The following is a 288,358-nucleotide window of genomic DNA, read 5'->3' on the forward strand; positions in this document are numbered from 1 at the left end:
ACACACAAAGAACAAGTGCTACACCTGCCCTTACACTTCCTCCCTCACCACCATTCAGGGTCCCAGACAGTCCTTCCAGGTGAGGCGACACTGTGAGTCAGCTGGTGTGGTATACTGCGTCCGGTGCTCCCGGTGTGGCCTTTTATATACTGGTGAGACCTGACGCAGACTGGGAGACCGTTTCGCTGAATGCCTACTCCCTGTCTGCCAGAGAAAGCAGGATCTCCCAATGGCCACACATTTTAATTCCACATCCCATTCCCATTCTGATATGTCTATCCATGGCCTCCTCTACTGTCAAGATGAAGCCACACTCAGGTTGGAGGAACAACACCTTATATACCGGCTGGGTAGCCTCCAACCTGATGGCATGAACATTGACTTCTCTAACTTCCGATAATGCACCTCCCCTTCTTACCCCATCCCTGATATATTTAGTTTTTTTCCCCCTTCCTTTTTTTCCCTCTCTTTCTGCCCATCACTCTGCCTGTTCTCCATCTCCCTCTGGTGCTCTCCTCCCCCTTTCTTTCTCCTGAGGCCTCCCGTCCCATGATCCTTTCCCTTCTCCAGCTCTGTATCCCTTTTGCCAATCACCTTCCCAGCTCTTAGCTTCATCCCACCCCCTCAGGTCTTCTCCTATCATTTTGCATTTCCCCCTCCCCCTCCCACTTTCAAATCTCTTACTATCTTTTCTTTCAGTTAGTCCTGATGAAGGGTCTTGGCCCGAAACGTCAACAGTGTTTCTCCCTATAGATGCTGCCTGGCCAGCATTTTGTGTGTTACTGGAATGGAATGGTGTTGGCCTGCTTCTATTGTTTGCATGGATTGTGTGTTTTCCTTCTTTTTCTCTGTGCAGTGGTCTTTGGTCTTTATTTTTTTTAAATTGGGTTACTTGGGTTTCTTGCTTTGTGGCTGCCTGTGAGCAAACAAGGTGTATAATTTATACACCCCTTGATAATAAATGTGATGCACCATCAATAACTCACTCTGAGACATAAAGGCGAGATATCGGCTTTTATTGACCGGAAGAAGGAACCAGGAGTGAGTGACCAACATACGACATCCTGGAGACTGAGAGGCCGGGCTCAGGCCTCAATCGCCTTTATACAGGGGTCTGTGGGAGGAGCCACAGGAGCAGTCAGTGGGGGGCGTGTCCACAGGGGTATGTGGGAGGAGCCACAGGAGCAGTCAGTGGGGGGCGTGTCCACAGGGGTCTGTGGGAGGAGCCATAGGAGCAGTCAGTGGGGGGCGTGTCCACAGGGGTCTGTGGGAGGAGCCATAGGAGCAGTCAGTAGGGGGCGTGTCCACAGGGGTCTGTGGGAGGAGCCACAGGAGCAGTCAGTGGGGGCGTGTCCACAGGGTCTGTGGGAGGAGCCACAGGAGCCGTCAGTGGGGGGCGTGTCGACAGGGGTCTGTGGGAGGAGCCACAGGAGCACAGTGGGGGGCGTGTCCACAGGGTCTGTGGGAGGAGCCACAGGAGCAGTCAGTGGGGGGCGTGTCCACAGGGTCTGTGGGAGGAGCCACAGGAGCAGTCAGCAGGGGGTGTGTCCACAGGGGTCTGTGGGAGGAGCCACAGGAGCAGTCAGTAGGGGGCATGTCCACAGGGTCTGTGGGAGGAGCCACAGGAGCAGTCAGTGGGGGGCGTGTCCACAGGGTCTGTGGGAGGAGCCACAGGAGCAGTCAGTGGGGGGGCGTGTCCACAGGGGTCTGTGGGAGGAGCCACAGGAGCAGTCAGTAGGGGGCGTGTCCACAGGGTCTGTGGGAGGAGCCACAGGAGCAGTCAGTAGGGGGCGTGTCCACAGGGTCTGTGGGAGGAGCCACAGGAGCAGTCAGTGGGGGGCGTGTCCACAGGGTCTGTGGGAGGAGCCACAGGAGCATTTAGTGGGGGGCGTGTCCACAGGGGTCTGTGGGAGGAGCCACAGGAGCAGTCAGTAGGGGGCGTGTCCACAGGGTCTGTGGGAGGAGCCACAGGAGCAGTCAGTAGGGGGCGTGTCCAGACAGGTATATGTTGTTCACCACAAAATGTGCTTTGAATCTTGTAAGTAGCAAGAGCCTCTGGTGATTTTTAGTCTTTTCTATGTTTTTGATGTCTGCTTACTGCCTGCCATTTCTAGATCTTATTTGTGCATCATGATCTTGAATTGCTGAATTTATCTTTTGGATAACTGCATTTTTGAGTTGGGCTGATTTCCTGTTTTTGCTCATCTTGGTAAAAGAAAGTAAAGCTTGCTTTTGAATCTGCATATCAACTCCTGTCTGCATCGTGGTTTCTGCAACAGGGTTCACTCAGACTCAGTGGCAGAGTGCTGAACTTGTAACCCAGTGTTCCCAACTGGGCCATTTCCCTTACTCAATTCTTCCATTTTATCAAAGGTAAGCCCAATGAAATCTGCTTCAACCTCCTCTATCAATGCAATAATAATACAGGACATTTGGCCCACAGCTTTCATGCAATCCCATAGAGCCTATTCCTTTCCCCTTCTCTTTATCTCCTGTTACTCCTATAACATATTCTGTCTCCCATCAAATCCTCTGCTTTTTGCAAAAACCCTGCACTTCATTTGGTGCTGTATTGTATGAAGTGGGTGATTATGGTCTTTCCATGAACATGATCGTTCTTGGTAAATTTTTCTGCAGAAGTGGTTTGCCATTGCCTTCTTCTGGGCAGTGTCTTTACAAGACGGGTGACTCCCAGCCACTATCAATACTCTTCAGAGATTGTCTGCCTGGTGTCAGGGGTCACATAACCAGGACTTGTGATGTGCACCGGCTGCTCATACGACAGTCCACCACCTGCTCCCACAGCTTCACATGACCCTGATTGGGGAGGGGTGGTGCTACACAGGTGCCCCACTTTGCCCGAGGGAGACCTGCAGACTAGTGGAGAGAAGGAGTGCCTTGCATCTCCTTTGGTAAAGCCTTATCACCATCCTGTAGGAGTAATATACGAGCAGCTAACTAATGTTTTAACTGACATGTCCAACACTTTGGTACGCATACAGGTTCTCTCACTAGTGACAGTGAGAGAGAGAGATCACTCCTGCCATCATGACAGCGGGACTCCAGCAGATCACTGTTCCAATGTTACAATCTTCTGCGCTGTTTCTTTGAGTCCCGAGACACACAGGCTCTCACAGAGAGAATCACTCAAGTACAGGGCCCTTCTTCTGACGGCAGCCCACACTGCAGGCTTGCTCAAGTCTCTCATGGCATATGCAGTCCTACAATACAATATAGGGGCCTAATCTCGTGCAGCAATGAACTTTACACCTTGGTTCAATTCTACAGCACTAAGCTGACAGGACCTTCTCACAGCCCAGTAATAATGTGTTAAGACCTGGAACGAGTGGACGTGTTGAGGATGTTTTCTATCGTGGGGCAGTCTAGGATCAGAGGCCACAGTCTCGGAATACAAGGATGTTCCTTCACAACAGAGATGAGGGGGATCTCCTTCATGAATCTGTGATGAATCTGTGGAATTCATTGCCACAGAAAGCTATGGAGGCCAAGTCACTGGGAATGTAGAGAGGTTGGTTTCTATAGTGGGGGAGTCTAGGACCACAGGGCTCAGAATGAAAGGCTGACTTTTTAGAGAAGAGATGAGGAGGAGTATTTTCAGCCAGAGTGACCTGGCTGAAACACTTTGCCTCAGAGTGCTGTGGGGACCAGGTCATTGGGTTTGTCTCAAACAGAAGTTGATAGGTTTTTGAGTGGTAAGTTGTTTAAGTATTATGGAGAGAGGTTTAGGAGAATGTATTTGATTTTTAATAAGTCAGCTTGCTCTGCTATTCAATAATGGCTGAATGGGCCAATTCTGTTCCTGTATTCTCTAGTGTGACGGTCTGAGGGTGGAATCAATGCCCTTAGACTGAGGACAGTGTTTTTACCAGACATTCCTGTGGCCTGCAGGTGATAATGCGCAGCAGCCAGCCGCTGACTGGCGCCAACGGGAAAAAGTGCAAGGAGGATGAAAACATCCTGGCCGCTGTGCTCCCCCCTGGATCGGCGGGTTACATCATTGACACGCGTTCTGTGCAAGCGGCACATCAGGACAAAGTCAAGGGTGGCGGCTGGGAATCGAAGGGGAACTACCCAAACTGGAAGAGACTGCACAAACCCATTGACAGGTGAGGAGCTGCCACAGATACAGAGACACACACAGACACACTAATTGTCGAGGAAAGGTGAGGCAGGCTTTTCTCTTTGGAGCAACGGAGGATGAGAGGTGACTTGATAGAGGTGTACAAGATCATAAGAGACCTAGATTGAGTGGACAGCCAGAGGCTTTCCCAGGGCAGAAATGGATAATACCAGTAGGCATAATTTTAAGGTGATTGGAGGAATGTATAGGGGAATGTCGGAGGTAAATTCTTTACACAGAACGGTGGGTGCGTGGAATGCATTATCATGAGTAGTGGTGGATCATCGCCATGCGCCGTGTTGTATGTCGTGGGCGATCACGGTCTTTCCACTACCATGATTGTTCTTGGCAAATTTATCTCCAAAAATGGTTTGCCATTGTCTTCTGGGCAGTGTTGTTATAAGATGGGTGGCCCAATCTTAAGAGACTGTATGCTTGGTGTCAGAGGCAGACGCATTAGGGGCATTTAAGGGAGTCTTAGACAGACAATGGGATGAAAGAAAAATGGAGGCTGTGTAGGAGGGAAGGGTTAGATTGATCTTAGAATAGGTTAAAAGGCTGGCACAAAATCGTGGGCCAGAGGGCCTGTACTATGCAGTAATAGTACATATAACGTAAACTAAGTCACATGCACAAGTCCCATGTGGGACGAGTACAAGGAAATACTTACTTTCAAAAGCATCACAAGCACAAACATCTGATAAACAGAATTCACAAGAAAAACATTCATTACACAATTTTTACAAGAAAAAAACACGCACTTAGAAGAGAAAGGTCCAGCGTAGTGCCAGGTGATCGTGGTGGTGATTATGGTTTTGTGGGATGGTTCATGGACCAAATGGTTAAAGTTTATTTTCTTGGGGGTGGGGGCTGCAGGGGTAGGTGTGAGCTTCACAGGCTGAGCCAGGATTAATTACCTACCCTAAATGTCCCTGAAGGTGAGCTTTGTCCTTGGACCCACAGTAACGGGGGGGGGGGGGGGGGGCGTTGAGGAAAGTTTTCACCTGAGGAGTGAGAGTGTGGAGAGTCCCTCTGCAACAAACAGGCCCAGAAGCAGGTCAGCGGTGGGAAGGCCGATGTCACTTTGGCTGTCAGGCCAGTGTTATTTTTGTTTGTATAGTTTGTCTTTTGCACCTTGGTTGTTTGTCTGTTTTTGTATAGTGTTTTGTAAATTCTATTGTATTTCTTTTGAACCGGTGAATGCCTGCAAGAAAATCAATCTCAAGGTAGAATATCTGTACTTTCACAGGAGCACAAGGGAGAACCGTATCTCCTTTGTTAACAGAAATGCTCAGTGGGGGATGTATCCCTTGCGAGAGCTGATAAATTTCCATCTTCCCCAGAACATAGTGGTGTAAATCCACACTGCCATCACGGAGATTATTCTCATGTCAGACCTGCCCCCCGCCCAACACTGCATAGTAAACACTTTAAACCACTTATGTATTGACATCTGTGCACATTTTATTCAATATCTGTGTTTTAAACTCCAACTTTATTTATTGAGTTACAGTATGGAGTTACCCCTCTGACACTTTGAGCCACGCTGCCCAGCAATTCCCTGATTTAACCCTTGCCTAATAATGGCCAATGAACTTTCCAGCCAGAAGGGTTTTGGACTATGGGAGGAAACCAGAGCACCCGGAGGAAACACACGCATTACACGGGGAGGGTGCCCAGACACTGATGTTAACAGCAGATGCTGGGATTGAACTCCATACTCTGATGCTCTGAGGTGGAATAGTGTCACTGTAACCCACCCTAGTGGGCTGAAGGGCCTGTATTGTGCTGTTGGCTTTCTGTGTTTCTGTGTAACTGCTGTGCTACCGTGGCACCCAAACTCATCCTTGCATGATTCTTAAACTTTTACAGTTGTTTAATGTTAACCATAAGAAGGCCTGCAGATGCTGGATATCCAGAGCGACACACAAAATGCTGGAGAAACTCAACAGGCCAGGCGGCATCTATGGAGAGGAATAAATTGTTGATGTTTTGGGCTAAGACCCTTCTTCAGGATTGGAAAGATCGGGCTAAGGAGGAGGGAAATGGTAGGAGAAAGGGAACCATCTCCTATCACATTCCTCCTTCTCCAGCCCTTGACCTTTCCCACCCACCTGGCTTCACCTCTCACCTTCCCTTCCCCCCACCTTTTTATTCTGGTATCTTCCCCCTTCCTTTCCAGTCCTGAAGGAAAGTCTTGGCCCAAAATGTCGACTGTTTATTCATAGATTGAATATTTTGGTTGCATGTCACACTCTGACCAACACACACAACAATTTTTCTAGAAATATAAATGTATCTGGGGATTAAATCTGATCCTTTGTTATCTGATGATAAATTTACTTTGATTTGATAAACCGGTGATACAATTCCTAAACACCTACCTCCAATCACGCCTCCTCAGCTCTGTACCTACTGCCAGTGTCCCTTTTGAACCCAAATACTCCCAGTCACATCCCCGCACACTGCACCAACTCCCAGTGTGCTGCCAACCTCTCACGGTCACGATGAGATGATGCCTGTCGTCACTGTGTCTGCTGCGCTCTGTTCCAGAGGCCGTGTGCTCCAGGAGAGCCTGGTGAAGTTGGTTGATGCCTATAGTGGCCAGTCCAACAGCATCGACCGGTGGCTCAGTAAATTGGAGGCTTCGAAGTGGCTGTCTCACGTGAAAACCATCCTGACGACTGCCTGCCTGGCTGCACAGTGTGTGGATAGGTAAGGTGTGCTGACTTGTAACGCGACTTCAGAGTGGGAATTACCTTCAGTTGGGCACATCCCTCTTTCCCATGGTCTGTGCTTGGATCTAAATCGCGTTATAGAACTTTGAACACTACAGCACGGTGCCCATGATGTTGTGCCAACCTTTTAACCAACTCCAAGATCATTCTAACCCTCCCCTCCCACATAACCCTCCACCTTTCTATTGTCCATGTGCCTTTCTCAGAGTTTGATAAATACCCCTAATGTATCTGTCTCCACCACCAGCCCTATCTGCGTGTTCCATGCACTTACCACTCTATAACAAAACTTATCTCTGGCACCTCCCTTCTGCTTTCCTCAATTCCTTTAAAGTTATGCCCTCTCATTTTAGCCATTAGTCTCTGGCTGTTCACTTTTCACCTCTCATCCCCCTTTGAAAGCTATCTTCCTGCTCCCAAAGGCCTCTCTCACGTTCTGTCCCCTGCATCCCCCCCTCCTGCCCTGATATCCCCTCCCTTCACTCCTGCTCCCTTCATCCTCACTCCCCTCACCCATGCCGACTATATCGTGCCGTAGCTCAGTCCTATCCTTTTCCAACAGGCCATCAGCATCATCGTCATCATGTGCTGTGTTGTATGACATCATCATTATGTATCATGTTGTATGATGTGAGCAATCATGGTCTTTCCATGACCATGACTGTTTTTAGAAAATTTTTCCACAGAAGTGGTTTGCCATTGCCTCCTTCTGGGCAGTGTCTTTACAAGACGGGCGACCCCAGTCATTATCAATACTCTTCAGAGATTGTCTGCCTGACGTCAGTGGTCGCATAACCAGGACTTGTGATGTGCACCGGCTGCTCATACAACCATCCACCACCTGCTCCCATGGCTACGTGACCCTGATTTTGGGGGGGGGGGGGTGGTGTGCTATGCAGATGCTGCACCTTGCCCAAGGGCGACCTGCAGGCTCGCGGAGGGAAGGAGCTCTCTAGCCTCCGTGGTTAGATGCATCTCTACACCGCCACCCAGCAGCATCCAGGAGAAACTAACTGAACTTCACTCTGCATAGAATTACTGTAATTTTCTGATGAAGGTTGAAAATATCGAGTCATCACAGCATAAGTCTGAAAAATCAGGCTTGTTGGGTTCCTGGGACAATACATTGCCTGGGTACAGTTCCTGTTCTTGCTGACCCTGTTCATAAACTCTTTGAAATCACTTTCTAAACAAAAGATTTTGTCAAGCAAAGGGTTGTCAAGGGTTAACCCATTGACAGTTAAACGGTTCAATGCCTGAAGTACAGATTTTAATGTGTTGATGATAATCTAAAGTCTGCTAGAAATACAACAGTAATGATACTTCAAATAGTGTGGGGAAAATCTCACTTCAGTGCTGTGTTCTCTCTAAAGTGAGAGACTTCAGCAAAAACTTTGATTATTTCACCAGAGTAACATACACAAAATGCTGGAGGAACTCAGCAAGTTGAACAGCATCTGTGGAGAGGGATAGAACTGATGTTCTGGGCAGAGACCCTTTGTCAGGACACCGTTGCTTCAACATCAGGTGTTAAGTTGAAGGGTTCACTGTGAGCACCTGCAGTTAACGACGGTGTCTTTAAATCCTATCGAATATTGAAAGTCCCAGAAAGCGTAGGACCAGAAGGCAGAGCATCAGAAAAGGACATCCCTTTAGAACAGAGATGAGGAGGATTTCCTCAGCCAGAAGGTGGTGAATCTGCGAAATTCATTGCCATAGAAGACTGCGGAGGCACAGTCTTTGAGTATATTTGAAGCAGAGGTCGATAGGTTTTTGATTTGTCAAGGCATCAAAAGTTATGGGGAGAAGGCAGGAGAATGGGGTTGAGAAAAAAATAAATCAGCCATGATGGTATGGTGGATGGGCTGAATGGCCGAATTTGGCTCCTGTGTCCTATGTTCTAATGGTCTTGTGATCTGCACAGGGAGGAGGGCTGTGTTCTGATCCATGGCTCGGAGGGGAGAGACACCGTACTCCAGCTCACATCCCTGGCCCAAGTGATCCTCGATCCAGACTGCAGGACCCTGGTGGGCTTTCAGGCTCTCATAGAGCGAGAGTGGCTCCAGGTACGTTTCACACATAGCAGAGACTCCTCAATTCCCCCAATACCCTTCCATAAAGCATGACAGTCCAACATGTCAAGATCAAAGCAGCTGCAGATGCTGGAAATCTGAAACAAAAGCAAAAAGTGTTGGGAACACACAGCAGGTCAGGCAGCATTCATGGAGTTCAAAGTTCTAAGTAAATTTATTATCAAAGTACCTATACATTACCATATTCTATCCTGAAATTCATTTTCATTCAGGCATTTACAGAGGAGAATGGGATACAATAGAATTTATGAAAAGCTATACATAAACAAAGACTAATAACCAGCATGCAATTCATAGAGAGAGAAGCTCAAAGTTCAATGTAAATTTTATTATCAAAGTACACATATACAACCCTGAGATTCATTTGCCTGCGAGAGATCCTGAGAGATCCTGAGGTCCTGTTTCTGTGCTAGGATCAATGAATGATCAACCAGAGTGTAGAAGACAACAAACTGTGCAAATGCAAATACAAATAAATAGCAATAAATAACGAGAACATGAGATGAAGAGTCTTTGAAAGTGAGTCCATAGGTTGTGGGAATATCTCAGGGATGGGGCAAGTGAAGTTGAGTAAAGTTATCCCCTCTGGTTCAAGAGCCTGATGGTTGAGGTGTAGTAACTGTTCTTGAACCTGCTGGTGCAAGCCCTGAGGCTCCTGTACCTTCTACCTGATATCAACAGTGAGAACAGAGCATGTTCTGGGTGGTGGGTGTCTCTGATGATGGATGCTGCTTTCCTACAACAGTGTTTCATGTAGATGTGCTCAATGGCTGGGAGAGCTTTACCTGTGATGGACTGGGCTGAATCCACTAATTTTTTTTTGTAGGATTTTCAGTTCAAGGGCATTGGTGTTTCCATACCCGGCTGTGATGTAGTCAGTCAATATACTCTTTACCACACGAAGTTTTAGATACCGTGCCAAATCTCTGCAAACTCTTAAGGAAGTAGAGGTGTTGCCTTACTAGAAAACTGTTAACATTTTAGGGAAGTATTTTTCATCAGAACTTGGAAAGAGATGAGGCAAGTAATTTTTAAAGTTGCAGATTAAAGCCAACATGCTTCCTCACTTTCCCAGTTTGGCTGAAGAGCCTTTGACCTGAAATGTCAACCATTTTTCTCTCTCTGTCAGATGCTGCCTGACCTGCTGTGTATTTCCAGCCTTTACTGTTTCAGAGACCATGATTAAGGCAGTTCTCGGAGGACAAGACTATTGCACTTTAGGTGTGCTGATGCCTCTGTCCTGAGCCGAAAGTTGATGGGCCTGATTCTGCTTTTACCACACGACTTCACACATCTTCAGGCAAAGATCCTTCCCCTTCCAAGAGTGAGGTCTTTGGAGTTTCTGTAGCTTTTGGTTTTACCAGATGGGGTTGGTAACCCCATGCCTTTTTGCAGCCAGGCTTGGGACCAGCCGTTCATGTTGTTTATTAGCTATGAGACACTGGGAGGGTTGTAGAAATGTTGATGCTGCTGCTAGGGGTTTTCATCCTCACGGACTCTCTTCTCCACAGGCCGGACATCCGTTCCAGCTCCGCTGCGCCAGTTCGGCCTACTCTCACGCCAAACTGAAACACGAGGCTCCCGTCTTCCTTATCTTCCTGGACTGCTGCTGGCAGCTGAGCATCCAATTCCCCTGCTCCTTCCAGTTCAACCAGCAATTCCTCATCACTCTCTTCGAGCACGCCTACGCCTCCCGCTTCGGGACATTCCTGTGCAATACTGAGGAGGAACGGTAATGTACCTGAGATCCGACTTAAGCTGTGCCCAGCCGGTCTGACCGTGCAACGGCAGAGCAGTGAGCTGGAGGCTGCCAAACCTAGCTGCGTGCTCCTTTCACCTGAGACAAAGATCAACAGTTTCTGCACAAATCGATTGGGTGGCTAAGAGGGCATATGGTGTGTCGGCCATTTGAGTTCAGCCATGAGGTGACATTACAGGTCTATAAAACCCTGGTTAGACCACGCTTGGAATATTGTGTTCCGTTCTGGTCACCTTATTGTAGGAAGCATGTGGAAGCTTTAGAGAGGGTGCAGAGGAGATTTATTTGTTTATTTATCTGGAGATACAGCACAAAATAGGCATTTCCAGCTCTTTGAACCACATTGTCCAACGACCCTTAACCACACACTGATTTAATCTGACCTAATCACGGGACAATTTACAATGACCAGTTCCCCAGCTCGGTATGTTCTTGGACGGTGGGAGTAAACCAGAGGACCTGGAGAAAACCTGTGCATTCCACAAGGAGGATGTACAGAGACTCCTTACAAAGGACACTGGGATTGAACTCTGAACTCTGATGCACTGAGCTGTAATAGTGTCATGCTAAACACTACGTTACCATGGCAACCAAGATGATGCCTGTATTAGAGAGCATGTCTTATGAGGATTGGTTGAGCAAGCTAGAGCTTTTCCCTCTGGAGTGAAGGAGGATGGGAGGTGACTTGATAGAGGTTTATGAGATGATAAGAGGCATAGATCGAGTGGGCAATCAGAGACCTTTTCCCAGGGTGGAAATGGCTAATACCAGAGGGCATTATTTTAAGGTGGGTATAGGGCGATGTCAGAGGTAGGGTTTTTTTTACAGGGTGGTGTGTGTGTGGAACACATTGCCAGGGATGGTGGTAGAGACAAATACATTAGGAACACCTAGACTCTTAGACAGGCACAAGGATGACAGAAATATGGAGGGCTGTGCAGGAGGGAAGGATTAGATTGATCGTGGATCAGGTTAAAAGGTTGGGACAACGTGGGCTGAATGGCCTGTGTTGTTCCATGTTCTATCTTCTGTCTTCTACCTTCTATGTTCAATGTTCCTGTCGATTTAAGAAGACACTTCTAATCTGTGAAGTTGCTTGTAAATTAAAGCACAGGTGTAATGAGCAATTATCTTTCTGGCATGGGTGAACTTCTGACCATGGGAATGCCCAGTTCCTTCCAATACAGGAGCATTCACATTTTCCAGATCTGAGTGGTCCATGAACTCACTATTCCTGAATTCAAGAGATTCTGCAGATGCTCGAAATATTGATAAACTCTCACAAAATACTGGAGGAACTCAGCAAATCAGGCAGTTTCTATGAAAGGAGTAAACATTGAGGGCTGAGACCCTTCATCAGGTTACAGTAGTCTTGGAGATTTCAATATACAGGTAGATGGGAAAAATTAAATAAGATGAATACAAAGCCGTAATATAAAAGGTACATAGCAATATTTTAAGGTACATAAAGAGTAAAAGAGTGGATATTGGACTACTGAAAAATAAAGCTGGAGCAATGGTGGACAAAGAAACGGCAAACAAACTTTATAAGTATTTAGCATCAGCCTTCACTGTGGAAGATACCGGCAGTATGCTAGAAGTTCCAGATGTCAGGGGGCAGAAGTGAATGTATTTGCTATAACTAAGGAGAAGGTGCTTGGGAAAGAAATGTCTGAAGGTAGATAAGTCACTTGGACTAGATGGAATACACTCCAGCGTTCTGAAAGAGGTGGCTGAAGAGATTGTTTGGGCATTAGTGATGATCTTTCAAGAATCAGTAGATTCTGGAATGGCTCTGGAGCACAAATTGCAAATGTCATTCCACTCTTTAAGAAGGGAGGGAGACAGAAGAAAGGAAATTATCGGCCAGTTGCCTGACCTCAGTGGTTGGGAAGATGTTGGAGTCAATTGTTAAGGATGAAGTTTCGAGAAACTTGAAGGAATTCTTTGAGGTGAGATAGACAAATGAAAATTGGTGGATATTGTTTACTTAGATTTTCTGAAGGCTTTTGATAAGGTGCCATACATGATGCTGCGTAAGAGCCCATGGTATTACAGAAGAGATACTGGTGTGGATAGAAAATTGACTGTCTGGCAGAAGGCAAAGAGCGAGAATAAAGGAGGTCTTTCTGGTTGGCTGTCAGAGACTAGTGGTGTTCCAGTATTGGAACCAATTCTTTTCATGTTACATGTCAATAATTTGGAAGACGGAATTGATGGCTTTGTGGCCAAGTTTACAGACAATATGAAGATAGTTGGAGGGGTAGGTAGTGTTGAAGAAGTAGAGAGGCTGCAGAAGGACTTGGACAGATTAGGAGAATGGGCAAAGAAGTGGCAGATGGAATACAGTGTCAGGAAGTGTATGGTCATGCACTTTGGTAGAAGGAATAAAGGCATAGAGTAGATTATTTTCTAAATGGGAGAGAAAATTCAGAAATCAGTGATGCAAAGGGACTTGGGAGTCCTCATCCAGGATTCCTTACAGGCTAGTTTGCAGATTGAATTGGTGGTGAGGAAGGCAAATGCAATGTTAGCATTCATTTCACGAAGACCTAAATATAAAAGCAAGGATGTAATGCAGAGGCTTTTTAAGGCACTGGGGAGGCCTCACTTGGCATATTTAGATGGCTGAATGGTCTAGTTCTGCTCCTATGCTTTATGATCTTTGGTCAAGAGTCAGGACATCATCAGATCCTTTTTCATGACATCAAGATCGTTGAAGGATCTTGGCCTAAAACATCGACTTTTTTTCTCCCCTCCATAGATGCTGCCGACCTTCTGAGTTCCGCCAGCAATTTGTGCAAGATGCTCTGGCTCACTTTTCCTGTTTTGCACTATTTAAATACAATATAGAACATTACAGCACAGTACAGGCCATTCAGCCCATTGTGTTGTGCCAACCTTTCAACCTACTCCAAGATCAATCTAACCCTTCCCTTCTACAAAAGCCTCCATTTTTCTATCACCCACGTGCCTATCGAAAAACCTCTTAAATGCCTTAATGTATCTGCCTCTAGCACCACCCCTGGTAGTGTGTTCCACACACTCAACACTCCGTGTAAGGAACGTATCTCTGTGAATCCCCCCCCCCCCCATATACATTCCTCTAATCACCTTAAAATTATGTCTTCTGGTGTTAGCCATTTCCACCTTGGGGGCAGAAAAGTCTCTGGCTTTCACCTTGTACACCTCTATCAAGTCACTTCTTGTCCTTCTTTGCTCCATTGACATCAACCTTTCTAATCCAAGCAGCATCCTGGTAAATGTCCTGTGCATCCTCTCCAAAGTTTCCACATCCTTCCTATAATGAGGTGACCAGAACTGAACACAATATTCCAAGTGCAGTCCAACAAGGGTTTTAAAGTGCTGCAACATTACCTCAGGGCTCTTGAACTCAATCCCCGACTAATGAAGGCCAACACACCATTTATCTTTTTAACCACCCTAACACCTTGTGCGGCAACTTTGAAGGATCTGTGGACCCCAAGATCCCTCTGTTCCACCGCTAAGAATCCTGCCATTGACCCTGTACACTGCCCTCAAACTTGACCTTCCAAAGTGAACCACTTCACACTTTTCCACGTTGAACTCCATTTCCCACTCCCCAGCTCAATTCTGCATCATATCAATCTCAAATTGGAACTTATGATGCCTTCTCCATTATCCACAACCCCACTATACTTTGAGTCATCTGCAGACTTATTAATCAACCCTTCCACTTTTTCATCTGCTTCATTTATAAAAATGACAAAGCACAGGGGTCACAGAATAGATCCTTGTTGAACCCCAATAGTCACCAGCCTCCAGGGAGAATGTGCTCCATCTAGTATCACCTCCTGCCTTCTGTGGACAAGCCAATTCCGAATCCACACAGACCAGTTCCCTGGATCTCATGCTTCCCGGTATTTTGTATGAGCCTACCGTGGGGAACCTTATTGAACACCATACTAAATTCCATATCCACCACATCCAATGCTCTACCTTCCATCAGGTTGTTTTGTCACTTCCTCAAGAGTTCAGTCAGGTTCATGAGGCATGACCAGCCCTGCACAGTCTCATTATGTTAAAGATAAATTAGTGAATAATCCTAATTCAGGAATCAGAAACTGGGACATTGTCTCATGAGATGAGGATTTGGTGAGTAGGGAATAGATCTATCCCACCTTGGAGGGTATAGTGAACTGACAGATAATTGGAATGATTAGAACATAGAGCGGTACAGCACAAGAACAGGCCATTCAGCCCACAGTGTTGTGCTGACCCAGCTAAAAAGCAAATCAAAAACACCTAAACATTAATCCCTCCTACCTACGTAATGTCCATATCCCTCCATCTTCCTTACATCCATGCGCCTATCCAAACATCTCGTAAACGCCTCTAATGTATTTGTCTTTACCACCGTACCAGGCAGCACATTCCATGAGTCCATCACTCTGAGTAAAAGAACTTTCCCCTCACACCCCCCCCCCCCCCCGAACCTTCCATGCATGCCCTCTGGTTTTAGACATTTCAACCCCGGGAATCAGATGCTCCCTGTCTACTCTATCTATGCCTTTCAATCTTGTAGACTATCATATCCCTCTTCAGCCTCTCGTGCTCCAGAGAAAACAACCCAAGTTTATCCAGCACATGCCCTGTAAACCAGGCAGCATCCTGGTAAACCTCATGCACCCTCTCCAAAGCCTCAACATCCTTCCTATAGTGGGGCAGCCAGAACTGTACGCAATACTCCAGATGTGGCCTAACCAGTGTTTTATAAAGTTGCAACATAACCTCCTGACTTTTGAATTCAATTATTACTGCATTTGTTCTGACTATATATTGGAAGAAAAGAAGGGTTACTGAGTCAGATTTCCCCAAGTTACCAGGATGGACCTTCTCGTTTCTAACTCTCGCTCACTGTTTGCAGGTCTATGCTGAAAGTGAAGGAGCGCACCATCTCTCTTTGGCCATGGATAAACAGCTCCAGTGAGCGTGAAAAATACCTCAATCCTCTGTATGAGAGAAACAGCCTCAGCATCTGGCCTTCGGTGGCCCCACAGAGCATACAGCTTTGGAACGGTACGTAGTTATGGTAGTGAAGGCCTGCAGGTACACAGGTGTAGAGGTGAGGGAACACAGATTTCAGTCTGTGGCCTGCTCGCTATCTCACATTAACTGTAAAGATACCATTGCATTGTTCTTGAGTTGTAAAGGTGTCAAAGGTTACTGGATATGGGGAAAAGGCTGAGAAAGGGGTTGAGAGGGATCAGAATCAAATTTATTATCATTGGCTTATGTTGTGAAATTTGGATAATATTTCAACCATGAGAGAATGGGAGAAAAAGCTCAGTGAGCCGAATGCTGCAATTCTGCTCCCGTTATTCCAAACATTAACTTTTCTATCAACACCAGGAAATATTATCCTGCTTTCCAGCTGGATGTCTCCCAACTCCACTCCCTCATACCCCTCGCCTACCCGCCTATCAACTGACATCCCTCTGTCCACCAATCACCTTGAACTCTTGTCTCACCACTCCCCTGTCAACCGGCATCCCTCCTCAGTCCACCAATCACCTTGGACTCCCTGATAACCTCTGTCCACCAATCATCTTGGATGCCCTGACAACTTTCTGTCCACCAATCACCTCGGACTCCTGTCTCACCACTCCCCTTTCCCTCTCAATACCAACCATCTCCCTTCTCCAGTTTTAGTTCTGATACAGCACAGAAGTCAGCCCTTCAGCACATCAAGTCTGTACTGAACTATTATTCTGCCTAGTCCCATTGACTTGCACCTGGACCATAGCCCTCCATACATCTACCATCTATGTACCTATCCAAACTTTCCTTAAACGTTGAAATCGAACTTGTATGGACCATTTCCACTGGCAGTTTGTTCTACACTCTCGCGACGCTGAGCGAAGAAGTTTCCCCTCATGTTCCCCTTAAACTTTTCACCTTTCAACCTTAACCCATGAACTCTAGTTGTAGTCTCATCCAGCCTCAGTGGAAAAAGCCTGCTTGCATTTACCCCATCTGTACCCCTCATAATTTTGTCAACCTTCATCAAATCTCCGCTCACTTGTCTGTGCTTTAGGGAATGAAGTTCTGATGCGGAGTTTTAATCTGAAACACCAACAATTCCTTTCCTTTCCCAGATGCTGCTTGACGCACTGAGTTTCTCCAGCAGATTGTGTTTTGCTAATATTATCGCTGTGCTTGTCGGATCTTGCTGTGCAAATTGGCCTCTGTTTTATTGAGGTTGTGAAACAGTAAGACACAGTAGCAGAGTTAGTCTATTTGGCTCATCAAGTCTGTCCCTTTCCCCACCCCCCATTACAGGCTGAACATGAGCATCATTAGGGTGGCTTGGTAGCATAGTGGTTAGCACATGGCTTTGCAGCACCAGCGACCCAGATTCAATCCCTTTCTCTGTCTGTGAGGAGTCTGTACGTTTCCCCTGTGACTGTGTGGGTTTCCTCCAGGTATTCCGGTTTCCTCCCACATCCCAATTTCATGTGGATTGGTAGATTACTTGGCTGCAGTAAATGATCCCTTGTAAGAGGTAGAAAGAATTGCATCTGGGGGTTGATGGGCCTGTACAGACTGCAGAGAGGGAGGGTGGAGGGGATGTGAGATTATCTCTGAGAGGGAGGTATTCTCATATTCCTGCAGCGCTGCACTTAAGCCGATGTCTGATGGTCACGTCTCTGACAAAAGTCTGGTGCATTTGATTTTCAGGCTTGTTCCTCAGATGGAAGCAATCATCAGAACAGCAGATTGAGGCCTGGGAGCAGATAAGTCACATTATGAGACACGGCAGGAGAGAGTCCATCCCAACGGCAGACTAGGTTGGAAATGAGGAGTCTGCTCAGATGACAGGGTAGACCTGAGTGGTCTTGCCACAAATCACCATCTTTACAGATAGCTTCATCCCATCAAGATCACTGCCAATGCAGCGTGCCTTAAAGACCAGGTTAAAATAAGGTCTTGCCCAGATGGTACTGACAGGTAAAGTGAATGGTTTCCATCCTGAGAAACAATTGCACCCAAATAAAGTTTAGAAAAGATCATTATTTTATTTTTATTATTTGATCTTTGGACATGAACTATAATTTAACTGTGGACGTGTATTGATAAGGAATTTCAGACCACCAGCACACCGGGGATTTACCTTGTACATGGACTTGCCTCTGGGAGAAGGAGATGCCTCAGGAGAGCTGAAGCAATGTGGCCTACTTCGGAACTACTGAGGGAACGCGGGATTTACTCAGCAGGCTGGGCTGCATCTGTGAAGGAAGAGACTCCGTTAGTGTTTCATGGGAACGAACTTTCATCAGAGCTGGGGCTCTCCCTGGTACTGGACGTGGAACTGCCTAATCAGTATTTAATTTCCCAATTGGTGAATTTACTCTGCTTTGATACATTGCTGGAACTTTTGACACTAGTAGGAATTTCTTTGTTGATAATTACTCCACACTTGCACAGTGTTAGTGATGTGTTAATGACAAAGAACAGTACAGCACAGAACAGGTCCTTTGGCCCATGAGGTTGTGCTGGCCCTAAGATCAATGAACTAACCCTTCTCTCCCCCATAGCCCTCCACTTTTTCTTTCACCCATGTGCCAATTTCAGAGTCTCCTAAATGTTCCTAATGTATCTGTCACTACCACCACCCCGGCAGGGTGTTTCACACACCCACCACTCACTATGTTTCCTTTAAAAAAAACTTTCTCTGACACTCTCCCCATACTTTCCAGCAATCACCTTAAAGTTATGGCCCCTTGTATTAGCTACTTCCATCCTGGGGGGAAAAAATCTCTGGCTTTTCTATCAATGCCTTTTATTGTCTTGTACACCTCTTACCCACATTTGCTCCAAGAGAAAAGTCCTAGCTCGCTCAAACTTTCCTCAAGACACACACTCTAATCCAGGCAGCACCTGAAAAACTCCTCTGCACCCTCTTTAAAGCTTCCTAAGATGAGGCAACCAGAACTGAACACAATGCTCTAAATGTGGTTTCAGTAGAGTTTTATGGAGCTGCAACGTTACCCCACATCAATTCCCTGACTAAGGAAGGGGAACATACTGCAGACCTTCTGAACGAATTTGGTTAGTAACAGCGTGGAGTAGGCCCCTTGAGCCAAGCTGCCTCAGCAACCACCGACAAACCCGATTAACCCTCATCTAATCACAGGACAATTTGCAAGGACTAATTAACCTACCCAGTACCTCTTTGGACTGTGGGAGGAAACTGGAACATCCTGAGAATTCCCACACATTCCATGGGGAGGATGTACAGACTCCGTACAGAGTGTGTCAGAATTGAACTCTGAAACGCCCTGAGCTGTAATAAGATAGCGCTTATTGCTACATTACTGTGGCATCTTTGGGGTATCTGTGCTCTCTAATCCAGACAGCATCTGAGTAAATCTCTGCACTCTCTCTAAAGCTTCCACATCGTTCCTATAATGAGACGGCCAGAACTGAACACAACACTCCAAGTGTAGTCTAACCAGAGTTTTATAGAGTTACAACATTACCCCACAGTTCTTTTAACTCCATCCCCTCACCGTTGAACACACAACGCACCATGGACCATCTTAACCACCCTCTCAACTCATGTGACAACTTTCAGGTATCACTGAACTTTGATCTCAAGATCCCCTTGTTCCTCCACACTGCCAAAAATTGTGCCATTAACTCTGAACCTGGCTATCAAATTCCACCTTCCAAAGTGAATCACTTCACACTTTTCTGGGTTGAACTCCATTTACCATTTCTCAGCCCGGTTCTGCATCCTGTCAATGACCCATTGTAACACTTGACAACCTTCTGCATTGTCCACAGCTCCACCAGCCTTTGTGTCCCCTGCAAACTGACTAAATTGAAACGCAGAGAAGTTCAGTAAGTGGTATCTCGGGGTGTGAACTGGATCAAAGGCGAGCATGTACTTCAGCACAATTATGCTGATATTAAAGAAAAATTAGTGAAAGAAACTGACTGGTAAATGAAAACGAATCAGATTTATAATCGCTGACATGTATGACATGAAATTTGTCACTTTGGGGCAGCTGTACAGAGCAAAGACTTAAAATTACTGCACATTAGAAAATAATTGGTGCAGTATGATGGTGTAGCGATTAGCACAATGCTTTACAGTACCGGCAACCCTTGGTTCAATTTCTGCCACTGCCTCTAAGGAGTTTGTACGTTCTCCCCGTCACTGCGTGGGTTTCTTCCGGGTACTCCGATTTCCTCCCACAGTCCAAAGATGTACCAGTTGGTAGTTTAATTGGTCATTGTAAATTGTCCAGTGATTAGGCTAGGATTAAATTGGACGACTGCTGGGCAGTGGAACTCAAAGGGCCAGAAGGACCTGTTCTGCACTGTATCTCCAGATAAATAAATACATATAGTTGCAAAAAAATAGAAATGAGGTAGTGATAATGTTTCCTTCTCCCCAACCCCTGGTTAGTTGATTCTAGGTTTATTTTTATAAATAACAGAACAAATCTAAATCACATTCCAGATTTGCCATGCTGTCTGAATTAGTCAAATATTTGTCTTTAACTGTGAATGAAAATATTAACCACACTGACATCGGATTCCACCATTGTCGGGGAGTTGTACCCCTAATAATCAGAATCATGTTTAATATCACCGGCATATGTTGTGAAATTTGTTAACTAAGCAGCAGCAGTACATGATATAGGAAAAAACCTGAATTACAGTAAATATATATAAAATAGTTAAATTAAGTTTAATAGTGCAAAAACAGAAAATTTTAGAAAAAGTAGTGAGTTAGTGTTCATGGGTTCAATGCCCATTCAGAAATCGGATGGCAGAGGGGAAGAAGCTGAATCACTGAGTGTGTGCTTTCAGACTCCTGTACCCCTTCCCTGATGGTAGCAATGAGAAGAGGGCAGGGCCTGGTTGATGGGGGTCCTTGATGATGGATGCTGCCTTTCTGAGGCATCACTCCTTGAAGCTGCCTTGGATACTAGGGGACTAGTGCCTGTGATGGAGCTGAGTAATTCCACAATTTTCTGCAGCTTTTGAGCCTGTAGCTGAAGAATGATGACATCTCTCTACACTTATTTTGTGAAATATTAAAAGTTTGCAATGGTGAAGTGATTCTGAGCTATGAATATCATTTTCCCTCCACCTAGGAGTGTATTTCTCTATTTTGGAGTTCCCAACCTTGTTTATGCCATGGAGCAATTCCATTAAGCAAGGGATCAGTGGACCAGACTTATTTCCTGTGTTTCTCAGAACCTGCAATGTTGCTGCAAACACCAGATCTTGCTTGTTGTACTGATTACTGATACTGTGAAGAGCTGTCCTTCCCGGCCCCCTCCTCCATGTATTTGTTGTTGAACAGCTGTTGTCCATAGTTATAACCCACACTTTAACAAGTCCTGTGGTGTTGTGTTCTAAGTATTAAAGTGGATTTTATTTAACACTTCCTGTAATATTACATTAATGCTTCGGTGCACTTGTATTTATGTAAATTGAAAGTTTAAATAAAGTTTATTTGTATTCAAAGACCACATGTAATTTTTCACATTAAGGAACACATACACGGCTCTTCCGTAGAGAGTTCAGTTCCTGGGAGTTCACAGCACGGACAACCTTACCTTGTCCCCTAGTATAATCTCCCTGAATAAGGCGGCACAGTAGTGCATTTGCTTCCTGAGGAGATTGAGGCAAGAGTTCCCCCCCCACCGAAATTGACAGGAGCACCATTGAGATAATCCTGACAAGCTGCATCTTCATCTGGTCTGAAGTGGAAGTCCCTACAAAGGACTGTGAGAATGGCTCAGAAGATCATATGGGTCTCCCTACCAATGCATCTGGGACATTTATTAGGAGCACTGCCCATCCAGCCATCAGGAAGGAGACTCTGATGTATAAGGACAAGAATGGTCAGGATGGGAAACAGCTTCTTCCCTCAGGCCGTTAGGCTTTCATTACGTTAACCCTTTCAATCCCAGAACCATTCTTATGAACCTTCCCTGGACCCTCTCCAATGCCAGCAGATCCTTTCTGAGAGGCACAAAACTGCTCAATACTTCATGTGCAGTCTGACCAGTGCCTTATGAAGCCTCAGGGTCACATCCTTAATGCTGCCAGCTAATTCAATTGTCCAGCCATGTAAATGTGTTGCTGTGCTGGATCCAGCAGTGATCAGACCAAATCTTTGTGAAATGGGTGAAATTAGGAGCAGACTGCTCACTCACTCAACACCCTGGCTGATCTAATCGTAACTCAGCTCAACGTCCCCATCTCTGATTACAAAATCTGCCTTAAAAATAGTCAAAGGCTCCAATGACTCACAAACCTCAGGGAAAATAATGTTGCCATATCTCTATTCCATGGTCAACTCACTTTTCCACCACAGGAAATGTTGACATCTGTCTTGTCAAAAACACCCAGACCCACCGGGTTTGAAATCAACTCATTTTCCTTAGATATGATTACCACAGAAACTTCCATTACTACAATATAATTCTCTGGGCAAGTTGCTGGCCTCAGCTGCGATGGTCAGATACAGGTGAGGCCTCACTTGAGTATTGTGAGCAGTTTTGGGTACTTTATCTAAGAAAGGATGTGCTGACATTGGCGTGGTCAAAGGAGGTTTATGAAAATAATTCCAGGATTGAAAGGCTTTTCATGTGAGGAGCATTTGATGGCTCTGAGCCTGTACTCACTGGATAAAAACACAAAATGCTGGCAGAACTCAGCAGACCAGACAGCGTTTGGGCGGAAATCCTGTCACTACTTCCTCCCATAGATGCTGTCTGTCCTGCTGAGTTCTGCCAGCATTTTGTATTTTTATTTATTTCCAGCATCTGCAGATTCACTCGTGTTGCCTGTACTCACTGGAGTTCAGAAGAATGAGGGGGAACCTCATTGAAACCTAACAAATATTGAAAGACCTTAATAGGATGCTTCGGATGGGGGGGAAGAGTTTCAGACCAGAGTACATAGCCTCAGAATAGAGAGGTGTCCTTTTAGAATGGAGATGGAGAGGAATTTCTTTAACCAGAGTAGTGAATCTGTGGAATTCGTTGCCACAGGTGGCTGTGGAGGCCAAGTCATTGAGTATATTTAAGGCAGACATTGAACGATTCTCAGTTAGTCAGGGCATTAAGGGTTACAGGGAAAGGCGGGAGACTGGGGCCAAGAGGAAAATGGATCAGCCGTGATTAAATGGCAGAGCAGACACAATGGGCCAAATAGCCTAATACTGTCCCTACATCTTATAGTCTTTTGCACTTTCTCACCTGTCAATCACCTAACAGAAACAGCTGCCTAGTGGTAAAGGTTGATTTTTTTTTTGTTCATTACAACATTGTCTGATTCAAACAGCAATGCAAATGTTCTATGTCCTGCCAGTAAATTCAACAAAAATTACAAAACCGAACATGCAGTGAAACAGTTTCAAAATAATTTCAGACTCTTTTTGTAAGATACAACTTCATTGCTAATTTTTGCTCACAATCCACTGCATGCAGAACAGGACTTCACCAAAATGTAGCTGCCAGACCACTAATCACTTCAACAAAATCCGGCACAAAGGATTAAAAATAACCACAACCAATTTCGAAACTCAAAACACCAAATCTTTATTTTGGGATATTTGTGACACAATCCTTTATTACCTTGGATGAATTTGGAACACAATTTATAAGATAATAACTCATAAATAAACAATGTAACTCCATCAAGGAACACCAATCAATAGTTTTGGTGACTTTGGCAAACTGGTCTGCAAAGTGATAGCAAACTCTTCCGCTTGAGTCTTTGTGCAAAGTTGCAGTTAAACTGAGTCATATTTTTTCGGTAAAGTAGAAGAACTGGATAAGTGAAATAAAATCATAAATGCAATCAACATTCTTCAGTATTTATTTAACAAAATAAACCCTCCGTTACAATTCAGAAACAATGCTTTCCTTCACACCTTAAAATTCCATCTCAAATTCAAAGTACTGTGGGTCAAAGTGATGGATTCTCACATAACCATCTTCTCCTCCACTGCTGTAGCTGTAAACAAGAGAAAGTACCGTTAAACCAGGCTCTGCAGCGCACCAGACCACCCCACAGTGTGGACTGAGTTAGATTTCACACACTCTACCCCATTCTTCACACTGCTTGCAGATTAGTAACAACTTTCTAGCAGTACAGTACCTCACACATACAGATCAATTTATCATGTGTACAAGAAGACATACAGCAGATATACAGCCAACACACCCAAGGATGTGCTGGGAGCAGCCCGCTTGTAATGCTTAGCAGAACAACACAAAACAACACTGAAACAAATCCCTTTACCACCTATCCACTCAAACAGACAAAGGCCTCCAACTTTCCAAACTTAGGACAGGCCACCTCAGGGACACAGGTCCTTGGCCCCTAGATTCTCAGACATAGTTATAGAAAAGTACAGCACAGAACAGGCCCTATGTCTTATCCAATCCATGCTGAACCATTTAAACTGCCTCGTCTTAGTGACCTCCACTGGGACCACTGCCCTTCATACCCCTACGATCCATGTACCTACTCAACTCTTAAACACTGAAAATGTTGACATTGGGCCTCTAACTTTGGACCTCTCTCCAGGACTTGCTAAAAAGCAGTTCTACCTTCAGCATGTCTGAAGTTGGAGGCCAAATATCTATGAGCTAGTCAGTATCCTGACGAAGGGTCTCGGCCCAAAACGTCGAGAGTGCTTCTCCTTATAGATGCTGCCTGGCCTGCTGCATTCCACCAGCATTTTGTGTGTGATATTTACTGACAAACTGCATTTCACGTTATTGCATACATACCTTTTCCCATCTGGATGGAAAGCCACGCTGTTGATTGGGCCGAAGTGACCTTTCACCCTGCCAAACTCCTCTTCAAAAGACAAATGGAAAAATCTGAAATGGAAGCAAATTACTGTTTACTTGTAAGAATGAAAAGCAGAATAGAACCCTCTTACCGTTACCACTGGTCATCATCTCTGAATTCAGGACACAGTCATTAAATCAACATGCACCATAAACCAGAGGAAGTCAGCAGGTCAGGCAACATCTATGGAAATAAATAAAGTCGACACATTGGGCTCAGACCCTTCTTCAGGACTGGAAAGGAAGGGGGAAGATGCCAGAACAAAAAGGTGAGGGAAGGGAAGCAGGATAACTAGGTGATAGGTGGGTGTGGGAAGGGGTGAATTAAGAAGCTGGAAGGTGACAGGTGGAAAAGGCAAAATGCTGGAGAGGAAGGATGGTCACTAGGGGAGGTGATAGGCAGGTGAGAAAAGACAAGGGGGAAGGTCCGAGTGGGGAACTGAAGAGGAAGGAACTAGGAGAAGAAAAAAATATTACTGTAAGTTGGTGAAATTGACGTTCATGCCATCAGGTTGGAGGCTACCCAGATGAATATAAAGTTTTGATCCTCCAACTTGAGAGTGGCCTCATCATGACAGAAGCGGTTTCATTATGTACACGACAAAGAACAACTTATTTGTGCGGCTCGGCAGGCAGGAATGGTTAAATTTCAAGATTACTATTTCCGTTTGGTTGAAGATTTTAGTCCTGAAGTTATGAAAAAAAGGCTTCTTTTTAAACCGCTGATGTCTGAATGTTATGAGAAAAATCTAAAACCTGCGCTCTTATACCCTGCGAAGCTTAGAATTTCTCCGCCAAATGCTCCACGCCAGATTTTCCTTTCAACATCCGAAGCGAGAAGTTATCTGGAGGAGAACTTCCCTACTGCTACAGATACCAGTTTCTAATAATTGAATGATTCTGATCGTGTAAGATGGCTCTTGATTTCTTAAACCAGATTTAGCCTCTGGTTATTGGTGTAGGTTTATCCTATACTTTATATTTATGTTAAAGTGTATTTTCGTCATATTAATCGCTCTGTTTTATACACTTTAACCATTATACTACATTTTTGACTATTATTTTCGTTCCTTCGAAGGTATATTTTTAACCCTTCGATAGTGAATTCTTTATTAAAATGGTTTTTTGAAAAATATTTTTGGTTTTGTTTAAGATGGCGTTTTTTTTTTCTCTCTTGTCTTCTTCCTATAGTGCATCGCTTAACATAGCTTAAATATTTTTTGTTTTGTCTGGGCTATAGCCCGATTTATAAGCTTTTAGTGACTATATTCTTTTTTTTACAACTAACTATATTTAGAAGTATGGTTTTTAATATAGTGACTTTAATTTTTAGAGTCGGGGTGTTTTTTTTTAATATATATCCTTTATATACGGAGTGGTCTTCTGCTGACATGGGGGTAGAGTTAATCTCATTTTTTCCTTGTTCTAGCCATATTTTGGCGGTTTCGCATCTTTTTCTTGTAGGAGTGGGGTTTAGTTTGTTTTCTAATTCTATTTTTCTTTCACCAGTTTGTTTCAGTTTTTTCATTTGGGCTGTTTTTGAACTTCAAATATGTCTGCGTTGTCGTCACTTCCGGGTCCGCTCTTTATTTTTGTTCCTCTTCCGGGTGCATGAGTTTATAATTTGGTTAATCCTTTCTGTACCAAAGGGGTGATTTTAGAATTATGGCTCAGACCATTAATTTTGTGTCTTGGAATACTAATGGTTGAAACCATCCGATTAAACGAAAGAAGATTTTCAAAGTATTCCAAAGACTTAATGCTCATATCATTTTTGTACAAGAAACTCATGTGAGGAAGGACAAATATCGCTTTTTTTAGGTCTTGGCGGGGTCAACAGTATCATTTGAATTTGAATGCCAAAGTAAAAGGAGTTTCAATTTTTATTGAATCCTCTATTGCATTTGTTCAACACGATATCTTTTCGGATCCGAATGGTAGATTTTTGTTAATTACGGGTCTACTTTGTAATAAAAAGGTGGCTTTGGTTAATGTTTATGCTCCAAATGTGGATTGTCCTGATTTTTTAAAGTCCTTATTTACTTCTTTACCCAATCTAAATGAATATAAGTTAATAATGGGTGGTGACTTTAGTTGTTGTTTAAATCCTTTGATGGATAAATCTTTATCTATTCAGACTTTACCCAATAAGTCGGCCACTTGTATTAACTCCTTTTTGACTGATAATGGAGTTTTTGATGTTTGGAGATTTCAACATCCTAACGACAAAGAGTTTTCTTTTTTCTCACATGTTTATCATTCTTATTCGAGAATTGATTTTTTTTTTATTGACTCTTGTTTTATTCCATCGGTAATCAGTTGTAACTACGATATTATAGCTATCTCTGACCATGCTCCATTAAAATTTTCTATTAAATTTACAGATACAGTTTCTAATGCCAGACAATGGTGATTTGACTCTACCTTACTGCAAGATCCGGACTTTATTAAATTTGTGAAGGAACAGATCGATTTCTTCTTTTCAACTAATTCCACGGATGATATTTCTTGCGGAACACTTTGGGATACTTTTAAAGCGTATATACGTGGACAGATTATCTCTTATTCCGTTGGTTTGAGAAAATGCATTAAGAAGGAAACTCAGTTATTGGTCGATAAAATTAAAGAGATTGACAAGAAATATTCGATCACTCCTAGTAAGGAGCTTTACAAAGAAAGGGTTGAACTTCAAATGGAACATAGTTTATTACTTACATCTCCGATTGAAAATCAATTATTGAAAACCAGATCTGATTTTTATATACATAGTGATAAATCAGGTAAACTGTTAGCTAGTCAGTTGAAGAATGCTTCGGTTAAACGTCAAATCACTAAGATTCGTCAGCAGAATGGGGATTTGACAGTTAACCATGAGGAGATAAATAAGTCATTTCAAGACTTTTATACCTCCCTGTATCAATCTGAATTCCCTCAGGATCGTAATACCATATGTGATTTTCTTGGGAAATTAAATTTCCCAAGATTATCATCCGATGATCTTTCAATATTAGATACTCCTATTACGGATGCAGAAATCAAAGGGGTTATTTCCTCAATGAATTCTGGGAAAGCACCAGGTCCAGATGGGTATACAGTCGAATTTTTTAAGATGTTTTTCCGCTACTCTTTCTCCTTGGTTATGTAGGGTTTTTGAGGAAGCAATTAGATTGGGGAATTTGCCACAATCATTTTATACAGCTTCCATTTCTTTAATATTGAAGAAAGATAAAGACCCTACTGACTGTGCATCCTATAGACCAATATCTTTATTGAATGTAGACTCCAAGATTTTTTCCAAGTTACTGGCATCCAGGTTGGAGAAGGTATTACCCCAAATTATTTCAGAAGATCAAACCAGTTTTATTAAAAATCGCTATTCTTTTTTCAACGTTAGGAGATTACTGAATATTGTTTATACTCCCTCACATTGCACTTCAGAATGCGTGATTTCATTAGATGCGGAGAAAGCATTTGATAGAGTTGAATGGCCTTACTTATTTAATGTGTTGGAGAAGTTTAATTTTAGTCCAACATTCATTCCTTGGATTAAACTGATTTATCACACTCCAGTAGCCTCAGTGTTTACTAATAATCAAAGATCTCCCTTTCTTCGTTTATTTCGGGGCACTAGACAAGGATGTCCTCTTAGCCCATTACTATTTAACATTGCTTTAGAACCTTTGGCAATTGCCATCAGAGAATCACAGGATATTTTGGGTATTAATCGTGGGACAGATATTCATAAGTTATCTTTGTATGCAGATGATTTATTATTATTCATTTCTAATCCTGAGAAATCTATTCCAGCAGTTCTATCATTGTTGGCTCAATTTAGTGAGTTTTCTGGGTATAAGTTAAATCTTAATAAGAATGAATTGTTTCCTTTGAATAGAAAGGTCCCAATATATGGAAATTTACCTTTTAAATTAGTTAATGCCTCTTTTATTTACTTCAGGATTAAAATCACAAAAAACCATAAAGATTTATTAAGGTTTAATTTTTTACCCTTAATTGATCAGATTAAAGGCTTATTTACGAAGTGGTCACCATTATCTTTATCTCTAATAGGCAGGATTAATGCGTTTAAGATGGTTATTTTACCTAAGTTTTTATATATTTTTCAAGTGGTACCAATTTTTATTCCGAAATCTTTTTTTTACTAATGTTGATTCAAAAATTTCCTCATATATATGGCAGAATAAAAATCCCAGGTTAGGTAAAATATATTTACAGAAGACAAAGAAGGAAGGTGGGTTAGCATTACCTAATTTCAGATTTTATTATTGGGCAGTTAATATTAGATATTTGTTATGTTGGTTGAAAGACTGGGGTGGACCCTTTGGCCCTCATTGGGTGAGTTTAGAAATTAAATCGGTACCAGGTCATGCTCTGGGTTCTATTTTAGGGACTTCTCTCCCTTTTGCTCTTTCTAAATTGCCGAAACGAATTGACAACCCGATAGTTAAACATACTTTACGTATATGGCTTCAATTTCGGAAATTTTTCGGGTTGACTCAATTCGTTTTAAATAGTCCTATTGTATCTAATTGCTTTTTCCACCCTTCTATTATAGATCAAGCTTATTTGGCTTGGAAAACTAAGGGATTACTAAGATTTTCTGATTTATTTTTGGACAATTGTTTTATGTCTTTTGAGCAATTATCTAATAAATATAATTTGCCTAGATTTCATTTTTTTAGATATTTACAGATTAGGCACTTTTTAAGTACTGTACTTCCTACGTTTCCAAATTTTGTGCCTTCAGATATTTTGGAGAGTTTGTTTGAATTAAACCCTTTTCAAAAAGGGCTTATATCAAAACTTTATAATATAATTATGAAGATACGTTCAGAGGTCCTTTAGAAGGCCAAAAATGATTGGGAAAGAGAGCATAATCTTATTATTCCTATTGAGAATTGGGATAGAATTCTTCAATTAGTTAATACCGCTTCAATACGTGCCAAACATTCATTAATACAATTTAAGGTCGTACATAGGGCCCATATGTCCAAGGATAAATTAGCTCATTTTTATTCTTATATAAATCCTATTTGTGATGGATGTCAATTTGAAACTGCGTCTTTAACTCATATGTTTTGGTCATGTCCGCTTTTGAAAAAATATTGGAAAGATATTTTTGATATTATCTCTGCGGTTTTGAGTATCGATTTACAACCTCATCCTATTACTGTAATTTTTGGTTTACCAATGATGGACTCACTGCATTTATCTTCTTCCGCCTGCCGAATGATTGCTTTTCTAACTCTGATGGTTAGAAGATCTATATTGTTGAATTGGAAGGAAATTAATCCTTCCACTGTATTCAATTGGTTCTCTCAATCTATGTTATGTTTAAATTTAGAAAAAATTAGAAGTGGTGTATTTGATACTTCTATTAAATTTGAAAAGATATGGAGACCATTTATTCAATATTTTCATATGATGTAATATGACCCTGTTCCAAGTTCATTTGATTTTTCAGCTTTAATCTTATGTATGTTGAGAGGTTCAGAGTGGATGACATTGATGATTATGTATTCTTGTGAGATATTATAAACAGCCCTTTTTTTTCTCTTTTTCCAGTTTTTCTTTTTTTTTTGCTTCTTTTTTCTTCTTTATTAGCTATTAGATCAGTAGGTTAATTAATTTGCATAATATATTTTTTCTTTTTTTTCCTGTTTTTTTATATTATATATTATGAAATATCTAGATTTACCATGTTCATACATATACCGTATGGTTCATGTTTTGGTAAACTCATTTATACTGTAACCATTGCTTATGTTTTTTTTATGTGTAATGGGATTTTGTATGTTTGTAATCCCTTTATTTGTATTTTGTTCATATTATTAATAATAATAAAAAGATTGAGAAAGAAAGAAAAGAAAGTGAACCTCAGATACCTAGGGCTCCAAAGCTGTTTTCAATCAAGGGCAGTCCAACAAAAAGTGTGAATGATGAACGGGTTGAGAGCTCCAAGTTCCTAGGTGTGTCCTGGTCCAACCACATAGATGTCATGACCAGGAAAGCTCACCCATAACTTACCTCCACAGGAGTCTAAAAAATATTCAGCACGTCGGCACATGACAACAAGGAACTGCAGAATTGTGGACGCAGCTCAGCACATCACAGGGTCACCCTCCCGACTATTACCTCAGTAAAGCAGCCAGTACAATCAAAGACCCTACCTACCCTGGACATTCTCCCCTCTCCATTCTCTCACTGGGCAGAAGATACAAAAGCCTGAAAGCACGTATCATCAAGCTCAAGGACAGATGCTACATCACTGTTATCAGACTCTTGCATGAGATAAGATGGCCTCTTGACCTCACAAACTATAATCTCATTATGATCATTTACATGCACTGCATTTTGCCAGTAGCTTTTACACTTTACTCTGCTTTATTGTACCTGGATGCACTGTGTAATCATTTGATCTGTATGAATAAGCTTTACACTGTATCTTGGTACATGTGACAATAATAAACCAATTCCAATACCACACAAGGCTGAATCACATGAAGTCTACCTACAGTATTCCTCAGGTGAAAGAATGGACAGAAGCCTTTACAATAAAGTTCAGATTAAACTTGGAAAATATGCAATTAGCAACATCATTGTTACATACCGAGCCTCAAATTTCCCAATTCTCGTAGAGGTGGTTGTTACATCCATTGCTTCCTGACCACCACCAAGGACTACCTAGCAAAACAAATCAGCTGTTACAGCATCAATCACACGGTGGTTCTCAAGGTTGAACAAATATAGTGAGATTCAATTCGCTTGTCAGATAAAACATACTGTGAAATACATTTTGGAGCAGGAAAAAAAACACTCCCAAACACAGGGTAAAATAAAAATCAGCAATATCTAGAGATGAATTATGTGGGCAAAGATTTTGCTGACATCAGTTTTCAAATTCATCATGGGCATAATCCTCCCCACCACAAGACATCTTCCCATCACTGAGGATATCTTCATGAGGTGGTGCCTCAAGGCGGTGGCCTCCATCGCTCAGGATCTTCATACGGGACATGCCTTCTTCTTATTACTATCATCGGGGAGGGGGTACAGGAGCTTGAAGACACACAGTCAACATTTTAGGAATAGCTTCTGCCCCTCTGCCATCAGGTTTCTGAACAAACCCTTGAAGACTACCTCACTATTCCTCTTCTGCAGTTTTTGTAACTTATCATAATTTTTATGTCTTGTACCATATTGCTTTCAGAAAACAATACATTTCACATCCCATGTCAATGATAATAAACCAGATCCTAAAATCCTGGGACACGATTAAGGCCTGTATATGAAATAAGATTTTTTTTATAAGATGCAAAATACGATCCAATTTTTAGTGATCATGGTTTAACACCATAAATCAGCCTTCACAATTCACTGTGAGCTGCACAGAAAATCTATTTTAGCATTAACGCTACCCAGCTCAGTATTGGATATGGTCAATTACAGCTTGCTATTTCTCAGACATCACCATATCCCGTTCTGGTCACGTAGATCTTGTTAAAGATGACTCCAATTTTAATTTGTCACCATCAGTGCTTTGTGTCATAAAATGATACCAACATAAACAGGAAGAATTTGACAAATGCAAGAGGTTCTGCAGAAGCTGGAAATACAGGGTGAAACACTCAAAATGCTGCAGGAACTCAGCATGATAGGCTCCATCTTTAGAGAACATTAAAAAGTCAATGTTTTGGGCCAAGATCCTTCATCAGAACAAAGTGTGACACCAGACGCTGGAATCTGATGCAGAACTCAGCAGGTCGAGTGGCATCAGTGAGGGGTGGGGTGGGGGGGGGGGGGGGGCGGAACTGTTGACATTTCAAGTTGAAACCCTGTACCTAAACTTAAAATGCAGAGAGGAGATGGCCAGTATAAGAGAGGGGGAGTGGTGAGACAGGAGTCCGAGCTGATTGGTGGACAAAGAGGGATGACAGATGATGGGCAGGTTGTTCCAAGTAGTCCATTTTACAAAAACAGTCCACTTGTGTACTGGAAATGACATTAAACCATTTGATAGAGGTATACAAAATTAAGAGGGGTATAGATGGGGTAAATGCAAGCAGGCTTTTTCCAGAGGTTAGGTGTATGGGTTAAAGGTGAAAGGTGAAAAGTTTAAGGGGAACATGAGGGGAACCTTCTTCACTCAGAGGGTCCTGAGAGTGTAGAACAAGCTGCCAGCACAAGTGGTGCATGTGGGTTCGAGTTCAACGTTTAAGAGAAGTTTGAATAGATGTGTGGATGGGAGGGGTATGGAGGGTTATAGTCCCTGTGCAGGTCAATGGGAGTATGCAGTTTAACCAGTCCAGCACAGACCAGATGGGCTGAAGGGCGTGTCTGTGCTGTACTTTCTATGACTCTGAATTATGAAACAACCAAAATGAATTGTGTTCAATAAGCACCTCCTTCACAGTCCTCATGTACAACCTTAGAACCTTACAACCTCGTACGGATACGAGTGATGTTAATTACAACTCTGTAGCATGACCAGAATAGTCTAAGCACTGCTCTGGTTTGCCACCCAACCTGGTATGGTTTGGATTAGCCTTTGTTTCTCCTCTCCAAAGATATAATTAGCCAGAAAGAGTGGTGTTTTATTGATAATGATTTAAAGCACGAACCCAAGAAGCTAACATCATCTCAAGGATCAAAAATGCTGTAGAACATTATACAATCAACTTACATGCTCCACCGAAGGTGAAATAGCAGCAGAGTTCACAGGTCGCTCAGTCCTAAACGTTTTCAAATGCTCCAAAGTTGCAGAATCAAACAGCTGTAATAGAGAAAACCCATGGCTAAGAGCAGAAAGGCTTCTGTTTTTACCAGTCACACCTATGTGCAAAGGCCCATGACGCAGAAAAGCAAATGCTTTGTCACAGCTGTCCAGGCTCACCTGCAGCTCCACAAGATATGGACCACAGCCATATCCTCCTCTTTAAAGAACAAACTGAACCTGACCAAATATCATTCTGCCAACCTCTTCCCAACCGCCAGCAAAACAAATAGTGGCATACTGATAAAGCGAAAGGAGATCAGTTCAGGTTTTAATCAAATCATATGGCTCCTAATCTTTCACGCCGCTGGAAACAAGGACCGAAGAGAAGCAATGCAGAGGAGGCTCCCCTTGTATGAATAAATCTGCGTATTTAATTGGGTAAAACACAATGATGGTCAATCACATTCTTAAAATAAAAACCTATCAAATATTGAAAGGCCTGGATAGAGTGGGTGCGGAGATGTTTCTTATAGTGGTGGAGGCTAGGAGCAGAGGTTACAGATTGAGAATAGAAGGATGTCGTATTAGAACAAAGATGAAAAGGAATTTCTTTAGCCAGACAGTGGTGAACCTGTGGAATTTGTAGGAAGCCAAGTCACTGGGTTTAAAGCTGAGGTTGATAGGTTCTTGTTTTGTCAAGATGTTAAAGGTTACAGGAAGAAGACAGGAGAATGGGGTTGAGAAGAATAATAAATCAGCCATGATGGAATGATGGAGTAGACTTGATCTACCGATTAGCCAAACTCTGCTTAAAAAAAAACCCAGAATGTGATGTTGCAGAACATTTGGTCTGTTTATTTGTTGATCCTTAGGGTTCTTCCAGGAAACAAGAATGGTGAGCAGTCTCAATTCTTTAACAGTCATTTATTTTAGAGTACAAACGTACAAATACTAAAGCACTGGTGAGGCCTCACTTGGAGTACTGTGAGCAGTTTTGTGCCCCTCATCTTAAAAAGGATGTGCTGAAACTGGAGAGGGCTCAAGGAGGTTCACGAAAATGATTCCAGGTTTGAATGGCTTGTCATATGAAGAGTGAATGATGGCTCTAGGCCTGTATTCACTAGAATTCAGAAGAATGAGGGGTAACTTCATAGAAACCCATCAAATGGTGAAAAGCCTTGACAGAGTGAATGTAGAGAGGATGTTTCCTCTGGTGGGAAAGTCTAAGATCAGAGGACACAGTTTCTGAATAGAGGGGTGCTCTTTTGGAATAGAGTTGAAGAACTTCTTTAGCCAGAGATTGGAGAATCCATGGAATTCTTTGCCACAAGCAGCTGTGGAAGCCAAGTCTTTATGTCTGTAAGACAGAGTCTGATAGATTCTTGACTGGTCAGGGCATAAAGGGATATGGGGAGAAGGTAGGAGATTGGGGCTGAGAAAAAAATTGGATCAGTCATGATGAAACGATGGAGGAGACACAATGGTCCAAAATGGCCTAATTCTGCTCCTCATATCTTATGGTCAAACTAAACAAGGAGCTGAGAAACAATGCTAAGATGAATGAACAACAAAGGAGGAGAAGGCAAAGACAATGCACCTCTCAAACTATTTCTTATCTGAGTTTGGAAAAAATTAGAAGCACTATTTTTGACTCATCAATTAAATTTGAAGAAACTTGGAGACCGTTTATTCGACATTTTCATATGAATTAATTTGGCCTTTTCCAGACCTTCTTTCTGCTTATTCATGTTCAGGTATGGAGTTCCGGAGTTCTTTGACACTATCATATACTTGTAAACTGTTATTATTGCCCATGTTAGTTTAGTTTAGTGTTTTATTTTTTTTAATATATACTTTTTTTCACATATTTTCAAATTTTTTTTTCTTTTTTAATGGTTATTTTTGTTTTTTTTTCATATAATCATATGGACTTGATTGATTAAAGTATTTTCTTCTGTTGATGTTTAGTAGGATATTGTTATCTTATTATCAATGTGATTTCAAGTCTATTGTATTCATAATTTACTTATTATTATGTTATTTTTTTTGTGTATATATGAAAATCAATAAAAAGATTGAAAAAGAAAGAAAGACAATGCACCTGAAAAATCCATTACTTTTTATAATCCACATAACAAAAATCCCTTAGATAAAAATAAACAAATTGATTGTTAGACAATTACATTACATGGGCAATATGCTAATATTTAGCCAATAAAAAATTAGAAAGGCGATAAACTGTTAAACTAATGGCTATACCATTTTCTGCTCGTAAGTGGGGATGAATCACCACACACTGAAAATTACACGAGCTTGTTAAAAGGTAGAAATGACTAAAATACAACTTTAGTAAAAGTACAAATCTTATAAAAAGTATTCAAAAAAGTGATTTCCAACTCTCCTGTGCATACATTTTGGTTGGAGGGGAGTGGTTTAAATCCAGTTGAGTTTATAGTTTAGTTTAAATTAGACTAAACCGCTCCAGTGGTAATGTTTGGAGTGAAAGCGTTACACATTGCTTACCTTAGCAGTATTATCCTTCGAAGCAGTGATAAACATGGTCAGGTCCAACGACGTCTGGATGTCATTAATTTGCTTGGTGTGCTCTTTTGCTTTACAAATTACTTCCCCAGACTGTCACAAGTCACAAAAAAATGTTAATTACAACCAAAATACTAAAAGACAGTAATATGAACTACAGACAGGTGGGATTAGATAAGGACAGAGAATAGTGCAGACACAATGGGCTGAACGGCCTGTTTATTCTAATACTTGTTATTCATTTCTCAACAAAAGTGCAATGCTGCTACAATCTCCTGGGTCTAGATCAGAAGATCAATTTAGATACCTAAGGAGATAAAGACTGATCTCTGTGGAAAAGCAGTGAGAGGTAGGTAAAGATGGTGATTTCTTGGTAGGACCCCACTGAACATGTTCAAAGTTGTGGAGTATGATGTGCTGGATACAGAGGCTCATGAGGTGGTCAATAAAGTCAAAAGGAACTCTATCCTGGTTAAGGTGGTGGAAAGAACAGCTGAGTACAGCACAGATCAGGAACTGCCATATTAAATGGTGGGGTCGACTTGATCTCCTCTTGCCCCTACTTTGAGCTTTTCCATTATAAGGTGTTGATCACTGCCCATGAAGTGAGTTGCAGTAAGATTCTCTTGCTAGATGCTGAAAGTCATTAGTCTTTGCTTCCTTAGGAATCAGCAGAGATTCAGCATGACATCTAAAACTTCGACAAACTTCTACAGATGAACCTATTGACCGGCTACATCACAGCCTGGTAAGGAAACTTCAATGCTCTTGAACGGAAAATGCTACAAAATGTAGTAAATGCAGCCCAGCTCGTCACAGGAAAAGCAACCCCCCCCCCCTCCCCCCAACCTCTGAGCACATCTACACAAAACACCATCACAGGAAAGCTGCATCCATCATCGGAGATCCTCAGCACCCAGATCATGCACTTCCCTCACTGCTGCCATCAGGAAGGTACAGGTGCCTCAGAAATCACACCACCAGTTTCAAGAACAGTTATCACCCCTCAGCCAACAGGCTGTTGAATACAAGTGGATAACTACACCCGCTTGCCCAATGCCACAAAAAAATGATATTATTTTAAGGACTCTTTATCTCATGTTCTCATTACTTATTGCAATTTATTTATCTTTGCACTTTACAGTTTCTTGTCTTCTGCACTCTGATTAATCTTTCATTGATCCTGTTACAGTTACTGTTCTGTAGATTTGCAGAGTGTGCCCCCAAGAAAATGAATTTCAGGGTTGTATAAGGTGACATATATTTACTTTGATAATAAAATTTACTTTTGAATCATTAGTTTATTTGTACCTTAGCACTGAACTGCACCAATTCACCGTTCTCATGCCCTGCAATGACAAATTCTCCGAGAGGTCCCCAAACAGCACTTGTGATCTTTGATTCATTGGCCGAGACCTTCATGTACGGTTCATTATTACCTAAAGTTCAACAGAACATTAATGATAAGGTAAATGTTCCAAACTAGCTTACAGCTCCACAATGCTTTACATGTGCAGAGCAATTGTAGCTGAATATTACAAGTCCAGACAGCAGTATAGGTAATATAGCAATCAATATATACAGTGGAAATGCAAAAAGAGCAATATGATAGGAAACAAAATCATATTCAGGATTGATTAACTAAGGTGCCAGGGACAATTCCACTACCTACAGTAAAAAGTGCCACAAACGCTTGAAGATACTCGCAAAAAGCCAGGCATCTCCTTGCTTTAATATCCTGTTCAAATGACTGCATCTCTAATGGTCAAACACTCTCCAGAGTCTGGCATGGGCTTGAACTCAGAGATGAGCCATCACACTAGACATGACCTGACAGGTGACAACATAGGCAAAAACGCTGGCCTTGTGAGCACTCATGAATTTACAAGTTAGACCAACACCACCACTGGTTCAGACTACATCAAATCAAGCAACTAAACACTTCCAACTGACAATTCGTTTTACCTGGCAGAAGGTTAAAATAAATGACTGTTAATTATGGATTCTTTATTTTGAATTATAAAACCTGAGATGTAACACTAAATGAAAAAGCATTTTTTGGGAACGTCACAGAATCTATCCAGTTAGGAAATGTGGATGTTGAAGATGTCAGTTGTTATCTATACATTCTATCTGCTAGAAATGAATACAGGAAGCATCACAGCTAATTACAGTTAATGCAACAACTCCTTGCCAACTCCCACTATTTTACTCACACAAGTTGTCTTAATCCAGAGGTTCCCAACCTTTTTTATGCCATGGACCAATACCATTAAACAAGGAGTTTTCTGATGACTCGGCCATAGTTGGATGCATCAGCAAGGGAGATGAGGCTAAGTACAGGGCTACGGTGGGAAACTTTGTCACATGGTGCGAGCAGAATCATCTGCAGCTTAATGTGAAAAAGACTAAGGAGTTGGTGGTAGACCTGAGGAGGGCTAAGGCACCGGTGACCCCTGTTTCCATCCAAGGGGTCAGTGTGGATATAGTGGAGGATTACAAATACTTGGGGATACAAATTGACAATAAACTGGACTGGTCAAAGAACACTGAGGCTGTCTACAAGAAGGGTCAGAGCCATCTCTATTTCCTGAGGAGATTGAGGTCCTTTAACATCTGCCGGACGATGCTGAGGATGTTCTACGAGGCTGTGGTGGCCAGTGCTATCAAGTTTACTGTTGTGTGCTGGTGCAGCAGGCTGAGGGTAGCAGACATCAACAGAATCAACAAACTCATTCGTAAGGCCAGTGATGTTGTGGGGGTGGAACTGGACTCTCTGACGGTGGTGTATGAAAAGAGGATGCTGTCCAAGTTGCATGCCATCTTGGACAATGACTCCCATCCACTCCATAATGTACTGGTTAGGCACAGGAGTTCATTCAGCCGGAGACTCATTCCACCGAGATGGTACCGGGGTCCGAGACATCTCAGATCGGGTGCAGGTTATTCTCGAGAGGGAGGGCAAGAATGCAGATGTTGTGGTCCATGTAGGGACCAATGATGTGGGTAGGATGAGTGAGGGGGTCCTGCGTAGGGAGTTCAGGGAGTTAGGTGCGAAGCTGAAGAGCAGGACCTCGAGGGTAACAATCTCAGGATTGGTACCTGTGCCACGTGCGAGTGAGGCAAGGAACAGAAAGATTATACAGATTAATACGTGGCTGGGAGGATGGTGCAGGAGGGAGGGCTTCAGGTTTTTAGATAATTGGGTTTTGTTCCAGGGAAGGTGGGATCTGTTCCGAAAGGATGGTTTACACCTGAACTGGAGCGGTACTAACATTCTTGCAGGGAAGTTTGCTAGTGCTTCTGGGGGGGGGGGGGTTAAACTATATTTGCAGGGGCGGGGATCCAGAATGTGAGAGAGGATAGCTAGCGAGAGGAAGAATAAAGGACAGGTGGGGACTACACGGTTCCGGAATATTAAGTGTGTAGTAGAGAAAGGTGAGGCGGAACAAGTGATAAGGAGGACACATGTACAGAGGGACGGTCTGACAGAACATGGAGTTAAATGTCCAGAAAGAATAAGTAAATTTAGGAAGGACAACAAAATTCTAGGGGCATATAGCCCAATGGGAGTTCGGGGAGCTGGGTTAAGCACAATAGGCAGCGATTCAAACAGAGAGAGGAGAAATGGGTTAAAAATTCTATATCTGACTGCACGAAGTGACAGAAATAAGGCGGATGAGCTTGAAGCTCAGGTGTGAATGGGTAACTATGATGTTGTTGGGATAACGGAGACACGGCTGCAGGGAGATCAGACCTGGGAAATGAATGTACAAAGGTATACATGCTATCGTAGGGACAGAAATGTGAGCAGAGGGGGTGGGGCAGCCCTGTTAGTGAGGAATGAGATTCAGTCCTTTGCAAGGGGGGACATAGGATCAGGAGAAGTAGAGTCTGTGTGGATAGAACTGAGGAACAGTAAGGGCAAAAGGACCCTAATGGGTGTTGTCTACAGGCCACCAAACAGTAGCATGGATATTGGGTGCAAGTTGAATAGGGAGTTAACATTGGCATGTGGCAAAGGTAATGTCGCAGTAGTATGGGGGATTTCAACATGCAGGTGAACTGGGAGAATCAGGTTGGTGCTGGACCCCAGGATAGGGAGTTTGTAGAGTGCCTACAGGATACATTCTTGGAACAGCTTGTACGAGAGCTGACCAGGGACAAGGCTATTCTGGATTTAGTGTTATGTAATCAACAGGATTTGATAAGCGATCTTGAAGTAAAGGAGCCATTAGGAGGTAGTGATCATAATATGATAAGTTTTTATCTCCAATTTGAGAAGGCTAAGGGCAGCTCGGGGGTGTCAGTGTTGCAGTTGAACAGGGGAAATTATGGAGCCATGAGGGAGGAGCTGGCCAAAGTTGACTGGACGGATATCCTAGTAGAAAAGACAGTGGAACAGCAATGGCAGGTATTCTTGGGAATAATGCACAAGGTGCAAAATCAGTTCATCCTCCGGAGAAGGAAGGATTCAAAGGGGGGAAAAGGGGCCACAGTGGTTGACAAAGGAAGTCAGAGATTGCATAGCATTAAAAAAAAAGGAAGTATGACAGAGTTAAGGTGAGTGGGAGGACAGATGATTGGGAAGTGTTTAAGGAACAACAGAACGTAACTAAAAAGGCAATACGGGGAGAAAAAATGAGGTACGAACACAAGCTAGCCAGGAATATAAAGGAGGAGAGCAAAAGCTTTTTTAGGTATGTGAAGAGAAAGAAGATAGTTAAGAACAATGTTGGGCCCTTGAAGAATGAATTGGGTGAAATTGTTATGGGAAACAGAGAAATGGCAGAAGAATTTAATAAGTACTTTAGATCTGTCTTCACTAAGGAAGACACAAGCAATCTGCCAGATGTATAGATGGGCCAAGGACATAGGGTAACAGAGGAAATGAAAAGGATTGACATTAGGAAGGAAACTGATGGGACTGAAGGCTGACAAATCCCCAGGTCCAGATGGTCTGCATCCTAGGGTACTAAAGGAGGTGGCCCTGGAAATTGCAGATGCATTGGTAATCATTTTCCAATGTTCCGTAGATTCAGGATCAGTTCCTGAGGATTGGAGAATGGCTAATGTTATCCCACTTTTTAAGAAAGGAGGGAGGGAGAAAACAAAGAACTATCGACCTGTCAGCCTGACATCGGTGGTGGGGAAGATGCTAGAGTCCATTATTAAAGATGAAATAGTGGCATAGCTAGATAGCAGTGATAGGATTGAGCTGAGCCAGCATGGATTTACCAAGGGTAAATCAGGCTTGACTAATCTGTTGGGAGTTTTTCGAGGATGTAACCAGGAAGTTAGACGGGGGAGATCCAGTGTATGTAGTGTACCTCGATTTTCAGAAGGCATTTGATAATGTCCCACATAGGAGATTGGTGGGTAAAATCAAAGCTCATGGCATTGGGGGGAAGACATTGACATGGATAGAAAACTGGTTGGCAGATAGAAAGCAAAGGGTAGCAATGAATGGGTGTTTCTCGGAATGGCAGGTGGTGACTGGGGGGTGCCACAGGGCTCGGTATTGGAACCACAGCTGTTTACGATTTAAGTCAACAATTTAGATTAAGGCATTGAGAATAACATCAGCAAATTTGCTGATGATACTAAGCTGGGTGGCAGTGTGACATGTGATGAGGATGTTAGGAGAATTCAGGGTGACTTGGATAGGCTGGGTGAGTGGGCAGATACTTGGCAGATGACGTTTAATGTGAATAAGTGTGAGATTCACTTTGGGAGTAAGAACAGGAAGGCAGATTATTATCTGAATGGTATAGAGTTAGGTAAGGGAGAAATACAAAGAGATCTAGGAGTCCTTGTTCATCAGTCACTGAAGGTGAATGAACAAGTGCAGCAGGCAGTGAAGAAGGCTAATGGAATATTGGCCTTTATTACAAAGGGAATTGAGTACAAGAGCAAGGAAGTCCTCTTGCATTTGTACAGGGCCCTGGTGAGACCACACCTGGAGTACTGTGTACAGTTTTGGTCTCCAGGGTTAAGGAAGGACATCCTGGCTGTAGAGGAAGTGCAGCGTAGATTCACGAGGTTAATTCCTGGGATGTCTGGACTGTCTTACGCAGAAAGGTTAGAGAGACTGGGCTTGTACATGCTGGAATTAAGGAGATTGAGAGGGGATCTGATTGAAACATTTAAGATTATTAAGGGATTGGACAAGATAGAGGCAGGAAATATGTTCCAGATGCTGGGAGAGTCCAATACCAGAGGGCATGGTTTGAGAATAAGGGGTAGGTCATTTAGGACAGAGTTAAGGAAAAACTTCTTCTCCCAGAGAGTTGTGGGAGTCTGGAATGTATTGCCTCGGAAGGTAGTGGAGGCCAATTCCCTGGATGCTTTCAAGAAGGAGCTAGGTAGGTATCTTATGGCTAGGGGAATCAAGGGATATGGGGACAAGGCAGGAACTGAGTATTGATAGTAGATGATCAGCCATGATCTCAAAATGGCGGTGCAGGCTCGAAGGGCCGAACGGTCTACTTCTGCACCTATTGTCTATTGTAACACTGAGCGTCATAGGAAGTCATTCCTACCTGTAGCCATCAAACTTTACAACTCCTCCCTCGGAGTGTCAGACACCCTGAGCCAATAGGCTGGTCCTGGACTTATTTCCACTTGGCATGATTAACTTATTATTATTTAATAATTTATGGTTTTATATTGCTATATTTCTTCACCATTCTTGGTTGGTGCGGCTGTAATGAAACTCAATTTCCTTCGGGATCAATAAAGTATGTCTGTCTGTCTGTCATGGACCACAGGTTGGGAACCCATTAGACCACAAGATATAGGAGCTGAAATAGGTCATTTGGCCCATCCAGTTTGTTCTACCATTTCATCATGACTGATGTATTATCCCTTTCAGCACCAATCACCTGACTTCTTCCCATACTCCTTCATGCCCTGACCCAACAAGAATCTATCAACCTCTGCCTTAAATATTCATAAAGACTTGGCCTCTACAGCTGCCTGTGGCAACAAATTCCAGATTCACCACACTCTAGCTAAAGAAATTACTCATCTCAGTTCTAAAAGGATGCCCCTCTATTTTGAGGCTGTGTCCTCTGGTCTTAAGACACCCCCACCATAGAAAACATCCTCTCCACATTCACTCTATCCAGGCCTTTCACCATTCGATAGGTTTCAATGAGTTCACCCCTCATTCTTCTGAATTCTAATGAATCTAGGTCCAGAGTTATTAAACGCTCTTCAATCGCAGAATCATTTTCACAAACCTCCTTTGAACCCTCACCAGTTTCAGCACATCCTTTCGAAGGAAACGAGCCCAAAACAGCTCATGCACTCCAAGTGAGGCCACACCAGTGATTTATAAAATCTCAACATTATATTCTTGCTTTTGTATTCTAGTCCTTTCAAAACGAATGCTATAAAAAACACTTTTAATCAATCAAACGGATTTTAAATATCTGACAGTTGGCCAGCTTTTTGAAATACTTTAAGGCATCCAACTCAGCAATGAGGATTTAAAAAAAAAATCCTTTTACAATGAATCTTACTTACTCATTTGAGCAGAATCTCGAATGTCGAAGAAACTGACGTAACAATTGTAGCCCATCTGCTTGTCTGTTGAGAACATGATGATGTTGCCACTGAAGTCAAATCCACCCGTTCGGACAGCAGAGCTGGTTTTAAACAAAGCAAGTTGCTTCCCTAATAACAAAAGCAATTGATTACGAATAAGGACAGACAGCACTGCAAATAACGAGACGAGAATGCACATGAAAGAGAAATTTTAACAGATTCTAATATTTTGTTGTCTATTTCTGATGGATAGGGGAATCAAGGGATATGGGGACAAGGCAGGGACTGGGTATTGATAGTGAATGATCAGCCATGATCTCAGAATGGCGGTGCAGACTCGAGGGGCCGAATGGTCTACTTCTGCACCTATTGTCTATTGTTTTGCACAGATTTATTATCACTGGCATACGTTGTGAAGTTTGTTATGCAGCAGCAGTACACTGTAATAAAAATAAAAACTGTAAATTACAGTCAACATACACAGTTGCAAGGAAAACTTTGTGAACCCTTTGCAATTATCTGGCTTTCAGCATTAATTACTCATAAAATGCAGTCTGATCTACAACTAAATCACAATAATTGACAAACACAATCTGCCTAAACTAATAACACAAACAATTGTACTTCTCATCAATACTGAGTACACCATTTAAACAATCACAGTCTAGGTTCAAAAAAGTATGTGAATCTCTGTGGTAATGCATTCTACAAAAGCTACTTGGAGTCAGATATTCCAATCAGTGAAATGAGATTGGAGGTGTGGGTTGTAGAGGGGCCCTGCCTGATAAAAAAAGACACACAAAGTCAGGTTACTGACAGAGTTTGCTCTTCTCAAGATAGATCTGTTTACGTGCACCATGCCTCGATCAAAATAACTTTCAGAGGACTTTAGAAAAAGAACTGTAGAGACGCATGAAGCTGAAAAAGGCTACAAAATCATTTCTAAAGACTTGTGTGTTCATCAGTCAACAGTAAGAACAGACAGACAGACATACTTTATTGATCCCGAGGGAAATTGGGTTTCGTTACAGCCACACCAATAGAAATAGGCTACAAATGAGGAAATTTAGTACTGTTGCTACCCACAGTAAAATATGCAATGCTGAAGGAGGTGGAGGAGACCCAAAGGTAACGGCAAAAGACCTGCAAAAATCTCTAGAACTTGTTAAAGTCTCTCTTCATGTGTCCGCTATAATAAGAAAAACCCTGAAGAAGAAAGGTGTTCATGGAAGGACACCAAAGATGAAACCACTGTTCACCAAACAAAAAATAGCTGCTCATCTTAAGTTTGCAAAAGACCATCTAGATGTTCCACAATGCTTCTGGGACAATGCTCTGTGGACAGATGAGACAAATGTTGAACTTTATGGCAGAAATGGACATTGCTATGTTTGGAAGAAAAAGGGCACTGCACACCAACACCAAACCTCATCCCAAATGTGAAGCATGGTGGAAGGAGCATGGTTTTGGGCTGCTTTGTTGCCTCAGGGCCTGGACAGCTTGCAATCAGTGAAGGAACAACAAATTCAAAATTCCATCAAGGTAATTTACAGGAGAATGTCAGGGTAGCGGTCCATCACCTGAAGCTTAACAGAAGTTATGATTCAACAAGACAGTGATCTGAAACACAAGTAAATCAACAACAGAATGGTTTAAAAAGAAGAAAATTCATGTTTTAGAATAGCCAAGCGATAGGCCAGACCTTAACCCAATTGAGATGTTGTGGCATGACCTAAAGAGGGCTGTTCATGCAAGTATCCCAGAAATATTGATGAACTGAAACAGGTTTATATGGAGGAAATGTCTAAAATTCCTCCGCTATTGTGCAAATCAGATCAGCAGCTACAGGAAACATTTGGTGGAGGTTATTGCTGCTAAAGGAGTTTCCACCAGTTATTAAATACAAGGATTCATATACTTTTTCCAGCTTGGACTGTTAAGATTAAATAATGTGTTCAATAAAGACATGAAAAGTACAATTGTTTTTGTGTTATTAGTTTAGTCAGATTGTGCTTGTCTATTATTGTGACTTAGATGAAGATCAGACCACATTTTATGAGTAATTAATTCAGAAAACCAGGTAAATGCAAAGGGTTCACAAATTTTTTCTTGCAACTGTGAAGTCAAGAGTCACCTTATCATACTAAGGAATATTCAATGTTCTTATAACAGCAGAGTCCATCCTCATCTATTCTAAATGCTCACCTCTCTATTCTGAGACTGTGCCCTCTGGTCCTCAACCCTCTCCACATGCACTCCATCTAGGCCTCTCAATATACTATGTTTCAATGCGAACCCCCCCATCCCATTCTTCAAAAGTCCCGCGAGTAGAGGCCCACAACCAACAAACACCCCTTCATTATCATGAAACTCCTCTGGACTCTCTCCAATGTCAGCACATCCTTTCTCACACAAGGGGCCCAAAACTGCTCACAATACTCCAAGAACAGTCTGACCAATGCCTCATAAAATCTCAGCATTATATCCTTGCTAACTCCTCTTGAAATTCAGAGTAGGAATTTCCTGATTCAAGCTCTCGTGGATGTTCAATTCAAGTCATATGATGCTGGGATAGATGTTTGGATTCAGTAAACTTTAAGGCAGGATTAGGATAAAGGATTGGGCAGGCATTCAATCCTGGATTGAACAGGTACTATTCTCACTTCACCAAACATTACAGTGGTTCAGCTGGCAAAGCCTCAAAGGGTACTAGCTCTTGCCAGAGAGCAATGCCTTTAGAAAGAATGGAAAGAAATTAAGAAAGCTGGTATCACCAACGAACAAAAAATGCTTTTTAACATTCAGAAATGCAAGTTCTCACCTGTTTCACAGTCCCAAAGTCTGCACGAGTTATCTGCAGAACCGGTCAACACTTGCTTTGTATCCCCTGATTATTAGATCAAGGACAATAAGAATCACCTGTTAGGAAACTGGAAGTTAAACACAGACACACACTGGTACTCAGTGTCAGAATAACCAAAGTATCTCCAGGGAGCATTTTCAGTTTCCTTGAACAGTGACATTACATTGTAATGCGAAAAGGGTCGGGCAAATGCACTAAAGTTACAGTTCAATGTCTGATCACCTTATTGATAATGAACTATTGCTGGGTAGCTAAAATTGTGTAGATTCCCCAAAGTCTTCAAATACTTTATTTTACAAAACTTCTGAATTTTTCTAATAAAAAGCTGCAGGTTTTCCTTTCATAATGATCATACAAAACCTGAAGGATTAAATTAGAAAAATTTATTTACAGTAATCCATATTTTATGATCCTATAAAAACTGCACCAGCTCATCAGTCTTTGTAGAAGATGGCACTCAGAGAAATGGATCTCACAAATCGCAGGTGTCCAGCATCAAGATTAAGAGGTCACAAGCTACTCAAAGCTTCTTCCACCCACAATAGGTTTTCAGTCCTATTACTGGGTAAACACACAGCAGGACAGGAGATATACCCCCATTTGAAAAACTGACATTATGAAATGCAGGTAATGGTAAAATTCTCATGACTGTGGAAATTATTCAGTTTTACTATTTGTTCACCTTCAAGTTTCGAACAGTGCTCCCACCCAGAATTTTTTATTTTATTGTAGCGGTGTGCTACACGCAGCGCTAAAATTACGACACGGAGTCGGTAACTGCAGTCGAAGGAAAAAACTTTATTCGAAAACTTCAGCCTCACTTTTAAGCCTCTGTCAACCGGCCCCCCATGGCGCAGAGGCTCCAAAGCTCTGTGCTCGCAAACCTCTGTAGGCTATCTAATTGTGAGTCGGTTCGGATACGCTAGGAAATGGGTCGCCACATAACCCCCCCCCCAGAACCGGCGATACACCCCCCAATGTCCACATTCTGGGCCAGAACCTGCTTGGGAGGTCGGCCTCTGCGCCGAGGCGCCGGAAACTCGGCCGGTTGCGCCAGGTCCACATGGTCCGGTTTGAGGCGGTCCACCGTGAAAACCTCCTCCTTCCCCCCAACGTCCAGCACGAACGTGGACCCGTTGTTCTGGAGCACCATAAACGGCCCCTCGTATGGCCGCTGCAGCGGTGGCCGATGCCCGCCCCTTCGTACAAACACAAACTTACAGTTCTGTAGGTCTTTGGGTACGCAGGTCGGGTGCCGCCCATGCTGTGAAGTGGGTATGGGGGCCAGGTTACCGAGCTTCTCGCGAAGTCTGCCCAGGACTGCAGCGGGTTCTTCCTCTTGCCCCCTTGGGGCTGGTAGGAACTCCCCGGGACGACCAGGGGCGCGCCGTATACCAACTCGGCTGACGAGGCGTGCAGGTCATCCTTGGGCGCTGTGCGGATGCCGAGTAGGACCCAGGGAAGCTCGTCCGCCCAGTTGGCTCCTCGCAGGCGGGCCATGAGGGCCGACTTCAGGTGACGGTGGAAACGCTCCACTAGCCCGTTCGACTGTGGGTGGTAGGCAGTTGTGTGGTGCAGCTGAGTCCCCAAAAGGCTGGCCATAGCTGACCATAGGCTGGAGGTGAACTGGGCGCCTCTGTCGGAGGTAATGTGGGCTGGTACACCAAAGCGAGATATCCAGGTGGCGATCAGGGCTCGGGCGCAAGATTCGGAGGTGGTGTCGGTGAGCGGGACCGCCTCTGGCCATCTTGTGAACCGGTCCACGATAGTCAGGAGGTAACGCGCTCCGCGCGACACTGGCAGGGGGCCCACGATATCCACATGAATGTGGTCGAAACGCCGGTGGGCGGGATGGAACTGCTGCGGTGGGGCTTTGGTGTGCCGCTGCACCTTGGCCGTCTGGCAGTGCATGCACGTTCCGGCCCATTCACTGACCTGTTTGCAGAGTCCGTGCCAAACGAACCTGTTGGAAACCATCCGGACAGTTGTCTGGATGGAGGGATGCGCCAAGTTATGAATGGAGTCGAAAACGCGGCGCCGCCATGCTGTCGGGACGACTGGACGGGGCTGGCCGGTGGCGACGTCACAGAGTAGGGTCCTCTCACCCGGGCCCACGGGGAGGTCCTGGAGCTGCCATTCACGGCCCTCAGGGGGGGACCCGGTGCCCTGCTGCGGGTGTCGTAACTCGTCGGAGGTAAAACGCTGATCTCAGCCCCAGTATCAACCAAAAACCGGCGTCCTGACCTTCTATCCCACACATACAGGAGGCTATCCCGATGGCCAGCCGCCGTAGCCATCAGCGGCGGCTGGCCCTGGTGTTTCCCGGGAACTTGCAGGGCGGGCGACAACGGCGGGCTTCTGCACCCCACTGCTGGTGGTAGAAGCACCAGTGTTCATTGGGCCGGGGGTTAGCGGGCTCTGCGGCCGGGCCTGGACTGGTTTGCTGCCGGGAGCGGGGCTGGGAGATCCGTGCGATGGACGCCCCGCTCACCTTTTTGGCGTTCCACAGCAAGTCCGCCCAGGCTGCCACCTTCCGGGGGTCACTGAAATCCGAGTCGGACAGCAGCAGGCGGATGTCCTCGGGCAGCTGCTCCAGGAATGCCTGCTCAAACATGAGGCAGGGTGTGTGTTCGTCGGCGAGAGACAACATCTCATTCATTAAAGCCGATGGAGGTCTGTCGCCCAAGCCATCCAGGTGCAGTAAACGGGCAGCCCGCTTGCGCCGTGAGAGTCCGAAAGTCCTGAGGAGCAGGGCTTTGAATTCCGTGTACTTGCCGTCTGCCGGGGGCGACTGTACGAACTCCGCGACCTGGGCCGCTGTGTCCTGGTCGAGGGAGCTCACCACGTAGTAGTAGCGGGTGTCTTCTGAGGTGATCTGGCGAATGTGGAATTGGGCTTCGGCTTGCTGGAACCACAGGTCTGGGCGCTGTGTCCAGAAACCTGGCAGTTTCAACGAAACCGCATGAACAGAGGCGGCGTCGGTCATTTCTGGTCCAAAAATCGTTTGGACCGTCGGGGTCACCAATTGTAGCGGTGTGCTACACGCAGCGCTAAAATTACGACACGGAGTCGGTAACTGCAGTCGAAGGAAAAAACTTTATTCGAAAACTTCAGCCTCACTTTTAAGCCTCTGTCAACCGGCCCCCCATGGCGCAGAGGCTCCAAAGCTCTGTGCTCGCAAACCCCCATAGGCTATCTAATTGTGAGTCGGTTCGGATACGCTAGGAAATGGGTCGCCACATTATGGAGATATAGCGCAGAATAAGCCCTTCTGTCCCTTCAAGCCATACTGTCCAGCAATTCCCAATTTAACCCCAGCCTAATTTACAAAGACTGTGGGAGGAAACCAGTGCAGCCAGAGGAAGCACACACAAACTCCCTACAGGCAGCGGTGGGAATTGAACCCGGGTCACCTGTAAAGTGTTGTGCTAACCACTATGCTACTGTGAATTCTGACACGTATAAATGGGACAACATGATGGGCAAAATGGGCATCATCCACATTGTGACTAAAATATTTCAAGTGTTTTCCAAAACTCAGGGCAGCCCAAAGTAACTCTGAGGTAATGAAGTATTTACAGTAAGTGCGTTAAAATTTATCCGTGCGTTATTTGCTGAACAAACTCTAAACATAAAACAGCAGGAAGGATACAGTCGACGTCCACGCACCACACCGCTCCAGTGTGGCCATTGTAAGTGCCCAGCCTCTCTCCATTCAAAGAATACCAGACGTTAACGACCTGTACCAGAGCAAAAAGCAAAGAAGCTATCGCGGTCTGCCAACATTAACCCCAAGAATTACATTCACTTCACACCTGTAGCACATATGTATAGCTAGGGTGCCTAAGACCTTTGCACAGTACTGTAGTAATTTTATGTCCCCCACTTGACAAAGTTAGAGCGTTCCTATGAAACCTTTCTTAAGCTGAAATGGTGTAAAGCGAAGAACCATTAATTTATATGAGAAAAATCTTCGTAAAAGCGAAAATCCTCTCTGTAATGTGAAAACAGGTTACTAATGTAGGTCTTTTGGAAAAGCGAAGTGGCATAAAGCGGGAGACACCTGTACTGGACTGTACTGCTGTTCCCCCTCCCCCAAAAAAAACAAATTTCATGATCTACGTGAGTGGTAATACCTTTTCTGAGGTAAATTGTGGTAAATTAACCAGAAACAATGGCGAGCAAAGGCAAAGTGAATTCGAGGGATGAACTGTGCTGATATGCTGCAGAATCGACACAAATGCAGTGAGCCATTCCGAGAGGAGGAATTGAGACAGAGGAGTTTCCATGTCCGTACAGATATCCAGGTACGAGGTTGGATCATTCTGGGTGCCGAGACGATTTGGAGGAATCGAGACCGGCTTTGGGCTGAGTGGCGTGGTCTAGGCTCAGAGCCTTTTGCTGCAGCGGCACCTGGGTTCTAAGTGGAAGGTGAGATGTGCTGTTTCGACAATTTAAACACCGGCTCAAATAAACCGGAAAGTCAGAGTGTCGGGATTGGAAGCGAACTCCTGTCTCCATGGCAGAGGCTATGAAGACCGCCCGTGGCTGCTGTGCTCTGTGCCTGACGGACAGATACTGAGGCTTTCGGCCTACTCCGTGATTTGGAACTATATTGTTACCAACTTCCACTGTTTGCATGATTTGTTCCCCCCCCTCTTCTCTGCATATTGGGCACTGGCCTTTATGTTTTTCAAACTGGGTTCTTTTGGGTTTCTTGCTTCGGCTGCTGGTAAGCAAACAAATCTTAAGGATGTATAATTTATACATTCTTTAATAACAAATGTTCTTCAAAACTCTGAAAAACCAGATTCCGATATGGGTCTCTACTGTGGACTGAGAATGGGAAGGGGGCAAGAAGTGGGGACTCACGGTTGGGAAAGGGGGAAGGGAGCAGGAAGCACCAGAGAGACATACTGTAATGGTCAATAAACCAATTGTTTGGAATCAGATGACCTTCCCTGATGTCTCAGGGCTGGGTATGTCGGCACAGTGAACAGGTGGGAATGGGGCGTGCTTTGCTGTCATTGTTGCTTCTGATTTTCTGCTGAGCATTGAGGGCAGGCATGCTATTCATACTGGAATGTATGGCGACACTTGTGGGTGGCCCCCAGCACATTCTTAGGTTGTGTTGGTTGTTAACGCAAACAATGCATTTCGCTGTATGTTTCGATGTACATCTGGTAAATAAAATGAATCTGCATCTGATCTGAAATTCATCTGTTAAACCCTGTTAAACATCTGTTAAATATCTGTTATTTCATTGTTCTGTCACAAACCAGATTTCACCTTTCACAGTTTGTGTACCATGCACAAGTCTTAAGTACATATGTATAACCTGGGTGGCTAAGATATTTGTACAGTATTTGTCAATGTGGAGTGGAGTGTGAGTTTGTAAATCTGGTGGCAGCAAACAACGTTGTGAATGGTGAGGGTGGAGTGTCACAGGAGGGGTGTGGGACAGGTGGCAGAGAAGGAGTTTCAGGGGTGGGGGTGGCAACCAGCCCTGAGACACCAGACAAGGGCATTTGATTTCAAACAATTGGCTTATTGATCATTACAAAATGTCTCTCTGGTGCTTCCCACTCCCTCCCCTCATCCTTCCCCTCTTCCCAAACATGATTCCCCTCTTCCTGCCCTCTTCCCACTCTCAGTCCACAATGGAGACCCATATCAGAATCAGGTTTATCATCACTCATACATCTCATGAAATCTGTTTTGCAGCAGCAGTACAGTGCAAAACATAAAATTACAACAGTATTGTGCAAAATTCTTGGGCATCTTAGCTATGTATTGTAACATCACATATAGATTACACATTTGACCACTACCCCACAAAGTTATTACTGATTAGTTTAGTATGGCAATGAGAATTCCATTGAAATTACATGTGTACTTACAGTGTCTTTCGCACAGGAGAACACCAAGTCTCCTTCTCTGTTGTATTTAATTTGTGTGATTGATCTTTCATGACCTTGTAACAGGATGGGTTTCTGACACAGGACAGAAAAAGAAATTTGATTACATTCAACAGTTGATCCATTTGTTCTCTCCATGAATGTTCTTGCCAAAATTTTCTACAGAAGTGGCTTGCCATTGCCTTTATAAGACGGATGGCCCCAGCCATTATTGATACTCTTCAGAGATTGTCTCTAGTGTCAGTGGTTAATAACCAGCACCACCTGCTCCCATGGCTTCATGCGACCCTGATGGGGACTATGCAGGCCAGTAGAGGGGAGGAGCACCTTACAACTCCTTTGGTATAGATGTATCTACACACCAATGCTCAGGCTGAGATATTAATTATTGAAAATGTACCATATTGTGAACCTGTTATGAATTAAACAAATTCTCTAAACCTTACTGTTCTTCTAGCATTAATCTTTTCACAAATGGTTTCCACAAAAACTCTCAAATAATTCAGCTGGTAAGCAATGTCACACGGATTCACTCATCTGGCCACTATTTGGATTGACATAACTATCAGAAACATGACCTGGCCCCCAGAATCCATTCCACAGTCATAAGGAGCCCGGTCCAGTTTAATTCAATGGACACTGGCCTCATGAAGTTGAGTTGAAGAGTCACTCCAGGCTAAAAGCTCAGAGGCTGTGTAACCCTGACAGCAACATCATTCATCGTCTATCTGCAAATCAAGAACACGTTGGATAAAGAGAACCAAAGATCCAGAGAGGCTTTGGTTATTCGGCCCATCGATTCTAAGCTGCCTCAAAGCGCGCTGCGGATAAGGCCGAGTCCCAGGTTTGTGTTCGCTACTGAGAGGGGCCCAGGGGCCTGTCGGAGGACCGGTTAGCTCGGGCGGACCGAGCGAGGCTCCCGTCCCCCATCACGCACACATACATCCCCCTCTGTCCCCGGTCCCCACCCACCATGGTGCCGCAGCCGGTTCTCTCCCTCGTCCTCCGACGCCACACGGTGACCGGAAAGACCGCGCACGCCGCCGGAAGTGGCGTCGAAGGTGAAGGGTCAGAAGGCGGGTACCGCTGCCATGGCGACTGTGTGTGAGTGTCGGTGGGATTCTTCCCCCCCCCCGCCTGTCCGTCGCCGCTCGGCCCGTCAGAGCTGGTCTACTCTCTTTCCTCTCTCCGCGGGCTGCTCGATGGGGGTGGCGGGGCGGTTGGCTCTTATAGGGCGGACGGGTGCGAACGCGAGCCTGAGGCCTCGGTCAGTGACAGCAGGTCTCCGGCTGGTTCACTGGGATTCCCCCGGGGAGGGAACTTGCCATCCTGACCCCCTCCGGCCTCTCTCCTCCGATGAAGGTCCCTGGTCTTTCGTGATGTCTCATTTTATCCTCTTGAGCAGGAGTGCGGGTGTTCACTATTCTATAAATTCTGATTTCTCACCGACTGGTTGAAAACAATCCTTCCTGTCTGACTTGAATTCCCATCTTTAACATTCCTCCAGCTATCTACGTTTGAAGTTATAACATAGAGGAGTACAACAAACTATTCGGCCCACAATGTTGTGCTGAACCAGCTAAGAAGTAAATAAAAAAAACAGACAATATCACCTACCTATACCATGTCCATATCCCCCCATCTTCCATACGTACATGTGCCAATGTACACTTTCCAAATGTCTCTTAAACCCTGTGATGTATTTGTCTCTACCACCACACCAGGCAGTGTATTCCAGGCCATCCACCACTCTCTTGAGTAAAAAACATACCCCTCACATCCCCCTTTGAGCCTACCCCCCCCCCCCCATTCACCTTCAATGCATGCCCTCGGGTATTATACATTTCAACCCTGCTGGGAAACAGATACTCCCTGTCTACTCTATCTATGCCTCTCGTAATCTTGTAAACCTCAATTCCTAAGCGGACATTGAATCTATGAATTTTATTTGCATTGTACTGCTGCTGCTGAGTTAACAAATTTCACGACTCATATCAGTGATATTAAACTGGATTCCAATTCTGAGATCTCCCCTCAGCCTCTGGCGCTCCAGAGAAAACAACCCAAGTTTATTGCAGCCTCTTATGATAGCATATGCCCTCTAAACCAGGCAGCAACCTGGTAAGCCTCTAATGCACCCTCTCCAAAATCTCAACATCCTTCCTATAGTCGAATGACCAAAACTACCCAATACTCCAGATGTGGCCTAACTAGAGTTTTATACAGTTGACCTCTTGACTTTTGAACTCAATGTCTCGACTAATAAAAGCAAGCATTCCATAACCCTTATAAGATAATTCTTCACTGAATGTGAAAGCTTATTTGCTGGGTAATTAAAATGATTTCTTTTATCTATCGCATCCTATTGTTAAAACCCCATTAATGCTTGAATTTCTGATTAAGCCAAGGTTGAGTTTAGTTTGTTGCCTATTACACCGCTGGCATTTAGGGCAGCAATGAACGTCCTCCATCTCTGTCGGTGTTCAGGGCTTCCTTCATCATATCAGTAGCTTCCTCTTGGTTTTCACTACTGTCAGTCATACAAGTCCCAGGTGGAGACGCAGGTATAATGTCACATTCAGATATAGAAAGGTTCTTCATTGCTGTTTCTGTAACAATTTTATTTTACCAGTCAGGATTGTTAGCCCTGAGCTGAACCCCCAAACCTGGAGGTCCCATGGACCACTCTTACTCTGGCCCTTTGACCTGTTTGGCATGGGTGACCCTACCAAGAGCCAAAGCATAAAGCCCTGACTCCAGCCAACATAGCTGTCTGGGTCAGTGAGGCATGCAAGCCTCCAAACCCAATGACAAGGTTGTGGTCTTCTTGGAGAAATCCAAGGTTGAAAGCAGATTGAGAAGCCTGGGGAGGATAATGAATGTCAACAAAAGTTGTGGAAGAGGTGGCTGGTGGAACACTTGGTGCACTTGTTTTAATTTATATTATAGAACAGAGTTCACAGTACATTTTATTATCAAAATATATAAACTTCATATATCTTTGAAATTTGTCTCCTTACAGGCAACCACGAAATGGAATAGGATGCAATAGTCATCTTAAATTGGAAGGTTACAGGGAAGTGAGAAGGGGCATAGGATTGGTGTGATTTCTCTGATAGCTGGCATAAATATGATGGGCCAAATAGTCTCCTCTGTCATGACATATGTGAAGTGTGAAAATATGGGATTGTGCAAAAAGTTTTATCTTCCGGATTTAAGCTGTGTATGATGATGTGTGGCAGGGTGGAGGTGCGCCTCTACCAAAGGAGGTGTAAGATGCTCCCTCCCTCCCTCTGCCAGCCTGCAGGTCACCCTTGGACAAGGTGTAGCACCTGATTAACCACCCCCCCCAACCCCGATCAGGGTCACGTAAAGCCATGGGAGCTGGTGGTGGATGGTCATAGGAGCAGCTGGTGCACATCACAAAGTCTGTTTATGCGATCACTGATGCCAGGCAGACAGTCTCTGAAGAGTATTGATAATGGCTGGGGTCACCCGTCTTGTAAAGACACTGCCCAGAAGCAGGCAATTGCAAAACATTTCTTAGAAAAGTTTGCCGAGAGCAATCATGTTCAAAGACCATGAGTACCCATGTCATACGATACAGCACATAATAATAATAATAATAATAATAATAATGATGATGACAAATGTAATGTCTTTAACTTTAAAGTTAAAAAGCGAAATTGTTGAAAACCCTCAGTAGGTCAGGTTGTGTCGGAGGAAAGAGAAACAAGTGATGATTCTTCATAAGAATTTGCCCTCTGACTCTGAAGTGGAGGTTTTGAGATCCTCTAAGTGTGTGTGTGTGTGGTTTTGAAAATTATTCTGTTTCTGGTTATCTTGCTTGGCCTGGAGATACATTTCCTGCAAGTTTAACTTGCTGAACAAGTTTGTAATGTTGAAACATTACATTGCACCCATACATATCTCTATACAGTATTCTTTCTTCTAGAGAGTCATTCCCAACTTGGGGCCCGCAGCTCTCCCTGTTAATGGTAGGGGCCCATGGCATGAAAAGGATGGGAATCCCTGTTCTGCAGAGCAGGCATATTCTAGAGGACTGGTCTAGTCATAGTTCCAGAGGTTTCTTCTCTAACATGATGTATTAGTCAGTGGGCTGTAGCTGACTTCTGTGCTTTCTATTTCAGTGGAGGCTTTCTGCCTCATCCTGGTGGCAGTGTTGTGGGGCGCGACCAACCCTTTCCTCAAGAAGGGCACTGAGGGCATAGAGAAGGTGAAGTGTGGGAATGCTGTCGCCCAGCTGTTTGCAGAGATGAAATTTTTAATTTTTAATTACAAGGTAATGACATGATTTTCAAATTCTAAGTGAGTTGCCTTTAAGATGAATAATGTTATGCAGAGAAATCTTCACTTTTTATCTTTTTTCCATCTTTATTGAAGTCAGAATAAAATGTCCGTGTTGCTGTTTGGTGAAATTTTAGAGAACACACTTCACCTCTGGCAGCTTTGAGCTACTGGTTTAGATGTTGTCTCTCTGCCTAGTCTTGCTTCTTACTCACTAACTATTGTGGATTGGCGATCACTCCAACTCCCTGCCTTTTGCCCCTCAGTCACGCTAACCCCCTGCTTTCCAAACCAGGATCTTGCTCACTGCTCGAATATTTATTCCTGACTGAGTAGGCCTTTATTTTGCTGAGAATTTACTTCAAAATTAGTATCAAAGAGAAATGCTTAAGTAAGAATAACTATTGTTGATAGGTTCTAGAAGCTAAAAATGTTAAATACACTTCCAACAGTGAGGCTTCACTTCTATATAAATTATTTTCCTACCTCTCAAATATAACCCAAAGCATCTCAGGTGCAGTTAGTTTCTTCTGAAATCCAATAACCTTTGCTGTTTCTGTAGCCCTGTCCTCAAAAATTAAAGAAAAGTTTATTTGACCCTTGAACACCAAAATATATGGTGGAAAGCTTTGTCTGCATCAACAACCAACACAGTCTGAGGGTGTGCTGGGGGCAGCCCGCAAGTGTTGCCATGCTTCCAATGCCAACATTAGCATGCTCACAACTCACTCTTTGGAAAGACAGTGTTGGGAATTGAACCCTGATTGTTGGTGCAGTAATGCATTACACTAATCACTACACCATTGTGCTGCCTGCTTAACCAATTCTTGATGATTCTGTATGAAAGGCAGGATTATGTCAGATTTAGGTAAATGCGATGTGCCCGACTACACAAATTTTAATAAATTTAAAGATTAAAAATTGAAATGTATCATTTTTGCATCAAATTAAATCAGCAATGATTGTGCAGGAAAACCCAAAAGTGTCACCATGCCTTCAGCACCAACATAGTATGTCCACAACTTATTAACCCCAATTGTTATGCCTTTGGAATGTGGGAGGAAACTGAAGCACTCAGAGAAAAGTCATGCAGTCATAAGGAAAACAAACAAACTCTTTATAGACAATGGCAGGAATTGAACACTAATCTTATGGTGGCTGCTGTAAAGTGCTGTGCTAATCTCTACATTACCAATCTGGCCCCTACAGATACCCTGTGATGCTGTTACTCTGCAGCCTCCATCTCCATTATTCCCAGCTCAGACCTTCCCTTATCCACCAAAGAATTTCCCAACCCCTTCCCCTGTCTTCACAATCTATTCCTTCTCTCACTGCTCCCATATTCCACAACTTCAACTTTCCCATTTAGAGTTATAGAGTAATATAGCACAGAAACAGGCCCTTCAGCCCAACTCATCCATGCTAACCATGGTGTGATCAAGCTAATCCCCATTGGTCTTCAGAGATTGTCTGTTTGGTCGCATAACCAGGACTTGTAATATGCACCAGCTGCTCATACGACCCTCCATCACCTGCTCCCGTGGCTTCACGTCACCCTGATTTTGGGGGGGGGGGGGTGCCAAGCAGGTGCTACTCCTTGCCCAAGGGTGACCTGCAGGCTAGCAGAAGAAAGGAGTGCTTTACACCTCTTTTGGTAGAGAAGTTTCTCCACCCCGCCTCCCGATTTCCTATAACACGATGACCAAAACTGTGCACAATGCTCCAAATGTGTTTCACTAACATCATGTACAACTGCAACAATACAGCCTAACTTCTATTCTTATTGCCTGATTGAAAAAGGCCAACATGCGAAATATCTTCTTCACCACCGTGTCCACCTCTGTTCTGCATCACTCTCCAGGGTACTGTTTAAGTCCTCCACTGGTTTGACTTGTTAAAATGCAACACCACACTTATCTGAACTAAACTTCATTTGCCAATATTCAGCCAATTACTCAGCTGCTCAAGCTCTGCACCACCTCCCCCCGCCCCATTGTTTTTGACAACCTTCTTCATGGTCTACGATACCATGTACTTTATTATCATCTGCAGACTTACTAATTGAGCCTTGTACCTTAACTTCCAAATTGTTTATATAAATAATGAGCAACAAAGGTCCCAGGACTATTCTCCGTGGCACACCACTGGCTTCCCATCTGATTTCATCCAGATTTCTCCAGGTTTCTCATAGCTGTGATGATTCCTGTTGGCTCCTGACAGTCACACTGACCTTAGAACTGCTGCCTGCAGCCCTTTCATCCATCATTCAGCTCCTATCCTTAAAACCACTCGATGGGATTCCTAGATCACCATAGGAGCAGAATTAAGCCATTTGGCCCTTTGAGTCTTTCTGACATAGCATCATGTCTGATTTATTACTCCTCTCAACCCCATTCTCCTGTCTTTTACCCATAACCTTTGACACCCTGACTAATCAAGAACCAATCAACCTCTGCTTTAAATATACCCAAGGAATTGGCCTCCACAGGTGTTCGTGACAATGAATTCCACAGATTTACCACCCTCTGGCGAAGGAAATTGCACTTCATCTCTGTTCTGAAGGGCCACCTACCTATTCAGAGGACCGTGCCCTCTGGTCCTCGATTCCCCTCACTATAGGAAACATCCTCTCCATGTCCACTCTATCAAAGCTTTACAATATTCAATTGATTTCAATGAGATTTCCCCTACACACACACACACACACACACACACACACACACACACACACTCATTTTTCTAAACTGCAGCAAGTACAGGCCCAAATGCTATACCTTAACCCTTTCATTCCCAGATCATTCTCGTGACACTCCTTTGAACTGTCTCCAATGCCAGCACATCCTTTCTTAGATAGAGGGCCCAAAATTGCTCACAAAACTCCAAGTGCGGTTTGACCAATGCCTTATCCTTTCCTTTCTCCTTCGAACCTCTTTCCTCTCCTTTCAGATTCCTTCTAATCCAGATCTTAACCTTTTCCACCAGCTGGCTTCACTTATCAATTTCTAGCTGTCCTCTTTCTGCCTCCCCCCACTTTTTTATTCTGGTGTCTTACCCCTTCCTTTCCAGTGTTGAAGAAGGGTCTCAGCCTGAAACGTCAACTGTTTATTCATTTCCATAGACGCTGCCTGACCTGCTGAGTTCCTCCCAGCATTTTGGGTGAGTTGCTCTGGATTTCCAGCATCTGCAGACTTCTTCGTGTTAATGCCTATATAACCATATAACAATTACAGCACGGAAACAGGCCACCTCGGCCCTTCTAAGTCTGTGCCGAATGCTTAATCTCACCTAGTCTCACCTACCTGCACTCAGCCCATAACCCTCCATTCCTTTCCTGTCCATATACCTATCCAATTTTTTTTTAAATGACAAAATTGAACTTGCCTCTACCACTTCTACTGGAAGCTCGTTCCACACAGCTACCACTCTCTGAGTGAAGAAGTTCCCTCTCGTGTTACCCCTAAATTTTTGCCCCTTAACTCTCAATATGTCCTCTTGTTTGAATCTCCCCTACACTCAATGGAAAAAGCCTATCCACATCAACTCTATCTATCCCCCTCATAATTTTAAATACCTCTATCAAGTCCCCCCTCAACCTTCTATGCTCCAAAGAATAAAAACCTAACTTGTTCAACCTTCCTCTGTAACTTCAGTGCTGAAACCCAGGTAACATTCTAGTAAATCCTCTCTGTACTCTCTCTATTTTGTTGACATCTCTCCTATAATTCGGTGTTCAGAACAGCACACAATACTCCAAATTTGGCCTCACCAATGCCTCGTACTATTTTAACATTACACCCCAACTCCTATGCTCAATGCTCTGAGTTATAAAGGCCAGCATACCAAAAGCTATCTTCACCACTCTATCCACATGAGATTCCACCTTCAGGGAACTATGCACCATTATCCCTAGATCACTCTATTTTACTGCATTCCTCAATGCCCTACCATTTACCATGTATGTCCTATTTTGATTAGTCCTACTAAAATATAGCACCTCACACTTATCACCATTAAACTCCATCTGCCATCTTGCAGCCCACCCTTCTAATCTCCCTGCAAGCTTTGAAAACCTACTCCATTATTCACAACACCACCTATCTTAGTATCATCTGCATACTTGCGAATCCAATTTACCACCCCATCATCCAGATCATTAATGTATATGACAAACAAAGTATGTCTCATAAACACTTAGCATTAAGTCCTTTTCAAATAAATATCCACAGAATTGGAGCCTGGAAAGGTAATTCTCCACAAAAACATCTCATTGTATTGATGGTGCTTTCATGCACTGTGCAGCACATAACAATGCCTGATTGTGAGGAACATCTATGAGCATCCACTGTATGAGTAATGCCTGATGTAGAACGGGACTTGACCTGGATTCCCACTAGCTCCACTAAAAGTCTCAATGATCCATTTGGGTGATAAATTTAATTGAATTGAATTAACCATTCACGAATACAGCCAAACGAGATTAGCGTTACTCTGATGCCAAGTTGCAACAGTCACACACAGCACAAAACACACATAGTACATACAAGATAGTAATCATGTGTAAGGTATCAGTAAAATACAGCCACGCAAAAATATAGTCCAGACCCGGAGTCCATGAATGTGGCAGAAATCTGCAGTCAACCTCAATACAGCTTGTCTTTTGCTGAGTGAACACTGGGGGGCAGCACCGCCTCCAGCCTGGACATTGCATCATACTGCCCCTGGTGGAGTGCACCAGCTCCAACGCCTCTCTCCTAACAGTTACCTACAGTACAGTAGTTGTTTTAGACTACAGAGCAATGTTACTGTATTGGTGTTGGTAGGAAAGCTGAGAAACCACTTACTGTCTGCTAACTCACATCCATTTTTGTTTTGCAGTATATGATACCTTTTCTTCTAAACCAAAGCGGGTCAGTTCTTTACTACTTCACCCTGGCTTCTACAGGTCTGTGTGTTTACTTATTTCTATCAGTGTTTTACAGTATATGACAACTGTGGTTCAGTTGAACACTCACCGTATTCCAGATTCTGGTCCCATTCCAAAGATTGAAACACTAATCTATATAACACTAATCTGACAGTCCACTGGAAACAGATGCATTGCGTGAAGTACCAGCTTTTAAATAAAACATGAAACCTAGGCCACATCTACACTGAATCAGAATCAGGTTTAATATCACTGTAGACACACACTGAACGATTCAGGAACAGCTTCTTCCCCACTGTTAACTAATTTCTGAATGGACATTGAACCCATGAACACTACCTCATGACTTTGTAAAATTTTAATTACGTAAATATAAATGAAAAATTAAATATGTGGTGCAAAAAGAGAGCAAAGAAAAATAGTGTACATGGCATCACTGACCATTCAGAAATTTGATTGCTGAGGGGAAAAAACAGTTCCTAAAATGTAGAGTGTGTGTCGTTTGGCTCCTGTACCTCTTCCTTCATGTTAGCAATAAGAAGAGAGCATGTCCTGAGTGATGGGAGTCTTTAATGATGGATGCTGCCTTCTTTAACCATTGCCTTTTGCAGGTGTGTTCATTGCTGGTGAGGCTAGTGCCCGTGATGGAGCTGACTGAGTTTACAACTTTCTGCAGCTTTTTCCAATCCTGTGCAGTGGCCCCTCCATACCAGACAGTGATGCAACCAGTTAGCGTGCTCTTCATGGTACACCTGTAGAAATTTGCTATAGTCTTCAGTGACAAACCAAGTCAACTCCTAATGAAATATAGCCGCTGTCGTGCCTTCTGTGTCATTGAATCAATATGGTGGGCCCAGGATAGATCTTCAGAGATGTTGTCGTGCAGGAACTTGAAACTGTTTACCCTTTCCATGGCTAATCCCTCTAAGAGGACTGGTGTGTGTTCCCTCAACTTCCCCCTCCTGAGGCCCGTAATCAATTCCATTGAGTATGAGGTTGTTGTTGCGGCGCCACTCAGCGAGCTGGCATATCTCGTTCCTGTACACGCTCTGGTCACCATCAACCAGGCCAGCTTGAAGAATCCTTTGCATAACTACTACCAACATATTGTGTGGAACCAGAGGAGCTATCACACTTGACCACTGTGATACTGTTACGAAATCCCGTAACTGGATCACTTACCAGCAAAGATAGAGTGGTCTGTTGAAGTCTGATGGTACTATTTTTAAGAGTCTTTATTTATTAAAGGGGCACAAAAATAATATTAATACAAACATACAGATAATATACGTAGTCACTACTCAATCTAAAAGCGTGGGTCTAATAATAACCATCAATAAGAAACAGCTCGATTGTTTGTCTAGGGCGGGGGTCGGCAACCTGCGGCTCCCGAGCCATTTGTGGCTCTTTCACCTCTGTGCTGCGGCTCCCTGTGGCTTTGGGAAATAATTGGTCAGTATTTAATTAAAATGTATTTTATGTTAGTTTGTTAGCTTTTGAAATGTAATTATGGTGATCTTGTACATTTCCTGCCACATCCGAAACGGCTCACAATTAGCCGGCATTCCGGCTAAGGGAGATAGCCTACGGGGGTTTGTGAGTACGCGTCTTTTGCAGCATCTGCGTCCATGGGGGCTGGGTTGAGGGAGGCTTAAAAGCAAGGCTGTTTAGTTCGAATAAAGCTATCTTTGACTGCAGTTTACTGACACCGCTACAACGTGTTTTTATCGCTGGCTGTCCAGACAGAAGGTGCTGAAACGCTTTGTCGCGTGTCTGGAAGAAGTGAAAACTTTCCTGGGCAGCAAAGGGCTCACCTTTCCTGAGCTGGAACAGCCAGAGTGGCTGGAAAAGCTACACTTCATGGTAGACATGACAGCGCACCTGAACACGCTGAACACAGCTCTTCAGGGGAAAGGACGTACAGCCCTGCACATGTTGGAGGATGTTTTGGCATTCGAGCGCAAGTTGACAGTGCTTGCCAGAGATTTACAGAAAGGCACTTTGTCTCACTTCCCCAATTTGAGAGAGTTCAAACAAGGTCACGACATGATAATTTCGGAGTATTTACATTCTGCAATCATCGCAATGCAAACATCGTTTGGGAAACGCTTCTGTGAGTTCAGAGAGGAAAAAAACACATTATCCTTCCCGGTCACTCCCTTAAGCATCGATCCTTCCCTACTGAATACGACTGCATTGACAGGTGTGAGTCAACCTGATCTTGAGATGGAACTGGCCGACATAGCCGACAAAGACATATGGGTGTCCAAGTTTAGACGCTTGACAGCAGACCTTGAAGATGTTGCCCGTCAGAAGGCCGTTCTTGCTCAGAAACACAAATGGAGTGATATTGAAAACCTCACAGATGACAGCTTGCGATCCTGTGTAAATATGAAGGTGACATCATACAGCCCTGATGTGCAGACGCTGTGCGCTGAGGTCCAGGAGCAGAAATCCCATTAACCAAGTATGATAAATATTTTAATTGCCTATTATTTTACTTATATTCATATTTTTTCATAGTTCAGTGAAATAGTCCTTTCATTTTTCAGGATGACAGCTGGCTGACGTTATTTTTGGTTTGCTGCTGGCGGAAAATTTAAGTTCGGCGTTTTTCATAAATACAAGAAGGACTCAAATAGACATTGAATATTTTACTTAAAAGTAACTTTCAACCCAACGTCTTTTTTTCGGAGTTCAAAATGTTTTTGTTGCATGCAGAAATGTAATTTCGTTTTCTCTGCAGGAGTTCATCAATTTCATAAATGCAACACATTATAGTTTGTTTATACATAGCATAAAGGCAAAAAAAAACGTTGTATGCAGTGTTAATTCATTTTAAATGTCAAACGGGCTTTGCGGCTCCCAGTGTTTTCTTTTCTGTGGGAAACGGGTCCAAGTGGCTCTTTCAGTGGTAAAGGTTGCTGACCCCTGGTCTAGGGGATAATATATTGTCCAATGGAAATATAAAAGTCACTCAAATTCCTGCAGGCTTCTGGCTTTCGGGGTGGGGGGGGGACCGCTGGGTTTTCACTTGTTGAAGAGAGAGAGAGATCGGTGAGAAAAGAAAACTTGCCCGGGTCTTTATGAAGCAAATCCATTGAATCAGGGGAGCGGGCTTCCCCGTTGTTAGCTAAAAGCGGTTTTCCGTGATTCCAGCCACAGATTTCAGGCACAGAATCCAACGCACGTGACTTCCTTCTAATGGCTTCCCGCTACTACGGGATCGTTAGTGTTTCTTCTGGTGCGTCTGAAGGGGGTGTTCCCCCAGACCCTCCTTTATACTTCCTCACGGGGTCTCAGATGTCAATCAGGTTGGGATGATGCAATCTCTCTCTCAACCAGCCCACTTTGCCCGAGGGCTTGCACGTGGTCTCCATGAGACAATGGTCAATGTTGCATTATTTTGGATCGCGGTGGAACGAGTTATTCGGCACGTCTCTCTCTCTCTCCCATTTCCTGGGTCTACTAGCCCCCCCCTCAACTAGTGCTCTTGCGATTCTCACAAAGGAGGGGGCTCCCCCACCCCTTCAGCCCCTCAGAGCTGTGGTGCATTCATAACAATACCACCACCAAGAATGCTTACTGTGCCATCACATGCCCACACTTAGGAAAGTCGATAAATAGTACTAAAAAAGGGAATAGTTCAAAAGTTGCATTTAATATCAGAGAATGTATGCAATATAAATTCTCCAGCCCTTGACCTTTCCCACCCACCTGGCTTCACCTATCACCTCCTATCTATCCTCCTTACCCTCCACCCACCTTTTTATTCTGGCATCTTCCCTCTTTCTTCTCAGTCCTGAAAAAGTGCCTCAGCCCAAAATGTCAACTATTTATTCATTTCCATAGATGCCAGCTGATCTGCTGAGTTCCTCCAGCATTTTGTGTGTGTTACTTTATCACTTCCTGTCAGTCACCTTATGTACAGACACTCCTGTGCCTAGTGTCACTTTATGGACATACCATCAATCTATAAATATAAGCTATCTAATGTATTTATATTCACTGTGTCCCTTTAAATTATTATTGCATTCTTTATCTTATTGTAAATCTATTTTTAATGCTGCAATTATTTTGTTCTGCTTTACGTTATATACAGGAAATTACATTAAAGAATCTTGAATCTTCAATTTTTGCTTCTTGAATCTTGAATCAATATTGATTGGAATAAACTTTCTCAGGAACCTGAGGTCAGAAATTAAGTTTGAAGTTTGGCTGCTTTCTTAATATGTCAGTTATCCTTCTTGGTATTCTCAATATAATAACATTCCTGACAATAATCCAATCCCCAGATGAGGCTCAGTTTGCATTATTCTCAAGGTCCATGGACATCATGGATGTGGATTCAACATGGTATTCTTTCTGTTGCAAAAAGTCTCTGTCAAGAAGCTTAGCCAAGGAATTTGAGCTCAGGGCATCATGACTGGGATTTAAACTTAAAATGTGATCTAGTTTAAGCTGTTTACATAAACTCAGTGGCCATTTTATTAGGTATGCCTGTACACCTGCTCATTAATGCAAATATCTAATCAGCCAATCACATGGCAGCAACTCAATGCATAAAAGCATACAGACATGGTAAAGAGGTTCAGCTGAGTTTCAGACCAAACATCAGAATGGGGAAGAAATGTGATCTAAATGGCTATGACCTTAGAATGGTTGTTGGTGCCAGATGGGGCAGTTTGCTTATCTCAGAAACTGTTGACCTCCTGGGATTTTCAGACTCAGCAGTCTAAAGTTTACAGAGAATGGTGTAAAAAACAAAAAAAAATCTAGTGAATGGCAGCTCTGCAGGTGAAAACACTTTGTTAGTGAGAGACTTCAGAGGAGAATGACCAGACTGGTTCAAGCTGACAGGAAGATGACAGTGACTCAAATAACCACACGTTACAAAAGTAGTGTGCAAAGGAGCATCTCTGAGTGACCAACACATCAAACCTAGAAGTGGGTGTGTTACAGCAGCAGAGGATCACGAGCATACACTCAGTGGGCATTTTTATTAGGTGTAGGAAATATCTAATAACTGGACACGAGTCTATATTTTTCATATTTATTCCTAACTCCAAAACTTTGGAATTTGGAATTCCAAAAGTCTGACTCAAAGAACCAAGGATAGATCTCACATAACTAAAAATAAATGGGAGGGAATACTGTTCCTGAGAGTTTTGTCTTCTTGTTAGTCAGGGGTCTGTATAGGGTTTCTGTGAATAAATTTGAAATGTAAAATACCTGATTAAACAGTAATTTCTTGAATTGAAACATTAAATTGATTTGGTAGTAGTGCTCTGCTGCTCTCTGAATCTGAGGCAAAAGCCCGCTGAAGTGCTTGTAAACAGCTGAGCGTTACAGGCAGCGGTATATCAAACCACATACTGTATACACAAGAGCATCCGTGGGGGAAAGGAATTGTCTGTGGTTGGGTTGAGTTGGTCTCCAATCTTGCAAGTGTTTTGTGAGGAGACATCATCAGTGTGCTGTTGATTGTGGTGTGTTCTCTGAATGCTTGGCCTTAAAATGCTTTTCAATCAGTCATTTCGGAAACTCATTTGTGCTATGGGGAGGAATTGTCAATTCTTGAATGTTGCCTGCATTGGCTCATAAGTAGGATGTAGGATGCAGGAACTCCACCCCAAATGTCGACAATTCCTTCCCCCACCCCCCATAGTATTACAGTGCTAAGACATAAAATTATTGTAATTTCAAATAATAACTAACAAAATGCTCAGTTTATATAGCTCCACTTGAAAACTCTCCTACACTGGTACAAGTTTCCTCTACGGAAACTGGCACACACTTTCTTCAATGTTTGTTACCAATAGCATAGTGGTTAGCACAATTGCTTTAAAGTGCTTAATGGTCACCAATCAGGTTTGATTTCTGCAACTGTCTGTAAGAAGTTTTCCCCAGGTGGATTTCCTCCACATCCCAATGACCTACGGGTTAGTTGGTTAATTGGTCACATGGGTATAATTGGGAGCGCAGGCCCATTGGGCTTGTAAGTCCTTAAGTGACTATTAAATACAACTCTCTGTTTCTACAGATTTGTCCTTGGCTGTGCTCATGTCAAATGCCCTTACATTTTTGTTCACATTGATAACTGGAAAGTTACTGGGGGAAGATATTGGTGGTAAACGTAAGTACAATGTGTTTTACACAGTGTGACATTTACTGACGGTAATGAAGAATTCAATTCATGCCTCTGTTTTATGCTCTGCCTGGGTCTCTTCACTTTTCTTTATTTAACTCCATAAACATATTCTCCATTTCCTGTTGCCTTGTGTTTATTTTGTCTTTGAGCTGCTTACATTAGTATGTTCTCAGTAGAGAGGGATCTTCTAAATTTTATGTTGAATTTCTCACGTGCAATACTTATGATGGGTGATGAGATGAAGATGCGTCTCTAAGTGCTCCTTCCCTCCACTAGCCTGCAGGTCACCCTTGGGCCAAATGTAGCACCTGCTTCGCCCCCAAGCCCCGCTAAGGGTCACGTGAATTCATGGGAGCGGGTGATGGATGGTTGTATGAGCAGCTGGTGCGTATCACAAGTCATTGGACCATAGAGAAGTACAGCACAGAAAGACCCTTTGGCCAATCTAGTCCATGCTAAACCACTTAAACTGCCTACTCCCATCAACCTGCACTGGGACCATAGCCCTCCATATCCCTACCATCCACGTACCTATCCAAACTTCACTTAAGTGTTGAAATCAAGCTTGCATGCATCACTTGTGCTGGCAGCTCATTCCACACTCTCACAACCCTCTTAGTGAAAAAGTTTCCCCTCATGTTCCCGTTAAATAAGGGTTCCACCCAACCTCAGTGGAAAAAGCCTGCTTGCATTTACTGTTAGCTATACCCTACGTAATTTTGTATATACATCTATTAAATTTTCTTTCAATCTTCTACACTCCCAAGGAATAAAGTCCTGACCTATTCAATTGTTCCTTATAACTCAGGTCCTACAGTCTGTGACAACATCCATGAAAATTTTCTCTGTACGATTTCAACTTTATTTACATCCTTCCTGTATGAAGGTGACTAAAACTGGACACAATACTCCAAATTAGGCCCACCAATGTTTTATACAACTTCAACATAATATCCCATGTCTTGTATTCAGTACTCTGATTTACGAAGGCCTATGTGCCAAGAGCTTCCTTTATGACCCAACCTACATGCCGCTACTTTCAATGTATTATGGACTGTCATTTCCAGATATCTTTGTTCTACCACACATCTCAATGTCCCTTTCAGTAAGATCCTGGTTAACCTTTTAGCTTAGTAGCACTCACCCATATCCCATAATTCCTTTAAAATCCAAAAACCTATCAAGCCCTCTTTTGAATATACTTAGTAATTGACCCATTGAGCCTCCACAGCCCTTTTGAATGGAGGATTTTAAAGATTCACCAAGTTCTGGGTGAAGAAATCTCTGAATGGCTGATTCCTTTTTTGAGATGATCACCCCTGTTGTGGCCACAGGAAGCATCAAGTCTGTAGCCACTTTGTCAAGCCTTCGACATCCTTTGTACACTTGAGTCCACTTAAGTGATCACAAGCAGATGATTAAACCACGCCAACATCGTGCAGATCAGACCACCTATTGTGTTTTTGTTGACCTGCTTACTAAAAATGTCCTTTTTTATGTCTTTACACAGAGGAGATTGCAGGAATGCTGCTGACTCTCATGGGAATTACTTTGTGCATAGCAAGCAATGTCAGGGCGGAATCTTGACACAAAGGTGGCCAAACCTATCAAAACCACCAACAGAAGCTCTTCATTCTTTTGCTGAATGTGATCAGCCATTAAAATGATGAAGAAACTGTAAACAACACATCTTCCCGGGGTGTAGCAGAATCCAGGGTCAATTAACTTGCACAGTATAAAACTTCACTGCAGTTGGTGTATCCACAACTTTATTAGAGATATGTATCACCCTAAACATTCCAGTTATCTTCAATTTGGTGTTGGATTAGAGGCAAGTAATTTTCAATGCTTGGCTGCTACTGTTTGACAACTTGAAGTTTTCAGACTAGAATCTGTATTGACAGATATACAATGAATAGTAGTTACTCCCAACAGGTGCACAAAGTCAAAATAACCATGGAAGGAAGTGAAAAGCTATGTAAAACTGGACAGCAAAATCAAGTTTATTGTTAAGTTCACCAGTGTTTGTATGCACAGGTGTAATGAAAAACTTACTTACAGCAGCATCACAGGCACATAGCATTCAAGAAAAAAATATTCAACACAATTTATGCACGTTTTTTACAAGAAAGACCACAATTAGAACAAAAGAAAACAAAATCCATTTTAGTCAAATGGGGGACCGCTTCGTAGAGCACCTTCACACCATCCAACACAAGCGGAACTTCCCAGTGTCCAAGCATTGTAGTTCAGATTCCAATTCCCATTCCAATGTGTTGATCCATGGTCTCCTCTTGTGCTAAGATGAGGCCACCCTCAGGGTGGAGCAGTGGAGGAGCAATACCTCATACTCCATTTGCGTACCCTCCAACTTGATGGCATGAATACCGATTTCTTCTTCCAGTGAACAAATTTCCCTTACCTCTCTGACCTTTCACTTCTCACTTGGGTCTCCTCCTCCTTTCCTTTCTCTCCTCTCCTATCAGATTCTTTCTTCTCCAGCCCTTTGCCTTTCTCACGCACAAGACTTCACCTACCAGGTATCTTCCTTCCCCTCCCTCCTCCTTTTAATTCAAACGCCTGCCACTTTTCCCTCCCAGTCTTGAAGAAGCGTCGACTGTTCACTCTTTTCCATGGATGCTGTCTGACCTGCTGAGTTACTCAAGCATTTTGTTTTGGATTTCCAGCAACTGCAAACTTGTGTTTATAAAAGAGTAAAATCCATATTAGTTCAAAGCTGTCACAGCGTTGCTTAATAAACGTGGTGATTAAAGTTTTGGCAGTTGGTTCAAGAACTGAGTGGTTGAAGGGAAGTAGCTGTTCTTGAACCTGGTGGTGTGGGACTTCAGGCTTCTGTACTTCCTGGCTGATGGGAACAGCAATTCGATGGCACAGTGATAGATAGATCAATACTTTATTGATCCCAAAGGAAATTACAGTGTTACAATAACATTACAAGTGTACAGGTGTACACATATTGGAAGGGAAGTAAGAAAGAATAAAAAATAAATTACCTCAAACAGTCAAACAGGAGGGAGTCATCACTTCCCTGGCTATAGGTTGACTCATTATAAAGTCTAATGGCCGAGGGTAAGAATGACCTCATACAGCACCCTTTGGAGCAGTGCAGTTGTCTTAGTCTGTTACTGAAAGTGCTCCTCTGTTCAGCCAAGGTGGCATGCAGAGGGTGAGAGACAATGCCCAGAATTGCCAAGATTTTCTGTAAGGTCCTTTGTCCTACCACAGCTTCAAGTGTGTCTAGTTTGACTCCTACTATAGATCTAGCCTTTCTCATCAGTTTTATTGAGCCTGTTGGCATCACCTATGTCAAAGCCATTACCCAGCACACCACCGCATAGATGATTGTACTGACAACAGACTGGTAGAACATGTGAAGGAGAGGCCCACATTCTGCAAAGGATCTCGGGCTCCTCAGGAAGTAGAGGTGACTCTGGCCCTTCTTGTACACAGCCTCTTTGTTGGTGTTCCACTCAAGTCTGTCATCCAGGTGCACCCCCAGGTACTTGTAGGTCCTCACCACATCCACATCCTCACCATTAATCGTAACAGGGAATAGTGCAAGCTTAGTCTTCCAAAAGTTCATCACCATTTCCTTTGTCTTACTGATGTTGAGCTGCAGATGTTTCCGCTTGCACCATTTGACAAAGTCCTCCACCAGGGCCCTGTATTCATCCTCCCATCTTCTTTTAGACGTTCAACTGTTGCTGAGTAATCAAAGAATTTCTGAAGATGACATGACTCAGTGTTGTATTAAAGTCCGAGGTATACAGAGTAAACAGGAAGGGGGCCAATACAGTCCCTTGTGGGGCCCCAATGCTGCTTATAGCCATGTCTGACACAGCTCTTAAGCCACACAAGCTGTGTCCATTATCCAAGATACAATGGAAGTGCCAACCTGCATTGAATGGAGCTTTTCCCCCAGTAATAAGGGCTGTGTGGTTTTGAAGGCGCTTGAGCAATCAAAAACCATGATCCTCACAGTGCTGCCCATCTTATCCAAATGGGAATAGTCTCTATTCAGCATGTAGATAAAAGCATCGTGGACTCCAATATGCTCCTGGTAGGCAAACTGCAGGGGATCACGGGCTATCTGACCAGGGGTTGGAGGTGAGCCAGGACCAGCCTCGCTAGGGTCTTTATGATGTGTGAGGTCAGGGCCACTGGACAGTAGAATTTCAAGACTTTCGATTGGTCCTTCTTGGGTACTGGGACCATACCTGATGTTTTCCACACAGTTGGGACCCTTTCCACACAGACTCAGATTGAATAGCACTGGGGAATTCCATACAGCTGATCAGCACACGCCTTCAGGACCCTGCGGTTCATACCGTCCAGTCCCAATGTTTTGCTGATAGATTTTGCCCTCTTTGAGATGGTGTCTCATGTTGATGAATGAACCATTCTGACTGTGAGTGGGGAGGGATGTGCCTGGGTTGTATTAGACAGAGCCCATTCCCTGCTGCAGCTTCTTGTGTTCCTATGCTTTCAAGTTGCTGTACAGAAACATGATGCAACCAGTCAGGATACTTTCAACAGTAACACACACATAATGCCTGAGGAACTCAGCATTTATGGAAAAGAATAAACAGTCAACATTTTGGGCTGAGACCCTTCATCAGGACTGGGGAAAAAAGACGAGGTTTCCAGCATCTGCAAGTTTTCTCATCTTTGTACTTTCAACAGGACATCTGTAGAAGGTTATTAGTGTTTGGTAACAAGCCAAACCTCTAGCAAAGTAAAGACACCTTCCATGTGTTTGGATCGGTCCAGCACAAGTCATTCAATATGTAAACGCCCAGGAATTTAAAGCTGCTGACTCTCTCTCTCTTGCCCATCCCCCAATGCAGAACAGAACATGTTAAACCCTCCTTCCCCTTCTGAAGTCAGTGATCAGCTTCGAGCATCAGGAAATAGAAGTAGCTGACTGGAAAGGTGTTGCTGCCATGAGTATAAAGTTATCAGACAATATCCGATGTCTGTGCACTGATTGGCAAAACCTGAGAATAATATCTGACCAGTCCCTGGTATGGTGTTCCTGTTCCTGCCACTAGATGGTATGAATGTCTTTGAAAAGCCTTACAATAACACTATATCTATGGGCACAATACCCTCATGATTTTTGTGAGATTTCTAAAATTTCACCAAATAGTATTTTATTTATGATTACTGCAAGGAGTTTCCTTCTGAGAGTCCTGAGATATGAGAAATAATTCTTTGCCGTATTAATGTGAGGAATTTAAGGGTCTGAAGGACAGATTTGATGAGGTGCAAATAATGAACTAGAGAAATGAGCCTCTGGGTATCATGTGTTGAGTAAAATTTAGTATCTGGCCCGATTAGTGCTGGACAAGACAGGTTTGTGTAGCATTGGGATTTTATATTAAAGATAATTTTAAAAAACGTCTTTCCAGTGTCGTTTCGTAATCTGTGAATATACACTGTTTACGTGCAAGATGATAATACAGTGGCAGAAAGTTGCAGAGCAATAGATTAAGTTGAATACTGGATAGTCATTTCTTATCTCTGGAACAAACTTACTAACAACTATATTGTGAACAAACAATGTGGAACTGTAATCATTAGTTTCATTTGCAATATCATTACAGACATGTAATGATTGAGTAATGTATAGAGCTGAGAGATACGCACAAACAGGGAAGTGGCTCAATTCATTATTAACACTTCTGGGCTTGTATCTAAATCTCTTATTCATTTACTGAATGCTTCTTGAAAGCTCAAAGTAAATTTACAATCAAAGTACATGTATGTCACCATATTCAATCCTGGGATCTATATTCTTGTGGGCATACTCAATAAATCTATAGAATAATAAGCATAACAGAATCAATGAAAGACCACATCAATTAGGGTATTCAACCCATGTGCAGAAGACAATAAGCTGTGCAAGTACAAAAATAACAATAATAATCAAAACAACACATACAAAATGCTGGAGGAACGTAGCAACATCCATGGAAAAAAATACTGTCGATGTTTTGGGCTGAGACTCTTTGTCAGGACCCAGGAATAATAATAATAAGTAAATTTGCAATAAATATGAGGTGAAGAGTCCTTCAAGGTGCATCCATGGGTTGTGGGAACATTTCAATGATGGGGCAAGTGAAGTTATCCCCTTTGGTTCAAGAGTCTGATGGTTGAGGGTTAATAAATGTTTCTGAACCCGGTGGTTTGATTCCTGAGGCTCCTGTATCTTCTACCTGATGTTAGTAGCAAGGAGGGAGCATGACCTGGGCGATGGGATCCCTGATGATGCATGCTACTTTCCTGCGATGACATTTCATGTAGTTGGGCTCAATGGTGGGGAGGGCTTTACTCATGATGGATTGAGGATTGCAAATTCAGCCATGGCAAGTTTTGCCAATAAGAGCCGGTGTTGTGAAGGAAGAAAATGTATTGCAGCAGCACATTATATCTGACGGTTATAAACGGATTAGAAGGCAATGGCAGTATGATCTGTTCACACCTTCTGAACAATAAATCTGACTGAATGTGGAACATGGCATACATCCCTGGAATATATTCACAATACCCTTAGACATAACTGGAGGATATTTGGATTATGTTGACAGCAAATATACTGTATGTAATGTGCAGGTTTGTGCCCGCATTTGATTTAAAAATATCATCAGAATCAGATTTAACATCTCTGCTGCATGTCGTAAAATTTGTTGCTTTATGGCAGCGGTACAGTGCAATTCACAATAGAAAATACTCTAAATTACAGTAGGAAATATATATGTATAAAAATAAAGTTGTGCACAAAACGGGGAATAATAGTGAGGTAGTGTACGCGGGTTCTTTGCCGTTCTGAAATCTAATGGCTGTGGGGTAGAAGCTGTTCCTGAAATGTTGAGTGACCCCTCCACTCCAGACGTTGATGCAACCATAGAGTCCTAGAAAAGTACAGCAGAGAAGCAGGCTATCTTTGGCTATCTGGTTTGTGTCAAACCATTTAAATTGCCCTCCATCGGGACCATAGCCCTCCATATCCTTACCAACCCGTTAGAATGTTTTACAATTTTCTTTTCCTTTCCTTTCCTCCTGATGAGTTTGATACCTTGCTGGAAATGTTGATGTTATTGACTTGTTATTTTGGAACAGGGGTCCTGGGCCTTTATCTTCCCTTCAAAGGAATTGCCGATTCCAGGATTGTCCTGCTGTGCTTTAATCAGGTCACCAGTGCTCCTCTAGAAACAAAATTTGAGTATCAGATGGGCATGGGGAAAGCAATCAAATGAGTTCATTCCCAACAACATCTGATATCTATATTCAAGTCAAGTGGAGTTTATTGACATCTACACAAGTACATGCGTTCACAAATGCAATGAAAAACGTTGTCGTAGCAGCATCACAGGCACGTCGTATCAGATATGGAGTGTCCACAAGAAAATACGTAAACACAAACTGTACACAATCTTTATCAGAAAGAACAATTATAACAAAAATTGTCAATTTTAGTGGAAAGTGACCAGTGTTGTTAAATGGTAGCGATTAGAGATTTCCTCGCTGGCTCAAGAACTGAATGGTTGAAGGGAAGTAGCTGCTCCTGAATCTGGTGGTGTGGGACTTCAGGCTTCAGCACCTCTTGTCTGTTGGTAGAAGTAAAAGCACACACTATTTTATAAATGGAGAGAAAATTCAAATATCTGAGGTGCAAATGGACTTGGGAGTCCTTGTGCAGGATCCCCCCCCCCCAAAGGTTCATTTGCAGGTTGAGTCAGTGGTGAGGAAGGCAAATGCGATTTTGGCAATCAAGAGGATTAGTGTATAAAAGTGAGGATGTAATATTGAGGCTTTGTAAAGTACTGGTGAGGCCTCACCTGGAGTATTGTGAGTAGTTTTGGGCCCCTGATCTAAGGAAGGATATGCTGACATTGGAGAGGGTGCAAAGGAGGTTTGTGAAAATGATTCTGGAATTGAAAGGCTTGTTATATGAGAATCTGTGGCCTGCAGCCATCGATACTCGCCTCGGCGCTAAACTGGCCTTGTGGCTATGGTCAGCAGCCACTGGGCTCCTGGACTGGCTGCACTTATCACAGCACTGAACTGGGTCTGTGTCTGTGAACTCACTTTCGGGGAGCCTAAGGTTCACGTTCTGTGTGCTGTTGGTTTACTTTTTTACTATTTGCATGATTTGCTCTCTTTTTTAATACATTGAGTGTTTGCCAGTTTTTGTTGTGTGACATTGGGGAGAATCCTTTGGCTTTTTTCCACAGTAGACATGGGATCCTTCATCGTCTTTGAGAGAATTGGGTTACACCTTAGCCTAGATCTGTGTGTTAATTTCCCCGGTGTACCTAACCTGTAGAATTCGTGATTGTAACTGAAATCCAGCTGCCAAGATGTCAAGATCTATTCAACAGAACATGTTCATCCTCTCCAAAGAAGTCAACAGATAGTTCCCAGTTACCTCCTTAACCAAATATCACAGGCCACTGATGCCTTAACTAGGAGCAGCTAAGTTAGTCAAAACTGCAAGTGCCTCACCTGTCAAAAATCTTTACCAGCTGAGCCATCTCAGAATCTCACTTTGAATCATGACTTTTATTTACTCCTGTAAATGGAAAGTGATATGTAAGTGCAAATTCTTTCATTACAGCAAAGAGACAGAGCAAATGGAAAACGGGCCACAAAAATGCATTGGAGAACAAATTTAAATGTATTGTTATAGATTTTGTGGATCAATAAGTCAGCTCTCAGTAAATAATAACGATGAAAGGTCAAAGTGCTCGCTGCTCAGTGACATCACAGAAATCTAGTTAAGAATCTCCGTTACTAAGGTGATCACTGGAAATCAATTGTACTGGTCAATTCAGAATCTTTAATGCTCAACAGATATCAGAACATTTACTGTCAGTTTTCACTTCTGCTCTAGAAGTTAGTCATTCCTTTACTTCATCATTTAGGTATTTTACCTTTTGCGCCAGGTAAGTTTAATCACTAAAGAAAGTTAAAAGTCAGAAGCTTTTTTTTACTCAGGGGTGTTTGAAAAGTGAAACTCGCTGCCTCTGGGAATGTTACGATATCGAGTATCAAAGCATTGAGGACAAGTGGGAGAGGGAATCAAGAAGAAGGATATGGTGTGAGTGACACAAAGTGAGCTTTTGATGGCTCTGGGCCTGTACTTGCTGCAGTTTAGAAGTTTTGAAAGTCTAGGTAGAGTGGACTTTGAGAGGATGTTTTCTCTAGTGGGGGAGTCTAGGACCAGAGGGCACAGTCTCAGAAGAAAAGGACATCCCTTCTACAGAGATGAGGAGAAATTTCTTTGGCCAGATAATCAAAATCAGAGTTAACATTACCAACATATGTTGTGAAATTAGTTAACATTGTGGCAGCAGTACAAGGCCGTACATGATAACAGAAAGAATACAGTAAGTGTATATATACAGTATATTAGTTAAATAAATAGTGCAAAAATAGACATTTAAAAAGTAGTGAGGTGGTATTCATGGATTCAATGTCAAATAGGATGGCAGAGGGGAAGAAGCTGTTCCTGAAATGTTGAGTGTGTGTCTTCAGGCTCTTGTACCTCCTCCCTGATGGTAGCAATGAGAGCAAGGTATGTCCTGGGTGATGGAGGTTCTTAATGATGGATGCCTCCTTTCTGATGAACTGCACCTTGAAGAGGTCCTGGCTAGCAGATATATTTAAAGCAGAGTTTGATAGGTTCTTGACTAATCAGGGCACCAATGGTTATGGTGCGAAGGCAGGAGAATGGGGTTGAGAGGGATAATAATGGAATCCATCATGATGGAATGGCAGAACAGACTTGATAGGCTGAGTGGCCTAATCCTATGTCTTATGCTCTGAAAGTAACTGGAAGCTGTGAATTGAATTGATTTTATTTCTTACATCCTTCACATACACGAGGAGTAAAAATCTTTACGTTACGTCTCCGTCTGAATGTGCAATGTGCAAATTATAGTAATTTGTAATAAATAGTATGTACAGTAAGATCTACAACAGAACAATCAATACAGCTTAGAAATACAATAGTGTCAGTATGAATTAATCAGTCCGATGGCCTGGTGGAAGAAGCTGTCCCGGAGCCTGTTGATCCTGTCTTTAATGCTGTGGTACCGTTTCCCAGATGGTAACAGCTGGAACAGTTTGTGGTTGGGGTGACTTGGGTCCCCAGTGATCTTCAGGCCCTTTTTACACAGCTGTCATTGTAAATGTCCTGAATAGCGGGAAGTTCACATCTACAGATGCGCTGGGCTGTCCACACCACTCTCTGCAGAGTCCTGCAATTGAGGGAGGTATAATTCCCACACCAGGCAGTGATGTAGCCAGTCAGGATGCTCTCAATTGTGTCCCTATAGAAAGTCCTTAGGATTTGGAGGCTCATACCAAACTTCTTCAACCATCTGAGGTGAAAGAGACATTGTTGTGCTTTTTTCCATAGTATTGTCATGAGTGCAGACACATCGAATTGTTTTTGTACCATCTGTATCATGAAAAATGAAATCCTTTATATGTTAACTGTGAATATTTCCAACTTACAGCTACTGAGTTTTGTTTATAATGCAAAGTATTATTGGACTTTCATCAAGGTAGCTGTTGAAGGGTTCCGCAGCATTTGTAGCATCTCTCTTGTAGGCTATTCAGCCTGGCATTGCAACCCTTGCTGCTCTCTGGCCAGCGGCTAAAGGCAGGAGGCTGGATTCCGATTCCGATTTTATTCACCTTGTGAACATCAAACACACAGTGGAATGAATCATTTGTATTAACAACCAACACACCCAACGATGTGCCTGGGGCAACCTGAAGTGTCACCACACATTCTGGCACCAACCTAGCATTCCCACAATGCTTGGCAGAACAACACAAGCAAAACTCCAATGCACAAGGTTGCAAGATATCGTGGTTGTGGCCCAAGATTGCAACATATCTCCTGTTGTTTTTTTACAACACTCTGCACACAATGGTAGTAACCAGTTTGTGAGCAAAAGGAGGCCAGTAAGTTCAAAGCTATGGTTTGAAAATCTTTCCAGTATATTGTAAACTGCTTGCTCCTTTACCAGCATGAACAAATCTTCATCCCAGTGTTTCTGGTTAAGAATTGAGAAAGCAGCAGTAAAACCAGCCCCATTCCCACCCTCCCCACTCACAAACACACAGACAGGGCAGGCAGCCTCCAGGCAGACAGGCCTCTAACCCCAGGGCAGGCAGTCTCCATCCCCAGGATAGGCTGTCTCCAGCATACAGGCCTCCAACCCCAGGTTAGGAGGCTTCCAGGACCAGTCCTTGGCTCTGGACTCTCAGATCTGCAGACATCAGATTGGGCTTGTAACCTCCAGCCTCTGGCCTGAGATCAGGCCTTGGACCTCTGGTCAACCCAACCCAGGGGCTTCAATTTAGAGTCAATGAATCATAGGAAACTACACCTTAGAACCATTTAAAATGCCTTCTCCCATCGAACTGCACCCAGACCATAGCCCTCCATACCCCCCAATTCCCGTACCAAACTTTTCTTAAACATTGAAGTCAAAATCACATGCACCACTTGCACTGGCTGCTCGTTCCACACTCTCACCACCCTCTGAGTGAAGAGGTTTCCCCTCATGTTCTCCTTAAGAATTTCACCTTTTACCCTTAACCCATGAACTCTAGTTACCCAACCTCAGTGAAAATTTATCCTATCTATTCCCCTTATAATTTTGTATACCTCTATCAAATCTCCTTTCAGTCTTCTATGTGCTAAGAAGTAGAGTCCTAACCTATTCCATCTTTCCCTGTAACTCAGGTTCTCCAGACCCAGTAACATCCTTGTAAATTTTTTCCATGCTTTTTTTTAACCTTATTTACATCTTTCCTAAAGGTAGGTGACCAAAGCTGTACAGAATACTTCAAATTAAGCCTCACTAACATCTCGTATAACTTCAGCATAACATCCCAACACCTTTACTCAATACTTTGCTCTATGAAGGCCAATGTGCCAAAAACCTTCTTTACGACCCTATCTACCTGTAATGCCAATTTCAATGAATTAAGGACCTGTATTTCCAGATCCCTTTGTTCTACCATACTCCTTAGTGTCCTACTGTTACTGTGTAATACCTACTCTGATTGGTCCTATCAAAAATCATCTGAACTTATTCAAGACTTGCCAACTTGAGTTCTTGACCCTTGGGCTTCAGTTTCAAACTGGGCTGCTTGCTTGCCCCCAGCCAAGGGGGTGTACTGTCTGAAAAGTGACACATTTCAACATGGTACAGCAGGCAGTTCTGAGACACACCCATCAGGGCTGTCAACTCATCCCAAAGTAGCTGGGCAACAGGCAGGTTCAACCATAGCAGCCTATATTGACTCATGCCTTGGTCTGTAGTAGAACATCAGAAGGCAATTCATAGAAACCTTATTGAACAACTTGTAAAAACCTTCAGATGAAATTTGAACCAGCCAAGTGTGAAATCATTAATTTTGGCTGGAAGTTACAGGTAGTGGGCGTTGGAACAGGAATACCTAGGAATGTGTGCCAAAGCTTTTGAATGTGGCAGAACAAGTCCTGAAATCTACCAACATAGGTACATTGAGTAGAATTTCCGGAGAAAGCCAGACAGGGTCTATGGAGGAAGAGAGTTCATTTCTTATGGCAGTGACCTGGAGACTTAACAGTTGTGTCATGCCTTGTTAACTATCTTTCATCAGATGCTTCACAGCATGATAGGCTTATATTTCAGCTTTTGAGCTGAGTGGCATGCAGGAGAATTGTAGAGTTTAGAGGAGACAAAGCCCTGGATGGGAGGCTGCAGGGGGATGCTTTTTCCCAGGATAAAGTGCAGAAAGGGGTAGAGTTGGATAAGGTGGAGGTTGGTGGTCATTGTGGTGGACAAATTAGGCTGGAAGCTCATCTCAGAATCAATACTGAGGTGCCGAACACTCCAGATCAGTATCGGCCAGAGTTGACGGATCAGATTAATTGCCTGGCAATAATGAATCTGGTTGAACTGGAGAGCCAGCTGATACATAATTTCTTCTGCCTAACAGGTGGTGACAGTTGGTATTCATCAGTATAAAACTATCAGACTTTCTGGGGTGGCATTGTAGCATCGCGGTTGGCTCAATGCTTTATGATACCAATGACCCGGGTTCAATTCCTGCTGCTGTTGGCAAGGAGTTTTTACATTCTCCCCGTGACCTCAAGGTGTTCCTCCCACAGTCCCAAGATGTACCAGTTGGTAGGTTAATTGGTGATTGTAAATTGTCCCATGATTAGGTTAGGGTTAAATTGGGGGTTACTGCACGATGCAACTCGAATGCTCAGAAGGGCCTGTTCTGTGCTCTATCTCAATAAATAAATAAGTCACCTCCTTTTCCCCTGGGAATAGGTGCAAATCATAGTTGCATCATCCTGTAAGTTGTATCATATTATGTTGCTGATGCAGTTTTAATAATTAATTTTCACCTGCCAAACCTGAGAGTCTGTACCCCTCTACCTAGTACATCCAGAGTATGTATGGACAGAGTATGTACTGCTGTCTCATCAGTTACAATCAGTGAGTATCAGCGGCTTTCTAAATTACTGGTAGCCACACTTCACGTACTCCTCTCGTGAACTGTCACAGTCACAGTGCTGACCACTAGGTAATTCTCAGCAGCAGGAATATTGACAGATTCTCTCTTACCACCAACATATTATTACCTCAATGATTACTGTTGAATTTATGGAAAGGTTTAATTATATGCTTGCTTCATCCTCTATCTCACTTCTCTAGTGATAGATGCCCTTGGAGACATTAATAGACCATCATCTGTGTGTGCCTGATGGCTGATGGCATCTGTGTAGAAGAACTATTGATGTACCGATTTGATATCCCAGTTCATTACTGAGAAATAAAATCAAATCTATCTTGTTAGATAAAGCGTGAATGATGCAGACTTATCTTTGATGCCACATCATATGAAAAAGATACTAAATTATATAAAGAATACTGGTCAATTGATAAACATACAAATCTGTGAATGCACTTTTTCAAATTACCATGTATTCAAAGGGAGTATTTCTAATGTGAATATGGGGGTGTGTTTACAGCCTCAGCACATTGAGTGTATGTTTGTGGACTTCTGCTACTGTAGCCCATCCATTTCAAGGTACGACATGTTGTGCATTCAGAGATGCTCTTTGTTATGCGTGGTTATTTGAGTTACTGTCGCCTTCCTGTCAGCTTGAACCAGTCTGGCCATTCTCCTCTGACCTCTCTCTTTAACAAGGTGTTTTCACCCACAGAACTGCCGCTCACTGGAAGTTTATTTGTCTTTGCACCTTTCTCTGTAAACTCTGTAGGCTGTTGTGCATGAAAATCCCAGGAGTTCAGCAGCTTCTGAGATACTCAAACCACCCCGTCTGCCACCAACAATCATTCCACAAGGTCACTTAGATTGTATTTCTTCCCCAATCTGATGTTTGGTCTGAACAGTAACTGAACCTCTTGACCGTGTCTGCATGCTTTTGTGCATTGAGTTGCTGCCACGTGATTGGCTGATTAATTTGCATTAATGAGCAGGTGTGCAGGTGTACCCGATAAAGCATCCACTGAGTGTGTATTTCCTCTCTACAGATTCTTGGAGAGCATGTTTGAGGTTTCTGTGTGCCCCGAGCCCGTGGAATCGAACAGAGAGAATGAAGCCCTTCCCAAAGATTGTGAAACACCTGCCGTTCGTACAAAAGTGAGGAAACCTGCAGAGCAGAATAGAAAGTACACACGTGAGGCAAGTGACACTAAAGCAGCTTAACAGAGTGGGGCCTTACAACATTGCAATATTGCTGCATCTCAGTCCAAACCTCGTTTAATGGACAAAATTGCTGGTGTGGCTTTGGAAGGTGTAAATAATTCACCATCTACAAATGTTTGTAGCTTTGGTTTCATGATTTATCAGTCCCTTGGTAATTTTATTTCCATTTCTTATTCAGAATAGTTCTAGATTTTCACCAGAGATGTGGGTCATAGCATCTATACAGCCATCATTAGATTCAACAGTAATGTCTCAAAATTTTATGGGTCTCCTTCAGAATTATGTGAATCTGAGGTGAGTTAATTATCAAGTCATAGTAAAGTACAGCACAGAAACAGGACCTTCTGCCCATCTAGTCTGTTCCAAACCATTTAAACTGCCTAGTCCCATCGACATGCTCCAGAACCATAGCCCTCCATATATCTACAATCCATGTACCTCTCCAAACTTCCTTTAAACGTTGAAATCGAGCTCTTGCACTGGCAGCTTATTCCACACTCACACGATCCCCTCATGTTCTCCTTAAACTTTTCACCTTTCATCCTTAACTCATCACCACTACCTGTCATCCCACCCAGCCTCAGTGGAAAAAATCCTGTTTGCATTTACCCTATTTATACCCCTCCTAATTTTGTATACCTCTATCAAATCTCCCTTCAATCTTCTATTCTCCAAGGAATAAAGTCCTAACCTGTTCAATTATCTGTATGACAATGTAGTTAATAAGATCAGCAAATTTGCAGATGACACCAAGATTGGGGTGTAGTGGACAGTGAGGATAACTATCGGAGCTTGCAGCGGGACCTGGACCAGGTGGAAATATAGCAGATGAAGTTTCGGTGTGCGGTGTTGCTCTTCGGTGCTCCAGTTCAGGCAAAATCCTGGTAAACTTTCTCTGTACATGTTCAACCTTATTTACATCTTTCGTGTCGGTAGGTGACCAAAACTGCACACAATACTCCAAATTAGGCCTCACCAACATCTTATACAACTTTAACATAACATTCCATCTTCTGTATTCAATACTTTAATTTATAAAGGCCAAAAGCTTTCTTTATAACCTTATCTACCTGTGACACCTCTTTCGATGGATTATGGACATGAATTCCCAGATCCCTTTGTTCTACTGCACTCCTCAGTACCCGACTGTTCACTGTGTGAGAACCACCCTGGCTGGTCCTACTGAAGGACAACACCTCGTACTTGTCTACATTAAATTCCATCTGCTATTTTTCAGCCCTTTGTTTCCCAGCTGGTCCAGATCCCTCTGCAAGCTCTGATAGTCTTTCTCGCTGTCCACTACACCCCCAAACTTGGTGTCATCCGCAAATTAGCTGATCCGGTTAACTATATTGTCATACAGATAATCAATATAGATGATAAACAACAACTTCAATCCCTGCGGCAATCTGCTATTCCCAGGCCTCCAGTCAGAGAGGCGACCATCTACTACCTCTCCCTGGCTTCTCCCACAAATCCAATGTCTAATCCAAATTACTACCTCATCTTGAATGCCAAGTGACTTCTTGACCAGCTTCCCATGCAGGACCTTGTCAAATGCCTTGCTAAAGTCCAAGTAGACAACATTCACTGCCTTGCCTTCATCCACTTTCCTAGTAACTTCTTCAAAAAACTCTGCAAGATTGGTTAGATATGACCTACCACGCACAAAGCCATACAGACTATCCCTAACCAGTTGCTATCTATCCAAATACTCGTATATCCAGTGTCTTAGGATGCTTCCCAATAACTTTCCCATTACTGATGTCAGGTTCACTGGCCAATAATTTCACACACACAATTAGTGATTCCAAGTACATTGTGCTTATTTTGACACAATTTTATATTCAAATTTGTTTTCAAATCACCTGTAAGCAGACAAGGTTGTATAATTTATATATTCTTTGATAATAAATGTACCTTGAATCTTTGAATATTTGAAAATTTTAAACTCAAGATTCTGAAGATGCCTGAAATCTTGAGCAACAAACACAAAATGCTGGTGGAACTCAGCCAGTCCTGATGAAGTGTATGGGTCTGAAATTTTGGCTGCTACCCCCCCACCCCATCAGAGACGACAGCCAACTTGCTGGGTTCCTCCAGCATTTTGTGAATTGAAAACATTCTGTAGAATAAGACAGCATTTTGAACTGTAACTTTATTTTAGAGAACAATCTTTACTGTGTATTTTTAAGTAGATAAGAATGTTAATGGGTGACAATGCAGGTGACAATCAGTTTATCATAAAAGACAGCATTTTAAATTGCAGTGTAAATCAGTCCATCCCCTGTGAGTACATCACTCTAAAAATATGCAAAAAAGGAGAAGCACCTTATATTCCATCTGGGTAGCCTCCAACCTGATGAACATTGATGTGGGAGGAAACTAGAGCACCAAGAGGAAATCCACATGGTCATGGAGGAACGTGCAAACTCCTTACAGACAGAGGCAGGAATTGAACCCTGATCACTGGCACTGTAAAGCATTGTGCTAACTATTACATCCTGAATCCTTCTTTCTCAGGAACACACTTCATCGACTGACCATCCCACTTCCATCCTGAACAATATTGTTTGGATGCTCCCCGAGACCAACATCTGGTGCTGCTGGCAGATCATCAACTAGGTCAAGGACACTCTTTGGTTGGCTGGGAACCTGATGGTCTACCAGCACGTGGAGATGTCCGTGAGGGAATGCTGCCGACTGGCACATTCTCGTCTGCAGGAGTACGTGCTGAGAGACGCACTCTAACTCGGTGCAGCCACCGCAAAGGCCCGGTGGGGAAGGACCACAGTCTTGGGTCCTTCTCCCGTGGGAGTTGAGGGATGGGTGGCAGGGACTATACCCTGAAACCACTGCATGTAAATATGGAATAACAGAGCGCCACCTGGGTGGCAAAAGTGTGGGAATGTAAAGACTGTAATGGAAACATTTGTAAAGGACTGAGAGTCATTGAATGGTTTATTGTACCTAAATTTATTTTTGAATAAAGTATATTTTGTTTAATAAAAAATATATTGTTTGGATGCTGGGTGATTTCAGCCAGTTCTAACCATTGCTACCCATCTTCTTTTTGCACAGAAATGCATGGAATGCAATGGGTGCAAAGGAACCTATCAGCATTTAAAGAAAAATTATCAAGCAAGCTGGGAACAAACTCCCACAATTAAATCCTGCAGGTATCTCAGTGCGTCGGGATTTTTATCAAAAAAGAGTTATATCGGCCTAATCTGGCAAATATCATTAATTACTACAGGTGGCAACAAATATTCACAGAAATTTCTGAAATTATCATTTTCTACTTTTGAATTTTTAATTTTACTTTAATTTTGTTGAGATGCAGTGTGGAACAGGCCCTTTGAACTGTGCTGCCCAGCATCCCCTGATTTAACCCTTGCCTAATCATGGGCCAATTTACAAAGACCAATTAACCGACCAATTAGTATGTCTTTGGACTGTGGGAGGAAACCAGGGCACCTGGAGTAAACCCAAACGGTCACGGGGAGAGCATGCAAACTCCTTACAGACAGCAGCATAAATTGAACCTGGGTGGCCTGTACTGTAAAGCATTGTGCTAACCACTACACCACTGTGAGTGAAGTCACCTTAAGGTTGTCATAAGGAAATATGAAGGGATGCAAAACACTGGACAACAATTTTTTTCAAAAGTGTTGCTTCCTCAGAATATTTTTGTTTTGTTTATGATAGACTGCTCGAAGCTGAACACAAATATAATTTCAGACTACTTGTATCACATAGGAATTTGGAGAAACAAGAAATTAACTTTATTGAATACAATGCATAACAGTGCTGATGCTTTACAATAGCTCAACTAAGCTAAAATACGTTGTTGATGATTCTCGTTTGTACTCAGCACCTGAGGCTTCTTGCTTAAGTGTCCAACAATAATCAGCCAGCATTGATGGGTTCCAGTTGCCCTGATACTATTTCTCCGTGACTTCAATGTCCCGGTGAAACCTTTCACCGTGCTCATCACTGACAGCACCAGGATTTTCAGGGAAGAAGAAAATTAATCTTTAGTGACATGTTGCACTTCATGGTTTTGTATGCTTGAAGCACGTTTTCAACCAGCTGCATGTAGTTTGGTGCTCTGTAGTTGGCAAGAAAATTGTCAACAACATCCTTGAATGCCTTCCATGTGATTTTCTCCTGTCCCACTAGAAGTTTTTGAATTGCCTGTCATAGATGACCTGTTTGATTTCTGGACCAATAAATTTTGGCGTCAGTTATTCTAACTTGAATTATGAATTAATATAACAAATATAGGCGATTTTAAAATAGTGTATGATAGGGAAATTTCATGGTGATTTTCATGATCAGCAGCTCAAAATCCATAAGACACACCCAAAAGTATTCAGGAAGGCAAAATCTTTGTTGTCCAGTGTAATTTTTGGGAATTGAGTTAGGTAAAGGAATGTTTCTTTAGCACCAATCCGTCTTCATACAGGAATGAAATGCATGTTTCCTGAGACACTTAGAGGAGTGTTACAGGAATGAAACACATATTTCCTGCGACATGAGTGTTATCAAACACGGAGAGTGATGCCAGGTCATGTTGAGAGATACTCGGGCAGATGATCAAAGGCTTGTTTGAAGAACTAAGAAGCAATGTGAAGTAGCAGAGTGGTAGAGAGGTTTTGGGAGTCTCAGCTACTGAAGACATGAATACCAGTGGGAGAGCAAACACACTCAGGCATGAAGCAGAGGCCAGAACTGTGGATATGCTGAAAGGTTGGGGCTGGAAGCCTGAGATGTGGAGGAGCGAGGAAAGTGAAAGGTTTCTATAAAAATAGGACAAGAAATTTAAAGACCCAATGAAGGCTCATGCCTGAATCATCAACTGTTTATTCCCCTCCATTGATGCTGCCTGACCTGCTGAGTTCCTCCAGCATTTTGTGGGTATTGCTTTGGATTTCCAACATCTGAAGAATCTATTGTGTTTAAGAAAATTAAAATCATGTTGTGTAACTCGGAGCTGGAGTAAGTTTGTGGGCACAGGGTTCAAAGTTCAAAGAAAATTTATTATCTAAGTACATAAGTATACCATATGCAGTACAACCCTGAGATTCATTTTCTTGCAGGCATTTACTGGAAAAATAAAGACATGCAGTAGAATTTACAGAAAAACTGTACATTAACAAAGAAGACAATTGGTGACAATCTGAGCTTTTCTCAGGATAGGTGAATTGGAGTCAGTTTGAACAATACCTCCGGTTATGGACAAGAGCCAGAGATGTCAGGAGGGATGGTAGAGATATGCAACAGCTCAGGTTATGGACAGAAGGCAGAGGAGAGAGCCAGGGATGCTGGGAAGGAGGCCAGTGTTGTGCAACACCAGTTTATGGGCAGGAGACTCAGGAGGGACACCAGAGTTGTGGAACACCTCATGTTATCGATAGGAAGTTGAGGAGGATGCCAGAGTTGTGGAACACCTCATGTTATCGATAGGAAGTTGAGGAGGATGCCAGAGTTGTGTAACACCTCAGGTTATGGAAAGGAGGCCTAGGAGAGATCCAGGGTGCTGGGAGAGAGGTCAGAGTTATGCAATACCTCGGTTCATGGACAGGAGGTTGAAGAGGGACACCGGAGTTGTGGAACACCTCAGGTTATGGACAGAAAACTGAGAAGGGACATCAGGTGAGTGAGGATATGGTCAAGTCTAGAGGTAATAAGTTTAAAGTGGAGAAGGGTTTCACTGGTCACTGAGCTGAGGGAGGGGTGGATTCAGGTGATGGATATGTGAGCTCAGAACCGTGGTAATCTGGAATCCACCTCCAACCAGTACGACAGCGATGTTACAAACCAATTGCTTCATTTTCTTATTGAGGCAACTGTCAAGGAGAGAGACAGAGTTGTGACCATGATGAACGTGGACATCTGCTTATCTAGGTCACAATCCAAGTCAGACTTGACCTACTAATTAACCTTTAGGAAAAGGGAATCTTGCATAAGGACTCCCATGTCCCTTTACACATCAGATTTTCGAATTTTCTCTCCACTTAGATAATAGTATACATTTTCATTTCTTCTACCAAAGTGCCTGACTGTACACTTCCTGACGTTGTATTCCATTTGCCACTTCTTTGCCCATTCTCCTGATCTGTCTAAGTCCTCCTGTAGCCTCTCTGTTTCCTCAACACTACCTGCCCCTCCAACTATCTTCATAACGTTCACTACATTTCCAGCGAGAGGCTCTTTGTGCTTTGACCCATCATGTGAGCTGCTTGGTTCTTGCTCTTTTCATCAAGGACCAGCACAGGCAGCAAACTTCATGCCCACCTTCCCAGGGATGCTCTACAGATAAATTTAGGCACATATATATAACTAGGATGTCTAAGACTTTTGCTCAGTACTGGAGTAATTTTATGTATTGCACTGTACTGAGGCCCCAAAAAAAAACAAATTTCACGACATGTTTGAGTGATGATAGACCTGATTCTGATATGGGTCTCCATTGTGGACTGAGAGTGGGAAGGGGGCAGGGAGAGGGGAATCATGGTTAGGAAAAGGGGAAGGGAGAGGGGAGGGAGCGGGAAGCATCAGAGAGATATTCTGTAATGATAATAAACCAAATGTTTGAAATCAAATGACTTTGCCTGGTATCTCAGAGCTGCGTGTGTCTGCACCCACACCACCCCCCCTCACTGACACGCCTTCTCTGCCACCTATCCCACACCCCTCCCACGGTGCTCCACCCTCGCCATTCCCAAATATATATATATGGCAATACTAATGCCCAATAACCAATATTTGCATGTCTGTGTATTACTTAATGAATATGGATTGATTTGCTGAGTATTAGTGCAAGTGACTCTGTACACAGGGAGGGGCGACTTACAGAAAAACGATGTAGTTCGAACAGTGGAAGGAAGCATTCCAAGAAGACCACAGATTATGATGATGGTAAGTACGAGACCAGGGTTATGGCCGGTGAGCCCTTGGGTAAGACCAGGGACTTTGATAGTTGAACTCTTGGACAAGGTTTTGATGATGGGCCATGGATAAGGTTATCATAGACTATGACTAGTCTATGATCATAGCTCAGATTGTGGATTATGATTGGTTGCTCATGCACAACATTGTGAATTATAAAACCTTAAGACACAGAAGCAGAATTAGGCCATGCGGCCCATCAACCTCTGCTTTGAGTATACCCAATGACTTGACCTCCACAGTTGACAATGGCGATGAATCCACAGATTCACTGCCCTTTGGCTAAAGGAACTCCTCCTCATCTCTGTTCCAAATTGTGATGGTGATGGGTCATACAGAGGTTATAAACTATGTGTGGTGGTTTCACGGAGAGGTCCACGGCTGTATCCACCACTTCCTGTACCCTTTTCAGTTCCTGGGTATTGGTGTTTCCATTCCAGGCTGTGACACAGCCAGTTAGGATACTCCCCATTGTGTTTCTATATCAGTGAGGTTGCGGGAATTACTGTGTCGAACCGAGCCAATGAGGGAGTCCGCATCACTCCACGTCTCTGCAGATATTGTGTTTGTTGTAGCCCATATCCTGAGGTGTCTCCTGGTGTAGACCTAACTCTTCCCCTGGAGCTGGGCTCCACGTTGAGTCTGGACACATAGAAACATAGAAAATAGGTGCAGGAGTAGGCCATTCGGCCCTTCAAGCCTGCACCGCCATTCAGTATGATCATGGCTGATCATCCAACTCAGAACCCTGTACCTGCTTTCTTTCCATACCCCCTGATCCCTTTAGCCACAAGGGCCATATCTAACTTCCTCTTAAATATAGCCAATGAACCGGCCTCAACTGTTTCCTGTGGCAGAAAATTCCACAGATTCACCACTCTCTGTGTGAAGAAGTTTCTCCTCATCTCGGTCCTAAAAGGCTTCCCCTTTATCCTTAAACTGTGACCCCTCGTTCTGGACTCCCCCCAACATCGGAAACAATCTTCCTGCATCTAGCCTGTCCAATCCCTTTAGAATTTTATACATTTCAATAAGATCCCCCCTCAATCTTCTAAATTCCAGCGAGTATAAGCCTAGTCAATCCAGTCTTTCTTCATATGAAAGTCCTTCCATCCCAGGAATCAATCTGGTGAACCTTCTTTGTACTCCCTCTATGGCAAGAATGTCTTTCCTCAGATTAGGGGACCACAACTGCACACAATACTCTAGGTGCGGTCTCACCAAGGCCTTGTACAACTGCAGTGGAACCTCCCTGCTCCTGTACTCGAATCCTCTTGCTATGAATGCCAACATACCATTTGCCTTTTTCACCGCCTGCTGTACCTGCATGCCCACCTTCAATGACTGGTTTACAATGACACCCAGGTCTCGTTGCATCTCCCCTTTTCCTAATCGGCCACCATTCAGATAATAATCTGTTTTCTTCTTCTTCCTCTAGACTTACTACACAGGAACTTAGTCCAGAGGGACTAAATTGCTTAAAAAATTACATCACTTCCAAAACCACTTTTTTCAGTAATTTCCAGTTTTCTTTCTAATAAATCGATAAATAAGTTATTAAATTAGTTTATTCATTAAGGTGCATTTTTCAAAACTTTGTTTTGCAGGCCATCTACACAGATTGTTTAATCAAAGTAATTCAAAGTAAATTTTAATATTAAAGTACACATATGTCACCATATTCAAGCCTGAGATTCATTTTCCTGTGGGCATACTCAGCAAATCTATAGAATAGTAACTAAAACAGGTCCGGTGAAAGATCAACCAGGGTACAGAAGGCAACAAATGGTGCAAATGCAAATAGCAATAAATAGCGAGAACATGAGATAAAGAGTCCTTAAAGTGAGATCATTAGTTGTAAGAACATCTCAATGGATCGGCAAGTGGGGATAGTTGCCCTCTTTCATTCAAGAGCCTGATGGTTGAGGGGTAGTAACTGTTCCTGTACCTGGTGGTGTAAGTCCTGAGGCTCCTGTACCTTCTACCTGATAGCAGAAGCAAGAAGAGAGCATGGCCTGGGTGGTGGGGATCTCTGATGATGGATACTGCTTTCCTATGACAGTGTTTCATGTAGATGTATTGTAGGGAGTTTGCAGGTGACGTGACACCAACCTTTTACATCTTTTCACAGATAGTGATCTTCAGATAGACAACGGGCAATGTAAACTACACCAGGTCAGGTGTTACAGATGTGGAAGTCGAAAGACAAAACAAAATGGTGAATGCTGTGGAGAAAAAAGCAGTGGAAGTAATCGAGCCAGCAAAGAGAGATCATACGAGCATTACTTTGAGTCTAGGATAAGTGATGTTTCCTCAAAGAACCTGCAGGAGAAGAGGTCAGTTACTATTAATCTTATGGAAGAATTAACCTACACTTTCCTAAAATACAATATTTGCTTCTCAATTGCAAACCAGTTTCCTATTGTACGGCATCATCTCCATGGCGATATGTTGCAGCAGAGTGATGATGTCACTATAAAGTTTCAATTACATCATTAACTCTGCTCCAATGGCAGACGAGTTCTCTGTTTCCTCTCCCCAGGCAGCCTTCCAGTTGCTGGGATTGATTGGTGCAATAATATGTAGTGGTTGCTGCTAGCTGTCTTATGTATTTATATTTATTGTGTTTTTATTATTATTATTGTGTTCCTTATGGTTTTATGTATTTTTTGTCTGAATCTGGAGTGACAGGTTTTTATTCTCCTTTACACTTGTGTACTGGAAATGGCATTAAACAGTCTTGAATCTTGTGACTCATGGTGCAGCTTTAGAACAGGCAAAAAAAGCGGGTGTTAACAGAGCAACACACACAAACTGCTGGAGGAACTCAGCAGATTAGGCAGCATATAAGGAGGAGAATGAACAGTTTGCAACAAAACTCTTCACCTGGAGCCCAGTGATGGATATGGTCCCTGCAAAATGCCCTGTCACCCACGGCCTGATGAACCAAGTTTGTAGCTGTCCTTTCATTAACAACTGTAGGTCCTGCACCAAGGTATCGTTTCAAAATCGCCTTTGTTGTTTTTCTCCGCAGCCCCTGGCGTTCCCACCTTGCCACTGAGCTGATAACTCAAAAGTTAGATTGAGTTTTAGATTTTAAAGATATTTAATATTAATCATGAATCCATCAAAACATTTGGTGAAATGTGTTGTTTATGTTAACAGCCAACACGGTCTAAGGATGTGCTGGGCAGACCACAAGCGTTGCCACACATTACAGCGCCAACATAGCGGGCCCACAATGCTCAGCAGAACAACAGACAGCCAAAATACAACAAGCAACAATCTGCTTTCCCATCCTGCTCCCACCCACACACACTCAGACAGGCCTTAGACTGCCTCTGGACCTCCGACCTCCAGACCACGGCCGTGGACTCACTGCATCGTCCTCCACACCCCCGTTCCCATTCTCTCTGCTCCTCCTCTCCAAGACTTTCATTACTCTAGCAAAAAAAGATTTTCAAAATGTCATTTTCTAATAGTATGTGTCAAACCACCAGTATCAGAATGAGAGTTTGTGGCAAATTACCACCATATTTGCCAAAGTATTTTTATTGATTGATTGATTTATTGAGATACAGTGCAGGAATGCCCTTCCAGCCCCTTGTTTCGCACACCAGCAATTTCCCGACTTAATCCTGGCCTAATCACGTGACCAATTAACAAGGACCAATTGACCTTGTAGGTTGTTGGACTGTGGGAGGAAATTGGAGCATCTGGAGGAAACCCATGTGGTCACGGGGAGAACGTACAAACTCCTTACAGGCAGGGGCAGGAATTGAACCCGCGTATCCGGGACTGTAGAGCTCTGTGCTAATCACTATGCAACTGTGCTGCCACACTATGCTACCAAGGAACTCCACGTAGAAATCTCAACTCTGAACTGTTTCCACAACCTACAGACACAACTCATGTTCTCAGTGTTAATTATTAATTATATTTTTTGGGTTTGCCTTCTTTTGCAACTTGGTTGTCAGTCCTTGTGCGAAGTTTTTCATTGAATCTTTTGTAGTTCTCTGTTCTATTGTGAGTGGCTGCAAGAATATTTAATTTGAACTTTGAATATTGAATTAATTCATCAGTACAAAATATTTTTCAGACTTTGCCAGGGTATCTTCTAAAATTCCGCCCATTTGATTTTCATTATTTTATCTAAATGAACAGATCTGCATAATGAGCTATTCTAAACTGAACTTGTTGAATCCTTTATCTGATCTTCACTGAACCCATGAACACTACATCACTAATTTTGCTCTCTGTTTCCCCTTTTTATACAATTTAATTTTTATATATTTTCTGATAGTAATTAATAGTTTTTTTGATGTATTGCACTGTACTGCTGCTGCAAAACAACAAATTCCTCGTCATATATCAGTGATATGAAGAGCAATTCTGAATCCGATTATCTGGTGTTAACTACACAGACTCGTGGCAAACAGTGGCTGCTTTCCTTCCTGTCATGCTAGTGGTGCAGGGCGTGTTCACAACAGTCCACGGTAAATACTCACAATCTGCTGAAAGGTTAATGTACTAACACCACGGGCCTCCAGGAATTGGCCCGTAGATCAGTAGATCAAGGGCACAGAGGTGTACAGAACATAGAACAGTCCAGGCCCCTCGGCCCACAGTGTCGTGCTGACCCTTTAACCTACTCTAAGATCAAACTAATCCCACATAGTCCTCCATTTTTCTTTCATCCATTTGCCTATCTGAGAGTCTCTCAAATTTCCCTAATGTACCTGTCATTACCACCACCCCAGCTGGGTGTTCCATGTACCCACCTTTCGCTGTGTGAAAAACCTATCTCTGACATCTTCCCCCTATACTTTCCTCGAATCACCTTAACATTATACGCCCTCGTATTAGCCATTTCCACCCTGGGAAAATGTCTCTGACTGTCCACTTCATCTTGTACACCTCTATCAAGTCGCCCCTCATCTTCCTCTGCTCCAAAGAGAAAAGCCTCACTCAACGTATCCTCAAAAGACATGTTCTCTAATCCAGACAGCATCCCGGTAAATCATCCTCTTTAAGGTTTCCACATCCTTCTTACAATGAGGCAACACGATACTCCAAGTGCGGTCTAATCAGGGCTTTATAGAGCTGCAACATTACCTCATGGCTCTTGAACTCAATCCCCTCACTAATGAAAGGCGACTCTAACCAACCTATCAACTTGAGTGGCAACTTGAGGAAATCTATGGTCATGGTGGGTGGTGGGGTGGAGATACGTCTCTACCAAAGGAGGAGTAAGATGCTCCTTCCCTCTGCTGGCCTGCAGGTCATCCTTGGGCAAGGTGTAGCACCTGCTTAGCCACCCCGATCAGGGTCACATGAAGCCATGGTGGATGGTTGTATGAGCAGCTGGTGCACATCACAAGTCCTGGTGTATGTGACCACTGGCACCAGGCAGACAATCTCTGAAGAGTATTGATAATGGCTGGGGTCACCCGTCTTGTAAAGACACTGCCCAGAAGCCAGCAATGGCAAATCACTTCTGTGGAAACATTTGCCAAGAACAATCACAGTTACGGAATGATCATGATCACCCACGTCATCTGACAAGGCACAGAATGATGATGTCATATAACACAGTACATAATAATGATGTCATAGACACACACACAACAATGATGTCATACAACACAGCACATAATGATGACAATAAACAACATGCTTGAGTCACCCTCCTGCTGGTGGTTAAATTGTTAGCTAATGTTGTTTCAAGATTCTCGTGTGGATTGTTCTAGCACTAAACTGAGATTTTTTTCCAATGACAGCTACTTGTACTTGAAGCCAGTTTATTGACTGCTTCTCCGTTCCTTTTGACAGCATCTTTTCATGGAATAGTGTGCTTCCTGAGCCCCTGAGTGGAGGTGTGTGGATCAGGCAGAGCTCCCTCCTCCTTCCCTATGAGTGGGAGGATGACTGTGAGATGATCGACTGGGTGATCGACCAGTATCTTCAGGGGAATAATAGCATTTCCGCCTACTACAAGGGCAAGATTATTCTGACCTTAAAGGATGCTTTGGGAATCACGCTGACAGCCGCAGATTCAGAAGACCTGCCAAAGAGACTCCAGAGTCACGGGTTTGAAGCAAGCATCCCGGTTATCCCAGAGATGGTCTGTTAACCAATTCTATTTGTTTTTAAATGTAATACAAATATGAAATTGTTTACACCTTCCATTGTGTCTGTTTGGTTTCATGGAACAGGAGAGATTTCCACACGTGGCAGCTTTCTGGACATGTGAATTGAGGAAAACGAACAAGGACAGGTCACTTAAAAGCTTTGTCCTAACCAATCTCAGTCTGACTCTTGTTCAGTGTCAATAGACATCACGCTCCAGTAGAAGTGACTGGATAATGAGCAGCCCATAGTCCTGCAGATTTTCATCCATCTGTTACAGCTGATGACAGCCCAGCACAGGACAAGACAGGACAGGACAGGACGGGATGGGACGGGAATCTTCCCCATGTTCAGACCTGTCACCAACTGCATACAGCTTTCACTTGATAACACTCTGGGAAAATTTACAGTCAATGTAGTTCTAAATCCTAAAGAGTTGAAGGTCAAATCTGATGATAATCTTTGGGCAAAAAAGAACTCCTGAAGAAACAAGGTGATAGAGGTGTTGAAATCTGTCTTGTTTTGGAATATTAGTTCTTCACCTCACTGTTGTAATCTTAACCTGCACCACTTTGTAAGGTTTCACTGTGCTTCCCAACTTTTGTGGCAGGTTGGGCGACAGAGAACATAGAACAGTCCAGCACAGTCCAGGCCCTTCAGCCCATGATGCTGTGCTGACCTTTTGACCTGCTCTAAGATCAATCTAACCCTCTCCTCCTACATAGCCCTCCACTTTCCCATCATCCATGTTTGCGTAGGGAAGGTACGCGGCTTACAGGAGGAACAACGTGAGGAAGTGAGGTTTAAGGTTTAACGAAAGGCCACTGTGCAGAGAGAAAAAAAGCTGAGCAAGTATAGGTAAACAGGGCAGGTTGACGTACACCCAGTAAATCGATTAAATGTTCGGCAGAGATCCGCAGCTGAAACCCTTTGGAAGGCAGCCATGAGAAAACGGAGTTCCTGTCTGCAGATGACCAGGCCACCATGACTGTGGATTGTTCATGTGCAGAGAGAATACCCAATCTGCACTGTACCAGACTGCCAACTACTCACCTCATTGTCGCAAGGTGAATCCAAATCCAAATCAGATTTAATATCACTGGCATAAGATGAGAAATTTGTTATAATGCGGCTGCAGCACATTGCAATACATAATGACCAAAACGGTGAATTACAACGAGAAATAGTATAGAAAATAAATTAAGTCATGCAAAAGAGCAAAAAAAGTTAGTGAAGGTGTGTTCATGGGTTCAATGTCCATTCAGAAATCAGATGACAGACGAGAAGAGGCTATTCCTGAATCATTGAGTGTGTGGCTTCAGGCTCCTGTACAGTACAAGATATAACAAAATATGATGTTAGAATCAATCAATCAATCAATTAATTAATGGTGCAAAAGATAAACAATGAGTTAGCGGTCATAGGTGCAGAAATCAGATGGCAGAGGGGAAGAAGCTGTTCCTGAATTGTTGAGTGTGTCTCTTCAGGCTCCTGTACCCCCTCCCTGATGGTAGTAATGAGAAGAGGGGTCTTCAGGCTCCTGTACCTCCTCCCTGATGGCAGTAATGAGAAGAGGGGTCTTCAGGCTCCTGTACCTCCTCCCTGATGATAGTATTGAGAAGAGGGGTCTTCAGGCTCCTGTACCTCCTCCCTGATGGTAGAAATGAGAAGAGGGGTCTTCAGGCTCCTGTATCACCCCCCTGATGGTAGTAATGAGAAGAGGGGTCTTCAGGCTCCTGTACCTCCTCCCTGATGGTAGTAATGAGAAGAGGGGTCTTCAGGCTCCTGACCCTCCTCCCTGATGGTAGTAATGAGAAGAGGGGTTTTCAGGCTGCTGTATCACCCCCCCTGATGGTAGTAATGAGAAGAGGGGTCTTCAGGCTGGGTGATGGAAGTCCCTTTTGATGGTTGCTGCCTTTTTGAGGCATCATCTTTTGAAGATGTCCAGAATGCTGGGGAGGCCAGTGCCCATGATAGAGCTGACTGAGTTTACAACTCTCCACTGCTTTTCCTGATGCTGTGCAGTGGCCCTTGCATACCAGACGGTGATGCAGCCAGTGAGATTGCTCTCCGCAGTACATCTGTAGAAATTTGTGAGTGTCTTCGTTGACATACCAAGTCTCCTCAAAGTTCTCCTCTTGTATTTCAAAATATTTTGTTGTACAGCCATTAAAAATCAAAATTAATTTTTCATAAGCAGTATTAAACTTGCTGATAGTCCGCAACTCAGAGACGAAAGTCTGGATAAACCTTGATCAGGGATGACATATTCTGACAATGAAGCCCTCAGCTGACGGGTTTGCTTTTTGCGTTTTCATGAAGGCTAAAGACCATGCAAAGCCTCAGAGAAGCCTGAAATTAGCTTGTTTCTATAGTAACTGAGTGGAGTACCACAAATCAGATTCATTATCACAGACAAATGTCGTGAAATTTTTTGTTTTACAGCAGTGGTACAGAGCAAAACATTATAAAATACTATGTTACAATAAGAAATATAGAAGAATATATCGGTAGTGTGAGAAGAGAGCTGAATAGTGAGGTGTTGTTCATGGACTGTGCGCGTGGTATTCAGTGGGGACGCCGCTATTTCAGTGTTTTCACACAGTATTCGAATGCTCTGGACTGGGCCCCTTTGTGTGTCTTACATTACAAATCACAGCAGTGCCTCAGCCTGCATTTCTCGTTCCACGTGGCAGTCACCGCTGTTGCTTTGTGCCTGTTGTTGATATTCACCCAGCTTTATTCCAGTCTTTCTGAACTTTGCATCACACGGTGTGTGAGCTATAGAGGACAGAGGCAGCAAACGTATTTTATTTTTCTTTATAGGTAAAGCGTGGAACAAGTCCTTTTGGCCCAACGAGCCGTGCTGTCCTTCTTTCTAATCACAGGAGAATTTAAATAACTAATTAACCTACTAACCAATATTCCTCTATTCCCCACTCTGACCTTTTACTTCTCACCTGCCTATCACCTCCCCTGTTGCTCCTCCTCCTTCCCTTTCTCTAATGGTCCACTCTCCTCTCCTATCATCCCTCTCCAGCCCTTAACCTTTCCTACCCACCTGGCTTCACCTCTCACCTTCCCCTCCCCCCACCTTTTTATTCCGGCATCTCCCTCTTTCCTTCTCAATCCTGATGAAGGTTCTCGGCCTGAAACGTTAACTGTTTACTCTTTTCCATCGATGCTGCCTGACCTGCTGAGTTCCTCCAGCATTTTGCGTGCTTTGTTATGGATTTCCATCATCTGCAGAATCTTTTGTGTTGGTCCTAACCAGTACGTCATTGGACTGTGGGAGGAAACCAGAGCACCTGGTGGAAACCCACACAGTCACGGGGAGAATGTCCTAACTCCTTGGAGACGACAGCCGGAATTGAACTCCAAGCTCTGATGCCCTGAGCTGTAATAACATCACACTAACCATGGCAGCCCAGCACTCACAGCAAACATCCACACAACAAAATAGCTTCTGCAAGAGTCATCACTTCCCTGAATGGCACTCTGCTGATAATCTGACCAAACAGAAAAACAGATCTTGTTGTAAATGAGTGTTAGTGTGGAGCGGAAAGGAATTTTGTGCAGTTAAAGGTGTTTGTTTGATAAATAATTTTTCTTTTAGAGTCAGTGTCAGTCACAGAGACCCTTCTGTCCATCTCACTCATGCTGACCAAGATGCTCATGTTTACTAGTTCCATTTCACCCATATCAAAGACAACCTCTAAGACCGGAAGACACAGCCTCAAAGTAGAAGGGAGAGTAGAACAGAGATGAGAAGGAATTTCTATAGCTAGAGGGTGGTGTATCTGTGGAATTCATTGCCAAATATCCCTGTGGAGGCCAAGTCATTGGGTATATATAAGGCAGAGGTTGATAGATTCTTGATTGGTCAGGACATGGAGGGATAGAGGGAGAAGGCAGGAGATCGGAGCTGAGAGGGGTAATGGATCAGCCACAATGAAATGCTGGAGTAGACTCAATGGGCCAAATGGTCTAACTCTGCTCCTATGTCTTATGGCCTTATATTCCTCTCGAATTTCATTATCCATGAATCTGACCAAGTGCTTGTTAAATGTTGTTATTGATAACCAGTTCTAAATTATCTTACTAACCTGTCTTACCTTTGATCTCTAGACAGGCACGCCAAAGTTCCTGTCTTTCTCCACACCACTTCATATCAACATTTCATATTGAATGAGTTCCCATTTGTTTTATTTCTCACCCAAAGGTCTCACCCTGAAGGTTAGCTGATCAGTTCATGGACCATATTCCCCATTGTGAACTCTGCCTCATGTCTCCCCTGCAGTTCTGCTCGAAGATGCCGCTGGTTGATCGCCAGAGCCCTGAAGAACAGTGCAGGAGGGATTCCCTGGAGAACCGAAGCTCAGGTCCCTTGCTTCCCTATGAGACCCCTGCGGAATTAGTCCATATCCGCCCCGAAACAGGGCAATCTGATGAATCCCAGAGAGGTAGGGAAACAAAATCAGTTCGTTAGACAGTTGAAAAGTTTGGATATATAGTCATTCATTGTTGACATAAAACTTTTCAAATGCTGCCTCCTCTGCCCAGGTGACTTAAGGTAACATTGATGTAAATTGCTGTGTCAAATCCTCATAAAATAATACAGAAATGTGCAAGCGATTTCCCCTAGAATAGATCAACACACGCTAACCTCCAGTAAGAAGGTTTCGCATGCGAACACAGTGGCCTCTCGGGGGCCAACCAAAGGTGACTTTTTGTTTGTAAAATTTGTTTTTTTTACGAGCCAAAGACAATTTTACTCCAGAAACATGGGGCACTGCAGGGCCACTCCATCAGGGAGCTGCTCATTGATTGGAGTAGCTGTTGTTGGCAGAGCTGGCCTAGGAGTTAGAGGAGCTGGCCAGGATGTCGGACGAGCCCGCCGACATGTCGGAGGAGCCAGTTTGGGTACAGGGAGCTGACCCGGCTGCAGACCATGTTTCTGCCAGCTACTCGGAAGCATCGGAGTTGGTGCAGTATAACCATGGAGATTGTCTCGGACATTTCACTTGCAATCGCAAGACTCTGTTGGTCAGTGATAATGTAAGCTGCTGCAGGCCTAGGCCTCAAGCCTCGGGCTTGCCTGTTGCTACCGACCATGTGAGAGACGCGGACACGTCTACAGCTCGTGCTCGGCTGGGGCCTGGTCTCACCCATCAGTGCTGCCCTCCTGTTTTCGAGTGGTGGAATGACAGGCTGGATTGTGTCCATCACACCCACACTGCCAGGAGACCACATATGTTTTTTTTGAGTGAATATGCTTCTTTGCTCGAGGTTTTGAATTATGTTACTTGCTACTTTTGAATGTTTTGCACCTTGGCCCCAGAATATCACTGTCTCATTCAGTTGTATCTATGTACAGTTTGACTGACGATTAAACTTGATTTCATTTGACTTGCTTTGAAAATGCTTGAGGAACTCAGCAGGACCAACGAAGGGTCTCAGGCCAAAATGTTGACTATTTGTATGCTGTCTAAACTTGCTGAGTTCCTCCAGCATTTTGTGTGTGTTGCTCTGGATTTCCAGCATTGCAGAATCTCTTGCCTCCTACAGAACAGAAAGTACAAGCCACACCATCTTCAAGGACTTAATTGACCTTTCCATGAGCAAACATTTTGACCTGTTGCCAGGATAGTTGTTGACATTTGAATGAAACCAGTTGAACTGAAGATTGATTAAACTGTGGTGCGTGCATTAGCCAGCAGCAGAATGATTGATTGTGATGATTCTTGTCCTAATGCCAAGGAGGGCTGGCAGCCAGTCGAAAACTAGGTTGGCTGGCAGATTCTTTTTCATTCGCTTTGCCTTTAGGTTGAATTACAATGTAAACAGAAGCATGTAGAGATGCCAGCAAAAATCCAGGATCTTTGGTGTCTTTGGCCAGACTCAGAATCACTTCTCCCAGTGATCACTTGGGTTTTCTCTGGCCGTTCTAGTTTCCTTCCACATTCCAAGGCTGTACACGTTCGGGTTAGCCGTCAATCGGGAGACTGCTTCATTGAGCACCTCCGCTTCATCCGCCAAAAGCACACCTTGCCAGTGGACAAACATGCATTCCTGTTCCTGTTCCAACATCTTGCACCAAGATGAGGCCACCCTCAGGGTGGAGGAGCAACACCTTACTTTCCTGATGAAGGGTCTCGGCCCAAAACAGTGACTTTATTCCCATCCAGAGACGCCGCCTGAGCCGATGAGCCCCCCCAGCACATTGTGTGCTTGCTTGAGATTTCCAGCACCTGTATAATTTCCAGTGCTTTGGGGTTAGTAAATCATGGGCATGGTATGTTAGTGCCAGAAGCACGGCGACAGTTAGGGCTGTCCCCAGCATATCTTAGATCGTGTTGTCCGTCAACTCGAACGATGCATTTCTCTGTATGTTTCGATGTACACGTGACAAATAAAGCTAATCTCACAATCCCTTCTCTGCTCCTGCTTCTGAGCACAGGTCGGGGTGTAGCAGGTCCCTGGTATTGCTGCAGGGTGTTGAGCTAAGCTGATGACTACACCGTCAGAACCTACACCCCCTACTCCATCTCCACCCTTGCCCACCTGTGCAATGCGCACACACTGCAGGTTGGCACGTAATGGCCATGGGAGCTTCTGTGAACAGAGGCAATGGATTCAACAAGCAGAAATGTGGGAGGCCGGAGGGCAGAACGCAGCAGTTATCCGATGATGGGGTTGTGCATTTAGTTTGCAACCTGAACAGTACCTTGTATTTCAAACTTTGGTTTTGTGTTTCTCCAGAAAGTGAAGAGCAGTGTTACCAAAAGAATGTGGACAAATGGTGCCTGGAAGCCATAGAGAGACAATGCCAGAATGGCATGCCCAGCCAATGCCAGGACAACATGCCCAGCCAATGCCAGGATGACATGCCCAGCCAATGCCAGAATGGCATGCCCAGCCAATGCCAGGACAACATGCCCAGCCAATGCCAGGATGACATGCCCAGCCAATGCCAGGTGGAGTATGAGGCCAGCATGCTCAACCAGTGCATGGTGGACACACTCAATCAATGCCAGAATGGCATGCCCAGCCAATGCCAGGTGGAGTATGAGGCCAGCATGCTCAACCAGTGCATGGTGGACACACTCAATCAATGCCAGAATGGCATGCCCAGCCATTGCAAAGACATTAAGCTCAGCCAATGCCAGGATGACATGCCCAGCCAATGCCAGGACAACATGTATAGCCAATGCCAGGATGACATGCCCAGCCAATGCCAGGACAACATGTACAGCCAATGCCAGGATGACATGCCCAGCCATTGCAAAGATATCAAGCTCAGCCAATGCCAGGATGACATGCCCAGCCAATGCCAGGTGGAGTATGAGGCCAGCATGCTCAACCAGTGCATGGTGGACACACTCAATCAATGCCAGAATGGCATGCCCAGCCATTGCAAAGACATTAAGCTCAGCCAATGCCAGGATGACATGCCCAGCCAATGCCAGGACAACATGTATAGCCAATGCCAGGATGACATGCCCAGCCAATGCCAGGACAACATGTACAGCCAATGCCAGGATGACATGCCCAGCCATTGCAAAGATATCAAGCTCAGCCAATGCCAGGATGACATGCCCAGCCAATGCCAGGACAACATGTACAGCCAATGCCAGGATGACATGCCCAGCCATTGCAAAGATATCAAGCTCAGCCAATGCCAGGATGACATGCCCAGCCAATGCCAGGACAACATGTACAGCCAATGCCAGGATGACATGCCCAGCCATTGCAAAGATATCAAGCTCAGCCAATGCCAGGATGACATGCCCAGCCGATGCCAGGACAACATGTATAGCCAATGCCAGGATGACATGCCCAGCCAATGCCAGGACAACATGTACAGCCAATGCCAGGATGACATGCCCAGCCAATGGCAGGATGATGTGGACAGCCAATGCCAGGTGGAAGACGAGGCCAGCATGCTCAACCAGTGCATGGTGGACACACTCAATCAATGCCAGAATGGCATGCCCAGCCATTGCCAGGACATCAAGCTCAGCCAATGCCAGGACAGCAAGCCCAGACAATGCCAGGATGAAATGCCCAACCAATGCCAGGACAATATGATCAGCCAATGTCAGGATGGTATAACCAGACTCTGCTGGTATGGCATGCCCAGTCAATCACACGAGGATGTGCCTAGCCAATGCCAGGATTACACACCCCATCAATGCCAGGATTTCACGCCCCACCAATGCCAGGACAACATGTATAGCCAATGCCAGGATTACATGCCCTGCCAATGCCAGGATTACACGCCCCGGCAATGCCAGGATTTCACGCCCCACCAATGCCAGGATTACACACCTCGCCAATGCCAGGAGGATGCAGACAAACAGTGCCATTTCAACATGCCCAACCATTGCCAGGAAGACATGGACAGACAATGATCAGGTAAAAGCTACACTGAGTACACTCATACCCTGACTGTTCTGTAAGTAATACTTGACGTGACTCTGTTTAGTTTCCTGTGAAATAAATATAAATTCTGCAGCATTTACACAGCCACTGAGGACATGTTCCCTGTATGATAAGGAGATTAGGAATGTTGGTACACAGAAGGACATTGGGGTTCAAGTCCACAGATCTCTGACAGAAGCAGCATGGGTATGGCATGAATCTTTTTCCAGTAGCAGAGACATCAGAAACAGGAAGCAAGAGGTGAGTGGAAAGAGCTTTAAAGAGGTTCTGAAGGGTAAGTATTTTCATACAGAGAGTGGTTAGTATCTGGAAGAGGAGGTGGTGGCAACAGATACAATTTAAGAGACGCTTTCAGATTCAGATTTACTTATCATATATACATTGAAACATACGGTGTAATGTATCATAAATTGTACAGATACCCGAAGTCCTGAGTAACACACACACAAAATGTTGGAAGAACTCAGCTGATGTTCCAGGCCGAGACCCTCCATTGGAAATCTGTCATTTGCGTTAAAAACCAACACACCCGAGGATGTGCTGGGGGCAGCCCACAAGTATCGCCGCACATTCGGCGCCAGCACTGAGTACTCAGAGTGCCCGGCGGAATAACACCGAACGCAACAAACCACCAAACAAGCCCTGTTCCTCTCTCCTACCCAGACAGGGCATGGGACGGTGTGGCCCAAATACCATCGAGAGAGTGCAGAGAAAATTTACAAAGGTTTTGCCGGGACTTGCGGACCTGAGTTATGGGGAAAGGTTCGATAGGTCAGGAGCTTAGGGGATTTGATAGAGTAATACAAAATTATGAGGGATAAATGCAAGCAGGCTTTTCCCACTGAGGTTGGGAGGGACTACAGCCAGAGGTCATGGGTTAGGGGTGAAAGGTGAAATGTTTAAGGTGAACATGAGGGGGAGTTTTTTTCACTCGGGGTGGTGAGAGTATTGAACGAGCTGCCAGCTGAAGTGGTGGATTTGAGTTTGATTTCAACATTTAAGAGAAATTTGGATAGGTAAATGGTGGGAGGGGTGTGGAAGACCACGGTCTGACAGGACTAGGCAAACAAGACAGGCCAAAGGACCTGTTTGTGTGACTCATTGACTCTAACTCAGATTAGTATAGATCGGCATAAAGGTTTGCGTAGACATAGGTCCTGTTTCACAACACAGTGGCTGTCTGACTCTGTGAGTCTTTCGCTCAGTTTCCTTTGTCCACTGTGTCTGCGTCTTGTTTTCTGTACCTGAAGGAGTTTCCCCTATCTGGATATCCTGGAGGTGGCTGTAATGCTCTGATGATTGGCATTAGGTGCCTGACTGGCGCCTGGTGACTGCCAGGCTGACGGGAACTGTGCATTGCGCTGTGTGGGCCAGCCAGCCCAGAGACTGCTGAGCAGCCAGACCGGCCGGTTACCAATGCTGGAATAACCGACCTTACGCTCAATCTGCTCGTAAAAACACATGGAAGAGGGCCCAATTCCTTGGCAATAATGTTTAATAAGCGAACTGTGATTAACCTTGTCATTACTGCACAATAATCTCTGGGAAATTTGCAGTAAAACTCCAGCAATTTAATCTTTTTGAACAAAATTGCAATTTATTGCAGCAGTTCATTTGATAAATGTCATTTTGGGAGCAGAATATAATTCAGAGATCAATCTCTTCGATGCAATAAAACTGTCTCGAAGATGGCAGCAGATAAATGTGTGGACAGAGGGGTGCAGTAATCTGTGGGTTGCGTTATTGGACTATTATCCAGAGAACAAGAAAAATGACGCAGGAACACGAGTTCAAATCCTACCACGGCAGGTGAGAAATCTAAATGCAGTTAATTCAATAAATTTTGTTGAGTGAACAAATTAGATAAATTGGAAATAAAGCTGTTCTGCTCAGCGGTGAGGTGTACTGTTACTGTAAAAATCATTTGTTAGGGATGTAACCTGCCTTTCTTGTTCAGTCTGATTTCTCATTGGTCCAATGTGGTTGGTCTTTAACTGCCCACTAAAGTGTGCTTCACTTCCGGGAGTAATGAGGGATGAGGAGCAAATGGCAGCCTCCTCATTGATGCCCTCATCACGTGAGTGAATATGATGAAGTTGTTTACTCCAGAGAGTGGTGAGTCTGTGGAATTCATTGCCACAGATGAAGGCCAAGTCGTTGGGGATGTGGAGAGGATGTTTCCCATGGTGGGGAGTCTGGGACCAGACGGCACAGCCTCGGAATAGAGGGACGCCCGTTTAGAATGGAAATGAGGAGGAATTTCTTTAACCAGGAAGGAGGAATTCATTGCCACAGAAGGCTGTGGAGGCCAAGTCACTGGGTATATTCAAAGCAGAGATTGATAGGTTCTTGATTAGTCAGGCCATCAAAGGTTACAGGGAGAAGGGCAGGGGAATGGGGTTGAGTGGGATAATAAATCAGCCACTCCCCACTGAACATTATTGGCTCCTCGGCAGAGATTGTAAAGAGCACCAAATTTCTTGGTGTTCACCTGACAGAGAATCTCACCTGGTCCCTCAACACCAGCTCCATAGCAAAGAAAGCCCAGCAGCGTCTCTACTTTTTGCGAAGGCTGAGGAAAGTCCATCTCCTACTCCACTATCCTCATCACATTCTACTGGGGTTGTATTGAGAGCATCCTGAGCAACTGCATCACTGCCTGGTTCGGAAATTGCACCATCTCGGATCCCAAGATCCTGTAGCGGATAGTGAGGTCAGCTGAGAAGATCATCAGGGTCTCTCTTCTCGCCATCACGGACATTTACACTACACGCTGCATCCGCAAAGGAAACAGCATTATGAAGGACCCCATGCACCCCTCATACAATCTCTTCTCCCTCCTGCAGTCTGGGAAAAGGCTCCGGAGCATTCAGCTCTCATGACCAGACTATGTAACAGTTTCTTCCCCCAAGCTATCAGACTCCTCAATACTTGAAGCCTGGACTGACACCTTGCCCTATTGTCCTGTTTATTATTTATTGTAATGCCTGCACTGTTTTTGTGCACTTTATGTAGTCCTGTGTAGGTCTGTAGTCTAGTGTAGCTTCCTCTGTGTTTTTTTTTTATTATGTAGTTCAATCTAGTTTTTTTGTACTGTGTCATGTAAACCATGATCCTGAAAAACGTTGTCTCATTTTTACTATGCACTGTACCAGCAGTTATGGTCGAAATGACAATAAAAGTGACTTGACTTGACTTGAGGAGTTGAGATGTTATGTTGACTCTGGTGAGGCCTAATTTGGAAAATTGTGTGCAGTTCTGGTCACCTACCAACAGGTCAGATGTCAAAATTTGACTTGACTTGAAAACAGCCATGCTGGAATGGCAGAGCAGATTCAATAGACCAAACAGCCCAATTCTTCTCCAATGTCTTATAGTCTCCTGATTTGACCTGATACTTTAACCATCTCTGTTCCTTTTCACAGGGAGAAAGAATCCTCAAGATCTTTTCCGTATGAAGATGAACACGACAGCACCCTCATTCCATGCGTTAAATTGAAAGTCTGTAGTGAATGGGCTGTTGTAATTGCCTTGTTTGCAAGTTGAACGAGGAACCTGGTGGAAATTAAAATACCTTTGCAGCCTTTGGTTATTATTCGTTAAGGAAATGTATCTGTTTGATGGGGGAGGGAAATCAAGTTTGCCATTCAATCATATATGTGTATACAGCTAAACAGAACGCTGTTCCTCTGGGGCCGGGGTGCAAAACACAGTACCGACAGTCACACGGCACACATCGGAGTCAGTATCGGTATCAGATTCAAGCTTAATATCGCTGGCATCTCGTGAGATTTGTTGTTATGTGGCAGCAGTACAATAATAGAGAAAAATACAGAGGTGGCTGACATAAGGAAGTCCTGCCAATGGCAGGAAGTGGAGGCACTGCTCATGGCTGCATAAGAGCAGGTGCTGAGCACCAGAACAATAGAAGCTGGGTCTATCACACCATCAATAACTCACTCTGAGACAGGGGTCTGTGGGAGGGGTCACAGGAGCAGTCAGCGGGGGGTCGTGTCCACATGGGTCTGTGGGAGGAGCCACAGGAGCAGTCAGCAGGGGGCGTGTCCACAGGGTCTGTGGGAGGAGCCACAGGAGCAGTCAGCGGGGGGCGTGTCCACAGGGTCTGTGGGAGGGGCCACAGGAGCAGTCAGTAGGGGGTGTGTCCACAGGGGTCTGTGGGAGGAGCCACAGGAGCAGTCAGCAGGGGGTCGTGTCCAGACAGGTATATGTAGTTCACCACAGGTCTATCACACCAGACAAGACCCACAATTCAGACTGCCCAAGGAATCCGCTGAAACCATAGTCGCAGGGGGCAAGATGCAGGCAGGGACAGCACACACTGAATGGCACAACTAAGTTGCAGGAATTGTATACAGGAACATCTGCACTGAGTATGGATCGGACATTCCCAAGTCCAAATAGGAAACACCCGAGAAGGTAGTGGAGAATGACAGAGCCAAGATCCTGTGAAATTTCCAAATAGACTGATAAGCAGGTACTGGCCAACCAGCCAGACATGGTAATACCGGACAAGGAACTGAGGAAAGCAGTAGTAAAAGACGTGGCAATTTCGAATGACAGTAGAGTCAGGAAGAAAGAATATGAGAAGCTGGAGGAATACCAGGGCTTGAAAGAGCAGATGGAAAGGATGTGGAAGGTTAAAGCCAGAGTAATCCGGGTGCTGATAGGGGCTCTTGGAGCTGTGACACCTGGACCGGGAGAGTGGCTCCAACAAATCCCAGGAACAAAACCTGAGATCTCGGACCAGAAGAGCACAGTACTAGGAATATCAGGGATACTGTATCGAGCCCTCACACTCCCAGGCCTCTGGTAGAAGACCTGAGATTGAGGGAAAAATACACATATGGGGTGAGAAAAATGTTAAATTAAGTAATTAGTGCAAAATATAAAGAAAAGGTAGAGAGGAAGTGTTCATGGGTTTAATATCCATTCAGAAATCGGATGGCAGAGGGGAAGAAGCTGTTCCTGAATCACTGAGTGTGCCTTCAGGCTTCTGTACCTCCTTCCTGATGGTAGCAATGAGAACAGGGCATGCCCTGGGTGATGGGGGTCCTTAATGACGGACACTGCCTTTCTGAAGCACCACTCCTTGAAGATGTCCTGGATATGATGGAGGCCACTGCCCATGGTGGAGCTGACTGAGTGTATAGTTATGATACCACCCACAACCACAGAATAATTACCCAAGTCTGTGAGTGGCATGGTCTGGAGATTGATGGTGCATGGGAGGTTGTGCTGGAGCCACGATTCTGCAAGAGCAAGCCCACAGTCACAGTCTAGTTTATTCTTGTCAGTTAATCAGTGCAGTCTTTATAAGGGTCTGATGAAGCATTTTCTTCTCTGACACACACTGATTGTGACAAACTCTGATGTTCCACTCAGTCCTTACTGATGCAACAGTGCAGCCAGCAGACAGCGGCTGGTCACTACCTGGCAAGGATGCCTTGCCCATCTCCTGGTGTGAGCTGCCCCTTCTGATCAGTAGCGGCAAGGACAGGTGGGCAAACAATTTGATACCAGAGAATCCATAGATGCTGCAGATCTTGAATAACACACACAGGGTGCTAGGGGATCTCAGCAAGTCAGGCAAGTCCCTGAGAAGGACGTAGCTGTGGTAACATGTCTGGGTGAGCACATGGTGAAAGGGTCAGGGGGCAGCAGAGATCACAGAGAGAAGAGCGCTCACCGAAGAGTAGATTTAAACTTCTTCGAGGTAGGCCAACCATACATGGCTACCGTGGGCGCAACACTATTACAACTTGGGGCATCAGAGTTCAGAGTTCAATTCTGATGTCCTGGTAAGAAATCTGTACGTCCTTCCCGTGGGTTTCCTCGAGTTCCTCTGCTCTCCTCCCTGAGACAAACCTGGTTAGTGGGTTAATTGGTCATTGCAAATTGCCCTGTGTTTAGGCTCAGGTTAAGTTGGTGTATTGCTGGGCAGTACAGCTGATGGGCCTGAAAGGGCATGTTCTGGGCAGTATCTCTTAAAATAAAATCCCTCAAAGAGACTTCACTGTGGAACAGTAAATCACAAACAGTTGCTGGAAATCCAGAGCAACACACACAAATATGTTGCTCAGTGAATAGAGTCATAGAAAAGTGCAGCACAGAAACAGGCCCTTCAGCCCATCTAGTCCTTGCTGAACAATTTAAGCTGTCTACTCCCATCGGCCTGCCCTGGGACCATAGCCCTCCATACCCCTACCATCCATGTACCTATCCAAACTTCACTTAAATGCGGAAATTAAGCTCACATGCACCACTTGTGCTGGCATCTCATTCCACACTCTCACCACCCTCTGACTGAAGAAGTTTCCCCTGATGTTCCGCTTAAACTTTTCGCCTTTCACCCTTAACCCATGACCTCTAGTTGTAGAATGATTGAGACAGATTGATTAAAAAATGTGTGGCTGATGGAACTGCAAACTTTTCTACGTTATTTCCAGCCTAATGTCATAAACATCAATTTCTCTAACTTCCAGTAATCTCACCCCTTCTCTTTCCTTCTCTTCCCCACTCTGGTTCCATCCTCACCCCTTCCCTTCTCCTCACCTGGGTCCCCTCCTCCTTCCCTGTTTCTCATGTCCACTCTCCTGTCCTATCAGATTCCTTCTTCTTCAGCCTTTACCTTTTCTCCCTATCACCTTCCAGCTTCTTACTTCACCCCTCACCCCCACTCACTTTTCTCGTCACCTGGTCTCACCTGTCACCTACCAACTTGTTCTCCTTCCCACCATTTTATTCTGGCTTCTTTCTCTCTTGCCCGATGCCAGCCCCCTAGGCCTGAGTCAACGTAGTAGTAGTTTCTCCCTTCCTTTACAGTCCTGATGAAGGGTCTCAGCCCAAAACGTCCACATAGGAATCTATTTACTCCCCTCCATAGATGCCGCCTGGCTGGCTGAGTTCCTCCAGCGTTTTGTGTGTGTTGCTTCAAACACTTCCTTGTGACAGTCGGAGGCTGAGTTGATCAACGATCTTCCCCGTGCCCTCTCTAAAAGCCAGCGCTCCGTGGTGACAAGGAATGTGTGCAATAGTTTATAACTCAATGTGGCATCTCAGCTGAGGTACACACTTCCCAGCAGGGCTGAACTGAATGCTGATCAGGAATGGGAATTCTGACTGATTATCCCCTCTCAAGCCCACATTCCCTGGATTCTGGCCTCAGTGGCACATTGTGGGCTATGGTTATCCACTTCCATGTTTTTGGCAGTAACTCTGGGTGGCCAGAATAAAGGGCGGACATGGCTAATACCAGGGGTTAGAATTTTAAGGTGATTGGAGGAGATAATAGGGGAGATATCAGATGTCTTTTTTTCAAATGATAAGAGGTGAGTGTGTGGAATGTGCAGGGACGGTGGTGGAGGCAGATACATTTAAGAGACTCTTAGGTAGGCACAAGGATGGTTATGTTGGGGAGGTGCGTTAGATTGCTCTTAGAATAGGTGAAAAAATTGGCATAACGTTGAGGGCCGAAAGGCCTGTACTATAGTGTTGTAGTCTATGTTCAGTGGATAGCACTCTGGGAAAACCATGCAGTTCTCTTCTTCTTGCCCCTCCAAGTGGAGACTAATTCTCTTTCTCAGCACATTTCCAACAGCACTCAATCATCTTGTTGGGTCTGGCATCATGGCCAGACTGGGCAAGGGTGACATATCTCCTTCCCTGCAAGGCATTAGTGAAGTTGCTTACTGCAAGACCATGATACATTGGAGCAGAATTAGGCCATTTGGTCCATCGAGTCTGTTCCGTCATTCTCTCGGCTGATTTATCAACCCCCTCAACCCTGTTCTCCTGCCGTCTCCCCATAATCTTTGACACCCTTATTAATCAAGAACCTATCAAGCTCTGCTTTAAATATACCCAATGACTTGGCCTCCACAGCCATCTTTGGTAACAAATTCACCACTCTCTAGCTCACAAATTTCCTCCTCATTCCTGTTTTTAAAGGGACATCCTTCTATTCTGAGTCTGTGCCCTCTGGTCTTAGACTCCCCCAATACAGGAAACAACTTCTCCATGTCCACTCTATCTAGGCCTTTCAGTATTTGATAGATTTCAATGAGATTCTTGCCCTCATTTTTCTAAACTCCAGCGAGTACAGGACCAGAGTCATCAAATGCTCCTCATGCATTAACCCTTTCATTCCTGGAATCATTTTCATGAAACCTCCTCTGGATCCTCCCCAATGCCAACATATCTTTTCTTAGATAAGGGACCAAAAATTGCTCACAATACTCCAAATGAGTCCTCACCAGTGCCTTATAGTCTCAATGTTCCATCCTTGATTTTATATTCTAGTTCTCTCTAAATGAATGCTAACATTCCTCACCACTAACTCAGCCTCCTACCAAAGCTGATTTAATTGCAGGAGTTCAAATTCTACTGTGGCACTGCTGGGATTTGAACCTCTGTCTCTGGATCAGTAGTTTAGGCTGGGGGCTGAACCAGTATGCCATGGTGTCCGATGACACAGACTGCCACGACCCACGGGTAGAGCTGGCTGCCTACTCCCCTTTCTCAGAGGGAGTAGAGTGGCCTCTATCACCTCCTGAGGTAGAAATGGGCAAGGCAATGGGAGCTGTTACTCTGGCTATGAAACAAAGGCCATTGTGAGCTTGTCTCTCATGGGTCCAGGGTCAACACGTGGCAGAGCCAAGCACCCACTACCTGATGAACCTTAACCTCCACACTGCTCAGCTCAAGCACAAACACCCTCCTGTCTCTGAATAGCTTTGGAACTGAAGTCCACAATGGCAGTCCACCCCCAGACCCTAAGTTCAGCGCAGAGCAGAGCAGGGAGCTGAACCTGCCCCAACACCCTGACCTTTTCAATCTGGCCCTAAATTATCATCCAAACATCGGCTTCACTCAACTCAATATGCTCTGGGGCCTCAATCCCGCCACCTTGATTTGGCCTGTACCCGACCTTTCTGATTTGACCCAGCACTTAAATCGATCGAACCTTGGGTTTTCCTCGCTCTTGGCAATGGGCCCACAGCCTTGCCTCACCTTAGCTCTTGCCTCCAAGTCCAAAGGGAAATTAAAGGCTATAACTTGCAATATAACATTTACCAGAAAAAGAATGATTAGCAAAGTATTTAGTCGTTTTCCTTGTTTCATCGGCCACCAGCCAGAAGTCGTTGGGATTCAGCAGCGGTATCTTAAAACTAAGACGAGAAAGTCTGCTGATGCTGGAAATCCGAGCAACCCACACAAACAATGCTGGGGGAGCTCAGCAGGCCAGGCAGCATCTATGGAAAAGAGTAAACAGTTGGTGATTTGGGCCGAGGCCCTTCATCAGGATTTACGAGGGGTCCTGATGCAGGTTCTCGGCCTGAAACGTTGACTGTTTACTCTTTTCCATAGATGCTGCCTGGCCTGCTGAGTTCCTCCACATTTTGAGTGTGTTGCCATTCTAAAACTTTTAGCTCAGTTAGTCTACGCCACCCAATTACATCCTACAACAAATTAACCGACCAACCGTACGTGTTTGGAATGTGGGAGGAAAGCGGAGCTCCCACATGGTCATGAGTGAACGTACAGGCGGCAGTGGGATTCGAACCCTGCGTCACTGACACTGTAAAAGCATTACATGAACTGTTACGCTACCATGCTGCCTGGTATGGAAGATCTCTCTGAAGAGTGCCTGGAGGGAGAGGGATCTGGGGAAAGCAAGATACTGTGGTGACAGTGCAGTGAGACCTTCAGAAAGCTTCCTATAGGTGTACGTAACACAGAGTGAGCTGGTCACTGTGTGCCAATTCAGCAAAGCTGATGTTGGCCCAGTGTCGCACCTGGATGGACAGAACAAGTGCAGTGCGGATAAACAAGATCTTAACGAGGTAGATTGTGAGGTCAAGAGTCCACCATTGGATACTCTTATAACAGTGGGGTGGAAGCTGAAATTGAGCCTGTTGGTACACGCTTTTAAGATTTTCTCTCTTCTGCCCACTGGGAGAGGGGAGTAGAAAGAATGTTTAGGATAGGTGGGCTCTTTGATTATGATGGCTGATTGTAAGATTTAGCATTTTCCTTGGCTTGGACGCAACATCCATGGTTGACCCTGACCAATGGACACCTCACTGTAAGATTGTAGTGGCAAAGCCTTCTCTTGCATATCTCCAGATGACATCTGACCACTACCTCAGCGAATATCTGTTGATGTCCTCAGAGATGTGAATATCCCTGTGTACCTCTCGACATGAAACTGCTCACCCAGAGTAACAGACTCTCTTTAGGGACTGAAGTTCAATCGTACTGCAGGCGACGAGGGGCCTGGAGCAGAATCGGAATCGGGCTTCTTATCAGTGACATACTGAATGCCATGAAATTTGTTGCTATGCGGCAGCAGTACATTGCAATATATAATTAAAACTATAAATTACAGCAAATATATATATATATATATATATAAGTAGGACAAAAAGAGAAAAAAGGTAGTGAGGTGGTGTTCATGGATTCATTGTCCATTCAGAAATCTGAAGTCAGAGGGGAAGAAGCTGTTCCTGAAGTATTGATTGTATGTCTTCAGGCTCTTGTACCTCCTCCTTGATAATGAGAAGAGGGCATGACCTGGGTGATGGATGCCACCTTTATGAGTCATCGCCTTCTGAAGGTGTCCTCGATGCTGGGGAGGCTAGTGCCCATGATGGAGCTGGCTGAGTGTACAACTTTCTGCAGCTTTTCGATCCTCTGCATTTCCCCACCCCTGTCCCAGACCAGATGGTGAAGCAGCCAGTTAGAATGGTCTCCGCGCAGAAATTTGCCAGTGTCTATGGTGATGTGCCAAGTTTCCTCAAACCTCTAATGAAATATAGCCAGTGCCGTGCCCTCGTTGTAATTGCTCATTATATTGGACCCAGAATGGATGTTCGATCTCCAGGAACTCGAAGCTGCTCACCATTTCTGGTGCCGACCCCAGGATGAGGACTGGTGAGTGTTCCCTCCTGGAGTCCGCAATCAGTTCCTTGGTCTTACTGACGTTGAGTGCCAGGATTTTGTTTTGACACCACTCATTCGGCTGATCTATCTCACTCCTGTACTCCTCCTCATCACCTCCTGAAATTCTGCCAACAATAGTTGTGCCGTTGTTAGTTTTATAGATGGCATTTGAGCTGCGCCGAGCCACGTTGATTGTGCACTCTCTGGCCCTGCTTTGGAGCAGGTATGACTCAGAACTGTGGCGTGCTGTGATTGTGAAGCCTGTAAGCAAACAATAGGTTTAAAATTTTCCTGATTGTGTCAAGCTGCCGTCGCGCAGGCAGCTCTCCACACAATGCAAGCATTGATGGAAACACAGCCATGGAAACCAAGATACCTCTACACTCCACGGTCACCCACAGCACTCTGTAACTCTCCTAGAAGTTGGGCATGGATTAAATGGAAGGACGCTGGCTCTGTGAAGGAAAATGGCCTCAACAGGTATTCCCCTTATCCCCCAGGCAAAAAATGTTGTGCTGTTTAAGAATGGAGACCCTTTCTTTACTGGAAGGAAGCTTGTCATCAACCAAAGGCAGATTCTAACATTTGAGACCTTTTTAAATGAAGTAACAAGAAACATCAGTGCTCCAGTGGCCGTGAGGAACATCTACACACCAAGTGGGGGACACCGCGTCCTTGAGCTAAATCAACTACAGAATGGCTGCCATTATGTGGCTGCAGGATTTGAAAAGTTTAAAAAAATAGAGTAAGTGTATTTTTACTATTCTATTTCAACTTAACACATGCTTCTGGTGAACTTTGAGAAGTTTGGTGAGATTTCTCAGCATTATCGTAAATTTTTATTAATTAGCCAAGCGACTGAGTTGAAGATTCATGAGGTAATGTTAGGCCGCGCTTGGAGTATTGTGTCCAGTACTGGTCACCTCATTGTAGGGAGAATGTGGAGCTTTAACGAGGCTGCAGAGGAGATTTACCAGGATGCTGCCTGGATGAGAGAGCATGTCATGAGAATGGGACTTTCTCTCTGGGTCGAAGCCAGAGAACTTTTCTTTGCAGGGTGGAAATAGCTGATATGAAAGGAGGGAGTATACTTTTAAAGTGATTGGAGTAAAGTATAATGGGAATGTCATTTTTTTTACAAAGAGAGTGGTGGATGTGTGGAATGTGTGGCAGAGGCAGCTATATTTGGGATATTTAACAAACTCTTAGATTGGCCTATGGATGAAAGAAAAATGGAGGATTATGTGGGAGGGAAGGTTAGATAGGTTTATGCAAATAAAACAAAATGAGACGTTTTATGTTTAATGAAACTCGTAACACAGCTTATTGAACACCAAAACCTACACCACCAAAGTGTGCTAAAAATCTTACATAACAACGTCATCACATCAGACTAGCCTCTTAAAGTGAAATCCCAACTCAATGTCAGTGGTTGTCAATTCCCAATTTTGTTACCCTGAACAGGCACACCCAGAATTCACTACAACCGGCTTTATGAGCCCGTCCAGAGTTCGGACAAGCCCCCTGGGCGGAGAAACCATGGATGCCTCTGGCTTGTCGTCAGACGATGCTCATTGTCACACTGGCCAGGGGAAAGGCAGCGAAATACTCCAGATCTTGGTGGGCTGGTTTCAGTTGATCTACTGAAATACATTCTGGTTTATCGATGATAGAAGTCTTTTCTCTCTGTTCCAAAATGTGGCATGGGTCATCAAGGAGATGATGGTGTGCACATGGTGGACAAAAAGAAACGAGGCAGAATGTAGGTCGACAGGGACCCAACAGTGCTGTATGCCATGATGGGAGATGGAATAGGTGAGCAGCAATTGAATTTACTGAGGAGGATGGAATGCTGTGAGAGGTCAACCGGGAAGTCATGGTGTCAGGAATGAAATCACCTGGCACTTATAACAGCTGCCTGTGTACTAACTCAGTCGAGGATGACTGCAGGTCCTCTTTTGGAGCTGTTTTTAGCCACAGCAGAACCCATGGGAGACGATCATGCCAATATTCATCCATCAGAGAAGCCCTTAAAGCAGCCTTAGTGAAACCATTGGACTGTGGGTGATACGCTGTGATGTGATTTAGCCTAACACCAATCGCAGCCCAGAGATCTAAACTGAATTGGGGACTGTGGTCAGAGGAAATATCAGATGGGGTGCCAGACCCAGCAACCCAGGTACTGACAAACGCCCGAGCTACATCTGCAGCCGATGCTAGAGGGATGACTTCTGGCCACCTGGGGGTACGGTCCAGCATTGTAAGAAGGTGTGTGAAACCGCAGGAGGGGGGAAGAAGACCAACAAGGTCCACATTGACATAGTCAAACCGTCACTCAGGAACCTCAAAGGGTGCCAATGACGCCTAAACATGACGGATAATTTTTTGCCCACTGGCGCTCCACAAAGGCTGCAGTCCATATCATGCATCCTTTCTGAGGCCATGCCAAACAAACTTTAGGGCAACCAATTTCTGTGAGGCTTTCGGCCCAGATGCAAGAGGCCATATATAGAGTCGAAAACAGTCCACTTCCAGTTTGCGTGCATGATAGAGCGAGGGTAACCGGTTGAGATATCGGGCTGGAGAGAAACCCCAGCTTCCTGAATCGCAGGCCCACGACGACTGTTTGATAAGCCCCCGGGCCTCTGGGTTAGTAACCATGTCAACATAACCAACCCCTACGTGCATGGCCTCAATAGCTGGCCGTGAGAGGCAACTGTCACAGCATTATTTTTCCCCTTGATATGTTGTATATCCGTTGTGAAGTCGGATGTGTAAGCCAGGTGGCGTTGCTGCTGTGCAGACCAAGGGGCTGATATTTTGGGCATCACATGCACGAGGGGTTTGTGGTCAGCCCTCTAGAAGAAAATAAAAATGGGGACAGCCAGATAGAGACTGAGAAGCTGACAGACAAATGCCTTTTGACTGAAGAAGGTGGGCAGCAGTTCGTGCGCAGCTCCCACAGCGTAGTCTGAGGCATCAGTGGTAATGGCTATGGATGTGTTGGGGAGTGGGTGTGCCAGTAGCGTTAGAAAGAGCTCATTTGATACTATCAAGTGCTCTGGTTATGTCCACTGACCAGTCAAGCACCTGATTAGGGGTATTGTCTTTATGTGCACTGTACAGGGGGAGCTGAAGTTCAGTAGCTTTCAGAATGAAACAGTGATAGCGGTGTCAGGATGGTGGGTAATACATAATAGTGGCTACTTGTGATGGGAGGAATTTTGCACCATCTGTGGGAGATGTGATGGCCGAGAAAGTCAATAGTTGACAACCCAAACTAGCATTTGTCATGGTTAATAATCAACACGTGTTGGCTTAAGTACTCAAAAAGTACACAGAGATGAGATACACATTCAGGTTTGCATGCACTGGCAATGTGTATCATCCAAGTAAACAAACAGAAAATCCAAGTCTTTTAATACAGAGTACACCAGTTGTTGGAAAGTCCGCACTGCATGTTTCAGTCCAAAAGCGGCATGTACAGACTCAAAATGCCATACGGGTTATCACAACTGTTTTGGGAATGTTCTCCGAGTACACAGACACCTGATGGTAGCTCCTAACTAGAACAAATTTGGAAACGATTAACTTTCTGGCTAAACTTGCCAAAAAGTGATGAATGTGTGGAACTGGGTAATGATTGTTAAGCAGTCGATAATCACCACCATCAGACCTAGGGACTGGATGGAGGGGTGAAACCCAGGGGCTATTTGACCAGCATACGATGCCAAGTCCTCCCATGTTGGCAGACTCAGCCTTTGCGATTGCCAGTCTACACGTGTGGGCATAGACTGACGGGCCGGTCAGTTGTGGGATTGTAGTGTTCACCCCCATGCTTTGTGACTGTAGTGGAGAATATGGGTTTGGGGATTCACCCAGCAGTCGAGTAAGCTCATATGCAGTGGTGAAGGTGCTTGACAGAGTCGTTGTGGGAAAGCAGGGTAACGACCCAAAGTTAGTACATTCATGGGCCGACAGTTCTTGGACACACAGGAAATCTGCACCGAGCAGAGGTCTAGCCACTTTAGCCAGGACGAAGTCACTCACTGAAGCAGAGCATCACCCATTGTGTCCCATAAATCTGGATCCCGCTGCCGTTAGTGGTCTCCAGAGAGTTATGTCGCTCTTTGCCTTCTCATATGTAGTGATGCTGCAGCACACTCACTTGAGCACCCACGTCACACAGGAAACGTTGCCCTGAAAGGGTGTCAGTAATGAACAGTAGACAACCCTGGCAAATAGAACCCGCGGTGTTCACAGATCTCTGATGCTGGCACTGTCGAAGCTGCAAGATGGTCATCATGTTTATACCAAAGTGAGCAGGGTAAAATCACAGGCCCAGCACCGTCTGTTCCTCAGACATCCTCATGCATGTGTTGGCAGCCTTGCTGATTGGGCTTATTGAGACAGAGAAAGGAGAAGGAATGGTGCATCACTGCCTGGCTAAGTGTAGACTATCAGCCATTTTAGTAAGCTCCCTATAGTCCATCGTGGATGCATTAGCGAGGGCTATGTGAACTTGAGCAGGCATTTGCTGCATGAAGAGTTCTTTAAAAATAAAACAAGATGGTGATTTTCCAGGAGAGACAGCAAGCAGTCCATTAGCTCTGAAGGCCTAGCATCATTGAAGCCGGGAAAAGAGAAAATTGTTTGACGCTTTCAGACTCTGATAGTCCAGAAGTCTGTAAAAGCTGAGTTTTCAGTGATCTCTATTTATCATGTTCAGGCGGCTGTTCAAGCAGACTCACAACTCTTGCAGCCGTGGAGTTACTGAGTGATGCTACTACGTAGTAGCATTTGGTGTCGGCTGCGGAGATGTCTCACGGAGCAAACTGGGCCTCAGTTTGTATGAACCAAGCGACGGCATTTTGCTCCTAAAACTCTGGTGGTTTGAAAGCGACTGCATCGGCTGACATGTTCCGTAAGTCTGGAATCATCCTGGAGCATCAGGGTAACCAATGCAGGTTTATAAAATGGAGTGAAATGTTTTATGTTTAATGAAACCTATGTTTTATTCAACTCCAAAACCTACACCACCAAAGTGCGCTAAGAATCCTTACATAACAACGTCATCATGTTACCAGCCTCTTAAAGCAAAACTTCAACTCAATGTCGGTGCTTATGAATTATGTACATTTCTCCCAATTACTTTACCCCACTGTAAGGTCGGTTAAAAGGCTGAATGCCCTGCACTGTGGCGTAATGTTTTATGTTCTATGTTCTAGTGCCTATTCTCGCACCTTAACTTGAGGGTGTCAGCCCTGCACAAGGAGGCACCTCCCAGTCCCCACACAGCTATCAGGAATCATTTCCAACTGATCACCTGCAGCCTATTTAAACCCAGCTCCCAGCCACAGTCTTTCGTTCATCCATCGGACCAACCAGCCTCAATCAGTTGCTCCTAGCCTTTAGTTACCTTGTAGCCTTGCCATGTAAAGAATCTGTTCTCTCCTGTTTCATGGCCTGTTCTAGCTTTGTTAGTTTAAGAATAACTAGTAAGGTATCATTTACTAAAATCATCTCCACTGTTCTGCTTTTAGATCATAAGACTATTAGATAAAGGAGCAGATTAGTCCATTTGACCCATTGAGTCTACTCCACCATTTCATCATGGCTGATCCATTTCCCTCCCAGCCACAATCTCTTGTCTTCTCCCTGTGTCCCTTCATGCCCTGACTAATCAAGATTCTATCAACCTCTGCCTTAAATATATCCAATGACGGCCTCCACAGCCGCTTGTGGCAATGAATTCCACAGATTCACCACTCTCTAGCTAAAGAAATTCCACTCATCTCCATTCCAAATGGACGCCCCTATATTGTGAGTCTGTGTCCTCTAGTCTTAAACTTTCCCATCATAGGAAAAATCCTTTCCACATCCACTTCATCAAGGACTTTCAACATTTGATTGGTTTCAATGAGGTCACCCCTTATCCTTCTGAATTCCAGTGAGTACAGGCCCAGAGCCATCAAACACTTCTCATCTGTTAGCCCTTTCATTCCTGGAATAATTTGAACTATCTCCAATGTCAGCACATCCTTTCTTAGGTAAGGGGCCCAAACTGTGCACAATACTCAAAGTGAGGCCTCACCAGTGCCTTATAAAGCTTCAACATTGCATCCTTGCTTTTATATTCTAGTCCCTTGAAATGATTGCTAATATTGCATTTCCCTTCCTCAGCACGCACTCAACCTGCAATTTAACCTTCATGGTTAAGATTCCCAAGGACAAGGTCTCCCCAGGACTCCTCTACATTTCCTGTCAGAGGAAGTTTTTATATTGAAACTCTTACAAGGATACATACCTCATGGATTTTTTTATTTGTTTCTTGCACCATTCTCTGGAAGATGTTGTGCGTGAAAATCCTAAGAGATCAGCAGTTTCTGAGATACTTAAACCATCCGTCTGGCACCAACAATCAATCTACAGACAAATTCTCTGAGGTCACATTTCTTCCCCATTCTGACATTTGGTCTGGATAACATCGGAACCTTTTGACCAAGCCTGCATGCTTTTATGCAGTGAGTTGCTGATGATTGGCTGATCGAATATTTGCATTAACCAGCAGATGTACCTAATAAAGTGGCCACCGAGTATAAAAGCAATTTTTTCCAGTCTCCACTTTGTCTCCATTATCTCCCCTGTCTGCAATTCCCACTCTGTGTTTCATTTCCCCACCTCATTGCTTCCTTATGGCAACCCCCACTGGTTGAGTGTGATTATCCCTGGGGATCCCTGATCTGATGCCTAAAGGAGGCTGAACAAGATGAGTCAGAGACTGGCAGAGTACAGTCTGCAATCAATCTCCCTCACACCAACAGATCGCTCATGGTGTGCTGCTGTCGGAAAATTCTGTAATAAATCTTCATTAAGAGTTCATTCCACCATATCATTAATGGAAAGTGTAAACAGGGAAGTCCAAGATTTAGATACTGACAAACTTCACTCAATCACTTCCTCCTACACAAGTCCTGGACACTCCTCCTCCTTTATGCATTCGGTTCGGAAACACATCCTTTGTTTTATGTGTAAGCCTTTCCTTTGAAAGCCTCACATGTGGAACCTTTGAGAAGACATTGCACCAGTTTTCTTTGCAGGGCAGCATGGCATGTAGCGGTTAGTGTAACTCATTATAACATCAGCTGTAAGGTTGGCGTTCGATTCCCATCATTATCTGTAAGGAGTTTGTATGATCTCCCCTTAACCACGTGGGTCTCCTCCAAGCGTTCCGATTTCCTCCCACATCCCAAAACATACGGGTTAGGGCTAGTGAGTTGTGGACATGCTCTGTTGCCACTGAAAACATGGTCAGACTTGTGAGCTGCCCAGCAGAACCCTCACAGATTTGATTTCAGAGTCATGTTTACTATCACTGGTGTATGTCATGAAATTTGTTGTCCTTGTGACAGCAGTACAATGCAATCCATAACAATAGATAAAAACCACAAATTAGAGTAAGTATATGTATATTAAATAAATAGTGCAAAAATAGAAATAAAAAAGTAGTGAGGCAGTGTTCATGGGTTCAATGTCCATTTGGAAATCGGATGGCAGAGGGGAAGAAGCTGTTCCTGAATTGTTGAGTGTGTGCCTACAGGCTTCTGTACCTTTTCCTTGATGGTAGTAATGAGATCAAGGCATGAACTGGGTGATTGGGGTTGTTATTGTTGGATGCCATCTTTTTGGGTATTCGCTCCTTGAAGATGTCCAGGATACTATGGAGGCTAGTACCAGTGATGGAGCTGACTGAGTTTACAACTCTCTGCAGCTTGTTTGGATCCTGTGCAGTAGCCCTCACTCCCCCCCACCCCCGATCCCCGTCCCCACCCCTGTATCATACTGTGATGCAGCCAGTTGGAATGCTCTCGACGGTACATCTGCAAAAATTAGTGTCTGTGCTGACGTACCAAGTCTCCTCAAATTCCTAATGAAATATAGCCACTGTTGTGCCTTCAAGATGTTGGACCCAGGGTAGATCCTCAGAGATATTGACACCCAGGAACTTGAAACTGCTCACTCTCTCCGTTTCTGATCCCTCTATGAGGACTGGTGTGTGTTCCCTCATCTTACGCTTTCTGAAGTCCACAATCAGTTCTTTGGTCTTACAGACTTTGAGTGCAAGGTTGTTTCTACTAGCTGATACACGTTGTCACTGTCTGATTTGTCACAAATGATGCATTTCACTGCGTTTCAATTTACACGTGACAAATAAAGCCAATCTCTTTCTTTCTATCTTTCCTTCACTGTTTCTTTAATAAAAGCAGAAATTGCAGGAAGCATTGAAAACATCAGGGAGCATCTGCAGAGAGAGGAGACAAGTTAATCTTCCACAACAAGCTCTTCTTTCAACTTATGGACAGATGTGTAAAAGCCCTTGATAATAAACTGAATGTTTCTTAAACTGCATTTTGATTGTAATGTAAACAAATCAAAGCAAATGTATTTCAAGCAATTTACTAATGTCCACTTGACATAAACTTGAATGTAACGGAGTTTGTTAAAAACAGTTCATCATCAGCATTATGTGCCGTGTCGTATGACATCATCATTATGTACTGTGTCATGTGATATAGGCGATCATGGTCTTTCCATGACAATGACCGTTCATGGCAAATTTTTCTACAGAAGTGGTTTGCCTTCTTCTGGGCAGTGTCTTTACAAGATGGGTGACCCCAGCCATTATCAATACTCCTCAGAGATTGTCTGCCTGGTGTCAGTGGTTGCATAACCAGGACTTGTGATGTCAGGGGTCAGCAACCTTTACCACTGAAAGAGCCACTTGGACCCGTTTCCCACAGAAAAGAAAACACTGGGAGCCGCAAAACCCGCTTGACATTTAAAATGAAATAACACTGCATACAACGTTTTGTTTTGCCTTTATGCTATGTATAAACAAACTATAATGTGTTGCATTTATGAAATTGATGAACTCCTGCAGAGAAAATGAAATTACATTTCTGCATGCAACAAAAACATTTTGAACTCCGAAAAAAGACGTTGGGTTGAAGGTTACTTTTAAGTAAAATACTCAACGTCTATTTGAGTCCTTCTTGTATTTATGAAAAACGCCAAACTTAAATTTGCCGCCAGCAGCAAACCAAAAATAACGTCAGCCAGCTGTCAACCTGAAAAATAAAAGGACTATTTCACTGAACAATGAAAACATATGAATATACGTAAAATAATAGGCAATTAAAATATTTATCATACTTGTTCAGGTTGACTCACACCTGACAATGCAGTCGTATTTAGTAGGGATGGATCGATGCTTAGGGGAGTGACCGGGAAGGATAATGTGTTTTTTTCCTCTCTGAACTCACAGAAGCGTTTCCCAAACGATGTTTGCATTGCGATGATTGCAGAATGTAAATACTCCGAATTTATCATGTCGTGACCTTGTTTGAACTCTCTCAAATTGGGGAAGTGAGACAATGTGCCTTTCTGTAAATCTCTGGCAAGCAACGTCAACTTGCGCTCGAATGCCAAAACATCCTCCAACATGTGCAGGGCTGTACGTCCTTACCCCGTTGAAGAGCTGTGTTCAGCGTGTTCAGGTGCGCTGTCATGTCTACCATGAAGTGTAGCTTTTCCAGCCACTCTGGCTGTTCCAGCTCAGGAAAGTTGAGCCCTTTGCTGCCCAGGAAAGTTTTCACTTCTTCCAGACACGCGACAAAGCGTTTCAGCACCTCCCCTTTGGACAGCCACTGGACTTTGTTGTGCAGCAGGTGCCCCATCAGTAGCTACTGACACCAGATGGGTGGTCTTTATTCCTTTGGCTCTTAAACAATTCAAGACAGCCTCACAGATGTCCTCCCCCCGTGTTTGGTCTTTTAGAGGTATCAACTCAATCAGTTCTTCCTGTGGCCCGGCAGAGTTTACATACCGGCAGAACAACGCTATTTGTTCAATATCACCTTTGTCTTTAGACTCGTCACAGGCAATCGAGTAGGCCACAGCTGAATTGATGTCTTTAATTTGCTGTCTTGTGATGTCTTCTGCCATTTTTATGGTTCTGTCTTTGACAGTCTTTGCAGAGAGGGGCATATCCCTGATTTTCTGCACAATTTCACTCTTGTTTTTAAAGTCCGTGAATAGATGTTCTGAAATCTTAATGAAAGATTCTTTTATATATTCACCATCTGTAAACTGCTTCCCGTGCCTGACTATTTCCTGAGCGGCAATATAACTGGCGTATGTCGTTGATTTTCCAGACTTCATCCATTTCTGGAAATGATTTTTGCTCAGATCAACCTTCCGCATCAGTTCCGAAACGGCTTTTTTTCTCTCATCTCCATCCGGATATTTTTGAGCAAAGGCTGCGTGTTTATTCTGGAAATGCCTTGCGACATTTGACTTTTTGTTGTTTGCTAGTTTCTCATTGCATATTAAGCATACCGGTAAACCAGTCTCGTCAACAGTGAAAGCAAATGAATCTGTCCACGTATCATTAAACATTCTGTTTTCTTCAGTCACTTTTCTTTTTTTAGAATTCTCCATAGTTGGCTTACCTTGGATCGAAAAATTAAAGAAATCGCGCACTGGCGGGTGTCAGGTATTGGCAGTGGTGACGTATATTAATAGCGATAAAAACACGTTGTAGCGGTGTGTTCAGGCAGTCAGTAAACTGCAGTCGAATAACTTTATTCGAACTAAACAGCCTTGCTTCTAAGCCTCCCTCAACCCAGCCCCCATGGACGCAGATGCTGCAAAAGACGCGTACTCACAAACCCCCGTAGGCTATCTCCCTTAGCCGGAATGCTGGCTAATTGTGAGCCGTTTCGGATGTACCAGGAAATGTGTCGCCACACTTAGATTGTACAAGATCACCATAATCTTCAAATTTAGAATTACATTTCAAAAGCTAACAAACTAACATAAAATACATTTTAATTAAATACTGACCAATTATTTCCCAAAGCCACAGGGAGCCGCAGCACAGAAGTGAAAGAGCCACAAATGGCTCGGGAGCCGCAGGTTGCCGACCCCCGTGTGATGTGCACCAGCTGCTCCTGCAACGATCCACTACCTGCCCCCATGACTGCTTCACGTGACCCTGGTCAGGGGACTAAGCGGGTGCCACACCTTGCCCAAGGGGGACCAGCAGGTCTGTGGATGGAAGGAGTCCCTTACACCCCCTTTGGTAAAGATATTATTCCACCCTGTCACCCAAATAAATGGTTAGAGCATTGAATGCCCTCAGAAAGAACAGTTATTAATCAGCAGATATTGAAGGACCAAAGATTAATCAAATTTACACACACGTCTCAGTGTCATGGTAAGGTAACAAAAGTGATTAATTCTAACAGTTTCTTGAGAAAGGAATTCGGAACATCCACTTTCTATGACAACCTGTGACAGGTTGTATGAAATGATGGTTTAGCTCAAGAGTTGCCCAGTGAAATCTGACAACTGTAATTTGCATTACAATTAAACACAACTGAGCAACAGTGAGGTGTCAATGCTCAAAGAGCATAACCTTCTTTAAAGGAGATGAAGCCATCACACACAAAATGCTAGAGAAATTCAGCAGGTCAGGTAGCATCTATGGAAATTAATAAAACAGTTGATCTTTCAGGCTGAGACCCTTCTTCAGGACTGAGAAGGAAGGGGGAAGATGCCAGGATCAAAAGCTGGGGGTGAAGGGTGAAGCCAGGTGGGTGGGAAAGGTAAAGGGCTGGAGAGGAAGGAATCTTGACAGGACCGGAGAGTAAACTGTGGGAGAAAGGGAAGGAGGAGGGGACCCAGGGAGGGGAGGAAAAGGCAAGGGGTCAGGAGTGGGGAATGGGAAAAGAAAGGGGGGTGAGATAACTGGTGGTTAGAGAAATTGATATTTATGACATCAGGCTGGAAAATAACATAGAAAAGTTTGCAGTTCCATCATCCACACATTTTTAATCAATCTGTCTCAATCATTCTACAACTGGAGGTCATGGGTTAAGGGTGAAAGGTGAAAAGTTTAAGGGGCAGGTGAGAAGAGGTGGGGAATAGAAAAAGAGGAAAGGTTTTGTTTTACCAGAAGCAGAAATCAATATTTATGCCAACAGGCTGGAGGCTACCCAGGTGGAATATAAGGTGTGGCCTCATCTTGGCTATTGTTTTTGTCAGTATCAGTTATCTCTAGATATTTTTTGTGGTGTTCTGTTTAAATGTATTAATTTGTGGAACATACTCAATTCCACATTGAGCAGAGAAACATAAACACTGCCTAATGAGTCAGGGTATCAAAGGTTACAGGGAGAAGGCAGAAAAATGGGTTCGAGGGGGTTAATAAATCAGCCATGATAGAATGGCAGAGCAGACTTGATGGGCTGAATGGCCTAATTCCACTCCTTATGGTCTGAAACAGTGCAGACCCTTCAGCCCACCATGCTGTGCTGACTTTTAAACCTTTCTCCAAGATCAGCCTAACCCTTCCCTCCCATGTCGCCCTCCGGTTTCCCATCATCCATGTCTGAGAGTCTTCAATGATCCTGGATCTATGGAGAGGAACAAACGGTCGCCGTTCCAGGCTGAGACCCTTCATCAGGACTGGAAAGAAAGGAAGCAGAAGCCAAATATTTCACTGCAGAGGGAATTAATACCAGTGAAATATTTGAAAGGACCTCCTCCAATGAATTTGTGCGGAGGAGCTTTACCAGGATCTGCCTGGATTAGGGAGCATGTCATTACAGATAGCTTGAGCAAGGTAGGGCTTTTTGCTTTGGAGCAAAGGAAAATGAGAGGTGGCTTGATAGAGGTGTCCAATATGTTAAGAGGCGTAGATTGAGTGGGTACCTGGAGACTTCTTCTCAGGGTGAAAATGACTGATACAAGGGGGCAACGTTTTAATTGATTGGAGGAAAGTATGGGGGGGATGTCAGAGGCAGGTTTATACAGAGTGGTGAGTGTGTGGAATGTACTGTCAGATGTGGTAATAGGGGCAGATATATCAGTGGCATTTAAGAAACTCAGGTGGGCACACGGATGATAGAAAAATGAACGGCTGTGTGGGAGGGAAGGGTTAGATCGATCGTGGAGTAGGTTAAAAGGTCAGCACAACATTGTAGGTTGAAGGGCCTGCACTGAGTTGTCCTGCTGTCTGTTCTATGATATAGTTCTAAACAACAGTGGATGTAGGATTTAGGATTCTGAAGTGGTGAAATTTGATAAGCAAGTGAAGGAATCTCTGGTAGATCAGAAAGATAGTCCATTGATGTTGGATTCAGTGATTTGACACTGACAACTTCTCAGTTACAGGCAAGAGCTAATTGGCCAACTCATCCATCAAGGAAACCGTGAAGGAAAACATGAATTATGTATTTTAATTTTCAAATAATAGGATGTGTTTTTGCTGGAAAACAGAAGAGATGTATTTTGTTTGTGGTAGAAGAAAGTGTAGGGAATAGTGTGAGAGGTTCCCCTTCATGTTCAACTCTTCAGAGCCTCAATGTATCAAGAACTTGGCAGATGGTGTGTATTCAGGGTTTGCATCTGCAAAATTCACCTCCTGGATAATCAGTCGGCATTAAGTGTTTCGTACAGTATTTTGTATTTTTGGAATAATGGCTTTATGTAGCAACAGACACAAAATGCCGGAGGAACTCATGTCAAAATCATTTCAGGTTTATGAATTCTCTTTACTGCCTCTCCATCCATCACCAGTTTATGCTGATGCTTCTTTATTCTGTTTCCATTCCAGTTTCCTGAAATTGTTCATAATACACCATACAGCCCAATTCAGCTCTTGTACAAGTTCGACATGACCTGAGAGGGAAAATAGATCAGCCATGATGAAATGGCAGAGCAGACTCGATGGGCCAAATGGCCTAATTCTGCTCCTATATCTTATGATGTTGTGGTTTTATGACCTCTGGACCTCCCATATTCTCCACCTCTAGAAACATCTCTCGTTTGGCTTTCATAGACCACCAATGTTTCTGGAACCTTAGTATCTATAAATAGTTCTGCTCCTCGAATTAAAACAAGAATTAATTTTTATTGAGGTGCAGTGCAGAACTGGCCCTTCCAGCCCTTTCAGCTATGCTACCCAGCAACCTCCAATTTAACCCTAGCCTAAACATCAGACAATTTACAGTGACCAGTTAACCTACTAACTGGTACATCTTTGGATTGTGGGAGGAAACCGGAGGAATCCCATTAATTCATGGGGAGGACAAGCAAACTCCTTACAGAGGACTTGGGGATTGAACTCTGAATTCCGATGCCCGAGCTGTAATAGTGTCATGCTAACCGCTACTCTTGCTCTCTCTCTCGTCCATTGCTGACAGGGGATCTGGGTCTTGGGCGGGGTTTGTGGACTGGGCTCTGTCGTGGACATTGTGACGTATTTCTGCTTTCTGTTCACTCTTTTTGTTGCTATTTTGGACGATTTTGATCGGGACAGCCTGCAGTTGATGAACACTGAGCTGAACTGAGTATACCTGGACTCCTTCAATTTTGTTTTTTATATTCTGTGTTTTTCGTTTGTTTTTTGTTGCCATTTGGGTTTTTTATTTTTTTTGTGCATGGAGGGGTTTGATGCTTTGTTTTTGAACAGTGTTTCGAGGCTGTCTGTGGGGAAGACGAATCTCAGGGTTTATACTCCATACATACTTGGATAATGAATATTCTTTGAACCTTTGAATCACTAAGGACCTTGCCCTCATCTCATTACTAGGGATACAGGAGTCTGAGGAACAACTTCTTGCCCTCCCTCATGAAATTTCTGAACAGTCCATGAACCCATGAACACCAGCTGACTATTTTATTCCCATTTTTGCACTACTTATGTCTATTTTTAATATATTCCTTACTGTAACTTACTGAATATTTTACAAATTGCACTATACTGCTGCAGCAAAACAACAAGCTTTATGAGATATGTCAATGATAACCAACTGGATTGTGATTCTGAAAGGCCCTATACAAAAGTAGTTCTCCTTTCCCTGTATGGTAGCCTTTTGTAACTTTGATTCTGCTTGTCGTAGCTGTCAGTTTGATGTGATTAACAATTGCTGTTGCTTGTTCAGTTTCTGCGCTACTTCCTGGACAACCTGATGCCTTGTCAAAGGAATTTACTTTTAAAAATACAGCATCTCATTTTGGCCGGAGCTATAAAGACAAGTCCTGGCTTGCGGTGAAATATAATGGGCAGTTCCACAACTCTAAACACTAAGGTCATAAAGTCAGAAATAATTTAACATCACAGGGCAGAATTAACACCTGTCCAGCTTCTCCTGTAAAGTTCTATTTGCATTTTGTATTCACCTGTGGGATCAGGCTGTCACTGGTAGCACGGGCATGATCACTTACCTCGAACTATCTGGGTGCAAGCAGCATTGAAACACCTTCTTGACCCAACGTGCCCACTTGGTGAAGCTGCTCCCAGAGGGAATGGTTGATCTGACACAAATGACAACACCATCTCGCAGGCATAAACTCAGGAGATTCTGCAGAAGCTGGAAATCCTGAGCAACACAATACAAAATGCTGGCAGAACCCAGCATCTGTGTAGAGGAATAAACAGTCAATGTTTTTGGGCCAAGACCCTTTGTCAGAACATTTAGCGAATCTGTGAACTTGTTGCCTGTGGAGGCCAAGTCGTTGGGTATATTTAAGGCAGAGTATGATAGAATTTTGAATGGTCGAGGCATGAAGAGATGAGGAGCAGCAAGGAGTTTGGGGCTGAGACAGAAAATGGATTGGCTATGATGAAATAGTGGAACTGAGTCGATGGGCCAAATTGCCTGATTCTTTTCCTATATCGTATGGTCTCACGGAAAGGAAAGAGCAGAAGCCAGAATAAGAAGGTGGGGGAGGGGAAGGAGTACAAGCTGGCAGGTGATAGATTTTCTCTTGTTTGTGAGGTGATATGTGAGACCAGGTAAAAGGACAAGTAAATGGATGGGAGAGGGGTGAATTAAGAAGCTGGGAGGGGATAGGAAGAATAGGTAAAGGGCTGAAGAAGAAGGAATCTGATAGGACAGGACAGTGGACCATGGAAGAAGCGAAAGAGGATGGAACTAGAGGAAGAGAAGTGGTGAGAAGGAAACTAGAATGGGGGATGAAAAAGGAGAGAAGAGGAACGGAAGCAGAAATTACCACAAGTTAGAGAAATCGATGTTTCCCGCCATCAGGATGGAATATAAGGTGTTGCTCCTCCAACCTGAGTTTGTTCTTGCCATGGACCGACATGTCGGAATGGGAACAGGGATCAGAAGTGAAATGTGAAGCCACCAGGAGATTCTGTCTTTGGCAGTGGAGTGGGTGAAGGTGCTCAGTGAAGTGGATCTCCGGTGCCTTTCTCGTGTGGCCTCAGAAGAACGGGCACGTACCGACAGGTGTTTATGATGCGTCACTATCATCATCACCTCCTAACGAACTGAATTTAGATGTGGCGGTACAACACGATGCATTCCTCCAGACTGTTAATCAGGGCCTGTGGATGACTGGATTCTCAACAGTTGTGTCTGGTTCCACGTTGTAAATGGAATGTGGCTGCATCAGTAGCTGCTAAAATGAAGACTTGAGCAATATTATTTAATTTTATTTCCCCATATGATATCGATTCTTACTTTGATATGAAATCCAACAGGGACGCCTCTCGGTACTGTGATGTAATGCAGGTGATTTTATTCACTTATTGAGATACAGTATGGAATAGGCCCTTTGGCCCTTTGAGCCAGGCGGCCCAGCAATCCCCCAATCCAACCCCAGCCTAGTCCTGGGACAACTTACAATGACCAATTAACCTACCAACCGGTACATCTGTGGACTGTGGGAGGAAACCGGAGCACCCGGAGGAAATCCACACAGTGCCAGGGAGAACGTGCAAGCTCTTTCCAGACTGTAGCGGGAATCGAACCCGTGTTGCTGGTACTGTAAGGGGTTGTGCTAACCATTATGTATCTTCACGTCTGAAGATATTCAATTTTCTTTTTGGGGACAGAAATGAAAAATTGTGGGAGTACGCTGTTTATATGGTTCAGCACAGAGTAGATGGGCCGAAGGGCCAGTTTCTGTACTGTGTTTTTCTATGGCTCTATTAAAGATGAGCTTCTTTGTACACCAAACATCAAGACTTACAAATGCATTGTTTACGCTATAACCAACATGGTCTGAGGATGTGCCGGGGCCAGCCTGCGAGGGTCACTACGCTTCCGCTATCAACTTATTATGCCCAACTTACTGACTCTTACTAATTCACACATGTTGAGAATGTGGGAGGAAACCCAAGCACCTGGAGGAAATGTACTCAGTCATGGGGAGAACGTAGAAACTCCTTGCAGACAGTGTGGGAATTGAACCCAGATTGCTGGTGATATGTAAAGTTCAAAGTAAATTTATTATCAAACTACGTATATGTCACCATATCCAACTCTGAGATTAATTTTCTTCTCAGCATACTCAACCAATCTATAGAATAGTAACTGTAACAGAATCAGTGAAAGGCCATACAACTAGAGCGTTCAACCAGAGCGCAGAAGACAACAAATAGTACAAGTGCAAAAAGATAACACAACAATAATAATAAAAAACTAAGCAATAAATATTGAGAACATGGGATGAAAAGTCCTTGAAAGTGAGTCTATTGGACGTGGGAACATTTCAATGATGGGGCAAATGAAGTTGAGTGAAGTTATCCCTTTGGTTCAAGAGCCTGATGGTTGAGGGGTAGTATCTGTTCCTGAACCCATTCCTGTTCCTGCCCCTGTGACTCCCGAGGTCCTTGGACTTGTTTCCTGATGGCAGCAATGAGAAGAGGGTGTTCCTACAATGAGGACTAGCTCTTTCAAAGGAGGGAGGTTAGGGCACCCCTTCCCTCCGCTACACGTACAATACGCTGGAGGAACTCAGCAGATTGGGCAGCATCTGTGGAAATGAGCAGTCGAGGAATGTCCAGACGAAGGGTCTTGGCCCGAAATGTTGACTGCTCATTTCCACGGATGCTGCCCGACCTGCTGAGTTCCTCCAGCCTATTGAACGTGTTGCTTTGACCACAGCATCTGCAGTGTATTTTGTGTTTACCTTCCCTCTGCTAGTCTGCAGGTCACGTTTGGGCAAGGTGTAGCACCTGCTTAGCTCCTTTCCCCCTTGATCAGGGTCACTTGAAGCCATGGGGGCAGGTGGTGGATGGTCGTATGAGCAGCTGGTGCACATCACAAGTCCTGGTTATGTGACCACTGAAGAGTATTGGTAATGGCTGGGGTCACCCATCTTGTAAAGACACTGCCCAGAAGAAGGCAATGGCAAACCACTTCTGAAGAAAGATTTGCCAAGAACAATCATAGTCACTCATGACACATGACATGGCACATAAGGAAGGAACGAACTTATTTTGTTACTGATGCCTCTTTTGAGAAACTAAGGACTTTCTGTTGCCCCCTCACAACTTCTTAACTTATTTTTTCTTCCATCAGTTACTTACAACAAAGGAGCCAGAAGCCAAATGGAACCAGAAGGAAAAACGAGGTGGTGGTGAGTCTCCTGAGATGTTTTGTTTGCGGCTAGGAGACGTACACACTATGGAGCAATAGCAGTTGCATCATGGTTATTGCTGCTGCTAATGGAAACAAAACTCTGAGTGACTTTGTAGCACCTTTCCCCGGTCTCAGTGTTCGAGTGAAACCTGTCGAATGGTGAAAGGCCTTGTAGAGTAGATGTTCCCGATGGTGGGGGAGACCAGCATCAGAATAGAGGGGCATCCTTTAGACCAGAGATGAGGAGGAATTTCTTCGGCCAGAGAGTTCGTTGCCACAAGCAGCTGTGGAGACCAGGTTACTGGGTGTATTTAAGGCTGAGGTTGATAGATTCTTGACTGGTTGGGGATGAAGGGATATGGGGAGAAGGCAGAAGATTGGGGCTGAGAGGGAAATGGATCAGCCATGATGAGATGTTGGAGCAGACTCGATGGGCCAAATGGCCTAATTCTGTTCCTATACTTTATGGTCTCAGTCAAGGGAATGGACGAGGGCAAGGGGTTAATACGTTACCAACACAGTAGTAATGTTGTGGACACTGTGTGATCCCTTGGTGATTATCTAGTGAAGTACATGGTGCTGTATTAATGGAGATCGAATGTTAAGCAGCTGCTCCTCTCTCACATGTCTGTGTGTTGGTTATTCTGGGGACGTACAGCACTGTACTTGGGATTCAGAGCGAGCGTGACCACAGGCCACTGAGTATTGACCTGTCTGCGGGGTTGGCTATTTGGGACTGTTCGCCGTGCATCTCTCTTCATTGTTAAATCAGCCAATTGATATATTAGACCTTGAATTTATACAATGCAAATATTAGCTCTTGATAATTTAATGCATTTTTCTTTTTTTTATTTTACTTTCAGCCATACTTTTCCATTAATTCATTTATTTTGAATGAATTAGCATCTCTGTTAAGATAACACAGGCATGCCAAGGTTTTCTGTTAGATACCCTCTGACATGGGAGGATATCTTCAGGATAATTTCTCTGGATTTTCTAAGAGCAATAAGGCAGGAACTTTCCCAGTCTGCCCCTCGTACTTGTTTAGCATTCCCCGAAACTGGGAATTTCATTAATACTGTACATCTTCCCCATCTGTCCTGGCATCAAATCCAATGTAAATAGTCCAACAGTTCAAATTAAATTTATTATCAAAATACATCCCGGACTTCCATTTTCTTGTGGGCATTTAGAAATAGAATCAATGAAAGATCGCACCCCTCAAGATGGGCAAACTAACAATGTGCAAAGGACAAACTGTGAAAATATAAAAAGAAAACAACACAATAATAATAACAACAACAACAATAATAAATAAATAATCAACAAATATGGAGAACATGAGATGAAGAGTCCTTGAAAGTGAGTACATGGGGTGTGGAACAGTTCAGTGATGGGGTGAGTGAAATTGAGTGAAGTTATCCTCTCTGGTTCAAGAGCCTGATGGCTGAGGGGTAATAACTGTTTCTAAATCTGGTGGTGTGAGTCCTGTGGCCGCTGTACCTTCTACCTGATGACAGCAGCGAGAAGACAGCATGTCCTGAGTGATGGGGGTCCCAGATAATCCAATTTCCCATTCTACCATAATCAACTTTCACCTATGCTTTAAGATTCTAACTTTGGAGCTGCATTTGCCACTTTCAAACAGATCATAAAATTCAATATTTTGATCATTTCCCCCTCGGAGCCTTTTGTAATAAGCCAAGTATTCAAAGATCTCATTTCACATGAACTGATCTAATTAGTGGCAGTGTGTATATGTTGTGTGTATTTCTGGTTATCCCCTTTCAGGAAGGATGTGGGGACTTTAAAAAGGAAAAGGTTCACTGAGATGCTGCCAGGATCAGAGAGTATAGGAGACATTGGACAAATGGCGAAGCTGAGGGGAGATCTGATAGAAGTTTACAAGACTATGAGAGGCACAGATTGAGTAGGCAGACAGTATCTGTTTCCCAGGGTTGAAATGTCTAATACCAGAGGGCATGCATTGAAGGTGACAGGGGGTAATTTCAAAGGAGATGTGAGGGGCAAGTTTTTTTACACAGAGTGATGGGTGCCTGGAATGCCTTGCTAGGGTGGGGGTGGAGGCAGATACATCAGGGATTTTTAAGAAACATTTAGATAGGCACGTGAATGTGATGAAAATGGAGGAATATGGACATTGTGAGGGCAGAGGGGATTAGTTTAGTTGGCCATTTGATTACTAATTTAATTGGTACAGTACAACATTGTGGGCTGAAGGGTATGTTCCTGTGCTGTACTGTTCCATGTTCTGTGGTCTATGTATGTAGGGTAAGAGGGGGATGTTGAAAGGTGATGCATGGGGCAGGAACTTTTACACGGTGAGTGGTGTGGTGGTGTGTGCTTGCTAGGGCTGCAAGCTGTTGGAGCTGTGCTGGGAGTATGAATCCACATTCAGCATTGACCTGTAGATAGTGGGAGAGAGGGGTAGGGAAAGGAGAGGGAACAGGGTTGGAATGAGGTCATTTGAACTCGATTGTTCTTGGACAAACTACAACATGTCCAGGCATGCTCCCGTGTAATGTATAGTTTCACTTTGGAACTGATAAAGATCTGCTTTGCTCACTCAACAATAATCGAGAATATTTTTCTTCAACTGTCCTGTTTTGGGAAATAATTCAATTAGCATTCGGTGCCTGGAGTTTATTTATTTATGTTATTTAGATATTAGGCAGGGTAACAGGCCATTCTGGCCCTACAAGCCTGTGCTGTCCGATTACACCCATACAAAGCTGTACATCTTTGGACTGTGGGAGAAAACCAGAGCACGGAGAGGAAACCCACGCGGTCATGAGGAGAACGTGCAAACTCCTTACTGACAGCAATGGGAATTAAACCAGGGTTGCAGGTGGTGTAATAGTGTTGTGCTGACCGCTACACTACCGCGTCATGTAAACGCCCCCTTGTAATAGACTTTGTGTCAGTGCCCCCGCTCACCACCACACTCACAGAGTGTCTGCTGATTGTGGCGAGGCAACAGGCACCACTCCTGACTGCAGCGGGGAGCACCAACTTACATTAATCCTGCGCAATCCCGCATTCCCAGCAACTCGCTGCAGGTTCTGCCCCTCGCCCTCATGCTTGCAGCAGTTTCCTGCGGCCTACTGGCCCACCAATCCACACAATGGCATATGGGAGGAGAGCAGAGGGTCCGGGGGATGGCAGGAGGACGTGCAAACTCCACACAGACAGCAATAGTGGTCACAATCAAACCTGGGTCATTGGCACATTCCCTTTGACCCCCACCAACTTTAAATGATACATCACAGCTCGGAAGCTTGGAACGACAACTCCACTGCCTGTGACCACAAGGAACTGCAGAGAGCACTCAGCACGTCACGGAAACCAGCCTCCCCTCCATGGATTCTGTCTGCACTTCCCGCTACCTTGGTAGAGCAGCCAGCACGGGGAGGTCCCCACCCACCCTGGACCTTCTCTCTTTCACTGGGCAGAAAGCTGAAGGAGTCTGAAAGCACGTCCACCAGGCTTCTACTCTGCGGTTATGAGAGCCACGCCTCACTGCCTCAGGAAAGCAGTCACCATAATCCAAGACCCGCGTAGCCAAGCATTCTCGCCTCTCCCCTCTCTTATCAGGCAGAAGATGCAAAAGCCTGAAGGCACGTCCCTCCAGGCTCAAGGACAGCTCATACCCCACAGTTGTAAAACTGTTGGATGGTTCCCTGGTACAAGATGGCCTCTTAACCTTGTCATCAACCTCAAGACTTTATTCCTTGAAACGTAGAAGATTGAGAGGAGATTTGATAGAGTTATACAAAATTATGAGAGGTATAGATAGGGTAAGTGCTGGCAGGCTTTTTCCACTGAGGCTGGGTAGGACAACAACCAGAGATCATGGGTTAAGGTTGAAAGGGGAACATGAGGAGAAACTTTTTTAGAGGGTCTTGAGAGTGTGGAACAAGCTGCCAGTGGTGCATGCAAATTTGATTTCAACATTTAAGAGAAATTTGGATAGGTATATGGATGGTAGGGGTGGGGTGTGTGGTTATGGTCCCGGTGCAGGTTGATGGAAGAAAGCGGTTTAAATGGTTTGTCACAGACTAGATGGGCAGAAGGGCCTGTTTCTGTGCTCTTCTTTCCTATGACTCTGTGATTAGCTATGACCTCACACCTTATTGACTGCCTGCCATGCCTTGCTCATCCATTTCATCAATTTTGCCTCTAACTCTCACCCTGCTCTTAAATCCACTTCTGACACCTCCCTCCCGTTTCTCAAATTCTCTGTCTCCATCTCTGGAGACAAGCTGTTGACTGATATTTTTTATATACCTGATCCACATGGTTATCTTGTCTATACCTCTTCCCAACCTGTTTCCTGTAAACGTACTATTCCCTTTTCCCAGTTCCTTTGCCTCTGTCACATCTATTCCCAGGAAGAAGCTTTCCTTTCCAGGACATCTCTTCAAAGAACAAGGTTTCCCTTCCTCCACCATTGATGCTGCCCTCACCTGTGTGTTTTCCATTTCCCGAAGACCTGCACTCTCCCCATCTTCCTGCCACCTTAACACTGACTGTGTTCATTTTGTCTTTATCTGCTACCCTATGAGTCTCCGCATCCAATACATCATCCTTAGCAAATTCCACCTTCTCCAAAGGGATCCTACCACTAAACCTATCTTTACCACCCCACCCCCCCACTTTTCACAGGGATTGCTCCTTCCGAGATTCCCTTGTCCATTTGTCCCTCCGACTAATCCCCATCCCAGCACTTATCCCTGCAAGTGGCCAAAGTGATTCACTTGCTCATTGACCTCCTCCCTCACCTCCATTCAGGGCCCCTAACAGTCCTTTCAGGTGAGGAAATAATTCACCTGCAAATCTGCTGGGGTCACCTGCTGTGTCCAGTCGTCCTGACGTGGCCTCTTCAACATCGATCAGACCAACGTAAATTGGGGGACCACTTCGTCGAGCACCTCTGCTCTATCTGCCAAAATTGGAACTTCCCAGTGGCCAAGCATTTTCATTGTGATTCTCATTCCTGTTCTGACATGTTGGTCAAAGGCCTCCTTTCGTGCCAAGATGAGACCACCTTCGGGGTGGAGGAACAACACCTTATATTCCATTTGGGTAGCCTCCAACCTGATGGTATGACATCAATTTCTCCTTCTGGGGAAAAAATTCCTCCCCTTCCCTTCTTCTTCTATTCCCTATTCTGGCCTCTTACCTCTTCTCACCTGCCTGACACCACCCCCCATGGGTCCCTTCTTCCTTCCCTTTCTGCTATAGTCTACTCTACACTCCTATCAGATTCCTTCATCTCCAGCCTTTCACCTTTCCCACCCACCTGGCTTCACCTCTCATCTTCCAGCTACCCCCCTCACCTCCTCCCACCTTTTTATTCTGGCATCTTCCCCCTTCCTTTCCAATCTTGAAGAAGGGTCTCGGCCTGAAACATCAACTGTTTATTCATTTCCATAGATGCTGCCTGACCTGCTGAGTTCCTCCAGCACTCGGTGTGAGTTGCTCTGGATTTCCAGCATCTGCAGAAACTCTTGTGTTTATGACATACCATATTGACATCTGGTTGTGAGCCCATCACTGGGCAGTTTCTGCAGGCTGCGGGAATATGTGCCAACAGATGCACCGAAGTTTGGTGCAGCCAATGCACAGTCCAGGGAAAGAAGCTGTTCCTAAAATATTGAGTGTGAATTTTCAGGCTCCTGCACCTCCTCCCTGATGGTTGTACGATTGACTCACTGGCCTGAGGGAGTAAGTCATGCAGCCAGGATGGGAATGTTTCTGATCCTACTGAACATCACACCTGTGGTACGCTGAATAAACCCGTCACCACCTTCAGCCTCTGCCTGAGGAATCCCAGTCGTTGCAGGAGCTGATGCGTGGCTGTCCTCTGCAGGTGAAGGACATGCTGTGGGACTGATCTGGCACCTCTTTCTTCTCCCTGACTGACATGCTCAACATATTCCGTCCTCCCTTCATCCGGTCACTGGACACCGTCTCCATCCCACCCACCCTCCTTCCTGCTCAGTGTGTCCAGTGATAGCACTCAGAACATAGACCTGTGCAGCCCAGGGACAAGCTTTTCGGCCCACGATGTTGTGATCAAATGCCAACTGAACTCATCCCTTCTGCCTGCACGATATCCATGTCGCTCTGATCTCTGCCCACTCAGGAGCCTTTTCAAGACCCTTTTGATAGTCTCTATTGTATCTGCTTTCACCGCCATCCCAGAGAGCACATACTAGGCAACGGTGTAAAAAACTGGCCCACACATATCCTGTCACCTCAAGTGCATTCCCTTTGTGTTAGACATTTCAACTCTGGTAAAGTGATTCCTGGTGCCTACCCTATCAATGCCTCTCGTTATCTATTAGACCTCTCAGGTCTCCCCTCTGCTTCTGCTCTAGAGAGAGATAACCCTCCACCCACCGCTAATTCTTTATCTAAAACAATGAAAAAGATTAACTCGAATCTTCTTTAAAAACTTACTTGCAGACAAGAGCTGTTTACCCAAACAGGAGAAACGTCTCGGCCCGTTGGAGGAAGTACATGCAGATGCCTTGCATAGTGAAGTAAGTTTCTTGAAGTTTACATACTGGCTGTCTTAGGTAAGTCACCAAAGGCACTCACAAACCTCTACCGATGTACCGTGGTGAGCAGTCGAACTGGCTGCATCACCGTCTGGTATGGGGGAACAGTGGGGTGGGGTGGGGTGGAGGGTACTACTCAGGATCTAAATAAGCTGCAGAAAGTTGTGGACTCAGTCAGCTCCATCATGGACACCAGCCTCTGTAGCATCCAGGACATCTTCAAAAGGCGATGCAACAAAAAGGTGCCATCCATCATTAAAGACCCCCATTACCTAGGACCCAGTATACTTTCTACGTACATAGTAATTTATAATTGTATTGCTGCTGCATAGCAACAAATTTCATAACATATGGCAGAGATATTGAGTCCGAGTCTGCGTCTGATTGAGTCCAGGACCTAGTCTGAGTCTGACTCTGAGTTTGTCTGAATCTGTCTGAGTCTGATTGTCCAAGTCTGAATCTCTGAGGCTGAGTCTATGTCTGGGTCTGTCTGAGTCCGAGTGTCTGATTGAGTCTGAGTCTGTCTGAGTCTCTCTGTCTGAATTTGAATCTGAGTCTATGTCTATGTCTGAGTCTGTTTAAGTCTGTCTGAGTCTGAGTTTCAATCTGCGATTGAGTTTGAGTCTGAATCTGAGTAAGTCTGAGGTGGAGTCTGAGTGCAAGTCTGTCTGAGTCTGAGTCTGTCCGAGTCTGAGTCTGCGTCTGAGTCTGCCTGATGCTGAGTCTGTTGGACCCTGTCTGAGTCTGAGTTTGTCTGATGCTGAGTCTGTCTGAGGTGGAGTCTGAGTCTGAGTCTGTCTGCGTCTGAATCTGTCGGACCCTGTCTGAGTCTGAGTCTGTCCGAGTCTGAGTCTGAGTCTGCGTCTGAGTCTGCCTGATGCTGAGTCTGTCTGAGGTGGAGTCTGAATCTGAGTCTGTCTGCGTCTGAATCTGTCGGACCCTGTCTGAATCTGAGTCTGTCCGAGTCTGAGTCTGAGGTGGAGTCTGAGTGCAAGTCTGTCTGAGTCTGAGTCTGTCCGAGTCCGAGTCTGAGTCTGCGTCTGAGTCTGCCTGATGCTGAGTCTGTCTGAGGTGGAGTCTGAATCTGAGTCTGTCTGCGTCTGAATCTGAGGTGGAGTCTGAGTGCAAGTCTGTCTGAGTCTGAGTCTGTCCGAGTCCGAGTCTGAGTCTGCGTCTGAGTCTGCCTGATGCTGAGTCTGTTGGACCCTGTCTGAGTCTGAGTTTGTCTGATGCTGAGTCTGTCTGAGGTGGAGTCTGAGTCTGAGTCTGTCTGCGTCTGAGTCTGTCGGACCCTGTCTGAATCTGAGTCTGTCTGCGTCTGAGTCTGTCGGACCCTGTCTGAGTCAGTCCGGGTCCGAGTCGATCTGAGTCTGACTCAGATGCTGACACGACTTGTTCAGAATCAGGTTGATTTTTTCTGTTGTATATCACATGGAATTCAACATTTTGAGCCATCAGTGCAGTCCAAGGACATAAAATTCAGAGATTCAAGATATATTTATTATAAGTGTGTATGCAGTATACAACCCTGAGATTCATCTTCCCACAGACAGCCCTGAAACAAAGAAACAGCATGGAAAATTACAATAATTTTCATCATTAACAAATAGTGCAAGAAAAGGAACAGTGAGGTGGTATTCATGGATTTATGGACTATTCAGAAAGCTGAAGGCAGGGGGATAGAAGCTGTCCCTGAAATGCTGAGTGAGGGTCTTCAGGCTCGGGGTAGAACGAAAGGAGGGTGTGTCCTGGAGGGCGAGTGATGCTGCTTTTCTGAGGCACCAGCTCTTGAAGGCTGGTACAGGTATGCGGTTATGCTCCAAGTGCAGAGGGTGAGACACTGAAGTGGATGAACAGTTTGATAACAACGGTGCAGGAAGAAGGAAAAATGTTAGGCCAACCGGGCCATTAACTAAAACTCTCAAACTGAAAGCTAATGCCAAACACTGTGGCTGGGGAGCAGTAAGATATTACTGTCAATCAAAGGAGTAATGTTCCTTCCCAGAATGAGGGCAAAGGTAAGCAGGGAGCGTTGATGTTGCTGTCCTTTTGATGATGTCGTGATGATACAGAGATAAGAGGAAAGGAGTGAAATAGCACCACAATGAAACAGCTGAAATGTACATTCTCGCAACTATGAACGCTGAACATGTTCCACAGCCGGCCTGGGAGGACGTGCAGACCCCAGAGCCAGGTCTGTGGCTGTGAAGAAGACATCCTCTGTGGTGGATAGGGTGTACAATCCTCTACAGCTTTTTCCAATCCTCTGTGTTGGAGTTTCCATACCAGAATGTCCTCCATTCTACATCTGTAGAAATTTTCCTGAGCTTATGGTGACATATCAAGTCTCTTCAGATTCCTATTAAAGTAGAGCCTCTGGCGAACCTTCTCCATGATTGCATCAATGTGTTCGGCCCAGGATAGTTTGCCTGAGGTATTGACAGCGGAGAACTTGAAACTGTTCTGCTATTCCACACTAATCCCTCGACGAGGACTGGTAAGAGTTCCCTTGACTTCCCCTTCCTGAAGTCCACACTTAGTTCAATGGTCTTGCTGGCATTGAGTGCAAGATTGTCATTGCAACACCAATTAACCAGCTGATCTATCTCATTATTGTATGACTGTTCATCATTATCTGAGATTTTTACCAACAATACTTGTGTCATCTGTGAAATTTTGTCATTTGAATTGTGTTTAGCCACAAAATGCAGAGATAGTAGAAATGTGGGCTAAGCAGTCACCCCTGAGACCTCTTTACGATAGTCTCTAAGTGAAAAGCAAGCTTTAGAGGAGCAAATCTGTAGAGAGACTGCAGTCCGTTGCAAGAAACATAAGGTTGTCATTGTATATGACTTTGACTTTCCACGTATTGAGTGGGAATCCTGTACTGTAAAAGGATCAGATAGGATAGAGTTTGTCAAAAGTGTTCAGGAAAGTTTCCTTCATCAGTGCGTAGAGTCCCAACTGGAGAGTGTGATACTGGATCTCCTATGAGACAGGGCAAGTGACAGAAGTTTGTGTAGGGGAACACTTTGCACCTAGTGATCATAATGCTATTAATCTCATGTTAACTATGGAGGATAGATCTTCTCATCAGATTGAGATTCTAACTTGGAGAAAGGCTAATTCTGATGGTATCAGAAATGATCAGGCAAGCGTGGGTTGTTTTCTGGCAAAGTTTTACTTGGTAAGTGGGAGGCTTCAAAGTGAAATTTTGAGAGTACAGAGTTTGTTGGAATAAAAGACAAGGATAATAAGTTTAGGAGAGATTGGGTCAACATTGAGTAGGTGCTTAGCAGATATAAGGGGGTAGGAACAAGTGAGGTACTTGAGGAGTATCCAAAATGCAAGCGAACACTTAAGAGGGAAATCAGGAGGGCTAAAAGAAAGCATGAGGTGCCTCCAGGAAACAAGGTGATGGAGAATCTCTTAAAAGTTGTCATTTTACCTGCTTCAACTACTTCCTCTGGCAGCTCATTCCACATACATACCACCTTCAGGGTGAAAAAGTTGTCCCTCAGGTTCACAGTTAATCTTTCCCCTCTCACCCTATAGCCCTGTGCTCTCAAGTGCTGAATTCTCCAGCATTTTGTATGTGTTGTGTCTGCATTTCCATGAGTATTTCGTGTTCCTTTCCAGTATCTTTAGAAATGGGGATCTGCTGAGCCCACCCTTCCGGTTAATTATTCCCAAGCACGTGATGCCGGACTGGGAGAAAATCCTCGCCATGGTAACGGAGAAAGCAAATATCCGCACTGGAGCTGTCTGTCGGTGAGTATTCCTGGAAAACTGTGGACTGGTTATCTCCAAGTTACAAACTGGAAAAATAATCGGATTTTTTTATGCATGCAATATAATCATCTTCCTTTTGGTATGCAAGTAAAGTTTATGTAACACTTAAATGTAACAAAATCTCTGAAGTAACTTATCTATCATGGTGTGCACTGGCAATGTCTGAACCCAAGTGCAGAGGAGAGACAGACTCCCTTGTGGAGACAGCGACCAGGGTTTATTCATAAGAGTCCCAGCAAAACTTCAGTGGCTCAGCCAAGCAACATCGTGAGATGTGACATTTTCAAAGCTAGGACCCAGCCGTAAGTTTTAATCAGGAGTCTGCTTAAATAATCACAGAACATGGAAAACCTGTGCCAGTCCAAGTCAATTTAATAAGATTAAACAGGAGCACCTGACATTAACAATTCTCATTAAACTAACAATTAACTAATTCAGGTGCTCTGGAAACCTTAGAGCCCAACGCTTTCCAGCTTGCCACATGAGCGGGGAGAGCTCATTACATTGACAGAGGAGGCTTGACCTAAAGGCAAAGCAACAGAGAAGATTTAGCGGTGGGCGATAACTTTAACATGAAAAGAAACAGTTTCAACATAGACCCCATGTGGAACACTGCTGGTCACCTTGACAAGATGACACACTCGAGGCTGCTTAACAATACCATGTAACTTGTTAAGCAGCCTCAATTGTGGCATCTTGTCAAAGGCCTTCTGAAATTCTGAGAAACCAACATCCGCTAACTCTCCTTTGTCTATCCTGCTTGTTACTACACTAAAGAATCCCAGCAGATTTGTCAGGCAAGTTTTCCCCTCAAAGTACCCTGAAACCGTATCCACTGAAGTCAGGCTAACAACCCTATAATTTCCTTTCTTCTGCCTCCCTCTCTTAAAGAGTGAAATGACATTTGTGAATTTCTAGTCCTCCAGAACCATTTCAGAGTCTGGTGATTCTTGAAAGATCATTACTGATGGCTCCATGATCTCTTCAGCCACCTCTTTCAGAACCCTGGGTGTAGTCCATCTGGTCCAGGTGACTTATCTACCTTCAGACCTTTCAGTTTCCCAAGCACCTTCTCCTTATTAATAGCAACTGCACTCACTTCTGCTCCCTTATACTCTTGAATTTCTGGCATGCTGTTAGAGTCTTCCACAATGATGAATGATGCAAAATGCTTAATAAATTGTCTGCCATTTCCTCATCCCCCGTTATGACCTTCAGCATCATTTTCCAGTGGCCCAATATCCACTCTCACTTCTCTTTTACTCTTTATATATCTGAAAATCTTTTGGTATCCCTTTTTATATAATTGGCCAGCTTACTTTCACTTTTCAACTTCTGACTTTTGACGTCTGTTGTTTTTTAAAAGCTTCTCAATGCTCTAATATATGCCCTCACTTTTGATTTTATGCTGCCTTTGAGTTCCCTTGCCAGCCACTGTTGCCTCATCTTCTCTTCAGAAAACTTCTTCTTTGGGATGTATCTATCCTTTGACTCCTCAATCGCTGTCAGACATCTGACATCATCCCTACTGGTGTTCTTTTCCAATCAACTCTGCCCATCTCCTCTCTTATGTCTCTGAAATTCCCTTTACTCCAGTGTAATATTGATATATCTGAATTTATATCCTCCCACTCAAATGGCAGGGTGAATAGAGTCATGGAGCACAGAAAAAGGCCCTTTGGCCCATCTAGTCCATGCTAAAACTATTTAAACTGCCTTCACCCATCGATCTGCACCGGGACCATAGCCCTCCAAATCCCTACTATCCATGTACCTATCCAAACTTCTCTTAAACGTTGAAATTGAGCTCATATGCACCACCTGCACTCATCCACATTCTCATGACCCTCTGAGTGAAGACTCTTCTTATATTCCACCCTTAACCAATTACCTCTGGTTGTTGTCTCACCCAACATCAGCAGAAAAAGCCTGCTTACATTTACCCTAACTATACCCCTCATAATACAGTATACCTCTGTCAAATCTCCTCTCAAACTAATATGTTCTAAAGAACACAGTCCTAACCTATTCAATCTTTCCTTATAACTGAGGTCCTCCATACCCAGCAACATCCTTGTAAATTTCCTCTGTACTCTTTCAATCTCGTTTACATCATTCCTGTAGGTAGGTGACCAAAAATGCACATAATACCCCAATTTAGGCCTCACCAATGCCTTGTACGACTTCAACACAACATTCCATCTGCCGTACTCAATATATTGATTTACAAAGGCCAATGTTCACAGAGCTTTCTTAATGACCCTATCTACCTGTGACACTGCTTTCAATTAATTATATACCTGAATTACCAGATCCCTTTGTTTTTTCACACTGCTTAGTGCCAATGATTCACTGTGTAAGATCTACCCTGATTGGTCCTACTGAAGTGCAAAACCTTGCACTTGTCTGCATGAAATCCCATCTGCCATTTCTCCAGCTGGTGCAGATCCCTCTGAAAGCCATGATAGCCTTCACAACAACACCCAGTTTTGGTGTCATCTGCAAGTTTGCTGATCCGGTTAACCACATTATCATCCAGATCATTGACATTAGATGACAAACAATCAAAGGACACAAAGCTGATCCCTACGGCACACCTCTAGTCACAGGCCTGCAGTTGGAGAGGCAGCCCCCTACTGCCACTCTCTGGCTTCTCCCACAAAGCCATTGTCTAATCCAGTTTACCTCATCCTGGCTGAGCGACTGAACCTTGTTGACCAGCCTCCCATGGGGGACCTTGTCAACTGCCTCACTAAGGTCCATGTAGACAGCATCCACTGTCTTGCCTTCATCCACTTTCCTGGTAACTTCCTCAAAAAACTCAGTAAGGTTGGTTAGACATGAACTACCACGCACGAAACCATGTTGACTACCCTTAATCAGTCCATGTCTATCCAAGTATGTATATATCTGGTCCCTTAGAATGCTATCATATTGTGATCACTGTCTCAAGTTCCCTGATTAAATCCAGTTCATTACACAACACCAATCCAGAAATGCACTTCATCTAGTGGGCTCAATCACAAGCTGTTCTAGAAAGCCATCTGGCAAATTCTACAAATTCCCTCTCTTTGGATCCTGATTTTCCCAATCTACCTGCATATTGAAATCCCCTGTGACTGTCATAACATTGCACTTTTTACATGCCTTTTCACTCTCCCATTGTAATTTATATCCCATATCCTGGCTACTGTTTGGAGGCCTGAATATAACTCCCATCAGGGTCTTTTTACCCTTGCAGTTTCTTAACTCCACCCCGAGGATTCTACATCTTCTGATCCCATGTCACCTCTTTCCAAGGATTTGATTTCAACTTTGACCAATACACCCACCACGTCCCCTCTGCCTACCTGCCTGTCCTTCTGATACAATGTGTACCTTTGGATGTTAAGCTCCCAACTATGACTGTCTTTCAGCCCACAACATCATACCTGCAAATCTCTAACTGTGCTACAAGATCACCTAGCTTATTCCGTATGCTGTGTGCATTCAAATATAACACCATCAGTCATGTATTAACCATATAACAATTACAGCACGGAAACAGGTCATCTTGGCCCTTCTAGCCTGTGCCGAACACTTACTCTCACCTAGTCCCACCGACCTGCACTCAGCCCATAACCCTTCATTCCTTTTCTGTCCATATACCTATCCAATTTTACTTTAAATGACAATACCGAACCTGCCACTTCGTGGCAAAAGTAAATGAAAAGGTATGTAACAAACTAGCTATCAAGCAACAATTCCACTGTGCACACCAGGCCATCATCACCCTTTTTGATTTTGCCCCCAAGGTTACACCTCAAATCCATTAAAAGCCTTAAGTTTGCGGACAACACTACTGTAGCAAATCTCATATCTAATAATGATGTGACCTGCTTTCAAAGAGAGGTAGATCGTCTTGCAGCATGGTGTGCTCCTAACGACTTGGAAATTCATGCTATCAAGACTGTGGAAATGACTTGTTATGTATGCCCGCAAAAAATGAATGTTAGGGTTGTATATGGTGACACTTATGAACTTTGATAATAAATTTACTTTGAACTTTGAAATTAAAAAATACATAAATACATTAAGGTTCGCTCGTATCGATAGATTGATTGTATGCACATCAGGCAACACTAGGTCCAGCCATGTCTGTACATAAGTTGACTGTCAGGGGTCAGGAATTGATAAAGTAGTGGTAGTGGGGGGTGCTGATCAGCCTTTCTGCTTGGGGAAAGTAAAAGTTTTTGGGTCTGCTGGTCCTGGCATGGATGCTACGTAGCCTCCTCCCTGATGGGAGTGGGCCAAACAGTCCATGAGCAGGGTGGGTGGGACCCTTCATGATACTGATGGAGCTCCTTTAGTGGTCTATAATTTCAGCCTGAGTAAGAGACGCCTCATTCGCTGCAGGCTTTGTACCACAGAGGGTCAGGTGATGAAGAATGGAGCTCAGCTGGAGAGTGGACAGTATTATGTGGCTGTTGGGTCTGAAAAGTTCAAAAATCTGCCTTACCTTGAACTCTTGGTTTCCAAATCATCACTTCAGAATGCTCTCAGGTAAGCTCACTGCTCGTGTGGGGTTTGGTCTGCGTTAACACAGTTTAAACATACCCGCTTTGATCAAGGGATTCATTGGGGGTGAAATTCCACTTATGTTGGTAAATGAATATTTGTCGCTTTTCCTTCATGATCACTGACCTAAAAACTAGATTGCAATCTCATAAATCACACCCAGCTCGACGTGTCCAGAGTCTAGCACTGAGCTGATATGTGTCTCTGATAAAGATACTAAACGGGGGAACTGGAAAGCTGGCTGCAATCTGACCAAAGCACGCAGCAGATATTGTGGGTAACATGGGTAGGTGATCTGCAACTCTTCCTCCATGCTGTGCTGAGTGACCGCGGTGCCATAGGTGTCCCAGGCACGGAACCATCTGACATCACTCACACCCATCACCTGAGAAGCACTGAACCTCGACATGTTCCAGACCCAACCACACCCTGGCTGACAGGTCTTGAAGCTTATTAATTAGTTCTGAACATCTCCACCTGCAGGTGGTAACAATCCAGAATTTGTGGAGTGCGAGGGGAGTCAATTGCAACATCCACAAAACTCTGGAGACCTCAACAGGTCAGTTGGCATCTATGGGGGATTTAATAAACAGTCGACATTTCAGGCTGAAAACCTTCATCAGAACTGCAAAGGAAGGGGACAGAGCCAGAGTAGAACAGTGGGGGTAGGAGGAGGAATGAAAGGTAGCAAGTGATTGTTGAGACCAGGTTGTGGTATGGGAAAGGGGTGATGATGGGAGTTGATGGACGAAAGAAATAAGGGGCTGAAGAAGAAAGAATCTGATAGGAGAGGACTAGCGAGCATGTGAGGAGGGGAAGGAGGAGGGGAACCAGAAAGAGGTGATAGGCAGGTTGAGGAGAGGAGAAGAGGAGAGATGGGAATCAGAATGGGGAGTGGGAAAGGGAGAAAGTGAAGAGAGGAGTAATTACTGGAAGTCAGAGAAATCAATGTTCGTGCCATTCAGACAGACAGAATATGAGGTGTTGCTCATCCAACCTGGATGTGAGAGCTTTAGAGAGGGTACAGAGGAGATTTACCAGGATGCTGCCAGGGTTGGGAACGTGTCTTATGAGGAAAGGTTGAGTGAGCTGGGGCTTTTCTCTTTGGAGTGAAGGAGCATGATATAGAGCTGTACAAGTTGATGAGAGTCATAGACAGCAAGGACAATCAGCTCATTTTTCCAAGGAGGAAATGGGTGATACCTGAGGACATACTTTTCAGGAGATTGGAGGAAAGGACGTGGAGGCTGAGTGCAAAGTAATCAAGGATGAAAGGTGATGAGTGAGGTGAACAAGATGTCAACGTTTTAGATGCCTTGCTGAATCTCTGCCTCCTAAGGAAGTAGAGGCACTGTTGTGCTTCCTCGGGTAATTGCACTTACATGTTGGGGCCAGGATAGAACCCCTGAATAATAACATTGAGGAATTCAAAATTACTAACCCTCTCCACCTCTGATCCTTTTTTTTCCAGACATCAGGAAACAATGAGACGCAAGAATCGTGGCAAAGAGGTAAAATTTCCATTAAACGGGCATGTTGGGAATCCAAACAGTTCTCTGAGACCCAGGGTAACCTGTGGCGGCAGGAATGCCTTTTGCCAAAAATCTCTCTAACACATTGGCTCCAGGTCTGCCTGTATGGCTTGAATTGGAACTGGGTTATTATTGTCATGGTCCAAGACGCAGTGAGAATGTTTGTTTGTGTGCTATCCGGACAGATCATGCCACACATCAGCAAACTGAGTTAGTATGAAGGAAAACACAATGCAGAATATAATGTTTGCAGAATGCAGATTTTCCAACATCTTCAGAATCTCTTGTGTTGCAGAATAAACTGTTACACTACAGAGAAAGTGCAGTATTGGTAGACATTGACAATGGTTGGGGTCACCCGTCTTGTAAAGACACTGCCCAGAAGAAGGCAATGGCAAACCACCTCTGTAGAAAAATTTGCCACGAACATTCATGGTCATGGAAAGACCGTGATCACCCTTGTCATTGACGAGACTCATAATGAATTAATGACTGAATTATTGAATGTTACCTTGGAGATAATTCTGGGAATTTGGCAAGTGAGGATACATACCAAATGGATGAAGTGATGATTCTCTATGACATAAAGGAATGATTACTCCAAGTCAAGTACCTACAGCTCCATATTGACAACCCTTTATCCTGACCGAGAATGCCAGCTTCCATAGTATCCAGACATCTTCAAGGAGCAGTACCTCAGAAAGTTGGCATCCATCATAATGGATGTTGCCTTTCTGAGGCATCACTCCTTGAAGATGTCTTGGATACCTAACTGAAACCTTTCGAATAGTGAAAGGCCTTGATAGAGTGTGGAGAGGATGTTTCCTGTGATGGAGAGTCTAAGACCAGAGGACACAGCCTCAAAATAGAGGGGCGTCCTTTTAGAATGGAGATGAAGAGGAATTTCTTTAGCCAGAGAGTGGTGAATCTGTGGAATTCATTGCCACAGGCAGCTGTGGAGGCCAGGTTTTTATGTATATTTAAGGCAGAGGTTCATAGATTCTTGATTGGTTAGGAGAATGGGACAGAGAGGAAAATGGATCAGCCATGATGAAATGGTGGAGCAAACCTGATGGGCCAAATGGTCTAATTCTGCTCCTATATCTTATGGCCTTATACTACAGAGACTAGTACCAATAATTTTACAACTTTCTGTAACATCTTTCTCTCCTGTGCAGTAGCCCCCTCCCCACCATACCAGATGGTGATACAGCCAGTCAGTATCTCTCCAAAGCAATGACCCACCCCCTCCACAAGCAAAAAAAGCATCGGCACCCCCCACCGAGCACTCAATCATGCAACAAAGCATCAATAAAGACACAGACTTGCAGTACCCCAAAGACTACTCATTCACCCGGTATTCGACACACCACAGGCTCTCTCTCTCCCTAATAAGGGAAAAAGAGGTGTCTCCATTTCACAGCGAGGGGATAACAAAACAACTCGCTGATTATTAGGTGTTAAAAGTCTGATGTGTCGCTTTTTCCAAGCTCTGTGACCAAAGAACTCGGGTCTCTGGGCACACAGCCAGCAGCCAGCTCACTGCTTTTCTGTCTCCCACGATGCATCAGACGGCATCGCCGGCCTCGAGTCCGCCCACCTCCAGAGCCATGAAAATCCGGCACCCTGAAGGTGAGCCAGCCTTCCAGGCCGTATCTTTGGCGTGTCAAAAAGCAGCCGGTTGTGACCCCGAGAGCAGGTCCCATTTCCCCAAAGAATTGAACCTTCTTTACAGTATTATTGATCTATATATGTTTTAACTTCTTTATATCTGTATAAATATCTTAAATTGCATTGTACTGCTGCCACAAAGTTAACAAATTTCACGACATATGCCGGTGATATTAAACCTGATTCTGATTCTAATTCTACAACTTGTCACCAACACGTTGATCTGAATAATCTGGTAGCAGGCTGAAAGCACCTCTGTGCATTATTTTTATCAAATTGAAATAAAGAGAGATTAGAGATAACCTTTATTTGTCACACGTTCGTTGAAACATCGAAACCTACAGTGAAATGTGTCATTTGTACCAATGACCAGCCTGGTTGAGGAAGTGCGGGGCGTGGGGGGGGGGAGGGTCATCGTGCTTCCTGTATCGACTAGTACATTTGCAGCTCTCTCACGCTAACACTGTATGTGGGAGCAGACTCAGCCGGTTACAGGGGGAATGTACCATCTCCTTACAGTCAGTGGTGGGAACTGAAATCTGATCACTGGCATGGTAAATTGTTACACTGACCGTGGGCCAATAAACCCAATAACTTTGCCACTGTTCAGTGAGTGGCATAGAAAATTATACCATCCAGTGTAGCTTCACACTGGTCTGCCACAAGGCACACTTTTAGATTAACTTGAAGATAAGACCATAAGATAGAGGAACAGAATTAGGCCATTCAGCCCATTGAGTTTGTTCCATCATTCCATCATGTCTGATCCATTTACCCTCTCAGCCCCAATCTCCTGCCTTCTCACTTTCTCCTGACTAATCAAGACTCTGTCAAACTCTGCCTTAAATATACATGAAGACATGGCCTCCATAGCTGCTTGAGGCAAAGAATTCCACAGATTCACCACTCTCTGGATAAAGAAATTCCTCCTCATCTCTGTTATAAGTTGACCCCCCTCTATTCTGAGGCTGTGTCTTCTGGTCTTAGGCTCCTCCACCACAGGAAATATCCTTTTCGCCTCCACTCTATTCAACACTCAAAAGGTTTCAATGGGGTCACCCGTTGTTCTTCTGAATTCCAGTGAGTACAGACCCAGAACCATCAACGCTCTTCACATGATAAGCCTTTCAATCCGGAATCAATTCAACCCTCTCCAATGTCAACACATCCTTTCTTAGACAAGAGGCCTAAAACTGCTCACAGTACTCCGGGTGAAGCTTCACTCGCACCCTACGAAGCCTCAGCGTGGAATATTTGCTTTTATATTCTAGTCATCCTGGACTGAATGGTGAAATGATGCATCTCCTTGTATGCTTTGCATACACCTTCCTCACCATCGACTCAACCTGCAAATTAACTTTTGGGGAATCCCACACAAAGACTCCAAGTCCCTTTGCAGCTCAGCTCTTGGAATTTTCTATCCATTTAGAAAGTAGTCTACACTTTAATTTGATGAAGAAGATGATGTTACTGGAGATAAATGTAAACGTATTTACCAAATGCCCTACCATGCCTTTTTGAGCGTTGCCCAGCTGATGACAGTTCCCCATTCATGGAGTCTCTTTTCTTCTCTGCATCACAGTTACACTGAAGATTTTGCCAGGGTAACAGTGACACAATGAGTGGTGCTGCTGGCCACAGCTTCAGACACCGTCGGTTCGATTCTGTTCTTGTACTGCCTATGCAGAGTCTGCACGCTCACACTGTGACCACATGGGTTTCCCCCACATGACTCCTGTTTTAGCACATGGAGGGCTATGTGGTAGGGCAGGGTTAGATTGATCTTAGAGTAGGTTAAAGAGTCAGCACAAGATTGTGGGCTGAAGGGCCTGTATTGTGCTGTAGTGCTATGTTCTATGTTTCTTCTGCATCCCAAAGACATGCGGGTTGGTGGATTAACTGGCCGCTGTTAATTATCTCTAGTGCAGGCATGTGGCATAGGAGAGTTGGTGAAGATAAAAAGATGCAAAGATTCAAAGTATTTTCATTATCAAGCCTGAGATTTGTCTTCCCACAGACAGTCACAAAACAAAGAAACACCATGGAACCCTTTCAAAGAAAAACACCAAACACCCAACACGCAAAAAAATAAGAACAAATCACACAAACAGCTAAAAACTAATGAAAGACAATATAAAACATCAAACCACAGAGTCCTTGACACGGTCCAGTAATGTTCAGTTCAGTTCCGTTCAGCACTGTGGCGTTTGTTAATTGCAGCTGCAGAGCCAGTCTGCCACGATCAAAGTTGCAAAAATGGGATTCAAAGTTCAAAGTTTAAATTAAATTTATTATCAAAGTACATAAAAGCCATCATGTACAACCCTGAGATTCATTTCCTTGCGGACATTGAACTGTAAATCCACAATGGAGTCAGTAAAAGACCACACCCAACAGGACGGACAAACAAGCCGTGTGCAAAAGACAACAAACTGTGCACAAACAAAAGAGACCAATAACTATAAATAAATAAGTTCAAAGTACATTAATTATCAAAGTATGTAAACATTATACAACCTTGAGATTCATCTCCTTACAGGCACCTCGAAACAAGAAACCTAAAAGAACTCAAAAAAAAAAATCCAACTAACACCCAGCGTGCAGAGAGAAAGAGAAAAAACAAGTTGTTCCAACAATAAAGGCAAGCGACAGCATTCAGAATGTCCATAGATAGGGAGCCCGGAACAGCCGGAGCAGGCCCCCAGCCCCAGTCTCAGTGCAACAAGGAGCAGAGCAAACATCGCAGAGAAGTGAGCTGAACTGGGCCGACCCTTGCTTCTGGTCCTGACACCCTGCCTTTTCAAACTATCCAGCCCAGTGCTTAACTTGTCCAAACATTGAGTCATAATGTGCTCTATGACCCGGCTCTGTCACATCGATATGCTCCGGGCCTGGACTCACTGCCACATTTTGGCCCATACCCACCCTTCCCAAAATGGCTCAGTGCTTAGAACGACCAAACCTTGTTCTTGGTTTAGGCGGATGGACCTCAACTGTGCCTCTGCCTCTCCTATGCTCTGCTTGTCCCAACTTTGCCCTCAAATATGCCTCAACCTCACCTCAACTTCACCTCACAACCATTCACATCAACCCAAAAGGTTCAAAGGTTAATTTTGTTATTAAAGTTTGAATGCAGAATACAACTCCGAGATTTGTCTTTTCCAGATAGACAGGAAATACAGAAAAACCGTGGAGTCATTGAAAGAAAAAACAGCAAACCTCCCCCCGCACAAAAAGAAAAAGAAACAAAAACTCACAAACCCCAAACCCCCAATCCCCCAAACCCCTCCCTAACAAAAAACTAACATGTTGCCCACAATGGAAAAAAACAGTGACAATAACAGCAAACACGTCTCTCGCACACAAACACACTAAAAATCACCCTCACATAGAAGCAGCAACAAGAATATTAAACCCCAACCACGACTCAGCCTGATTTTCATTCGCCTGTTGTTAGTGGTGGGTCGAGAGGCCTGTCTCCATACTCCATCACCCACGTTCACACAAAGCCAACAGCCGACAAGCACTAAAGACATTGTTAAGCGCTGGAAAGGCTTTACAATTCAGCACTGCAATTGCAAAGTATTGGTTCAAAAAATTCCCATTTGCCCAAGTCCAGTCCTCCTCATTCAATGTCAAAACAAAAGGGTGATAATACAACAATGGCTCTGGCCTTGATATTTAAACACGAGCATTCTCTGAGTTTTTAGTTCAGTCAATGCCAAAACCTCAGCTTTACCCTTTTCAAATTTTCTTCAATACAGCAGCAGTGAACATTTTCAATCTATTATCAAAAGCAACTCACGCAGAACGGTAGAGGAATTCAGCTGGTCAGGTGCTACCTATGGAAATGAATAAACAGTCAACCAGGCCGAGACTCTTCTTCAGGACTGAGAAGGCAGGGGGAAAACACCAGAATAAAATGGTGGGGGGAGGGGAAGGAGGATCGTTAGAAGGTGAGAGGTGAAGCCAGGTTGGTGGGAAAAGTCAAGGGCTGGAGAAGAAGAAATCTGATAAGAGAGGAGAGTGGACCATAGGAGAAAGGGAAGGAGGAAGGAACCCAGGGCAGATGATAGGAGGTGAGAGGAGGTAACAGGCCAAAGTGGAGAAATTGATATTTATGCCATCAAGTTGGAAGCTACCATGATGGAATATAAGGTGTTCCACCTCCAGCCTGAGGTAGGCCTCATTGTGGCAATGTTCTTGCTGCTCTTTCATTGTTTTATAACAAGAGTGTCAGTAACATTATACTGACTTACCTATACATGCACCTCACAATTTATGTCAACCTGTCAATCTTCATGCCATGTTACTCAGGAACTCATGGTAATCTTATTTCATCACTGTCTGTGCTGGATTACAACTATATGTACAGTGTGTGACTGTACGTACTATGTGTGATTGCTTGTACTGTGCATTATTGTATGTATTATGCGTGACTATTGGTACTGTGTATGACTGCATGTCCTGTGTGTGACTGTATGCACTGTGTGTGTGACTGTTGATACTGTGTTTTGCACCTTGGCGCAGAGGAATTCTGTTTCCTTTAGCTGTATACATGTGTATGGTTGAATGACAATGAATTTGAACTTGGAGCTGTTGTTTGTGGCACAAAGACACAACTACAACAGTCAGCCTCCGGTTGCCTCCATCCACTGGGAACCGTGAGCCTGGGTAAAATTTTCTATGGTCATCAAAAGGAAGTCTTCTTGAAGATTCAGGAAGTATGGTTGTTCTACCGTTGAACAACTTTGGCTGTGGTCAGTGTCGTGGGTTGGTGGGCAGGTGATTGATACCTGAAAGGTTTGGAGAAATATCTAACTCTGGAACTACTTTTAAATTGCTTTTCCCGGTGGATGTGAGCAGTGCATTGTGGCCCAGGATGGAGTCAGCGATTCTGCGCTCTTGCTTTCACCCAGTCAGGTAGGTATCACCAGTACTCTAGGCATCAGATTCCTCACCAGCCACCCATGAACAATCTGCAGATCAGCTGGGGCCTCCTGTGTTTCATTAAAGTTATTGGGCCTGGACAGACCTTAAAACATCAGGAGTAACACACAATCTGCTGGAGGAACTCAACGTGTCCAGCAGCGTCTGTGGAAGGAATTGCTGATGTTTTTGGTTGAGACCCTGTGTCCGGACTGTGGGTGGAGAGGGGCGGTTTTTTTTCTCCCAATTACAAGGTGTACACTACAGTCCACTTGCTGTACATTGCCAGTGTCAGGAGGGTCACCAGGCAGGTGCAGAATTCATGCTAGGCCGCAGGCTTCAGTCAGTGCAGCCAACAAGACGGGAGGAATCATTAGCCCAGCTTCAGGCAGCATGAAAAAGGATCATTTCCTAAAGTTCCAATAGATATGATGGTACAACATTTAAGACATGCTTGGATAGGTAAAGTCATTGAGTCATAGAAAAGAAAGCACAACGCAAGCCCTTCAGCCCATCTAGTCCATGCCGAACCATTTAAACTGCCTCGTCCCATCAACCTGCACTGGAACCATGGCCCTCCATGCCCCTCCCATCCATGTACCTATCCAAACTTCTCTTAAACAAGGGTGACTTGGAGTGCACCATACTGCTGAATAGGGCAAAGCTGAGGGAGTGACTTTGATAGAATCTGGACCTACCTGCCCCCATGGATCCTACAGCAGTGTTTTGTCAAATGTCCTCGAGGAGCTGCCCAATGTTATTCTGTCAGTAACATCATAAAGTACCGATCACTTGGCCCATTGTGCATGCTGGTTGGTGGGAGCTCACTGTGCTTTCATTGGCTTCCAGGCTTCATACATTCTAAAAACATAAAACATGGGAACAAAATTAGACCATTCAGCCCATTGAGTCTGCTCCGCTGTTCCATCACGGCTGATTTACCATCCCTGTAACATTTAATGCACTAAGTAATCCAGATAAGTGGTGGGGTGGAGATATGCCCCTACCAAAGGAGGTATAAGGTGCTCCCTCCCTCCACTAGCCTGCAGGTCACCCTTGGACAAGGTGTAGCACCTGCTTAGCCCCTCAGTCAGGGTCACATAAAGCCGTGGGGGCAGGTGGTGGATCGTTGCAGGAGCAGCTGGTGCACATCACAAGTCCTGGTGATGCGACCACTGACACCAGACAGACAGTCTCTGAAGAGTATTGATAACGGCTGGGGTCACCCGTCTTGTAAAGACACTGCCCTGAAGAAGGCAACCGCAAAGCAGTTCTGTAGAAAAACTTGCCTGGTGGACCATGAACACCTACGTCATACGACGCAGCACATAACAAATAAACTAATCCAGATCCTATCAAGCTCCGCTTTAAATATACCCAATAACCTGGCCTCCACAACCGTCAGTGGCAATGAATTCCACAGAGTCAGCAGCCTCTAAAGAAATTCCTCCTCATCTCTGTTCTAAATGCACATCCCTCTATTCTGAGGCTGTGTCCTCTGGTACTCATAACTATGACCATAACTATAAAGCATTTCATTAGGTGTGAAGCACTTGAAGATTTAAGATAGCATAAAGATGAACGTGGAGATTGAAGCATCATAACATGCAGTGAAATGTGTTGTTTGCATTTATGATGAACATAGTCCAGGATGCTTCTGGCATCAATATAGCACGCCCTCAACTTACTAACCCTAACCTGTATGCTTTTTGTGGAATGCGGGGGAAATGCTCACAGTCAGGGCGAGAACTTGCCAACTCCTTACAGACAGCGGTGGGAATTGAACTCTGATTGTTGGTGCTGGAAAGTGTTGTGCAAAGCGTTACGCTACCATGCCGCCCCCAGCATCCCCTGACCACGAAAGGCATGAGAGAAGATGCAAAAACTTCTGTTTTTCTTTTAATCGTTTCACTTGCAGTTGGACAAGCGGAGGGTTCAGTCCACAGGAGATGCTGCAGAAGCTGTGGCGCTCGTGGCTCCACAGACTGTGAGGGGTAAAGGGAAGAGCTGCAGCCAGGAGAGAAACTCTCTGTTCTTTGCAAAGCCGGTTAAAGTGAAGTCGAACCGGAACGTCATTCGGGAGTCGCAGGCAGGAACCGGCAACAAAGGTTAGAAGTGGGACTGGGATTGGCTTATTGTTTCACAGGTATCAAGGTGCAATGAAAGTCTTGTCTGGCATACTGTTCATCCAGATCAAATCATTACACAGCGCATCGAGGCAGAGCAAGGGATAAGCCCTCACAGTAAATGCCTGGGCTCTGCACCATGATAGTTCAAAGCCTTCATGAAATTTTGCTGCTGTAGATTACCCCTAGTGTAGGAAAATCATAAGGGAATCAGGAACTGTTTTTGTTGTTGTGTAAATAGGCTACAGGTTACAGGGCTACAACCCCTCAACCGTCAGGCTCTTGAGGTTAATGCCCCTCCTCCCTTTCTCACCCCATCCCTGACATATTTACTTACTTGCCTGTTCTCCATCTCCCTCTGGTGCTCCCCCCCCTTTCTTTCTCCTGAGGCCTCCCGTCCCATGATCCATTCCCTTCTCCAGCTCTGTATCACTTTCGCCAATCACCTTTCCAGCTCTTAGCTTCATCCCACCGCCTCCGGTCTTCTCCTATCATTTCGCATTTCCCCCTCCCCCCCCCCCATTACTTTCAAATCTCTTACTATCTTTCCTTTCAGTTAGTCCTGATGAAGGGTCTCGGCCTGAAACATTGACAGCGCTTCTCCTTATTGATGCTGCCTGGCCTGCTGTGTTCCACCAGCATTTTGTGTGTGTTGTTTGAATTTCCAGCACGAGTTCCTTGTGTTTGCTACGTAATGACGATGTCATATGACACGGCACATAATGATGTTGATGATGATGCTGAGAAGAGAGATGTTAGTAAAGGTTCCTGACACCTTGATGTATTCTGAGTCCAAACGAGTTGAGTTAGCATTGACAGAGTGAACTGTTCCCTCTGAGAAATCTTTGAGTGTTGAGCATTGGCTGATTCAGTCTGTTTAATAAACTTCATGTCTTACAGGGGGCAGAAGTGTCTTCAAAGTGACTGAGAAGCGATCTGAGCTGAGAGGAGCTCAGGAAATACCTGATGATGACAACACGAGGGTGGAGCTCCCAATCGATAAGGTGGGCCACGATTTCAGGCACTTCTTCCCATTGGTTATCTCAGTGTTACCACAATCTCTCTTTCATCAGACCATGGGGTAAGGGGGAGGCAGGTTACTCTAACAAAGATGACTGCCAGATGTCACGTAAGAGACTGGTGGTTCCTTTGATGCTGCCATATTTCCTGAGATTCTGTGTTGTGAGACTCTGGCAAATTTAAGATTCTCCGACACTCTACTGTGTAACAGTGAAGACGAAAATGTGCAGTGGAACTATGAGACTAAATATAGAATTGGCAGACGCCTACCAGCAAGTGAATCAAATGTCCTCTGTGTGTGACCATATGACTTAAGACATCAGAGCCGAATTCAGCCATTTGGACAACCGAGTCTGTTGGCCCATTCCATCATGGCCGATTTATTTTTCTCTCCTATAGAGTCACAGATTCAAAGAGTGGTAGAATACTACAGCACAGAAATAGGCCATTTGGCCCATCTAACCTGTGCAAACTATAGTTCTAGAATGTCCCATCAACCTGTACTTGGACCATAGCCCACCATAGCCCTCATATCCATGTGCTTATCCAAACTCACTAAATGATCTCACTTTAAGGACTCTTTATCTCATTATCTCATGTTCTCATTATTTATTTATATTTGCATTTGCACAGTTTGTTGTCTTCTGCACTCTGGTTGGTCTTTCACTGATCCTGTTGTAGTTACTATTCCATAGATTTGCTGAGTATGCCTGCAGGAAAATGAATCTCAGGGTTGTATACGGTGATATATATGCACTCTGATAATAAATTTTACTTTGAACTTTGGATTTTAAACTTTTCTTAAATGTTACAATCAAACCCACATCTACCACTTCCTACCCAGATTTGTCCACCCAAATTGCAACACCTCATACTTGCCTGAATTAAATTCCACCTGGCATTTTTTCAGCCTGTTCCATTTGGTCCAGATCCTGCTGCAAACTTCGATAGCCTTCCTCGCTGCCCACTACATCCAATCTTGGTGTCATCCACAAATTTTCTGATCCAGTTAATCACATTATCATCCAGATCGTTGATATAGATGACAAACAACAATTGAACCAGCACTTTTTCCCACCACTAGTCAAAAGCCTCCAGTCAGAGAGGCAATTTTCTAGTATCTGTCTCATAAGGAGATTGGATTTATTTTTCTCCCATAAAGCCAGTGATGAATCCAATAAGACCAGAAGACATAGGAGAGAAATAGGCCATTTGGCCCATCGGGTCTGCTCTGCCATTTCATCATTGGCTGATCCATACCCCTCTCAGCTTCAATTTCCTGCCTTCTCCCCATATCCCTTCATGCCCTGACCAATCAAGAACCTATCAACCTTTGCCTTGAATGCACCCGGTGACCCTGCCTCAACAGCCGCCTGTGTCAACGAAATCCACAGATTCACCACTCTCTGGCTAAAGAAATTCCTCCTCATCTCTGTTCTAAATGGACATCCTCTATTTTCAGGCTGTGCCCTCTGGTGCTTGACTCCTCCACCAAAGGAAACATCCTCTTCACAACCACCCTGTCTAGGCCTTTCAACATCCAATAGATTTCAGTGAGATTCCCCCCTCCATTCTTCTAAATTCCAGGGAGTACAGGCTCAGAGCCATTCACCACTGCTCATATGAAAACCCTTTCATTCCTGGAATCGTTCTGGTGAACCTTTTCTGAATGTTTACTAGTGTCAGCACATCCTTTCTACAGTATGAGGCACAGAACTGCTCACATACTCCAAGTGAGGCCCCACCAGGGCCTTATACAGCTCAGCTCCACATCCCTGCTTTTACTACCTCATGGATTTATGAATTCAGTCCAACTTGGGACTGACCCAACTTTGTCAGATCATTTGCTGCCCCTGCATCCACTACCGTTGGTCCCCCTCACCCTCTCCTCCACCAAGCTACGACCAGAATGTGCTTCCCATCAACCCAACCCTTTCCTTGGATCCCTGATAATGACTTAACTGAAAACTCCAATAGTCTCCACACAGTTACCCCTTGGCCGTCAGAACCCCTCCCCTCATTCCTGCCCCCTCAGGAGCTGCCCTATGACTGACCATGATATCCTTGATCACTCTACGGTGGTGGAGTTAGTGATGGAGGGTCCTTTATGCACACACACAATGAAGGTCAGGTCTATGCATTCAGCATGTGCCGTTCTCCAGCATGCTCCCAGTTAAACATTCCTCTGGAAGCAAAGAGCATTTCTGAGAACTTCTGGATACATGGTCCATGTGCCACACACAAGTTCATTGCCATGTGATTCGTTAAACTTCTTTTTATATGAACTGGTTTTCTAAAATGGTTCATTTATTTAAATTTGTCTCTGTTATATTTTTATTAATAGTAAAACGATTGAATAACCAATAGGACTCCTCATTGTTCCTTAAAGCACCCTATAATTATTGTTACTAAGTCACGAAACAATGATAATCTCTGCTCAAAATTACCATGGCAGGTGAGAGAATTTTTTTAGATTATTGCCAATTTACAGTAACGGGGTGGAGGTACGTCTCTACCAAAGGAGGGGTGAGGCACTCCTTCCCTCTGCTACCCTACACGTCACCTTTGGGCAAGGTGTAGCACCTCCTTAGACCCCCCCCCAGTCAGGGTCATGTGAAGCTGTGGGGGTAGGTGGTGGGTGGTCGTACGAGCAGCTGGTGCACATCACAAGTCCTGGTTATGCGACCACTGACACCAGGCAGACAATCTCTGAAGAGTATTGATAATGTCTGGAGTCACCCGTCTTGTAAAGACACTGCCCAGAAGAAGGCAATGGCAAACCACTTCTGCGGAGAAATTTGCCAAATAATCATGGCCATGGAAAGACCACGATTGCCCACGTCATACAACACAACACATAACAAACAAACGATTGCCCGTTTGGGCACACGTTCTCTAAAAGGCTCGCCACCCCTGCCTTCGGCCCTCACTCTGTGAGTGTGAATGGAAGGAGCCCACAGCAGACCCTGGCTCAGCTGGTCACATCCTTACATAGAACAGGGCAGGGCAAGAACAGGCCCATCAGCCCAAACACGGTGCTGAGTTAAACTGAATCTCTTAGAGTCATAGAGACAACACAGAAATGGACCCTTTGGCCCATCTAGTCTGTGCTGAACCATTTAAACTGTTTAGCCATAGCCCTCCATACTGCTGCCATCCATCTACCTATCCAAGCGTCTTGGTAGCAGCACAATAGTACAGTGATTAGCCTGATTCTGTACAGTACGGGCGACCTTGGTTCATTTCCCACTGCTGCCTGTTAGGAATTTGTACGTTCTCCCTATGACTGTGTGGTTTTCCTCCCAAAAGCATAGCTGTTGGTAGGTTATTGTAAATTATCCCATGATTAGGCTAGGATTTAGTTGAGGCATTGCTGGGCAGCATAGTTCGAAGGGCCAGAAGGGCCTGTTCAACACTGTATCTCAATAAAATTAAAATAGATGTTGAAATCAAACTTGCATGCACCACTTACACTGGCAGCTCATTCCACCCTCTGACTGATGACGTTTCACCTCTTCTTCCCCTCAAATATTTCACTTTTCACCCTTAACACATGACCTCTACTTGCAGTCCCACCCAAGCGCTTCTACCTGTACGCGACCGGTATCCCTCCACTCCCTGCATATTCACTGGTCTATCTAACAGTCTCATTGGGCACCAGAATGTGTGCGGGCTGCCCCCAGCACATCTTTCGGTCGTGTTGGTTGTTGATAACTCACCTCACTGTACGGTTCAATGTACAGTAAATATGTGAAAACTAAATCTGAATCATGGAAATTATTAACATATCTGCCTCCACCACAATCCCAGGCACCCACCACGCTCTGTCTAAAATAAAACTTACCCCGTGTGTCTCTTTAAAACTTAACCTCGCTTACCTTAAACGCTTGTACTCTGTCGCCTGATGTTTCTACCCTGGGGAAAAGGTTCTGACTGTCGACCCTGGCCATGCCTCTCATATCTTGCAGATGGTGGCTGAAGTTATTGAAGATGAAATCATTACTGAAAGTGCAACGTATCACGTTGATCAGGTAATGTCTATTTCCTAGGCGATATTCTTTTGGAGGATGTGAACAAAACTGTAACCCTTTGTTCATTTTTTGGAACACAAAGGCAGGGGTGATATTTCAGATATTTCTCTCTCTCTCTCTCTCTCTCTCTCTCTCTCTCTCTCTCTCTCTCTCTCTCTCTCTCTCTCTCTCTCTGTTCAGATGAACAGTAGCTTTTGGTGGGCTGTAGATCAAGGTCTCTGGGGGCTTGTTGTTTGCATGGTGGGTGGTGGGGGGGGCTGATGCTTCTGCTGAGGGGGCAGGGTTCATGCATTTACTGTAGATTATGTATGGAGGGGGAGTGGGGGCTTTGGGTTTCTAACATTTTTCTGTTATTCATTCGTTGGGGGGGGTTTCTTGTTTTGTGGATGTCTGTGAAGAGTAAGAGTTTCAGGTTGTATACTGCATACATTCTCTGATATTAAATTGAACCATTGAACTGGATTCTTGTTCAACACACAAAACACATGAGGGACTCGGCAGGTCAGGCAGCATCTGTGGAGAGTAATATACAGTCAAAGTTTTGGGCTGAGCCCCTTCTTCAGAACTTGGCTCAAAATGTCTACTGTTTCCCACCACAAATGCTTTCTGGCCTGCTGAGTTCCTTCAGTGTGTTGTGCATGTGATTGAAGACTTCCAGCACCCATAGAATCTCCAGTGTCTCAGGAAACTTGTCTTGCTGCTCTGTCTCCTCTCAATCACTATGCACCAAGCCAAACAAGACAGAAGCATCCCAACGTGTGATTAGTGTGGCAGTTGGATTGAGCTTGATGAGCACAGGGAATCCAAGGTAGGCCAGCAGCCCTTGCTCAGGGCTGGTCTAAGTCTCGGCTGCCAGGTGCTTCTCTGGGGATCTTGCCCGCTCTGTGTTGTTAGACACAATGCAAGACTTCACTGTGACACCAGTGGCTAAATTGAACCAAAGTCTCAAAATAATGGAACTCAGCAGGATTACCAACTACAGGCACCGCCACAGTATTACACAAATCCAACATAGACATGGACATAGACCGCCACAGTATTACACACATCCAACATAGACATGGACCACCACAATTTTACACACATCCAACATAGACATAGACCACCACAATATTACACACATCCAACATAGACATAGACATAGACCACCACAATATTACACTCATCCAACATTGACATGGACATAGACCACCACAATATTACACAAATCCAACATAGACATAGACCACCACAATATTACACAAATCCAACATAGACATAGACCACCACAATATTACACACATCCAACATAGACATGGACATAGACCACCACAATATTACACAAATCCAACATAGACATGGACATAGACCACCACAATATTACACACATCCAACATAGACATGGACGTAGACCACCAAAATATTACACAAATCCAACATAGACATAGACATAGACCACCACAGTATTACACTCATCCAACATTGACATGGACCACCACAATATTACACACATCCAACATAGACATGGACATAGACCACCACAATATTACACACATCCAACATAGCCATGGACATAGACCACCACAATATTACACACATCCAACATAGACATGGACATAGACCACCACAATATTACACACATCCAACATAGCCATGGACATAGACCACCACAATATTACACACATCCAACATAGCCATAGACATAGACCACCACAATATTACAGACATCCAACACATTTAATGCCATCCAGAACAGAGCCCCATCTTTGATGTCAAGGCACTCTGTGACAGTTGAGCTGTTAGGGAGATCACATTCTGTCTTGTACATGGAACGGTATGTTAGCACAATTACTTTACAGTGCTAACTATGAGATCGGGGGTTCAAATCCTGCCACCGTCTGTAAGGACTTTGTATGTTCTCCCCGTGACCGCACAGGTTACCTCCCACATCCCAAAAAATGTACGGGTCAGGGTTAGTGAGCTGAGGGCATGCTATGTTGGCACCAGAAGCATGTTGACATTTGCAAGCTTCCCTGAAAAATCCACATTGATTTCATTTCATGTAAACGGCACATTTCATGGAACACAGAGCAGAGAACATAGAACCTCGAATATAGAACAGTACAGCACAGGAACAGGCCTTTGGTCCACAGTGTTGTGCCAAACCAGCTATAAAGCAAATCAAAAAACACCCAACACTAATCTCTCCTACCTACACAATGCCATATCCCTCCACTACACAATGCCATATCCCTCCATCTTCCTCACATTCATGTGCTGATCCAAACGTCTCTTAAAAGCCTCCAATGTATTTGTCTCTACCACCATACCAGGCAGCGTATTCCAGGCATCCACCACTCTCTGAGTGAAAAAACTTACCCCTCACATCCCCCTTTCAACTCAACCCCTCTCACCTTCAATGCATGGTATTAGACATTTCTACCCTGGGATAAAGATACTCCCTGTCTACTTGATCTCTGCCTCTCATAATCTTACAAACCTCCATCAGATCTCCCCTCAGCCTCTGCTGCTCGAAAGAAAACAACCCAAGTTTGTCCAGCCTCTCGTGACAGCACATGCCCTCTAAACCAGGCAGCGTCCTGGTAAAACTCTTCTGCACCCTCACCAAAGCCTCAACATCCCTCCTAAAGTGGGGCAACCAGAACTGTACGCAATACTCCAGATGTGGCCAAACCAGATTTTTATAAATTTGCAGCATAACCTCCTGACATTTGAAATCAGTGCCTCACTAATAAAAGCAAGCGTTCCATCAGCCTTCTGAACCACCTTATCAACCTGTGCAGCCACTTTCAAGGGTCTATGAACTTGGATTCCAAGGTCTCTCTGCTCAGCAACACTGTTAAGGATCTTGCCCTTCACAGAGTAACTCCCCTTGCATTTGCCCTACCGAGGTGCAACACCTCACATTTATCTGGGTTAAACTCCATCTGCCATCCCTCAGCCCAATCTGCAACTGAACCAAATCGCGCTGTTTGTTTCAATGTGTATGTGACAGATTAAACTAGTCTTCTCTTTGGTGTTCATTGTCTGACACTTGTGTAATGTGAACGCTATTTGCTGCACACTCACCCTTGCCTGAATGTTGTCTGGGCCTGCTGCACACGTATGGGCTGATTGATTTGTTGAGACCATCGGTAAATATCCTCACTTCTGACCCAGGATTAAAGGAAACTCCGTGATGGAGCAGCTGAAGATGGACACTGTCCTGGGGCAGTAGTAGTGACCTCCAGAAACCCCAGTGTGTGGTTACACAATCCCTGTTAGTGAGGAACGACAACAGCCAATGAAATGTTTTCCCTCTGATACCCCAAGACCCTGGGTTGGGGCTGCCTAGATGACAAGGACAGCTCAACATGTCATCCAGCTAGTGCATGTGCCTAAAACTGCATCTTAGGCAAGTGCAAGTTCAAACTGAAAGTTGAAGGGTTAGATTGATCTTAGAGTAGATTAAAAGGTCAGCACAACTTTGTGGGCCGAATGGCCTGTATTGTGTAGTAATGTTCCATATTCTATGTTCAAATCAGGCTCACTACTGGCATGAGACATGTGTTCCTCAGCTGGAGGGTGTACACTTTGGGAGAGTTTGCTGACTGTCTCATTCCAGAGCTCTGCCTCCTTTCAAGCAGAGTTTACAGCCAAAACAAGATAATTAACCATGACTGGACTAACGTACTGAGTGATCAGAAGCTGCAGAAGCGAGGAACCAGGGTCCACACTCGTACCACAGCTCGCCGACTCTAGAGACCGAGGGAGCCAGTATACGAGATCGAGAGAGAGGGAGCCTCCCTCCTCGGATCATGGAACCAGGGTCCAGATCAGCGTCACAGCTCACCGACACTAGAGACTGTTGCAGGACAGTACATGGGGTTGAGAGAATTTGGGGAGTCTCCTTGAACCATGAAACTAGGGTCCACAACAAAACTGCAGCTCGCCAATACTAGAGGTTGAAGGAGACGGTGTATGAGATTGAGAGAAGGGGGACCTCCTCGAACCATGAAACCAAGGTCCACAACAGTACCACAGCTCACTGACACCAAAGGCCAAAGGTGATGGTATTTGAGATTGAAAAAGAAGGGGGAGAATCTCTGAAACCTGTCAAGACATTCAGTGTTTATGAATATTCCTTACAAATTCACAGAATATTAGGCTGCTGGAAAATTCATCACAATAAAAACTGTCGACTACCATTTTGTGCACCTTGTTCTGCTCTGCTCTCTGTTGGCCAGTGGGTCAGGGACATATGTCTTGTTATAAAACATCAGTCGGTCAATTAGAATGAGCAGTGTTTTACTGGCACCCCTGGGTTGTTATTAAAAGTGGAGCCTGCTGTGAGTCACAAATCTTGCCACAGATTTTGCAATTGCTGCCACACAGTTGCCAATGGTTACCAATATAAATTGCTGTTATATTTCCCATCCATTTCTATATGTCAGTTCGCTGCAGATTGATTCCGCATCTCAGCACTGTGGCCTTGTGGGCTGACTTTCTGAAATCTCGTGCTCTACTCCCTAACCATCTTATAGTAATCAAATCCCAGACCACACCACTGATCCACACAGCAAGTTCAAGCTTCACCTTCGCAAATCTGCCATTGTCAACCTATGCCCGTGAGGTATCCCGAGCCCACCAGCTGACAAACGTTTCAATATCTGCCAAACCGGCAGAACAAGAAACAATACCTGCGACAGGAACTGCAGAGAGTTGTGGACACAGCTCTGCACATCCACGGACTCCGTCTACTCTTCTCGCTGCCTCGGGAAAGCAGAAGACACCACTCAGCCGGATATTGTCTCATCTCCCCTCTCCCATCGGGCAGAAAACACAAAAACCTGAAAGCACGTCCCACCAGGCTCAAAGACAGGGTCTATCCCACTGTTATTAGACTCTTGTATGATAAGATGGGACTCTTGACCTCACAATCGATCTCAAAACGATTCTGCGTTATTATTGTTTTACCTTCTTCTGCTTCAGTGCTCTGTGTAATGATCTGATTATATGAACAGCATGCACGACAAGTTTTCAGTGTATCTGGGTACACATAACAGTAATCAGCCACTACAATATTGCACCCTTGAGGATAAACCTCACCCATTCAGAATAATCTAAAATCATTGAAAGCTTTCGAATGGTAAAGTTAGCATTTTGAAATATTACAGACAAATATTTTTAAAAGAAGTAAAATACTTAAAATCAGTTGACCACTTTTAAACAATTAAATGCATTCACAAAACACAGCTAACTGAAGAAACGTGCCGTAGATTACCTGACAGTGACTGCTTCTTTGCAGCAGGTGCTGTCTGTTGTGTTTCAGGCCATTCAGCTCATCAAGTCTACTCCACCATTTCATCGTGGCTGATTTATTTTCCCTCTTGACCCCACTCTCTTGTCTTCTCCCTGTATCCCTCCATGCCCTGTCAAATCAAGAATCTATCAACCTCCACTTTAAATATAATCAATGACTTGGTCTTCACAGTTGTCTGTGGCAATGAATTCCACAGACTCACCACCCTCTGGATAAAGAAATTTCCTCCTCACCTCTGTTCTAAATGGATGTCCCTCTATTGTGCCCTCTGGTCCTGGACTCCCCCATTATAGGAAACATCCTCTTCACGTTATCTCTATCTAGACCTTTCAACTGTCAATAGGTTTCAGTGAGATCCCCGCCCCATCATTCTTCTAAACTCCAGTGAGTACAGGCCCAGAGCCGTCAAATTCTCCTCATAAATTAACTCTTTCATTTTCAGAATCACTCTTGTGAACCTTCCCTGACCCACTCCAATGCCAACACGTCTTTTCATAGCCAAAACAGCTCCCAATACTCTAAGTGCGGTCTAACCAATGCTCGATGATTCCATAGGCAGATTCCTTGGTAGAAGCACAGCAATCCAGGTCTGTCTAAAGAATTCATTCAGGAATCTGGGTATTGCTGGGGAGGCTAGATTTTTTTTATTGAAACCTATGGAACATTGCATGCCATAGATAGAGTGGATGTGGAGAGTATGTTTCCTATATTGGGTGAGCTCAAGGCCAGAGGACACAGCCTCAGATAAGAGGAATGTCCGTTTAGAACGGAGATGAGAAAGAATTTCTTTAGCCAGAGGGTAGTTAAAGTGTGGAATCTGTTGCCACAGGGGGTTGTCGAGACCAAGTCATTGGTTGTTTTTAAAGTGGAGGCTGGTAGGTTTTTGATTAGTCAGGGCATCAACAGTTACAAGAAGGAGGGAGAATTCGGTTGTGAAGGATAATAAATCAGCCATATTGGAATGGTGGAGTAGAATCAATGGGCTGAATGGCCTAATTCTGTTTCTATGTCTTATTTCCCATTCCCTGTATGAGGAGGTGGGGGTGAATGTTTTCTTGGCTCACTGTGGTCCTCTGATGAAGGTGTTATCACAGTGTTTGCAGTGTGAGTGTTCTGGGATTGAGATATAATGACATCATTGATGGGCCAGCACTGTGCTGGTACTGTGCAAAAGTCTTAGGCACTTATACATAGCTGGTGCACAGTACTGTATTTGTCAACATGGAGTGGAGAGCGAGTTTGCAAACCTGGCAGAAGCAAAGGATGTTGAGAATGGCGAGGGTGGGGTGCTGTGGGAGGGGTGTGGGATGGGTGGCAGAGAAGGAGTGTCAGGGGTGGGGGGTGGGGGCTGGTATGGGTGCAGATGCACCCAGCCCTGAGATACCAGGTAAGGTCATTTGATTCCAAACATTTGGTTTACTGATCATTACAGAATGTCTCTCTGGTGCTTCCTGCTCCCTCCCCTCTCCCTTCCCCTTTTCCCAACCATGATTCCCCTCTCCCTGCCCCCTTCCCACTCTCAGTCCACAACAGGGACCCATATCAGAATCAGGTTTATCATCACACACACATCATGAAATTCAATTTTTATTTGTGCAGCAGTACAGTGCAATGCATAAAATTGCTACAGTACTGTGCAAAAGTCTTGGGCGCCCCAGCTGTACAGTATATATGTACCTAATATTTTTACACAGTACTGTAGAAGCATAAGAGATTCTGCAGATGCTGTAAATCCAGAGCAAAGACTAACAAACACACAATGAGCAAAATAAGACATTCTGTGTAAGTATAATAATAGCAAATTAATTAATAAATAATCATGAGAACATGCGCTAAAGAGTCCTTGAATATGTCCTGTCTTGTCCTGGTATGAGCTTTCATTCTCACTGAGAATACCACCACCCAAGGGACAGTGTTCGACACACAGAAAGCTCAGGAGCAACTCAGCTGTCAGGCAGCATCCATGGAGGGGAATGTTTTGGGCTGATACCCTTCATCAGTACTATAGCACTCCATCAGTGCTGCCTGACTTGCTGAATTCCTCCAGGGTTTTGTGTGAGTTGCTCAAGGTTTTCAGCATCTCTTGTGCCCTGATAACCACTTACAGTAGAGCTTTCACTTATAGTGGCCAGTAATTTATAAATATTTATTTATCCTGTAGGCTGTATTTGGTGTATGTTAGACAGAGCTCAGTTCAATATAGATCTGATCTTGTTTATCGGAGACAAGATCTTGGAAAGCAGTAACCATCATTAAAGATCCTCACCACCCAGGCCATGCTCTCTTCTCACTGCTGCTGTCAGGTAGAAGGTACAGGAGCCTCAGGACTTGCACCACCAGGTTCAAGAACAGTTACTACCCCTCAGCCATCAGGCTCTTGAACAAAACGGGATAACTTCACTCATCCATTGGGATGTTCCCACAACCAGTGATCTCACTTTAAGGATTCTTTATCTCATGATCTCATATTCTCATTATTTATTGCTGTTTACTTATATTTGCATTTGCACAGTTTGTTGTCTTCTGCACTCTGGTTGATCTTTCATTGATCCTGTTATAGTTACTATTCTATAGATTTGCTGAGTATGCCTGCGGGAAAATGAATCTCAGGGTTTTATGTGGTGACATGTATGCACTTTGATTATAAAAGTTATTTTGAACTTTGAACTTTCTCATTCTGTTCCCAATAGGGTTTTATATCCAAACTTCAATGAAGTCTTCAGGGAGACAGGAGACTTGAGAGCGAAGCCAATGTCCTCTGGCAGAGCATTCAGACGGTGAAGGCAGGCTCACCCTTTACTCTGAGATGGGTATTTTAAGCAAGCTGTTTGATGTTCCTGCAAAGGACTATTGCCAAATGTCCTTGGCATGCCTGCTGCTGGCAGAGTGCTTGGTTTAACCACTGACACCGGAGATGTCTCAGAAATTGGGAATGCCGTGGTATTCTACCTAATATCCTACACTTCTGAACTCATTTCGATGAAAAATAAATCCAAACACAAAAATCAGATTGAACTGAATTTAATAATCTCTGTAGTTACTTTATTTGTCTGAATTTTATGGAGTCTTTGTAATGTAAAACTGTAAGATATAGGAGCAGAATTAGGCCATTTGGTCCATCTAATCTGTTCCACTATTTCATCATGGCTGATCCATTTTCCCTCTCAGAACTAATCTCCTTGCCTTCTCCCTGTATCCCTTCATGCCCTGATTAATCAAGAATCCATCAACTTCTGCCATCATGCTTAAAGATCAGAATTAGGCCATCTGGCCCACAGATCCAATGCTGACTATTCTGCCTACCCTAGTCACATTTGCTCATAAACCATAGTTGATTTGTCATCCCTTTCAAGTCCATTCTCCTGCCTTCTCCTCAAAACCTTTGATGCCCTGACTGTTTAAGAACCTATCAACATAAAACAAAGAAACATAGAAAACCTAGAGCACAATACAGCCCTTCGGCCCACAAAGCTGTGCCAAACATGTCCCTAACTTAGAACTACCTAGGTTTACCCAAAGCCCTCTGTTTTTCTAAGCTCCATGTACAAAATGTCAACTGTTTTTACTCTTGTCCATAGATGCTGCTCCAACATTTTGTGTGAGTTGTAGTTTTGTAGAAGACAGCAGTGGGACTCCTGCATAAAATGTGAAGGCCCCAGTGAGATTTGAACTCATGACCCCTGGTTTACAAGACCAGTGCTCTAACCCCTGAGCTATGGAGCCTCCTTTTAACTATGAAGCCTCCTATCTACTTTAAATATACCCAGTGACTTGGCCTCCACAGCCGCCTGTGGCAATGAATTCCACAGATTCACCACCCTCTGGTTAAAGAAATTCCTGCTCATCTAAAGGAATGTCCTTGTATTCTGAGGTTATGCCTCTGATCTTAGACTCTCTCACTATTAGAAACATCTCTAGTGGAAACATTTTCATGCTGTTGAACATCAGATCCCTTCATATCCTTCTCTGTTCCAAGAGGAATGACCACGCATCTCCTTATTCCTGGAATCCTTCCTGGAAAGCTCATTCACACTCTGTAAAGCCTTCACATCTAACTCAGAGTGTGGGGCTCAGACCTAGCCATAGTTCTCCCATTGTGGCCAAGCCACAGTTTATAAAGCTTCCTTGCTCTGTCCTGACGAAGGGTCTCAGCCCAAAACATCGACAGTGCTTCTCCTATAGATGCTGCCTGGCCTGCCGTGTTCCACCAACATTTTGTGTGTGTTCCTTGCTCTTTATTCTGTTTTCTATCTCCAAAGTCCAGGGTTCGGAATATTTTTCTCAATCTGACCTGCAACTTTTAGTAAAGTATGTTTATGTCCATCCAGTTGTCTTTTCCTGCCCCCTTGTAATGTTTACTCGCCTTTCCATATTCTTCCTACCAAACTGGCATATGTCAGAAGGCAGAGGGTGGTTGTTGTAGTCCTGGTGAAGGGCCTTGGCCTGAAATGTTGGCTGTTTATTCTTTTCCTGTTTATTCTGCCTGGCCTGCTGTGTTCCTCCAGCATTTGTGTGTGTGTTGTAGAGAGTGGTGGCAGATGTGCCTGGAGATCGGTGTCCAGTGGTTTTCCACGGGGATCTGTTCTGGGACCCCTGCTCTTTTGAGTTTTATAAATCACTTGGATGAGGAAGTGGAAGGGTGGTTTAGTAAGTTCGCAGGTGACACCAAGGTTGGTGGAAATGTGGATGATGAAAAAGGGTTTCATAGGTGACAATGGGACATTGACAAGATGCAGTTGGAGTTCAGTCTGGAAAAGTATGAAGTAATTCACTTTGGAAGGTTGAATTTGAAGGTGGAATACAGAGTTACTGGCTGAATTCTTAGCGGTGTGGATGAACAGAGAGATCTTGTGATCCATGCCCATCAATTCTTTAAAGCTGCTGAACAAGTTGGCAGAGTGGTATGCTGGCTTTTGTTAGTCAGAGGATTGAGTTCAAGAGCCATGAAGTAATGCTGCAGCTCTTTAAAACACTAGTAGAATATTGGGTCAGTTCTAGTCACCTTATTATAGAAAGGATGCGGAAATTTTAGAGAGGGTGCAGAGAAGAGTTATCAGAATGCTGCCTGGACTAAAGAGCGTGTCTCATGAAGATAGGCTGAATAAACTAGGGCTGTTCTCTTGAAGGTGAGAAGTGGCTTGATAGAGGTGTACGAGATGATAAGAGGCATAGATTGAGTGGACAGTCAGAGACTTTGTCCCAGGGCAGAAGTGGGGGTATAATTTTTAAGGTAATTGGAGGAAAGTATTGGGGGTGTTGTCTGAGGTGGGCGAGCAGAATGCACTGCCAAAGTTGTTGTTAGAGGCAGATACCTTCGGAACATTTAAGAGATTCTTAAATAGACACATGGATGAAAGAAATGTGGAGGCCTAAGTGGGAGGGAAGAGTTAGATTGATCTCAGAGTAGGTTAAAGTGTCAGCACAATGTCATATGTCGAAAGACGTGTACAGTGCTGTCTGTTAAGAACATAAGAACTAGGAGCAGGAGTCGGCCATCTGACCTGTTGAGCTTGCTCTGCCATTCAATAAGATCGTGGCTGACCGAGCCATGGACTCATCTCCACCTACCTACCTTTTCCCCATAAGCCTTAATTCCCCTACTATGCAAAAATCTATGTTCTATATTCACATTTCTGCTTCAGATTTCTTTTTTCTCGTGTCCACCTGCTCCAACAGATTGCCTACAACGCCTGGAAGTCTGTTGCCACCTAGCTCACTGTTTGTCAGGTTTTGTGTCAACAGTAAAGGTGGAAGTCTGAAACGTAAATGCTCCTCGAAGTTACCAACCCCTTCATGGCCTTTTCCCACTCTCACCCAAGGGCTGGAGAGACGTTTCCCTTTTGCTTCTTGAGGACATGATTGGTGCAGGAGGCTTCTGTAAAATTATTGTAGCCAGTACTTTTATTTACAGTGTGAAAAATTCAACATTATATCATTTTGTTCCTGGCCACCCATCACCCAGATCTCTAGCATCTTGCTTCCAGCCACCCATCACCCAGATCTCCAGCAATTGGTTTTCAGCCACCCATCACCCAGATCACTAACATTTGGTTTCTGGCCACCCATTGCTAGATCTCTCTAACAATGCCAGGATTTATCTCAGGCAGGTGATGAGGTAGAATGAAAGGTCTGGATTCTGGAACCAGTAGGTGGTGTTGGTTGTCCATCTTGTACCCTGAGCATCCCTTCTACAACCAGAGGCCAACTGTCTGCCAAAAAACACTATCCACTGATATAAATTATTAGAACAGCCACGATCTCTGATTGACCAATGGAGGAGGCCATTCCAACTTCCACTCCTGATGGCCCAATGACACCCCTCCCAAATTCATAAAAGGCAGCAAAGAATGACGGAATGTAAACGTGAGAAGGTCTGCGGATGCTGGAAATCCAGAGCAACACGCACAAACTGCTGGAGGAAGGAATCTCTTAGAAGAGGAGAGTGGACCATAGGAGAAAGGGAAGGAGGAGTGGGCCCAGTGGACGTGATAGTTAGGTGAGGAGAGGTAAAAAGCCAGAGTGGGGAATAGAGGAAGAGTGCTGGGTGAGGGTTTTTTTGAATGGATGTGTTTATTATTTAGAGATGAAGTACAGTACAGTCCCTTCTGGCCCAATTACACCCAGCTGATCAACTAAGCTACTAATGCGTACGTCTTTGGACTGTGTGGGGGGGGGGGGGGGGAACTGGAGCACCCGGCGGAAACCCGCACCGTCATGGGGAGAATGTACAAAATCCTTCCAGGCATGGTAAAATTGAGCTTGGGTTATTGGTGGTGTAATAGTGTTTATTTAACTTCTACACTGCCATTCCACCTATAGACATACAGTACTGTGCAAAAGTCTTCAGCATGTATATATAACCTGAGTGCCTAAGGGTTTTGCACAGTAAAGTATACTGGGTAAAATAAGAAGGTGGTCAGGAAACAGAAATAAGAGTATTTAGCTTTATATTAGCTCAGTAGTATTTAGTGTTAATTGGTCTCAGAAAGGCTTAATATACAATACTGTTGAAATGTCTTGGGCACATATATATAGCTACTGTGTCTAAGACCTTTGCAAGTACTGTATTCAGAGAGCGAGTTGTAAACCTGGCAAGTGCAAAAGATGTTGGGAATGGTGAGGGTGGTGTGCTGCAGGAGGTGTGGGACAGGTGGCAGAGAAGGAATGCCAGCGGCTAAGGTTGGCATGGGTGCAGACACAACCAGCTCTGCATTCTGATTGACCATCACAGAATGTCTCTCTGGTGCTTCCCACTCCCTCCCCTCTCCCTTCCCTTTTTCCCAACCATGATTCCCCTCTCCCTGCCCCCTTCCCACTCTCAGTCCACAAACGAGACCCATATCAGAACCAGGTTTATCGTCATTCACACATCATGAAATTTGTTTTTTATTTGTCCAGCGGTACAGTACAATACATAAAATTTCTACAGTACTTTATAAAAGTCTTAGGAACCATACCTGTATATATGTGCCTATAGCAAGATCGGTAAACCAATTGTTTGGAATCAAATCACCTTGCCTTGTGTCTCGAGGGTGAGTGTGTCTGCACCTGCACAATTCTCCACCCTGGCATTCCTTCTGTACCACCTAACCCAAACCCCCCTGCAGTGCTCCACCCTCACCATTCCCAACATCCTTTGCTCCCACCAGGTTTACAAACTTGCTCACCACTCCATATTGACAAGTACAGTTCTGTGCAAAAGTCTTAGGCACCCCAACTATATATATGTGTGCCTAAGACCTTTGCGCAGTCCTGTATATGCGGATCCAAAGTCTCACCATCTGCTTTTTTAAATGTTGTAGGTCGTTGAATTAAACATTTGAAATAGGTGCTGATTCAGCTTGACAATTTACTATGCGAGCAAAAAGTGCTTTCTAAATAATTGAGGTTCCAAGTTTCAACAGAAGGCAAAGTGAAATAACTTTCAATTTCTCCTATGTGCCATCGACTTGTATCCATCACAAGTGGCACTTAACTTTTTTTGATTAAATTACGATAGATGTGACTGTCCCTGATTGGGTTGTTAGTGCTGGAACACACAGACCATCCATCACCGCTTATAAGACAAGGTGAGCTCAGACATGGTCAGAAACATCACCACAACGTCAGTGTAAGTGATGGCCAGCAGGGATAGATCACAGTCCTCCATTATACAGCCCTTTACTATCCACGTGGTGACTGAACAAAATCACTGGAGAGGCTCTGACGCTGGTGGATATTGAAGTCTTTATTCAGCAAAATGAGTAACAGACATCATATTTGAGACTCTCTTGGATGAAGATGCCTGCTCGACCCAATATTACATGATGTTTTTACTTGCTAAAGATCAAAGGCAACAGTAGGACAATTCTATAGTTACAATGTATCTACAGTGCTTCCTTTGAATTACATATAATTTTCAAACATTTCCATCTTCACACCCACACTCCAGACACCCAAACTGAATGTTAAGTCAAAGTTCAAAGTGCATTTATTATCAAATTATCTATAAATTGTACAACCTTGAGATTTGTCTGCTTACAGGCAGCCACAAAGCAAGAAACCCAAAAGAACCCAATTTTTAAAAAAGATCAACACACAATGTGCAGAGAGAGAGGGAAACACAATTCATGCAAATTATAAAAACAAACAACAGCATTCGGAACAAAAGTGAGTCCAGAGCCTCCATCTCAGTTCATCACACAGTGAGGCAAATCACCATGAAGCCCAGAGCAGCTGGAGCAGAGCACAGCCTCAGCGCCGAGGAGAGCAGAACAAACGTCACGGAGTAGAGCCGGCCCTGACTCCCATCTCCATCCCAACACCCTGCCTCTTCAGTGCATCTGGCCCCACTGACTCTGAGCCTCATTCATACACGTGTAGGTAACTGCGGTCAAACAGAGTGTTTCCTTGTTTGCAATCAACCCCAGTTTGCAGCTCCAGGAGCACCATTGTTCAGAGCTGCATTTTAACTTTGATCTACAATCCACATTCAGCTCTAAAGACTGGTTGCTGTTGAAATTAGTATTTACTATATACTATAACTCCAGAATACACTCTAACAGTTCACTTCATTGATGAAATGACTACATACGCCAGAGCCTTACAGGGAATTCTCATTGGAAAACTTCCTTGAGGTTCTGCTCAAGAACAATTAATAGGTGTAGACTATGGTTCGTGAGACAAAGTGAGTAAAGCCCAGATCAGTTGTTCAAAGTAAATTTTATTATCAAAGTACATATACATCATCATATACAACCCTGAGGTTAGTTTGCTTGTGTGCATACTCAGCAAATCTATAGAATAGTAACATAACAAGGATCGGTGAAAAATCAACCAGATTTCAGAAGACAACAAACTTTACAAAACAAAATTTACAAGGATGTTGCCGGATCTGGAGGACATGGCACTTTTGGCACTTTTGTTTTCTAACCTTTATTCATTTTTATGGGTTTCACTGTACTGCTGTCACAAAACAACAAATTTCATGATGCATATCAGTGTTAATAAACCTGATTCTGGTTCTAACTATAGGAGGCAGTATAGTAACTGATGCTTATTGATATGCCAGTCATGGCTAGAGACCTTTGTAGAGCATCAACTTCCCCGTACGTTATTGCTAATCACTTCCAAGTTCAAAGTGAATTTAATATCAAAGTACACATATAACCCTGAGATTCATCTTCCTGTGGGCATTCACAGTAAATACAGAAACACATTAGAATCAATGAAAAACCACACACAAGGTGGATAAACAGCCAATGTGCAAAAGGCAACAAATCATGCATGTACAAAAGGGAAATAATAATAATAATAATAATAATAACAACAACAACAAAAAGTAAATAACCAATAAATATTGAGAACATGAGCTGAAGAGTTGGTGGAAGTGAGTTCATAGGTTATGGGAACTGTTCAGTGTTGGAGTGAGTGAACTTGTGAAGTTATCCCCTTTGGTTCAGGAGCCTGATGGTTGAGGGGTAGCAACTGTTCCTGAACCTGGTGGTGAGAGTCCTGAGGCTTCTTTCCCTTTTTGCTGATGGCAGCAGTGAGAAGAGAGGATGGCCTGGGATCTGGGGGTTCCTGATGATGGATGCTGCTTTCCTATGACAGTGTTTCATGTAGATGTGCTCAATGGTGGGGAGGGCTTTATTTGTGATGGACTGGGCCGTATCCACTACTTTATGTTGGCTTTTCCATTCAAAGCAGTAGAAAAAAATATCGATCCATCAGACAGTGTTTCAATGTGATAAATTATGTGAAAGCTTCTTATGCAAATTTCCTTTCAGAGGAAAGCAGCCGTTAGAAGCAAAATCAACTCAGTTTCTGGTGGCAAGGGGATGAGGTTGATCACTCCTACATAAACAGCACTTTCTAAATCTCATCAGCATTTGAACATTTTAATATTCTCTGGAGAGCAAGGTACAACTTTAACACAGCTCAAGAGATTCGACTCAATATTTACTAAATCTGAAATGTGATTCACATCACAGTGGCATCCCGTGGTTTTATAACTTGTGCCACCGTGAATTTCTGCTTGCAAGCTGTTTTGTAAATTTGATGGTGAGGTGGTGGGGGGGAGGTGAACTCATTTGAAACCATGAAGATTTTAGACCTTGGAACTTAGAAAAGTCCACAACAAGAAAACAGGGTCAGAAGACATAAGACATAAGCATTAGGCCACTTGGTCTACCTTGATGTAGTTAGTAGCCAGCCAAGAAAAGTGCTTCTTTTTTCCTGATTTACAAACTCATCTCCCTGGCAACGGAAGTAATTTATGCAATCAAATATGGGGTGTTGGCAACACACAAAAAATGCTGGAGGAACTCAGCAGGCTAGGCAGCATCTATAAAAAAAGAGTAAACAGTTGATGTCTTGGGCCCAAACCCTTCATCGGGACTAATTATGACCTTCACTCATTAGGGGATTGAGTTCAAGAGAGTTGAGGTAATGCTGTAGCTCTATAATCCCTGGTTAGATCACATTTGGAGTATCATGTTCAGTTCCGGTCACCCCATTATGGGAAGGATGTGGATGAGGGTGCAGAGGAGATTTACCAGGATGCTGTCTGGATTAGAAAACATGTTTTGTGAGGGTAGGTTGAGCGAGCTAGGGCTTTTCTCTTTGGAGCCAAGAAGGATGAGGGGTGCCCTGATCGATGTGCATAAGACAACAAAAAGCAAAGGTCGAATGGAGAGACAGAGACCTTTCACCAGGACTTGAGAAAAAAAACGATGGGGAGTGGATTTAAAAGGGGGGGAAGGGAGGGAAAGACAAGGTGATAGGTGAAACCAGGAGGGGAAGGGGTGAAATAAAGAGCAGGGAAGCTGATTGGTGAAAGAGATACAGGGCTGGAGAATCTAACAGGAGAGGACAGAAGGCCATGGAAGGTGTTAGACAGGCAAGGAGATAAGGTGAGAGAGGGAAAAGGGGATGGGGAATGGTGAAGGAGAAGGCATTACTGGAAGTTCGAGAAATCGGTGTTGGAGGCTACCCAGACGGAACATAAGGTGTTGTTCCTCCAACCTGAGTGTGGCCTCATCACGACAATAGAGAAGGCTGTGGATAGATATATTGGAATGGGAATGGAAACGGGAAGTGGAATTAAAATGGGTGGCTACTGGGAGATCCCACTCCTGGTGGATGGAATGTAGGTGCTCGGTGAAGCAGTCTCCCAATCTATGTCGAGTCTCACCGATATACAAGAGGCCACACCAGAAGCACTGAACACAATTTATGACCCCAAGTGTCACCTCATCTGGAAGGACTGTTTGAGGCTGTGAATGGTAGTGAGGGAGGAGGCGTAGGGGCAGGTGTGACACTTGTCTGTTTGCGAGGGTAAGTTCCAGATCAGTGGGAGGGACAAATGGATAAGGGAAAATCATAACTAATATACATTAAACTAACACTTTACCATCTTTGTCAAGGGTGGCATTTGACCACCACTGTGCCTTGCGTCCTGAAATTTTGTCATCAAGCTATATGCGGACATATATGTAGTTTGATAATAAAATTTGCTTTGAACTTTGAACTTTGTACTGCTGCCACAAAGCAGCAAATTTCATGACATCTGTCAGTGATAATAAATCTGATTCTGATTAATTTGTACATTTCCACATTGATGTCTAGGGGAATTAATTCAGGTGCAAGGGAACTGTTCTTTTAAAAGATCGAAATCCAACTGAATTTTCAGTCACAAACACGAGAAGCCATCACTGATCTTATTAACATTGGGATCTACTATATCCAGTGCTCCCAGTATGACCACCTATATATATGGATAACCACTTCGCCAAGCACCTGTGCTCCATCTGCAAACAAAGGAGCTGATTGTGGACTACAGGAGGAATGGAGACAGGCTAATCCCTGTCGACATCAATGGATCTGGGGTTGAGATGGTGAACAATGCTAAATTCCTTGGCATACACATCACCAAGAATCTCCCATCGTCTGTACGTACTGGCTGTGTGGTGAAAAAAAACAACAGTGCCTCTTTCACCTCAGACAGTTGGAGAAGTTTGGCACAAGTCTCCAAATTCTAAGGACTTTCTGCAGGGGCACAGTTAAGAGATTCCTGACTGGTACAGGAACCGTACTTCCCTCAAGTGCAGCACCCTGCAGAGAGTGGTGCGGGCAGCCCAGCGCAACTGTAGATGTGAACTTCCCATTATGCAGGATATTTACTGAGACAGGTGCATAAAAAGGGCCCGAAGGATCATTGGGGTCCTGAGTCACCCCAACCACAAACTATTCCAGCTGCTACCATCTGGGAAACGATACCACAGCATAAAAGCCAGGACCAACAGGCTCTGGGACAGCTTCTTCCACCAGGCCCTCAGACTAATTAATTCAAGCTGACACCGGTGTATTTCTATATTATATTGACTGTCCTGTTGTACACTCTATTTCTTACAAATTACAATAAATTACACATTGCACATTTAGATGGAGACGTAACGTAAAGATTTTTACTCCTCATGAATGTGAAGGATTTAAGAAATAAAGTCAATTCAGTTCAAAAGGTGGAATCTCCTGGTAGCCACCCATTTCAATTCTACTTCCCATTTCCATTCTGACATGTCAGTCCAGGGCTTCCTTCAGTGCCACGATGAGGTCACACTCAGCTTGGAGGAGCAACACCTCATATTCCAACTGGGAAGCCTCCAACCTGATGGCATGAATATCCAGTCCTGATGGAAGGAATATCCAGTCCTGATGGAAAGAATATCCAGTCCTGATGGCATGAATATCCAGTCCTGATGGAAGGAATATCCAGTCCTGATGGAAAGAATATCCAGTCCTGATGGCATGAATATCCAGTCCTGATGGAAGGAATATCCAGTCCTGATGGAAGGTCTGGGTCTGAATTGTCAATGTTTACTCTTTTTCATAGATCCTGCCCACAGAGCTCCTCCAGCACTTTGTGTGTGCTGCTTTGAACATTCAGTTATTGGGTTTGGGAAGAGTGTTCTTCATGGATGCATGTGCCAATATGAGAAATTCAACTTCTGAAATACACTTAAATCAGGAAGAACCAGCATGTTCTCAAACTAAATGGGCAATTATTTTCAAGTGAGCGAGCTCACACTCACTTTCAGGCTAATGACTTCTTTAATACTGTGGAAGGTTTTCAGTGTAGCTAACTATATTAAGCATGTCCTATTCTGGTGAATCAGCAGTCTGGTGAATTGCTGAACAGCTGAAGCTCGTGTCCACGTAAATAAGTGATAAGTCTGACCATCAATGGGACACTTACAATCTTTCTCTCTCAGAGGATATTTCCATTAGTGGGAGAGTCTAGGACTAGAGGTCACAACCTCAGATCAGACAGGGGTTCCCAACCTTCTTTATGCCATGGAACCCTACCATCAACCAAGGGTTCCATGGACTCCAGGTTGGAGCCCCTGGAATAAAAGGATGTCCACTTAGAACAGAGATGAAGAGGAATTTCTTTAGCCGGAAGGTGGTGAATCTGTGGAATGATTGCCACAGACAGCTGTGAAGGCCATGTCATTGGGTATATTTAAAGCAGAGGTTGATAGGTTCTTGATTAATAACAGTGTAAGGATTGTAGGCAAAAGGCAGAAGAATGGGGTTAAGAGGGAAATTAAACCAACTACATGAGGTACTGCAGTTGCTGGAAATCTAGAGCAATATACATAATGTGCTGGAGGGATCAACAGGTCAGGTAGCATCTATGGATGGGAAGAAGCCATTGACGTTTCAGGTCAAGACCCTTAATCAAGACTCAATAAATCAGCCATGATTGAATGGTGGAGCAGACTCAATAAGCCGAGTGGTTCATGTTGCAACTCTACAAATCTGTGGTGAGACCGCACTTAGAGTATTGTGTTCAATTCTGGTCACCTCATTATAGGAAGGATGTGGAAGCTATGGAGATTTACCAGGATGTTGCCTGGTTTGGAGAACAAGCCATATGAAGCAAGGTTAGCAGAGCTGGGACTTTTCTCTTTGGAGCGTAGAAGAATGAGAGAGGACTTGATAGAGGTCTACAAGATTATGAGAGGCTTAGATAGGGTGGATAGTCAGTACCTGTTTCCCAGGGCACCAATAGCAAACACCAGAGGGCATATGTACAAAATTAAGGGAGGGAAGTTTAGAGGAGACATCAGGGAAAAGTTTTTTACACAGAGGGTTGTGAGTGCCTGGAATGACTTGCCAAGGATGGTGGTGGAGGCTATAACATTAGAGGCATTTAAGAGCCTCTTGGACAGGCACATGGATGAAAGAGAAATGGAGGGTTATGGGGTAGTGTGGGTTTAGTACTTTTTTTAAGGATTATATGGGTCGGCACAACATGGAGGGCTGAAGGGCCTGTACTGTGCTGTAGTGTTCTATGGCTCTATGGTTTATGGTCTTATGGACATCAAATAGTCCTGGGTCGATACCAAAGATTGAAATGTGAAAGGTCAATCGCAAATCCAGAAGACAGAGCCCACTGGCCAAAGACATGGGTCTACGAGGCTGAGAGTTCACAGGGAACTGCAGAGGTCCATTGTCTGTGAGTCGGCGAGTCCTCTTGAGGCTGGAGGCACAGAGGTCTGTACGAGGATGGAGGGCTTTCTTTGTGAGGGTGTGGTTGTTGCGGGAGTGGAAGGAAGGAAAGGGGCTTGTTTTGCTGTTTTTTTTTTGCTTGTTATGGTCTGTGTTGTTTTGCCGAGCGCTGTGGGCATGCTATGTTGGCGCCAGAATGTGCGATGGCCACTTACGGGCTGCCCCCAGCACATCCTTGGGCGTGTTGGTTGTTAACGCAAGCGACACACTTCACCATATGTTTCGATGGACTGTATGTGTGATATATAAATCTGAATCTGAAATTGACAAGGACAGACTTATGCAGGAACCACAGTGATCACAGAGAATATGGTGTTCACTTTTTATTAATACCTGAGGAAAGTGTGGGATTTTACCCTTACTGCATCAAGGACATGGTGGTGGTGGAGCAGTCACTCCGTTGCCTGACTATCAATCCGGAACCCTGAGATCAAATCCCACCTTTGCAACCATTATGTTACTTTTTAAAGTTTTAAATAAAATTCTTTATTCTTTTGGCCAGGGTGGAACTGTTTCTACTGCTAGGAGAAGGGGCAAAGGCAGGTAACTGGCCCTTAAAAATATTCGCTTCGAGCAGATGGGGCTCATCAGCCATTGTCAGCAGCTCAACTAGGAGAAGGAAAGTTTTTAATTCTTTCTTTACTGAGATACAGCATGGAATAGGCCCTCTGGTCCTTCGAGCTGCTCCATCCAGATTGCCCAAAACACAGGACTATTTACAATGACAAATTACCCTACCAACTGGCACTGGAAATGCCCTTAAACAATCTTTAATCTTGAAAAGACCAAATAAATGCCTTGCCATATTGAAATGGTCGGGGCTTTAGGATCAGAGGAGAAAGATGGGCCAGTTCAGCTCAATTGTATGAAGCATACAAACTTTGATTATAAAGGTACTTTAACTTTTTCAATAGCAGAACTGCTGGATGTTTTTTTGTTTCTCGCACCATTCTCTGTAAAATCGAGATCAGCAGTTTCTGAGATACTCAAACCACCCCGCATGGCACCAACAATCATTCCACAGTCAAAGTCACCTAGATCACATTTCTTCCCCATTCTGATGTTTGGTCTGAACAACAACTGAACCTCTTGACCATGTATGCATGCTTTTATGCATTGAGTTGCTGCCACACGATTGGCTGATTGGATATTTCCACTAACGAGCAGCTGTACCTAATAAAGTGGCCGCTTGGTGTACATTTCATTTTGCAGGCTCTGATGCCTCGAACTCTGATGATTAAACACTTATCGTCCCTTTGAAGGCTTTTTCATTTGGTTTCTTGTAACTCCATCGGTTAATTTGTAATGCCCAGCAGAATTTATTAACTCCTGACAATAAACTGTTCTTTATATTGTAGTGAAATGGAAATTATTCTACCAGATGTTAAGACTGATGGACAAGTGCGTAATCTCTGCTGTTCAGAGATAATTCTGTAAATCCTGGTGCTGTGATATGGCTTGTAGGTTTTTGCCCCTTATCTGCCTCTAGTGCTGGTCTGGAAAAGATAACAAAAATCTGCTAACCCACCAGGAACAGAAACTAACTCAGCACATTTCTAAAGAGGAATATTTTACCAACTGCACTCACAGAACCCTACGTGGCAATGTTTTCCAGCCTTTCCCAAAGCCAGTGATCTCAGATTGTACATATCCCCAGAAATCATCTTGCACCAGAAGACATTGAAACAGGATTAGGCCATATGGCCCATCAAATCTTCTCCACCATTCCATCATGGCTGATTTATTTTTCCTCTCAACCCCATTCTCCTGCCTTCTCCCCGTAACCTTTGATGCCCTGACTAATCAAGAACCTGTCAATCTCTTCTTTAAATATACCCAAATATTTGACCATGAATTCCACAGATTCACTACCTTCTGTTGAAGGAATTCCTCCTCATCTCTAACAAGAGAAAATCTGCAGATGCTGGAAATCCGAGCAACACACACAAAATGCTGAAGGAACTCAGCAGGCCAGGCAGCATTGATGGAAAAAAGTATAGTCGGCATTTTGGGCCAAGAAGGATCACAGAGAATACGTTGTTCACTTTTTATTAATATCTGAAGCAAGTGTGGGATTTTACCCTTACTGCATCAAGGACATGGTGGTGGTGGAGCAGTCACTCAGATACCTGACTATCACTCCGGAACCCTGAGATCAAATCCCACCTTAGCAACCATTACATTACTTTTTAAAATTTTCAATAAAATCCTTTATTCTTTTGGCCGGGGTGGAACTGTTTCTACTGACAGAAGAAGGAGCAAAGGCGGGTATCCGGCACCTTAAAACCATTTGCTTCGGGCAGATGGGAGTCTTCAGCCGTGGTTGGCAGCTCATCTAGAAGAAGGAAACCTCCAATCCCAGACCTCCGCTGCCTTGCATCTGTTCCCACTCATGGGGAAGGTTTCGGGAGTAAGTCCCGAGGAAAAATCCTCACCTCCAAGAGGACCACAACCTTGTTGAAGGATCTCGGCCCGAAACATCGACTGTGCTTTTTCCATAGATACCGTCTGGCCTGCTGAGGTCCTCCGGTATATTGAGTGAGTTCCTCCTCATCTCTGTTCTAAAAGGACATCCTTCTATTCTGGGGCAGTGCCCTCTGGTCCTGGACTCCCCAATTATAGGAAACATCCTCTCCACTCTATTTAGGCCTTTCAATACCCGGTCAAAGGGCCAGCTTGCTTTTGTGAGTTTCCACAGGGATCTATTCGGCTGTGAAAGGCAAGGTGACTGACACTCTGTTCGCACATCATTTGAGGGAAAATGGGGGCTGGAGGGGGTCAATAAGAAGTCACAATGATGTTTCACTGGCAGCCTGGGTTGACAGCAAAGCAGATAGAAAGAACACGCACAAAATGCTAGAGGAACTCAGCAGGTCAGGTGACATCTATGGATATTAACAAGCAGTCGATGTTTGGGGCCGAGACCCTTCTTCAGGACTGGAAAGAAAGATGACAGAATAAAAAGGTGGGGGTGAGTGGAAGAATGATATCTGGAAGGTGAAGGGTGAAGCCAGGTGGGTGGGAAAGGTCAAGGGCTGGAGAGGAAGGAATCTGATAGGAGAGGAGAGTGGACCATGGGAAAGAGAGAAAGAGGAGGGGCAACAGGGGGAGGTGATAGGCAGGACAAGGCCTGTTTGAGGAGTTACTTCTCCCACCAAATATTCCAGACAATTGGTTATATCTCATATAAACAGAATCAAATTGCATTCATGTTTCACTTAACCTATTTTCAGTTATAGTGCAGGAGTGGTGTTTGTGAGTCCCAAGGGGGATTCGCCATGGGAATGAAAAATAGCAAACCATTTGGCGCTGAGGTAACCGACAATTTTACATCTCCTCTGAGTCTCTCTCTGCTCAGGGAAGGAACACTTTGTCTCCTAGAGGCAATGACCTCACTTCATCAACAGGAAAATACTCTGCAATATGTTTAATTTTATGAAATCAGTAAGAGCATAGCAAGATATGTTTCTGTTCAAAAAGCAGACTCCAAGGTTTCAAAGGTACATTTAATGTCAGAGGAATGTATACAATATACACCCTGTAATGCTTTAAAAGACTTGGGAAATATGCTGTTAACAGTATAAATTACAGAGTTTGGAGCGGCACAGTAGTGTAGCAGTTACCACATGGATTTACTGTGCCAGCCTACCATCACTGTTTGGGGTTCAATTCTCACTGCTGCCTGTAAGGAGTTTGTACGTTCTCCCAGTGACCATGTGGGTTTCCTCCGGGTGCTCCGGTTTCCTCCCACATTGCAAAGTAGTACTCTTAGGGTTAGTGAGCTGTGGGCATACTCCCTTGGCACCCGTGGTGATACCCGCGGGCCGCCCAGCGCAGGCCTCGCTGATTTGATTCGATACAAACGACGCTTTTTACGCTTCGATGCTCTGATGGACATTTAAGAAATTGAGCTAATCTCTCTCAAAGTTTGGTTTATGTTTTTCCCATAAATTTGCTTTGACATTTATGTTATGGCAGATTTTATGGTTGTGTTTATGCACGGGGTTAAATGGATTTTAATGTGCTGGGTCAGTGCTGGTATAACTGTCAGTTCCTGACTAATGGCCAGAAAGTCCAGGTTAACACAACGGAAATACACTGGGTGTTAGGTGGTGTTGGAACTGTTTTATTCTTGTCACATGTACTGAACTACAGTGAGAAGCTCATCTTGCGTACAATTCATACAGATCATGTCATTTCATAGTGCATTGGGAATGCAATTACAAGGCAGAATAAAATTTAAATGCCAGTGATAAAGTGCAGATAAACGATAAAGTGTAAAATCATGAGTTAGATTGTGAGGCCAAGGGTCTATCTTATCATACAAGAGTCTGATAACAATGGGGTAGAAGCTGTCCTTGAGCCTGGTGGAACGTGCTTTTGGGCTTTTTGATCTTCTGCCCGATGGGAAAGGGGTGGGTGGCATTTTTGATTATATTGGCTGTTAACTGAGGCTGTGAGATGCACAAAGTTCTTTTTGCTGCCTCAACATGAGTAGTTCGAAGTACTTTGAACTTTGAGGTCCTTGTGGGGAGGCTGGCCCTGGAGTCCTGTCCACCTTTCTCTGCAGTTTGTTGTGGCCACGTGCAGAGCACTTGCTGTACTCTGTTAAGCCTGGGCTTGGCTTCCCAGGAACAGGGGAGGCTGAGGGATGACCTGATAGGGGTGGACAAAGTTGTGGGGAAGATAGATAGCTTAACCGGTAGAAATCTTTTTACTTGTGGTAGAGGTCATAAATTTAAGCTGGGAACTAGGAGGTTTAAAGGAATCTGAAGGGGAGATAAAGAGGTTGGAATCGGGAGTGTGCTTCCTGAGGACGAGGTGAAGTCTCTCAGAAGGTTTATGAAGCATCTAGACATGCATTTGGATAGTCAGGGCCATGGACCCCAATGTGGGTAATTGGTGGATAAGGACATTGGTCAATGGTAATTGGTGAGCCTGTTCCTGAGCTGTGTGATTATAGGGAGAGCCCCAGATTTCTATCACTTTTTAGTAATGTTATGCTGAATGAAAATTTGGAGAACTACAAGGCTCCATTTTACATTTATACACGTTTAGAAGTTTTGCGGAGCTGTCTGTCAAACTGCCAAGACTTGCGAAGACCGCTGGTCCAGAAGGTTCCCGTAAATCTCTCCCATTCCGGGTTATTTAACTCGCATTTACAGCCAATCAATAGTTGAATCAGAATAAAATCCCAAATTCAGGTGACAAATGAAACAAAGCATTTTTTTTCTGATTTTATCCTACCCTTGTCAAATAATGACAATTCTGTCTTGCAAGGCCAGATAACCAAGCCTGGGGCACAATGGAAAATAATTAAATGTCAGAATTGACTGTGAAAGGCTGTTCCTAAATAAAACCACACACTTTGCTCAGGTACTGCAGCTGAATCTGCAAATTGGGCAGAATCTCTCTGCCTGTGACTGTAAGAGACTGAGGGGGTAATGTAAGAACATGCAAAATCTGTATAGGTATCTGAGGAATCTCTACCATTCCTGTTCTGTGGAAACATCTGGCTTAAAATATAGAACCCTGCAGTACGGAATCAGGCCATTTGGCCCATTTCATCTATTCTGACCGTTGGGGACCCTTCTATGTTGACTATGGTCCACAGGCTTTCTTGCCTGGGCAGGTCAAGTGCTCATTCAGACATGTCCTAACTACAGTCAGTGGCTTCCTCTCCTCCATTCAGGGTCCCAGTCCTTCCAGATGAGGCAAAACGTCACCTGCAAATCTGCTGGGATCATCTACTGTGTCCAATCATACTGATGCGGCCTCCTTTCTATTCGTGAGACCTTTCATAAATTAGGGAACCGCTTTGCCGAGCACCCCAGCTCCATTCGCCACAAACGGGACCTCCTGGTGACCAGACATCTTAAATCCCATCCCCAATTCCATTCCGACGTGTCAGTCTACGGCCTCCTCTTGTGCCAAGATGAGGCCACTCTCAGGGTGGAGGAGCATCACCTTATATTCCATCTGGGTGCCCTCCAACCTGAAGGCATGAACGTCAATTTCTCCTTCCATTAATCAAATTTCCGTCACCCTTTTCCTCTGACTTTTTACTTCTTCTCACCTATCTGGTACTTCTCCCTGGATCCCTTCCTCCTTCCCTCTCTCCAATGGTCCACTCTCTTCTCCCATCAGATTCCTTCTCCAGCCCTTTACCTTTCCCACCCACCTGGCTTCATCCATCACCTTCTCGCAATCCGCCTTCCCCTTCCCCTTTCCCTCTCAGTCCTGAGGAAGGATCTCGGTCTGAAATGTTGACTGTTTATCCTTTTCCTGGCCTGCTGAGTTCCTTCAGCATTTTGCATGTGTTGCAGTGGCTCTGTTTCCACCTCCTCTCCATCAGTCTGTTTCAGGTTCTCACCACTCTCTGGGACAAGCAGGTTTCCTTCAAACCCCCTCATCCTAAATCCATGAGCTCGGCTTTTATCTCTGTTGAAGAGTCTCCTACAGTTCGGCCAGTCTATGTCCTTCACAATCTTATACCTTCAATCTTGTCTCCTCTTAACCAGTTCTACTCCAGGGAGAACAGACCCAGCAGCTCCAATCTCTCTTCATATCTGAACCGTTCCATCCCAGGCAACAGATCCTCCCTCTGTACTCCCCAAAACCCTACCAGCACCAGGCTCAGAATAGAAGGATGAGGATGGAGATGAGGAGGAACCCCTTTAGTCGGAGGGTAGGGCATCTGTGGAATCCATTGCCACAGGTGGCTGTGGAGGCTCAGTCATTGAGTTTATTTGAAGGGAAGGGCCCCCACGGAACCGTTGGCTCTTTTATACAATTTGTATGGGAATGTTCAGGGGTTTTTGGTTTGTGGGGGAAGGTTATCAGTACTCTTACAGAACTTACGAGGGTACAATTACCAATGGACCCCACTGTACATCTTCTAAATGATGACTCCCATCCTCCCCTTATGGAAAAAACACACAGAATCTGGCTGGCAGGCCTGAGTGCAGCTAAGGAGATTGTAGTCCAGCGTTGGAAACCTCCTCATGATATTTCAAGTACTCACTGACTTCGGAGCTTTTTGGACATTTCTTACCTAGAATTATCATCAGCAAGAGTAAATGACACACGACCAAACACAATCTTAACATTGTCAAATTCGATATCTAACTTAAAAGATCTTCTGTTAAGATAGGACTGCTCTGTCTGTGTATTCACTTCTATTCAGTTGGTTGGTGGAGGGGAGAGGGGCAGGGAGAGAGAGAGGGGTAGAGGGGGAGAGATGGAGAGGGTGCGGGGTTGAGGGTTGGGAGGTGGCTGGGTTAAACAGTCAAATGTAATCGGCAGCTGGTTGTATTGAATGTAATTTGTTGGTGTTGCAATAAAAATTAGTGACAAAAAAGAGGTTGATAGGTTCTTGATTGGTTAGGGTGTCAAAGGTTGCGGGAGAAGGAATGAGAATGGGGTTGAGGGCGATAGTGAATCAGCCATGATGGAATAGCAGAGCATATTTGATGGGCTGAATGGCCTTATTCTCCTCCTAAGTCTTTTATGGTCTTAATATCTCATTAGTGCTTCCTAAATGCATCACCTCAGATTCGTGGGTTGATATGACTCTTCCTTGTTCATTCATAAGGCCTGCTAAGGCCCTTCCTAATTCACCTCAACGGTGTGTCCTGTTGAGCAGTCCCAGCACCATTCTCTTCCTGTTCTTCTCAGGCAGTGCTTGGTGAATATTGACAATCTGCTCCCTCTCCAGCTTGGAGAACTGATTCAGATTTGGATTTACCTACCATGCGCGCATCGAAACACACAGTGAAATGTGTCATTGTTAACAGCCAACACAACCTGAGGATGTGCTGGGGCAACCCGCAGCTCCATCTTTTATTGAAGGTGGCAGCGCAGGTAGAGAGGGTCATAAAGAAAGCTTTTGGCACGTTGGCCTAAATAAATCAAAACTTTGAGAACAGGAGATGGGATGTACTGCTGAAGTTGGTGAGGGCTAACTTGGCGTTTTGTGTGCGATTTTGGTCACCGACCTACAGGAAAGATGTAAATAAAATAGAAAGAGTACAGAGAAAATTTACAAGGTCTTTGGTGGGACTGAAGGTTATCGGGAAAGATTGAATCTTTAGGACTTTATTCCCTAGAATGTAGCAGTCTGAGGGAAGACTTGAAAGAGGTACACAAAATTATGAGGGATATGGATAGGGTAAATGCAAGCAGGCTTTTTCCACTGTGGTTGGGTGGGACTACAACTAGAGGTTAAGTTAAGGTTAAGGGTGAAAGGTGAAATGATTAAGGGGAACATGAGGAGAAACTTCTTCAGTCAGAGGGTGGTGAGAGTGTGGAACGAGCTGCCAGCACAAGTAGTGGATGCAAGCTCAATTTCAATGCTTAAGAGAAGCTTGGATAGGTACATGGATAGTAGGAATATAGAGGACTATGGTCCGGGTGCAGATGAATGGGACTACGCAGTTCAAATGATCTGTCATGGATGGATGGGCCGAAGGGCCTGTTTCTATGAGTCTAAGTGTTGCCACACATTCAGTGCCAACATAGCTTACCCATGATGCTTGGCAGAACGACACAGAACACAACAAGAAACAAAACAACAACATCAAAACCAAACCCACTCCCCCTTCACACCCACACACACACAAACATTCCTACAGCTCCAGGACAGGCCGCTGTAGTGTACTTAATACTTTAGTAATGTTGTAAATATATTGCTTGATTAAGCATTTGTTGTTTGATAACATAATTCATTATGGGCTATATCTAAGAAGTATCATAGATGAATAACACACATCATCATACCACAATGAAGAACTTGAAGAAAAACATGTTATCACCAGCTCAAACACGAGGAAATCTCCTGACTGTCGACTGTACTTCTTCCTATTGCTGCTGCCTGGTCTGTTGCATTCCACTATCACCAGCTCCTGTGTTTTTCTTTCGATTCATTTCTGGAGTAAATTTGTGGAATTCTCTGCTGCGGACTGCAGTGGAGGTCAAGTCTGTGGGTATATTTAAGGGGGAAGTTGACTGTTTCCTGATCGGTCAGGGCATCAAAGAACATGGCAAGAAGGCAGATGTATGGTGTTGAGTGGGATCCGGGATCAGCCATGATGGAATGACGGAGAAGACTGGATGGGCTGAATGGCATAACTCTGCTCCTATATCTCATGGAGTTACAAAACATAACAGGTTCCTGACTCCAGGCTTCAGCCATCGGGCTTCCAATCGCCCTGCGGGCTTCGGTGTTCAGAATGGTTCCGGGCTCACCGACTCACCAGCCCTCGAGCCTCCTGTTCTCATGGATGTCTGATCCTGGGAAGCATCAACATCCGTGGAAAGTGTTTGTCTTACATCCACAGGACCACAGAGTGCAGGAAGAAGTCTGTACACGGGCTCCTTTACATGGACTGCTCTTGTCCATCAGGGACCGCATGAACTGGCCGTACTGAGCTCTCGGTCCATTGGCACGGGGAGCAGGAACAATTGCAGCAGGTTTAGACACACAGACTTCAGACATGCAAGCCAGATGGGCTTTTTTAAATCAGTCCAGTAATTTGACTTTCAATGCCAAAAGCTTTTTATTTAGTTTATTTAATTAACAATTCAAATGAAGCATTTCTGAAAAGCGATTGAATGCAGGAAGACAGCGGGCAGTGTGTACACACAAACGCTCGTGAGCCAAGTCACCAAGACAGCAGGTATTATGCATTGGCTGGGACTCCAGATAGTGCTAATCTGAAAGAGAATTCAGCACTACTATACCGACCCTCACTGTAAAACAACTTTGCCGTTAGTTGTCAGAGAATTTAATTAAATACAAAATAATTAAATGGAACTCATCAAAGAGACACAGGGAGCCGTTCCAGTGTCCTGTCAGCCATTCCTATGCATGAAAAGAGGATTAACTGGCCCCATACATTGTTATTCTCTTACAACAGAAGATGAAGCCATTCATACCATTAAGTCTATACTCTCCCTCTGGGCAGTCGTATCAATCCATGAATCTCCCAATAACTTATACTCTGGTTATAGATGGGTTTTGTTAATCTTGGAGAAGGTTGACACAGCATCCTGAGCCGAGGATCTGTGCATGCTGTCGTGTTCTTCCTACATTTATGTAGTGTTCTTGCTCTTTTCCACGTCTTGTGGCAGTTTCTTTTGCATTTTGTCTGTTTTTTATGAGGCCGAGTTGCTGGCTCGATGCTCAACCCAACACAAATGGAAAGTGTGCAAGGAGCTGGCCGGATTCGAACCCGGGACGATTTGCCTCGAAGTCTGGTGCAGACGCCACCAACCACCGGCCAGCAATATTTATTTGATTTTCGTAAGTTCTATTAGATTTCATTATTTTCCTGTAAACGCAGGAAAGTAAATCTCAAGATAGTATCTGCATTCAAAGTACATTTATTATCAAAGTATGAATGCAGTATACAACCCTGAGATTCAACTTCATCACAGACGGGCACAAAGCACATAAAACCATGGAACCCGTTCGAAGAAAAAACTCAACCTCCCCATGTGCAAAAAAAACTCAAATCCCACAAACAGCAACAAAAAAGCGAGTGAAATCACAGGAGAAAGATCCAAAATCAAAGGCTTATTTCAGTTCAGTTCCGCATTCAGTATCTCAGTCCGTCCCAATTCAAAATCACCTAAAACAGCAAAACAGGAGCGACCAGAAAAACTAGAAACATATCCTAAATGTGAATCAGAGACCACAATCCACAAATCATGTTGATTAAACCTCGCTCTGGCACCCTCCTCCAAGAGAGAGAGAGATCACTCGAATACAGGAGTCCTCCCTCAGGAGCAGAGAGCGAGGGGGAGGGAGAGAGAGATAGAGAGAGGGATACAGAGAGAGAGGGAGGGGCCACCCCACACAGACACACTCCTCCAATAGCAGTGAGCGAGAGGCTGGTAGATGACGCTGAACACTCACTTGCTCTCTGCACCCGCCTCAATAACTTCAACCTTCGTCAGCACTTAAATCGGTGAGAGATGGAGTTGATCACAGGCCCGAGCCCTCTCTCCAAGGCTTCCTGGCCTCACCAGCGCACTTTGCTCACAGCCTCATGGAACGCTCTCAAAGTGCCAGATCGCCCGATCGGCCCAACATCACACCAGAATGTAGATAACAGGCTCCTCAACAGGAGCAGAGCCACATGTGAAATATATAAACATGTATTTTAATAATTAATTTTACTTTGAAGTTGGCTTTAGAGGGCATCCAAGCCAAGTCCTCTTCCCAAAACTACCATCAGGCAGGGGGTGCAGCGTCCATGTTATCGTACTGAGGAACCATTTGAAATTCCGACCACTGCAGGGCAGAGGCTGTCCTCGAGCCTGGTGGTATGTGCGTTCAGGCTTAAGGTGCAAACTAACCTTCTACTATTAGCAAGAGCCAACTGATTCCATTAAGGGACTGGCGTTTCAAAGCCCAATCAGTGTCTTACTTTGTCTACGTGGAATGGAAGCTACTTACAGGCCTTGTAACTTCAAAACATTAATCTGATTCAATGAAAGACACAGGAGTCCAAAATGTGGGTCTAAATTCAAGTTTACTATGAAGCAAGGTACGCACGTATTACGTTGCAGCGTGATGACGTAAACAATTCACGTATTTTTATGTATAACCTGTAACTAATTATTTAACTAATCAGGAATGCTGAATCATACTATATATGTACACATACACACACAAGGTTATTCAAATATTATTGAAATCTTAAATACACCGGTGACTGTGGTTAGAAACAAGCTTGAAGTCTGACACGGTTCACAGAAGCGAAGGCTGTAGCAAAGGCAGATCACTGAAAGAGGGGTTTGGTCAGAAGTCGATCTATTGTTCGGGCTGATGGAAACTTATCAGCCTTCCAGTGTATGGAGAATCAGAATCAGAATTATCACTCAGAACTCTCACGAAATTTGTGGCTATGTAATACATAAAATTACTGTAAAATACAATAAGAAAACTGTATATTAAAAAATAAATAACTGGTGCAAAAAGGGAGCAACGTAGTGAATCACAAACAAGAGAAATTGTGCAGATGCTGAAAATCCAGAACAACACACACAAAATGCTGGAAGAAGTCAGCAGGCCAGGCGGCGTCTGTGGAAAGGAAGGAACAGTCAGCACTTCAGCCCAAGACCCTTCTTCAGGTCTGAAAAGAAAACACCAGAACAAAAAGGTGGGGAAAGCTGAGAGGTGAAGCTAGGAGGGAGGGAAAGGTCAAGAGCTGGAGAAGAAGGAATGTGATAAGAGAGGAGAGTGGACAATAGGTGAAAGAGAAGGAGGAGAGGACCCAGGGAGAGGTGATAGGCAGGTGAGAAGACGTAAAAGGTCAGAGTAAGGAATAAATGAAAAGGGAAGGGGAGATTTCTTTCACTGAAAATTGTGAAGTAGTGTTCATGGGTTCATGGACCATTCAGAAATCTGATGCTGAAGGAGAAGAATCTGCTCCTGGATTGTTGAGTGTGTGAATTCAGACTCCTGTACTCCCTCCCTGATGGTAGTAATGAGAAGAGGGGTCTTCAGGCTCCTGTACCTCCTCCCTGATGGTAGTAATGAGAGGAGGCGTCTTCAGGCTCCTGTACCTCCTCCCTGATGGTAGTAATGAGAAGAGGGGTCTTCAGGCTTCTGTACCTCCTCCCTGATGGTAGTAATGAGAAGAGGGGTCTTCAGGCTCCTGTACCCCCTCCGTGATGGTAGTAATGAGAAGAGGGGTCTTCAGGCTCCTGTACCCCCTCTGTGATGGTAGTAATGAGAAGAGGGGTCTTCAGGCTCCTGTACCCCCTCCGTGATGGTAGTAATGAGAAGAGGGGTCTTCAGGCTCCTGTACCCCCTCCCTGATGGTAGTAATGAGAAGAGGGGTCTTCAGGCTCCTGTACCCCCTCCGTGATGGTAGTAATGAGAAGAGGGGTCTTCAGGCTCCTGTACCCCCTCCGTGATGGTAGTAATGAGAAGAGGGGTCTTCAGGCTCCTGTCCCTCCTCCCTGATGGTAGTAATGAGAAGAGGGGTCTTCAGGCTCCTGTACCTCCTCCCTGATGGTAGTAATGAGAAGAGGGGTCTTCAGGCTCCTGTACCTCCTCCCTGATGGTAGTAATGAGAAGAGGGGTCTTCAGGCTCCTGTACCTCCTCCCTGATGCTAGTAATAAGGGGCACGTCCTGGATGATGAGGGTCCACCTTCCTGAGACATCACATGTTGACGATGTCCTCGGTGGTGAGGAAGCTTAAAGGGAGAGATTTGCTTTACTTGTCACATATGCAGCTAAACATACAGTGAAATAACGCCATCTGCATCAAATCAAATCAGCTGGGGGCAGCCCACAAGTGTCGCCTCGCATCCCGCTCCAACATGGCATGCCCACAACTTACTAACCCCACCCATTCTGCTTTGGACTGTTAGAACACGCAGAGGAAACCCCGGTGGTCACAGGAAAACTCCTCACAGACAGCGGGGGGAGTAGAACCCCTCCACGCCAGACCGGTCAGAAGGCTGTCCTCAGTACGTCTGTAAAAAGTTGCTGGAGGTTTTGGTGACTGGCATACTTCAGGAAGTGGGAGTACGTGGTCGAGGATCCTGCTGCCTCTGGACACAAAGGGTCCGAGCCCTGGCTAACAGCCTCTGATGGGTAGGTTTGACGTGGAAAATGTGAGTGAGTGGCACTGATCTGTTCCATCTTTCTTCTTTCATTGAAGTACAGCGTTGGACAGGCCCTTTTGGTCCTTCACCAACTCCCAGCTTAACATGGGATGATTTACAGTGACCATTTAACCTACTAACCAGCTGATGCACCATCAATAACTCTCTCTGAGACGTAAAGGCGAGATATCGGCTTTTATTGACTGGAAGAAGGAACAAGCAGTGAGTGACCACCATACTACATCCTGGAGACAGAGAGGCCGGGCTCAGGCCTCAGGTCTGTGGGAGGAGCCACTGGAGCAGTCAGCAGGGGGTGTGCCCAGACAGGTATATGTAGTTCACCACACCAGTCAGGGTCTTTGGTCTGTGGGAGGAGATCGGAGGAAACCCACACAGTCACATGGAGAACATACGAGCTCCTTACAGGAAGCGGCAGGAATTGAACCCGGGTCGCCGGTACCATGCCTCTCCTTTAAAGTTGAGTTTGGTCTCGCTGTAGCAGTAGAGGGATCTGTGTTGCTAGAGAGTGGGAAGGGTGAGTGGTTCCAAGTTCTGGGTGTCAACACCTCTGAGGATCTATTCTGGGTGCCGCGTATACAGTAGTCGGAATTACAAAGGCACAACAGTGGTTATATTTCATTTGGAGTTTGAGGAGATGTGGTGTGTCACCAATGAGACTCACAACTTTCTACAGGGGTACTGTGGAGAGCGTTCTAACTGGTTGTATCACTGTCTGGTACGGAGGGGTCCCCTGCACTGGATCAGTAAAGGTGCAGAGAGCTGCAAACTCAACAAGCTCCGTCAGGGGTTCTAGCCTCCCCTTCGATGAGCAAAGCCTCACAAAAGTGGTATCCATCATTAAGGACTTCCATCACCCAGGACATGCCCTCTTTTCATTTCTACCATCAGGGAGGAGGTCCAGGAGCATGAAGACACACACTCAACATTTTAGGAACTGCTTCTTCCCCATCACCACAGATTTCTGAATGGGCAATATACACTACTTTGATTTTTTGTTCTTTTCTTTACTTAACTTATGGATTACTAAACAAAAACTAAGGGGAAGGAGTACAAGCTGGCAGGTGATAAGTAGACCAGGTCAGGGGGAAGGTGTGTGGTGTTGGAGGTGGGATGAAGTAAGAAGCTGGGAGGTGATAGGTCAAAGAGATAAAGGGCTGAAGAAGAAGGAATCTGAAGGTAGAGGGCCTATTGACTTTCCCTCTTGATCTGAGTGGAGTTTCCTCGTTCCAATCACAGTGTTAACTCGTACTCCTGTACTGAGGTGACCTCCACTGTAAACTGCTACAAGACTAATAAATTGCCAATATTTGCAACCAAAGAAAAATATTCACTTTATAGTGTAGCTGGAATTTGATTTTGTGCAGACCAAAGATGTAGAAATACTTTTCCCTAAGGACATGAGAATTCAGAATGAAACAGAAAATAGTTTCTGATGATATTATCAAGCAGGATTTCCTATGAAAACTGCTTCAGACCAAGAGAACCAGAAGAGATTGCACAACCTACAGACTCACTTTTTAATAACTCTACAATTCAGGTTCTTGATATTTATTGCTTAGTTATTTATGATTATTATTATTACTTCTTTCTTGAACAGCTTGTTGTTTTTTGCATATTGGTTGTTTGTCCAAATTGTTGTCTACAGTTTTACATTAATTTGATTGTATTTCTTTGTTGAACGGCCTCAATTGAGTGTACATGGAGTTGATGTTTCCTATGGTGGGGGAGTCTAAGCCCAGAGGACACGGCCACAGAATAGAGGGGTGGCCATTTCGAATAGAGATGAGGAGGAATTTCTTTAGCAGAGAGCGGTGGATCTGTGAAATTCTTTGCCACAGGAGGCTGCAGAGACCAAGTTATTGGGTATATTGAAAGCAGAGATTTACAGGTTCTTGACTACGGGGAGAAGGCAGGAAAATGCAGTTGAGAGCAATAATAAATCAGCCTTGGTGGAATAATGGAACAGACTTGATGGGCCAAATGGCTTAATTCCACTCCTAAGTCTTAGGGTCTAAGATGATTTGTGAAAGGTGTACAATCACCCATGGCAGAGGTTGATAGGTTCTTGATTAGTCAGGGCATGATGAGATACAGGGAGAAGGCAGAAGGGTGAGAGGGAAGCGGATCAGCCGTGATGAAATGGCAGAGCAGACTCAATCAGCCAAATGGCCTGATTCCGCTCCGATATCTTATGGTCTCATATGGTGCCATATATGTACTTTGGTATTAAATTTTCTTTGAACTTTGGACTTGCTAAACTGTGTTCCCATGAAAATATCCTAGACTGCCCTAATAAACACGATGACAGATGAGATGTATGGGCTCATTTCTGATCTTGTTTTAGTTTTCATTACAATTTCACTCAAGGTGACTGATGGTTTCAGTCCATAATGTTATTCGTTCAGGACCTGAGAGCTGGGTATACGGTAGCCAGTCTGGGTACTGTGGACAGAATGGATATGCTCTATCAGTAATCTGGTTCTTGGGATTGGTTTACTATTGTCACATGACCTAAGATAGCCTCAAAAGATTATCTGGCCTACTGCTTATACAAATCAAACCATTTTACTGTACATTTCAGTCACCAAATTACACTAGTATTTTATATCTTAAAACTCTGCGTAGACCATAAGACATAGGAGCAGAAATAGGCCACTCCACCATTCCATCATGGCTGATTCATTTCCCTCTCAGCCCTAATCTCCTGCCTTCTCTCCGTAACATTTCACACTCTGACTTATCAAGAATCTATCAGCCTCTGCCTTAAATATACACACTGCTTTGACCTGGCCCCAATCTTCTGCCTTCTCCCCGTATGCCCTCATGCCCTGACTAATCAAGAATTTATTAACCTCTGCCTTAAATATGCCCAATGACTTGGTCTCCAAAGCCACCTGTGACAACGGATTCCACAGATTCACCACCCTCTGGCTAAAGAAATAATTCCTCATCTCCGTTCTAAATGGACATACCTCTATACTGAAGCTGTGTCCTCTGGTCGTAGACTCCCCCACTACAGGAAACATTCTAGCTAGGCCTTTCAACATTTGATAGGTTTCACTGAGATCCCCCCCCCCCCCTTTGTTCTTCAAAACTTCAGTGAGTACAGGCCCAGAGCCATCAAAAACTCCTGATACTTTAACCCTTTCATTCCAGGAATCACTCGTGAACCTCCACTGGTCTCTTTCCAATCCAGCACATCCTTTCTCAGATAAGAGGCCCAAAACAGCTCAGAAATAGTCCAAATGTGGTCTGACCAATGCCTTATGCCTCAACATTACATTTTTGCTTTTATATTCTAGCCCTCTTCAAATGCAAGCTAACATTGCATTTGCCTTCCTTACCACCGACTCAACCTGCCAGTTAACCTTTACGAATCTTGCACATCGACTCCCGTCACTTTGCACCACAGATTTTTGAGTTCTCTCCCCATATAGAAAATAGTGAAACCTTTAGTCCTTATACCAAAGTGCATGACCATGCACTTCCAGACACTCTATTCCATCTGCCACTTCTTTGTCCATTCTCCCAATCCGCCTGGGAGCTCTAGGACTCCCTGCTTCTTTAACAGTACCTGCCCCTCTACCATCTGCAAACTTGGCCACAAAACCATCAATTCCACCATCAAAATCAATGACATATAATGTGAAAAGATTTGATCCCAAACAGACCCCTGTAGAACAGCACTAGTCACCAGAGCCAATCAGAAAAGGTTCTCCTTCTTCCCACTCGTTGCCTCCTGTCAGTCAGCCAATATTCTATCCATGCTAATGTCTTTCCTGTCATACCATGGGCTCTTGTTAAGCAGCCTCATTGGTGGCACCTTGTCAAAGATCTTCCGAAAATCCAAGTAAACACCATCCACTGACTCTTATTTATCCATCCTGTCTGTTATTTACTCAAAGAATTCCAACAGGTTTGTCAGGTAAGATTTTCCCATGAGGAAACCATGCTGACCTCTGCCTACTTTTGATACAAGGTGCACCCTTGGGTTCATAGCGTTGCAAAACGGTGGGTTAAATGGTTTAAGAACTGAATGGTTGATGGGAAATAATCCTTTACATGATGGTGTGGAACTTCAGACTTTCTTGCCTCCTTTCTGATGGCAGCTGTGAGAAGATGGCGTGACTGGAATGGTGGGAATCTTTCATGATGAAAGTTGTCTTCATGTAGAATGGAGATATCACCAGTGGTGGAGAGAGATGTGCCTAGGATGTGTTGGGTGGAGTCCACTACTCTGTAGTTGAATTACCGTACCAGACCATGATGTAACCAGTCAGCGTACTTTCAACAGTACCTCTGCTGAAATTTTTTAGTTTGATGACAAGCCACACCTCCACAAACTCCTAACAAATTGAAGACATTGCTGCAATTTCTTAGGGATTACATCTATGTCCTGAGCCCCCAAAAGGTCAACCAAAGTTGCCGACTATGTCCACCAATGCGGACTGATGAATGTCTGCCCTCCTTCCCCTTCCTAAAATCAACAATCAGATCTTTAGTTTTATTGACGTTAAGTGAGAGGTTGTTTTTTGCTGCGCCACTCAACCGGGTGTCCTATCTCACTGTGGTAACTGACTCATCACCACCTGTGATTCATCCAACAACAGTGGTGTCCTTGGCAAGTTTGAAGATGGAATCGGAGCCATGCTTAGCCACACAGTTGCCTCTCAAAATCCACCCCTGAGTCCCCGGCGTGAGAGGTGGACACAGGCAAGGCTGATAAAGCCATTCAGGCCAATCCCCTGTACAGGGGATACAAAGGATTGCAGAAATATTGATGAACTCCAACCAGATCATCGACTTCAGAGGAACATGAAGGTGGGAGGTCATCGATGGCCAATGCTCCACTGGGAGATAGACGCAGGTAAGTAAGCAAGTTAGCCACACAGTCACAAGTCTGTTAGAGAGCACAGTAGACGGTGAAGCACACAGCCTTGTGGAGGTTAGGGAGGAAGAAATGTTACTCCCAATGAGGAAGTCGAGGGTTCGGTTGCAGGGGGAGGTAGAGAGGGCCAGAGCTCGAAGCCTGATGATAAGATGAATAGTTGTGTTGAATGCTGAGCTGTAGTCAGTGACCAGCAGGCTGACATACAAGTTCCTGTTTTCCAAGTGGTCCAGGGCAGAGTGAGGAGCCTGAAAAATAGTTGATCAGTTGTGGCAGCAGCAATCTGGAGTGATTCTATTTCAGTTCTGGGACAGGGGTTGATGTGTGTGATAACCAACCTCTCAACAGGCTTCATTACTGTTCACGTAAGCACCACTGAACGATAGCGTTAGGTCATCACAATCTTCTCGGGCATGCTTTATTTTCCTGTAAATGCCTGCAAGAAAATAAATGTCAGGGTTCTAAATGGAAACAGTTATGTACTTTGATAATAAATTTACTTTGAATGGGGAATTCCACCCTTTCCCTGCATGAGGAGAAAGCTGGCAGGAAGAAGCATTGGAGCCCCAGACGATGTTGGGCTTTGGTTATTCATCTGAATCATTCAGCAAGCTGTTGACCAGGGAACTGCCCAGCAACATTACCTCAAGCCTGTTTTCTATGTATTTATTTATTCAGATAAAGTGCAGAAAAGACCATTCTGGCTGTTTGAGCCTCAATGCCCAGCATCGCCTGACTTAACCCAAGCCTAATCACAGGACAATTTACAATGACCAATTAACCTACTAACCAGTACGTCGTTGGACTGTGGGAGGAAAGCGGAGCCCTTGGAGGAAACCCAAATGTACAGACTCCTTAATCTTACTTACCTTACCAAGCTCCTTATGGGCAGTGGCGGGAATTGAACCCATGTCTCTCGTACTGTGAAACGTTGTGCTAACCACTACACAACCGTGCCACGCCTCTTTCAACACATTCCATAAAAGAACCAGTGACATAGATCAGGTGAATGGCAGGACTTGAATGTAATTGGTCAGCTATATTTTCATATCTTTAATATACAATACTGAACCATACAGCACTGGAAAGGCCATTTGGCCCACAATATTGTGCTGATCTTGATACCAATTTATTCTAACTGTCCTATCATCCCTATGCCTCCATTCCCTTGACATTCATGTGTATCTAAAAGCCTCTTAAACTCCACCACACTGTCTACTTCCACTAATACCCCGGTAATCCATTGCAGGCACCTAAAACTTGCCCCTTTTCTTGCCTTTGAACACCATCTCTCTAAACTTAAAAACATGTCTCCTGGTCATAGAGTCATAGAAAAGTACAATACAGAAACAGGCCCTTTGGCCCATCTAAACATTCTAAACCTCCTACTCCCATTGACCTGACCCGGAACATAATCCTCCATAGCCCTCCCATTAACTTCACCTGCCATTTTACAGTTCATTTTATATACGGGCTAAAAAATGGCAGCTGGGATTTAATTTTTGACTAATCTAGTGTTTGAAAATATTCTGACCATCTACCTTATCATAATTTCAGAAACATCTATAAGGTCTCCTCTCAGCCTCTGACACTCACAGATAAGCTTGACCAATGACCAACCTATCTTTATAATCCCTCCCAACCATCGAGCACATCGACATGAAATGCTGTCATAGGAAAGCAGCATCCATCATCAGAGATCCCCACCACCCAGGCCAGGCTCCCTTCTCGCTGCTGCCATCAGGTAGAAGGTACAGGAGCTTTAGGATTCACACCACCAGGTTCAAGAACAGTTATTACCCCTCAACCATCAGGCTCTTGAACAAAAGGGGATAACTACACTCACTTCCCCCATCATTGAGATGTCTCCATAATCAATTATCTCACTTTAAGGACCCTTTATCCTGTTATCTCATGTTCTCATTATTTATTTATATTTGTATTTGCACAGTTTGCTGTCTTCTGCACTCTGGTTGATCTTTCATTGATCCTGTTATAGTTACTATTCTACAGATTGGCTGAGTATGCCCGCGGGAAAATGGATCTTTGTATTGTATATGGTGGCATATATGTACTCTGAAAATAAAATTTACTTTGAAGTTCTAACCTTTCAGCCCGTGCGCTCTAATACTGTCAGTTTTTTCTCTACCATCTTTACATCCTTCCTACAATGGCAGGTCTGTGTTGTTACTGCAGCTTTGCCAATTTTTGCTTGAACATCCAGCTGCCTTTGATTCCTCCTCAGTCACACAGTGGCTTGTGCCAGGATCTGCACAACGATAATTTTGTTGGAGGTGACTTTTAAAATAAAAAAAAATCAAACACATGGCTTCAAGTTAAGTCTTGGAGCAGGCATCACCTCGTGCTCCATGCTGTGAACAGTGGCTTATTTATCCTCTACCGCGTGTCTTAAAGTGTGAAATAATAAATGATAGATCAGTTGTAATCTCACATCGGGGCAAGAGAACAGCACAGCCAAATAACAAAACACTTTCTTCTTAGTTCCAGGATCACCAGAGAGAATTATATACCTCAGCAAATGGGAACAGACAGCTAAGAACACAGTACTGAGTGAGGCAAAATGAAACACTTTCATTCTGCGTAATAAATCTACAAAATATTACCTGCGTTGGAGCGTAGTGCTGTTCTAATGATCTGATGCTTACTGAAGAGGCTTGAAGTGTGCCTTCCCTATGAAACAGAAGTTTCAGAGCATTACTGCTTCGCATTTACCATCAGCAGCATTGGCATCTGATGGTAGTCGATGTCTGGGCAGTATTTGCATACATGCACACAGAGCGACTGCAATCTGCAACTAGCTTGGGGGGGACAACTGAATGCGTCAGATCATGGTGGCTTCATAACAATATTGTTTGCAGCTGCCGGGGGTTATCAGATTCAGTTCTTAAAAATCATTAGGGCTGTGGGTGAAGGGAAACTGTTCCTGTTGGCAGAAGAGCTGAAAACTATCAGTGCCGGGGGAAAGGGAGAGGCTGCAGTTCAAAGTTCAAAGTAGATTTATTATCAAGGTCACCGTATACAGCCCTGAGATTCATTTTCTTGCAGACAATCACAATAAATCACATGATAGAATAATAATCATAATCGAATCAATGAGAAACTGTACCAACTTGAACATTCAACTAGTGTGCAAAGCTCAACGAGCTGTGCAAGTACAGAAAAGAAAGTAATAATAATAGTAAAGAAATAAGCAATAAATATCAAGATTAAGAGTCCTTGAAAGTGAGTCCATAGGTTGTTCGAACATTTCAGTGATGGGACGAGTGAAGTTGTGTGAAGTTATTCCCACTGGTTCAAGAGCCAGATGGCTGAGGAGTAGTTACTGTTCCTGAACCTGGTGGTGTGGGCCCTGAGGCTCCTGGTCCTTCTTCTTGATAGCAGCAATGAGAGACAGCATGTCCTGGGTGGTGGGGATGATGGATGCTGCGACAGTGTTTCATATAGACGTGCTCAACTGTGGGGAGGGCCTGGGCCATCTCCACTGCTATTTGTAGGATTTTCCATTCAAGGGTACTGATGTTGTCATACCAGACTGTGATATAGCCATTACACATCTATTGAAGTTTGTCAAAATTTTAGATGTTATGCCAAATCCTTGCAAACTTCTAGGGAATTAGAGGCGATGCCATGCATTCATCATAATTGTACTTACATGCTGGGCCTGTTTCTGTGTTGTAATGTTTTATGGTTCTATGGTTCTATCTCCACATGGAGGTGGTTACAATCCAGAGTGCACGGACTGCAAGGACAGAGGAGGTGGATCCAACACACACACAGAACACTGGAGGAACTCTGCAGCTCAAGTAGCACCTATGGAGGGGAATAAAAGGTCGGTGCTTTAGGCCGAGATTCTGGAAAGGAAGGGGGCAGATCCAGAGTAGGAAGGTAGGGGAGGGGGAATAAAGGCTGTTAAGTGATTGTTGAGACCAGTTCACAGGATAGGGGAAGAGGATGAAGTAGGAAGCTGAGAGACAATCTCTAAAGAGTATTGATAATGGCTGGGGTCACCCGCCTTGCAAAGGCACTGCCCAGAGGAAGGCAATAGCAAACTACTTCTGTAGAAAAATTATCATGGAAAGACCACGATCGGCCACATGATATGACACAACAAATAAGTAACGATGTATGGATCATATTGTACTCTAGTCTGTCTAATTATGACATGAGATTGATATGTTAAACCAACGCCTGGGTACATCTGCCCGTAAGTTCAAAGTTCAACATAAAGTTATTATCGAAGTAAATATATGTCACCATATGCAACCCTGAGATTAATTTTCTTGTGGGCATCCACAGAAAATACAAGAAACACGCAATAGGACCAATGAAAGACTGTAGTGACTGGGTGTTCAGCCAGTGTGTAAATACAACAAACTGTGCAAATACAAAAAGAGATATAATAATAATAATAATAATAATAATAATAATAATAATAATAATAATAATAATAATAAAAAATAAATAAGCCATAAATATTTAGAACATGAGAAGAAGAGACATTGAAAGTGAATCCATAGGTTGTGGGAATAGTTCAGTGATGGGTCAAGTAAAGTTGAATGAAGTTATCCCCTTTGGTTCAAGAGCTTGCTAGTTGAAGGTTAAAACCTGTTCCTGAACCTGGTGGTGCGAGTCCTGAGGCTCCTGATGGCAGCAGTGAGAAGAGAGCATGTCCTGGGTGAGGGGGGTCCCTGATGATGGATGCTGCTTTCCTGCAACAACATTTTGTGTAAATGTGCTCAATGGTGGGAGGGCTTTGACCGGTCTTGCCATTGTAAAAATGTAATTCTCTAAAGTTACCTGTCTACAATCACAATATTAAAGTTAAGTCAGTGCTTGTACCTTTTGAAACAGTAATTAATCGTTTATTGTGTGTACGTTATGTTGGGAGAGAAAAGCGTGCCCTCCCCATTCACAGCACAGCACATTGCTTTCGGTGAGGGAGTTTTAGATTCACTGTAGTTGGAGGATCGTCGTCCTAGTGTTTGCTCTGTACTCCCAGAGATCGGAGACAGATTCACATTCGGTCCATTTACCACAATGCTGGCCATCTGCCCTGCCGGCCCAGCCATTACTGAGAGGAGGGGACAGATGTGAAACTCTCTCAGCCAGTTAAAGAGGTGTCTGTGCCAGAAATGTTCTGGAAATATTTTCGAGATTCACAATTCTAGATTCAGGATAGTTTACTGTCATTCATCAGTACACAAGTGTAAAGGAGAATGAAATAATTCTTACTCTGGAGTTGAAGCAGCATATAAAACACAAAAGCATAAAGCACATAATGAAAAACCACAGTAAATGTAAATACATATGTTTAGCTTTTACTCATAGACCTTGGTGAAGAGGGATGGGCACCATTGTAGTGGGAATAAAAGGATCCTTTTCTGGTTGGCTGTCAGTGACTAGTGGTGTTCCGCAGGAGTCGATGTTGGGACCGTTTCTTTTTATGCTGTATATCAGTGATTTAGATGATGGAATAGATGGCTTTGTTGACAAGTTTGCAGAATGGGCAAGAAAGTGACAAATGAAATACGATGTTGGAAAATGAATGGTCATGCACTTTGGTAGAAAAAAATAAATGTGCAGACTATTCTCTAAATGGGGAGAAAATCCAAAAATTTGAGATGCCAAGGGACTTGGGAGTCCTTGTGCAGAACACCCTGAAGGTCAACTTGCAGGTAGAGTTGGTGATGAGGAAGGCAAATGTAAAGTTAGCATTCATTTCGAGTCTAGAATATAGGAGCAGGGATGTGTTGCTGAGGATTTATAAGACACTGGTAAGGCCTCACCTTGAGTATTGTGAACAGTTTTGGGCCTCTCATCAAAGAAAAGATGTGCTGGCATTGGAGAGGGTTCAGAGGAGGTTCACAAGGATGATTCCAGGAATGAAAGGTTATCATATGAGGAACTTTTGGGTCTGTATTTGCTGGAATTAAGAAGGATGAAGGGGGATCTCATTGAAACCTTTCAAATGTTGAAAGGCCTCGACAGAGTAGATGTAGATAGAATATTTCCCATGGTGGGGGAGTCCAGGACAAGAAGGTCAGCCTCAGGATAGCTGGGCATCCATTTAAAACCGAGATGCAGAGAAATTACTTTAGCCAGAGGATGGTGCATTTGTGAAATTTATTACCACATGCAGCTGTGGAGGCCAAGTCGTTGCGTGTATTTAAGGCAGAACTTGATAGGTTCTTGATTGGACACGGCATCAAAGGTTACGGGGAGAAGGCCAGGTAGTGGGGCTGAGGAGGGAAAAAAGGATCAGCCGTGATTGAATGGTGCAGCAGAGTCAATGGGCCAAATGGCCTAATTCTACTCCTATGTCTTATGGTCTTAAGAAGTGAGATATAGGTTGAAACACCTTGGTTTTCCTGAGATTAATTGCAAGTAAATTGGTTTCTTTGTGAAAAATGAACCCACCCTTTCACTTCCTCATTTAAGTCATTTACAAATAGTCATAGAGTCACAGAAAAGTACAGAACAGAAACAGACCCTTTGGCCCATCTAGTCCATGCTGAACCATTTAAACTGCCTACTCCCATCAACCTGCACTGGGACCAGCCCTCCATATCCCTACCATCCATATACTTATCCATACTTCCCTTAACTATTGAAATGGTGCACACATGCACCACTTGCGCTGGCAGATCATTCCATACTCTCGCAATCCTCTCAGTGCAGAAGTTTCCCCTCATGTTCCCCTGAAATTTTTCGCCTGTCACCCTTAAACCATGATCTCAACCCCAACCTCAATGGGGAAAGTCTGCTTGTATTTACCCTGTATGTACCCATCATAATTTTGTATAACTCTATCAAATCTCCTCTCAATCTTCTATGTTTTTAAGGAATAAAGTCCTAACCTATGTAATCTTTCCTTATAACTCAGGTCCTCCAGTCCTGGCAAGATCCTTGTAAATTTTCTCTGTACTCTTTCAACCTTATATCTTTCCTGTAGGTAGGTGACCAAAACTGCACACAATACTCCAGATTAGGCCTCAACAACATCTTATACAACTTCAACATTACATTCCATCTCCCGAACTCAATACTTTGATGTATGGCCAACGTGCAAAAGGCTTTGTTTATGACCCTATCTATCGGTGAACCAGTTTCAATGAATTGTGAGCCTGAATTCCCAGAATCCTTTGTTCTACTGCACTCCCCAGTGCCCTACCGTTCACTATGTAAGACCCTCCCTGCTTAACCCTCTGAAATGAAGCACTTATGTGCATTACATTCCATCTGCCATTTTTCAGCCCATTTTTCCAAAAGATCCTGGTTTAGATGCTTCCCTCGTTTGGCATGGACTGGATGGGTTGAAGGCCTGTTTTCATGCTCCGTGGCTCCCTGTCTCTACCCTCTAAAAGGGAGCAAACTCACTTGTTCACCATTGATGATCCATGCTGAACTGACTTAATATGCAACCTTAAATCTCCAGCTGTCACCTTTTATAATCACGCGCCTGCATTATCAGGGCATTAGCAAACATCTCAAAGTGTCTCACACAAATTATTTTTGAAACACACTGCTGCTCTCTCGGCAAATTACTGGTGCCCACATTCAGAGCGTTTCCTGCACGACATGTCATTAAATTGGCTCTTTTCCTATATTCAAGTGCAAATGAATTCTCACAGGATGTACAGAGTCACGGCAGCCAGCAGCACATCACACAACACCCTTCAGTTTGCGCACTAGCGCACCTCATCAGCTTCTCGCAGAGCAGGAAGAACGGAGAGACTGGGAAACAGAATGCTGCTGGTGCTCTGGGCCACACTCCCTCCCGAGCCAGGTGTATTCACCCTCTTCCCGAGACATGAGGACAGAAATCCAGGCGAGACTCCAATTGAGTACAGGACGAGTGCCGCAGTGACGGAGGGGCAGAGCTGATGGAGCAGCGTGCTGTAGGAGGGGCAGTGCACTGGGAGCACCACACTGTGGGAGAAGTGATGCTGAGGGAGCACCATGCTGTGGGAGGGGCAGTACTGAAGGAAAATCACGCTGTCCAAGGGGTGGTACTGAGGGAGAACCATTCTTAAATTAATTAATTAATTGAGATACAGCGCAGAGTAGTGCTGCCCAACAACCTCAAACTCAGGACGATCACAGGACAATTTACCATGGCCAATTAACCTACTAACTGGTACGTCTTTGGACAGTGGGAGGAAACCAGAGCACCGGGAAGAAACTCATGCGGCCTAGGGGACAACATACAAACTCAATTCAAATCAATTTCAGTTTCATTTAACCATTCAAACCAGACAGTGTCACTGTGGGGCCAAGATACAAAGCACAGTACTAACAGTCACACACAGCACAAAGGACACATAACACGTATACGGTAGAAAGATACAGCCACTCAATAATAGAGATCAAACGGAAGCAGTCCAGCGCTGCTGAAATCTGCAGTCAACCATAGTAGAGCTTGTCTTCTGCCGAGTGAACACCGGAGGGGACAGCACCGACTCCAGAATGGACACTGCGCCACATCGCCCGACACACCCCCCCCCCCCAGTGGCACCGGCCATCACAGCTCTCTCTGGCAGCCATAAAAAGGCAATACCGGAGCTTGAGGCCTGGTCCTCGCACGTACAAGAGTGTAATCAGTAAAATACAACCACACAGAATGTATATGTATGTAGTCCTGAACCTGAGTCCATTGTTCTGCCAAGCAAACACTGGGGAGGGGGCGCCACCGACTCCAGCCTGAATACTGCAGCACGCCGCCCCCGGAGGAGTGAAGAGGCACTGATGTCTCTCTCGCTGGCTGCACCATCAGCTGTAAACAGGCAGCCCTGCGGCTTGAGACCGTGAGTCCAATGAATACTGCCAAAATATGAAGCCAGCCACAATACAGCTTGTCTTCTGCCAAACGACCTCTAGGGGAGGCAGTACTGACTCAGTCTTGGCTGCCGGGCCAGACAGCCCACCGGGGGAGCGCACCGTCTACGACTCCTCCTTCCTGGTGGCTGTAGACAGGCAACACTGTGACCTGAGGCCTGGTCCCTCCATGACCAAGGTCACGCAGCTTCCTCGTGCACCACCTATATATCAGTGAATCGATCTTGTGAATGGACTTGCGATCCCAAGAAAAGTGGCCATGAGGGTCACTCAATGTTAGACTGTAAGCCTCCATCGACTCAGGCAGCAGCATGTTGGAAGCCCTTCATTATCTCCGACAATCAATTCCTCACTGATGGGGTAGACCCGCAGGATTTTAAGTTCTTAATATTCAGCAGGACCTTGCAGTCATTAAAAATATCTGTAAGCACAGCAGTAGCAGCTTTTGCTGATCCTGTAGAAGCTGCTGCAACCGAATGTGGCACCATCTTACCGGAAGACTCCTCACGAACAGCAGCAGGAAATGAGCTCGCGTCGCTGGTACTGTAATGCATTCTGCTAACCACTACACTTCTGTGCCGCATTATATTCTAGATGGTTCTATTCAGGGTGCCATCCTTCAACACCGCAACAGATTCAGAATCAGACTTATTTAACACATGCACATCAAAATAAAGAGTGAAATATGTAGAAAGCCAACACAAGCCAAGGATGCACTGGGGACAGCCCACAAGTGTTGTCACACATTCCAGCGCCAACATAGCTTACCCACAATGCTCATCAGAACGAAAACGCATCAGAGGGATATTTTGGGTTTCTGGAGTTGGTGCTCAGAATCACTCAGACCAGCCATTATTGAATATTAAATATTCAATCAGTTCAATACTGATTGTCCAAAGGGGTTTTGATAGTTGGAACGTGCTACCATTGTAAATACATAACTCCAAAGTTACCCTTCTATAATCAAAATAATAAAGTTGGTGATTATACCCATTGAAACTGTAATTAATAGTTTATTGCCTTTATGTTTAACAAGTGGAAAATATCGTGCTGGGAGAGTGAAAACAAGATTTTCTCCAGAAGGTTTGCTGCGTTGAATGAAGGGTCTTGTATGTCCCACTTACAGATTCATCATGTGATCAGGTTTGGAGACCTATCATAAGCCAGAGAAAATCTGCTGATGCTGGAAATCCAAGAGACACATTCAAAATGCTGGAGGAGCTCAGCAGGACAGGCAGCATCTTTGGAAATGAATACACAGTCAATGTTTTGGACAGGCCTTCCAGCTTCGTCCAATCAGAGTGAACAAAGATACAGATCAACACATCACAAGAATAAACACAGGCTAATCCCTGGTGGTTAGATGAGCTCAGATTTATAAGATATAGGAGCAGAATTAGGCCATTTGGCCCATCAAATCTGCCCTGTAAACAATCATTCTTTTCAATATCCATGTATGTTATTCCCAGCACAGGTTAATTTCTCCACAAATGTTAATACACACAGGCAGCAGGTTAGTGTAGCAGACAGCACAACCACTTTACAACGCCAGCTGTTAGATTGGAGTTTGATTCCTGTCACCGTCTATAAGGGGTTATTGTACATTCTGCCTGTGACTGTCAGGAGTTCCACATTCTTCTGGGAGCTGCGGTTTCCTCCCACATTCCAAAGGTCTACCAGATAGGGTTAGTGAGTTGTGGGCGTGCTATGTTGCTGCTAGAAGCATGGCGACTCGTGTGGGTTGCTAAGCACAATCCACACTAATTTGATTTGATGCAATATGACATTTTTCATTGTACGCTTCAATATACATGTGACAAATAAAGCTAATCTCTCTTTCCATTGAAATTCTGTCCCTTTAGTTCACCTTCAGACTTGTAGAGGTTTGATGATGTTTATAGAGGTTTGATGATATCTGTGAGGGGGGGGTGATGATATCTGTAGTTTGATGATATTTGTAGAGGTTTGATGACATTTATATAGGCTTGATGATATCTGTAGAGATTCATAGTATCTGTGGATTTTTGATGATATCTCTAGAGGTTTGATAATATCGCTGGAAATTTTATGATGTTGGTAGAGGTTTGGTGATTTTGTTGGAAGTTTGAAGTTGTGTGAAATGTTTCCATTCCCAGTAAAAGTATGAAGATGTCATGTGTAGCAACTGAGTTTACTTGTTTAACCCTTTCTCTGACTCTTGTAAAACAGAAGAAAGAAGTATATTACTGTATTTACATAATATTCTGCTATTAAGTCATAAGGGAGCTCCACAATAACCTGGTGTCCAAGAAGTTCAAAGTTCAAAGTAAATTTATTATCAAGGTACATATATATCACCATATACATCTCTGAGATTCATCTTCTTGCGGGCATGCTCAATAAATCCAATAACCATAATAGAATCAATGAAAGACCTTACAAAATGGGCAGTGTGCAAAAGACAAGAAACTATGCAAATACAAAAATAAAGAAAGAATAATAAATAAATAACCAATAAATATCAAGAACATGAGACGAAGAGTCCTTGAAAGTGAATCCATGGGTTATAGGAACATTTCAATAATGGGGCATGTGAAGTTGACTGAAGTTATCCACTTTTAGTCAATAGCCCTGTGGTTGAGGGGTAATAACTGTTCTTGAACCTGGTAGTGTGGGTGCTGAGGCTCCTGTGCCTTCTTGCTGATGGCAGCATGTCCTGGAAGATGGATGCTGCTTTTCCGTGACTGTGCTCCATATAAATGAGCCATTGGCTTTATCCATGATGGACTGGGATGTGATCACTACTTTTTGTAGGATTTTCCATTCAGGCTGTGATGCAGCCAGTCAATAAACTTCCCACCGCATATCTATAGACATCTGTCAAAGTTTTAGATGTCATGCCAAATTTTTGCAAACTCCCACGTTGCTGTGATTTTTTCATAATTGCTTTTATGTGCTGCTTACAGGACAGATCCTCTGAAATGATAACACCGAGGAATTTAACGTTGCTGACCCTCTCCGCCTCTGATCCTCTGATGAGGACTGGCTCATAGACATCTGATTTCCTCCTCCTGGTCAATAATCAGCTTCTTGTTTTGAATAAGAGGTTGTTGTTCTGGCACTACTCAGCCAGATTTTCAGTCTCCCTCCTACGTGCTGATTCCTCAACACCTTTGATTCAGCCTACAAGTGATGTCATCATCAAACTTGAATATGTCCTGAGTGTAAAGTGACAGAGCAGGGGGATGAGCACCTCTGCTGATGGAGATGTTTTTGCCAATCCGAACTGACTGGGGTCTACAAGTGAGGAATTCAAGGATGCAACTGGACAAGGAGGTATTGAGTCAAAGGTCTTGAAGCTGATTAATTAGTTTTGAGGGGACGATGGTATTGAATGCTGAGCTGTAGTCGATAGAGAGCATCCTGATAGAAGCACCTTCGCTGTCCAGATGTTACAGGGTTGAGTAAAATGCCATTAAGATGGCATCTGTTGTGGACCTGTTGCTCCGATAGGCAAATTGGAGCGGATCCAAGTCACTTCTCAGGCAGGAGTTGATATGTTTCATCACCAACCTCTCAAAACATGGATGGATGATACGTCGAGCAGGCAGAACAATCTGTGACTTCAACTAAATGGTTCATAAACAACAATCATGAATCCACTACGATCAGTTAGGCAATTGGTTGTCAAAGCGTGTAAAAGTCACACCTGCCTCAAGCACTTGATAGAAAATTATTCTGAAGTGGTAGCAGTTTCATGGTACTTACTATATTGACATGATTTATAACTTTTTAGTCTACTGCCTTCTCCCACCAAGATAGATTAATCTGGCAATGCTACATTACATACACAGTGTGCAGTTCCCGCAGTGTGTTGCTAGGATTCAAGGCTCTTAATAAAATGTAGCTGTCACACATAAGGCCAGTTTCATGGTGTAAATATTTTATGCAGTATGTCTTCTAGTTGTTCCTTGCAACATTGCAATAAGATTTCGATACTAACTCCAGAAGTTGTAGTTTTCAGTTTATCTGTTCAGAGCATTGATTCTGGGAACGAGCCTGTTGAAGTGGGAAGGGTGGGGAACTAAGAGGGTAGCACGGTAGTATAGCGGTTTGTGCAAAGGTTTATAGCACCAAGGATTGGGGTTCAACTCCTGCCACCATCTCACTACATTTTTAATTTCTGTTTTTGCACTAATTATCTTAATTTAATCATTTCATATTCATATTTACACTTACTGTAATTCAGCTTTTTTTCCTTTACTTATATATTGCATCGTTATGCTGCCGCCAACAAATTTCACGACATATGCCGGTAATACTAAACCTGATTCTGTCTGTGAGGAGTCTGTATGACCATGTGGGTGTCCTCAGTTCCCTCCCACGTTCCAATTGTATTCCTGATTAAACCTGGCCTCTCTGCTCCACAGGTCCTTCGTTCATTATTCTGAACGTAACAACAGTTGTGTAGTTGTTGAGCTGGTGATTTAGGATTCTGCAATAGCCGGCAGAAATACTAGTGTCATAATACACCACAGAAACAGGCCCTTCAGCCCATCTAGTCCATGTCGAACCGTTTAAACTGCCTACTCCCACCGACCTGTACCGGGACCATAACCCTCCATACCCCTACCATCCACGTACCTTTCCAAACCTCTCTTAAATGTTGAAATCAAGCTCACATGCACCACTTGTGCTGGCAACTCGTTTCACACTCTCACAACCCTCTGTGTGAAGAAGTTTCCTCTCATATTCCCCTTAAATTTTTCACCTTTCCACCCTTAACCCATGACCTCTAGTGCCAGTCTCACTCAACCTTAGTAGGAAAACCTTGCTTGCATTTACCCGGGCTATACCCCTCATAATTTTGTATACCTCTACCAAATTTCCCTCATTGTCCTACATTCTAGGGAATAAAGTCCTGACCTACTTAATCTTTCCTTAAGTAAGTCAAGTCCAGGCAACATCCCTGTAAGTTTTCTTTAACAAGAGAAAATCAGCAGATGCTAGAAATTCAAGCAACACATGCAAAGTGCACGCAATACTCCAAATTAGGCCTTACCAATGCCTTATACAACTTCAACATAACATCCCATCTCTTGTATTCAGTACATTGATTTCTGAAGGCCAATGTGCCAAAAGTTTTCTTTACGACCCTGTGATGCCGCTTTCAAGGAATTATGGACCTGTATTACCAGACCCCTCTGTTCTCCCACACTCCTGAGTGCCCAGCCACTCACTGTGTAAGTCCTACACTGCTTTGCCCTTCCAAAGAGGAAAACCTCACACTTGACTGCCTTAAATTCCACCTGCCATGTCCAGCCCATTTTCCCAGCTGGTCCAGATCACACTGCAAGCCATGACAGCCTTCCTGACTATCTATTACACCCCCATTCTCGGTGGGATCTGCAAATTTGCTAATCCCGTGAACCATATTATCATCCGGATCATTGTTAAAGATGACAAACAATAATGGACCCGGCACCAATCCCTGTGGCGCACCACTAGTCACAGGCCTCCAGTCAGAGAAGCAATCCTCCACTACCACTCTCTGGCTTCTCCCACAAAGACAATGTCCAAACCATTTTACTACCTTGTCTTGAATGCCAAAGAACTGAATCTTCTTGACCAACCTCCCTTGCAGAACCTCGTCAAATGCTTTGTTAATAAATAAATAACACTGAGAACACGAGTTGTAGGGTCCTTGGAAATGAGTCTGTAGATTGTGGAATCAGTTCAGTGTTTGGGGTGAGTGAAGTTATCAATGCTGATTCAGGACCCTGATGGTTGTGAGGGGTAATAACTATTTCTGAACCTGGTGTGTGAGTCCTGAGGCTTCTGCACCTCCTGCCTGATGGAAGCGGTGTGGAGAGAGCATGGCCTGGGTGGCTGGGTCCTTGATGATCAGTGCAGCTTTCTTGAAGCAGTGCTCCTTGTAGATGTGCCCAATGGAGGAGAGGGTGTAAATTTGGGCATAAATATTGCCAGAATACCAGGAACAAACCACCCAGCTGCTCTGCAAAGCAGAGTAAGTTCTCTGCTGATTGCCAGCCCATACACAAGCCAGAATCAAGCGCCTGGATTTGTGTGTTCACCTTTCTGGCTTTGGACTTGAGCCTGCAACCTGACTGAGAGGCTGTGTTTGTCACAGGTAAGGCCTACAGAGCTGTGCTTAGAGAGGAGGCAACTGTGAATGCTGCCACAGGTCTTGTTGGTCACGGTGAGAATTACCTCCTGCCTGAGTAAGGCCCTGGAGCTACTGCAATTCACCCACGACCACAACAGGGCATCAGTGGGTGCCATCTCACTGGCTCTCCATTTGGCTCTGAACCACCTGGACAAGGGCAATACCCCTGTCAGGATGCTGTTTATTGGTTACAGCTCAGCATTCAACTCCATCAACCCCTTGGTACCAAGAAACAAGCTTCAAAATCTGGTCCTCTGTAACTCCCTTTACAACTGGATCCTTGACTTCCTCATCAGGAGATCACAGTCTGTGAAGATCAGAAATAATCTCCTCGCTGACACTGGCGCACCTCAAGAAAGTGTGCTTACCCACTGCTTTACTCTATCTACACCAACAATGGTGTAGCTAGGCACAGGTCAAGCACCAATGGCACCACTGTTATTGGCAGAATCTTGGGTGGTGATGAGAGGTGTGCAGGAGTGAGATAGATTGGTTGCCCAAACACTGATGCAGCCAGGAGGAAGGTACACCAATAGCTCTACTTCATTAGGAGTTGGAAGAGATTGGTATGTCACCAAAAACTCTTACAGGTTTCGACAGATGGTCAGTGGAGAACATTCTGACTGGTTGCATCACGGACTTGTATGGAGCCTCCAATGCATTGGATCACAAGAGACTGCAGAGGGTTGTAGGCTCAGCCATCAAGAGGCAGTGCCTCAGAAGACAGCTTCGTTTATGACCCTCAGCATCTGGGACGTGTCTTCTACTTGTTACTGCCTTTGAGGAGAAAATTTAACAGCCTAAAGACCCAACCCAATAATTCAGGAATTTCTCCTTCTCCTCCACTATCAGATTTCTGAACAGTCTATCAACCCATCAACCCTACCTCACCATTCTTTGTTTGCACATAGTTGTGGACTTCAGAAAGGGTAAGACGAGGGAAGAGTCGTCACCCTTCATAGAGGGATCAGCAGTGGAAAGGGTAAACATTTTCAATAATTGGGTGTCAACACCTCTGAGGATCCATCCTAGGCTCAAATATCATTGCAGCTACAAAGAAGGCACAACAGTAGCTAGACTTCATTAGGAGTTTGAGAAAATTTGATATGTCACCAAAAACACTCCCAAATTTCGACAGATGTAGCGTGGAAAGCATTCTATCTGGCCACATCATTGTCTTTTATGGGAAGGAGGGCTACTGCAGAGGATTGAAGTACGCTTCAGAGTTGTACAACTAGTCAACTCCATCATGGGTATTAGTCTCCCTAGTATCCAGGACATCTTCAAGAAGCAATGCCTCAAGAAGGCAGTGTCCATCATTAAGGACCCCCATCACCCAGGACATGCCCTCTTCTCATTGCTACCATCAGGGAGGAGGAACAGAAGCCTGAAGACACACACTCAATGATTCAGGAACTGTTTCTTCCCCTCTGCCATCTGACTTCTGAACGGATATTGAACCCATGAATACTACCTCACTACCTTTTTTTGCACTACTTATTTAGTTTAACTCTTTAAATAAATACGTATATATATACTTATTATAATTTATGGTTTTTAATTATTATGTATTGCAATGTATTGCTGCCACATAACAACAAAATTCATGACATATGCCAGAGATATTAAACATGATTCTGTGTCTAATTCCGATTTACTGCTTTTTTGGCAACTTCTCAGCTTTCCTTAATTTCTCCTGTATTGCACAGTCTGTCTGTTTCCCGGTGTTTTTGTCTTTGTTAGAATTCTTTCCCTCTAGTTTTATTTCAACGGCTTCCTTCACCAGGAGGTCCCAAAAGCCATTGGCACAGCACGGTAGTTTTATACCATCGAAGTCAATCCAGTGGCCAAACACCAAGGTCTCGTTCTACGTAGAACTGGAATTCAATTGTAACCAAGGTGGGACAACAGAAACCTGATTGGGTGAGAACTAACCAGCCAGGACGGGTGACAGGGGTCTAAATTCCACCAGAATAGACGTGCCCAGGCATCATCCCTGATGAAGATGGCAGAATTTGTCATTGAAATGTCAGTTAAAATCGATACCTGTTCCCGTCTGGAAGCCCGAGAAGAGTTTATTCATTTGAAAATGTTAGAACATACGAGAATCAGAATCTAACTTTTTAAAATTTCCTTCACCAAATCTTTGGATATGTTAGTCATTGGCTGCAGTCTACAATCACTGCAGGACTTGTATGTGTTCAGGACAATGAAGGGGGCAGGAAAAGTTATTGTGGGCATGACCCACTCAGGAAACTGCCTTTTCCAAAATCTCCCACTGGACAGTGCTGTAGGATTATTAAAACAAAAACTTCACACCATCTTCCCCCAATCTGATCAACCATTCTAGTGAGCCCATCTCAATCCCCAGCCCTAACCCCACCACTAAAGTTTTAAACCACTTTTTATAATTTTCATATTGTAAATGCACAATGGTATTTATGTATTTATGTGCATTTTATTCCACATCTGTATTTCTAACCTTATTTTTATATAATTCTTTGTTTATAATTGTTGGACATTGATTTTTGTTGCATGACACACCAACACAGCACAGAAAATTCTTAAGATATGTAGATATATATGGTGAATAAAGTTGATCTGTGAGCCTTGATAAAGGCCATTTCTTCATGGAGAACAGACCCCTGCGCATCTACTAGTGATATATTACACTACTTCTCCCAAATCGCTGTTCTGGGTTCAAGGAAACGCTTTTGGCCTGTGTTAATCTAGTCCCTGGTGGGCATGCATCTGCTGTGCAAAACTGCCCCTCTTATTTGCTGTTAATTCTGTGAAATACTGCCCGGTTGAGAGCTAGATTGGTGTAACAGGGAGGTCAGGGGCAAGGTTCATTGTCAGGGCAGGGAATGGGAGTTTTACACATTCCTTTCGGTTCTGGTCTGGGACTACTTGACACAGGTACAGATTGTAAAGCAGGACCAGGTTTTATCCTTTGATACCCACTTCTTTCAGTTTGACGGAAGACAGCTGTATAAAAACCAGCCAGAAACCTGGCTGGATTATATCACATTTACATTTCAACTGGTGCTGATCATAATGAAAGAACATACTCTGATATGCATATCTTGTTTAAAGTCATGCATATTTTGTTTCCCTATCTTTTTATTGCAAATTTGTCAAATACTCTCTGCATTGTAAATACTCGGGGACAGCTTCTTTCTTCTTGGGAAATAAACATATTGCAAAAGGTTAGCAAAACTAAAGAGATGCTTTCGCAGATGCTGATGGAGTGCGACACGCTGAGATCTTCCTGCTTAGCATAAATGCAATTTGTATAAATTGCATATCATCTCATACAATCTAATACACGAATGATGCAGTTGCTTTGAAAATTAAATTTTTTCCAAACACTAAGCGTGGCAAAATGTTTGGATTAGCTACATCCCTATTGAGTACAGGCTCATGGTGTGCTGCTGATAGATTTCCAGAATGTCAGGATGGTCAGATATTAACATGAGCATTCTACATTTTTTGGGAAATGGAATTTAAATAACAGCATTAACGTAGGAGAAAGCTTCACAGACATTTCATTGGCAAAATTGGAGGGGAGAAACAAAATGGTTCAAAGGGGGGCAACACACACAAAATGCTGGAGGAACTCAGCAGGTCAGGCAGCGTCTATGGAGGGGAATAAATAGTCAGCATTTTGGACCAAGACCCTTCAACAAAGTTCACAAAGTTCAGTATATTTATTATTAAAGTATGTATACTATGTACAACCATGAGATTTGTGTCCTTACAGCAACCACAAAGCAAAGAGATGAATCTCAATGTTATACATAGTATACGTACTTTGATAATAAATGCACTTTGAATTTTGCACTTTTTGGACTTTGATTAAAGTTCTCAGGAAGTTTAGCTGATGCTTCTGCAGTACAAGGAGTGTGGGAAAAACATGTGAGGAGATGAGAGACAATCAGCAATATTTTATTTATTTCTTTAGCCACACGGCACAGCACGAGGTCCTTCTGAGGACCTGCCCTAGGCCGCGCACATAAGTGCAATTTCAAAGAAAACCCGGCAGCACCTCGACTTCCTTAGACCATGTTGCCTGCTCTAACTTCCTCATCAGCTATCCTCCCATCACAGATCGGACTGAAACAATTCACCATTGTGGGACAGGCTGAGCGGTAGAAACTATCCAGTGATTTATCCGCAACTTTGCCATTGGGTTTAGGGGCTTGCGTGCCACAATGACCCAGAGAGCGATGTTGACTGGAGTCGGGGCTTTCTGCTTTGGCTCTTGGTAGGGTCACCCATGGCAAACAGGTCAAAGGGTAGAGGCCAGACTAAGAGTGGTCCACTGGTTCTCCAGGTTCATGGGTTCAGTTCAGTGCTAACAACCCTGACTGGTAAAAAAGAGTAATTACAGAAACAGCAATGAAGAATCCTTCAGCAGTATCCACACGGGACTTACAGGGCTGACAGGAGATGATAAATTCTAAATTGATCAAGGGATGTGGTGAGAAGGCAGGTGTATAAGGTTGAATGGGATCTGGGATCAGCAATGATAAAATGGCAGAGCAGACTCAATGGGCTGAATGGCTTCTATGTCTTATGGACTCAATGAAGGAAGACCTGAACACCTCCAGAGACGGAGGCATTGCTGCCCTAAACAGCAGTGGCGTAACATGCAGTGAGTAAATAAGCTATCCACCAAGCCAGTGATTTATCCAGGAATTATTATCACCGAGCAACATCCAGCGAAAAGACAGCAAAATAATGAACTTTTGAGAAGCACGTCTTCCAATTTATTCATTTGACACGGCTCTGTATTTAAAAAGAGATATTGGTTATGTCTGTTGCTTCATGTTGAAAGAATTCATGACTGACTAATTTCATAATGAACAAATTCAGAAGAAAAGATTAAACAAGCCCTGCCAAGCTCCGTTTCAGAAGTCAGGCTGTAATTATAATGGTGCTGGTTGTAAACAATGCCGATCAGCGAGCTGTTCAGGAAGATTTCATTCTGTAGAGTTTCAAGGCAAGTTTAATCCGCACTTCACTGTGTCAACGCTTTCAACAGATCACTTTCAGATGAATACAAATGTCATACTTCCTTGGAGGTCAGGGTTAGTGGTCGTCATGGAAACAGTTCTCATTTTTGCTAAGTCCCACCGTGCCTTAGGAGCAGATTGCCTCTTCTTCCTGTTTTACTGCGGTCTCTGCCAGCTGAGATTTTGCCCACCCAGCCACATTCACCCTGTTGGCTTCTCGTACCAATGTCCAAAGTGACCCTCCACTGGAGACACAGCCCTGAAAGGCAAGAACAGAGCCTAGATTTTTCTTTTTGGAAATGAATAGACAGTCGACGTTTCGGGCCTTTCTTCAAGGCAGATAAGGGTCTCAGCCTGCAACATCAACCGTCTATTCACTTCCATAGGTACCAGCTGACCTGCTGAGTTCCTCCAGCACTTTTTTATTCGTATTTATTGAGATACGGCTCAGAATAGGCCCTTTGAGCAATGCTGCCCAGCAATTCCCCAACTTAATCCTAACCTAATCACAGGTTAATCTCCAATGACCAATTAACCTACTGACCGGTACGTCTTTGGACTGTGGGAGGAACCCAGAGCACCCGGAGGAAACCCGCGCAGTCACAGGGAAAACGTGCAAACTTCTTAAGGACAGCAGTGGGAATTGAACCCAGGTCACCTGTACTGTAAAGCATTGTGCTAACCACTATACTACCGTGCTGCCCCAGTACAGAATGGAGTGAAGCAATTCACTGTTGAGGGACGGCCTAAGAGGCAGAAATTATCCAGTGATTAGCACATAGAACATAGAACTTCAGAGCACATTACAGGCCCTTCGGCCCACAATGTTGTGTCAACCACGTAACCTACTCAAGAGACCGCCTAGAATTTCCCTACCTGACAGCCCTCTGTACTCCTAAGCTCCATGTACCTATCTAAGAGGCTCTAAAAAACCCTATTGTATCTGCTTTCACCACTGCTGCCAGCAGTGCATTCCATGCACCCACCACTCTCTGTGTGAAAAACTTGCCCCTGACATCCCCTCGGTACCTATTTCCAAGCACCTTAATACTATGCCCCTTCGTGTTAGCCATTGATCCAGGAATTATTATCACCCAGCAATATTTTGAGTGTGTTGCTCTGGATTTCCAGCATCTGCAGACTTTCTTGTGTTCCAGACTTTTTTGTCCGGCTTTTCTAAGTAGGGAGGAATTTCAATCAATCAACTAGTATTGGATTTGGATTGGTTGATCATATTCACATGTGTCAAGGTATAGTGAAAAGTTTGTCTTGCAACTTTGTTCTCACAGATTGATTCATTACACAGTGCATTAAGTTAGTACAAGTGGTAAAACAATAACAGAATGCAAAATAAAGCCTAACAGTTACCGAGAAATTACAAAGCCGTTAGATAGTAAGATGAAAGATCATAACAAGGTAGATTGTGATGCCAAGAGTCCATCTTATCATACAAGAAGTCCGTTCAAGAGTCTGATAACAACAGAGTAAAAGCTATCCTTGTGCCTGCTGCTACATGCTTTCAGGAAGGTTTTTGTATCTTCTCCCCAGACATTCTCTCTTCCTGTTGGGGTCATTGATTATGCTAGCTGCTTTACTGAGACAGTAAGTGTAGACAGAGTCCATGGAGAGGAGGCTGGTTCCTGTGATGTGCCGAGCTGCGACCACAACATTTCTGCCCATAGTTAGACTTGATGGACCTGCCAACTTTCCCCTCAAGGACCAGGTCTGATCTTAACAGATAGTAGTAGATGCTGATCAGAGCTCCAATGTTTACAGCAAGGAATGTAAGGAGATGGGTAATTTTAATAACTTAAAACTAGACAATGAGAAGAAAGAACTGATTTCAGCGCTGAGAGAAATATGCTGCGGTGCAACCTTGAGGTTGTGTTTTTGAAAGGTTTGAAGCAGGGAGTATGAAAGAAGTCCTGTTTGAAATTCGATCTGTTTGTGTACAACCTTTACAACCCTAATCTCTACCTTTTGTTAGCAACACTATGACCTTGAAGCTTTAAACGTTTCTCTTTCTATAGGTGCTCTTAGCCTACTGAACATTTCCAGCAATTTCTCTCACTTCTCCTTGTAAATTGACTTGAGAAAAGAATTTGTAGAAATAAACACAGGTCATGCAGAAAACATTGTTCCCAAATTCCTCTGGTCTCTGCAAACACCATGATTTCCTCTACTCCAGCTTTGGTGACCATTTGCTAAGGGTCTAAAACCTTGAAATTCCTCCATTGTAAACCTCTGCCTCCTTCTATCCCATTCTTCCAACCTCAACCAAACATTTGGTTCCCTGTCTTTTCCAGGGCATTTACATCTCTGAAAATCTATCCCGACCCCAACATATTGATGCAATTACAAAGAAGGACTGGAAAATTGCAAATATCATTCCATTCTTTAAGAAGGGAGGGAGGCAGAAGAAAGGAAATTATGGGCCAGTTAGCCTGACCTCAGTGGTTGGGAAGATGTTGGAGTCCATTATTAAGGAAGAGGTTTTGGAGTACTTTGAGACACATGATAAAGTAGGCCAAAGTCACCATCATTTCCTGAAGGGGAAATCCTGCCTGACAAATCTATTGAAATTCTTTGAGGAAATATCTGGCAGGTTAGCCAAAGGAGAGTTTACTTGGAGTTTCAGAAGGTCTTTGACAAATTGCCACACATGAGGCTTTTTAACAAGTTAAGAGCCCATGATATTTTAGGAAATATACTGGCATGGATAGAGGTCTGGCAGGAGACAAAGAGTGGGAATAAAGCGGAGTCTTTTCTGTTTGGCTGATGATGATGAGTGGTGTTCCAAAGTAGTCTGTGTTGGGACAGATTTTTTTATGCTAAATGTCAATGATTTGGATGAAAAAATTGATGGCTTTGCAATACATAAATACTATAAATTACAATAAGAGATATACTATATATATAACATTTTAATTTATTGTATTTTATGTATTACACTGTACTGTTGTCACAAAAACAACAAATTTCATGATATATGCTAGTGGTAATAAATCTGATTCTGGTTCTTTGCATCCGAGTATGACATTGCAACAGACTTGTCTTGATATTGCTCATGTGAAGCTCTTTGCCGTGCTCTGGCTGGCCCAGAATTTGCTGGCTTCTGAGGTCGTTGGTCATTTTGTCAGTAGTTTCCTCCTTCATGAACCAGGGAGGTTAGCCTCAGGTGAACCTTCTCATTGCTCGGTAGTCCATGCTGCTGGTGTTTGGACCGCAAGACCCTTCAAAGGATAGTAAAATCGACCAAGAGGAGCACCAGGGCCTCCCTCTTCCCTGTCTGTGACACTTACTGGGACAGTTGTAGATGAAGGGCTGAAAGCATTGTTGAGGATCCCTGCCAACCATCCCACAGTCTCTCTGACCCACTACCGTCAGGAGCATCAGGACTAGGGCTACCAGACTGGGTAACAGCTTCTTTCCCCACAATGTGAGACTAATGTGACCTACCACCACCAAGGGCTCGTCGTTAGGATAGTGAGCTGTTTACTGTGCTGTGCGTTACGTTCATCTTGAATTATATTTTATTAACTTATTTGTGGTAATATTTTTGTTTTGTATGCTGTGTGTGATATATGCATGCACCATGGTCTGGAGGAACGGTATTTCATTTGGTTTTGTACATATATATGTATGTACAAAATATATATATATAGTCAGATGACAATAAACCTGAACTTGTTTGAGTGGGGATGGTGAGTGGGAGAGGCAGAAGGACCTTGATCAGGAAGACTACTTCGAACACCTTTGCAAATTGCACCAAGATTGGAGGTGTAGAGAAAGTGAGGAAAGAGATCAAAGCCTGCAGTGGGATCTTGATGACCTGGGAAACTGGGCTGAAAAGTGGTAGACAGACAGACAGAATTGAATGCAGACAAGTGTGAGGTGTCGCACTTTGGAAGGAAAAACCAGAGGAAGACTTACACATACAAAGGACCTCAGCCCAAATGTCAACTGCTTATTCCCCTTCACTTGCAGAGTTCCTCCAGCATTTTGTGTGTGTTGCTGTGGGTGTACACAGAGAACACCCTGAGGTGTGTCGTAAAACAGAAGGAACTGCGAGTACAAACCTGTAATTGCTTGAAAGTGGCATCACAAGTAGATAAGGTCATAAAGATCTTTTGACACATTGGCCTTTATAAGGCACAGCACTGAGGATGGAAGATGGGATGTTGTATTGAAGTTCTACTAGATGATAATGAAGTTGAATTTGGAGTACAGTATTGTGTGGGGTTCTGGACAACTACCCACAGCAGAGGTTCAACGGGTTCAAGATTCAAAATTGTTTAATGTCATTTCCTTTACACCAGTATAGGAACAAAATAATTGTTACTCTGGATCTGATGCGGCCCCAAAAAGTCAGACATAAATAAAGAACATAATAATAATAAAAACACAATAATATAAATACACAAGATCTTTACTTTACTTTACTTTATTGTCATCAAACAATTGATACTAGAGCATACAATCATCACAGTGATATTTGTTTCTGCACTCCGCGCTCCCTGAAGTACAAATCAAAGTAAATATATTAAAAATTTAAATTATAAATTATAATTAGAAAATAGAAAAGGGAAAGTAAGGTAGTGCAAGTCAGGTCCGGATATTTGGAAGGTACGGCCCAGATCCGGGTCAGGATCCGTTCAGCAGTCTTATCACAGTTGGAAAGAAGCTGTTCCCAAATCTTATGTACATAGATTGATTGTATGTCTATAAAGTGACGATAGGCTGTACATAAGGTGACTGACGGGAGATAATAAAGTAGTGGTGGAGTTAGTGAATGGAGACGTTGATAAGCCTCACTGCTTGGGGAAAGGAACTGTTTTTGAGTCTGGTAGTCCTGGCATGGATGCTACATAGACTCCTCCCTGTTGGGAGTGGGACAACCAGTCCATGACCAGAGTGGGTGAGATTCTTTATGATTTTATGGGACTTTTACAGCACTTTTCTGTAAATATGCCTTTTTTGGTGGGTCAGCTGGTGCCGATGATGTGTTAGCAGTTTTGATCACCCACTGTAGAGCCTTCCTGGCCACCACAGTGCAGTTTCCGAACTAAGCAGTCATGCAGTATGTTAGGACGCTCTCTACTATGCATCAACAGAATGACCTGAGCATAGATGAGCGAAGTTCAACTCTCTTCATCCCCTCAGAAAGGAGAGGAGCTGGCGAGCTTTCTTGACTGTTTAGGATGTGTTCTGGGACCATGAAAGGTTTTGTGTGATGTCCACTCCCAGGAGTTTGAAACTGTTTGCAGCACTGCAGATGTACAGAGGGGGTGTGAGTTCTCTTGACATCAATAAGATTGAAAGAATGCAGAGGAAATTTACCAGAACATTGCTGAGACTTGAGGACCTGAATTATCGGAAGAGGTTGAATAAGTTAGGACTATACTTCCTGGGGTGTAGGAAATGAGGGGGGATCGATGTAGGCAAACAAAATTATGAAGGGTATAGAGAAGCTGAATGCATATGAGCTTTATCCCCTCAGTTGGGTGAGACTGGAACTAGAGGTCATAGCTTAGAATGAAAGGTAAAATATTTAAGGGGAACCCGAGGGGGAGCTTCTTCACTCCGAGGGTGGCGTGAGCATGGAATGAGCTGCCAGCAGAACTGGTAGAGGTAGATTCAATTTTAAGACCATAAGATATAGGAGCAGAAGTAGGCCATTCAGTCCATCGAGTCTGATCCGCCATTCAATCATGGGCTGATCCAATTCTTCCAGTCATCCCCTCTCCCCTGCTTTCACCCCAAACCCTTTGATGGCCTGGCTAATCAAGAACCTATCTATCTCTGCCTTAAATGCACCCAATGACTTGGCGTCCACAGGTGCTCGTGACAACAAATTCCGCAGATTTACCACCCTCTGGCTAAAGTAATTTCTCCACATCTCTGTTCTAAATGGACATCCTTAAATCCTGAAGTCATGCCCTCTTGTCCTAGAATCCCCTACCATGGGAAATAACTTTGCCATATCTAATCTGTTCAGGCCTTTTAACATTCAGAATGTTTCTATGAGATCCCCGCTCATTCTCCTGAACTCCCAGGAATACAGTCCAAGAGCTGTCAGACATTCCTCATACATTCTTCTTTCATTCCTGGAATCATTCTCGTGAATCTTCTCTGAACCCTCTCCAATGTCAATATTTACTTTCTAAAATAAGCCCAAAACTGCACACAATATTCCAAGTGTGGTCTCATGACTGCCTTACAGAGCCTCAACATCATATCCCTGCTCTTATATTCTATACCTCTAGAAATGAATGCCAACATTGTATTCGCCTTCTTCATCACAGACTCAAGCTGGAGGTTAACCTTTAGGGTATCCTGCACAAGGACGCCCAAGTCCCTTTGCTTCTCTGCATTTTGAATTCTCTTCCCATCTAAATAATAATCTGCCCATTTATTTCTTCCACCAAAGTGCATGACCATACACTTTCTAACATTGCATTTCATTTGCCACTTCTTTGCCCATTCCCCTAAACTATCTAAGTCTCTCTGCAGGCTGGTTCCTCAACACGACCCAGTCCTCCATCTATCTTTGTATCATTGGCAAGTTTAACCACAAATCCATTAATCCTATAGCCCAAATCATTGACATACATCGTAAAAAGCAGCGGTCCAAACACCAAACCCTGTGGGACTCCACTGGTAACCGGCATCCAGCCAGAATAGGATCCCTTTATTCCCGCTCTCTGTTTTGTGCCGGTCAGCCAATGCTCCACCCATGCTAGTAACTTCCCTGTAATTCCATGGGCTCTTAACTTGCTAAGCAGCCTCGTGAGTGGCTCCTTATCAGTACTTTTGAGAGAACTGGGTAACTAGAAGGATGGGAGGGGGTTCCAGGTGCAGCTCAATGGGACAAGACAGAAGATCATGTTGGCATGAACTGATTTTGCAGAAGGGCCTGTTTTCAAGCTGTGGTGACCCTATGACCTTATTCACTCTTTGAGTGACCAGTGAAACAGGACCTTGGGTAGACCCATGCAGCGTAGCAGTTAGTGCAATGCCATTACAGCTTGGAGTTCAGAGTTCAATTCCGACCCTGTCTGTAAGGAGTTTGTACGTTCTCCCCATGATCACATGGGTTTCCTATGGGTGTTCCAGTTTCCTCCCACATTCCAAAGGTGTACTGGTTTGTTGGTTAATTGGTCATTGATTATGCTAGGGTTAAGTAGGTGGGTTGCTGGGCCATGCAGCTCATTGGGCAGGAAAGGACTTTTCCACGCTGTACCTCAATAAATAAATAAAACCCAGTGGAAGTGATGGCTGAGAATAATTTCATTCTGCGAGCGAGTTCTACTTGCACTGACTCTGGACTGCAAACTCCAAATTCAAGAGAGAAATTTATTGATAAACAGCTGATGGGGAAGAGATTTGAGGGTTTTAAGTCCTTGCAGACGAGTACAATGTAGTTGTCTTCGGTGAAATCCATGGCACTAAATGATAAATTAAAAAGGTGAATTAACTCAATAGCTACTTATTCAGGAATAATTGGAAAGTGACTTCCAGCAGTTTCTGGTCTCGGAATTATGCCAGCATTATTAAAGCGCAGAGGATGAATTGAATGCGAGATGCACGAATGATTTGGACTGAACAACGTAGAGGAAACAGCAAGCTCTTCTCTACTTCCGCAGAAGAACCAGTCTCCAGCTTGTTCTCTGCCAGTTAGTTGCAAAGTAACTTGCAATCACCACGTAATGTCTTCCCCTAGTGAGGACACGCACCCTGGAACATATACCCCATTGGGTGGAGTCAAGTTGATTGTCATTTAACTACATACGTGCATACCATCAAACGAGACAACATTTCTCTGGACCAGCGGTAAAGCACAGTAGTACACATAACACACGTAACATACAATAACTTATGAAAATAAGGATGAAATCTACAAATGGATTACACATAAGTAAACTAAAGTGCATAAATTAAATATTGCAAGGATCGGAACAGATTGACCGGTGACACTTCGAATGCAATGCGGCAGGGAGTTCGGAAGCCTAATGGCCTGAGGGAAGAAACTGTTTCCCATCCCAACTGTTCTTGTCTTTATGCATCGGAGTCTCCTGCCTGATGGTAGAGAGTCACAGAGGATGCTGGATGGATGGGTAGGATCTTTGATAATACAGGCTTTAGCCCTGTGTATGCAGCACTCCTGATAAATGATCCTGATGGATGGACCATGGTAATTGTGCCTGAGCTGCCTGCAACAAAGTCAATACACAAGCCAGCCAGGGCAGTACAATCTGGAGGGCAACCTGCTGCCCATACAGCAGGCTCCCCTCTCTACCCAGCTGATAAATCCAAAGCACAGGCAGAGACTGATGCACCAGTCATGTCGGAGGAGCTGCAGTCAGAGTTGAACTCAACATAAGACTACCTTAGGGACTCCAGCTCTGGATTTGTTCTCAGGGGTTTACTCTCAAAGCCAACCCAAGAGTGGGTACAGCCACAAGGCAGTGGAGGGTTGAGATCATAATTTTCCTTATCCAAGATGAGCTGCCAAACACGGCAAACGAGCCCCATCTGCCCGAAGCCCTATAACAATTCCATCAATTCAGCAACGCTTCATATTCACTCTCAGATCTTCTGGGTCACCCTGCTGGGACCTCGGACTAAGACTGGATGAACATTGCACAAACACAAGAGATTCTGCTAGAAATGCAGAGCAACACTCACAAAATGCTGGAGGATCTCAGCAGGTCAGGCAGCATCTGTGGAAATCAATAAACAGGTGATGTTTCAGGCGAAGACCCTTCATCAGGAATGGAAAGGAAGGGAACAGGAATGAAAGGTGGAATATTTAATGGGAACTTCTTCACTCAGAAGGTGGTGAGCATGTGGAACAAGCTGCCGGTGGCCGTGTTGGATACAGACTCGATTTCAACATTTAAGAGAAATTTGAATAAGTGTATGGATGGGAGGGGTGAGGAGCTGTGGGTTGGTGGGACTCAGCACAGACTGGATGGGCTGAAGAACTGTGACTGTAAGAAGGTGCAGGAAGGGATCAGTACTTCAGGCCGAGGCCCTTCATCAGGACCGGAAAGGAAGGGGGCAGAAGCCAGAATAAGAAGTTGGGGAGAGGGGAAGGAATACAAGCTGGCAGGTGATTGGTGAGGGGGAAGGTGGGTGGGGGAGGGAGAGGGGGTGAAGTAAGAAGCTGGAAGGTGATAAGTGAGGCCAGGTGAGGGGAAGGTGGGTGGGGAGGGAAGAGGGGACAAAATAAGAAGCTGGGAGGAGAAAAGTGAGACCAGATGACACCAGGTGAGGGGAAGGTGGGTGGGGGAGGGAGAGTGGGACAAAGTAGGAAGCTGGGAGGGGATAGATGGAAGAGGTAAAGGTCCAAAGAAGAAGGAGAGGAGAGTGAACCATGGAAGAAAGGAGGAGGGAAACTAGAGGGAGGTGATGGGCAAGTGAGGAGGGAAGAGTTGAGAGGGGAACCAGGACGGGGAATGGGAAAAGAGAGAAGGGGGAGGGGGAGAGGGAGTAATTACCATAAAGTGGAGAAATTGATGTTCTTGTTTTGAATATTAACACTGCTGTTCACAGCCCGATTGGAGTTCCCTGCTTATTGATGCAGTATCACGCTGAGTACCAAAGTGGGAGAAACACAGATCCTCTGCACCTAATCTGCTGAAGGTGCTTCTCACATGCAAACAATGTCATATCCATGATCCACTGTGACGAGTGACATCACACTTACTTGAATATATTAATGTGGCTCTGTTCCCTAGCAACATGCAGTTATTAATGAGAGAGGGAAGGTGGGGGAGGGAGAAAGGATGGGAATCAGGTCTGTATCAGAGGCACACGACACAGCCGTTCTTTTGGGGCATCAGTACAGTGTAATGCACAGAGAATTTGTAAATTACTGTCAGATATTTACTGTATCAATATAAAGCTTAAGCAAGTCGTGCAAAAGAGCAAAAAAAGTGAGGTGATGATCATGGATGGATTTGTAGACTATTCATAAACTTACGGTGGAGGGGAAGAAGCTGTTCCTAAACTATTCAGTGGGGGTACCACCCCTGACGGTAGCAAGGAGAAGAGGGCATGCCCTGGATCACGGAAGTCCTTAATAATAGATGCTGCCTTTTGAAGGTGTCTTGGATTCTGGAGAGGCCAGTGCCCATGATGAAGCTGGCTGAGTTTACTATTTTCTGATCCTGTGCTCTGGCCCCTCCATACAAGAGGGTGATGCAACCAGTTAAAACATTCTCCGCAGTACAGCTGTAGAACTTTGCGAGTGTCTTTGGTGACATACATAATCTCCTCAAACTCCTAATGCTGTGCTTTCTTTGAAGCTGCATCGATATGTTGTGTCCGGGATTGAACCTCGGAGATATTGACACCCAGCAACTTCAAATTGCTCTCTCTTTGCACTCCTGACCCCTCGATGAGAACTGGTGTCTACTTCCTCAACTTACCCTTCCTGAAGCCCACAATTAATTCCTTGGTCTTACTGACCAGAGATACCAGAGGATTGGTACTAGAGGTACCAATCTGCTAGTACCAGGAGAGGTTCTGGAGGATAGGAGGATAGCCAATGTTGTTCTGCTGTTTAAGAAAGTCTTGAAACATAAACCAGGAAATTATAGGCTGGTGAGTCTGACATCAGTTGTGGCAAAGTTGTTGAAACATATTCTAAGGGACCAGATATGTAAGTATTTGGGTAGACAATTGCTGCTCTGCCATCATCCCTGCCAGTGTTCTTTACCAATCAGTTCTGACCAGCTCCTCTCTCATGCCTCTGTAATTCCCTTTACTCCACAGTAATACGGATACATCTGACTTTAACTTCTCCTTCTCAAATTTCAGGTTGAATTCGATCATATTATGATCACTTTATCTGAAGATCTCTAATCAATTCTGGTTCATTACACAACAGTCAATCCAGAATAGTTGATCCCCTAGTGGGCTCAACCACAAGCGGCTCTAAAAAGTCATTTCATAGGCACTCTAGAAATCCCCCCTCCTGGAAACCAGCACCAACCTGATTTTTCCAATCTACCTAAATATTGAAATCCCCTATGACTATTGTAACATTGCCCTTTGAACATGCATTTTCCATCTCCCATTGCAATTTGTAGACCACATCATTACTACTGTTTGGGGGCCTGCATATAACTTCCATCAGGGTCTTTTCACCCTTGCAGTTCCTTGGTTCTATCCACAATGATTCAGTACCTTCCAACCCTGCGTCGCCTCTTTCTAATGATTTGATTTCATCTTTTACCAACAGAGCAACACCACCCCCTCTGCCTTCCTGCCTGTCCTTTCAATACAATGTGTATCCTTGGACATTAAGCCCCCAGCTATAATCTTCTTTCAGCCATGATTCAATGATGCCCACAACATCATACCTGCCGATCTGTAACTGTGCTACAAATCCATCTACCATATTCCATATACTGTGCACCTTCAAATATAACACCTTCAGTCCAGTATTCACCCTTTACAATTTTGTCCAATTTTAACGTTGCAACTCATCCCGTTTACAGTGATGTTGCCCTGACATCAGTCTCTCCCTACTAGGAGTCTCACTACACATTACCTCAGTTTCAGCACTATCACTCCGGTTCCCAACCCCCTGCCAAATTAGTTTAAACCCACCAGACAAATCTAGCCAACCTGCCCACAAGGATATTGGACCACCTCGGGTTCTGGTGTAACCCATCCCTATTGTACAGGTCATACCTTCCCCAGAAGAGATCCCATTGATCCATAATTCTGAAACCCTGTTGCCTGCACCAATTCCTCAGCCACTCATTCACCTGCCAATTCATCCTATTCTTACCCTCACTGGCACGTTACACAGGCAGCAATCCAGAGATCACTACCCTGGAGGTGCTGTTTCTCAGCTTTCTACCTAGCTCCCTAAAATCTCTCTTCAGAAACTCCTCACCTTGTCTACCTATGTCATTGGGGCCAATATGCACCAAGACTTCTGGCTGCTCACCCTCACCCTTGAGAATGCCATGGACCCGATCCAAGACATCCCTGATCCTGGCATCAGGGAGGCAACATACCATCCGGATGTCTCCATCGCGCCCACTTCCTCATCTCTCTTCCTCTGACTAGGGAATCTCCTATCAACACTACACCCCTCTTCAGCTCTCTGCTCTTCTGAGCCACAGCACCGGATTCAGTGTCAGAAGTCCAGTCACTGTGACTCCCCCCGGTAGGTCATCTCCCTTGATGGTACCTAAAGTTGTATACTTATTATTGAGGGGAATGGCCACAGTTGTACTCTGCACTGGCTGTGCATTTGCCCTGCTTCTCCTGACAGTCACCCAGTTCCCTGTCTCCTGCAACCTTGCGTGACTACCTCCCTGTAGCTCGTTCAACCTGTCCTCATGAGACACGCTCTCTAATCCTGGTAAATCTCCTCTGTCCCCTCTCTAAACCTTCCACATCCCTCCTACAGTATATTGAGGTGCCCAGAACTGAACACAATACTCCAAGTGTGGCTTAATCCAGTGTTTTATGGAGCTGCAAAGTTACCTCCATCATCAGATTTCTGATTGGACCATTAGCCCATGTACTCCACCTCTTATTTTGGTTTTTTTTCCCTCTCTTTTTGCACTACGTACTTAATTTAATATATTTTTCATTGTAATTTAGTATTTTTGAATTATTACTGTACTGCTGCCACAACAAATTTCACAACATTCGCCAGTGATATTAAACCTGATTTTGATTCTGATTCTGATCTGAGCGTGACTCAGACGGACTGTCGAGAATTTGCTGTTGAGCCTACACTAAGTCCAGTCCATCACAGGAAAAGACGACTCCACCATTGAGCATATCTACAAGGATTGCTGCCACAAGAAAGCAGCATCCATCTTCAAGGACCCCCTCCATCCAGACCATGCTCTCTTCTCGCAGCTACCAACGGGAAGGAGGTACGGGAGCCTTCGATCCCACACCACCACGTTCAGAAACAGTTATTACCCTTGAACCATCAAACTCCTGAACCAGCACAGATAACTTCACTCACCTCAACTCTGATACTTTCAAGGACTCAACAACTCATGTTCTCAGTATTATTTATTTACTTTTTTATTATTATTAGTTTTTTAATGTATTTGCATGCTGTCTTTTTTTGCACATTGGATGTTTATCAGTCTCTGTGTAGTTTTTTGTTGATTCTATTGTACTTCTTTGTTCTTCTGTGAATGCCTGCAAGAAAATCAATCTCAGTGTTGTATTGGTGACATACGTGTGCTTTGATAATAAATTTATTTTTAACTTTGAACTTTATGGACTATTTCATCTGCAGGTTTGCCATTAGATTGACTGCCAATGAGAACCAGCCCCTGGAGACAAGTGGTCAAAGAAATTTTCCATTTCATGCCAACCCCCTAAGTCACAGCTGTCAATCAGAAAACACTTTGGAAATTTATTGACAAGAGTAAACAATCAATGTTTTGGGCTGAAACCCTTCTTCAGGACTTTTAGAGACCTAAAGAAGGGTCTCAGCCTAAAACATCGACTGTTTATTCTTTACTGTAGATGCTGCCTGACCTGCTGAGTTCCTCCTGCATTGTGTGTGTGTTGCTTCAGATTTCCAGCATCTGCAGATTTTCTCCTGTTTGGAAATCTATTGATTTCCAATATTGTCAGTGGAATCAGTAGAAGAACTGGGAACATTTCTTACCTGATATCTTCTCTTTCTACAACAAAGATGCACATTCAAACTCCATGCATAGAAACATAAAAAACCTACAGCACAATACAGGCCCTTCAGCCCACAAAGTTGTGCCGAACATGTCCCTACCTTAGAAATTACTGGACTTACCCATAGCCCTCTATTTTTCTAAGCTCCATGTACCTATCCAAAAGTCTCTTAAAAGACCCTATCGTATCCGCCTCCACCACCGTTGCCGGCAGCCCATTCCACGCACTCACCACTCTCTGAGTAAAAAACTTACCCCTGACATCTCCTCTGTACCTACTCCCCCAGCACCTTAAACCTGTGTCTTCTTGTGGCAACCATTTCAGCCCTGGGAAAAAGCCTCTGACTATCCACACAATGAATGCCTCTCATCATCTTATACACCTCTATCAGGTCACCTCTCATCCTCCGTCGCTCCAAGGAGAAAAATTCGAGTTCACTCAACCTATTCTCATAAGGTATGCTCCCCAATCCAGGCAACATCCTTGTAAATCTCCTCTGCGCCCTTTCTATGGCTTCCACATCCTTCCTGCAGTGAGGCGACCAGAACTGAGCACAGGACTCCAAGTGGGGTCTGACCGGGGTCCTATATAGCTGCAACATTACCTCTCGGCTCCTAAATTCGGTTCCACGATTGATGAAGGCCAATGCACTGTATGCCTTCATACCTCTCCATGCCAATCAGGAGAATTGTAAAACTGTACGCTTCATTCAGAAACAAAGATTCAATTGTTCCCCACCACCGCCTTGTTTCAAACTTCTAACTGCCCGGATGTGAGACCTTGACTGGTGTTGCTTGCTTCCCTAACAGCTTCTATCTGGCCTTTTGGACAGTTCCCAGTGGAAAGTGTAAATTTGAGTCACAGGCAGTTCCTCACCTGCTCACCACTCTGACCTTTAATGGATATGGAAACTTTAAAGTAGATTGTCCCAACACGCCATTCTGCAGCAAATATTTCAAGCTGTTTATCTGGTCCACACTGGTTGTTACATACACAGGGTGCACAAAAGATTCAGAATATTCCTACAGAAATCTTACACCAAGAAAACAGCTCAAGTATTCCAACATTTCTCGACTTGATCTGCACAGGATGTAAGTTATAATGCTAATTTATGCAAGATCCTCTGTAGGAAATTGACAGTTTTATTGAATTTTGAGAAGAATGTTTACTTTTCCATTTTTTACTTTGATCAAAATCTCAGAGAAATGTGCCAAATATGGTTCCTTAAGGTTGTTATAGCCGGGGGTGGTAGTGGGGATAAGCTCCCACTACCTATTAAATGCTCCCAATGGTGTGTGTTTCAAACAGCCTCTGACAGTCTAATCCAGCTCCTGGCCTTCATGAGTGGCTGAGCTACAAAGCCCAGCGGAACCATTTCTACTGAAAGGAGAAGGGACAATGGCAGTTTACTGGTTCCTTAAAACCAATCACTGGCTCATCAGCTGTGGTCGGCAGCTCATCTAGGAGGAAGAAAACTCCAGCCTCAAACCTCTGCTGCCTTGTAGCTGTACTCATTCACGGGGAAGGCTTCGGGAGTAAGCCCCGAGGGAAAAGTCTGGAGCTGGAGACCCTAAGGCGGTCCTACGTTGAGTTCAACTTTGACTGCAACTCCTGCGATGTTGCTGGTGCCAAGCCGTATCAGTCTCTGCAGTTCCTTTGAGTTCCTCAGATGCACGGTGATGGGGACCCTGCTACAAAAGTAACGGTTTGATCTCCGTATAGTATTCCCTGACAGGACATCCATAGTTGACCCCGACCAATGGAGGGACTCATCTGCCTCTGCCACCATCCCAGCAGTGGTTCCATGTACCCACCACTGGCTGTGTAAATAATCAACCTTTAACATTGCCTCTATACTTTCCTCCAATCACCTTCAAGTTATGCCTTCTCATATTAGCCATTTCTGCCAGGGAAAAGGACTCTGGTTTGGTTGTCCACTCGATCTATGCCTCTTATCATCTTGTATAGCCGTATCAAGTCACCTCGCACCATCTTTTGCTCCTGACTGATGGAGACCTCACTCATAATTGCATATAACTTGACGCAGAAAGAACTGGGGAAACTAAAAAAGGGCCTGGTCTGTGCTGTATCTCAATCAATGAATAAATAAGACTAGGACTGCCAGACTGAGAAACCCTGTCACCACTGAGGTCTTATCACTAGGACAGCGAGCTTTTAACTGTTCACTGTTTACCTGGACTGCGCACTACACACATTTGAGTTATATTTTATTCAGTTATTTGTGGTAATATTATATTTCATGTGTTGTGTGTCATATGTATTTTGTGGGTGAACTGTGCTCCAGAGGAACGTTGTTTTGCTTGGTTGTATATATGTACAGTCAGATGACAATAAACTTAAAAGTGCATAAACCTGTACTTTGTGAAGATCACTTTGGTAGTGAAGTGGTTAAATTGCTTTAATGGTGATGATACATGTGACATGAACTCAGATCCACCAATGTCACGGGATGATATCAGTCTGAAGGATGAGTTCAGTTCATCAGCACAGAGACTGAAGGGGTTAACAGAACTCCGAGGCGTAGAACAGTCAAGAAAGTGCAAACACAACAGTCCAGGGCAGAGTCAGGAGACAGAACAGATGGACCCACTTAGAAAACTGTTTACAAAGCTGGAGAGGAGCAATTAACCAGCCAGACTACCTCTCCATCTCCCCGGAGGAAATTAATGTGAATGACCGGAATCAGAATCGGATTCATTATCACTGTCTTATACAACGTAAAATTTCTGCACCAGCAGTTTGTTCGTTATGACGTGGGCAGTCATGGTCTTTCCATGACCATGATTGTTCCTGGCATATTTTTCTACAGAAGTGGTTTGCCATTGCCTTCTTCTGGGCAGTGTCTTTACAAGACGGGTGACCCCAGCCATTACCAATACTCTTCAGAGATTGTCTGCCTGGTGTCAGTGGTCGCATCACCAGGACTTGTTGAAGTGAATTGAACTGAATTGACTTCATTACTTACATCCTTCATTTACATGAGGAGTAATAATCTTTATGTTATGTCTCCGTCTAAATGTGCAATGTGCAATCATAGTAATTAATAATAAATAGAACAGGCAATGTAACATAGAAATACATTCAAATCAGCATAAGTTAGTCAGTCTCTTGGTCTGGTGAAACACGCTGTTGGTCCTGGCTTTAAAGCTGTGGTACCGTTTCCCGGATGGTAGCAGCTGGAATAGTTTGTGGTTGGGGTGACTCGTGTCCCTAAAGATCCTTCAGGCCCTTTTCACACACCTGTCTTTGTAAATATCCTGAATCATGGCAAGTTCACAACTACAGATGCACTGGGCTGTCCACACCACTCTCTGCAGAGTCCTGCGATTAAGTTCCCACACCAGGCAGTGATGCAGCCAGTCAGGATGCCCTCAATTGTGCCCCTGTAGAAAACCCCTAGGATTTGGGGGCCCCTACCAAACTTCCTCAACCATCTGAGGTGAAAGAGAGGCTGTTGTCTTTGCAGCAACAGTGCAAAGATATAAGGTTACTATAGATTACAAGAATTAAGTTTAAGTTAATAAATTGGTTTATTCTTGTCAAATGCAGTGAGGTACAGTGATCTTCTCAGAGAATCATCATCTTGTCATGGTAGAGAGCCTCTGAGTTCCCGACGTCCCAAGAAAGGTGCTGTTAGGAGCTTAGCTCCTGAGGGGGTCACCCACAGCAATAAGGTCAAGAGGGACGTTCCAGACAATGAACTCAGTGGTGGAGCTGGTGGAAGATGATGACACATCACAACGGCAGTGAAGGTGGAGGAAGGCTGCAGCGGTGAAGGGTCCCCAGCCGTTACACTGGACCCTGACCCCGATCTGTTAGAGACTGTGTGGTTGCTGCCTGTGCATCAGCCTCCCCACATTAAAGAAAAAGTCTTGCACAGGCATTGTCCATTAAGGGAATGCACCTTACCCTACTGATCAGCTTCGGCTTGAAGACCCATCAATAGCCACCCCCCTTAGGGAACTCGCGTGATCACACTACCACAGTGAAAATCGTGTCTTGAATACTGTCCAGATCGATCAACTCCTTACAACAGTGCACTGAGGTAGTACAGGGAAAGCAATAACAGAATGCCGAATAGAATGTTACAGCTACCAAGAAAGTGTAGTACAGGCAGTCAATCAGGTCACAACAAGGTAGAGTGTGAGGGCAAGATTGAACAAGATTTGCGGCAGAATTTTTGGCAACACTTGTGGTGTTGTTTTGGTTGTCAACAGATACATTTCACCGAACATTTCAATGTACATGTGCTGGATAAAATTAATCTGAACTGGAGACCAAATTAGAGTCCAACTTATAGCTCCATAGAACCATTCGATTGTCTGACAACAACCCGAGATAAGCTGAAAAATAGAAATATCACAGTGGTGTTCATGAGATCATGGACTGTTCAGAAACCTGATGGCGGAGGGGATCATTGATTGTCAGTCTTCAGGTTCCAGTCCTTCCTGCCCCTCCTGTCCCTCCTGTACCTCCTGTACCTCCTCCCCGATGGTAGTAATGAGAAGAGGGGTCTTCAGGCTCCTGTACCTCCTCCCCGATGGCAGTAATGAGAAGAGCGGTCTTCAGGCTCCTGTACCTCCTCCCCGATGGCAGTAATGAGAAGAGGGGTCTTCAGGCTCCTGTACCTCCTCCCTGATGTTAGTAATGAGAAGAGGGGTCTTCAGGCTCCTGTACCTCCTCCCTGACGGTAGTAATGAGAAAAGGGGTCTTCAGGCTCCTGTACCCCCTCCCTGATGGTAGTAATGAGGAGAGGGGTCTTCAGGCTCCTGTACCTCCTCCCTGATGGTAGTAATGAGAAGAGGGGTCTTCAGGCTCCTGTACCTCCTCCCCGATGGCAGTAATGAGGAGAGGGGTCTTCAGGCTCCTGTACTTCCTCCCTGATGGTAGTAATGAGAAGAGGGGTCTTCAGGCTCCTGTACCTCCTCCCCGATGGTAGTAATGAGAAGAGGGGTCTTCAGGCTCCTGTACCTCCTCCCCGATGGTAGTAATGAGAAGAGGGGTCTTCAGGCTCCTGTCCCTCCTCCCTGATGGTAGTAATGAGAAGAGGGGTCTTCAGGCTCCTGTACCTCCTCCCTGATGGTAGTAATGAGAAGAGGGGTCTTCAGGCTCCTGGACCTCCTCCCTGATGGTAGTAATGAGAAGAGGGCATGTCCTAGTGGTAAAGGTCGATTCCATCTGCTTGAAGCACCACATCTTGAAGATATCCTCTTGAAGAATCTGGGGTGGGCCGTGCTTGCGATGGAGCTGGCTGAGTCCGCAGTGCTCTGCGGCCACTTGCAATCCTGCGCATTGAAGCCCCCGTATCGAATAGTGTTGCAACCAATCAGAATGCTGTCCACTGGCCAGCTTCGGTAACATCCTCAACCCCCTCAGGAAGTATAGCTACCGCTGCACCTTCTTCACGATTGCACCAACGTGTTGGATCCAGGATCGATCTTCTGAGATGTTCACACCCTTTCCACTGCTGACCCTTCGATGAGGACTGGTATGTGTTCCCTCACCTTCCCCTTCCTGAGGTGTAAATGCCCTTAAAGATGTTGACCTGGGTGTTAATCGGAAGCCCATTCCCTCTGTCAGCACGAACAAGTCCTTTCACTCAAAATAAATCTGAGTTTTCCTTTGACCTTGGAGGCACTTTACTGCAACAATCAAGCACTGAGGTGATTATAACACTCTGCTGTTACTATAGGAACGAACAGAAATCTTTTGTCAGGTTCATAAGGTTTTAAACACCATTGTTCTTTATGTGAGCATGAGAGAGTGGTAGGAACGACAGCAAACCGAACCATGATACCGCAGTTCAGAGAGCCATTCAAGAGGGGAAAGAGAAGAGAAATGTAGTTGTAATTGGGGATAGCATTGTCGGGGGAATAGATACAATTCTCTGTCACAAGGACCAAGAGTCCTAAAGACTGTGTTATCTGCCTGATGCCTGGGTTTGGAACATTTCATCTGACCTGCAGAGGAATTTGCAACAGGAGGGGAAAGATCTAGTTTTTGTGGCCTATGTGGGTAGAATTAACACGGGAAGAACAAGGATAGAGGTTCTGCTGAGGGTATCTGAGCAGCTAGGGACTAAAATAAATCACAGAACCAAAAAGTAATAACCTCTGGATTCTTACCTGAGCCACATGCAAATTGGCAAAGGTTAATAAGATCAGATAACTAAATGCATGGCTCAAAGATTGGTGTGGCAGAAGTGGGTTTGATTTCCAGTGATATTGGCACCAGTGTTGGGGAAGGCTCCTTACACCAGCATGCAGGTCACCCTTGGGCAGGGTGTAGCATCTGCTTAAACCCCCTATCCCCACTCAGGGTCACGAGAAGCCACGGGAGCAGGTGTTGGATGGTCGCATGAGCCCCTGGTGCACATCACAAGTCCTGGTTGTGTGACCACTGATGCCAGGCAGACAATCTCTGAAGAGTATTGATAATGGCTGGGGTGATCCATCCTGTAAAGACACTGCCCAGAAGCAGGCAATGGCAAATGAGTTCTTCTGAAAAATTTGCCAATAACAATTACAGTCATCGAAAGACCATGACCATCCGACATGGCACATAACGAATCAATGAAGGAATAGGAGAAGGAAAAAGCTGGTCCAATGAGGCAGGTTCCACCTGAAATAGACTGGGACCAGGGTCCTGGTGAACCTCATATCTACAGTTGTGGAGAGGGCTTTAAACTAAGTAGTTGGTTGGAGGGTGCGTGTTGGGTCAACAGCTTGGAAAAGTATGGAAAAAGTAAAAGAGAAGGAGAGTGCAGGAGAGTTACATAAGTTCAAAGTTCAAAATCAGTTCAAAGAAAATTTAATTATCAAAGTACATTTATGTCACCACATACAATCCTGAGATTCACTTTCCTGTGGGCATACTCAATAAATCTATAGAATAGTAACTATAACAGGATCAATGAAAGATCAACCAGAGTACAGAAGACAATAAACTGTGCAAATGCAAATATAAATAAATAGCAATAATAAGTAGCAATAAATAACCAGAACATGAGATAATGAGATAAAGTGTCCTTAAAGTGGGAACATCTCAGTAGATGAGTGTAGTTATCCTTTTTTGTTCAAGAGCCTGATAGTTGAGGGGTAGTAACTGTTCTTGAGCGTGGCGGTGTGAGTCCTGATACTGCTGTACCTTCTACCTGATGGCAGCAATGAGAAGAGAACATGGCCTGGGTGCTGAGTATCTCTGACGATGGATGCTGCTTTCCTATTATACGGTTCATGTAGATGCGCTCAGTGGTTGGGAGGGCTTTACCCGTGATGGACTGGGCTATATCCAGTATTCCAATGTCTGGAATAAAGAATGAAACAGAAATTTAGAATGGGTTAACAATTTAACTTCAGAGGTAAAATCAAACAGGGTGATGAATACAAGACCGAAAGTGTTATACTTGAATGTACGCAGTATATGGAGTAAGGTAGATGATCTTGTAGCACAGCTAGAGATTGTCAGGTGTGACGTTGTGGGCATCGTTGAGTCGTGGCTGAAATAAAATCACATCTGGGAGCTTAACATCAGGGATACACATTATACCAAAAAGAAAGACGGTTAGCAGAAGGGGTGGGGTGGCCCTGTTGGCTCTGTTGTCAGACAACAAGATATCAAATCCTTTTGGTTAGGGTTAAGAAGCTTCAAGGTCCAAAGTTCCTGATGGGAACTCTGGTCCTACAAGCCTCCAAATGGTAGCAAGGAAGTGGGTACAAACTATAAAGAAACGGTATATAAAAAGGGCAATGGATGTTTTCAATATACAGTTAGATCGACGAGTGAGCTTAAGGTAGAGGAACCCTAAGGATGCAGAGATCGTTATATGATAGAATTCACCCTGCTGTTTGAGAGGAAGAAGCCAAAATCAGATGTATCAGCATTACAGTGCAGTATCGAGAGCTACAGAGGCATGAGAGAAGAAGTGGTCAAAGTTGATTGAAAGGGGACATTAGCATGGGTGATGGCAGAAAACAATGAGAGCAAATTGGATGGTTCAGGATAGATACATCCCAAAGAAGAAGTATTTTGAAGGAAGGTTGAGGCAATCGTGGCTGACAAAGGAAGTCAAAGATAGCATAAATGCAGAAGAGAGGGTATATAACAGAGGAAATATTAATGGGAAGTTAGAAGATTGGGAAGCTTCTAAAAACTAACAGAAGGTAACTAAAAAAGAATAAAGAGAAAAAAAGATGAAATATGAAATTAAACTAGCCAATAATATCAAAGAGGATAGCAAAAGATTTTCTCAACTATATAAAGGAGAGGAAGGAGTGGACATTGGAACTCTGGAAAATGATACTGTAGTAATTGGGTCAAAGAAATGCCGGACAAGCTGAATATTTAGCGGTTAGCGTAATGCTGTTACAGTACCCATGATCAAGTTCAATTCCCACCGCTGTCTGTGAGTTGTTTGTGCCCTCTCCCTGTGACTGCGTTGGTTTCCTTTGGGTGCTCCTGTTTTCTCCCACATTCCAAAGACATAGAGTTAGTAGGTTAATTGGCCACATGGGTATAATTTGAAGGTGCAGGCTCATTAGGCCAGAAGAGATATTAGAGATACTGTGCTGTATCTCTAATTAAAAAAATAATAAATATTCTGCATCAGTTTTGTGAAGGCATTAATAACGATCTTTCAAAAACATTAGATTCTGGAATGGCTAATGTTATTCTGTTCTTTAAGAAGGATGAAAAGCAAAAGACAGGGAACCGTAGGCCAGTGGTTGGCACGATGTCCGTTATTAAGGATGAGGTTTCGCTGTACTTGGAGACACACAATAAAATGGGCCAAAGTCAGCATTTCCTTAAGAGGAAACCTTGCCTGATGAAGTTTATGAGAATGATCCTGGGAATGAAAAGTTTAATGCATGCGGAGCATTTGCTACCTCGGGACCTGCACTCCCATAGCTCCAGTTCATTTATTTTGTGTCTATTTTTTATTACTTGCATGAACTGTCCTCTTTCGCACCTGGGATGTTTGTTGGTCTTTCTTTTTGTGGATTCTATTGTTTTGCTTTGTTGGTGCTTGTGAAAAAATAAATATCAAGGTTGTATGGTTTATACATACATTAATAGTAAATTTACTTTGAACTTTGTACTTACTGGAGTTTAGAAAAATAATTGGGACTCTCATTAAAACCGGCTGAGTTAGAGTGAGCATGGACAGTAGTGAACAATTGTGGGGAGCCTAAAGCCAGAGGACAGAGCCTCAGAATAGAGGGACGTCCCTTTAGAACTATGATGAGAAGGAATCTATTTAGCCAAAAGTGGTGAGTCTTGTCACAGGTGGCTGTGGAGGCCGAGACATTAGTATATTTAAAGCAGAGGTTGATAGGTTCTTGATTAGTCAGGGTGTCATAGGACAAAGGGAAAAGACAGGAGAATGGGGTTGAGAGGGATAATACATTGGCCATGTTGGAAAGGCAGAGCAGACTTGATGGGCCGAATGGCCTAAATTCTGCTCCTAAGTCTTATGACACACTTAAATAAACGTCTCATCACCTTCATAAACATGAAGAGAAAACCTGCAGATGCTGGAAATCAAAGCAAGGCACTAAAATACTGGAGGAACTCAGTAGGCCAGTCAGCAGTTCATGGAAAAGAGTAAATAAACAGTCGACATTTAGGGCCAAGACCTGATCTCGGCTCAAAAATGTCGACTGTTTTTACTCCATAACATCTTGTGTGAGCTGTAGTTTCGTAGAAGACAGCTGCGGGACTTCAGCAGAAAATGTCAAGGCCCCAGTGAGATTTGAACTCACGACCCCTGGTTTACAAGACCAGTGCTCTAACCCCTGAGCTATGGAGCCTCCTTTAGTAAGCAAAGTCAGTCCTGCAACTGATGACCAGCTAACTTATTGTGTGGCTGGGCAGAGAAAGCAGAATCCCTGAATAGGGGGAAAATTCTGGGAGATTCTATTATTCATTTCCCAGCCCCTGCAGGCTGGTGATGCCATACAGAGTGGGACACACAAATGAGCACCGTGCGCTGAACTGTAGCCAGATTGTGCAGACAATTCTGTCATAAAGCAGGAGAAGCCAGGACCAGGAAAACTGGACTGAAATTATTTCTGGAATTAAAGATTTCACCTTTTACATGAAACAGCTGTTACCGTCTCGCCGGCTTCCCTCCGGCTCTGGAGGGTGTACAATTATTAAATTACTGGTTGTTGAACTCTCTGTCCTTTACAGAGAGCGTGAACTCTCTTCATACAAGCTGAAAGCCTTCTTGCTCTTAGCTACAGCCCGCCCATGCCCAACTGTTCCTGGGTTTGGAATGCCCAGCCTGGGGCTGCCTTCACCCCTGCTCCGCAGCCCGGGAGCACTACCGACACGACCCTTGGTCGGGTAGACAAGCCTCCGTTCAGAGGAAGAAGTACGCGTCGCAGTGTGAACATTTTGCACAATCGTACAAACGCCAATGAAAGTAAATTAATTTAAGCGAACTGTTACTTAAAAGTAGGTTAACACACAGAAAATGCCAGGGGAATTCAGCAGATCAGGCAGCATCAGTCCTGATCAGGGATAATTTTATTAAATTCCATGGACCCTGCCATTAACCTAGAGTTCCGTGGACTCCAGGTCGGGAAACCCTGGTCCTGAAGAAGGCTCTCGGCCCGGAACGCCAACTGCGTATTCCTCTCCATAGATGCTGTCTGACCCGCCAAGTTCCTCCAGCATTTTGTATGTGTTTCTCTGGATTTCCAGCTCCTACAGAATCTCTTTTGTTCTTAAAATCAGGATAGCAGGAGAGAGACCATCTCCTGTGTGTCCGGGAATGAGAATCACATATTCACCACTGACTTATGTCGTTAAATGTGTTGTTTTGTTGCAGCAGTACATTGCAGTGCATAAAATATACTGTAAATTACTATAATTATATTAAATATAACATTGCACTGCATTATAACATAATTATATATTATTATATTAATATACTTAAACAGTCATAATTTAATTATTTTAATTATAATATAATTAATATAATCATATAATAAAATTAAAATATGTTTCAGGAACAGCTTCTTCCCCTCCGCTATCAGATTTCTGTAGAACTCATTGCCACAGGCGGCAGTGGAGACCAAGTCATTAGATATATTAAAGGCAGAGGTTGACAGCTTCTTGATCGGTCGGAGGATGAAGGGATACGGGGAGAAGGCAGGAGAATAAGAATAAGGGGTAGGCCATTTAGAGCGGAGTTCAGGAGAAAACTTTTTTCACCCAGAGAGTTGTGGAGCTATGGAATGCTCTGCCTCAGAAGGCAGTCGGGACCAATTCTCTGGATGCTTTCAAGATAGAGTTAGAGCGAGCTCTTAAAGATAGTGGAGTCAAGGGGTATGGGGAGAAGACAAGAACGGGGTACTGACTGTGGATGATCAGCCATGATCACATTGAATGGCGGTGCTGGCTCGAAGGGCTGAATGGCCTACTCCTGTACCTATTGTCTATTGAGACTGAGATTGAGAGGGTTTGGGTCAGCCATGATGAAATGGTGGAATAGACTAGATGGGCCAAATGGCCTCATTCTGCTCCTGTATCTTATGAACCCTTGAACACTACCTCACTATTTTTCTCTCTTTTTGCACTTCTTACAAACTCATTTCTTTCTTATAATAATTTCTACTTTCTATTATTATGTATTGCTGCCGCAGAACAAATTTCACATGTAAGTGATAGTAAACCTGAATCCGAATTATATTTATATAAATATAAATGTGCAATGCAAAAAAAGAAAAATAGAATCAGAATTAGGTTTAATTTCACCGGTATAAATCGTGAAATTTGTTGCATTTGCAATGTGCAGAGTTGTACAGGAAGCGGAAGAGAGCCGGGAGCTGAACTGCAATCTCCATGACGACCCCCGTTTTCATATTTCATCTTGTGCCTCATTTAAACGAATTCTGATCCAAAACTGCGGGAGTTCGCGGGATTTTATTAGAGAACCCGCAGTTTAAATTCACCGGGAGTCGAGTTAGATTTTACACTGTCTTCCTTTGAAACCTCAACCCGATACCAACAGACGTTCCCGTGCGGGATCTGTGATCTTGAGGAATCCGATGCGGCTTTGATGTTTGCGCCAGAATGGGATCGTTCGGGCTTGAAGAGCCGGTGCGGAGGCTGCACACTCACCGTGGGTGGGCGCCGCTGTTGGGCCGGGCTGGGGACCAAGACAGACCAGGGGCAGGGTCAGCGCCGTGGACCGAGGATGGAGGTCGGAGTCAGGCCGGGGTCTGCAACGGCCCCCGTCACCGTGCCCAGCAATAAACTCTGCAATTATACCGCGCAGATCCACTCCACGGGTCTCGGCATCTCTGGTACACAAATGTACATAAATCTGCAAATGAGGCAAATGTATCGATTTGCATAATCCGCACTCTGCCTGGGAAGAGATAAATAACGTCTCGTTTGCAGATCTGCATATGTGTAAGTTTGCAAAACAAAAATTAATTTATCTCCACCACCAGAAACACTGCTGTTCATAACAGGACGCTCTGCAAAGCAGTTTCAGGGATCATCTCAACGGCTCAATGAGGGAATGGAAATTCCTTAATTTTCCTCAAATTCTCGTGGCCGCATGCTTTGCCTGAGATAAATCGTTTGATCTCAGTGACGGCAATGTCTCAGCGCCTCCCGGCTACAGAGCGGATATTCATTCAGTCAGCTTTCCCGCCGGTCACCCACGGCCACCCCTCTGTAAAACCACAAACGCGAGGAAATCTGCAGATGCTGGAAATCCAGAGCAACACAGATAAAATGCTGGAGGAACTCAGCAGGCCAGGCCGCTCTATGTAAATGAATAAACAGTCGATGTTTCGAGCCGAGACCCTTCTTCAGCCCTGGAAACGAAGAGAAGTCACACTCTGTAAAAAGCTGAGCGCAGAAAGCTAGCACTTTCTACTTCCAAATACCAACGCAAATTAAATAAAAGTCCCCGTGAAACCATTTCTGTATACCTATTCAGATGACTTTCTGGTGATGAAGCACCGTTTCCACAGGACATTGAAACAATGCCTCAGTTGTCAATGACCAACACAATCTGATGATATGCTGGGAGCAGCTGACAGGGCATGCTCACAACATACTTCCCCCAATTAAGATATAGGAGCAGAATCAGGCCATTTGGCCTATCAAATCTGTTTCCCTCTCAGACCCAATCTCCTGCCTTCTCCCTGTATCCCTGACCAGTGAAGAAACTATCAACCTCTGCCTTAAATAACATAAAGACTTGGTCTCCACAGTTGCTTGTGGCAAAGATTTCCACAGATTCACCACTCCACTCCACTCCTCATCTCCGTTCCAAAAGGGCACGCCTCTGCTCTGAGGCAGTGACTCTCCCGCCATTGGAAACATCCTCACCCCATCCACTCGATCGAGGCCTCGTGAAATTTAAGGATCAGCTTTATTTATACACAAACAAACAGCGTCATTTGCGTCAACGACCAACAGTGCAAGGATATGATGGGGCAGCCCACAATTTACTAACTCTTAACCCGTACATCTTTGGAATGTGGGGGGGGGGGGGAAACTGGGGCACCCGGAGGTAACCCTCGCGGTTTCAGGGCGAACATACAAACTCCTTGGCCAGAATTGAACCCCCGACGCTGATGCTGTGCTCAAAGCCATGCTACCACGCCGTGGTATATCTATCCGGGCACAATCAAAATCAAAAGGGGTGACCTCATTGAATGGTGAAAGGCCTCGATAGAGTGGGTATGAAGAGGAAATTTCCTACGGTGGGGGAGTCTAAGATCAGAGGGCACCGCCTCAGAGTAGAGGGGTGTCCATTTAGAATGGAGATGAGGAATTCCTTTAGCCAGAGGGTGGTGAATCTGTGGAAATCGTTGCCATGGATGACTTTGGAGGCCAAGCGATTTAAGGCAGAGGTTGATAGATTCTTGATTAGTCAGAGCATGAAGGGTTACAGGGAGAAGGCAGGAGATTGTGGCTGAGAGGGAAATGGATCAGCCATCGATGGACCAAATGGCCTGATTCTGCTCTGGTACCTTGTGGTCTGATGGTCATAAAGAGTCATGGTCCAGAACACACAATAGGCGTTAAGAACACAGAGTAGGCTTTTCGGCCCACAATGTCGCGCCGGCCTTTTGACTTACTCGTAAAATCAATCCAACCCTCCAAATATCTTTCAAGGTTGAAGAATTTGCATAACTAAGAGTGTCTTAAACGCTCCAACTATACCTGCCTCTACCACCGCCCGTTCAACACCACTGTCTGTGTAAAGACCTGCCTCTGTCGCTCCCCCACCCCCATATTCTCCTCCAAACACCTTAAAATTTTACATGGGGGAAATGCACAAATAACTTGTAACACTGCTTTTTTGGATCTACACAAAGTGCTGAGGGAAGCCAGGGTAACTGACTTGCTGAGTTCCTCCAGCATTTCGTGCGTGTTGCTCAGATTTCCAGCCCCTGCAAGTCTATTGTGTTTATTCTTAGATCGACGGTAAATGGTTTATCCTCGGCGCTAGGAGCCAGTCAGTCAGTCCATAGAAACCACGCTGTGGACGTTTCCTCGGGAGCTAGCGTCAAGGTCTGGGGCACAGACATGGATTCAGCTCCCCAGGTCCTGTGTATGACCCACGCTGAAGAGTACAGCGTCGCTTTTCTTCTACCCATTTTTAATTAAAAACCAGAAATACAGAATAAATTTCCGTCAGAGCTGGCGAACAAGGCTATCGGCTTGCATACAGTGCTCAGCAATTTACAAAGCTCTCAGTGACAGGGGAGTGTGCAGTCCCAGCGCTGAATGTTCGCGCTCACATAAAGAAGATACACCGTGCATGGTAATTTAATCTGGGCAACTCTTTCCCCCTTGAATCCTTCTGTTATATTTACTATCAATAGATTCAACTGGGTACCCTGTGTTTATTACCACAAATCTTTCTAAAGAATACTATGCAATTCTTCCCATCATTTCCAATCAGAGTAAAAATATTCGGTGCACTTGGGCATATTAGCATAATATATTCGTTCAAGTGTCTTGATGAGAGTACTAAACCAGAGGCTGGAGCTGCGGCTCAGTGCGAAGGAGCCGGCTTGCCCAACCAGACAGCAAAGCTACTGACGTCAATGTTTAGTTCTCGACAAGAGCACAATTAACCCTATACTCACTCAGGGAGAGTTTGCTACTGATTTTCGAGTCGGGGTGGGGGGGAATCTCGAAATAAAAGCGACCTCGCAGACTGCAAAATGGAGGTGGTGGGAGAGAGAGTGAGAGAGATGCCGAATTGATGGGATGAACAGTGTTTTTGATAGGTTCCAGATCATGGGCACAGCTGGTGGAGGGGGGAGTGCTTTCTGCTGGAACAAGTGGGGAAAGAGCAGAGAGTTGATATTTTGCTGTGGCTTGTGCATGAAGGAGGGGGTTTGGGGGTTCTAATTCTCTTCAGTCATTCATTCTTTGGGGTTTGTTTCTCTCTGTTTTGTGGGTGTCTGTGAAGAGTAAGAATTTCAGGTTGTATACTGTATACATTCTCTGATATTCAATGGAATCATTGACCCATACAACCACTCTGCTCAGTGAACCAGAATTTCACCAGGACATTGCGGTGATGGAGAAACAGTATCAGGGCAACTGGAATCCATCAATGCTGGCTGATTGTTGGTGGACACTTAGGTGAGAAGCCTCAGACACTGAGCACAAATGAAAATCATCAACAAAACATTTTTAGCTGAGTTGAACTATTGCAAAGCATCAGCACTGTTACGCAATTAAATGCAATTCAATAAAAGTTAATTTCTTGTTTCTCCAAATTCCTACCTGACACAAGTAGTCTGAAATTCTATTTGTGTTTAACTTCATGAACTAAAAGAATTCAGAGGAAGCAACACTTTTGAAAAAATTGCTGTCCAGTGATTTGGACATGAAATAAGTGATTTGAAGGTGAATGTGAAGGTATAACGATACATAGGCTTCAGGAAGGGAAGTTCAGGGAACACACACCAGTCCTCAACATGGGACCAGCAACGGAAAGGGGGAGCAGTTTCAAGCTCCAGGGTGTCAACATCTCTGAGGATCTACCCTGGGACCAACATGTCGATGCAGACAGTGCAAGAAGGCACAGACAGTGGCTGTATTTCACTAGGAGAGTGAGAAGTTTCTACTCTTATAAATTTCTACAAGTGTACCATAGAGAACATGCTCACTGATTGCATCACTGAATGATATGGAGGGGCCACTGCACAGGATCAGAAAAAGCTGCAAAAAGTTGTAAACACAGCCAGCTTCATCATGGGCACTAGCCTCCTCAACATCCAGGACATACAGTGCCTATAAAATGTATTCACCCCACTTCTTATGAGAAGGCCAGGAACTGGGGTTGAGGAGGAGATAGAAAAAAGGATCAGCCATGATTGAATGGCAGAGCAGACTCGATGGGCCAGATGGCCTAATTCTGCTTCTGTGTTTTATGGTCTTCACAAACAAGAGAACATCTGTAGATGCTGGAAATCCAAATAATACACAAAATGCTGGAGGAACTCAGCGGGCCAGGCAGCATCTATGGAAAAGAGTACAGTTGACATTTTGGGTCAAGACCCTTAGCAGGACCCTTCAGCAACCTCCTCCCCCAGAAGTTTTCATGTGTTATTGTTTTACAACATTGAACCACAGTGAATTTAATTTGTTTTTTTTAGACTGAGCAACAGAAAAAGTCTCTTTTGTGTCAAAGTGAAAACAGATCACTACAGAGTGATTTAAATTAATTACAAATATAAAACGCAAAATAATTGAATGCATAAGTATTCACCCTTTTAATATGACACTTATGGGCTGTCAACATTTCAGGAACAGCTCCTTCTGCTCCCCCATCTGATTTCTGAATGGTCCATGAACACAACTTCACTATCTTGCTCTCTTTTCGAACTACTTATTTAGTTTTTATATGTTTCTTATTAGGCAGAAGATATAAAAGCATGAAGGCAGATACCATCAGGCTCAAGGACAGCTTCAATCCCCGTTATAAGAGTATTAAATGTTTCTCTAATACTCTTGAGGGTAATGGGGCGGAGATAGGTCTCCACTGAAGGAGATGTAAGGCATTCCTTCCCTCTGCTAGCCTTGGACAAGCTGTAGCACCTGTTTAGCCCCCCCACACCCCAATCGGGGCCATGTGAAGTCATGGGAGTAGGTGGTGGATGGTTGCTATGAGCAGCTGGTGCACATCACAAGTCCTGGTTTTGCAACCACTGACACCAGGCAGACAATCTCTGAAGAGTCGTGATAATGGCTGGGGTCACCCGTCTTGTAAAGACACTGCCCAGAAGAAGGCAATGGCAAACCACTTCTGTAGAAAAATTTACCAAGAACAATCATGGTCATGGAAAGACAATGATTGGCTAGGTCATACGACATGGAACATAATGATGATGTCATATGACATGGCACATAATGATGATGTCATATGACACGGCACATAATGAATGAATGATCTCACAAACTACCTCATTATGATCTTGCACCTTATTGTCTGCCTGCACTGCACTTTCTCTGTAACTGTAGCACTTTATTCTGCATTCTGCTATTGTTTTACCCTGTTCTACCTCAATGCACTGTGTAATTCTATAGATGTACCATGGAGAACATTCAGACTGACTGGATCACCATCTAGTATGGGGTGGGTGGTGTTGCTACTACACAGGATTGAAATAAGCTGCAGAGAGTTCTAAACTCAGTCAGCTCCATCATGGAGACTAGCCTCCACAGTATCCGGGACATCTTCAAGGAGAGATTTCATCATTAACGCACCTTATCACCCAGGACATGCCCTCTTCTCATTGTAACCATCATGAAGGAGGTACAGGAGCCTAAAGGCACACACTTAATGATTCAGGAATAGCTTTCTTCCCTCTACCATCCGATTTCTAAATGGACTTTGAACCCATGAATACTACCTCATTAAATTTTCTTTACATTTCTGTTTTTGCACCACTTCTTTTAATTTAATTATTTAATACACATATACAGTTTACACTTACTGTAATTCATTTTTTCTGTATTATTATGTGGTACTGCTGCCCCAAAGTTGACAAATTTCACAACATTTGCTGGTGATATTAAACCTGATTCTGAAAAATGATTTGATCTGTATGAACAGCATGCAAGACGAGCTTTTCACTCTATCTGGATACACGTGACAATAATAGACCAATTCTAATTCCTCCTGAAATTCCCTGGAGCTGAGCTTGAACGACCAGTTTGTTGGCAACAGATTTCTGTTCCTTAAAGGCACGGCTCACTTTGTAGGCACAGGGCTGTTTTTATATATTTTACAGCCAAAAATTGAAGTAGATTATGACATTAGCAGGGCTTAAATCTAATTTTAACCACTCTGCTCCCTTCCCACAGTGGTGAGTGGCGGCTTCCCTGTTAGCGTTGATTGCTGTGGGAACTCTGCGATGCCATTAAAGCAATCACCGTCTGTGAGTGCGCAGTCGACACTGAGGCCGGGGCTATCCTTGGGGAGCCATTCGCTATCGTGTTTCAATGCCTCATCCATCATGACGACGCACTCCCAGTGTTGTGTCATCTTCCAGCAGAGGAAGAATGGCAAATCAAATCTCCAGGGAAAATCAGAGGGAAAACATTGGGAAAACGTTGCACCTTGGTAGGTCAAATGTGAAGAGACAGCGCACTGTTAAGGGCAGTATTGATGAGCAGAGGGATCTTGGGGTCCAAGTTCATAGATCACTGAAAGTAGCTACACAGGTTGGTAGGGAAGTTAACAAGGCATGTGGCATGTTTGCCTTTATTAGTCGAGGCACGGAGTTCAAAAGTCAGAAAGTTATGTTGCAGCTTTATAAACCCCTGGTAAGGCTGTACCTGGAGTATTGCACACAGTTCTGGTCTCCACAGTATAGGAAGGATATTGAGGCTTTGGAGAGGGTGCATGAGGTTTACCAGGATGCTGCCTGGTTTAGAGGGCATGTGCCATCACAAGAGGTTGAACAAACTTGATGTACAAACAAGCTGGATGAACTCATCAGGTCGGGCAGCATCCGTTGAAATGAGCAGTCAACATTTCGGGCCGAGACCCTTTGTCCTGACGAAGGGTCTCGGCCCAAAACGTTGACTGCTCATTTCAACGGATATTGCCCGACCTGCTGAGTTCATCCAGCTTGTTTGAACGTCTTGATTTGACCACAGCATCTGCAGTGTACTTTGTGGGAACAAACCTGAGTTGTTTTCTCTGGACTGGCAGAGCTGAGGGGAGATCTGATAGAGGTTTATAAGATATGAGAGGCAGAGATAGAGTCAACAGTCAGTATCTTTTTCCCAGAATGAAATATCTAAATCCAGAGAGCATGCATTGAAGGTGAGAGGAGTTATTTCAAAGGAGATGTGAGAGGCAAGTTTTTTTCAAGAGAGTGATGGGTGCCTGGAACACACTGCCTGAGGTGGGAGTAGAGGCAGATACATCAGGGATTTCTAAGAGATGTTTGGATAGACTCATGATTGTGAGGAAAATGGAAGGATGTGGACATCGTGCAGGCAGAAGGGATTAGTTCAGCTGGCCATTTGATCACTAATTGAATTGGTTCGACACAACATTGTGGACTGACGGGCCTGTTCCTGTGCTGTACTGCTTTATGTTCTATATTCTAGGCTCTTTTGAAAGTTCCGGAATTATCCAGAGATGGACTGAAGTGCTGATCTTTAACGAGCTGCAAAAATTAAAACAGAATAATAATAATTCCAAATTAATTATAAGAGACATGAACAAATATTTTTTTAAAAAGCCCGATTCTTCAGAATGAGCAGCTCATTTTCATAGAGGAACCTGTCTGCAGTTACTTCAGCAGATTTAATCAAACACAGTTTGAATGATCTGCAATAACGATGATTACACGCAGTAAGATGGTGATTTCATGAACTATTGGACCAGCACATTATGTTTACATCAATGTGCTCTCTGTAGAATGTTACTTGTACCTCTTGTGAAATTTTCATTTCAACTTCAAAACGAAACAAAATGCAAAACTGAATCGGAATGATAATTTGCCACCTGCTGTGAGAATAATGCACAGACTTACTGCTTTTAATATTAATATATGTATTTATCTACGGGTGTCAGGGTGGAGAAACGTCTCTACCAAAGGAGATGTTAGGTGCTCCTTCCCTCCGCTAGACTGCAGGTCACCCTTGGGTGAGGTGTAGCACCTCCTTAGCCCCCGATCAGGGTCAGGTGAAGCCATGGGAGCAGGTGGTGGACGGTCGTGTGAGCAGCCGGTGCATTTCGCAAGTCCTGGTTATGCGACCACTGACGCCAGACAATCTCTGAAGAGTATTGATAGTGGATGGGATCACCCGTCTTGTAAAGACACTGCCCAGAAGAAGGCAATGGCAAACCACTTCTGTAGAAAAATTTGCTGAGAACAATCATGGTCATGGGAAGATCATGATCGTCTACATCATATGACAAGGCAAATAACGAATGAACGATAGATGGGAAGTGTCAATAATCAGAGGTCACAGTTGTGGAGCAGAAGATTTCATGTGGATTTGAGGAAAGTGTTTGCCCATCCCAAGAATGGTCAAAATCTACTTTTGATTATCCCTTCCCCCCCCCCCCCCAACAGGTTTTAAGAATTTACAAACACGAGAAAACATGCAGATGCTGGAAATCTAGAGTAACACACGCAAAATTCTGGAGGAACTCAGCAGGCCAGGCAATATCTGTGGAAAAGAGTAAACAGTCGACATTTCGGGCCGAGACCCTTCATTGGGACTGGCGCAGGCTGTCAGCCTGAAACAACTACTGTTTACCCTTTTCCATAGATGCTGTCTGGCCTCCTCGGTTCCTCCAGCACTTCGTGTGTTTCATTTAAGAATTTGCAAATCTGTTCAGCCTCTGGTTAATTTAAACCGAGTAACAAGTTGCGTGGCTCAGTGTCAATAAGTCACTGCAGGGCAGTTAAATGCACAATTCATCTCCACCTGAAAATGTGGTTTAAAATCTCAACCCACTGGGTGGCACAAGGGAGAAAGAAAGTTAAATTGGAAGTATTTTTCTCACTCAGCCTCTTCCACCTTTAATAGGGGAGCAACTGAAGGGTAATCAATCGTGTTGTCATTTTAATTATTTTTAATTCTGCTTTTTTTTTTAGCCTGATTCCACTTGATCCACAAGTGGAATTGATCCACAAAGTTCAATTTGAAAAATCTTGATCCAACCCAGGGCGCTGCAGGAATAAATTATTTATTCCTCACATCAATTCGAAGCACATTTTCAAACGAACAGTATAATTAAAGAACCAGACAGTGACAAGTTACCGAGAGGCAGCGGCATCAGAAGAAAGTGATCAAAGAACACTATCACCTAATTTCAAAATCAAACCAACTTGAAACTGGATCTGATTTTTAGACCATAAGATGTAGGAGCACAATTAGGCCATTCGGCCCATTGAGTCTGGTCTGCCATTCGTTCATGACTGATTTATTTTCCCTCTCAACCCCATTCTCTTGCCTTCTCCCCATGACCTTTCATGCCCTGACTAATCAAGAACATATTAACTTCTGCTTTAAATATACCCAATGACCTGGCCTCACAGCTGCCTGTGGCAAAGAATTCCATAGATTCACCAGCCTCTGGCTAAAGAAATTTCTCCTCATCTCTGTTCTAAAGGGACGTCTTTCTATTCCGAGGCGGTGCCCTCTGTTCCTAGACTCCCACTATAGAAAATCTGCTCTCCATGCCAACTCTGTCTGGGCCTTTCAATATTCAGTTGATTTTAATTAACCCCAGCCTCCCTTGTTCTTCTAAACTCCAACAACTACAGTCCCACAGCCATCAAACACTCCTTATACATTAACACTTTCATTTCTGGAATCATTCCTGTGAACCCCCTCTGAACTCTCGGCAATGTCAGCACATCCCTTTTAGATAAGGGGCCCAAGACTGCTCACAACATTCCAAATGTGGTCTGACCGATGCCTTATAAAGCCAAAGTTCAAACCTCAAACTTCAAAGCTCAAAGTAAATTTTATTATCGAAGTATATATATATATGTCACCATATTCAACCCTGAGATTCATTTTCCTGGGGGCATGCTCATCAAATCTATAGGGTAGTGACTAACAGGATCAATGAAAGATCAACCAGAGTGCAGAAGACAACAAATTGTGCAAATGCAAATATAAATAAATAGCAATAAATAATGATAACACGAGATAATGAGATAAAGAGTCCTTACAGTGAGATCATTGGTTGTGGGAACATCTCAATGATGGGCAAGTGAGTGTAGTTATCCCCTTTTGTTCAAGATCCTGATGGTTGAGCAACTTAGCATTACACCCTTGCTCTTATATTCTACTCCTCTCAAATTGGCTTGTTGTTATTGTGTCACTAGTTTGTGCAATTCCTAATCCACTGACAAATAATAGCCCATGAATCTCTGGTATATCATGATCTCAACTCCCTGTTTTGGAATAAATATGTTGGCTACAGTCTGCAGGGTTGAGGTTTGATTGCCTATGCTGATTTTAATCAGTAGCTTTCACCTTAAAAGCTGAACGTTTGTTCCTCTACATCAGGGGTTCCCAGCCTGGGCGCCACAGAGCTCTTGCTTAATGGCATTGGTCCATGGTATATAAACGATCAAGAACCTCTGATCTGTATCAATATTCAGTTTTATAAAGATGAGATCACGTCTGGGATTGATGGAATCATACCCTGAACACTGTGCAAGTTGGTTTTCTTAACCAAACAAAAACAAATTACTTGCTTTAGAAGGAGTGTAGTGAAGATTGGCTGGAAAAGGTTGAGTAGAATAGGCATGTTGGAACTGGAATTGGAATTGGTTTATTATTGTCACATGTAGCGAGACACAGTGAAAAACTTGTCCATACAGTTCAAACAGTGCATTGAGGTAGAGCAGCTCTTTAAGGTTGTTATAGCCGGGGCTGGTAATGCGGACAAGCTCTCACTGCCCATAAACTGCTCCCAATGGCATGCATCTCGAACAACCTCTGACAACCAAGTCCAGCTCCTGGCCTTCATGAGTGGCTTAGCTACTAAACCTGGTGGAACCATTCCTACTGACAGAAGGAGAGGCAAAGGTGGGTCACTCACCTTAAAACCAGTCGCTTCAGACAGATGGGGCTCATCAGCCGTGGTTGGCAGCTCATCTAGGAGAAAAAAAACTCTGATCTCAAACCTCCGCTGCCTTGCGACTATACCCGCTCATGGGGAAGACTTTGGGAGTAAATCCTGAGGGAAAAGTCTGGACGGGGAATCCCTATGTTGAGTCTAAAGTTGAATGGCAACCCTGCGATGTTGCTGGTGCCAAACTCTCTGCCATTGCCTTGGGTTCAGCAGCTGTGGTAAGAGGGGGAGCCAGCAACACGGGCAACAGCTCACCCTCTGTATCGTGCTGCCCTGACTTACGTATCGCATAGACAGCTGGCACGCAACATCCAACTGAGGGCCTCAGTGAGGCAGAACAAAGTATAATAATAAGAGTGCAGCATAACATCCATGCACGGCCCTGAACTGTCCTCCAGATGAGGTGACACTTCACCTGTGAGTCTGTTGGGGTCATATACTGTGTCTGGTGCTCCCGGTGTGGCTTCCTGTATATCGGTGAGACCCGGTATAGATTGGGAGACTGCCTCGTCGAGCACCTGCGCTCCATCCGCCAGAAAAAGCGGCATCTCCTAGTGGCCACCCATTTTAATTCCATTTCCCATTCCCATTCTAATTTGTCTATCCATGGCCTCCTCCACTGTCATTGATTTCTTGAACTTCCACTAATGTCCCCCCCCACCCACTTCACCACACCCCATCCCGTTTTCCTTCTCTCACCTATCTCCTTACCCGCCCATCGCTGCCCTCTGGTATTTCTCCTCTCTTTTCTTCCTCCCATGGCCTCCTGTCTTTTCCTATCAGATTCCCCCTTCTCCAGCCCTGTATCTCTCTCACCAATCAACTTCCCAGCTCTTTACTTCATCCCTCCCCCTCCAGGTTTCACCTATCACCTGGTGTTTCCCTCTCCCCTCACCCCACCTTTTAAATCTACTCCTCCACTTTTTCTCTCCAGTCCTGCTGAAGGGTCCCAGCCCAAAAAACATCAACTGTATTCCTCTCCGTAGATGCTGCCTGCCCTGTTGAGTTCCTCCAGCATTTTGTGTGTGTTGTCCAGAAAGTGCAGTGCTGGTAGATAATAATGTGTAGGATCATAATTGATGCACCATCAATAACTCTGAGACGTGAGGCGAGATATCAGCTTTTATTGAGTGGAAGAAAGAACAAGCAGTAGTTGACCACCATACTACATCCTGGAGACTGAGGGCAGGGCTCAGGCCTCAATCGCCTTTATACCGGGGTCTGTGGGAGGGGCCACAGGAGCAGTCAGCGGGGGGGGGGGTGCATCCAGACAGGTATATGTAGTTCACCACAGTAATGAACTAGATTGTAAGGCCAGGAGTCGATCTTATCATCCTACGGGACAGATCAATATTCTGATAACAATGGAGAGGAAACTGTCTTTGAGACTAGTGGTGTGTGCTTTTGAGGTTTTGTATTTTCTGCATGATGGGAGACTATCCACGGTGGGTGGGGTCTTTGATTATGCTGCCTGGTTTACTGAGGCAGCAAGAGAACTAGGTAGCCTCCCCAGCAAAACAAAGATTGTAAGATTAGCCTTATTTGTCACAGGTATATCGAAACACACAGTGAAATGTGTCGATCGTGTCAATGACCAGCACAGTCCGAGGATGTGCTGGGGGCAGCCAGTAAGTGTCACCACACTTCTGGCACCAACTCACTAACTCACTAACCTTAACCCGTAGGTCTTTGGACTGTGGGAGGAAACTGGAGCATCTGGAGGTCACAGGGAGAACGTACAAACTCCTTACAGACATCAGTGGGAATTGACCCTCAATTACCAGTGCAGTAAAGCGTTATGCTAATCATTACACTACCTAGTTCATTGAAGTGGCCGGTCTTCAGCCTTAGTTTCCACGTGGACTCAGATTTTTTTTTAGCAATTATGAATATTTTCTCCCACTTTATTTTCAAAGAAAGTGAAGGGTAAATTTTGAAGAAGCTCCCACTTCTGTTCGCCCTCTACACTGTGTGAGTAGGCACAGCTATAGATTTGCCAGCGACACACAACTGTTGTCAGCAGAAACTCAGATGGCGGCAAAGAGGTGCACAGGAGTGAGATTGGCTAGTTGAGTGGTGTCACAACAACAACCTTGTCCTCAACGTCAGTGCAACGAAGGAATTGACAGTTTTATTAATTATCACACTGAAATCAGGTGGCTTAAGGCAGGACTCGTCCACACCTCCTGATGAATCATTTGCAAATAACTGGAAAATAATCTCAAATTGCCCCACAGTTAAATAAAAATAAGATTTGTGACGTTCTCTTGACCAATTATCTTTGGGCAGCTTCTCACTATTAACTTCCATTTTGAATATCTTATATGTTCTGACTTTGTCATTAAATACTATCCTTTGGCCAAAGGCAACAGTTTGAGAGTTAAAATTTCTCTTGGGTGGTTAATGGTTGCTGTAGTAGCCATTGAGGGAGGAGAATGGCTGTTGTTTCCATGGCACCCGCATTGATTCAGTGAGTAGGATCAGTTCCGAAAGACCTTGCCGACCCCTTTCTCCAGGGTCAACGAAGCTCTACAGATTTCTACAGATGTACCGTGGAGAGCACTCTAACTGGCTGCATCACCGTCTGGTATGAAGGGGCCACGACACAGGATCGGAAAAAGCTGTGGAAAGTTGCAACTCAGCCAGCTTCACCATGGGCGCTGGCCTTCCCAGCATCGAGGACATTTTCAAAGGGCCTTGTCTCAAAAAGGCGGCATCCATCATTAAGGACCCCATCATCCAGGACATGCCCTCTTCTCAATGCTACCATCAGGAAGGAGGTACAGAAGCCTGAAGACACACTCTCAGCATCTCAGAAACAGCTTCTTCCCCTCAGCCATCAGATTTGTGAATGGACATTGAACCCATGAACTCTACCTCACTGCTTCTTTTCTTCTCTCTTTTTGCACAACTTATTTTAATTTATATTTTCATATATACTTCTTATTGTAACTTATAAATGTTTTATTATTATGTATTGCATCATACTCCTACAGCAAAACAATAAATTTCATGACACATGCCAGTGATATTAAGTCTGATTCTGAACAGCGTAACCCCAACCAAACCCCAGCACTGAGCTACGTTGGATTCCTGTGGCTGGTGCAGATCGGATCAAATCTGACACTCATATCATTCACGAAACCAAAGCTCAGAGGCACTGTAAGGAAAGAGTTAAATTTGATTCCTCCTTGATAAGCAAAAATGCAAACACAAAATGGGAGTTTGTAAGACAAAATGGTGTTAGAGTGGGATGTAGGAATATGTACAAGAGGACCAGTTCACAGCAGTGTTTGGAGAACTTGGTGTGAGCACCAGTCTGCAGCCCTGAGAGTAGATGATGGTGGAAAACGTGTCTGTGAAGTATTAGAGTACAGGGATTTGAGGGGCATGAAAAGGAGCAATTCCTTTGTACCAGTGGGAGTCTTCTGTTAGACTGGGTGAAAATTAGTACTAAGAGCTGGAGATAGAGAGAGTTGAGAGGGCGAGAGAGAGAGAAAGAATAGAGGTAGAAGGAGAGAGAGCAAGAGATAGGGAAGAGAGAGACAGAGGGGGAGAGAGGGAAAGAGGAAAGGGGGGAAAGAGAAAGAGAAAAAGAGAGGGAGAGAGAGAGACAGAAAGGGAAAGAGAGAGACAGACAGAGTGGAATAGTTGAGACAGAGACAGGAGAGAGATAGAGAGGGGAAAGAGATAGAGATGGGAAAGGGACAGACAGACAGACTGAGTGGAATCGTTCAGACAGAGACAAGCAGACAGACAGAGACAGAGAAGGGAGAGAGACAGACAGACAGACAGAGTAGAATAGTTGTTATGAATCTGTGGTTCCATCCAGGAGTACATTGTGTGGTGTGTTTCAGTGATTGGTTGATAAGCAATATTTTGACTCTTTTACTAATTCGTTAACCACTTTTCTCTCTTTCTGCATTTTATTCTTGATATAACTCTAATAAAGTTCTTTCTACAGCTACAGAACCTAGGCCTTTGTTGAAAAGCTACAGAACCTGGGCCTCTGTACCTCCCTCTACAATGAGATCCATGACTTCCTAGCCGGAAGACCATAATCTGTGAGGATTGGAAATAACACCTCCACCTCGATGATAGTCAACACTGGCACTCCACAGAGATGTGTGCTTAGCCCACTGCTCTACTCTCTCTACACCCATAACTAAGCTTAGCTCAAACAGCATCTATAAATTTGCTGATGATAAAACTATTGTTGGCAGAATTTCAGATGGTAACGAAAGGGCATTCACGAGCGAGATAGAGCATTTAGTAGAGTGGTGTCACTGCAACAACCTTGCACTCAATGTCAGTAAGACCAAAGAGCTGATTGTGGACTTCAGGAAGGGTAAGATGAGGGAACACAAACCAATCCTCATCGAGGGATCAGAAGTGGAGAGAGTGAGAATTTCAAGTTCCTGGGTGTAAATATCTCTGAGGACCTAACTTGGATGCAACATATTGATGCAGCTATAAAGAAGAAAAGACAGTGGCTATATTACATTAGGAGTTTGAGAAGATTTGGTTTGTCAACTAAAACACTTGAAAACTTTTACAAATGTACCATGAGGAGCATTCTGACTGGCTGCATCACTGTCTGGTCTGGGGTGGAGGGGTTACTGCACAAGAATCAAAATAGTTGCAGAAACTTGTAAAATTAGTCAGTTCCATCATGGATACCAGCCTCCATAAGTGTTCAAGACATCGTGAATGAGCGATGCCTTAGGAAGGCGGTGTCCATCATTAAGGACCTCCACCACCCAGGACATGTCCTCTTCTCATTACTACCATCAGGGAGGAGGCACAGAAGCCTGAAGACCCCTCTTCTCATTACTGCCATCAGGGAGGGGGTACAGCAGCCTGAAGACTCCTCTTCTCATTACTACCCTCAGGGAGGGGGTACAGGAGCCTGAAGACCCCTGTTCTCATTACTACCATCACGGAGGGGGTACAAGAGCCTGAAGACCCCTCTTCTCGTTACTACCATCAGGGAGGAGGTACAGGAGCCTGAAGACCCTTCTTCTCATTACTACCATCAGGGAGGAGATACAGGAGCCTGAAGACCCCTCTCCTCATTACTACCATCAGGGAGGAGGTACAGGAGCCTGAAGACCCCTCTTCTCATTACTACCATCAGGGAGGAGGGACAGGAGCCTGAAGACCCCTCTCCTCATTACTACCATCAGGGAGGAGGTACAGGAGCCTGAAGACCCCTCTTCTCATTACCACCATCAGGGAGGAGGTACAGGAGCCTGAAGACCCCTCTTCTCATTACTACCATCAGGGAGGAGGTACAGGAGCCTGAAGACCCCTCTCCTCATTACTACCATCAGGGAGGAGGTACAGGAGCCTGAAGACACACACTCAGTGATTCAGGAACAACTTCTTCCCCTCTGCCATCTGACTTCTAAATGGATATTGAACCCATGATCATGACCTCAGTTTTATTTTTCTCTATATTTATCATGTATTTTATTGTACTGCTAAAGTTGCCAAATTTCATGACATATGCTGGTGATATTAAATCTGATTCTGATAGCCTTTAGCATGTGTACAGTGCCTCCTTCATTTACAGATACCTCTTGCCACTGAATCAGGAACAAGGAATGATTTTTAAAATATTTTTGCTATAGGCAATGTGGACACAGATGGATTCCTTGACCTCACGGTTTCAACTGTGAACTCCAATCCTTCTGCAGTGAGGAAACACTTGCAGACGGGGCTGCTGGCCGTCGTTCATCTGGCCTGTCATCTGTATCTCCATACCTCTCTCAGTCAGGTGCCTGAGCAATGCAGATCCCAGGCATATCTAGCCCCTTTCTGACCTTTGTCAACTTCCCTGGAACTGACACACATGAGACTCGGGATCAGAACCAGATTTCATATCACTGGCATTACTCATGAAACTTGTTGTTTGTTGACAGCAGTACATTGCGATGCATAATCATTAAAAACTATAAATTTCAGTAAGAAATGTATATAGACGATTAAACTAAATGAGTAATGCAAACAGAGATCAAAAAAGAGGAAAAAAATGGTGAGGTAGTATAGTGTACATGGATCATGATCCACTTAGGAATCAGATGGCAGAGGGGAAGAAACTGTTCCTGAATCACTGAGGGTGGGTCTTCAGGCTCCTGTACCTCCTCCCTGATGGTAACAATGAGAAGAGGGGTCTTCAGGCTCCTGTCCCTCCTCCCCAATGGTAGTAATGAGAAGAGGGGTCTTCAGGCTCCTGTACCCCCTCCCTGATGGTAGTAATGAGAAGAGGGGTCTTCAGGCTCCTGTACCTCCTCCCCGATGGTAGTAATGAGAAGAGGGGTCTTCAGGCTCCTGTCCCTCCTCCCTAATGGTAGCAATGAGAAGAGGGGGTCTTCAGGCTCCTGTACCTCCTCCCTGATGGTAGCAATGAGAAGAGGGGTCTTCAGGCTCCTGTACCTCCTCCCTGATGGTAGTAATGAGAAGAGGGGTCTTCAGGCTCCTGTACCTCCTCCCTGATGGTAGGAATGAGAAGAGGGGTCTTCAGGCTCCTGTACCTCTTCCCTGATGGTAGTAATGAGAAGAGGGTTCTTCAGGCTCCTGTACCTCCTCCCTGATGGCAGTAATGAGAAGAGGGGTCTTCAGGCTCCTGTACCCCCTCCCTGATGGTAGTAATGAGAAGAGGGGTTTCAGTCTCCTGTCCCTGTTCCCTGATGGTAGTAATGAGAAGAGGGGTCTTCAGGCTCCTGTACCTCCTCCCTGATGGTAGTAATGAAAAGAGGGGTCTTCAGGCTCCTGTCCCTGCTCCCTGATGGTAGTAATGAGAAGAGGGGTCTTCAGGCTCCTGTCCCTGCTCCCTGATGGCAGTAATGAGACAAGGGCACATCCTGGGTGGGGGGGAGGTCTTTAATGACAGATGCTGCTTTAAGCTGTTAAACTGTTAGGCAGAGAAACATCAATGTGTGGTCACCAGGTGAGACTCTCCTTCTGTGGTTGCCCAGGGGATGAGGACTGCAGGCCATCACTGCTACCTAGCATTAGCTACAGTTATAAACACGGGAAATTCTGCTGATGCAGGAAATCCTGATGAATGGCCTTGGCCTGAAACGTCGACTGTTTATTGATGAGGTGGAATGCTACAAGTCTGATTCACTGATTTATTGGCAGACAGTGGAGGAGATGCATGGCCTCGGCTGTACAGAAGTCTAGGCCTTGAGCTATGGTGTCACCCATTCACAGCTGCCATGAGAGTGGAAGGTCAAGGCTGTATAATGTGTACATACTTTGATAACAAGTGAACTTTGAACTCTTTTCCCCACACTCCCCTCACATTCTGCAGTGGGGGATAACTAACAGTAGCCAATGAACCCTCTTAGCCATATGACTTTGGGATGTGGGAGCAAACGAGAGCACCCAGGGTATCTCGCGTGGGCACAGGGAGAATTTGCAAGTTCCATATAGGCCATAAGGCATTGGTGCAGAATGAGGCCATTCATCCCTTTAAGTCTGCCCTGCCATTCAATCACAGCTGATGTATTATCCCACCTCTCTGCTCCAATGAAATGATTTTTCCAAAGAGTCAAATTTCTAATTTCGTTCCTTTATTACTAATTGGCAAAAATACAAGCTTGAAGCAACATGAAGTGGTTATCAAAAGATGTGACCTCCGCTGGTCCCAAGTTCTGAACTGCCACTAAAAATAAGCAAGAATACGAAACTTATTCCCTTCCCTTTTACCACACTCTCACTCATGTGACTAGTTACTACAGTAAACAGAATGAACGAGCAACACGGTACAAAGCAGGCAGAGAACAAATACGTGGCTCCTATGAGAGTGGAATAAGCAATGACTGTTTATTCCCCTCCATAGACGCTGCCTGACCTGCTGAGTTCCTCACTTGGTGAGTCTGCTCAGGATTTCCATCATCTGCAGAATCTCGAGTTTATTACAGATACAATTCTATTTTGATAGTTCTCCACATCAACACCATGGCCTCTGCCAGACCTTCAAAATATTTGTGCCCTTCTAGTTCGGGTCTTTCAAGTATCCCTGCTGACGGCTGGGCCTTCAGCTGCTTAGAATCAAGCCCTGAAACTTCTTGCATCGCCCAAGTCCAGTTTCAGTTACGCACGTTATAATTCTCTTCCTCCGTGGAATGCTGTTTGATGGTCTTCACGTGAAATGCCTTGGGAAGTGTTGTGAAGTTACAGACACTATATCAATACATATTGTTGTTTACATATCTAATTAGAATAATCAGTAATTTACAGATGATCTAGCAATCTGCATAATCAAAAGTAAATCTGAGTAAATAGTGACAGTGGTGGCACTGTCAATTAATCTGTATTTTTTGCTGTACAGGTTTTCCTACGTACCTGATTAATTTTCTCTCTAATAACAAAGAACATAGAAAAATATTGTAGGATACAAGTCAGTTTTAAGCTGTCTCTGAAAAACCAATGGTGTTTCATTGCTGTAAAGCAAGCAATAACTTTTATACATGAAATATCATTACGTGTTATTAACTTCCAGTTCCAGCAGCATATTCAGTAAAATGTAGGCTAAAATCACATTAAAATAAAATATTTTTAAAGATCACAAAGCCAAAATTGGTCTGTCTGTCTATGGAATCCTCTGGATCCTTACACTGTCCCATTAACCTTTACAAATTGTCAGGCCCCTTTCTCTGACATATTAACCCTTACCAATCCTCAGGACTCATATTCTGCCCCATTAACCCTTACTAATCCTCTCGACCTTTACTCTGTCCCATTAAACCTCTGTTCCCATACTCTGCTTCAGTAAAACTACTAATCCTCCATTCACTTATTCTGCCCATTAACCCTTTAAAATCCTCTGTTCTCTTACTCTGCCCCATTAACCCTTACTAATCCTCTAGTCCATTACTCTACCTCATCAACTCTTACTAATCCTGTTCCTTTACTCTGCCACAGTAACCCTTACCAATTCTCTGGTCCATTACTCTGCCCTGTTAAACCTTACTAATCTGATCCCTTACTCTGCTCCATTAACAATTACTAACCTTGTGGTCTAGTACTCTGATTTATTAACCCATTCTAGCCCTCTGGTCCTTCTCTACCCCATTAACCCTTACTAATCCTCTGATTCCTACTTTGCCCCGTTAACCCTTAATAACCTGGTTCTTTATTCTGCCCCATTAACCCTTAATAATCTGATGATCCCTTATTCTGACCCCTTAACCCTTACTGATCTGCTGGGCCATTACTCTACCCCATTAACCCTTACTAACCTGTTTTTTATTCTGCCCCATTAACCCTTACTATTTTTTTTACAGATGCACCATAGAACACATCCTTTCTGGATACGGAATGTCTTAGTGCGGCAACTACTCTGCCCATGACCAAAGAAACGAGATAATTGTGGACGCATCCCAATCTATAATGAAGACGAACCTCCTCTCCACTTGCCCTTCCTACACATCCCACTGCCTCGGGAAAACTGTCAACGTAATCCAGATCTCCTCATTCTCCCTTCTACCTCCTCCCATCAGGCAGAAAATTCAATGTTTGAAAATAACACACCAGGCTCAAGGGCAGCTTCTGCCTCTCTGTTATCAGATTGTTAACTAAACATCTTTTACAAAACGAATGAACTCTTGATCTTCCAATGCATCTCGCCACAGGCCTTGCACATTTTGTTTATTGAGATACAGCACAGAACGGGCCCTTTCAGCCCTTCCAGCCGTACTGTTCAGCAATTCTCCCAATCACAGGACAACGTACAGAGATCAATTAACCTACTAACTGGAACTTCTTTGGACTGTGGGAGGAAACCAGAGCACCGGGAGGTAACCTGTGCAATCACGGGCAGAACTTACAAACTGCTTAGTCAGCGTCAGGAATTGAACCAGGGTCACGGGTGCTGTGAAGCGTTATGCTGATGCTATGCTACCGTGCAGCCCTGTCATTTCTGTAATTGTAACAGTATATTCTGTATTCAGTTATTGTTGTCCTTTCACACTGCCTCGATGTACTTATGTATAGAATGATCTGTCTGGGTGGCACGTGAAAGCTTTTCACTGTATCACTATGTTTGTGCCCATAAGAAAGCAATTATTATAGTAATTAAATAACTAACGTCAGAATTGACAACTGTATCATTGCACAAACGAAGAATGTATTGTCTAGTAAAATACATCACCTCACCACATCATAGAGCCGAGCACCACAACTCCGAAACAGGTGTGTTCGGCCCATCTAGTCCATGCAAGCTGTTATTCTGCCTAGTCCCATTGATCCACCAACCATGCCTCACCCATCCCTATTCTTATGCAAACTTCTTCAAACAAGATGGTGTTATTGCAAAGGCCAGGAGGCAAGTCAAAGAGGTCTACTTAAATGCATTTTGTCTAGTTGGCAGGGTGGAGATACGTCTCTACCAAAGGAGGTGTCAGGCACTCCCTCCCTCTGCTAGCCTGCAGGTCACCCTTGGGCAAGGTGTGGCACCTGCTCACCACCCCCCACCAGTCAGGGTCACGTGACGCCATGGTGGATGGTCTTATGAGCTGGTGGTGCATTTCACTAGTCCTGGTTATGCGACCACTGACGCCAGGCAGACAATCTCTGAAGAGTATTGACAATGGCTGGGGTCACCCGTCTTGTAAAGACACTGCCCAGAAGGAGACAATGGCAAACCGCTTCTGAAGAATTTGCCAAGAACAAACATGGCCACAGGACCTCTCCCCTACTGACCCCTCCCCATGGCTTTTCTCCCCTATTGACCCCTCCCCATGGCTTTTCTCCCCTACTGACCCTCCCCGTGGCTTTCCTCCCCTATTGACCCCTCCCCATGGCTTTTCTCCCCTACTGACCCCTCCCCATGGCTTTCCTCCCCTACTGACCCCTCCCCATGGCTTTCCTCCCCTATTGACCCCTCCCCATGGCTTTTCTCCCCTACTGACCCCTCCCCATGGCTTTTCTCCCCTACTGACCCCTCCCCGTGGCTTTTCTCCCCTACTGACCCCTCCCCATGGCTTTTCTCCCCTACTGACCCTCCCCGTGGCTTTCCTCCCCTACTGACCCCTCCCCATGGCTTTTCTCCCCTACTGACCCCTCCCCATGGCTTTCCTCCCCTACTGACCCCTCCCCATGGCTTTTCTCCCCTACTGACCCCTCCCCATGGCTTTTCTCCCCTACTGACCCTCCCCGTGGCTTTCCTCCCCTACTGACCCCTCCCCATGGCTTTTCTCCCCTACTGACCCTCCCCGTGGCTTTCCTCCCCTACTGACCCTCCCCATGGCTTTCCTCCCCTACTGACCCCACCATTATTCCATTGACTGGATCATCTCATTCACAGTTTGTCCAGTTCATGCCAGAAATATTCCCTTTGTCCTACTCTCAGCCCCTGCCCTCTTTTCAACATAAAGCCATTTTGTGTTCTCTATTTTCGGGTGGTGGGGTGGAGAAACGTCTCTACCAAAGGAGGTTTAAGGTGATGCTTCCCTCTGCTACCCTGCAGGTCACCCTTGGGCAAGGGGTAGCACCTGTTTAGCCCCACGATCAGGGTCATGTGAAGCCATGGAAGCAGGTGGTGGATGGTTGTATGAGCAGCTGATGCACATCACAAGTCCTGGTTATGCAACCACTGACACCAGGCAGACGATCTCTGAAGGGTATTGATAATGGCTGGGGTCACCCATCTTGTAAAGACACTGCCCAGAAGAAGGCAATGGCAAACCACTTCTGCAGAAAAGTTTTCCAAGAACACTGGAACCCTGTAATAATGTCTTTCTTTATTGTTTCATGACTGAATGTGACTGTAACAGAGTAATGTGAATGTATTAATCTCTGTTCACGTGGTGTGAGCGAGGAGAACTCTTTTCAAGGTCTAGCCTATATGTGTCTGGAAGCTAAGCACATATGTGCCAAATGTGAGTATATCTCTTTGTTAAGATGAGATATATTTATTCATATTTTCGATGTTGTGTATAAGGTACAGGGTTGGTGGGATTCTAACGTTGTATTGGTTTTTTTTATTATTGCCACTATCGTATGGGTTTTGTATATTTTGTTTCAGTTATTTTCATACTGCATACGTAACAAGCGAGTGGCCTGAAGTTAAGCTGAGATTATAATAGCGCAAATTATTTTTTAAATTTATTTTGTCATTTTTATTTTGATACCCTCTTTCTGCAATAAGACATCTAAAACAGATAAAGGAACTTAAGACTGGAAAAGGTAGTTGTTGTCCTGCGTGTGTATTTTTCCCAAGGCTACAAACACAATCATGGTCACGGAAAGACTACAATCACCCATGTCGTTCGACACAGCACATAATGATGATGTCGTATAACATGGCACATAGTGATGATGTCACGCAACATGGCACATAATGAGCATGAGGCAAAGGTTAGGGAGGGACGTCCAGCACTTGGGATATTGGCAGCTGTCAATCATGGAGAAATTAAACAAATCCCCAAGTGCAGTAACACAGTATCTTCCAGGATTGGAGGAAAAGGATGATGACAATTATAAAATAGTTTGTTAAACCAAGGAGGAGGTACAGGAGCCTGAAAAGCCCTTCTATGTAGCTTTGGGTTTATGCTTAGGGTCATTGTCTTGCTGGAAAACAAATCTTCTCCTAAGTTCTCTTGCAGACTGCATCAGGTTTTCCTCCAGGATTTCCCTGCATTTTGCTGCATTCATTTTACCCTCCACTTTCACAAGCTTCACAAGGCTTCCAGGGCCTGCTGCAGCGAAGCATCCCCACAGCATGATTCAGCCACCACCTTGCTTCACGGTAGGGATTGTGTGTTTTTGAATATGTGCAGTGTTTGGCTTATGGCAAACATAGTGCAGTGTCTCCCATCTCAGCCACTGAAGTTTGTAACTCCTGCAGAGTTGTCATAGATCTCTTGCTGACCTCCCTCACTAATCCCCTTCTTGTACGGTCACTCTGTTTTTGAGGACAGCCTACTCTAGGCAGATTTACTGCTGTGCCATATTCTTTCCATTTCTTGATGATTGACTTAACTATACTCCAAGGGATACTCCGTGACTTGGAAATTTTCTTGTATCCATCTCCTGACTTGAGCTTTTCAATAACATTTTTGCGGAGCTGCTTGGAGTGTTCTTTAGTCTTCATGGTGTAGTTTTTGCCGGGATACTGACTCACCAGCAGTCGGACCTTTCAGGTGTATTTTTACTACAATCAATTGAAGCACCTCGACTGCACACAGGTCTCCATATAACTAATTACGTTACTTCTAAAACCAACTGGATGCACCGGTGATGATTTGGTGCGTCACATTAAAGAGGGTGAATACTTATGCAATCAATTATTTTGTGTTTTATTTTTATAATTAATTTAGATCAACTTGTTTTGTTATGTCTCCCCTCACAGTGAAACAGGGACACCTCTTTTTCCCTTATTAGGGAGAGAGAGAGAGAGCCTGTGGTGTGTCGAATACCGGGTGAATGAGTAGTCTTTGGGGTACTGCAAGTCTGTGTCTTTGTTGATGCTTTGCTGCATGATTGAGTGCTCGGTGGGGGGTGCCGATGCTTTTTTTGCTGATGTGGGAGGGGTATTGCTTTGCTGCTGCTTACACGTGGGAGGGGGTAGCTGGGGAATCTTTGGGGTTCTAACATTTAACTGTCATTCAATCTTTGGGGCACTCCTCTGTTTTCATGGATGTTTGTAAAGAAAAAGAATTTCAGGATGTATATTGTATACATTTCTCTGACATTAAAAGATCTGTCTTCACTTTGACATGAAAGAGTCTTTTTCTGTTGATCAGTGTCAAAAAAAAGTCAAATTAAATCCACTGTGATTCAATGTTCTAACATGAAAATTTCCAGGGGGGGGATGCATGCTTTAATTCAGTTTTTATTATTAAGCATTGCAATGTACTGCTGCTGCATAACAAAAAATTTCATGACTAACGCCGGTGACACAACTTTGATTCCGATTCTCCTTATGGACAGTGGCGGGAAATGAACCTTGAACGGTGCTGTAAGTTGTTACGCTGACTGCGATGCCACCCGTAACTTGAACTTGGGTTTTGTAAAGAAAAGTACTTAGCTGCTTTTATATTTCAAATAAAAGTGTTTTCTTGGGCAGAAGTAAAGTCAGAAGTCTCAGAAGGCTTTGATAAGAGAATTCAGATCCTGCATGGAAGATCAGTATTCAGTCTGGGTCCTGTCAGATTCTATTGCATTTTTGTTAATGTCTCTTCACTGAACTTGGCAGGTAACAGGCTTCACACATAATCCTGTCTTTATAAATTGCCAACACAATTTTCGATTCCTCGAAAGCTTTCAAAGTAAATCAGCGGAACGTCAATTGGCACAACATCGTGGGCCAAGTGGCCTGTCTGATGCTGCACTCTTCTGGGTTCTAAATGTTGAGATACTGTCCTTGGAAAAAGTAATAAATACTATCAGATGGTAACTATGAGGTATGTGGTAGCAGATGGGTCTATTTTCCAAACAATTGCCTGAATTTTCAGCATGTGACATTTATATTGGTTTGGGCCATTTTATGCTCAAACACTCAATCTGATTAGCCTGTCCTGGTCCAATCACGATGATATCAGGGCCCAGAAAGCTCACCAATGCCTCTACTTCCTCAGGAGTTTGAGAGATGGCATACTTCTCTGGCTGTTTACTGTGGGATGACATGTGTTCCTAACAACATGATTCGAGTTCTCTCTCTGCTGTATGTGTCTGGATGCTGGAGATTTCCATGTGTTAGTAGAAATGTTACCCATTTTCATGAAGCTTTTCCAGCAGTTCTTCCCTGATATTTCAAAGTCCAAAGTCAATTTATTATCAAGGTACATATTCAACCCTGAGATTCATTTTCTTGTAGGCATATTGATTAAATCAATAACAGAATAATAACCGTAACAGAATCAATGAAAGGCTGCACCCTTTAGCATTCAACCAGTGTGAAAATGACAAACTGTGCAATGCAAAAAGGAAAGGGTTAATAACAATAAATAAATAAGCAATAACTACTGAGAACATGAGGTGAAGAGTTCTTGAAAGTGAGTCCATTGGTTGAGGGAGCACTTTAATGACGGGGCAAGTGAAGTTACTCCCTTTGGTTCAGGAACCTGATGATTGAGCTTTCCGAACCTGGTGGAGTTAACCTTGAGGCTCCTGTACCTTCTTCCTGATGGCAGCAGTGAGAAGAGAGTGTGGCCAGGATGGTGAGGGTCCTGCATAATGGATTCTGCTTTCCTGCAATAGAATTCCATATAGGTGTGCTCAGTGGTGTGGAGACCTTTGCCTGTGATTGACTGGGCTATATCTACTACTTTTTGTAGGATTTCCATTCAAGGGTATTGGTGTTTCCATACCAAGTTGTGATGCAACCAGTCAGTGTACTGTCCACCACATCCAAAGAACTTTGTCAAAGTTTTAGATGTCATGCCAAATTTATCCCACTGTTACCAGACTCTTGAATGGAGCTCTCGTATGATAAGACTCTAGGTCTCACAATCTACTTCATTGTGATCTTGCACTTTATCGTGTACCGGCACGCCACTTTCTTGGTAGCTCTTACACTTTATTCTGCATTGTTACTGTTAAACTGTTACTGTTACTGTTAGCTCAATACACTGTGCAAAGATTCGATTTGTATAAACAGTGTGTAAGACAAGCTTTTCACATGTAACAATAATAAATCAATATCAATTTCAATACCAATTATTCTTTTCCGATAAATGTGAACATTGATTGTAAAACTACCAAAGAATAAATGGAACTGGGTATACAGCATTAAGTCGTGAAGGGATTGACCCCACATCAATAATTAGCCAGAAATGTTAGTGGAAATATGGCAAGTTCTATTTTAGAAGAAGTTCTCAATATAATATCTGCACCTATTTTACTTCTTTTAAAAGTCATTATAGCCCTTTGGAACGGGGTCCAACTCCAAGATCTCATTGATGGAAGTGAGAATATTGTTGAGCGGAGAGAAACTGAGATTAATTTCCTCTCAGCCCACCCCTACTCTGGGAAGTTCACACGCTCCATTAGCTCCACAGACCGAGATGATAAAAGTTCAGTCCTAGCCGGGAAGTCTCCGCTGAGCCCCGCTGTGTCTGCAAACCACATTGCAGAGTCTCAGATGCTTCAAAAATCAGCCTTGGTGAAAGATTAACTCTTTGAGATCGGGAACCCAACAACAAGGCGTCTCAATCTATTTAACCCTTTGTGCAAGGTCTCTTCACACTCTTTTATTCTTCTTTACCAGGAGACCCATGACTTCTCGCTGTGAAACGGGGACACCTCTTTTTCCCTTATTAGGGAGAGAGAGAGCCTGTGGTATGTCGAATACCGGGTGAACGAGTAGTCTTTGGGGTACTGCAAGTCTGTGTCTTTGTTGATGCTTTGCTGCACGATTGAGTGCTCGATGGGAGGAGCCGGTGCTTTTTTGCTGGTGGGGGAGGGGGTGTTGCTTTACTGCTGCTTACACATGGGAGGGGGAGCTGGGGGGCTTTGGGGGTCTAACATTTAACTGTCATTCATCCTTTGGGGCACTCCTCTGTTTTCATGGATGTTTGCGAAGAACAAGTATTTCGGGATGTATATTGTATACGTTTCTCTGACATTAGATTGAACGTTTGAAACCTCTCACTCCCTTCTCCAAATCCCAAGCATCACACCCACACATCTGACACAGAGAGACATCTTCAAAGTTCCTGGGTCATACCCAGAAGTTCAGTGCACAAACAACACAGCAACATAGCTTTTATGATCAGAGATTAAGGGCTTTACTCTTTGGAGAGAAGGAGGATGAGAGGAGACATGATAGAGGTGTACAAGATATTAAGAGGACTAGACAGAGTGGACAGCCAGTGCCTCTTCCCCAGGGCACCACTGCTCAGTACAAGAGGACATGGCTTTAAGGTAAGGGGAGGGAAGTTCAAGGGGGATATTACAGGAAGGTTTTTCACTCAGAGTGTGGTTGGTGCGTGGAATGCACTGCCTGAGTGAGTGGTGGAGGCAGATACACTAGTGAAGTTTAAGAGACTACTAGACAGGTATATGGAGGAATTTAAGGTGAGGGGTTATATGGGAGGCAGAGTTTAAGGGTCAGCACAACATTGTGGGTTGAAGGGCCTGTACTGTGCTGTACTATTCTATGTTCTATGTTCTAAACACAATAAATATAAATACATAGGAGAGCTTATATACACAGATTGATGGTATGTCCATAAAGTGATGCTGGGCACAGGAGTGTCTGTACATAAGGTGACTGACAGGAAATGATAAATTAGTGGTGATTGAGGTGTGATGGGGTGAGTCAGTGGGTGGAGGTGTTGATCAGTCTTTCTGCTTGGGGAAAGGAACTGTTTTTGAGTCTGGTAGTCCTGGTGTGGATGCTACGTAACCTCCTTTCTGATGGGAGTGGGACAGCCAATGAGCAGGGTGGGTGGAATTGTTCATGATGTTACTGGCCCCTTTCCAGCACCTTTCTGTGTATATAATATGTCCTTGATGGTGGGTGGGCTGGTGCTGGTGACACTTTGGGCAGTTTTGACTACCTGTTGAAGTGCCCTCCTGCCTGCCACAGTGCAGTTTCCGTACCATGCTGGTGGTACAGAGTGGTGAAAAAGGCTTTTAGCCCACAGCCCTTCATAAGTCAAAGCTCTGAATATAATAGCATAGTAGGGAGGTCATGGTGCAGTTTGACATGACACTGCTGAGGCCGCACTTGGCATATTGTGTTTATTTTTGGTTGCCCTGAAATAGGAAAGATATTACTAGACCGCAAAAAGTGAAGAGGAGATTACAAGGATGTTATCAGGACTTGAGGAACTGAGTTATAGGGAGAGGTTGAACAGGATGAGGCGTTATTCTTTGGAATGAAGGTGAAAGAGAGGTTCAAAGTTCAAAGTATAGTTATTATCAAAGTATGTATACATTACACAACCTTGAGATTCACCTCCTTACAGGCAGTCACAAAACAAAGAAACCTAAAAGAACCCATTATAAAAAGACTATCAAACACCCAATGTGCAGAGAAAAAAAAACAAATTGTGCGAACAATAAAAGTAAGCAAATAGCATTCGGAACAAAAGTGAGTCTACAGACAGGACGCCCAGAGCAGTCAGAGCAGGACCACGGTCCCAGTTCAGCACAGAGCTGAGTAAACATTGCGGAGCCCAGAGTAGGCCACAACCACAGCCTCAGTTCAGCACAGAGTCGAGTAAATGTCGTGGAGACCTCAGACATGGAACCCGGAGCAGGTCACAGCCTGAGCCTCAGTTCAGCGCAGAGTCGAGTAAATGTTGTGGAGCCATCAGACCACGGAGCCCGAAGCAGCCAGAGCAGGACACGGCTCAGTCCAGTGCAGAATTGAGTAAACGTCATGGAGCCCGAAGCAGGCCACGGGCTCAGCCTCAGTTCAGCAGAGCGTCGAGTAAACGTTGTGGAGCAATGAGCAGAACTGGCCCGACCCTCGTCTCTGGTAGCAGCACCCTACCTTTTCACTCTGGATCTTATCGAGGTGCATTAAATCATGAGGGGCATAGATACACATCGTCTTTTTCCCAGAGTTGTGTTATCAAAAAAAAGAGGGGATGGCTTTAAGGTGAGAGGGAAATAGTTTAAGAGGAAATTGAAGGCAACTTTTTTATTGAACAAAGAATGGTATTTATGTGGAATGAGCTGCCAGAGGAAGTTGCTGAGGCAGATACAATAACAACTTTCAAAATACAGTTGGACAGATACATGATTGGAAAATTTTAGAAGATTATGGGCTAATCACTGGCAAATGGACGAGCTTTCTAACTGATGCATTACCATCTGGACTTGAGGGTCCTCTGCACAGGATCAAAATAAGCTGCAGAGAGTTGTGAACTCAGTCAGCGCCATCTTGGGCAGAGCCTCCCTGCCATCCAGGACATCTTCAAAGGTGATGCCTCAAAAAAGTGCCATCTGTCTTTAAGGACCCCCATCACCCAGGACTTGCCCTCTTCTCATTACTACCATCAGGGAGGAGGTTTAGGAGCCCGAAGACACACACTCAATGATTCAGGAACAACTTCTTCCCCTCTGCCATCAGATTTCCGAATGGACATTGAACCCATGAACGCCACCTCACTTCTCTTCCTCTCTTTTTGAACTACCTATTTATTTTTAATATATATATTTCTCAGTGTAATTTATAGATCTTTTATTATTATGTATTGCAATGTACAGTAAATTTCACGACATATGCCGGTGATATTAAACCTGATTCTGATAGCCTGAGTGGGGCATTAGCACACAGCAGATGGGTCGAATGGCCTGTTTCTGCATTGTATGGCTCGATATCCCTTTCTCACGGGAGGGCTGACAGGGTCTTCAGGACGGGCTACTGCTCCTGTTCTCCACACCAGAGCACACGTGCTCATCCAGCTCGTCGTGCATTTGATGGACCTGAGATTTGACAATCCGACAGACAGAACTGATAGCTTTTGCAGAATTTGACTTTCCGATCAGATGTTGTGATCACTGAAATAAAATAAATCCGAGAATGGGTCTGGCACAGGAGTTGATGGCTCAGGGTAGATCGATATCTTCAATCCCATCCCATGCTCTTTCTCGTGAACTTTGAAAATTGCTTACTTTCAACTGCCGACTCAATAATTTTTTTGAAATCCCAATTGATCTTGTTTCCATTCCCCCTTACACGTAACAAGATCCAAGGCTTTGGTGGTATTTCAAAGGAAGTTCACGAAAATGATTCCAAGATTAATAGGCTTATCATAGGAGGAGTATTTCAAAGCTCTGGGCCTCTACTCACTGGAATTTAGAATAATTGGGGTGGTGGGAATCTCACTGAAACCCTTTGAATGTTGAAAGGCCTTAATAAAGGGAATATAGAGAGGATGTTTTCTATGGTGGGGGAGTCTATGACCAGAGGTTAGAGCCTCATAATAGAGACACATCATTTAGAACGGAGATGAAGAGGAATTTCTTTAGCCTGTGGATGGTAAATCTGTGCAAGATGTCGCCACAAGCTGTGGAGACAATTCATTGAGGATGATTAAGGCAAAGGTAATGGATTCTTGGTTATTCAGGCCATGAAGGCGGGAGATTGGGGCTGAGAGGGGAATGGATCAGCCATGATGGAAGGCAGAGCAGACTCGATGGGCCAAATGGCCTAATTCTGCTCTCATGTCTTATTGTCCAAGAGTTATTCTTTAGACCACAGGTTGATGTCAGTCGCCAATACACTTGCAGGTCCACTGGGGTTTGGAGCCCAGGAGGCCTGTCTGTGTGGATGGGAGGAAAGGGGGTTGTTTTGTTGTTGTCGTTGTTGTTTTGTTTTCTCATTCTTGTTGTTGCTGTGTTGATCTGCTGAGCATTATGGGTATGCTACATTGGCACCAGAATGTGTGGCATTGCGGGCTGCCCCCAGCCCATCCTTATGTTTGTCATAGAGTCACCAAGTTTCGGAAGAGTACAGTGCAGAAACAGACCCCTTGGCTCATCTCGTCCATGCTGAACCATTTAAACTGCCTATTCCCATCAACCTGCACTGGGACCATAGCCCTCCATACCCCTACCATCCATGTACCTATCCAAACTTTGCTTAAACATTGAAATCCAGCTCACATGCGCCACATGTGCTGGCAGCTCCTTCCACACTCTCAACACCCTCTGAGTGAAGAATTTTAAAAGTGCTTTGATTGTTTGGAATATCCTTTCAGAAATCATGAGTAAGAATTACTAGCCTGCAGAATTTTCTTCAAAGAAGATTGAACAGAAATTATTTTGTATTGAATTTAGCCACGTTATTTTGCCACCACACGGAGCCGGGCTCAGCTCAGCAGGAGCGCCCTCTTCGGCCATTACCCCTCACTGCAGGAGAAGTGGAGATCCGATCCGCGTCGGCGGAAAATGTTACTTACCTCTAACGAAAGACTTTGGAACTACCCAACAGCTCAGGCGTTAAGTGTGGAGACTGCAACCACTAACTCTGGCTGCATCTACACTTTATTCTGAATTTACACTTCATGTAACACTTTATTCTGCAATCTGTTCTCGTTCCCCTTGTACTGCCTCAATGCACGGTGTCATGACCTACACAGGAATGAATTAATGGTCCTGATTTTGAATTGATGGCCCGACTCCTCGGCTCTTTATTCCCTCCACAGATTCTGCCTGGACTTGCTGAATTCCTGCAGCATTTTGTGTGCGTCACTCAGGATGCCCAGCATCTCTACAATCTCTGGTGTGTTATGAATTGGTCTGTGCGAACAGAACTAGTTTCTCACTGTATCAACAAATGACGATGGAACTTTAAGGCTCCCGAACCAGCGTGCATAACTCACTCACCTCAACCCTGGACTGATTCCACGGCTTAGACACGCACTTTCAACTCATGCGCTCGCGTCCTGAACTTTGACCGAGAACTTCCTGACCTGCTGAGTTCTTCCATTTTGTGTGTGTTGCTTTGGGTTTCTCCTGTTTACACGTACTATGTATGTACGTATGTACCCATCTTTCTATCTACCATCTGTCTATATCAGTCTATCTGTCTATGTACCTATTTATTAATCTATCTCTCTCTATCTATCTGTCTATATCATGTCTATCTATCCATCTATCTATGTCACTCCATGAATCTGTCTATCTGTCCATCTAGCCATCTATCTATCTATCTTGTCTATCTTTCTGCCTATTTATCTATCTCTCTATGCATGTACCTATCTAACTATGTACAAGTCTGTTTATTTGCACAACTTGTTGTTTGTCAGTCTTTGTTTATGTGGAGTTTTCATTATTTCTATTGTATTTCTTTATTTTCCTGTAAAGGCCCACAAGAAAATGAATTTCAGAGTAGTATATGGTGATGTACACCCAATATGGTGTCAACAATATATTGGGGGGGGGGGCTACTGCACATAACCCAGAAAAGCTAAAGAGAGTAGTAAATTTAGTCGGCTCCATCTTGGGCACGAGCCTACAAAGTATCCAGGACATTTTCAAGGAGCAGTGCCTCAGAAAGGCAGCGTCCATTATTAAGGACCTCCAGCACCCAGGACATGCCCTTTTCTCACTGTTACCATCAGGAAGGAGGTACAGAAGCCTGAAGGCACACACTCAGTGATTCAGGAACAGCTTAACAAATTTCACCACACATGGCGGTGATAATAAACCTGATTCTGATATATACATACTTTAATGATGAATTTACTTTGACTTTTGTAATAAGCTTATTCCAATATTCACTGTCTGACAAATAGGGAATTTCCATATTTACTGCGTGACGTCAGATTTCCAGCATCCAATATTTTCCTTCGTACCACGTGCCGCTGAAACCGCTGGTGCAGATTAAAGCAATCCAGCATGTACAGAACCTCTTGTGTTTAAACTATTGCTGGGTGTTGTTCCTCAATCAGGAACCTGTAATGCTGAGAAAATGTGAATGATTTGTTTACAGGATTGAATCAGAGAATTGTTGTGGCACATCGATTCTGCAGAGAAATCCGGGCGGCCCCATGTAGTAACACATGCAAAAAGCTGAAAGCTCTCGGCCCGAAGCATCAATTGTTCTTCCCCTCCACAGATGCTGCCTGACCTGCTGAGTTCCTCCAGAATTTTGTGTGTGCTGAGAACCTTCAGAATCTCTTGCGCTTATGGGCAGCCTGTGCGACCCCCCCCCCCCCCTCCATCCTTACCCTGTCTCTCTGTAGAATAACTTACTCAAACACTCAGCTAATTCCAAATTCCATTTGGTAGATTCTGATCAGTTTTGTTTACAACAACCCTACTGGCAGTGATCTCAGGCAATGAACATCTGAATGTGCTCACTTCTGATTGTCTAACGCGGCATCCTCCTGGGAAGGCATTTTTAAAGCCACCTTTCCAATACCCGAGAACAATCAGGCTCCTGAACCAGTGTGGATAACATCATTCACCGCAATGTTGAATTGACTCCACAACCTCTGCAGACTCAATTTCAAAGACTCTGCAACCCATGGTCTCAGCATTATTTATATAAATTTAAAAATTAGGTATTTACACGATTTGCCCTCTTTTCACATTGGTTCTTTGTCAGTCTTTGTTATGTATAGTTTTTCAAAAATTCTATTACATTTCTTTACTTTCTGTAAATCCCTGCAAGAAAATAAATCTGATGGTAGTATATGACAAAGGCAAGAACATAAAGCAAGGATGTAACGTTGAGACCTTATAAGGCACTGGTGAGGCCTCACTTGGAGTATTTTGAGCAGGTTTGGCTGCCTTATCTAAGAAAGGATGTGCTGAAACTGGAGAGGGTTCAAAGGAGGTTCATGAAAATGATTCCAGGATTAAATGGCTTGTCGTATGAAACATATCTGATGCCTTTGGGCCTGTACTCACTAGAATTCAGAAGAATGAGGAGTGGCCTCATTGAAACCAATTGAATGTTGAAAGGCCTTGACAGTGTGGATGTGGAGAGGATGATTCCTATGGTGGGGGAATCGAAGACCAGAGGGCACGGCCTCTGAATAGAGGGGCATACATTTAGAATGAAGATGAGGAGAAACTTCTTTAGCCAGAGAGCAGTCAATCTGTGGAATTTGTTGCCAAGGCAGATGGTGAGGCCTCGTTCTGCTCCTATATCTTATGGCCATATACATACCTTGATAATAAATTTACTTTGAACATTGAAGATCTGTCAGTTGACCCTGATACCACATCAGATCATGGACACACCTTCTCAGAACAGGTACAAAACAGAATCGGAGGCCATGTCTGTTCGATCGCTCAGCAGCAGCATCAAAGTTCAGAGTTCAGATTAAGCTACCGAGGTGTTGATAGAAGGTAATGAGAACGCGGAGATGGGAGCATAGAACATAGAACTGTACAGCTCAGGAAAAGGAACCACAGGCCACGATGTTGTGCCAAACCAATTAAATTAGTAATCAAATCACCAATTAACCCCCTCTCCCTACACAATATCCATAACCTTCCTTTTCCCTCACATTCACGTGCCTATCTAAACATTTCTGCCTAATGTATCTGTCGCTACCACCGCCATCCCTGGCAGTGGATTCTAGGCACCCATAACTCTTTGTGAAAAAAATCATGCCCCTTAAACCTCCTTTGAAATTGCCCGCTCTCACCTTAAATCTTGCCCTCTAGAATTAGACTTTTCAACCCTGCCAAAAAGATACTGTCTATCAACTCTCCCTATTCCTCTCATAATCTTATAAACCTCCATCGGACCTTTCCTCATTTTCTGCTTCTCTTTTACGCTCACTCAAGTTTACTCCATCATTGAACAAGATCCAGGTCAACTTCACCCTCCTGCCCAATCCCCTTAATCCACAAATCCTCCTTTAAACTAAAATCTTTCTCATCCTTAATGACCCAAGCTTCAGAATAATTGATTTTGAGATCTCTGAAAGAAGAAATTCCTCCCCATCTCCATCTTCATTGATCAAGACCTAATCCTGAGGTCAAGCCTCCTACCTTTAGATTCTCCACTCAGAGATATGCCCTCCAGTAATCTAGCTCTCAAAACCTTATAGGTTCCGATCAATCATCCAGAAATAGGAAATCTAGTTAAGCACGATTTACTGTAATGATACTCTCGAAGTTCAAAATACATTGATTATGTATACATTACACAACCTTGAGATTTGTCTCCAAAAAGGCAGCCATGACATAAAGAAACACAAAAAAAATTTTAAACTGTCAGATACCCACTGTGCAATAAAAAAAGCAAATCATGCAAACAATAAACACTAGCGAATAGCGTTCTGGACTGAAGTCCACACAGAGTCTCAGTGCAGAGCTGAGCAGCCTCAGGGCCTGACACACTGATCTTTCCAAACTGGCCTCATCTCTGTGATTAAATCATCTCCTCAGATGCAATCCAATATGTGTGTCCTTAAATTCCACAACCGTAATCTCTGTCCTGAGGTTCAGGGCTTTTTGTCTTTTTGACATTGACCTTCCACCCATTGCAGAGAACAGCTACAGTCATCTACAGTCATGATGTAGTACCTGGTATAGAGTAACTGGTGTGGAGGATTCAATACACAAGATTGTGTGAGGCTGCAGAGAGCTGTAGACATCATGGGCACAACTCCCAACATCAGAATCAGGTTTAAAATCACTGGCGTCTGTTGTGAAATGTGTTGTCTTTGTGTCAGCAGTACAATGTAATACATAATAATAGAAAAAAACTGTGTATTACAGTTAATTATATATTGTATATTATATATTATAGTTAAATAAGTAGAGCAAAACTAAAAACAAGGAAAAAAGAAGTGAGCTAGTGTTTGTAGGTTCAATGTCCATTCAGATTCAGATGGCAGAGGGGAAGAAGCTGTTCCTGAATCATTGAGTGTGTGTCTTCAATCTCCTGTACCTCCTCTCAGATGGTAGCAATGAGAAGAGGTTGCGACCTGGATGATGAAGTCCTTAATGATGGATGCTGCCTTTTTGAGGCATCGCTCCTTGAAGATGTCGTGGCTATCTCGAAGGCCAGTGCCCAGGATGGAGCTGACTAAGTTTACGACTCTCCATAGCTTACTTCAATTCTGTGCAGAACCCCCACCCCCATAACTGGACGTTAAAATGCTCTCCACGGTACATCTGTAGAAATTTGCAGTGTCTTTGGAGACAGACCAAATCTCCGTAAACTGCAAACGATATATAGCCACTGCCATGCTTCTTTGTAGCTGCTTCAATACACTGAGCCCAAGATAGATCCTCAGAAATCACAGGACAATCCTCAGCACCATGGTCAACATCATCAAGAGATGGTCCCTCACTTAGGACCCTCAACATCCAGGACATGTCCTCTTCTCATTGTTACCATCAGGGAGGCAGTACAGGAGCCTGAAGACCCCTCTTCTCATTACTACCATCAGGGAGGGGGTACAGGAGCATGAAGACCCCTCTTCTCATTACTACCATCAGGGAGGAGGTACAGGAGCCTGAAGACCCCTCTTCTCATTACTACCATCAGGGAGGAGGGACAGGAGCCTGAAGACCCCTCTTCTCATTACTACCATCAGGGAGGAGGTACAGGAGTCTGAAGACCCCTCTTCTCATTACTACCATCAGGGAGGAGGTACAGGAGTCTGAAGACCCCTCTTCTCATTACTACCATCAGGGAGGAGGTACAGGAGTCTGAAGACCCCTCTTCTCATTGTTACCATCAGGGAGGCAGTACAGGAGCCTGAAGACCCCTCTTCTCATTACTACCATCAGGGAGGGGGTACAGGAGCATGAAGACCCCTCTTCTCATTACTACCATCAGGGAGGAGGTACAGGAGCCTGAAGACCCCTCTTCTCATCACTACCATCAGGGAGGAGGTACAGGAGCCTGAAGACCCCTCTTCTCATTACTACCATCAGGGAGGAGGTACAGGAGCCTGAATACCCCTCTTCTCATTACTACCATCAGGGAGGAGGGACAGGAGCCTGAAGACCCCTCTTCTCATTACTACCATCAGGGAGAGGGTACAGGAGCCTCTGAAGACCCCTCTTCTTCCACTCTGCCATCTGATGGACAATGAATCCATGAACACTACCTCACGATTTTCTTTGTTCTATTTTTGCACTACTTATTTATTTTTTTATTTAGATCTCTTATTGTAGTTTATAGTTTTTAATATTATATACTGCACTGTACTGCTGCAGCAAAACAACCAATTTCATGACATAGGCCAGTGATATTAATCTGACCTGCTCATAATTAATTGGCATAACATTGTGTGGAAATGTCCAGAGTTTGTATCTTTTTGGTTGTTGCGGGAGTGACCTCTCTCTCCCTTGCTGATTTTGGTTCTGATACAGTCTATAACTCAGCACTCTGGAATGTCAGATAGTCTGTCCCCCCTTGCTGGGAGAGAGGGAGCTTGTCTGAGATACTGAAGTGCTGGGTTGTGGACTGCAGCTTTGATTGGCTCTAGATAAAGGTCACTTTGGGGGCTTTTGATTGCATGGTGGGGAGAGGGAAGGTCAGTGCATCTGCTGGCACAAGTGGGGGGGGTGACGTGTTTGATGCTTTTGCTGCTGTTCCTGTGAAGGGGGGGGGCTTCAGGTCTTTGATGTTCTATCATTCATTTTATGGAGTCTCTTGTTTCATGGATGTCTGTGAAGAGTATGAATTTCATGTGGTATTCTGTATACATTCTCTGATATTAAAGGAACCTAAAATCTAAAATAAATCTAAATCCTAAAACGAGCTACCTGCTAAAATGGAGTGATAACCATTAGCACTGAGAGAGAGTACAGAATGAATGTGTCTGTCTTTAAAAAGCAACAAGCTTTCAGAGTCAATCACGCTAGAGAGGAACGATGCTCTTCAGCACCGGTGCTCAGTGTAATCGTCACACAAATGATGGAAATTGATCTATTTCATCAGTTATCCTTTTCGCGTCCATATATGAATAAATGTTCTATAGATGATTATTGGCAGAAGGTTCCAGTGGATAAAACCCAGGCTCTGGCAAAGAGGCCTCCCAGAAGGTTTGCTACCTCAGTCTACTTGAGACAATTTGGGGAATGGTGGAAAATGCCTCAAATATTTGGGCACCAGAGTCAAGGCAGCAAAATGATTTAGTGGGGTTGCTTTATCTGCACTGGAATGGGTCGGGCCTTTCACCAACGCAATGTGGAAACTAATCATGACACCACAATTGCGGCCATTTCATAACTCCGGTCAATTGTGTACAGATATTCAGGTTCACAATCATGTATTAATCACGTGTGCTTCGAAACACACAATGAAGTGTATCATACGTGAATGTGACCAACACAGTCCAAGGACGTGCTGGGGGCAGCCCGCAAGTGTTACCATGCTTTCAGCACCAACATAGCAAGTGCAGAACTTATTAACCCTACCTGCACGTCTACATACGGAGAAGGGTGCATATACAGAAAGGAGCTGGAATAGGGCCAGTTACATCATGAGGATCCCTCGCACTCTGCTCATGGACTGTTTGTCCCACTCCCATCAGGGAGGAGGCGACGTAGCATCCACGCCAGGACCAGCAGACCCAAAAACAGACCCTTTCCCCAAGCAGTAATGCTGATCAACACCTCCAGCCACTAACCCCCCCAACCACCACTACTTTATCATTTTCTTTCAGTCACTGCTTGTACAGGCATCACTGTGCCTAGCATCACTTTATGGACGCATAATTAGTCTAAGTTTAGAAACTATCTTATGTATTTATATTTATTGTTGAGTTCTTTATGTTATTGTGTTTTTTTTTGTTATTGTGTTCCATTTCTTATTGTGATTTTTTTTTGAGCTGCATCGAATCCGGAGTTAGAATTATTTTGTTCTCCTTTACGCTTGCGTACTGGGCAAAACATTAAACAATCTTGAAGCCTTGGACTGTGGGAGGAAACTGGAGCACTCACAGGAAATCCATACGGTCGCTGGGGAGAAGTCCTTCCACACGGCGGCGGGAACTGAGCCCCAGATGCTGGAGCTGGAAACCGCTCCAGTAAGCGCGACGCTGCCGTGCCGATTCCAACAGCGTTTCCCAGCGTTTGGGCTTTTTGTTATCTCAGTTGGCTGTTTCTGACGAATCAGAACGGTTTCTATTGTATGAATGCAGCTCTCATAATGGTCTCATACATTGCTAAAATGGCCCTGTGGAGCAGACTCCTTTAATAGAACCAAGCCCATTTTCAATTAATCTCTGCATTTAAAATTTGTTGTACGCCAGCTCATCAGAGCGTCATTCTTAACGATTGCCGGGAGAGAGGAGTATAGCAAACAGGGGAACCTTTACAATCACCAAGAAATCCCTAAACCTCTTCATGTGATTGACACCAAAATTTAAAACTGCATTTCTGCAGTCCATTAATTCAGCAGCGTCCAAGCTTTTTTGTCTTCATTGGGCACTCAGAGCCAAACCCAAGAGTCTCCGGGGATTCCTACAAAATCTAAATCAATGGTCCCATTAATTTGCATTCATCTGCAGCTGCCGCGGTGGCTACGCAGGCTCCCGCTCCGACACGGGTTTTGTTTCCGCCGATGGTGACACGTAACATGGGGCGTTATCGCCTTGGCACCCTCAAAATTCAATCGTGAAGTCAGAA

At 44.1% G+C, this 288,358-nt stretch overlaps 6 protein-coding genes and 2 non-coding genes across 12 annotated transcripts in view; 4 read left to right on the plus strand and 4 right to left on the minus strand.

Moving 5' to 3' along the window:
* Positions 1–18,933, plus strand: part of LOC132380393 (myotubularin-related protein 9-like) — a 40,709-nt gene extending 21,776 nt beyond the window's left edge. The window contains exons 5-10 of the mRNA XM_059949146.1: positions 3,910–4,127; positions 6,695–6,856; positions 8,804–8,945; positions 10,484–10,704; positions 15,641–15,792; positions 17,455–18,933. Coding sequence (XP_059805129.1) covers positions 3,910–4,127; positions 6,695–6,856; positions 8,804–8,945; positions 10,484–10,704; positions 15,641–15,792; positions 17,455–17,564 — 1,005 coding nt within the window. The 3' untranslated portion in view covers positions 17,565–18,933. The remainder of the gene's footprint in view (positions 1–3,909; positions 4,128–6,694; positions 6,857–8,803; positions 8,946–10,483; positions 10,705–15,640; positions 15,793–17,454) is intronic.
* Positions 18,934–23,607: 4,674 nt separating this feature from the next.
* Positions 23,608–53,314, minus strand: eif3i (eukaryotic translation initiation factor 3, subunit I). Its single transcript, XM_059949148.1, has 11 exons — positions 53,188–53,314; positions 52,198–52,290; positions 49,950–50,037; positions 46,256–46,321; positions 43,414–43,563; positions 37,195–37,322; positions 35,866–35,976; positions 33,310–33,399; positions 31,237–31,310; positions 24,546–24,638; positions 23,608–23,763 (listed from the first exon to the last, which is right to left on the minus strand). The coding sequence occupies exons 1-11, from the start codon at positions 53,188–53,190 to the stop codon at positions 23,682–23,684; spliced, it is 978 nt and encodes a 325-aa protein (XP_059805131.1). The 5' UTR covers positions 53,191–53,314; the 3' UTR covers positions 23,608–23,681.
* On the minus strand, positions 46,337–49,939 carry LOC132380394 (uncharacterized). The gene is made up of 2 exons (XM_059949147.1): positions 48,789–49,939; positions 46,337–48,286 (listed from the first exon to the last, which is right to left on the minus strand). The coding sequence occupies exons 1-2, from the start codon at positions 49,281–49,283 to the stop codon at positions 47,195–47,197; spliced, it is 1,587 nt and encodes a 528-aa protein (XP_059805130.1). The 5' UTR covers positions 49,284–49,939; the 3' UTR covers positions 46,337–47,194.
* On the plus strand, positions 53,267–73,023 carry tmem234 (transmembrane protein 234). Its single transcript, XM_059949149.1, has 5 exons — positions 53,267–53,319; positions 56,367–56,518; positions 61,399–61,465; positions 67,491–67,583; positions 69,109–73,023. Exons 1-5 carry the CDS (start codon positions 53,307–53,309, stop codon positions 69,183–69,185), a joined length of 402 nt encoding a protein of 133 aa, XP_059805132.1. The 5' UTR covers positions 53,267–53,306; the 3' UTR covers positions 69,186–73,023.
* On the plus strand, positions 69,292–107,525 carry LOC132380392 (uncharacterized). Of its 5 annotated transcripts, none has more exons than XM_059949144.1 (10): positions 76,596–76,722; positions 82,202–82,352; positions 85,458–85,555; positions 89,221–89,300; positions 91,462–91,666; positions 95,163–95,454; positions 99,760–99,922; positions 102,222–102,796; positions 102,929–103,877; positions 107,330–107,525. In XM_059949144.1, the coding sequence occupies exons 1-9, from the start codon at positions 76,718–76,720 to the stop codon at positions 103,871–103,873; spliced, it is 2,514 nt and encodes an 837-aa protein (XP_059805127.1). In that variant the 5' UTR covers positions 76,596–76,717; the 3' UTR covers positions 103,874–103,877; positions 107,330–107,525. The 5 variants fall into 5 exon arrangements, with proteins under 5 accessions (XP_059805125.1, XP_059805127.1, XP_059805126.1 ...); XM_059949143.1 differs by having other exon boundaries at positions 102,222–102,520; positions 102,653–103,877; positions 107,330–107,524; XM_059949145.1 differs by having other exon boundaries at positions 102,222–102,436; positions 102,653–103,877; positions 107,330–107,522.
* Positions 107,526–115,333: 7,808 nt separating this feature from the next.
* dcdc2b (doublecortin domain containing 2B) lies at positions 115,334–171,867 on the plus strand. Its single transcript, XM_059949743.1, has 12 exons — positions 115,334–115,611; positions 125,490–125,498; positions 125,804–125,843; positions 139,820–139,896; positions 143,554–143,685; positions 148,102–148,248; positions 149,735–149,774; positions 156,333–156,389; positions 158,314–158,503; positions 159,422–159,525; positions 163,510–163,572; positions 171,565–171,867. Exons 1-12 carry the CDS (start codon positions 115,334–115,336, stop codon positions 171,586–171,588), a joined length of 1,161 nt encoding a protein of 386 aa, XP_059805726.1. The 3' UTR covers positions 171,589–171,867.
* A 657-nt stretch (positions 171,868–172,524) lies between these two features.
* On the minus strand, positions 172,525–172,597 carry trnat-ugu (transfer RNA threonine (anticodon UGU)). The gene has a single exon. It is a non-coding gene; the product is annotated as a tRNA-Thr (tRNA).
* A 73,350-nt stretch (positions 172,598–245,947) lies between these two features.
* trnat-ugu (transfer RNA threonine (anticodon UGU)) lies at positions 245,948–246,020 on the minus strand. The gene has a single exon. It is a non-coding gene; the product is annotated as a tRNA-Thr (tRNA).
* Between the last annotated feature and the right edge of the window lie 42,338 nt (positions 246,021–288,358).

This window comes from Hypanus sabinus, chromosome 24, assembly GCF_030144855.1.
Source record: "Hypanus sabinus isolate sHypSab1 chromosome 24, sHypSab1.hap1, whole genome shotgun sequence".
NCBI classification, from domain to species: Eukaryota; Metazoa; Chordata; class Chondrichthyes; order Myliobatiformes; family Dasyatidae; genus Hypanus; species Hypanus sabinus.

What these genes read in the sequence shown, in the direction of transcription:
- eif3i (XM_059949148.1), bottom strand. An exon ending in CGAAGGATAATACTGCTAAG is followed by an intron (nt 33,400 to 35,865) that starts GTAAGCAATGTG and finishes TCTCTATTACAG; the next exon opens with CTGTTTGATTCTGCAACTTT. An exon ending in TTTCACCTTCGGTGGAGCAT is followed by an intron (nt 31,311 to 33,309) that starts GTAAGTTGATTG and finishes TTGTTTTGCTAG; the next exon opens with GTAGTCCTTGGTGGTGGTCA.
- tmem234 (XM_059949149.1), top strand. An exon ending in CTTCACCCTGGCTTCTACAG is followed by an intron (nt 61,466 to 67,490) that starts GTCTGTGTGTTT and finishes CTGTTTCTACAG; the next exon opens with ATTTGTCCTTGGCTGTGCTC. An exon ending in GGAAGATATTGGTGGTAAAC is followed by an intron (nt 67,584 to 69,108) that starts GTAAGTACAATG and finishes GTCTTTACACAG; the next exon opens with AGGAGATTGCAGGAATGCTG.
- dcdc2b (XM_059949743.1), top strand. Translation starts at nt 115,334, where the DNA reads ATGGCCTCAACAGGTATTCCCCTTATCCCCCAGGCAAAAAATGTTGTG. An exon ending in GCAAGAATCGTGGCAAAGAG is followed by an intron (nt 149,775 to 156,332) that starts GTAAAATTTCCA and finishes GGATGTGAGCAG; the next exon opens with TGCATTGTGGCCCAGGATGG. An exon ending in TCTTGCTTTCACCCAGTCAG is followed by an intron (nt 156,390 to 158,313) that starts GTAGGTATCACC and finishes TTTCACTTGCAG; the next exon opens with TTGGACAAGCGGAGGGTTCA.
- LOC132380392 (XM_059949141.1), top strand. An exon ending in TCCCGGTTATCCCAGAGATG is followed by an intron (nt 95,455 to 99,759) that starts GTCTGTTAACCA and finishes TCTCCCCTGCAG; the next exon opens with TTCTGCTCGAAGATGCCGCT. An exon ending in ATCTGATGAATCCCAGAGAG is followed by an intron (nt 99,923 to 102,221) that starts GTAGGGAAACAA and finishes GTGTTTCTCCAG; the next exon opens with AAAGTGAAGAGCAGTGTTAC.
- LOC132380394 (XM_059949147.1), bottom strand. Translation starts at nt 49,283, where the DNA reads ATGACCGACGCCGCCTCTGTTCATGCGGTTTCGTTGAAACTGCCAGGT. An exon ending in TGCTGTGGAACGCCAAAAAG is followed by an intron (nt 48,287 to 48,788) that starts GTGAGCGGGGCG and finishes CCCTCCATCCAG; the next exon opens with ACAACTGTCCGGATGGTTTC.